A 239,005-nucleotide genomic window follows, 5' to 3' on the forward strand; every position below is an offset into this window, starting at 1 on the left:
GGAGATGATCCCTTTGTTTGTTTGCAGTTTTTGGCTGGGACTGGGGTTGAACCTGCCACCTCTGGTTTATGGGGCCAGCATCCTACTCCTTTGAGCCACAGGCACCGCCCCCTTTGTTTGCATTAATAGTGTGAACTTGACCAAAGCAGGCACCAGCACAATCTAGTGAAGAGTTCAGGGTAGCTTACCCAGTGGTGTGGGATGAGGTCTTTACTGGGCTGCTGGCCAATGATGGGCAAGGGTCAACTATATGTTGTATCTATCTTCTTAACAAGAAAACTTGTATGCAGGCAGGCTAAGCTCTACAGTGGCTGGCTATATAACTTTTACACAACCTCCAGGATATAAAATGTTCAGGTACCCAGCAGGTGATGTGAGTCATTTTTCCGCTCCTCCCATGAGGTGCTGCAGTTGCCTCCTATTTGTAGGAACTGATGACCTGTCCAGCTTCACTGTCCCCTGTCCCTCTGGACTATGTAAGGATTCTGGTCAGGACTTGCTGATTCTAGTAGTTCTCTCCTCTTAACAGTCATCGTCTCCTATGAATAATCCTTTGTTCTGATCTGTGGGAGCATCAAGTGATTTCATTTGCTCTCCTTCAAAGTGCTGAGCAGAGTTGCAAGTATTCTTTCCAAGCTTGTCTTATTTTGCTCAAGGTATTTTTTTACATCCAACATTTTGTTACTATGTATTCAAATTAATCACTCTTTCTTTTTATGGCTTTTGGATATTGAGTCATCCTTGAAAGGCCCTTCCCATAAAACCTGAATCTATTTATAGAGAAGGATAAAGGTTTGCAAGAGCCACAGGGCAAGGGTGGGGGATGGAAACCAAGTACACCTGCACGAAAGGCTCAAACCAGGAAGGCACAAGTCCTGCCTGGATCCCCACGTTCAGGAATTGGCAGAGTGGATAGGCTGGAAGTCGAGGGCACAAGCGGGAGAAAGATGCTGGTCACAGCTACCAGAAGTGACTGACCCAAGGGCCTATGGCAGGCAGGGGGTGAATCATGGCAGAGCAACAGAGAAGTGAGAGGCTCTGGAGGCCCTATTGAGGCAGACAGCACATGGGGTAGGAGTCATTCCAGAAAGAGAGCAATACCAGGCAGTGGCAGAGGACAGCATGAGAAAGGGTGGCAATAGTGAGGGGACAGTGAGAAACCACAAAGGATGGAGATGTGGGTGGCCCTGGTCTATATCTGCTGGGGTGAAGCCATGTGCTGAAGCTCAGTGGAAGGCCAAAGCCAGGGGCCAAGCCTGCCCAGACAAAACGATTACAAAATGCCTAGACTAGTCCTTGATTCGGCATGTCTGGATCCTGACTGCACATTACAATCACCAGGGTCTGGACTGTCCTTGATGATTCCAATGTGAGGTAAGGTTATGAATCACTGTCCCAACTTGCGTCCCTGTTAACTTATGTATTATGGAGCGGGGAACATGAATTAAACAAAACCAAGAGACCCTGTTTGTTCATCTCAGGTCTAACCACATGGATTTCCTAACCTCCTGGTGCTTTAGCCATCACAGTGTGGCACCAGGCCAGTACTAACAGCCCCAGACGTGCTGACGTGATTTTCTAGTCCCAGCTCTGATCCTGCTTAGCTGAGATCATGTGCAGCCTCTGGGTGGATCCAGGGATGAGCTTGGGCTCCAAAGAGTCATTCTGGCAGCGTGTCAGCTCATTTTGATGAGTCCAATGTCAGGTAGCAAAATATCTGCCAGGTCAAAGGCTTGAGGAGACAAGGTCACTGGGAATAACTGTCACTTACTGTGGCCTTCCTGCAGCATACAAGTTCGCAAAGCCTGGTAAGAGCGCATGAGGTGCTAGAATGAGCCCTGTAGTTCTGGATCAGAGTAGAAGGTATCAGTGTGAAGTCATGTTTATTTTAAGACATACACATGCAGAGACAGATACAGAAATCCACAGATACATGTGTAGAGGTGGGTCAATATATGTAGATGTATTCCCTCTGAGAGGGACTAGAAGCAATGACACCCAGTGGCTATGAGCACACCTTGCACCCAGATCTTGCTTTCTAAATACAATTCTCCAATAATAGGCACCAGGCTCCTTGGTGAAATCACTGATTATGGGGCTGAGACAGGAAAATACAAGATAAGCATGGAGCTATTTATAGTGCCAGAAAGTAAAGAAGCACTAAGAACAAAAACAAAAAAAATCCACATTGATGGGGGCATCTCAAAGGACATAGAGAGTGTGAACTGTGGCTCAAGCAGCTGAGGCACCTGCCACATACACCTAAGCTGGTGGGTTCGAATCCAGCCTGGGCCCGCCAAACAACAATGACAGCTGCAACCAAAAAATAGCCAGGCATTGGGCAGGCACCTGTGGTCCCAGCTACTTGGGAGGCCAAAGCAGGAGAATCGCTTGAGCCCAGGAGTTGGAAGTTGCTGTGAGCTGTGATGCCACAGCACTCTACCCAGGGCAACAGCTTGAGGCTCTGTCTCAAAAAAAAAAAAAAAAAAGAGTGTGAACTACATGAGCTCCCAGTGACCAAAGCTGAAATAATGTGAGCAACAAAATAGTGTGGTATCAGATTATAACCCAAAGTGTACAATAAATGAGTCCCCACGGAGCTAAATACATGATTGACTAGATAAACAAATGGGGGAGAGAATGGACAAATGACCTGCGGAGAAGAATTCCAAATAGTGTATGGAATAACTGCTTCCTTAAGTGGAGGCTGTGTGCAGTGCTTTTAAAGAGTACATCACAGGGCGGCGTCTGCGGCTCAGTGAGTAGGGTGCCAGCCCCATATACCGAGGATGATGGGTTCAAACCTGGCCCCGGCCAAACCGCAACAAAAAATAGCTGGGTGTTGTGGCGGGTGCCTGTAGTCCCAGCTGCTCGGGAGGCTGAGGCAGGAGAATCGCCTAAACCCAGGAGTTGGAGGTTGCTGTGAGCTGTGAGCCACGGCACTCTACCAAGGGCGATAAAGTGAGACTCTGTCTCTACAAAAAAAAAAAACAAAAAAAAACAGAGTACATCACAGAAGAGAGATAACAAGTTAACTTGACAGTGGGAGAAACCTGAAAATTACTACCTCAGCCAGGTGATCCAGGTCAGCATCCAGGGAGAAGCCCTGTGACAGTGTGTCCATTGCTGTGAGGCGGTGAGAAGGGCACTTTACTTCTGTGGGCTTCCTCCCAGAAACCTACAACCCCAATCTAATCATTAGCAAAGCATTAGACAAACTCCAGTATAGAGGCATTTTACAAAATACAGTACTCCTCAAAACTTGAGTCATCCAAAACCAGGAAAGGCTGGGTGTGGTAGCTCACATCTGCAATCCCAGCACTTTGTAGGGTACCCGCCACCACCCCTGACTAATTCCCTTCCTTTCCCTTCCTCTTCCCTTCCCTCCCCTTCCCTTCTCTTTTTTTTTTTCCCTTCCCTTTCTTTTTGAGACACAGTCTCACTTTGTTGCCCAGTATAGTGTCATGGCATCATAACTCACAGTAGCCTCAAACTCTTGGGCTCAAATCATCCTCTTGTCCAAGCCTCCTGAGTAGCTGGGTCTATAGGTGCCCACCACAATGCCCGGCTATTTTTAGAGACAGGGTCTCATTCAGAGTGGTCTCAAGCTTCTGAGCTCAGGCAGTCCATCTGCCTTGACCTCCCAGAGTGCTACGATTACAGGCATGAGCCACCACTCCCAGCCTTGCCTAGTTTTTTCCTATTTTTAGTAGAGGCTGTGTCTCGCTCTTGCTCCGGCTGGTATGGAACTCCTGAGCTCAAGCAATCCTCCTGCCTCAGCCTCACAGAGTGCTAGGATTACAGGCATGGCCACCATGCCTGGTCACAGCAGTGGTTTTAATGTATATCCACAAATATGTGATACTCCTCACTCTAGAAGATGGAGATTAATTCACTCTTCCTTGATTGTGGGCTGGACTTAGTTACTTCTAATGAATGAATATGGAAAGGGAAAAATAGTCACTTTATAGTGGAGGAACCTGGCAGACACCACCTTAGCCTAATGGTCAAGGTTAACAACATCAGTGAGGCACGTTGACATTATGTGCCTCAGTGGGGTATGCTGAGAAGGGCATATCGCCTCTGAGGTCTTCTTCCCCAAAACCCATAACCTCAGTCTACTCATGAGAAAACTTCAGTCCCAAACTGAGAGGCATTCTACAAGCTACCAAAATACCTGACCAGTACTGTTCAAGTGTCAACATCAGGAAAGACAAGGAAAGACTTACAGACTGTCACAGATGACTAGAGTGACCTGATGACTAACTGTAATATAGGATCCTGGATAGGATTCTGGAACAGAAGAAGCCATCAGTAGAAAACCCAGAGAAATCTGAATAAAGAGCGGCGCCTGTGGCTCAAGGAGTAGGGCGCCGGTCCCATATGCCAGAGGTGGCGGGTTCAAACCCAGCCCCAGCCAAAAACCAAAAAAAAAAAAAAAAAAGAAATCTGAATAAACCTGAAATTCAGTTAACTAATGCTAATTTCTTGGTATTAGCAAGTGGTATACTAATGCTAATTTCTTGATTTTGATTAATGTACCATATTTAGTACATGGTACATTAGGGGATGTAGGGTGAAGGATATATGGAAACTCTATGTAATATCTTAGCAACTCTTACATAAATCTAAAATTATTTTAGAGCGAGGTGTGGTGTACACCTGTAGTCCCAGCTACTAGGAAGGCTGAGGCAGGAGGGTCACTTGAACCCTGGAGTCGAAGGCCAGCTTGGGCAACATAGAAGGACCCCTCCCTACCACCTTACTACCCCAGTCTCAATTAAAAAGAAAGAAAGTAAATATATAAGTAAAAAAAAATCATTTTAAAAGAAAAAGTTCAAAAACCTGTATGGTGGGATGTTTGATTTAAGTAACTGAATCTTGCTGTAAGGCAGAGCCTGGGTTCCTGCTGTCCAGATGGGCGGCGGCTCCATCAGTATTGGCATCTGCCTGGCAGGCGCTTGACTCAAGGGGACTTGGCCTGTTTCTCTTCCCATGAGGCGCCATTAACCCCATGCCCCTAAGTCAGCACAGAGCACCCAAGTGCTTTAATTCCATCCATCCGGCCTGGTGGTAAATGAGTGTGAGCTGCCCTCAGAACAAGAGAAACATCTCCATGAGCTCAGGTCAGAAAAGTCCCTGTGGATGACGGTAATGGAATCCCACCCCGCCCTGACCTGGGGCAGTCTGCACACCAAGCAGGGGAAATGGGGGTCCCAGAGTGTCAGGTGACAGGAGGAGGTGTGGCTCTCCAGGGACCCACAGGGAGGGGTCATTGTGGGCAGCCCCACGTTCCACACTGCCCATCAAAGGAGCCCCTGCTGACCTAGGGGGACCTGCTGGTCTACACAAGGCAGGCTGCTAGAGTCCACAATCAGGGAGGACCTGCCACCAGCTGTGGGTCTCTGATGAGCCAGTGGTTGGACTGTTCCCCCATCCCAGGGTAAGGACACACTAAGTTGGTCACAAGTCAAGAAAATCATGGAAAACAGTCAGGAAAAAGAACCATACCAAGACTAGGCTGGATCTCTAGGACAACTATGAAGATATAAGTCCAAAATGAGCCGAGGCCTGCAAAACCACTGAGATGACTCTGCTTAAAGTCTCTAACTGAAGATCTGAGCATGAGGCAGTTGGTGTGAGATTAACAGAGACAAAACAAATCGCCTTCTGGGGTGGAAAACAGGTCTTAAGCAGGGAGTGGGTGGGCTGATCCGTGTGAGTGCAGGCGAGAGCCAGGAAGATCATTTGTCCCAGTACTAACCCAGGTGGAGAACGGTGCCCTGCAACTGTTCTCCAGAAGGGAAGAGAGGCCTTCAGCTAACTCTCCATGGGGCTACTAAATGCCCCATCCCCACTGCCAAGGCCTTGAAACTCTCTAGCCTGGAGGGGGACATAGTGCCAGGGGAATGGCTTCAAATATCTACATGACTGATAATGTAAAAGGACCTCCTGTGTGAACCAGCACGTATGGGGAGGAGTTACTTGGAGGCCACCTTAGGTTTAAGAAAAGCTTCCAGATCATTTGAGCTATCTGAAAATGGAGTGGCTGGGCAGGTGCAGTGGCTCACGCCTGTAATCCCAGCACTCTGGGAGGCCAAGGTGCAGATCACTTGAGCTCAGGAGTTCTAGACCAGCCTGAGCAAGAGTGAAACCCTGTCTCTAAAAAATAGCCAGTTGTTGTGGCAGGTGCCTGTCGTCCTAGCTATGTGGGAGGCTGACGCGAGAGAATCACTTAAGCCCAAGACTGAGGTTGCTGTGAGCTGTTACCCCATGGCACTGTATCGAGGGCAACAAAGACTCTGTCTCAAAAAAAAAAAAAAAAAAAAAGGAGTGGCTGGCTCAGACACTTCAGGTGAACAAGCAGAGGCCAGAAGGCCACCTGTTGGGGGATTTGCAGAGATGCCAGTGGCAGACCCAGGAATAGATCAGACGGCCTTTAAGGCCCCATTCAGTCATGAGATCTGAGGGTCTTGGAACTGAACCCAGGGGGAGCTAACCTCCCCTACCTTCACAGCTACCTTGGCCATGGCAATGCTGTGGCGTCAGATAGGCTGTCGTCCACAGATGAGTTAGGCCCTGGCACCAGCGACAAGCGGCAGCCTGCCAGTTTGGCCAGGAAGGTGCTGACGGTCCAGGCTCTGAGCCCAGGGCCTCTTGGGAAACCCAGGCACATATTTATACAAGGATGCCTCTGTGGCAAGCTTCCCAGACTACAGCTGCCAGGAAGGGGCAGAAGGGGTAATCTGATACCCCGCAAGCTAGACAGGAAATCCCTCAAGACACAAGTCAACATGAAGCAACATCATATCTCAGCGGCTCCTGCACCTGTCACATCCCTTCCCTCTCTCCCAGGTCCCAGGAGCTCAGGGCCCCTGCTAAGTGCCTGCTGACGCCACTGTCCTTCTACTGGGTGCCTGATGCCTTCCCTCGCCCCAGGAATGCCCTGCTCCATTCAAGTTTCCTCCTCACTGGACCGCCCTGGCACCAGCATCAATGCCTCCTCTCCCCCAAAAAATTTTTTCCCCTTTGTAAATGAAGGGCTTTTTTTCTTATTTCAAAATTAGGCAAACTAAAAGTTAGACAGGAAGGAAGCTGAGGCAAGAGGATCGCTTGAGCCTAGGAATTTGAGGCTGCATCAAGCTATGATCATACCACTACACTCCAGCCCTGGCAACAGAGTAAGACCCTATCTAAAAAAAATCTAAAATAAATAAAAGTTAGACAGGCTGGGCGTGGTGGCTCACGCCTGTAATCCTAGCACTCTTGGAGTCCAAGGAAGGTGGATTACCTGAACTCACAGGTTTGAGACCAGTCTGAGCCACAGTAAGATCTCGTCCCTAAAAATAGCCAGGCACTGTGGTGGGCACCTGTGGTCCCAGCTACTTGGGAGACTGAAGCAAGAGAATTGCTTGAGCTCAAGAGTTTGAGGTTGCTGTGAGCTATGATGCTACAGTACTTTACTGAGGGCAACAAAGTGAGACTCTGTCTCAAAAAAAAAAAAGTTTAGACAAACTGTGATACATCCATCAGTGGAATGTTATTCAGCAACAAAGAAATGAACTCACAAGCCATAAAAAGACATTCAGGAACCTTAAGTGCACAATGCTAATGAAAAAAGCCAGTCCAAAAAGGCTCTATACTGTGTACTGCAGCTATGTGACATTCTGGAAAAGGCAAAACCATGGAGACCGTGAGAAGATAAGTGGTTGCCAAGGTGGCGGTGAGGAGGGTGACGTGAATAGACAGAGCTTGAGACTTTTAGGGCAGTGACACTTATTCTGTATGATATTGCAATGATGGATGTGTGTCATTGTACATTTATCAAAATTCATAGAATGTACAACACAAGCAGTGACAACGTGTAAACCAGGGATGTTAGTTAATAATAGCATATCAATACTGGCTTATCATTTGTATCACACACACCAATGCAAGATGCTAAAAATAGGGGAAATCAGAGTGGGAGGTGGGGACATATTTTCTGTCAACCTAAAACAGCTCCTTTATAGAAAGGAAGCAGATAGGAAGGAAAGGCTCTAGAAAAGTCCATCATATTACTCTTCATCATTCTTTTTTCTTTCTTTTTTCTTTTTTGAGACAGAGCCTCAAGCTGTCACCCTGGGTAGTGTGCTATGGCATCACAGCTCACAGCAACCTCCAACTCCTGGGCTCAATCGATTCTCCTGCCTCTGCCTCCCAAGTAGCTGGGACTACAGGCGCCCACCACAACGCCCAGCTATTTTTTGGTTGCAGCCGTCATTGTTGTTTGGTGGCCAGGCTGGATTCGAACCCGCCAGCTCAGGTGTATGTGGCTGGCTCTTTAGCCGCTTGAGCCACAAGCGCCAAGGCCTCTTGGTCATTCTTAGGGCAAAGGTGTGACCTTGTACCATATACAGATTTAACAAATGGGCCCAAGAAAGGGGTCATGGTGAGTCAGATTTATAGGCAGTTAATCAGAAGCATGGGTAAAACAACTGGGGTCTTGCAATTGGCCTGGGAAGTGAGGAACAGTCTCATGGGACTAGGACTGTACTCCAGGGGAATAGAGCACAGTTGAGTTGAATTGGGGACACTCTGCTGCTGAACTGATGGACTGGTTGTTGATGGGGAAAATCCCCACACACTTCTCTGTGACCAGAGGTACAGAAGTATTTATGTTGTAAGAGTGTAGTGGGAGGAAACTGAGTTTGTTCTTTCCTCTCCCACGTCAGAATATTTATAATGTATAATTATTTGGTTTTGTAGGGTGTTTGGTTTTGTGCAGAGAGTGTTTGGCTCTTAGGGTTTTCTAAGTATCTTCTTGGAAAGATAACCATATCGTCTTTAAATGCTGATAATTGTTTCTTCTCCTTAACAATATTTATACTACTATATTTTTCCTGTGTCACCCTGTTGGCCAAAATCTCCAGAAAAAAGAAATGGCATATGACTGCTGTGATCCTGGGATTTCTTCTTTGTTCTGATTTAACATGAGTTGCTTCTAGGACTTGCCTAGAGATGAATCTTCTTCATATCCATTCAAGGAATCATTCAAAAATTACCAAAATTGTCTATCAGGAATGGATGTTGACTTTCATCAAATGACCTTTTCCTGTATTAAATGAGTGTGGCACATTTCGTGGATGGGTTATCTAATTTTGGACCATCTTTGCATTCCTACAATAAGCCTACTTGCATTCCTAGAACGTATCTACTTGGTTAGGAAGTTTTATTATTTAAATACAATGTAGAATTTTATTTAATAACATCTGAAAACTTTTAGCATCCATGGTAAGACTTACTGCCAAGGTTTTTCATTCCCTCCTCTTCTGTATTTCATTCATCTTCCTCTTCACTGGTTTCTCCCTTCCCAGCTACAAAGACCACCTTCTCTCAGCTGCAGCCTTCCTCTCACACCCTACACCGCTTGCCATACTTGGGCCAGCACGCACCACTTGTTGGCCACTGCTCTCTCCTGGACCCCACTGTCAGCCTTGCCCCTTTCTTTTTCTTTCTTTTTTTTTTTTTTGGAGACAGAGTCTCACTTTGTCACCCTCAGTAGGGTGCCATGGCGTCACAGCTCACAGCTCACAGCAACCTCCAGCTCTTGGGCTTAGGCGATTCTCTTGCCTCAGCATCCCGATTAGCTGGGACTACAGGCACCTGCCACAATGCCCATCTATTTTTTGGTTGTAGTTGGCCCAGGCCGGGTTCGAACCCACGAGCTCTGGTGTATGTGGCTGGCACCCTAGCTGCTGAGCTACAGGTGCTGAGCCAGCTTTGCCCCTGTCTGTGTCCTCCCTGGCATGGGGAACACACAGTAACAAAGTATCATCATTCCCTTGTCTGGATGGGCCTCTCCAGCCACTGTCCCCTCCCTGACTTGCCAATCTCCTGATCTCCTGCCAGGGCCATGGGTCAATCCTGCCCTCTCTGCTCCTCTCTGCTCTCTTTCTCCTGCCAACTGGGCCTCAGGTTGGACCCTCTGAGGTCTGCAGTCTCTTGCTCCTCACCCTGCCTGCCCAGTAGCCTGTGAAATTCAGCATCCAAGGCCTGAAACAGAGGTCGTCCTCTCCCTTTCATTCTCTTCTAGCCTCCACTTCCCACAGCTTGGGAGACAGGGAAACACCCACCCACACCCCCCCAAGACTCTGCTCAGAAACCTGGTGCCCTGGTTCACCCTCTGAGCCGTGGTGTCCTGCTCTGCCTGCTGCCCACAGCTGCCCTTCCACCTCAGGCCCAGAGTGCCAATACTTGGCTGTGCCTTTAACACATAATCTCATTCTACCCTTCCACTCCTACCAACCATGATGGCCAGCTAGCTGGGGTCCCACTTTACAGATAGGAGAGCCCCTCTCCAGCCCTGCTGCCAACTGCAGAGACCAGGACACGGCCCCCCAACCCTCCCCCACTCCTACCCCCCACCCCTGCCCCGGCCAGGCGTCTTCTCATCTCCTTTCTTTCCTTCTCCAGCCGGATATGGAGTCAGACGCCAGAACACTAAGCCATCCTGGTGGGTTGTTAAGGAATTAGGGACCAAGTGGTCAGGACTGTTTGCTCTAGGCCTCAAAAGTCCCCTGGCTTTTCGGCCGTGACCCCTCAATACCTAGAAGAACACCTTCAAAAGGAAAGTTTGACACGTAGGAGCGAGCTGTGTAGGACAGTGGCACGAGCGCAAGCTTGGGGACCAGGTCGGCGTGGCCGCCCAGCCGGCGAGTGACCTCAAGTAGTCACTCGTGTGCTTCTGGCTCCGAGCTCCGTTAGCATCAAGCGAACTAACGTCCAGATGAGCCCGGCGCAGCGCCAGCACAGACGGGGCATCACCGCGGCCGCACTAACTCCTGAGCGTTGCTGCGTGGGGTGCGCTGGGGTGGGCGTGGGTTTTGGGGGATGGGGGTGAGGTGGGGGGAGAATGAGCTCCCGGCGGAACGAGCTGCAGTGGGCGCCGCAGCGCCATCTGGTGGGCGCTCTCTGCTTTGCTACCTGTCAGGCCACTCCAAGCGAATGAGCCCAAAGAGAATTTGAGGTCCAGAGTCCCCATGGACTTACCAGTGGTGCCAGACTCAGGAGCGGTGCCTTAAGGCTGCGGGGGAGGGAGCATCACCCAGGGAGTCATCTCTGCCCATTTGCCCACTAGACACCCGTCTTCACTGTCACCTACAGGTCTGAAACAGGGCCCTAGACCTCTCTCGCCTCAGCTGCGACTACTTTGCAATGGAGGATAATTAATTGACTAACTACAAACAATTTATTTAACTTTTAAATGATCCTTCTAGGAACAAACCCTACGAACAGACCTTAAAATACATATTAAAATTTAATATAGGGCAATGTTTCAAATCACTGAAAAAGTATTGTTTGATAAAGGTGCAGGAATGATAATTAACTATTAAATAATCTCAATTACTTTTCTTTTCCTTCATTAAAGATTAATTATTGCCATCCATTCTTTCTTTGTCAAAAAGCCACTAGGCAGGTCCAAATGAAGTCATTGGCCCCGAAGTTGGGGGATTGCAGCCAGGTGTCCTAAGTGAGAAGGTGGCAACTTGGTGGAGCTGGGAGGGTGGCTGGATACTGGGAAAATGAGCAGTAAGTAAAGCTGTGTTTAGGAGGGAGGAGCCAGGTTTCTCACCTTTGGGAAAGGAAGTACAAATACAGGAAGGAGGAGGGCCAGAATGAACCCTGTGGTGTTGGGTTGGAATTGGAGGTATGGATCTGAAACCATGATTCTCATTATATCTAGATAAATACAGGTGGAAATATGAGTATGTGTGTGTGTGTACGTGAGTGTACAGATGTGTATTTCCTAGCTGTGTTCACTGGGAACGTAACAAACCTATAACGATGACCACGCCTACCATCCAGGTCCTGGTCACCATTATATTGTGAAATATGTATTTGGTTTGGTTCAAGAACAGAAACATGAGGGAAAAAAATAGAGAGAGAGAGAAAAATATATATTTAGTCTTCATTCCTCTTTCCAGACATATAGCTCTGAAAAATCCTTGGACTCTTTTGGAGTGATAAGAATATCTCTTGTGGCAGTGCCCATAGTGCAGTGGTTACAGAACTGGCCACATACACTGAGGCCGACAGGTTCGAACTTGGCACGGGCCAGTTAAAACAACAATGACAACTGCAACAACAACAACAAAAATAGCTGGGCATGGCTCGGTGCCTGTGGCTCAAGTGGCTAAGGCACCAGCCACATATACCTGAGCTGACGGCTTTGAATCCAGCCTGGGCTGCCAAACAACAATGATGGCTGCAGCCAAAAAATAGCCAGGTGTTGTGGCGGGCACCTGTAGTCCCAGCTACTTGGGAGGCTCAGGCAAGAGAATTGCTTAAGCCCAAGAGTTTGAGGTTGCTGTGAGCTGTGACACCATGGCACTCTACCCAGGGTGACAGCTTGAGATTCTGTCTCAAAAAAAAAACAAAAACAAAAACAAAAATACCCTCTTATATGCTAATGAGATGACTGGTGGCTGGAGGACCCTAGATAGCCTCAGAGTGGGGGCTGATTGCCAGGGAAACTAACCACTTATTTAGAAGGTTGGAACTTCCAGCCTCACACTTCCCCAACTTCTGGGGTGAAAGAGGGAGCAGACCAAAGGTTGAGTTGATAAACCAGTGGCAAATAATTTAATTAACTATGACTAATGGCACACCCATAAAAACCCTAAAGGACTGAGTTCTGGGGCTCCCAGAGAGCTGAATACATGGAGGTTCCTGGAAGGGTGGCATGCCTGGAGAAGGCATGGACACTCCGAGCCCCTCCCCATACCTTGCCCTATGCCTCTGTTCTGGTGCTCATCTACATCCTTTGCAATATCCTTTGTAATAAATAGATAAAGAGAAATCAAGTGTTTCCATGACTTCTATGAGCTACTCTAGCAAATTAATCAAACCCAAGGAAAGGGGTGTGACAACCCTGATTTACAGCCAGTAGGTTGGCAAGACAGGCCACAGCCTGGGCTCACAGCAGGCATCTGAAGTGGCGACAGTCTTTTTTTTTTTTTGCAGTTTTTGGCCGGGGCTGGGCTTGAACCCACCACCTCCAGCATATGGGGCCAGTGCCCTACTCCTTTGAGCCACAGGCACCTCCCTGGCGACAGTCTTGAGGACTGAGCTCTCACCCTGTGGGATCTGATGCTGTCTCCAGGTAGCTAGTATCAGAATGGGATTGCATCAAAGGACACTCAGCTGGTGACCTACTGCAGACTTGATTGGTTGTTGGTGGAGAGAGATCCCCACCCATTTTAGTGAGCAGAGATCACAGAGGTGTTCCGTGTTATGAGAGTATAATAGGAGAAACTGAGTTTTCCCTCTACCCCATGACCACCTGTTTGGTTACCATTGCCAAACACTGCTCTCCACCAGGGCTCCTTGGAGAGATGACTGTTCCTAGGATTTAGCAGAGCAAGTACAAGATAAACCCAGGACATCTTTAGTGCCAGATAATTAGGAAGTGTGCAAAGAATGCAGGGACAGTCTTTTTAAGACAGAAAAGCCACTTCAAGGCACTTTCAGTAGGCAAATGTAGGGCAATTTGAGCATCAAAACAACTAAAGATAGTAACAGATAATAACTAAATGTGAGAATCTGGGAGTCCACTGCATAAATGGATGAGTGAGTCATGTGAACGTGGAAAGCTCTCCCTCACCGTGGGTGCCATGAGCTAGAGGAGTGGTGCCATTAGGATACTACTGTTTGGCAGCCACCATAGTATCAAGTCCCGTAAGAGCTAAAAGGTGTGTGAAAACATCTCTCCATGAAACATTTATTAATTCAAATAGGTAAAAAAATCAACTGATGTTTGTGGTGGATTAGAGATGTTCATCGGTCATTTTTATAAACTTTTCTGTATGTTTAAATTTTTAATAAAAATTGAGGGAGAGGCTGGATGCAGTGTCTCATGCCTGGAATCCTAGCACTCTGGGAGGCCAAGGCAGGTGGATTGCCTGAGCTCACAGGTTCGAGACCAGTCTGAGCCAGAGCAAGACCTCATCTCTAAAAATAGCCAGGCGTTGTGGCGGTGCCTGTAGTCCGAGCTACTTTCGAGGAGGGGACAGGAGGATCTCTCTCTCTCTCTTTTTTTTTTTTTTTTGAAACGGAGTCTCACTATGCCACCCTTGGTAGAAAGAGTGAGGTGGGGTCACAGCAACCTCAAACTCCTGGGCTTAAGCGATTCTCTTGCCTCAGCCTCCCAAGTAGCTGGGACTACAGGCTCCCGCCACAATGCCTAATATTTTTGTTGTTGTTGTTGCAGTTTGGCTGGGGCTGGGTTCAAACCCGCCACCCTCCATATATGGGGCCGATGCCCTACTCACTGAGCCACAGGTGCCGCCCAACGCTATTTTTTTGTTGCAGTTGTCATTACTGTTTAGCTGGCCCAGGCTGGGTGCAAACCTGCCAGCCTCGGTGTATGTGGCTGGCGGCGTAACCACTGTGCACAGGGCCCTGAGCCAGGAGGATCTCTTGAACCCAGGAGTTTGAGGCTACAGTGAGCCATGATGGAACCACTGCTCTCCAGCCTGAGCAACAGAGCATGGCAGGTGGTGGTGGGGATTGCTTGACAAAGGAGAAAGAAGGAAGAGGTGACTCGTAGCCTGGAGAAAAATCAGTATTATAAACTGACCAGCAATGACAATGATGCCAGAGTTTTTCAGATTGCCTTTTTAAAATGGCCTCCAACTAACAGTCTTTGATGAAATTTCAAGATGAGATTCTACTCTCTATGCCTCTTGGTAAACTGTTTCCACTTAGGTGGTCGGCCTACCCAGTCAGTGGCCCGGACCTTGTAGTGACCTAGCACCTGGCTGGCTGGAGGCCTGACACACGAGGCCTCCAGCTTGGCATTGTTTAATTAGGAGCAATCTGCCTCCTACAGAAGTCCTCCCCTAGGACCCCCCAGGCTAGGTGAGGCCCCCTGTAATGTGTTTTCACTGTCCTGTTCCTTCATCCTGGCCATTTATCATCGCTTGTGTGACTTTGTGTGAATATTTTATCTGTTTTTCCTGAGCCCAAGAACTGGGGAAGCACCTGTGGCTCAAAGGAGTAGGGCACTGGCCCCATATGCTGGAAGTAGCGGGTTCAAACCCAGCCCTGGCCAAAAAAAAAAAAAAAAAGAGAAGAAAAATAACTGGGGCTGGGTATGTCCTTGAATCCCACCAGGAAGCACAGTGCTTGCACAGAGTGTCATCGATAAACATTTGCTGAATGAACGAATCTGAACGCACGCAAGAAAACGCGCAAGAGTTGCAATGACTTTATTCAGGTTTGGGAACCAAATTTCAGGAGAGTCCCTGACAAACCGTTGGTGTCCAGAAGAGGGCGCTCCAGGAGAAACGCACGGGTCCTGAAGAACTGGCGCTCTCGGTTCAGCCCCGCGCAGTGTGCTACGGGCGTATTTATTTATTGCAGTTTTTGGCCAGGACCGGGTTTGAACCCGCCACCTCCGGCATATGGGGCCGGCGCCCTACTCCTTGCGTCACAGGCGCCGCCCATGTCCAGGCGTATTTAAATGCTCCGGCCCGCCCTGGCCCACGCCCTGCTTATGACTGATTCTCATCTTCATCAGCTTTTCTCCGTAGTGCCATTCACTTGTTTCTTGATGTGTCACGTAGAGAGTCGCCTTAAAGGTGCGGCTTTCTCCAGATATACGTAATAAAACGGGAAGATTGCAGTGGATGCAGCCCGTCTCAACTTTGAAAGTCTGTGATTTTTTTTTTTTTTTTTTTTGAGACAGAGTCTCACACTCTTGACCCCCGGTAGAGTGCAGTGACATCATAGCTCACAGCAACCCCAAACTCTCGGGCTTAAGCGATTCTCTTGCCTCAGCGTCCTGAGTAGCTGGGGCTACAGGCGCCCAGCACAACACCCGGCTGTTATTAGAGACGGGGGCGGGGAGATCTCACTCTGACTCAGGCTGGTCTTGAACCTGTGAGATCAGGCCACCCACCCGTCTCGGCCTCCCGGAGTGCTAGGATTACAGGGGTGAGCCACCGCGCCCGCCCCAAAGTCTGCGCTATTCGATATTAACCTGGCGGATTTTGTCCGGGTCCAGCACGGGCACGCCGCAACTCCTTACTGTCACCACTAGGCGGCGCTCCGGCCTCAGATTCCCGGCCCGGCAGGCAGTTTTGCAGCCCTCACTGCCCGTTTACCATCAGTTATCTATCTCTCCCTCCCTCCCTCCATCATCTATCTATCCATCCATCCATCATCTATCATCTATCTGTCCATCCATCTATTATCATCTATCTATCCATCCATCCATTTTTTTTTCTGCGGTTTTTGGCTGGGGCCGGGTTTGAACCTGCTACCTCTGGTATATGGGGCTGGCACCCTACTCCTTTGAGCCACAGGCGCCGCTCCCATTCATCTATCTTTAATGAAAGAATGACATTGTACTCTTCACTTTTATGCCTCTCTTTACTCAAGCTCCTCTGGGTACAGAGGATGTAGAAACCGGAAGCTTGGGAGACACTGCTGCCTCTTGGAATCCCAGGGATGTGCTGAAGTCCACAATTGGGGTCCCCTGGAACTTGATTGAAGGGGGAGGAGTCTCTCTCCCTATTCATCTTTACTCTCTCCCCTGAGCCGAGACAGGACTGGTGGGGCTGTGAGCGGGCTTCACGTGAGCAGGCACCAGCCCCCATTTTTAAAGCTGGGGTGCAAGCTCGGGGCCCATAGCTCAGTGGTTAGGGCGCTGGCCACATACACTAGGGGTTAGCAGGTTCAAACCCAGTCGGGATCTGCTAAACAACAATGACAACAACAACAAAAAAATAGTGGGGCGTTGTGGCAGGGGCCTGTAGTCCCAGCTACTTGGGAGGCTGAGGCAAGAGAATTGCTTAAGCCCAAGAGTTTGAGGTTACTGTGAACTATGATGTCATGGCACTGTACAGAGGGTGACATAGTAAGACTCCATCTCAAAAAAAAAAAAAAAAAGAAAGAAAGAAAAAAGCTGGAGTGCAGGGAATCTGCCTCAGGGGAATGGATACCTTAACCCGGGACACGCCAGAACATCTTATTTCTAAAAGTGATAGGCCCAGACTCTACCACCTAGAGATTCCTATTCTTCTTAGGTGGGGTTACTTCCCAGGTTACCGGGAAGATTAAATAGGACAAAACTCAGGGTATTTGTTATACTCCCATTGCCATATGCAGCGTGAGTAAGCATTCCTCAAATAGGAGTTTTTGTTAGTTTCATCCTTAGCAGTTAGTAAATCAGGTGCCTGGACACAGGACATGTCTAGTCAACACTGCTGACCAATCAGCAGTTTCTGGGAGCAGATAGGAAGAGAGAGCCCAGTGGGCCAGATCTCAACTTTGATAGGGGCAGGGCAGGCAGAAACTTTTATTCTTGATGTTGTTTATTATGAAAATACAGATTTGGGCTCAGCTGATGGTTCAGGCCCATAATCCCAGCACTTTAGGAGACTGAGGCAGGAGGATTGCTTGAGGCCAGAAATTTAATGACACCCTGGGCAACATAAGGAGATCCCATCTCTGCTTGCAAAAAATGTTTAAATTTGCCAAGTATAATGGTGCATGTCTGTAGGACCAGCTACTCCCGAGGCTGAGGCAATAGGATTGCTTCACTTTAGCCCAGGAGTTTGAGGCTGCAGTGAGCTGTGATTCCCTTTGCCACTGTACTCCAGCCCAGGCAACAGAACAAGAAGGGTCTCTAAAAGATCGGTAGGTAGGTAGATAGATAGATAGATAGATAAAAAATATAGGTTTGCACATTTTTTCTTTTTTAAATTTAAAGTGACTAACATTGCAATTCATTGCAATTCGAATGCTGTATTTGGCTCGGCACCTGTAGCTCAAGCAGCTAAGGCACCAGCCACATACACCAGAGCTGGTGGGTTCGAATCCAGCCCAGGCCCACCAAACAACAAGGACAACTACAACCAAAAAAAAGGCTGGACGTGTGGTGGGCACTTATAATCCCAGCTACTTGGGAGGCTGAGGCAAGAGAATCACTTAAGCCCAGGAGTTTTAGGTTGCTGTAAGCTATGATGCATTCTACCCAGGGTGACAGCTTGAGGCTGTCTTAAATAAATAAATAAATATAAAATCCTGTGTTGGTATGTGAGCAAGAACTAGTTCCAGGACTCCCCCTACCAAAACCTCCAGACGCTCAAGACCCTTAACTAAAATGGTGTCATATTTGGGCAGCACCTGTGGCTCAAAGGAGTATAGTGCCGGCCCCTTATGCCGCAGGTGTTGGGTTCAAACCCAGCCCTGGCCAGAAACTGCAAAAAAATATATATAATAATAATAAAATGGTGTCATATTTGATATAACCTATGTATGCTTTAAATTATTTTATTATATTGTTATTTTTTCCTGAAATTTTTTTCTTTTTTTTGGAGACAGAGTCTCACTTTTTTACCCTGAGTAGAGTGCAACCTCAAACTCTTTGGGCTTAAGCAATTCTCTTGTCTCAGCCTCCCAAGTAGCTGGGACTATAGGCACCTGCCACAACGCCTGGCTATTTTTTTTTTTTTTTTAAGAGATGAGGTCTCGGCGGCGCCTGTGGCTCAGTCGGTAAGGCGCCGGCCCCATATACCGAGGGTGGTGGGTTCAAACCCGGCCCGGCCAAACTGCAACCAAAAAATAGCCGGGCGTTGTGGCGGGCGCCTGTAGTCCCAGCTGCTCGGGAGGCTGAGGCAAGAGAATCGCTTAGGCCCAGGAGTTGGAGGTTGCTGTGAGCTGTGTGAGGCCATGGCACTCTACCGAGGGCCATAAAGTGAGACTCTGTCTCTACAAAAAAAAAAAAAAAGAGATGAGGTCTCTCTCTGGCTCATGCTGGTCTTGAACTCATGAGCTCAGGCAATCCACCTGCCTTGCCCTCCCATAGTGCTAGGATTACAGTTGTAAGCCACCGCGCCTGGCCTTTCATGAATATTTTTGACCTATGATTGATTGCATCCACAGATGGGGAATCCACAGTTACCAAGGGCTGACTGTACATGGGAAAAAGAGAAAAATACTTGATGAATATAGCAAAAGAGAGGAAAAGAAAAACTGAGGAGGGCGGCGCCTGTGGCTCAGTTGGTAAGGCACCGGCCCCATATACCAAGGGTGGCGAGTTCAAACCTGGCCCCTGCTGAACTGCAACCAAAAAATAGCTGGGCGTTGTGGCGGGCGCCTGTAGTCCCAGCTACTCGGGAGGCTGAGACAAGAGAATCGCCTAAGCCCAGAAGTTGGAGGTTGCTGTGAGCTGTGTGATGCCATGGCACTCTACCGAGGGTCATAAAGTGAGACTCTGTCTCTACAAAAAAAAAAAAAGAAAGAAAGAAAAACTGAGGAACTGAAAGAAAATACTGAGAAACTTTAGGATAGCTTCAGAAAAAAAGCATAAAGTACAAAGAAAAAGTACTTTCAAACATACCATTATCCTAATATATTTGAATGAATTAATCTCTTCTATTACAAGACGAAGTTTTTTGTTGTTGTTGTTTTCTTTTTTTTAGACCAAGCCTTGCTCTGTTGCCTTGGCTAGAGTGAAGTGACATCAACCTAGCTCATAGCAACCTCAAACTCCTGGGCTCAAGCAATCCTCTTTCCTCAGCCTCCGGAGTAGCTAGGACTAGAGGTGCATTCCACCACACCTGGCAAATTTTTCTGTTTTTTATAGAGATGGGGTCTCACTCTTGCTCAGGCTGGTTTCAAACTCTAGACCTCAAGCACTCCTCCTGCCTCGGGCTCCCAAATTGCTAGGATTACAGGCATGCCCAGCCCAGATTTTTCTTTTCTTTTCTTTTTTTTTTGAGACGGAGTCTCACTCTGTCACCCTTGGTAGAGTGCCATGGCATCGCAACTCACAACAACCTCAAACTCTTCCGCTTAAGCGATTCTCTTGCCTCAGCCTCCCAAGTAGCTGGGACTATAGGCACCCACCACAATGCCTGGCTATTTTTTTGTTGCAGTTGTCATTGCTGTTTAGCTGGCCCTGGCCGGGTTGGAACCTACCAGCCTCCATGTATGTGGCCGGTGCTCTACTCACTGAGCTACGGGGGCTGCCCTAGATTTTTTTCTTAAATCATGAGATTCATGAGCTCTTGAAATGGAAATGAAATGTCCATTTATGTAAATATAATCTAATCAGGAAAGGCAAGGTTAAGTGAAATGTAAAATTTTATTTTGATTGTTTAGTAATTCCTTCCCTCCTTCATCATTCTTTGTAGTGCTTAAGTGTGCCAGACAGTGCCTCAGGACCAGGAATCCAGAGATGAATTGACTAAGGTCCCTCAAGTGACACCCTAGTAAGAGGGACATCCATCTTGGCCAGAGTTAAAGCTGAGGACAGTGAGGAGGAAATCTTGGTTCTTCTCATTCGGGCCACACTCAGACCCTGTCACTCCCCACAGGCCTCCCACTCCATCACCTTCAGACCAGCATCTCCCCTGATGCTACCTTGATGCAGGACTCACCTGCCCCCCACTCCCACCCCATGACTGAAGCCCTCTGTCCCTGTAGTTGTGGGCCTGGGCTCCTGGTCATTTCTAGCAGGGGCGAAATGTGACATGCAGCAAATCCTCATCATTTTTGCTTTTCCCTGTGGCTTAAAAAGAGAGAGAAAAAAAGACTCCGTGTGGGCCTGAAGCATCTGCAGGTGCCCAGGGGTGAGGCTCCTGCAGGCCACCTTCTCAAAGAAGAGAATAAACACGGGAGAAGCACTGAGATTGCCTTCGATGATCACCAGGGTCGTTGTGGTCACACACGTCGTCTGCTCAGCTTCCTGTGCAATGACAAGGGACAGGGTCCCCTCACACATGCATAAGCACAGGGTGGGGGAGAGCACAGGGCAGAGTGCTCATCCCCCCACACCAGGAGGGGCTGCATGGTCCCTGGCATTAGTTCTCCAAACCCTGACTTCTGGGAAGTGAGGACACTTCAGACAGGGCCACTTGTGTCTGGCACCGTGTGTTTACCTCAGAGCTCGAGGCTGACCTGCTACACTCCTTACGTAGGCTGGGTGTGGGTGTGTCTCTCTGGGGACAGAGGGGAAGCTGCTAACTCAAGGGGATGGCCTGGAGAGGTGGGACCTGGGGGAAGACAGGCCTTGACAGACACCTGGGTGCTCACGCAGCGGTGGTCCCCCAAGGCATCCTCACACTGGTGCTACATGGGAACAGAGGGAAGCCAGCTCCAGCAGGCCAGCTGGTCTGTCTGGAGCTGGCTGGTTCTGAGGCCTGGGGCCTGCACAGGTGGGTGTCCCTTTTCTAGGGGCCCCCTGGGAAACTCAGGGCCAGGCCTGCGGCACCTTCTAGCAGCACAGCACTTGGCGATTTGGAATGAGACTCTGCTAGGTGTCTCTACCCAGAGTGACGGCTGCTCAGTGGATTTTATTTTATCTTACTTTTTAATTTTATTTTGTTATGTTTTATTTATTTTAAGAGATGGGATCGCATTGTAGCAGCTGGCACTACACTGCACCACCACACCCACCTACTGCTCATTCATTTTTATTCCTCCTTCTCCTTTGTGTCAGGATCTCAACCTGGGGGTTATGAACCCTCAAGGCAGCTGCAGACAGAATTCACCAGGTTTGTAAGCTTGGATGGGAAAAACAATCACCCCTTTATCTTCACTAACCTCCCACTGAAGTCTAGCCTTTCCTTCACTTGGGGACATAGGCAACCTCAGAGGATTTCATATCACATCACGTTGTTGCAGGTATCGTGAAATACCATTCGCATTATTGTTTTGAAAATACAGACGTTATCAGACCTGCTATGTATGACTGAGAAACACCATGTATCACATCTTGTCAATATTTGTGGGTCATTGTATTTCAATATAATTGTTTCCTTTATACTCCTAAGTGTTTTGTGCATTTAAAAACATTCAAAAAAGAGTCAATAGGCATCAGCAGAGGCCAGGAGGGTTCAGGGCAGCAAGTTCGTGGAGGCCCCCTGTGTTGCCATCTTTGTTTTCGTGTCCCTGATGATCCATCTGCAGTTCACAGGGCCTGGCTTACAAGCCCCAGCCAGAACCAGGGGTGGAGGCTCCAGACCCCCTGTCTGCAGGTCCAGGAACCAAAATGACACTTGCCTCATAGGCCCCATTCTTGCTTGCTGGGTATCTGGGGGCTTCTTAATACAACAAGATTGCTGGTGGTGGGCAGGAGTGGGGGTCCATCCTGAGAAGAAGGTGTCCCCGGTGAGTCTTTCTAAAGCCCCAAAGCCAGTTGAAGACTCCAGCTCTGCATGCTGGTCCACAGTGGATCTTGGGAGGAGGCTGTCCACCCACTGAGTCACACATTTCGCCTTTGTGATATCACAAGTGATTCTCAACCTTCCTAATGCCGTGACCCTTTAATACAGTTCCTCATGTGGTGGTGACCTATGGTTGGGAGTCACCACCACGTGAGGAACTGTATTAAAGGGTATTAGGGAAGTTGAGAACTACTGTGATAAGACCTCCTGCAGTCATTAGGGAAAGAGGAAATCATTGGCCGGGCCCAGCCCAGGGGTGCACCACGTGGCAGTCAGAAGCCTCCAAGGTGATGGGCAGGCCAGCGGCGTCACCACTCCTCATGACCCATGCATTTGTGTGTGTCTCTCTGGCACTGTAGTTCTATTCTGCCCTCTCAAAACTCAGAGATTCCAAGAACTAAATTCGATAGCCCTGAGGCGAGAACTGTTCCAGCCTTGTGCTGCCAACAGGAAGCCTTTGCCCACATCCAGGAGAGAGGGCAAGACGGAGGCCCTGTACCCCAGAGTTCTGCCAACCAACCCAGTGCCTGGAGGAGCCATCTGCCCTGCAGCTGTGTTTCTCCAACTTGCTGCAGGTTCTCACAGGCCAGTACCCAGCATTGGAAAGAGCGGGTGGCCGGCAGGGATCAGGCATCAGCATGAAGGCAGCCTTGGCTTTATCTGTCTGGCCCGAAGTATGGAAACCTCAACGCAAGACCTGAACTGTGACATCTAAATTTGTATCATATCAGCTTCACTTCATCCTCATTTCTTTTTTGCAGTTTTTGGCCGGGGCCGGGTTTGAACCTGCCACCTCCAGTATATGGGGCCAGCGCCCTGCTCTTTTGAGCCACAGGTGCCGCCCATTTATCCTCATTTCTGAGTGATGCTTACTCCTCTGGGCTTAGAGCACCACCTGCCTTGAATTCCTCTTTCATTTGTCCATTTTATTGACATAAAAGCAAGTACAAGCTTAAGAAACACCAAGAAGAAAATCCAAAGGCAAGCCACAAGCTGGGAGAAGGTATTCACAATATCTGTATCTGGCAAAGGACTTGTGTCCAGATTAAATAAAGAAAATAATAAGATAAACAACCCAACAGAAATGGGCAAAAAATTTGAACAAACATTTCACCAAAGAAGATATATGGATGGTCAACGGAGACCAAAAAAATGTTAAAATAACTCCAGTGTTCCACTGTGAAAGATGAACGCAAAAACACACTGTTGTGTATCCATTCGGTAGATGACTACTCAGGAATAAAAAGGAACTAAGACATATATGTACAACACATGTGTATATATGTGTGTGCCTGTAAACTGTAATATATGTATGTTATATATATGATTTTTTGGGGTTTTGGGACAGTGTCTCAGTTTGTCACCCTCAGTAGAGTGCTGTGGCGTCACAACTCACAGCAACCTCAAACTCTTGGGCTTAAGTGATTCTCTTGCCTCAGCCTCCCAAGTAGCCAGGACTATAGGTGCCCAACACAATGCCTGGCTATTTTTTGAGAGATGAGGTCTCACTCTGGCTCAGGCTGGTCTTGAACTCCTGAGCTCAGGCAATCCACCTGCCTTGGCCTCCCAGAATGCTAGGATTACAGGCGTGAGCCACTGCGCCCTGCTAAGCTATGTATTTGTAGTATATGTTTCTTTTTTTTTGTTTTTTGTAGAGACAGAGTATCACTTTACTGCCCTTGGTAGAGGGCCGTGGCGTCACACGGCTCACAGCAACCTCCAGCTCCTGGGCTTACGTGATTCTCTTGCCTCAGCCTCCGGAATAGCTGGGACTACAGGCGCCCGCCACAAGGCCCGGCTATGTTATACCACTCACACTTGTAGTCCTAGCACCGTGGGAGGCCAAGGCGGGTGGATTGCCTGAGCTCAGAGGTTCAAGACCAGCATGAGCTGGAGTGAGCCAGAGTGAGACCCGTCTCTACCAAAACAAAAGCTGAGTGTTGTGGCATGCACAACACATTTTATTGTGGCACATCATTCCAGCTGTTTGTTGTAGCAGCAATAACTCAAAATCTCGTGGTGTGCCGCGTTCGCAGCAGCAGTGTTCACTGCGAAGGGGCGTGGGAAGCAGCAGAGGCCAGGGAAACGAAACACGGCCTGGACACCCCGTGCGGTGTCGTTCAGCCTTCGGAAGGAAGGAGACTCCACACGCTACAACGCAGATGAATCATCAGCACATCACGTCCGTCCTGCATAATTCCACTTCTGTGAGGAATAGTCACAGAATAGTCAGGTTCATAGAGACAGAAAATAGAATGGTGGTTGCCAGGGGCTGGGGTGAGGATTAGAGCTGTGAGCCACCACGCCTGATTTATAGTTGACTCTTAAACAACGAAGGAGTTAGGAGTGCTCACCCTCTGCCACGCAGTCAAAAATCCCTCCAAATAACTACTAATAGCCTACTGTTCACCGGAAGCCTTACTGATGATATAAACAGTCGATTAACACATTTTGTTTGATACATGCATTGTATGCTGTGTTCTTACAATAAAAGTAACTTAAAGGAAAATAATTCACTAAGAAAATCATAAGAGGCCAGGTGCAGTAGCTCATACCTGTAATCCAGACACTCTGGGAGGCCAAGACAGGAGGATAACTTGAGGCCAGGAGTTCACCAGGAGTTCAAGACCAGTTTGAGCAAGAGTGAAACCTCGGGCAGTGCCTGTGGCTCAAGGAGTAGGGCACCGGTCCCATATGCCGGAGGTGGCGGGTTCAAACCCAGCCCCAGCAAAAAAAAAAAAAAGAGTGAAACCTCGTCTCTATAAAAAATGGAAAAATTGGGCGGCTCTTGTGGCTCAGTCGGTAGGGCGCCGGCCCCATATACCGAGGGTGGCGGGTTCAGGCCCAGCCCTGGCCAAACTGCAACCAAAAAATAGCCGGGCGTTGTGGCGGGCGCCTGTAGTCCCAGCTACTCGGGAGGCTGAGGCAAGAGAATCGCTTAAGCCCAGGAGTTGGAGGTTGCTGTGAGCTGTGTGAGGCCACGGCACTCTACCGAGGGCCATAAAGTGAGACTCTGTCTCTACCAAAAAAAAAAAATGGAAAAATTAGCCAGGTGTTGTGGTGGGCCCCTATAGTCTAAGCTACTCGGGAGGCTGAGAAAGGAGGATCACTTGAGTTAGGTAGGAGTTCGAGGTTGCTGGGAACTAGGATGATGCCATGGCACTGTAGCCTGGGCAACAAGAGTGAGACTCTGTCTCCAAAAAAAAAAAAGGAAAGAAAGAAAAGAAAAAATCACAGGGAAAAGAAAAAATCTTTATTATTCATTAAGTGGAAGTGGATCATTACTAAGGTCTCTATGCTCATGGCCTTCACGTGGGAGGATGAAGAGGGGTTGTTCTTCTGTCTCATGAGTGGCAGCATGTGTTGTTCAAGGTCAACTGTATTTAGAAACATATACTACAGGGCAGCGCCTGTGGCTCAGTGAGTAGGGTGCCGGCCCCATATGCCGAGGGTGGTGGGTTCAAACCCAGCCCTGGCCAAACTGCAACGTAAAATAGCCGGGCATTGTGGCGGGCGCCTGTAGTCCCAGCTGCTCGGGAGGCTGAGGCAAGAGAATCGCGTAAGCCCAAGAGTTAGAGGTTGCTGTGAGCTGTGTGATGCCACGGCACTCTACCCGCAGGCGGTACAGTGAGACTCTGTCTCTACAAAAAAAAAAAAAAATGTGGTATAACAAATGACTACACTACTTAAAAAAATGTTACTCAGCAAAGTGTCTCTTCAAAGATCGGGCAATATGCAGACTCTTAGGGAATGCAGTCCCAGGGGCGTAGAAAAGAAAACCTGTGTCCTGACTGCACCATCCGCAGGAAACGCACACACACGGGCAGGTGTGGGAAGGCTGTGGGAAGCTCTGGGGTGAGCGTGCAGACTGAAGGAGAGGAAAATTACCTTACTCTGGTGAACACGTACGATGTCAACCTTGACCCAACAAGAAAAAAACATGTAAATCTATATGCTACAGTTGACTTTTTTTTTTTCTGAGACAGTCTCAACTCCGTCATCCAGGCTAGAGTGCTGTGGTGTCACAGCTCACTGCAACCTCAGACTCCTGGGCTCAAGCAATCCTCCTGCATCAGCCTCCTGAGCACTGGTACTACAGGTGCTCACCACAACACCTGGCTAGTTTTCTATTTTTAGTAGAGATGGGGTCTTGCTCTTGCTCAGGCTGGTCTTGAACTCAAGAGATCCACTGCACTGGCCTCGATTTCTTTTTTATTAAACAGGCCATTTTAAGGAATTTTTTTTTTATTTTGATTTCAATTTCAACTGGCTCTCACTTATCTTAGTTTGAAGTTTTTTTTTTTTTTTCTTTTCTTCCTTTAGCAATTCTCTTGCCCTTTGCCTCCCAAGTAGCTGGGACTACAGGCACCCGCCACAACACTCAGCTTTTTTTTTTGTAGAGATGGGTCTCACTCTGGCTCACTCCGGCTCATGCTGGTCTTGAACCTCTGAGCTCAGGCAATCCACCTGCCTTGGCCTCCCACGGTGCTAGGACTACAAGTGTGAGCCACCATACCCAGCCAGGAATTTTTTTATTAAAAAAATTTTTTTAGACAGTTTCACTATGTTGCTCACGCTGGTTTTGAACATCCAAGTTCAAGAGATCCTCCTGAATGGAAGAAAATGTATCCAATGTACTCAGTCCTACTATGAAACTAATTTATAGCTTTCATATGAAAGTTATAACCCAGTTATAGCCTAAGAATATGGGGAAAGGGAGGGGAGGGGAGGGGGGAGGATGAGTGGAGGAAGGATAATTGGTGGGATTACACCTACAGTGCATCTTACAAGGGTACATGTGAAACTTACTAAATGTAGAATATAAATGTTTTTTTGTTTTTTTTAAATGAACTGATTTTATTTTATTATTTTTCATCATCTAATTATTTTTTTTTTTTTGTAGAGACAGAGTTTCACTTTATTGCCCTTGGTAGAGTGCCGTGGCGTCACACAGCTCACAGCAACCTCCAACTCCTGGGCCTAGGCGATTCTCCTGCCTCAGCCTCCCGAGTAGCTGGGACTACAGGTGCCTGCCACAACGCCCAGCTATGTTTTTTTTGTTGCAGTTTGGCCGGGGCCGGGCTTGAACCCGCCACCCTCGGTATATGGGGCCGGCGCCCTGCTCACTGAGCCACAGGTGCCGCCCAGAATATAAATGTTTTAACACAATAACTAAGAAAAAGCCAGAAAGGCTATGTTAACCAGTGTGATGAAAATATTTCAAATTGTACATAAAACCAGTGCATGGTACCCCATGATTGCATTAATGTACACAGCTATGATTTAATAAAAAAAAAATTTAAGGGTGGTGCCTGTGGCTCAAAGGAGTAGGGCGCCAGCCCCATATACCAGAGATGGTGGGTTCAAACCCAGCCCCGGCAAAAAAAAAAAAAAAAAAAAAAAAAAACTCAAAAAAAATTTAAAAAAGAGATCCTCCTGTCTCAGTCTCCTGAGTGGCTGGGATTGCAGGAGCAGGCCATTGCACTTGGATTTTAAGGACTTTAAAGAGTTTAATTTTATAAAATGAGAAGTTTGAGACCTGTTGCACAACAATGTTAATATACTTCAAGCTACACTTAAAAATGGTTAAGATGGTAATTTTTTATGTGCAATTTATCACAATTAACAACAACAACAACAACAAAACATAGTGGCATAAAATAGCCACCACCCTTTTATGACATTCATGGGCTCTGTGGGCCAGGAGTTTGGGCACAGGCAAAGTGGCTGTTCTCTGCACCAGGATTTCTGGGGCTTCAGCTGGGATGACCCTAATGACTGGAGGGCTGGAGCCAGATGATCTGCTTCCAAGGTAATGTCTTTGCTCACATGTGGTCCCTGGGCTGGGCTGGTCCAAAGACAGGCTCCTCAAGGGCCTTCAATTGGAGCCCTTCACATGGTACCTCTAGCACAGCAGCCTACACTCCCTGCACAGTGGTTCAGGGTTCCAAAAACAAGTGTCCCAGCCGGCAAGGTCGGAGCCGTGCAGCCTGTCATGACTTCCTCGTAGAAGTGACATAGCATCACCTGGCCACAATCTTCTAGTCTACCAGTTGCAAGTGCCATCCAGGTTCAAAGGCAAAGACACAGACCGCACCTTTCAGTGAGAGGAAGACCAAATCATTTGTTGCCAAGCGTTAAAACCATCACAAACTTAAATCCAGAAAGCACACAAATTATGAGAGTACTGCTTGGTATTAACGAGCAAAACAAACCACTCATTCCATTTGCCACCCAGATGGAAAAAAAAAACAGTATCAGAAATTCAGAAACCCTCTTTACGCCTTCTCTGTCTCCTTTCACCCTCACCCCTGACTTCTAACTCTAACTGGTGCTTTCTGCTTGATCTGAACTTTATGTAAACACTTGCCATTAGGGTGGGAATTTATTAGGTGCCCACGGTGAGGGAAGAGAAAGAATTCTCACACAAAGATTGGGATAGAAATAAGTAAAAAGTTGAGGCTGGGCTTTGTGGCTCACGCCTGTAATCCTAGCACTCTGGGAAGCTTAGGCAGAGCTCAGGAGTTCCAGACAAGCAAGAGCAAGAGTGAGATCCCATCTCTACTAAAAATAGAAAAATTAGATCATGGCAGCTCAATTTACAGTTGTCAAGATGTAGAAACAACCTAAATGCCCATCAACTCAGGAATGGATTAACAAATTGTGGTATGTGCACACCATAGAATATTATTCAGCCCTAAAAGAAGATGGTGACTTCACATCTTTTGTAATATCCTGGATGGAGTTGAAGAACATTCTTCTTAGTAAAGTACCACAAGAAAGGAAAAACAATTATCCAGTGTACTCAACACTAATGTGAAGCCAGTAGAGTTCTCAACCTGTGGGCTGCGACCCCTTTGGACTATATTAAAGGTTTGCAGCATTTGGAAGGTTGAGAACCACTGCAGTGGATGATCTAATGCATGCCCACAAAGGAGAAAAACTCATTTCAATTCAAGTTGGGGGAAGGGGTAATGAGACGGTGGGAGGGGAGGGTGCCCTCACTGAATGAGCACAGTGTGGGGGTGTTTGGCATACCTTCTGAGTGTGGGACATAACCACTAGAAGGATTCTACCAGGCGGTGCCTGTGGCTCAAAGAAGTAGGGCGCGGGCCCCATATGCTGGAGGTGGCAGGTTCAAACCCAGCCCTGGCCAAAAACTGCAAAAAAAAAGAAGGATTCTACCTAACAAAATAAAATATTTTGACCTGATTATTTGTACCCTCATATTAACCTGAAATAAATTTACTTAAAAAAAAGAGGTAAAAAGTTAATTTTGCTTCATTCTATTTTTCTTTTCTTTTTTTTTTTTTTTTTTTTTTGTAGAGACAGAGTCTCACTGTACCGCCCTCGGGTAGAGTGCCGTGGCGTTACAGAGTTCACAGCAACCTCCAACTCCTGGGCTTATGCGATTCTCTTGCCTCAGCCTCCCGAGCAGCTGGGACTACAGGCGCCCGCCACAACGCCCGGCTATTTTTTTTTTGTTGTTGCAATTTGGCCGGGGCTGGGTTTGAACCCGCCACCCTGGGTATATGGGGCCAGCGCCTTACTCACTGAGCCACAGGCGCCGCCTGCTTCATTCTATTTTTCATAGTGAAGAAGAGAGAGATTGAAGGGAGACAGGAGACAGTGAGAGAGTGGTAAGGATGGAATGGCACAGCAGAAGAGACTCAGGGTATTTATGGGAAATTATGAAGGGTAAATAGAGGGCCGATGTTGCAGGCTGACAACAGAAGTGGTGGTGAAGCTGCAAGTCCGTCTTTCTGTTTCCCTCCTCTTCTCTGAGTCTGTCTTATCAGGGTCCTTGACATGTGGTCTAGAGACAGCGGGCGCCCGGTCGCTTTGTTGTTGTTCACTTAGGGCTCTTCATGGCTGTGAAACACATCCTTGGAGATAACATGTTAAGTTTAAAGACTACTGGTTGAAAAAAAGAAAAAAACCAAAAAACTCCTTGAGCCCCAAATGTTTAATCAAACAAAACGAAGGGGAAGTTATGCTGTGAATTTTCTCTGCTAAGGGGCAATTACGTGTTATGAGTTTATTCTTCTTACTTTGTGTTTGATGGTTTATTTTTCTCTATTACACAGGAGATAGTCTTTTTTTTAATTAACATTAAATCATAGCTGTGTACATTAATGCGATCATGGGGCACCATACATTGGTTTTATAAACAGTTTGACACATTTTCATCACACTGGTTAATATAGCCTTCCTGGCATTTTCTTAGTTATTGTGTTAAGACAATTATATTCTACATTTACCACGTTTCACGTGTACCCTTGTAAGATGCACCGCAGGTGTAATCCCACCTATCACCCTCCCTCCGCCCATCCTCCCCCCTCCCTCCCCTCCCTAGGAGATAGTCTTTTATGTCTGGCTTCCTACTCTTGAGCTTATATTATGAGATTCATCCATGCTTTTGTGTTTTCATGTTCACTACTGTACAGAATTGCATTGTCTGAATGGGCTGGGATTTATTTACCCATTTTACCATTAATGGACATTTGGACTGTTTCCAGTTTGGGGCTGTTCTGAATACAGCTTCCATTATTATCAATATACATTCCTTTCAGTACACACATTTCTGTTTACTGTATTCATAGGAATAGGTCTATTCTTCTTTAAATGTTTTTGTTCAACATTATTTTTGTGAGTCATTCAAGTTGGTGAATATACTTACAGTTCATCCATTTTGGTTGTTTCCAGTTTTTCCCTCTTTAAACATGTCTCCTTGAGTTCAAACCTGTTTTTGAATTTGTGTGAATTTCTCTAAGCGTATACTTGGGAGTGTCGGGATGTGTGAATCTTTGGAGAGTAGCGCCAGCTGACGTGCCCATTGGCTTCCCAGCCAAAGGTTAGTTTTCTCAGATCTTTTTTTTTCTTCTCATTTTGGTTGCCCACTCTGGAGTGTGGGGGTGTCATCATAGCTCACTGCAGCCTCGAACTCCTGGTCTCAAGCAATTCTCCTGCCTCAGCCTCCTGAGTCTCTGGGACCTTAGGAACAAGCCACCTCGCTGGGCTCATGTCAGATCTTTTAATATTTCCTAATCAAACGAGGAGGAAATATTCTTTCATGATGGTTTTAATTTGGATTTTATTTCTCTGATTACCAGAGAGGCAGAGCATCTTCCTGCAATTATTGATCATTCAGGTGGCCAGGCCACTTCTGTGAATTGCTTGTTTACAACAATGTATGAAATTTAACAAATTTCAGTATCAGCAATGGAATGTTACGTGTGTGCCAGCTACTTAAGTCTTAACTCAGATTGTGCCAAGAATATGCAGCCCAAGGATGTGGAAATGTTGGAGCCCCTATACATTACTGGTAGGAATATAAGTGATGGTTGATTTTATGTGTCAACTTGGTAAAAGGCGAAAGATTTCATGATCTGAAGAGAAATAAGAGTATTTATGTGTCTGCTTGCATGGCCAGACGGGACCTTGTTTCTGAGGAGACAGCATTTGAATCAGTGGACTCGGTAAAGTAGACCACCCTCCCCAATGTGGTGGCATCATCCACTCCCCTGAAGGCCTGAATAGAATAAGAGGCTCAGGGGCGGCTTAGTGAGCAGGGCGCCGGCCCCATATGCCGAGGGTGGCGGGTTCAAACCCAGCCCCAGCCAAACTGCAACAAAAAAATAGCCGGGCGTTGTGGCGGGCGCCTGTAGTCCCAGCTGCTAGGGAGGCTGAGGCAGGAGAATCGCCTAAGCCCAAGAGTTGGAGGTTGCTGTGAGCTGTGTGACGCCACGGCATTCTACCCGAGGGCAGTACAGTGAGACTCTGTCTCTACAAAAAAAAAAAAGAATAAGAGGCTCAGAAAGGAGGAATTCCTCTGGTTTTCTCCTGCCTCAGTGATGGAGCTGATACACTCATCTCATCTCCTCCTGGAGTGGCACCATCAGCTGCCCTGGTATCAGGCCTTTGGACTTGGGGCTGAACTACACCCACCACCTGCCTTCCCAGGTCTCCAGGTTGCAGACGGCAGGTTGTGGGACTTCTCGGCCTCCATAATCAAGTGATCCAGCTCTCATAATTGATAGTTTCCTCTTGGTTCTATTTCTTAGGAGAACTTGGACTAACACAACGTAAATGGTGTAGCTGCTGTGGAAGAAAGCGTGACAGCTCCTCAAAAAGGTATAAAAATAGCAACAACAAAGGTCAAACATAAAATTATCATATTACCCACCAATTCAATTTAATTTGGCCCCTAGGTTTATATCTAGGAGAAATAAAATCAAATGTCCACAGAAAAATGTAATCGTGAATGTTCATAGAAGCACTATTCATAGTAGCTAAAAGGTAAAAATATGCAAATGTCCATCAGGGAATGAATAGCCAAAGAAATTATGGTATATCCATACAATGAGATACTATTCTGCCATAGAAAAGAATGGAGTCCTGATACATGCTACAACTTGGACAAACCTCAGAAATATTGTGAAAAATGAATGAAGCCAGATGCAAAATATCACATATTGTATCATTCTTATATGAAATATCCAGAATGGTCAAATTTATTTAATTTATTTATTTATTGTGGTTGCAGTTGTTATTGTTTAGCTGGCCCTGGCCAGGTTTGAACCCACCAGCCTGGGTGTATGTGGCCAGTGCCCTACCCAATGAGCTACGGGCACCACCTGGAATGGGCAAATTTATAAAGACAAAAAGTAGATTGGTTGTTGCCAGCGGATGAGAGGAGGAAGGAATGAAGAGTGATTTGTTGTTTTAAGACAGGGCTGGGCTGTCATGCTGTGATGATAGCTCACTGTAACCTCGAACACCTAGGATCAAGGGATCCTCCAGCTTCAGCCTTTCGAGAAGCTAAGACTATAAGCACACATCACACCACCCAGCTGATTAAAAAAATATATTTTAGGGCAGCGCCTGTGGCTCAGCGGGTAGGGCGCCGGTCCCATATGCCGGAGGTGGCGGGTTCAAACCCAGCCCCGGCCAAAAAAAAAAAAAAAAAAATCGGGCGGCCCCTGTGGCTCAAGGAGTAGGGTGCCGGTCCCATATGCCGGAGGTGGTGGGTTCAAACCTAGCCCCGGCCAAAAAAAAAAAAATAAAATAAAAAAATAAAAAAATATATTTTAGGGACAGGGTCTCACTATGTTGTCTAGGTTGGTCTCAAACTCCTGACCTTAAGGGATTCTCCCACCTCAGAGTGCTGGAAATACAGGCATGAACCACCCGTGACTGAACCAGAATGACTTCTTAAGGATGTACTAGGTATTTTTCTGGAATGATGAAAGAATTTTGAAACTTGAAAGAGATGGTAGTTACACAACACTGTGAATACACTAAATGCCACTGAATGATACACTTCAAAATGGTTGATCATATGTTATGTGAATTTTGCCTTAATTCAAAAAGAAAAAAGAATGCAGAGTATCTGCAGGGGTATCAGCCAACATTCTGTCAAAAGGATTGCACTCCATATATGGCTAATATAAGTCTTTCTGGGATATAACATAGGCTTGATTTTGCTAATTAATATGGTGAATATAATGGCCCATTGACCAAACTGATCGATGTTTAAAATGGGATCTCACTGGGTAAATCAAAAGTATTGTTTTCAAGATATGAGGATCACCTAAAATCATTTAAAATGACTCCCCACATTTTGCTGGGCATGGGAACCCAGCAACCCTAAGGCTTGTTTGCTAATGGACCTGTTTCTAGCCTTTGAATTAAGAGGATTTCTGGTTTCATCATGGTCATAAATAAGGCAAAGAATCACATTTGGCCTGAGGCTGGCTTTCCTAACAATATGATAACTAGATGGTAAAACTTCTTTGGCTGCTGTGCTTGACCTATGGAACAGAATCTGAGTGGTACAGGGGTCAAATGGTTTTTTGTAACAATGTTCATATTTGTTGCCCAATTTTCCTTCAGTTTATTTATTTTTATTATTGCTTTATAGGAGCATCTCTCCCACCCCCCTAAAGATTCTAGCCACTTCGATGTATTTGTTGAAGATCCCTTCTCTGAGCCTGCAGCTCAATCTTCAATGCATTTTCTTGGAATGGACTGCCCTATCGGAAGCTGTACAGGGGTGAGTGTTTGTTTTTACCAGAGACTCTGAAAGGACTAAACCATCTTCCCCTCACCTGTCCGCACCTCCCCATCTCAAAACCCTCGGGGTTGGGTGGCACCTGTGGCTCAGTGGGTAGGGCGCCAGCCCCCTGTACAGGGGGTGGCGGGTTCAAAACTGGCCCGGGCCAAACTGCAACAACAACAAAAAAAATCAAAACCCACGGGGTCTTTGTTTAAGACCCTTTATAGGCCGCAATTTCTAAGTACCAGCAAATAGGAAGAAATGCCTCCAGGAATGGAAGCAGCTCCGGGCTTCTGTTCTTTTCTTTCTGGAATTTCCTTCATTCTGATTTTATGAGTTGTAGGTCAGTCCTTTCCACTGGGCCCAGAGACCTATATTGACCATCTGAGTTGAAATATTGATCTTTTTTTGTTCAGATGCCACAAAAATGGAGTAGACTCAATTATGCAGGGATTTTCAGAGGGCAGATTATAATATTCAAAAATGGCCACAATTCTTCCATCAAGCGGTGGAAGGTCTATATTCCCTCTCCTTGAACTATGCCCCTTCTCCTTTGTGACTCCTTGATCCATACGGTATAGCTAGATGCCTTACAAGGCTACGTTATAAAAGGCCGTCCAGCTGCTACCTGGCTTCCCCTCTTGGGACGCCCACTCTGGGAACCCAGTGACCATGTTAAGATGAAGCCCAGGACACATGGAAAGGCCACATATCCATATTCCAGCCAAGAGCCCCAGTGAAGGGCCAACCTTGGGGCAAGAGATTAGAATTAGAGAAGAGATTTCCCCATAAAGCACTGACCAAGTTACAGATTTGTGAGCAAAATATATATTGTTGTTTGAAGCCAGTAAGTTTGGGATGGTTTGGTACACAGTAATAGAACAGAACAAGAAATCTTGGCATTGGGCGGTGCCTGTGGCTCAGTGAGTACAGCGCCGGCCCCATATGCCGAGGGTGGTGGGTTCAAACCCAGCCCGGCCAAACTGCAACAAAAAAATAGCCGGGTGTTGTGGTGGGCGCCTGTAGTCCCAGCTGCTTGGGAGGCTGAGGCAAGAGAATTGCGTAAGCCCAAGATTTAGAGGTTGCTGTGAGCCATGTGACGTCATGGCACTCTACCCAAGGGCGGTACAGTGAGACTCTGTCTCTACAAAAAAAAAAAAACAAAACAGAAATCTTGGCATTAAGACAATGATCAGATTTTCCCTGCACAAGGCAAAACCTCCTTTAGCCACCCAAGAATGTTAGTGACATAAACAGCTCTCACGATGACAGAAACAGCACTTTCACCCATTCTACAGCAGGAACATCAGCCCTCCCTTACTTCTTCAGTGTAAACAATAACATTTGTTTTCTGATATTAACAGTTTTTGTAATCATCGTAGGAAATTCAGAAATAAAAATTTAAAAATCAGAATGAAAATGACTGGACTCCTAGCATTTATACTCGTAGCAATTTAGCTCCTTTAGTCTTTTCTACCATATACAGGGAAATTTGTTTTACAAAACACGGGTCTTATTGGAACAGTAAGAATGATATGGGCCCATCACTCACCAATCATATTTGAATTTTTTGTCAGGTGCCTAGGTGGACCCTGGAAAAGGGGAGAAAGAGAGAAGGAGTTTTCAGCCTTGGCCTTGACTCCATGAGCTACGTTAGAAGGGGTGGCCAGGTGTTGCCTGGTGAACATTTGGGGCCACTGCTATTTTCCTGGCAGGGGCAAGGCAGGGACTGGGCACAGCTTAGGGGACATGTTCTATCTAGGAGGTGCCTGGTAGATACAGCTCCTAACCTCTGCCCCCATCAGGTGATGTGACTGCTCACATCGCACACACACAGTACTTTCCCATCTGGAAACACTTTTATGCAAAAGTGGAATTGCATTCAAAATCCATTCCCAATAATTCAAGATTTTTTTTTTTTTTGGAGACAGTATCTCACTCTGCCACCCTGGGAAGACCAAAGTGGCATCTCTGCAAACTCAAACCCTCAAACTCCTTGGGCTCGGTCCTCCTGCCTCAGACCCCGAAGAATGTTCAATATGACATTCATAAGTGAAAAAGAAGGAAGAGCTGTTAGATTCTTTAAATTTAATGTGAACTTTTATACATTTCAGCATATAAAACACAGTTTAAGGCCAGGCGCAGTGGTTCACACCTGTAATCCTAGCACTGTGGGAGGCCGAGGTGGATGGATTGCTTGAACTCACGAGTTCAAGACCAACCTCAGCAAAATCCAGACCCCATCTCTACTAAGAATAGAAAAAATTGAGGCAAGAAGATCACTTAAGCCCAAGAGTTGGAAGTTGATGAGCTATGACACCATGGCACCTACCCAGGGTGACAGCTTGAGACTCTGTCTCAAAAATACATACATACATACATAAACAGTTTAGGCTCCGTGCCCATTGCTCAGTGATTAGGGCGCTGGCCACATAGACCTCTGCTGGCAGGTTTGAACCCGGCCCAGGCCTGCGAAACAATGACAACTACAACAAAAAAATAGCTGGGCATTGTGGGGAGTGCCTATAGTCCCAGTTACTTGGGAGGCTGAGGCAAGAGAATCTCTTAAGCCCAGGAGTTTGAGGTTGCTGTGAGCTATGACGCCACAGCATTCTACTGAGAGCAACACAGTGAGGCTCTGTCTTAAATAAATAAATAGTTAAACAAATCATTTTTTATTTTTTATTTTATTATTTTATTTATTTATTTATTTGCAGTTTTTTGGCCCGGGCTGGGTTTGGACCCACCACCTCCTGCATATGGGGCCGGCGCCCTACTTCTTTGAGCCACAGGCACCGCCCCATTTAAAAATTTTACTACCTACTCATGCAAAGTTTCTTGTTGATGGAGACTAAGAATTTAAAACTTTTTTTGGAGAGGGGGTTAAATATGTCACATAAAATGCTCAAAACAGACGTGCAACAAAGTGAACCTCCTAGTCACTACCACCACGTTGGGAAGTGTCATGAAAAAATTTGTATTTGCAGAACCAAGTCAACTTGTTCAGCTATGATGTTTAGATTTTTATGCTGGGCAAACAGTGGCACCTGCCAGTAGTCTCAGCAAAAGGGGTGGGATAGGCGATATCCTTAAGCCTGGAGTTCCAGGCCAACCTGAGCAACACATGGAGAACCTGTCTCTTCAAAATATTTTAATATTTTTATTTTAAAGAAACCCCATATTGGGCAGCGCCTGTGGCTCAGTGAGTACGGCGCCGTCCCCATATGCCGAGGGTGGCGGGTTCAAACCCAGCCCCGGCCAAACTGCAACAAAAAAATAGCCGGGCGTTGTGGCGGGCACCTGTAGTCCCAGCTGCTCTGGAGGCTGAGGCAAGAGAATCTCGTGAGCCCAGGAGTTGGAGGTTGCTGTGAGCCGTGTGACGCCACAGCACGCTACCGAGGGCGGTACAGTGAGACTCGGTCTCTACAAAAAAAAAAAAAACAAAAAAAACAAAGAAACCCCATATTTTCCCTAATAGCTCTTTTTTAAAAAATAACACTTTAATCACAAGGTCCATACAGATTCCCTGAATCCCAATTGCCCCCACCCAGGTCCTACGCGCCCGTCCACGCATGACAAAGGCTGGCCCTTGGTCTCAGGGGCCACTGCCTGGGGGGCACAGGAGTCGCCGGGGCGGGAGCAGACTCGTGTTTACAAGATTCTTCTCAAGGCCTGGCTGATGTAACAGCCATCCACAGCACCCCTCCTTAGGGACAATGACTACTGTACTTGTTTTTACTCTCTTGTTTTAAATGCTTATTTATTTATTTGCAAGGGTGTTTTTTTTTTCCTTGTATGTTTCACGGAAAAAAAGTTAGAACAAGTTGCGCTTAATTTACGGGAGAAGCAGGTCTTTTCTCACTAACTCGCTCTCGCTTTTTTGTTTGCTTACTTGTCTTTAGTATTTTTAGCATGTTTTGGAGACATGTCTTTTCAATGAGTGTTTGAAAAACAGCTCTGCGCACCCCGCGGGCACCACCCACTCCCGGGCCGCGGCGCGCGAGGGGGTCACCGGGGCGCTGGACTTCCCCACCTCGCGCGTCCCGCGCCGCGAGCGCCTCCAGTCGGGGCACCGCTCCGGGACCAGAAAGGAACCGCCCGCACCGTCGTGAAGCAAAACTTTGGTCCGCTCCCTTTTCTTGGGAGCGGCCGCGGGCGGCAAGGTCAGAGTTGATCCAGAGGCCCATGCCCTGGCCCGGGGGGCGGTCAGCCTCCCGTCCCCAGCCTCGGGGAGGAGCAGCGGGTCGCGATCCCGGGGACGCGCAGACACCATCCCGCCAGCTGGGCTGTCCCCGAGTCCCAGCACCTCCTTAAAGCCGCGGCTCCGCCCCGCCCGCCGGCGGTTCCGCCCAACCGCCTGGTCCCCGCCGCCTCGGCGGAGTGTCCCAGAGCCACGAGCCTGCTAGGAGCACGCCGCCCGCTCCGTCCCTGAGCCGGGTCCCGAGTCCCCGCGTCCTCCGATCCGCGGTCATGGCCAGCGAAGAGCTGGCACGCAAACTGCGGCGCCGGCTGCAGCTCGAGGAGGCCGAGGAGGGCGGTCCGCAGCCGGCTTCCCCCGCCGCCCCAGCCCCGGAGCCCGGGCTGGAGCCCGCGCCACCCGCCCGGGCGTCCACGGCCAGCGCCGATGCCGAGCTGAGCGCCCAGCTGAGCCGGAGGCTGGACATCAACGAGGGTGCGGCGCGGCCCCGCCGCTGCAAGGTCTTCCACCCCTACTCCGAGTTCCCGGAGTTCAGCCGCCGCCTTATCAAGGATCTGGAGAGCATGTTCAAACTGTGAGTGCCCGCGCCATGCACCCGCTGACGGGGGCCGGGGGGGAACCGAGGTGACGGCCGTGGGAGGCCGAGTGCCCTCTGGCCGCGAGTCTCCGGCCCTGCTCGGCTGGGACCAGGTGGGATGGAGGGGCACGGGCTCCGGGGCCGTCCTAGCCTTTGGTCCCACATAGCCAGATCCTGAGCCCCCGCGTGGGCCCCGGTGCTGTGGGGGACCGGGGCGGGCTGGGGACCCCAGGGCAGGGGCCGCGCTCTCTCGGACGCAGCCCAGACGTGCCCCCGGCCAGGCCCTGGAAGCTTGGTCCGAGATTGCTCCGAGTGCAATTTCTAGGAAAGGGCACTTCTCCGCGCCTCACCTGTCCGCTTCAACTTTATCCCCCAAGGGAGAAATTAGCCCCTGATTGCCTTTCTCTTTTAAAACCAAAGGGGAAAGTTCATCCTCGGCTGCCGCGCGGGTCTGGGGTGAGAACCGAGGCTGGGAACTGAAAGTTGGTTGAAGTCCCTGCGAGGAAAGCAGGACGTCCCAGAGCGAGCGCAGCTGGGGAGCCTCCCGGGGCGCCGTCTCGCCTGTTCCCAGCTTCCTGCCTCTTGGGTGGGACGCTCCAGTGTACAGGACGTGGGCGCTGACACCGGCGCAATGGGGGTTAGTTCCAGTCCGGCTCTGTAACCCTAAAGCGCGGGGAGCCGCCCACCCAGGGCGACAGACAGCGAAAGAGGCAGGCAGATCCCTGGTGGCCTGGGACCTCCCTGGGTCTCAGTTTTCTCTTCTGGAGCGTCTCTGCCTTTTAAGGCCGTAGAGTATTTTGCACCCCATAAGCTCCTAACCGATCTATTAATATTATTTCCAGAATTGAGCTGAGACCGGAAAAATGCCTGGGGGATCTGAGGCCTACAGCCAGGTCATGCTTGGGGCGTTTTTTAAAAAGCGCTTGGAATGTGTTTGTGTTCCGCGTGGAGGTTCTATTTAAAGGCGCCCAGGCTGCTGCCTGCCAGGCCCTGGCCCCTGCTCAGAGGTCTGCCTAGGGGCACCTGGGAACCTCTGGCCCATCTGCTTCCCCGCACTGGTGTCTGACGTTTGCTGGGTCTAGTCTGGTCAACTCAGGAAGGCCCAGAGGACCAGCCAAAGAATGAGACTGGGGCTAAGATGGTAAAGCAATAGGGGAGGTGATGATTTGTCAGACCCCTTTTATTTATCTAGGGTTATGCTATTCAGGGGAGACTGCTGTGGCCCAGCTGCTCCTGTGGCAGCCCTTCCTCCCAGTCACCCTGGATCCAGGCAGGGCATCTTGGGGACTGACCTTGAGCATCAGGTTGCTTTGTGCTCACTCAGGCTTCTTTGGTGTTTCCTGCAGAACAGTCTTTGGAATGGTAAGTTTGTTAGTCTGCTGCCCAAGAGTACAGGCGTCCAGACAGTCAGAAGGTCTTGGGGGACCCAAGGTGGCATCTTTGAGGAACCAAGTCGTGGACCAAGATCAAGCTAAGGGGAAGGCAGTGTGTGGTCCCAACAGACCTGACATTTCACTGCACATGATATTTCTTTTTTTTTTTTTTTTTTTGTGGTTTTTGGCCAGGGCTGGGTTTGAACCCGCCACCTCCGGCATATGGGACTGGCACCCTACTCCTTGAGCCACAGGTGCTGCCCAATATTTCTTTCTAGTTTGGGTTTTCTGTAACTTGCAACCAAATTTGGCATAAACAGGGAATTATTTGGCTTATGAAACCAAAAAGGCATTACTAGATTCAGGTATGGCTAGATCTAAGAGCTCAGATGATGATTGACATCAACACTTTTTTTTTTTTGAGACAGTCTCAGATAATGTCATCAACACTTTTTTTGAGACAGAGTCTCAAGCTGTCACCCTAGGTAGAATGCTGTGGTGTCACAACTCACAGCAACCTCAAACACTTGGGCTTAAGTGATTCTCTTGCCTCAGCCTCCCAAGTAGCTGGGATTACAGGCGCCCGCCACAACACCCGGCTGGCTATTTTTTGGTTGTAGTTGTCATTGCTGTTTGATGGCCGGGGCTGGATTTGAACCTTCCAGCTCTGATGTATGTGGCTGGCACCTTAGACGCTTGAGCTATAGGTGCCGAGCCTTTTTTTTTTTTGAGACAGAGTCTCAAGCTATTGCCCTGGGTAGAGTACTGTGGCATCACAGCTCACAGCAACCTCAAACTCTTGGGCTTAAGAGATTCTCTTGCCTCAACCTCCCAAGTAGCTGGGACTACAGGTGCCTGCCACAACGCCCAGCTACATAAACGCTTTTTCTTTCTTTTTTTTTTTTTTAGAGACAGAGTCTCACTTTGTCACCCTTGGTAGAGTGCTGTGGCGTCACAGGTCACAGCAACCTCCAGCTCTTGGGCTTAGGCAATTATCTTGCCCCAGCCTCCTGAGTAGCTGTGGCTCGCCACAACACCCAGCTATTTTTTTGTTGTTGCAGTTTGTCCGGGCTGGGTTTGAACCCACCATCCTCAGAATATGGGGCCAGAGCCCTACTCACTGAGCCCATCAACACTTTTTCTTTTTTTGCAGTTTTTTTGGCTGGAGCCAGGTTAGAACCCGCCATCCCTGGTATATGGGGCAGGAGCCCTACTCCTTGAGCCACAGGCACCGCCCTCAACACTTTTTCATAACCCAGCTTCCTCCCTGTGCTGTTCCCATTCTTGGATGGCTCATCCCTGGTGGTGGCAGCATGGCTGTAGTAGCTTAAATAAATCACATACGAATGTTAAAAATCCTGAAGTGTGCATAAACTGGCCCTTTGTTTTCCACTGGATTACTTGCCCAGTCTTACTCATGGCAGCAGCAGTCTTATGAGGCTGTGAGGAGCTTGAACTTGGAACCAGGCTTCTCATGTTAAACCCCACCCATACCACTTGCTACTTGGAAGGTTACTTTGGGCAGCTTCCTTTAAAGTTTTGTGCCGTCGCTTTCTCTCCTGTCAAATGGGACTAGAACAGGCCCTGCTTTGTGGGATTATTGTGAGGATTAGAAAAATTAATGTATGTGAGGCATTTGGCTCAAGGTTTAGCCTGTGGTGAAGGCCCAGTGGGTTTGAGTCAGTAATTTTTAGATTATCACAGAGCTGTGATTTTGATGGATGTGCGAATTTTGTGTTTCTTTGTTTAATAATTTTCTTTGCCAAGTCTGAGTTATCCTCACAGGCTGGCTGCTTGGTGAGTTATGGGTCCACTTAGAACTGTGTGATTTGCCCTGCTGGGTTCTGTGGAAGGGACTAGTTAGCTCCACTGCTGGGTGAGGGTATTAGTTTCCCAAACAAAATACCACAAACTGGCTAGCTTAACACCACAGAAGCATATTCTCTCATGGTTCTGGGAGCTGGAAGTCTGAAATTAAGGTGCCAGCATGCCCATGCCCACTCTGAAGGCTCTAGGGGAGAATCCTTCCTTGCCTCCCTCCTACCTTCTGGTGGTTGCTGGCAGTCCTTGGCATTTCTTGGCTAAAGAGGTGTCACTACAACATCTGCCTTCATCACCACCTGGTGTTCTGTGTGTGTTTCTGTGTCTTCACATGACCTTCTGATAAGGACACTAGTCATCGGATTTAGGGCCCACCCTAATCCCATATGACTTCATTTTAATTTAACTTGCTACAAATCTTCAAAGACTATTTCTAAATAAGATCACATTCTTAGGCTCGGCGCCCGTAGCACAGTGGTTACTGTGCCAGCTACATACACTGAGGGTGGTGGGTTCGAACCCGACCCAGGCCACCTAAGCAACAACGACAACTGCAACAACAAAAAGCCCAGCTAGGGCGCTGCCTGTGGCTCAAAGGAGTAGGGCGCCGGTCCCATATGCCAGAGGTGGTGGGTTCAAACCCAGCCCCGGCCAGAAACTGCAAAAGAAAAAAACAAAACAGCCAGGCGTTGTGGCGGGTGCCTGTGGTCCCAGCTACTTGGGAGGCAGAGGCAAGAGAATCTCTTGGGCCCAAAAGTTTGAGGTTGCTGTGACCTGTGGCACCACGGGACTCTACAGAGGGCGATACAGTGGGACTCTGTCTCAAAAAAGAAAAAAGATCACATTCTTAGGTTCCAGGTGGACATGAACTTTTTGGTTCACTCTTCAGCTCAGACCAGGGAGTGAGAAGAGCCACCCAGTTCTTGCAACACCATCTCTAGAGACGGAAAGCCTCTTCCAAGGAGGCTTTCAGATTTAGGAAGGTCAGAATCTCAGTGTCCAAAGCCAACATGAGTCCCACCCCCATCAGAAGATGATCAGTCTTCTCAAAGCCCAAGTCTAATTCGAATGGATTTTCCAACTAACTACAAAAGCAAACCAGCCAAACCCCCTCCCCACTTCATGCCAGGAGCACACTTACTTTCAGCAAGAATTTCACTTTTAAGCCGAGTTTCTAGATTCACATCCTGACGTCGCCTTAATTCATTTTGCCCCTTGTAGTGTGTAACCTGATTAGACCAGTACAAAGTACACCTGTTCTTTTTGTTCAGGGCTAGATAGATTCATACAGATACCGTGAATGCTTTGATCTTTCAAATTTGATTTTCCTATGTAAAAGTATTTAGCTTAGATTTCTTACACTTCCAAGGCCTAAACTGGATCTTTCCCAGCCTTTGAGCTCGTTGGGTTGTTGGAGTGGGTGTCATTTGTCTTTGTGTCCTTAGTACCTAGCACAAATGAGCCCGACTCCTAAATAGTATGTTGTAGAAGAAAGAGAATTTGCTAATGAGTGTGGGAAGCCAGAGGCATCGTCAGCCTGGCCAGAGAAAGTTCCCTCTCCGTTTCCAAGCATGTTACTGGATAGCCTGCGCCAAGAGAATAGTGGCCTGATTTTAAAAGAAGAGTGAGAAGGCCCAGAAGAAACTGACTCTGCAGTGTGTGTCCGTGGCTGTAATGTGAGCTGGTGGAGCAGTCAAGGTTAGACAGGAAATTTTAATTACCCCGGACTTATCCAGAGCCCTCTTTCAAAGGGAGTCTATGAGGGCAGCCACTTAAAGGCAGGACCCAAATGCAACATCTTAAAAATGCAGCTGTGGTGTTTTTGCAGCAAACTAAAAGCTTGTGTTTCAATTCCCCAAAGAGAGGGTGGGAAGAGGAGTGATTGGCCATGGGAAAGTTGTCTTTTTATTAAGAATCCAAAATGGTGATGTCATGGACGCCCTGCCAACACCCAAATGGCTAAGACACCATTGAAACCCAAAAAGGCAAGGTTGCGGTGGAGTTCATTTCTCACCACGCCCCTGCACCCTCACCCAGTTTATTTTTTTCCTCTGTAGTCTTATTTCTGAGAGAAGGAGAAAGAGATACAGGTTGGGAATATGCCAAAGAGGTGAGAGGCCTCTTATGGAGGTTTACTTGGGAGGTGGAGATGAGGGGGCCCTCATGTTGGGTATCCTAATCTTGCCAATGAGTTGACTTTGAAAATGAGAACCAGCCTGAACAACATAGCAAGGCCTCATCTCTACAAAAAATTTAGAAATTAGCAGAGCATGATGGTGCCTGTAGTCCCAGCCTCTCTGGAGGCTGAGGCAAGAGGATTGCTCCAACCCAGGAGTTTGAGGCTGCAGTGAGCTATGTTGACAACACTGTATTCCAGCCAGGGTGACAAAGTGATACCCTGTCTATAAAAAAAAAATTAAAAACTAAAATAATTTTTTTTAAAAAGGGAGAAGGTGGATGGAAATAAAATAAATAGACAAAGTTAAGCGCTTTCCCCACAACTAGAGAAAGGTGAGCTTTCTCTTTTTGCAGTTTTTGGCCAGGGCTGGGTTTGAACCCGCCACCTCCGGCACATGGGGCCAGCGCCCTACTCCTTTGAGCCACAGGTGCTGACCAAAGGTGAACTTTTTGTTCAGCCAGACTATAGTTTCAGTCAATGGCGATTCGTGTTGGATTTGAAATTTCCTCACCTGCACTCGAGTTCGCACATTGACTATATTGAATTAATAGGTGGGGCAAGAGGACCCAGGGCTTGTCTGAACTCAGTTTTGTCTTTGTGGGGAGTTTCCTCTCCCTCCTCATGCCTCAGTCCCCACCTGCTTCCCTCCTGATGTCTCCTCCACCATGCTTATTACAGAGCCATCACATCTTATGAACACTTGAGTGAGGAGACTTTGAAATTGAGTGATGAAAACAGTTATTAAAGTCTTACATTATGAAAAAGAAAAGCCCTTTCCCTCCTCTCCCTTGCAAGGTTAGTTAAAAAGTGTCAGATTTCAAAGCTGTAAAGTCCAGGGGACTTTTTACTCTCAGCCCTGTGATACCTTTTGGTCCAACTTGTAAATAGGAATACTTCTTCCATTGAATTGGGAGGGTTTGGGTTTACATGGGGCTACTTTGTGCATGGTTTCATGGTATAGCTGACTACTGCGGCTCAGAGATAGGCTGAATGACCTAGCGTCCAGTCTTAGAAGCGATTGGCTGTTGGGCCTGTCCTTGATTCCATCTGGGGAGCCCAGCACACCCTTGAGGTGTGGTGATGCGGAGCTTGCCCATGCTTGCTTTTGGCTTCTGGCTTCATGAACCTCTGCATATCAAAGGCACCCTTGCATGCTTATATGTGTATACGTGTGTGTTCACACACACATGCACCTGCTGTGCTTGGTGGCCTCCACGTTTTATTGTTTTTAGAGACAATGTCTTGCTTTGTCACGCAGGGTAGGGTGCAGTGGCATCATCATAGCTCACTGCAACCCCAAACTCTTGGGCTTAATTAATCCTCCCACATCAGCACCACCACACCTGGCTAATTTTTGTATTTTATGTAGAGGTGGGGTCTTTCTATGTTGCTCAGGCTGCTCTCCAACTCCTGGGCTCCAGTGATCCTCTTGCTTCAGCCTCCCAAAATGCTGGGATTACAGGCATGAGCCATTGCACTTAGTCCTCCACATTTTATAGGTCTCCTTGGACAAGCCTCTGTCACCTCCTCCTGCTTTTGCATCCCTTGAGTGTTGGTAACCAAGGGGCACCATTGGTCCTAAGTCCTAGATGTTCTTGGGAAGGCCTGCATATGGGACATCTGAGTTTGTGGACCAAGTCTCACCTCCAGAGAGATGGAACCTGACCTGTGGTCAATGACTTGCCAAGACATGGGCCTAAGGCCTCTGAGTGCCTCATGGTTCCAAGGCTGCACAGACCTTCTGTGGCTCCTTCTCCAGTGCTCCCAGCTCTGGGCTTCCATGGCCAGCACTGTCCACACGTCTGCTGAAGTCTGCTCCCATGGTACCATGTGATGATGGTGACAATCCATCTCCTTCTCACTTACCGACTATGAGTTATTCACTCACTCATTCAGCTAAGCATTTGCCTGGTACTGGATTATACAGATTGATCCAGAAGGGTCTCTGCCCCTTAGAAGCTCAACAGATTTCTGACAGTGATCGGGGTTTAACACGCTGCTTGAGCCAGGAAGGCTATGTTAACCAGTGTGATGAAAATATATCAAATGGTTGGGCGGCGCCTATGGCTCAGTCGGTAGGGCGCCGGCCCCATATACCGAGGGTGGTGGGTTCAAACCCGGCCCTGGCCAAACTGCAACCAAAAAATAGCCGGGCGTTGTGGCGGGCGCCTGTAGTCCCAGCTGCTCGGGAGGCTGAGGCAAGAGAATCGCCTAAGCCCAGGAGTTGGAGGTTGCTGTGAGCTGTGTGAGGCCACGGCACTCTACCGAGGGCCATAAAGTGAGACTCTGTCTCTCAAAAAAAAAAAATTAAAAAAAAAAAAAGAAAATATATCAAATGGTCTATAAAACCAGTGTATGGTGCCCCATGATTGCATTAATGTACACAGCTATGATTTAATAATAAACAAACAAACAAACAAAAAACCATGCTGCGTGTCAGCTGAGGGATACAGTCCTAGAGGAGCCACCTGCCACCCGCATGAGACATGGTCCATGTTGCTCAGCAGATCCTGTGAAGCTGCCGGGAGGGGATCCTGGTCATCTGGACACAGGCCGGGAGGAGCAGCTAGCCAGGACTGGGAAGGGACTTGGGCCCTGATGGAAGCAGCATCAAAGACCTGGGGGCTAGCCTCCTAGAGAGAGGTTGGGGCTGAGAACCTGACCTTGGCCTCTGATGGCAGAGATGGCCAATAAGGACTCAAGGAAATGAATCTACAGCTGTGGGGAGCCAGAGCTTTCTCATAGCTGTAATAGAGAAATGGAAAGAAAATATGAACTTCTCCCTTTGGAGGTACACTCGGAGGGAGGTTTGCAGTTAGGAATAGTTGGAAGCTATGGGGGCTGGGAGATGGGCTGTATGACCTTCACAGGTTCCTTCTAGGCCATGGGCCAGCAAACTTGTTCTATAAAGGGTGTCAGTCTATTTGGCTTCGTGGGCACCACTATTCCGCATTCGTCTCTGCCGTTGTGATAGGAAAGCAGCCACAGACAGTGTGTGAGTGGATCTACATGGTGGTGCCAGTGAAACTCTGTGAGCATAACTTGGCAGCAGTTAGCCAGCCCCTGTTCTAGGCAGTAACACTGGAACTTTCTGAATCCTGAGCCCTGTGAATCTGGGCATGGGCTCAGTTATCAGCCTTTCCCACATCTGTGGCCGGGAGTCACCTTGCCTTGATGTCCCTCATTCCTTTAGGGGCTGCCTGGGGTTCTGTGGCTAAGTGCCCTTTTCCCGGCTTGGAGGCTTTTGTACAAGTCATAGGCGAGGGTGTAGGAAGGTGTTCAGGCCCATTTTATTTTCTTTCAGTCTTAGCCTAGCACCCAGCCACCCCACCGTGTTGCTGAAGGAAGATAAATTCTTTGGTTTTGGAGCTAAGACCTAGGTCGCCAGTGGCAGTGGGGGCAGCAGCCTCTTTTCAGCTGGTTCCTGGTTCTAGGCCAGGTGGAGCCTTGCAGCAGGGTGAATGGGGAGCAGGGGCCTCCCTCCAGCTGCACCTGGAGTGGGATCCAGGTGGTGTGGCTGCCTGCTCTCTCCCCATCCAAGGTGGCCCAGCCACACCCTCTGCCTTCTGCCAACTTACTTTGGGTTTGCAGGAAGTAGGAGGTTGATCAGGACTTAAAAACTGCCACAAGGTGCCCAGGGCTGGCCACTGTGCCCCTCCCTGGTGCTGAAATAACAGACACCTCCTCACCTCCCCAGGGATGCCGCTGACCCAGCCCCAGGGCTAGAGGGCTCTACCCCACCCCACACTGCTCACTGAACACTCTTTGTGCCTTGAGATAGCTCTTGTCAAAAACATCTGGCTGTTGACAGGCTCTTTGCCATGGGGACCTGGTGAACTCTGTGTGGCCTTGGAAAGGTACTGGCCTTGCTCCTCCCAGCTTGGCCTTGGTGATGACAGGGTCTCTGCCCTCTCTCTAAATGTCTCATGTCCCCATACCTATACCAGCCAACTTTATTGAGCACTGCCTCCACCACAACACCGACAGCCACTGCCAACAGGGCATCTCCCACGTGCAGCTGTTCCTAGCTGCACACATGGGGACTTATCCACTCCTCACGACACTTTCGGGGGTGCCATCATCAGCCCCATTTTACTGAGGCACAGAGAAGCCAGGTAACTTGTCCAATGTGACACATCTCGTAAGTGGTAGAGGTGGGATTTGAACCTAGGTGGCTGGTACTCTTGCCCCTGTGTCGTGAGCCTCTCTCATTAATGTTATTCCCAGCTTCCAGCTTCTCAGGCTCCAAAGCTCAACCATGCTTGGCACTAACCTCCACACAGCTGGGTAGGGCCATGGCTGTCAGTCTCTGCAGACTGCCTGACCTCTGGGCTCTGCTGCTGGACCACCTGCCCCAAGGCAGCCGCTTCCCCCATCCATCCACATGTTGTAGCCAGAAAGACCTTCCTAGAGGCCAGATCTCATTATCTTGCTTCCCTCTTAAGAAGCCCTTGTGGGGGTCGGTGCCCATAGCTCAGCGGCTAGGGCGCTGGGCACATACACCAGGGCTGGCGGGTTCAAACCCAGCCTGGGCCTGCTAAACCACAATGACAACAACAACAAAAATAGCCAGGTGTTGTGGTGGGTGCCTGTAATCTCAGCTGCTCGGGAGGCTGAGGCAAGAGAATCGCTTAAGCCCAAGAGTTCGAGGTTGCTGTGAGCGGTGATGCCACAGCACTCTACCGAGGGTGACATAATGAGACCCTGTCTCAAAAAAAAAAAAAAAAAGAAGCCTTTGTGGGTCAAAAAGAGGGCAGCATACAACATTCAGTAGCTCCCTGTTGCCCAAAGACCCACAGCTCCCCCCACTGGCTGTTACATTCCCCTCTCTCACTGGCTCCCCAGCCTGCTGCCCACTGTCACTGGGCTGCCGGCCCCCACTCCTTTCTCTCACCCTCCGGTTTCCAACTGATCATACTTGGGTCTGTCGTTAGTGATTCTTATGAGGCTCCCTGTCCTTGTCAACTTTGCCCTGGGAAAGCAGAGATGGGATATTTATGATTGCATGTGGCTAATCTCTTCCTGCAGTCCTCACACCCACCCCAGGGCCAGCCAGGGCCATGACAGAACAGCCATCTTGACCCCTGTAGGGGTTTCTGAGTTGAGCCAGCTGCAGCTGCACTGAGGCCCTAATTGCTGCTGGGCCGTGGGTGGGCGGGGGGTGTCCGTGGGAAGTACTGTGAGCCTTCAGTGGGGTCCCACTGGAGCCGAGCCCCTGATCCACATGGGTACATGCCTGTAAGTGAGACGTGGAAAGAGGTAAGTGACCACCGTCTCAGGTTGTCCGTGAGATCGCATGACCACTTGGTGTGCAGTCAGGGCCTTAAGTAGGGCACTCGGGTTCCAGTCTGTGGTTCTTTCCACTGAGGGCTGCTGGGTGTAAGGCGGTGTGTGCCTGGAGGAGGGACACAGGCATGGTCCCACTGGCGGGGAAGAGGGGAGGGTGAAGAATTGAAACTCTGAGCTTCTAAACAATGCCAGCCCCGATGCCTTTCCTCCCCATCCAGAGCTATTGCTGAGTCCCCCATGGTCCACTCGAGTTGTGTGTGTGCCCTTGGCCTCCAAGCCCTGCGCAGCCCTTGCTTGGCCTTGATGGAGTCTGAGTATGGAAACCCTGTGTTGTTTGGGGTACATCTGTGCCCAGGGTCCACAGGGCTCTGGGAATATCAGGGGCACCTCTAGGCTGGCTCCAGGTGTCTCCAAGATTGTCCTATCAGAATTTTTCTGGGAAGTGTTTGCAGCTCAGGGGAGGCATTCGTTACTGCACCTGCCCAGCAAAGAATCCACAAGATGCTCGTTAGACACCTGGGGTTGGGACAGGCCTTTCAGCACTCCCACTGCAGGGATTGCTCAGGGGAGGCTCCAACGGGGCACCTCATCCCTTCCTTCTTCCCCCTTTCTGGAACTGGAAATTTCCAGATCTATTCATTCCATTCCTTGTTCCCAAACCAAGTCCCCAGCCAGCCGGAGTTCACACAAACTCAGCAAGGGTGCTCCTTTTCAAAGGGAGAGACCCAGGATGACAATCTTCCTCTTAAAGAGATATTATTAGCCAAAACAAAGACAGTGAACTCTTGCTTTGTTATGGCCTCTCTGCTCGGAGCAGGTTTGTCTTTAATCTTGGTAACAGCTGGACAGAGGAGGAATGGGAAGCCCAGAGAGTTCAAGTAACTCGCCAGGGACACCCAGCACAGCATGTGATGGAGCCTGGGCTTTGAGCCAGGGAAGTCTGACCCCAGAAGCCACTCTCGGCCTTCTTCAGGCAGAGCCCTCTGCGCCTGCCCCAGTTCCCCGTTGTCCCTTGTTATGTCTGTGCTGCTGGGCCAGGTCATTCTTGGTCACAGCATTCTTGGCATTTGAGTGAGAACTTTTCACTACTGACCTGTTCCCTCATTGTCATCAGCATATTCCTTTGGGGTGGTCCTGGAGGCTGGTTCGCATTGTTCCCGCACTGGGTTGCTGGCGTCAGTGGGAGAATTTGCATGTAGCTGAAACTTCCGTAGGCTGGGGAAGCTGGTGCAACCAGTCACCATCCCTGCATCACCCGCTGCCCTCTCTCCTTCTGAATCCATGTGACAGTCCTCAGCAGGGGCAGGGTAATGCCACTGCACACATTTGGGACAAATCAGATTTCCGGCTGTTTGTCTTGAGCCTAGGTAGCGGCTGTCTGGCTGAGCCTCACCTGTGCTGTCTGTCAAGGTGCCCGGTGCACAGTACGAGACAGGTAGTGGTGGAGGTTGTGCTCCAGCTTGTCCTGCCTTCCGCTTTCTAGAGGAACTTCCAGACACAGTGCAGGGAAACCCAGGGCGCTAGGGCCAGACTGGGGGGGGGGGGTCCCAGCCTCCACTTAGCTCCTGCAGCTGGAAAAAATGTTGGCCTCTTACAGAAAAGGAAAGGAATTTGCCAGAAGTGAGCCCTGCAGCACTGGCTCTGCGCAGAGGACAGGAAGCTGGGGTTCAGCCTACACCCAGTACTGCCGTCATCTCCCCCTGCCTCTGTCGCTGGCCCTGCATCCTCGGTGGCCAGGACTGTTGTGCCCTTGCCAGCTGGGTCCTCTACTTTAGTCTGTTCTCCCCTCTGAGAAACCCATCCTGCTTGCTGAGCTGCGAGTCTTTCTGAGACAGTCAGCTCATGTTGCTTCCCTGCTTCAAACTCTTTTGGGAGTTGCCCCTGTTGGAAGACACAACTATCCCGGAGTGCTTTGTGTGAACTGTCCCCACTCCTCCCTTCTGGGACATTCTGGCAGCCCTGGAACTGCCTGGGACCGTGGCGCATTCCCATGGCTCTGTACTTTCGCACCTGTCAACTAGTCCTCCTCAGCTCCAGCTACCTCCTTGCACTCTTTCTTTGCAATCTGCTTCCCACTGGGACTGTCTTTGTGCTTTATGCTCTGGAGAGGACCTAGGTGGAGCCAGCCAGGTTGTGAAAGAGCAGTGAGTAAACCGAGTATTTGTAGGCAAGGAGAGCCGGGAGCTCACTCTGCAGGACTGTGGGCAGTCTGATTAGAAATCAGAAAACTTTGGGCTAATGCTTTTGTTCCTGACTTCACAGTCTCCTGGGCCCCCTTTCAGGGTCTGCTTACTCTTACTTTGCATGCAATTATAAAGTTAGGGAATCTTGTTTTCTAGCCTGCAGCAAGTGGGCAGGAAGGAGGAGCAGGTGATTACACTGCCAAGGGGGACCCACCTATAGACACTTGGAAAACTGGGCAGGCAAGGGGCACCTGGAGGAGGGACAGACAGCAGTCCTGTGACACCAGGGAGGCTCATCTGGATAGGTACAGTCAGGAAGGGCCCTCATCCCCTCCCAACCCCAGAGAGCCCCTGAAAAGACCCCCAGTTGGAGGGCATAATCAAAGAGCCAGGGCTGCAGGTTCTGACTCCGTGGGTCTGGGTAGGGCCTGAAATCTGCATGTCTCACCACCCCGGGTACAGTGTGTGCCATAGCATCCTCTACCTCTTGGGCTCAGGCGATCCTCCTGCCCTAGCTTCCTGAGTACCTGGGACTACAGGCATCTGCTACAACACCTGGCTAAATTTCTATTTTTAGCAGATACAGGGTCTCCCTCTTGCTCAGGCTGGTCTCAAACTCTTAAGCTAGGATTATAGGCACGAGCCCCATTGTGCAGCTGAGACCTGCATTTCTGACGTTCCTGAGTGACAGTGATACTGTGGTCCAGGAACCCCATTTTGAATGGTTAGCACCTAGCTGTTTGAAACGGCAGTGGGGGACTTCCATACCAGGCCTTTGTGGAAAGAGAAAGTAGGGTGCTCCTGTGCCCTGGTGGTCTCTGGGGCACAGGCAACTCCCTCCTAACACTAAGGCATTTTCTGGGGCACTGCCACACTCCTGAGAACCCCTGCCTGAGGGGGATCCCTGGGGAGTTTCTGATGGCTGAGCCTCTGGCAGACAAAGGCTGGCTAGCTTGGCTTTTCTTTCAGTTAAGGGCAGGATTATTCTGGTGAGGTGAAAACCTAGAAAACCCAGGGGCTCTGCACAGTGGAAGCCAAAAGAATAAGTGATTCATGGGCTGAGGAGGGGTCCGGATCCAGGCAGACTTGGAAACCAGCCCTGTCCCTTGCTGCTGTCCCCTTGCCAGCTGGCCTTTCGTGGGTGAGGGAGTGGTTACCTGGGCCCCTTGGGCCAGGCTTTCCCAAGTGATGGGCACAAACTGCGAGGCCCAATGGTCAGGGATCTCAGCCCGTCTCGCCTTACCCCACCATTCAGTGGTGGCCTTGACCGACTGTTAAATGTTAAACAAGTTGAGAAGCCTTTCCTGTGGGCCCTGGGGAGGCAGGCCTTATCCTCTGATAGGGCTGGGCTGTGAGAGTCACCCAGTAAGGTGTCACGGAGATGCAGCACAGGGACCAATGGTGGGTTTGGGTTTTCTCCGGGTGTTTAAGATGAGGAGGCTGTTTGGAGGCCCATTTGGGTGTGGGCAGCCCTTCCTTCTGAGTAGAAGCCCTGGAAGCTGTTTCCCCTTCATAACTGTAGTCAGGTACTACTTTTTAAAAATAATCCTCTCCCCTGATTGCTTACTAGTGCCAATGTGGAGTGCTATTTCTGGTGGCCCTTTATGACTCTCCAAGGCACAGGATCTCGGCATACTTGAATTAGAGATAGCCCAAGCCTCCAGAGTGAGTGGCAGCGCTGGGTTTAAACCCAGGTCTGTGACTGCAGGGCCGTCCCGAGAGCCAGTGGGGCTGGAGAATACAAAGATGAAAAAGACCTAGAAAACCATAAATATGGGAGAAGGTCACAAGTCCAGGAAGCTCCAGGAAACAAACATGGTTCAGGGTCTTGGAATAACATCCTCAGTTGCCTTTAATAAGAAAAATCTGCGTTAAATAAATTACAGGAATTCTTTTAAAATTATCTTTGTTTTATAAACTATTTTGTTATAAGTGTTATAAAGATTTTTGAACTGTATTTAATTTATATTTGTACTTTCAAGTATTACAGGGGATTGACTCAGTTATATTTTTAAAAAATAATCTACAATGGGTGGCGGCGCCTGTGGCTCAGTGAATAGGGCGCCGGCCCCATATACCGAGGGTGGTGGGTTCAGGCCCAGCCCCGGCCGAACTGCAACAAAAAAATGGCTGGGCGTTGTGGCGGGCGCCTGTGGTCCCAGCTGCTCGGGAGGCTGAGGCGGGAGAATCACATAAGCCCAGGAGCTGGAGGTTGCTGTGGGTCGTGTGACGCCACGGCACTCTACCGAGAGCAGTAAAGTGAGACTCTGTCTCTACAAAAAAAAAAAAATAATAATCTACAATGGGAATTAATATTATTGACTTATTAAACATATCTGCTGGATAGGCTATAAGCAATTAATATTGGTTAAGAATTTATTCATTAAGCGTATTTGTTAAATTTGACTTTTGATTGTAATTATTTGCCACTAATAAACCTTACTGAGAATTTCTAAAAAAAAATTTAAATTGTAGGGGGAAAAGGAGCTAAGATGATGGTAGAGAAGGAGCTGGAAGCTGAGCATTTGAAAGATGTGGAGAGGAAAAGGAAAGATGGTGAGGATTTGCAGTAAGAAGGGGGTGCAGGCTTAGGCCAGGTTTGTGGGGAGTTGCAAGCCCCATGACTTACCCCAGCAGCTGTGGTTCTGTAGGGCCTCCCTCCCGGGTGCCCCAGCACTGGGAATGGTATCTGTGCCCTGGGGGAAGGGAGTGCGGAGCAAGCTGTTCTGGGTGGGTTTCCTTTCTACAGGCCTGGATTTAAATTGAAGGAATGTGATGGCATTTTCATGGGGGGAGGAAAAGCAGACGACACTTCCAGAATGAAGAAAAACTAATCCGCCAGCATTCACCTTTCCCTTTTCCTGCAGGTGCAAAAGTGTGGTTTGAGATGATCTGTTTACAGGTGGCCTTATCTAAAGGGGTTTTGCCTGCAGTTGCTTGAAGACTGGACCTTCCAGCAGATTAAGAAGGAATGTCCCTGCTCCCCCAGTGTGATTTGCCCCCTGGGCCCTGCTTTGGAGACTTGGCTTCTCACCTCTGGATTCCTTCAGCCACTGAGCTGCTGGATGTGAGGCACTAACTGATGTCCTTCTGGAAGGCCTTTATCTCCATTTTTTTTTTTTTGTTTTTTGCCAGGGCTGTGTTTGAACCCGCAACCTCTTGTATATGAGGCCAGTGCCCAACTCCTTTGAGCCAAAGGCTCTGTCCCCTTATCTCATTTTTTTATCTTTTAAATATCTAACTTCCCAGTTACTGTCTTTGTTAACTTTGGCATCCTGAGGACTGAATAGTACATCAAATCTCCCCACAAACCTAACCTCCTGGCCCCAGGGTCCTCTACTTCAGGGCCTCACGACCTTGGGCAGATTGACATTGCCTGCTCTCAGTTTCTTCCTTAGCCAAACAGGACCACATCCCTCAGAGGGCTGTTGAAATATTAAATCAGGTGAAATTTGTTTGAAGGGCCTTGCTGATGAGACTGTTTCTCCAGGTTTGTGCTCCCCTCCGCCCCCATAGGGCATAGTCTGGCTCTTGTCACCTGGGCTAGAGTACACTTGTCTCAGCTTCGCTCACAGCAACCTCAAACTCATAGATTCAAATGTTCCTCAACCTTCCAAGTAGCTGGGACTATACACCCACCATAACACTTGGCTAGTTTTCTATTTTTAGTAGTTTGGGGGGCCTCACTCTTCCTCATGCTGATCTCGAACTTCTGAGGCTTGGACTTAGCTTCTCAGAGTGTAGAGTTACAGGTGGGAGCCATCCCGCCAGCCTCTAGATTTTTGTGAGATGGCAGCATCAACATTCCTCTGGGCCCACCATGAATTTCTTTGTATGTGTTGGTAATCCGCAGGACCACGCTTTGAGGCCGAAATCAGAATTCACAAATATTCAGGACTTGGAAATTTGACTCTTATCTTTCCTGCCTGAGTCTTCTGACATCAATTGCGAAAAGTGTAACTCTCACAGTTAAAATAGTGACTTGTTCACCAGGACATTGAGCACACACTGTGCCTCCACTACCCTTTTCAAGCTCGGGGTACGTAGTACAAACTCAGTATATGATCTTTCCTGCCTCCTGGCTCTCATAGAAACCTTAGCATCTGTTGAAAATCCCAGGCTGGTTCTGATCCATAGGAAATGGCTTTGTCCCTTACTTCAGTTGTCACCATCTATTAAGCAGGGCTACTAATTAGCACTTCTCAGCACTGCTGAATTAAACGAGGTAATTTAGCAAGTGTCTGGCACTTTGTAAGCTCTCCATCAACAATAAAGGCAGGCGGCGGCTATTATTAATTCTTCACAGGACTGTTGTAAGATCAGAAGGATTAGTATTAATACTTGAGACGGCATGTTGTGCATGGTGAAGTAGACGAGTTTAGCTACTAAATGTTTTGAACCCTATTGTGTACAGCGTACTATGTAGTCATCAGGTGTTCTGAGAGGAGCAGATAAAATAGTAATATGATGAAAAGAGACACTGAGTTTTTTTTCCTGACTGTCTTGCAAATCCAGGCCCGGAAGGAAGTGACTGTAGACAAACCCACAGAGAGGGTCACTTTGAAGAGAGAAAGATGTGCTTCTAAGAATACAAATCCCAGCTCCAGGGGATGGAGGGGGAGGAGGATGCCAGTGATGTGGTCACTTTAGAGTCCTGCCAGGACTTGAATAAATGGCACTTGGCTGATGCTTCCAGCAGGAACAAAAGAGAGCAGCCTTTACAAGCATCTGGGATCTAAGGGGGTGGCTGGATTCCTTGGAGATGTCTCCTTCGTGTTGTCTGCAGTTGTCTCAATTGTCTACACAGTCACATCCGCTGCTCCCTTTATTCCCACACACACACACTCATGCACTTGTGCACACATGCAAGCACACACAAACCCCGTGGCTTCCAGCAGAGCACCAACAGCCCTTTTTCCTTTCTGGGCTTTACCTACTAACCTACTAGGATGGTGAGGTTCTGCTTCCAAGCATATACTCTCCAAGAGATTGAACCATATTTCCTCGCTCATTTAAATAATGGGAAATTTCTTCGATTTGTCGCCCACACCTTGCTGAAGACCTTTCTGAATACTTGGCCTATATTTGACCTTTTTTTTTTTTTTTGCAGTTTTTGGCCAGGGCTGGATTTGAACCCACCACCTCCGGCATATGTGGCCGGTGCCCTACTCCTTTGAGCCACAAGCACCTCCCTATTTGACCTTTTTGTTATGCCTGAAGAATGTTTGTGGCTTAAGGGCCTAAAAGGAAGGGTTTCCAAGTCTTCTTAATGCTTCTCAATCTGAACCCCAGAGGAGGAGTAAGCAGATGACTTCCCCTACTACTAGCCTGGTGTTAGAACCCCTAACTGGGCCCCGTCAGGCAGAACCTCACAGGTGCCAGCCCCTGTGTCTGTGGGAGGCTGTGCCAGCTCCAGCCCAGTTGAGCTGGGAAACCCTGACCCTGCTCCTTCCTCTCCCAGCAGGCTGAGGACAAATCACTGCCTTGTTCCTTGACCTTTGCTTATTCTCCCTCCTCCCAGCGGGTTCCTCTCCGGTTCCTGGGGCACCCCTCTTTCCTAACACCGAAGCGCTTCAATTACTCTCCAGTTCCCTTCACTTCCTTCCTTTCTGCTGACATTCTTTTGTTCATGCCCAAGTGATTGGCGCCTTACATGCACACCTTTGGCAGGCCCAGCGGCTCACTCCTGTGATTCCAGCACTTTGGAAGGCCAAGGCCAGAGGATTGCTTGAGGTCAGGAGTTCGAGACCAACCTAGACAATTGCAAGACCCCTGCCTCTGAAAAACTAAAAAAAAGCCAGGTGCGGGTCATATTCCTATAGTCCTAGCTATAGGTACAGGAGTTAGAGCTTACAGTGATCTATGATTGGGCTGTTACACTCCAGCCTGGGGGACGGAGCAAGACCCTATCTCTTTAAAAAAAAAAAAAAGTACCACCTTCATTGCTTCAGTGAACTTCTATGAACTTTGTTGGAACATATGTGTGCTGGGCAGTAAGCAGAAGACATCATCCCCAAATCTCAGCATTGAAGGGGCCTTTGACTAGGATTCCATGTAACAGAGCCTGTTCCACCCAGCCTGTTTGGATGAGCTCTCTTTACGTTTCAGGTCTGCTTCTAGTCAGTTGTTTTGCCAAAAAGCACCTCCTTGCTTTTAGATAAAGCCCGTCTCTTGCATTTCCATGCACACGGCCCAGTTCTGGCCCTCTTACCCTTATGTAGGGTCTGAAATCCCACTAACCAGGCCCATGACCTCCCTGAGGGGTCTCTACAAAAAATAAAAATAACCAGATCCACACCAGTGCACCCGTAGTCCAGCTACTTGGGAAGCTGAGCCAGGAAAATCGCTTGAGCCTAGGAGCTTGAGGTTGCTGTGAGCAATGATCAGGCCACTGCATTCCAGCCTGGGTGACAGAGCAAGACCTTATCTCAAAAACAAAAACAAACACACACACACATACATACACACAAAACAGCACAATAATCAAAGTAAATGAGCCTGTGGCCCAGCAATTTCAGTCTCGGGTATATGCCCAAGAAAAGGAACACAACATATAGCCACACAGACACTTGTAGAAAACAGCACTATTTATACTAGCCAGAAAGTAGAAAGAACTCACACGTCCATCACCTGTTGAGTTCATAAACAAAATATGGGATATTGATACAGCAGAATATTATTTGTTAAAATGAAGTGCTGATTGATACATGCTATAAAGAGTGAACCTCGAAAATATGCTACGTGAAAAGAACGCAGACAGAAAAGACCATCTACTGTACGATTCTATTTACATGAAATGTCTAGAAGAGGCAAATCCACAGAGACGGAGAAAGGCTAGGAGTTGCTGAGGGCCGGCGTTGAGAGAGATGCGAATGGCGAAGGACAAGTGTCCCAGGTCTGGAAATGAGCAAGGTGCTTCTGAGTTTCCAGGAATTGGGCCCAGTATTGAATCGCAGGTGGACAAGCCCAGGATCTAGTATGGTCAAAGCATGGTCTGTGAGCACTTTAAAAAGGGAAGCAATGATTTCCAGGGAGTCACTTGGGGATGGACCTCATTTACTTGTGTTTTTACTTTTAAAAAAGCTTTATTAAAATATAATTTAGACATCACACAATTCACTGTACAATCCTGTGGTTTTTAATATATTCACAAAGTTGTGCAAACATCGTCACTACCTAATTCTAGGACATTTCATTACCTTGAAAAGAAATCTGTACCCACTAATAGTCATTCCCCAGTTCCCTCTCCCCCAGCCCTTAGCAACTTCTAGTCTTTCTGTCTCCATGGATTTGCTTCTTCTGGACATATCATATAAATGGAATCAAACAATAGGCCTTTTCTGTCTGGCTTTGTTCTCTTGGCATCATTTCCGGGCTCCTCAAAGCTCAGCACATCAGCCAGCTGGGGATCTCTTCTGCGTCCTCTAGGGCCTTGCAGTAAAGGGGGTTGCACAGCACAGGGCCGCTGGACTAACCAGTACCCAGCTGATGAAGATGGTGAGAGTTGAGTTCCACAAAAGGATGGAGTTGTCTCTGTTGGACAGCTGAAGAGGAGGCAGGCATCTCTCCAAGCTCCTGGATATGGGATGGGAAGGCCACAGTGGAGGGCAGGGAAGGGGCAGCTGGGTGGGAGGAATGGTGTGGAACGGGCTGGAATGGAGCATGTCTGGGAATTCCTGGGCCTCCTCCCCAGTCAGCTCTTGTGGGCCTTAAATACCTCCAGCCCACAGCATTAGAGATCTAGTTGCCCACAGGCTACATTTCTTGGTGGGCGGTGGGTAATGGTGGTTGTTCTCAGTAATTGTGGGGTTTTGTTGGGGAGGAGACAGATGGATAGTGAGGAAATTTGGTTTCTCTATTTTTTTATTTTTTGAGACAGAGCCTCAAGCTGTTACCCTAGGTAGAGTGCTGTGGCATCACAGCTCACAGATACCTCCCAACTCTTGGGCTCAAGCAATTCTCCTGCCTCCGCCTCCTAAGTAGCTGGGACCAAAGGCGCCCTCCACAAGGCCCGGCTATTTTTGGTTGCAGCTGTCATTGTTATTTGGTGGGCCTGGGCTGGATTCGAACCCGCCAGCTCAGGTGTATGTGGCTGGTGCTTTAGTCGCTTGAGCCGATTGATTGACTGAGATAGAGTCTCACTCTGTTGCCCAGGCTAGAGTACAGTGGTGTCATCATAGCTCACAGCTGTGCCACCATTATCACCATACAGTTCCAGAACTTTTGCCTCATTGCAAAACGCTAGTTCCTCGTCCGCTCCCCCAGCCCGGGCAGCCAGTCTTCCACTTTCTGTCTCAGCAAATCTGACCTCTCCAGGAACGTCGTTTAAGGGAATCACACAGAACTCGTCCTTTCTTTTTTTTTTTTTTTGTAGAGACAGAGTCTCACTGTACCGCCCTCCGGTAGAGAGCCGTGGCGTCACACGGCTCACAGCAACCTCCAACTCTTGGGCTTACGCGATTCTCTTGCCTCAGCCTAGAACTCGTCCTTTCATCCCGCCTCACTTAGCAGCATGTCCTCCAGCTTCACCCATATTATAGCAGGTGTTGGAATTCCCTTCCTCTATCACCAAATAACATTCCACTATATGGATGTCTGTGGGCACTTTGCACCTTTTGGCTTTTGTGAACAGATTTGCTTTTTTTGTGTGTGTGTGCAGTTTTTGGCTGGGGCTGGGTTTGAACCCACCACTTCTGGCATATGGGGCCAGCGCCTTACTCCTTTGAGCCACAGGCGCTGCCCCAACAGATTTGCTTTTTATTTATTTATTTTTTTGAGACAGCCTCAAGCTATGGCCCTGGATAGGGTGCGGTGGCATCACAGCTCACAGCAACCTCTAACTCCTGGGTTTAAGCGATTCTCTTGCCTCAGCCTCCCGAGTAGCTGGGACTACAGGTGCCCGCCACAACGCCCAGCTATCTTTTTGTTGCAGTTCAGCCGGGGGCGGGTTTGAACCTGCCACCCTCGGTATATGGGGTCGGCGCCCTACCCACTGAGCCACAGGTGCCGCCCCAGATTTGCTTTTTAAAGCAAGGTGTTCTTACCTGTGCAACGAAGGCTATCTGGGTAGCAGGAATCAGGAATGACTTGAATGGAGGGAGCCTGGGGATCCTGAGGAAACTCTGTAGTGGGGGAGTGGCCATGAGAAAGCAGAGCATAGAGGGCTGAAGATGGCTAACTCTGGGAGGAGGGCACAAGGCTGGACCCTTCACCTGGTGAGGCTGGATTTGTCTCCAGGCAGGGACTGGGAGTGTGGGGACAGCGAGCACGGGGGCAGTCACCCACACAGATGTGACTGTTCAGACCTGGAAACGAGAGAGGGAACCAGAGGGTGAAGAACAAAGCTGAACTCAGGGCCAGGCCTGGGTCACCGCCGTGAATGAGCACAGATGGAAAGGAACTCCCGGGAAGAGCACAATGAGGGCAGGTTGTTGGAAATGGGTTTGGGAGAGATGCAGGGGCAGTGACCGAGGAAGACGAGGCTCCCAGAATTGTCAGTCCTTCTGGGTGGGAGGGGCGTGCTCCCAGGAGGTGCTCAGTTGAAGTTTGTGGACCAACACTGGGGGAAATAAAGGTAAAAAAGGCGTATTTTTCACACACTAAAAACTTATGGCCTAGTTGAGGTAAAAGACAGGTAAACCATCATGAAGTTCAGGGTCCACTTTGAGTCCTACAAAGCCCAAAGGTGTTTAGAGGAGGAATGGTCCTTTCTGACCAGGGGTTTGTAGAGTAACAAATGTCCTTATGTCTTGGCCATGCCTTCCTGTGACCTACAGGTATGACGCTGGGCGAGACGGCTTCATTGACCTCATGGAGCTGAAGCTGATGATGGAGAAACTGGGGGCCCCCCAGACCCACTTGGGCCTGAAGAGCATGATCAAGGAGGTGGATGAGGACTTTGATGGCAAGCTCAGCTTCCGGGAGGTACTTGTGTATTGCCAGCCCTGGGGGTGTCCCTGGGAGGACCCTCAAATTTACTGTCCCTTGGAGTACAAATGGGTTTTTCCTGTCTAAAGCATTGTTTGGGTAATTACCTACATTACAATTCTGCCTTTAAAAATATTTTTAAAGGGGTTAGTGGATCATGATGCCGGTGATCCTAGCACTTTAGGTGGGAGGATTGCTTGAGGCCAAGAGTGTAAGACCAGCCTGGGCAACAGTGTAACACACAGTCTCTACAAAAGACTTTTTATTTATTTATTTATTTATTTTTTGCAATGTTAATTCTAATTAGTTTGATGTGTTAGTCAATCAAGGGTCTGTCTATGACTTCATATACGGGTTTAAAGAATCCTTTTTTTTTTTTTTTTTTTTGAGACAGAGCCTCAAGCTATCACCCTGGATAGAGTACTGTGGCATCACAGCTCACAACAACCTCCAGCTCCTGGGCTTAAGTGATTCTTTTGCCTCGGCCTCCCAAATAGCTGGGGCTACAGGTGCCTGCCACAATGCCTGGCTATTTTTTGGTTGTAGTTGTCATAGTTGTTTGGCAGGCCCGGGCTGGATTCGAACCCACCAGCTCTGGTGTATGTGGCTGGCACCTTAGCCACTTGAGCTACAGGCGCCGAGCCATACAAAAGACTTTTTATAATTAGCTGTGTGTGGTGGTGTGTGCCTGGAGTTCCAGCTCCCCTGGAGGCTGAGGCAGGAGAATCACTTAAACTCAGGAGTTTGAGGCTGTAGTGAACAATGTTTGTACTATGGCATTCCAGCCTGGGCAACAGAAGGAGACTCTGTCTCTAAAAAACAAAGAAACAAATATACATATGTATGTATTTAAGGAGATAGTGGACCACAGTGCTGGCCTGAGGAAAATGAGCAAGAAACTAAAAATCAGTGTGGAATAGTATACCAGTATAGCCTCGTTTGGGTAAAACAGTAAGAAATCTGGAAGGATATTCACCAAAATATTCATAGTGGATATTTAAGGATGCGGAGTTTTTGGAGATTTATAATGTTGCACTTTTTATATATTAAACCTCTTATTTAAATTTTTTAATTTTCAATTATGGATACATAATAATTGCACATATTTCTGATATTTCAATATAAGCGTACAATGTGTAATGATCAAATTGGGGTAATTAGGATATATGCAATCACAAATATTTATCATTTCTTTGTGTTAAGAACATATCTTTTTTTCTTTCTTTTTTTGAGACAGAGTCTTACTTATCACTCTCAGTAGATTGCTATGGTGTCATAGCTCACAGCAACTTCAAACTCTTGGGCACAGTAGCCTCCTGGGTAGCTGGGACTACAGGCACCTGCCATGCTGCCTGGTTATTTTTAGAGATGGGATTTTATCTTGTTCAGGCTGGTCTTGAACTCGTGAGCTCAAGCAATCCACCCTCCTCAGCCTCCCAGAGTGCTAGGATTACAGGCTTGAGCCACCGCACCTGTCCAAGTGTTAAGAACATTTCAATTCTACCCTTTTAGTTATTTTGAAACATATAATAATAAACCTTTTTTATTTTTATAGTAGGCATTTAAAAATAGTAAAAATGTGGTCTTACTCTGTGCCCACGGGGACCCCTCCCGCCCAAAATGGTCCAAGAATGGGCTTCTTTGTCTTTGAAATTGCCAGCAAAGATTTTCATGTGCAAATGTCTTTCCAGGAAAAGTGTGCAAAGCTTCCACAGCCTGAGCCCCAAATGGCCCAGAACCTTATTGATAATGCCATTTCTATTTTGAGTAAAATGTCTCAAGACCATCAGGTTTCTTTTTTCTTTTCTTTTTTTTTTTTTTTTTTTGGTGTGTGCCTTGAGACAGTCTCAAGCTGTCGCCCTGGTTAGAGTGCTGTGGCGTCACAGCTCACAGCAACCTCAAACTCTTGGGCTAAAGCAATTCTCTTGCCTCAGCCTCCCAAGTAGCTGGGATTATAAGCGCTTGCCACAGTGCCCAGCTATTTTCTGGTTGTAGTTGTCATCGTTGTTTGGTGGGCCTTGGCTGGGTTCAAACCCACCAGCTCTGGTGCACGTGGCTGGTGCCCTAGCCTCTGAGCCACAGGCGCCGAGCTTTTTTTTTTTTTTTTTTGAGACAGAGTCTCATTATGTCGCCCTCAGTAGAGTGCTATGGCATCACAGCTCACAGCAACCTCAAACTCTTGGGCTAAAGCAATTCTCTTGCCTCAGCCTCCCAAGTAGCTGGGATTATAAGCGCTTGCCACAGTGCCCAGCTATTTTCTGGTTGTAGTTGTCATCGTTGTTTGGTGGGCCTTGGCTGGGTTCAAACCCACCAGCTCTGGTGCACGTGGCTGGTGCCCTAGCCTCTGAGCCACAGGCGCCGAGCTTTTTTTTTTTTTTTTTTGAGACAGAGTCTCATTATGTCGCCCTCAGTAGAGTGCTATGGCATCACAGCTCACAGCAACCTCAAACTCTTGGGCTTAAGTGATTCTCTTGCCTCAGCCTCCCAAGTAGCTGGGACTACAGGTGCCCATCACAACACGCCGCTATTTTGATGTTGTAGTTATCATTGTTATTTTTAGCATACCTGGGCTGGGTTGGAACCTGCCAGCCCTGGTGTACGTGCCCAGTGCCCTAACCACTGGGCTAGGAGCACCAAGCCACAAGGGGGGAAATTTCATGTCATGCTTGGTTTTTGTGAGTTGTATTGGAAGACTTCTAGATGTGTGAGGGTGGCACCTGGTACTATAGTAACTTTGGTGATGACCTCTGGTTTAAAGGCTCAGAGCATTAGCTGAACTCCTTCAGTCTCATTCTCAGTGCTGTCTCAGGTGGGTCCTTTGGGAGCTGAGAGTAGAGGACTGTCCCTGCTTCCTGGTGTTTAACCATGGTCATTGCAGAAAACGTGGAGCGCTGGTGTCCTGGTTTCTGATAGTGAGAACTTTGGTCAAGTACTGGTCTTCTGTCCACGACAGATGCTCTTCCTGGGCTCTGCAGCTGAACTGGTAGCCACAAGCCCTATCCCCAGCTATGACAAACTAGGCTTGCCTCTCTCTGCCCACAAATGAGCACCAAAATTTCCCATGTCTTTCCTGAATCTGCAAATGTGGAAACAAGAGACCATAGTGTTGGGCGTAGCCCTCAGGATTCCTCATGCTGGAGCCACGGACCTGAAGTCAGGCCCAGCACAGGGCATTGGCTCTTTCCATCCCAGTCCTCAGGGCTGTAGACAGTAGAAGCTTTTGCCTTGGTGAAGCTTTGGAAGAAATGTTGGGGAAAGAGCTTCTGCGGCACAGTTGTTACCTGTGGGAACAGGAATTGAGAGGCTGTTTTGTGGGCTGTGTGCTCACCAACTGAACTAAGATACACCCTCTCTGCCCCGTGTACTCCCAGGCCACCCAAAGGTGCTCCTCTCTGAATCCACAGTGCTTGGGTGGCTCTTGGTTAGCTGCTGGTGTGGCCATTTCTCATACAGGGTGGACGTTAGATGCTTGGAGATCTCCCAAGGGTTCCTGCGTTGGCCTCTCAGCCCCCTTACAGGAGCTTCAAGGACATTCGTGCTCAATCCTCCATCTGCCCCAAGCCATAGTGGCCCCCCAGGCATGCAGGACCTGGAAGTGTGAGGATGTGTCGTTCGTGCCTCACAGCCCAGCCCCCCCCCCCACCCGTGTTGTTAACCTCTTTCTGCTGCTTTCTGTCTGTGCCAAAGCCTCTGGAGGGCCCATGTGTGTTGGCATCATGAGGACAGTGTGGGCTGACAGCCAGACCCCACTCTGCCACACCGGGCTGTGTCACCCGAGCAGGTTCTTTTACTTCTGAGCCTCAGTTTCTATGTCTTTAAGGTTGGGGAGTGAATAGCAGTCCCTTAGGACTGTTGTGAGAACTAAGCTCTCTCTCATGCCTTTTGCAAGCCAGGAAGGGGGCCTTCACCAGAAACTGACTTTGCTGGAACCTTGGTCAGGGTGTCCAGCCTCCAGAGCTGTGAGAAAGAAAATTCCGGTTGTTTATGACAGACAGTCTGTGGCATTTGTTAGAGCAGCCCAAGCATGCCGATTTGGGGGGCCCCTGGCAGCCCTGGCTGTGCTGGGTCCCCTGCCTGCCTGATCCTGACTGAATGGCCCATAGGTGGACCCCCGAACTAGGCCAATTGACTCTCTCTCTGTCCTGGGATTTTGAAATTGGGGCTGAAGTGCTCCGAATTGGTTCTGTAGCTGCTTGATCCTGGACACGGACTCCATGTGAGATGGCTGTTTTCAGCCATGTGGACCAGTCTCGGGAGATGAGGGGGGTGTCCCTTCCGGCCCTGAGAGCTTTGCCTCAGAGCCTGTTCCAGTCTTTCTCCAGGCCACTGAGCCTCACCCTTGCGTTTTTGAGACGTCCATTTCATATGACGAATACCTCCTTTATTGCTTAAGCCAACAAGTTTATTTTTGTCACTTGCAATCTAAGAGTTCTAACTAATATGGGGAAGTGTTTGCATCACCACCCAGAGCCCTGGAGTTAAAAATTCCCTGAATGTATCAGAAGCATCGATAGCTGTGTGGGAAAGAGCTCTTTAGCTTTGTTGATCCCCCTCTGTCCCTTTGTCCCTACCTCTCCTCCCTCCCCCACTCAGGCATCATAGTCATAGCTAGGACATTTTCCAGTTCTTCTACAAAATACCCGTCTTTGTGGACTATAAATAGGAAGACAAACAAGGCCGGGCAATAGGAGGGATCGTCACTCAGGGGCGCTTGGTGGTGGCAATAAAATCAAATAAGGATGCCTGGCATGCTTCATGCAAGGCTGAACATTTTCAGGTTGAGCTGGATTTTTTTGTTCTTCTGTAAGTGGCTGGGGTTGGGGGGACTCTAAGGTATGACAAGGCCCCCGTCAGTCATCCACTGAGCTGGTAGTGTAAGCGTGGGTGGCCTGGATCTGCCCCAGATCTGAGGGTTCAGAGGAAACAGCTCTGGGGAAGGGACCCCTGAAGAGTGAACTAATGTGTCCAGTTCTGTTAACAGAAGCACTGTCACCTCTGTGCTGATGTGAGTACAGTGAGTCTTGGGGATACAGAGATTCCTCGGGGGTCACTTGAGTTTTTGCGGGCTTGGGTGGTGGCCCCTCCTTTCTGAGTTGCTTCCTTGGGCCCTGGAGAAAGTCTGGCACGGGAGGCCCCCTGTTCTGAGTTTGCTTTGTGGAGCAATGAGGTGAGGACCCTGTGCAAGGCTGGGCAGGGTGCTGAGCACAGGGATTTCACTCCTTCCCAACATGTGGCTCAGGTCTGCAGCACTGAAGTCTTTGTTGCTTTGGGGAGCGAGATGAGGGGAGCTTGGTCACTACTGCCCCCCCATATCCCTTGGCCTTCATTCTAGTCTTAGGGGGCAGGGCTCCTTTAAGGGGCTTTGTTTCTTTCCAGCCAATGTTTTGGCTTCCAACAATCTGCAGCAAACGGAGTCTTTGCTGGCCTCTAGTGAGAGAGTTTGAAGCTGCAGGAGGATGGATGTGGCTGACCACATCTCCCTCAGCAAAGCCACAAGTCCTTGGGCGTCCTGCTTCATCCTTTGATTTGAAGCGAGCGCTATGAAGAGGGTTTTAGCAGGCATTTGCGGTTGTGGTGGGGAGTGAGACCCTCACTCCGTGGGACATGCTTGCTTCGGGGATCAAGACCTAGGTGGCAACAGATACACCAGAGTTTGGAAAGCCAGTCAAAGCTGTTTAACCCATCACTCTACTCTAGGCAATGTTCTTTTCCCGTTGTGGAAGGCATTTTTAGGGAAGAAGGTCATGAGAGAAGACCTGTGAACCAAACCTGAACTTTCCCTGTAGGCGCATGTATCATAGGTGGCAGCGATGACCTGGGGAAGCCCTCTTTGGATGGTGGCTTGGAATACAGCAGTTTATATTCTTTCCCAACAGAAAAATAAATCGTGGAGGTTGGATAGCAGTTGTTTGACAAGTAAATTCATAAAAGTTATTTAAAGAAGAGAACTAGAAAGCCACAAAATTGCCTTTGGGGAGAAGGGCAAGAAGATGGGGACCTGCCACTTAAGTTTGGCTCTTTTTGTGTGTGTGTGTGTTTTTTGGCCGGGGCTGGGTTTGAACCCACCACCTCCGGCATATGGGACCGGCGCCCTACTCCTTAAGCCACAGGCACCGCCCTGGCTCATTTATTTGACATTCTGTGGTGCCCTTAGTACAAGTTGCTTTCAAAGACTAATTCATTCAGGTCATAGTCGAATCTGGAGGAAGAGGATGGATAATTCAATAAATGTTGTGAGGATTACTAATTAACCATTTGGAAGAAAATAAGATTAATGATTAACCTCGCATGATAGATAAGAATAGATTTCAGAGATTAAATATTTACATGTTTAAAAAAAAAACAAGAAGTTGGGCGGCGCCTGTGGCTCAGTCGGTAAGGTGCCGGCCCCATATACCGAGGGTGGCGGGTTCAAACCCAGCCCCGGCCAAACTGCAACCAAAAAATAGCCGGGCGTTGTGGCGGGCGCCTGTAGTCCCAGCTACTCGGGAGGCTGAGGCAAGAGAATCGCTTAAGCCCAGGAGTTGGAGGTTGCTGTGAGCCGTGTGAGGCCATGGCACTCTACCGAGGGCCATAAAGTGAGACTCTGTCTCTACAAAAAAAAAACAAGAAGTTATAAAAGTAGTAAATGACAACAGAGGCGATGATTATTTATGTCATCTTGGTGACAAGAAAGGTTTTTCTATATATAACATTGGTGAGAGAAAATCAAAAGATTGATAGAGTTTATGTAAAACTTTTGAGGCTGGGTATGGTGGCTCACACCTATAATCCCAGTACTTCGGGAGCCTGGAATGGATGGGAGGATTGCTTGAGATCAGGCTGGGCGACATAGTGAGAATCTATCCCTCTAAAAATAGAAAAATAGAGTTAGGCTTGGTGGTGTGTACTTGTAGTCCCAGATACTCAAGAGGCTGAGGCAGGAGGAGTTCAAGGTTGCAGTGAGCTATGATGCCACCACTGCACTATAGCCTTGGTGACGGAGATACCATCTCTAGGAAAAAAAAATTTATGTAAAATTTTTGAAAGTCAAAAATTACAATTAATACAGTTAAAAAGCAAGGGACAAAGCTAAAGTATTTGAAACATACCAGGTTCTACGAAGAACTCTTAGCAAATGGTAAGAAAGGTAACAATCTAATACAACAATGGGACAAAAGAAAAATATAAGTGGTTAAAAGGGCACCGGCCCCATATGCCGAGGGTGGCGGGTTCGGACCCAGCCCCAGCCAAACTGCAACAGAAAAATAGCCGGGTGTTGTGGCGGGCGCCTTTAGTCCCAGCTGCTTGGGAGGCTAAGGCAAGAGAATCACGTAAGCCCAAGAGTTAGAGGTTGCTGTGAGCCGTGTGACGCCACGGCACTCTACCCAAGGGCGGTACAGTGAGACTCTGTCTCTACAAAAAAAAAAAAAAAAAAAGCATTGAAAATAATACATTGTTTGGGCAGTGCCTGTGGCTCAAAGGAGTAGGGTGCCAGCCCCATATGCCAGAGGTGGTGGGTTCAAACCCAGCCCTGGCCAAAAAGTGCAAAAAAAAAAAAGAAGAAGAAAAAAGAAAATATTACATTATTTAGGTTTGGTTTTTTGTTTGTTTGTTTTTTTGAGACAGAGTCTCACTATGTTGCCCTCAGTAGAGGGACATGGCATTACAGCTCACAGCAATCTCAAACTCTTGGGTTTAAGCAATTCTCTTGTCTCAGCCTCCCAAGTTGCTGTAACTATAGGCACCCGCAATAATGCCCAGCTACTTTTTCGTTGCAGTTGTTATTGTTAATTTAGCTGACCCGGGCTGGGTTTGAACCCCCACTGCATATGGCTGGTGCTGTAACCACTATGCTATGGGTGCTGAGCCTTTTATTTATTTATTTATTTTTTTGAGACAGGGTGTCACTCTATTGCCTCAGGCTAGACTACCATGGTGTCATAGCAACCTCAAACTCCTGGGCTTAAGCCATCCTCCTGCCTCAGCCTCCTGAGTAGCTGGGACTATAGACACTTACCACCATGCCTGGTTAATTTTTCTATTTTTAGTAGATATGAGGTCTTACTCTTGCTTAGGCCACTAGAAATCCTGAGCTAAAGTAGTCCACCCACCTCAGCCCCCCAGAGTGTTAGGATTATAGGTATGAATCACAGTTCCTAGTCTATTTAGTTTTTATTTTTATTATTTAAAAAAATAGTATATACAGGTTTATTTGATTTTTCTTTCATGCCTCTAAACTAGGATGTTGCCAATTTTGTACTTAAACTATTGTGTGAAATTTTTTTTTTTTTTTGAGACAGTCTCACTATGTCGCCCTTGGTAGAGCACTGTGGCGTCATAGCTCACAGCAACCTCAAACTCATAGGGCTTAAGTGATTCTCTTGCCTCAGCCTCCCAAGTAGCTGGGACTACAGGTGCCCACCATAACGTCTGGCTTTTTTTTTGTGGCAGTTGTCATTGTTGTTTGGCAGGCCCAGGCTGCATTTGAACCCACTAGCTCTGGTATATGTAGCTGGAGCCCTAGCCGCTGAGCCTGTGTGAATGTTTCTGAAGGATAAATTCTCAGCAGTAGAATTACTATATTTTGCCATGTTTTTTTTTTTTTTTTTTTTTTTTTTTGTGGAGACAGAGTCTCACTGTACCACCCTCGGGTAGAGTGCTGTGGCGTCACACGGCTCACAGCAACCTCTAACTCTTGGGCTTACGCGATTCTCTTGCCTCAGCCTCCCGAGCAGCTGGGACTACAGGCGCCCGCCACAATGCCTGACTATTTTTGTTGCAGTTTGGCCGGGGCTGGGCTTGAACCCGCCACCCTCGGCATATGGGGCCGGCGCCCTACTCACTGAGACACAGGTGCCGCCCTTTTGCCATGTTTAATGTCCACTTTTGCCCAAAGTTTTGAGTACAAAATAAGATTAAACATGTAGTATAGGTGGTGCCTGAGGCTCAAAGGAGTGGGGTGCCGGCCCCATATGCTGGAGGTGGCAGGTTCAAATCCAGCCCCAGCAAAAAAACAAAAAAATAAAAAAATAAAACATGGGTAGTATGGTTTGGGAGGGCGGGCTCAGTAAGCTGTGTGGGGTGAAGGCTGAAGCATGGCAACGTAGAGGGGACCAGCAGCCCCGCACAGGCCACCTGGCTACCCATAGGCCCAGCGACCTCAGAAGCTCCTGCCCCAGTGGCCATCTATGTGGCCATCTCAGGTGTGAGGCCCCAACGTGGCAGGGAGGAAAGGGCTTCCAGAACAGAGGAAAGGGGCATCCTTCACAGAGCAGGCAGCTGCAGGAGGGCGGTGTGGTCTGCATGTTTATGGGGAGCATTAGCCCTCCCCAGATGTGTCTCTCCTGCCCCAAAGCCAGCCACTTTCTCAAGGGACATTTTCCTGAAAGTTTGGGCAAAAAACGTGGGTGCACATTGTAATACCTAGGAACATGTATAGTTTTACATAGCAAAACACAGTAATGGTTAGATGGGCAAAAAACATTTCTTTTTGGGTAAATATTTCCAAAATGCCCCTCAAAAAAGTTTAAATCAATTTATTCCCCATCAAATAAACATGAGGGTGCCAATTTCCCTACATCCTTCTGGAAAATAGCATGTTTTCATTTTGGACAATCAAATAAAGGGAAAACTAATTCATTGCACATATACTCTTTTTAAATGCTTGGGAAAGTGACTCTCGCTTGGCCCGGAGATTACCGTGAGTCTCTCAGTGATGTGGACATTGGCTCTCTGATCTTTTTCCCCTATAGTTCCTACTCATTTTCCATAAGGCTGCAGCTGGGGAACTACAGGAGGACAGTGGCCTGATGGCGCTGGCAAAGCTCTCTGAGATTGACGTTGCCCTGGAGGGCGTCAGAGGTGCCAAGGACTTCTTTGAAGCCAAGGTAGGTGACTCGTCCCTTTTGTGCAGAACAACCACTCCCTCCCCCTGCCCGACAGGAATGCCCTGTCCAGGGCCTCCCTCATTAACTCGCTCAGGACAGGTGGGACTGCTCATGCATAATTCTGTCTGTCATGTATAGTTGGAGAGATAGGAGAGTGTGTTTTCGTGTCATCTGAAAATTAAGCACAAAACAGAAAAACAACCAAATGGCAAAAGCATTTGATTCTGGTTTCAGGTTCAGACAAGTTTGTTGCTACAGGGCTCCAAGATGGACTCTTGGTCCTCACTTTGCTACGAAATTCCTTTCTACCCTAACCCGTAGCTGGGTTGCTTTGAGCTACATCCACCTTTGCACCTGTGTTATAAGCAAGTGGTTAATGAGACCAGAGGAGTGGGACATGGTGGTTTGCCCCAAATAGATACTTGCTGCCTTGACAATGGCTGGGAGTTGGGAAGGAATCTCCAGTGCATGGTCCCAGAGCCCTTCTGGGTGCTTCCATTCACATGCACATTCATGCTGTCATTGTTGGACACCCAGAGCAGACCTGCAGAAACAGAGGCCAGATCTCCTGCTGACCAGAGTTGTGGGGTCAGTGGGAATGGGCATGAGCACTGGAGCTGAGCCCCTGAGGCCAGGTCCTCCCCCCCCATGACCTACCCTGTTGCCACTCTGTGCCTCAGGTTCTTCATCTGCACAATGGGGGTGACAGTAGAATTTCCTTGAGTGTTAAATGACTACAAAAGTGTTTAGCAGGTGTCTGGTGAGCCCTCCGTGTGTGCTGCGAGCTGGGGAACTCTATACCTGCTCTGGCGAAGTTTTACCTTATTTTGGAGCTTGCCCAAAGTGTCCCTGGTGACATATCCTGGTCTGCTTGGGCTTCTGAGCAGGACCCTATTCTCATGTCTCCATGATGCTGTTTGGACACAGATTCCGTCATCCTTCTGCCAGTCCGCAAGCCTGAGTTCCTAATGTTGTCATCGGACAGTGTCAGGGACAGGCTGTCCACTCACTGCATCTTGACACCAAGCATCCTGTGCCCAGTCCTGAAAGTGGCTCGTTCCTTCCTCCTAACATAACATTGATTCTACTCAACTCCAGCAAAGCTCTCACATTAAGCTCTGGGACACAACTCTTTTCCAAGGGTGAAGTGGACAAAGCTGTTGCATAAGATAGTCCAGGGCATAAGATAGTCCAGTGAGGAAAGATAGTCCAGTGAGGAAAGCAGACTCTGCCTCGATAGTTGGAGGTAGAGGAGGGTTTTTCTGCTGGCACAGATCCTCTCCCTTCGTTGACTGGACCAACATTCGCAGATCTCCTGGGATGCTTTGGGAAAGGTCCCAGGGGTGGAGAACCCAAGGTTAGCAGGACACAGTTTTCAGTCCCCTGCAGCAGTGCCATGTGGTAAGTCCTGTAGTTGAGGTGCCTTTCAGTCTCTGGGAACATCTTAGCAGGACATTCATAACCTGTTACGCTCCGGCTCTGACCCGCTCCAGCCTCACCGATCCCCACGCCTTTTCACACCTGGACCTCAGGACCTGCCGCTCCTTCTGCCTAAACCCCACCCAAATGCCTCTGCCTAAAAAACTCTTCTTCACCCACACCCTCATGAAAGAGTGGCCTCCCCTGGGCTGACATACAACGGGAGAGTCGGCACCTTCTGCTCCCTCTGTTACACGTGGGCGTGGTGTTAGATGTGTCTGTAACAGGTGCTCTTAGACACTTTTGGTAAGAGCATAAATGGATCCAACTTTTTGTAGAGCAGTTTGGGACTAGCTATTAACATTTTATATTCTTCAAGTCCAGAATTATGTCTCTAGGATTTTTTTTGTTCTGACACAGAGTCTCACTTCGTTGCCCCTGGTGGCATCATAGCTCACCACAACCTCAAACTCTTAGGCTCAAGTGATTCTCTTGCCTTAGGCCCCCCCATCTGCCCCCCCCAATAGCTAAGACTACATCTGCCCACCACAAAGCCCAGCTATTTTTAGAGACCAGGGTCTTGCTCTGGCTCAGGCTAGTCTCGAACCCATGAGCTCAGACAGTCTACCCATCTCGGCCTCCCAGAGTGCTGGGATTACAGGCGTGATGTCTCTAGGAGTTTATCTGAGGGATAGCATGCAGATGCATGGGTGTAGAGGTATGAATGCACGTGGACGTACAGACAAGGGTTTCATATAACACTGTTGGTAACGGGGAAAAACTGGAAACGACCAAAACTTGATTTTCAGGGAGGTGAGTCCACATCGTACAGCTGCACATTTGCTCACTCCACCACTCTCAAAGGCTGATATGCAGCTGTGCATTCTGTGCGGCCAGATGTCCAAAATAAATTAAGTAAAACAAAATGTTTGACACCTAATTTTGTTGAATATTAAATGCAACATGGAGACTCACATACCATATATCGGTGGTGGTGATAGTTATGTCTGAGGGACTTACTTCATGTTTCTGTGATGTTTTATAATGAGTGTGCATTATCTTCCTGACCAGAGGAAAGATTAGTGAATAATAATACAAATTTCGCTCATCTTGTAATGCTTATATGTCTGCCCCCTCACCCAGACTCAAAGGCAGAGTAGGTGTATTATCTTTGTAATTACAGCACCGGGCATGTAATGGCCCTCAGTAAATGCTGGCATGAATGGCAAACAGTGCATCATCGCTGGAATTTGGGAGACAGCCAGAAAGGAGCTGACATTTGTGACAGATGTTCTGAGATGAATGGGGACTCACCTTGTCATCAAGGGAGGGAAGGCCTTTCTGTTGTGGGAACAGTGAGAATAAGGGCCCCAGGCACAGAGGGTGTGGAGTGCTTGGAGCTGGAGGAGCCTCCCTATGCGGTGAGGACCCAGGATGGGTGAGGGAGCGGGACTGGTGCCATGGCTGGGAGTGGAAGAAAAGGTGGAGACCAGGGAATTAGGCCAGCACTTCCTGCCCTTTGACTCTGAGGAAGGATGGCCCCTGGACACACTGGATACAATCAGACAGGAGCGCTGGCCTCCCCAAGGCTGAGAAGAGCTGGACGAGAAGGTCAGGCCTTCCCAGCCCGCTGACCAGCTGCCTGCAGAGCAGCTTTCCAGGTCCCACCAAGACGCCACCCAGATTTCTCCAAGGTGGGACACAGGGGCCATGTGGTTCTGCAGCTGGTTCTAAGGTGCAGCCGCAGGCCCTGGAGACCCTCTGGAGGTGCCATGACAGAATGGGCTTTGTGAGCATGAACACAGATGTCTAGAGAACAATTTTCAGACCAACAAGGGTGGTGATGATGGCTAGAGAGCAAATAAGGGTGAATCGAAAATGCTCTAGAACTCTCTGTGTTCATGACCATTTGATTGAAGGTGGAGAGTAAAATGCTACAAGGAGCTGTGAGGAGAGGAGTTGATGGTATTTTTAATCAAGACCAGACACCAGCAGGAATGGTGCTCACACCTTCCATAATTTTGGGAGGCCAAGGCAGGAGGATGGCTTGAGGTCAGGAATTGGAGATGAGCCTATGCAACATAGTGAGACCCTCATTCCTACTAAAATTAAAAGTATATCTTAGCTGGGCATGGTAGCACTCAACTGCAGTCCCAGCTACTCGAGAGGCTAAGGCAAGAGGATCACTTGAACCCAGGAGTTTGAGGTTGCTGTGAACTAGGCTGAGGCCACTGTACTCTAGCCGGGGGCTATAAGTGAAACTGTCTCAGAGAAACCAAAAACAAACAAGCAAAACCCTAGACCCCTTTTCCTTCTTCCCAGAAAGGGAATAGTTTGAAGAGGGAATGTTATAAATTGGGTTTTGGTGCCCAGTTTGAGATGACTTCGGGTGTGGGAAGGCATGCCTTTTCATTGGAAGGGCATAATGTTGGTTGCAAATAGCTTCCTGTTGGACAGATGTTGGCCACCTCTGGCTTCATGGGAGGAAACATCTTCTTTCCTAGGGATCCCGTGTGCTTAGCTGTATTTATCCTCCTAGAGAAGATAAAGATACTGGATATCGAGGGTCGTGGAGTAACTGCCACCCATACCCATTCCTCAACCATCCAGTGGCAAGAGCTGGAATATCGTTACCCTGATTGGTTTCTCCTGGAGCCAGGGGTGGGGTCAGTCTCCCCCAGGCCCTTGCACCATGAGCCAGGAGAGTTTCTCACAGGAAGACGGAAGGGAGGAGAGAGAGGCTTCCTAGGGACCCCACAGCACAGCTCACAGGAGCTACAAGATTAGAGGGGATTGACGCTTGGGATGATATAATGGCAACTACACGATGTGGAAGGCTGGCATTTAGGCCTTCAGAGAAGAATGAATCAGAGGTCCAAGGGAACCCTAGGGAGAATGCTATCTTGGAGGACAGGAACAGATTTAAGCAGAGATTAAGTCAGACAAGGCCAGAACAGAGGTCTTGGGTCCAGCAAGTGAGTCAGTAGAGATTTTTTTTGTTTTTGTTTTTTGAGACAGAGCCTCAAGTTGCCATACGGGGTAGAGTGCTATGGCATCACAGCTCACAGCAACTTCCAACTCTTGGGCTTAAGCGATTCTCTTGCCTCAGCCTCCCAAGTAGCTGGGACTACAGGCGCCCGCCACAATGCCTGGCTATTTTTGGTTGTAGTTGTCATTGTTGTTTGGATTCAAACCCTCTAGCTCTGGTGTATGTGGCTGGCACCTTAGCTGCTTGAGCTACAAGCCCCGAGCCTCAGCAGAGATTTCTGAGGACCAGAGTACCCCTGGAGACCAGATTGCAGTAGAATGAGAAGTAAATGGGATGGGGAGGAAGTGCTTGAGGGCTGACTCGACAGGTGGGTGTGGTAGCTTTGGATCAAGGAAGAACTTTCTGGTTTTTTATTTATTTTTATTTTTTGCAGAGACAGAGTCTCACTTTGTCACCCTCAACCTCCAACTCCTGGGCTTAGGCGATTCTCTTGCCTCAGCCTCCTGAGTAGCTGGGACCACAGGTGCCCGCCACAATGCCCGGCTATTTTTTTTGCAGTTTGGCCCGGGTCGAATTTGAACCCGCCACCCTGGGTATATGGTGAGACCCTATATTCAAACTCGTGAACTCAGTGCCCTACTCACTGAGCCACAGGCGCCACCCTCTGGTTTATTTTTTATCCTGAGTAAGACATTGGCCTGCTGTTAGGCCACAGAAAAGTGGTCCAGGGAGAAGAAAATGAAGATCAAGAAAGGGCAGGATGATTGATGGAAGGAGGACCTGGAGGTCGGCCGTAGACTCCAGAGAAGAGGTGGATTTTTGTAGTGGAGAAAAGAATCCCAGGAGAAGAGATTGCAAACGAGGGTCCCTCTCCCTCTGACCTGGCTAGGCTGGCAGGGAGGTGGGATGATTAGCAGGCACATGAGTGCCAGACCCTCTGCTGGCTGCTGCAGTTTCATGTTCTCCCTGATGTTTTCATGAACACTCTGCAGGCAGGTGCTGCCATCCCATTTTATAGATGAGGAAATTGAGGCTTTAACAGTGATTTGTTGGTAAATGTTTAAAATTTTTAATAATGGCTCTATTTATTTATTGATTTTTGAGACAGAGTCTCATTTGTCACCCTGGGTAGAGTGCCATGGTGTCACAACTCACAGCAACCTCAAACTCCTGGGCTCAAGTGATTCTCTTGCCTCAGCCTCTTGACTAGCTGGGACTACAGGCACCTGCCACAACCTGGCTCCTTTTAGAGAAGGGGTCTCACTCTTGCTCAAGCTTGTCTCAAACTCGTGAACTCAAGCAAACCACCTGCCCCAGCTTCCCAGAGTGCTAGGATTACAGGCGTGAGGTACCATGCCCGGCAATAATGGCTTGTTTAATAACCAGCTCGTAACAGACGCAGTGGCTCATGCCTGTAATTCCAGCATTTTGAGAGAACAAGGCCATGGTGAGAGGATACCCTGAGACCAATCTGAGCAAGAACGAGACCCCCATCTCTACAAAAAGTAGAAAAATTAGCCAGGCCTGGTGGGTGCCTGTAGTCCCAGCTACTTGGGAGGCTGAGGCAGGAGGATGGCTTGAGCCCAGGAATTTGAGGTTTCTGTGAGCTATGATGACACCACTGCACACTAGTACAGGTCACAATGAGACCATGTCTCAAAAACAAACAGCTCACAAAGTGTCTGAAAATTGAACATTGGCTTTCAAGCAGGTACAAGCCAGCTCCAGTGTACCTCCAGCTTAGAGATGTTCCATGAACTGTCGGTGGCTTACTCCCTGCCCATCTGCAGCACCGGGAAAGGGGAAAAGGATGAAATGGGTGGGAGAGGAGCCTAAAGAGGAAGGCTTGCATTCCTTTTCTTCCAAATAAGAGAGGGTGAGGTTGACTGCTGAGAGTGCCACTGTGGGGAAAAAGATGAGGGTGGGTCTTTGTAGGGTGGGGAGGACAGGTGTGGCCATGTGCTCAGCAGAAGTGTAGGTCTGGCAAGCTGAAGGTGCTGGGACAGGTGTCATTGCGAGAATTGGCCAGGGCCATGCTGAGGGGGAAGGTAACCCAGGGCAGGGTCAACACACCAGGGGAGAGGTGTGTGAGTCCCCAGGGAAGAGAAGCAGCAGGAGTCATTGGAGACAAGTTGGAGAGGGGAGATGGAAGGAATAGGGTTGTCTCATCCTCTGGGTTGTCGTTAGTGCACCCCAAGGCAAGGCTAGGACTGGGGGATGCAGGGAGCCAGGGTTGAGAACTGCAACACCAGAGGATGAGAAAAACTGAGGACAGGGCAGAGATCGAGTGCCTGAGGAATAGCTGGGAAATTTGGGAAACCTAAGTCCTTACCAGGAGTTTTGATTTGTCAAAAGCAAAAGCATTAGTATTGGCTCAGCGCCTGTAGCTCATTGAGTGGAGCGCCAGCCACATATACCAAGGCTGGCGGGTTCGAGCCTAGCCCGGGCCTACTAAGCAACAGTGACGACTGCAACAAAATAAAAATAGCCGGACATTGTGGACACTGTAGTCCCAGCTACTTGAGAGACTGAGGCAAGAGAATGACTTAAGCCCAAGAGTTTGCTGTAAGCTGTGATGCCATAGCACTCTACTGAGGGCAACAAAGTGAGACACTTTCAAAAAAAAAAAAAGCATTATTATTCTTGAGTTATTCTGTCTTCAGAAACAGATGCCTTGGAAATGCAGGGGGAATTTAAAAAACTGATATTATGGGGTGACACCTGTGGCTCAGTGAGTAGGGTGACGGCCCCATATACCTAGGGTGGTTCGGCCCCTGCCAAACTGCAACAAAAAATAGCCGGGTGTTGTGGCGGGCGCCTGTAGTCCTACCTACTAGGGAGGCTGAGGTGAGAGAATCGCCTAAGCCCAAGAGCTGGAGGTTGCTGTAAGCTGTGATGGCACGGCACTCTACCGAGGGTGATAAAGAGACTCTGTCTCTACAAAAAAAAAAAAAAAAAAGAGAGAGAGAGAGAGATCCTCTTGCCTCAGCCTTCCAAGTAGCTGGGACTACAGGTGCCCACCACAAGGCCCAGCTAATTATTTTATTTTATTTTTTGTTTAGCAGGCCCCGGTACACAGAATTGGTGTTGTAACCATGGAATTGTAGGCACCCTAAAAATTCTTTTTGACATAAGAAAAAATCCTTCATAAACATGATAAAAGGGTATTTACTTCCTCATAAATATCAAGGCATTCTATAAAGCAATAGTATTAAGTAATGCTGTATGGGTAGAGGAATAATTTAATAGCCAATTTAATGCAATTTAAGTCTTTATTAAAATAATCTACACACTCAGTGTGTTATCCAGAAATTTTAGCATGTCGATAAGACACTCAAGTCAATCAATGGAATAAGACAGAAAATAATTGCAACAAGGCCAGGTGCAGTGGTGATGCCTGTAATCCTAGCATGCTGGGAGGGCAAGGCAAAAGGATCATTCAAGCTTAGGAATTTGAGATCAGGGTGAGCAAGAGTGAGACCTCATCTCTATAAAAAATTAAAAAAATTAACCAGGTATAGTGGAGCATGTCTCCAGCTACTCGGGAGGCTGAGGCAGGAGAATCACTTGAACGCGGGAGTTTGAGGTTGCAGTGAGCCGTGATGAAGCACTGCACACTGGCCCAGACAACAGAATGAGACCCTGTCTTAAAAATAAATAAACAGGCTCGGCGCCCGTGGTTCAAGCAGCTAAGGCAACAGTCACATCCACCTGAGCTGGCGGGTTGGAATCCACACCGGGCCCACCAAACAACAATGACAGCTGCAACCAAAAAATAGCCGAACGTTGTGGTGGGTGCCTGTAGTTCCAGCTACTTGGGAGGCAGAGGCTGGATAATCTCTTGAGCCTAGGAATTGGAGGTTGCCATGAGCTATGATGCTACAGCACTCTACCCAGGGCGACAGCTTGAGGCTCTGTCTCCAAAAATAAATAAATAAATAAGCTTATTTTTGTAATTTAGCGAGCCAAATGAGAAAACAAAACCATAAAAGTATTAGAAGAAAATACAGGAAAGTGGGTTTAGAAACTTAGAGGTGTTGAAGACCTTCTCAAACGTGACATAAAATGCAAAAGCCAGAAAGGAAATGATTGATAAAACTTGATAATGTCAAAACTTAAATATTTTGTGGCCCAAGATACATTATTTCATTTTATTAGTATTTTTAACATTCCTAACCAGAGGCAGATCAAAATAATTTAAAGTTAAAAAGATAACCAAAAAGAAAAATAAATAAATAAAAAGTAACCAAAAGACTGAGAGAAAGTAACTTAAAAACATTTAACAAGAGGGCGGTACCTATAGCTCAAAGGAGTAGGGCTCCGGCCTCATATGCTGGAGATGGTGGGTTCAAACCCAGCCCTGGCCAAAAACTGCAAAACAAACAAACAAACAAAAAAAAAAACATTTAACAAAAGACTAATACCTAAATTACATGAAAAACGGAAAATTTAAAAAAACCCAAACTGGGTGGTGCTTGTGGCTCAATGAGTAGGGCGCCAGCTCCATATACCGAGGGTGGCGGGTTCAAACCCGGCCCCAGCCAAAATGCAACAACAACAACAAAAAATAGCCGGGTGTTGTGGCAGGCACCTATAATCTCAGCTACTCGGGAGGCTGAGGCAAAAGAATTGCTTGAGCTCAAGAGTTTGAGGTTGCTGTGAGCTATGATGCCACAGTACTCTACTGAGGGTAACAAAGTGAGACTCTGTTTCAAAAAAAAAATAAATAAATAAATAACCCAAACATCTGAATAGAAAATAATGGGAAAGAACACAAATGGGCAATTCACCAGAGAGGAAATAAAAGAAAATGCCAATTTTTTTTTTTTTTTTAACCTATCAGTTTGGCAAAAAGGAAAAGCATTAATCATAAGCATGTCAAAATTGCATAGTATGTCTAACCCATGATGGTGGGGGTATAAATCGGAACAGCTATTTTGGAAAGTAATTTAGTAGTCTTCATTACAATAATCTACACCCCCAATTTGTTCGGAAATTTTACCAAATTGATAGGACATACACAAAAAGAATAATTTCTAGAATAGAGGAATTTTAAATGAGTTTCTCTGATGTTATTGAAGACAAATGGTTAGATTGAAAAAACTCAAACAGGGCGGCGCCTGTGGCTCAGTTGGTAAGGCACCGGCCCCATATACCGAGGGTGGCGGGTTCAAACCTGGCCCTGGCCAAACTGCAACCAAAAAATAGCCGGGCGTTGTGGCGGGCGCCTGTAGTCCCAGCTACTCGGGAGGCTGAGGCAAGAGAATCGCTTATGCCCAGGAGTTGGAGGTTTCTGTGAGCTGTGTGAGGCCACGGCACTCTACCAAGGGCCATAAAGTGAGACTCTGTCTCTACAAAAAAAAAAAAGAAAAAACTCAAACAGCACCAAATCCCATTTAATACCAACAAAGCGTGTAATATTTAGAGGTAAATACAGGTGATTGATAAGTGGGCAGTATAAAGGCACCCCTGAATGAAAACCGAGGCATTTGGGGAAAACTGTGCCTTGCAAAGGTATACATTTGCCATGGGCAGATTGATGCAGTCTCAGTCAAAATCCCAGCAGGGGCTTCATTTTGGTTTGTCATTTCCCCTAGAACTACACAATGTTAGTGTGAAATTAAAGGGATATAAAATAGGGATGTTAAGCAGTAGTCTGAGAAGTCAGAAGCACGTGTGTAGAATAGTACAGCCGCCGTGATGGTGTGTGCTACCAGAAGGAGAACTGAAGATCAAAGGGATGAGTGTTGGCTGGGGCTTCCCCTCCATAGGCCCATGTGCCTTTGTCACAAGGTCTGTGGCTGGGCTGCTGGCCCAGGTGCCATCATTTCCCAGTTTCTCCTCCCCTCCCTTACTCTGTTGGTCTATTTTTGCTGTTTCTCTGCAGGCCCAAGCCCTGTCATGTGCCAGTAAGTTTGAAGCAGAGTTAAAAGCTGAGCAAGACGAGCGGAAGCGGGAGGAAGAGGAGAGGATGCTCCGCCAGGCGGCCTTCAAGGAGCTCAAGGCCACCTTCAGTGCATAGTCCACCGCCCTTTCCCTCCGTCTACAGCTGTGCCTTGAAGATGCCCTGGTACTCATGGCTGGGCATCTTCTCCTCCCCACTGTACCCTCCCTGAGCCAGCAGCCACACTCACTTCCCAGTGCCACCCCTCATTCCTCCTGGTGTCCCATGGTCTGGGTGGGCCAGGTGCCCACCTGCCTCCCTTTCCTGCCTCTGCTCCTTTGCGCTTCTCTGTAGCCAGCACTTGCTGCTTCTCGTCCCTTTACCATTCCACACCAAAAGTAGTCTGTGTTAATTTGTGCAGATCTGTCTGTTGTGGTCCTTGGAAGAAGTGTTACCTGCTTTCCTGGGGAATTCTCTGCAGCCTTCCTCTGTTTCCTCTCCAGATTCCCTATTCTCACCCTTGGTCTCGGGTTCTGCCAGCTGCTTTTGTATCTTCTGCCCATAGGTGATGGGCCCACTGCCTGTCCCCTCCCTCCCAACAGGCTGAACAGCATTCAGCTGAGGTGAGGAAGCATCGAGGCAAGACAGGAGTTCCACCCCTTCCTGGCTCCTGGCTCCTAGAGTCCCCCAGGCTTGTCCGCTCCATCCATGTCTTTCCATTTCAGCCCTTTTCCCCACTCTTAAGTGTTTTCTACTTACCCATAAGAATGAAAGCATAATTAGAATGCTAATGAGCAGGATTCCTGTGACTGACGATACAGATTATATTAGAATGGATCCCAACATTCCTAGGTGACAAATCTAGGGCCTTTCAAACTCTCAACAGTCATGGCCGTCCTCATTAGCCAATTTCCAACATCTGTTCCAAGGCGTAGAGGTGAAACTGTCCCCTCCCTGGTACAGATTTTTATATACCTTGTGAGTTCTTGGGATTGCTCACAAATCCCAGGATTTGTTGTATTTTTAAAAAATATTTCCTATTGTCATATTTATTACTTCTCTTTTGTAACTGCTGTCTTTACAACAAAGAAAACACCTGCCTTTCTACCTTATACCTGTTTCTTTTTAAATAAACTATGCAGTGAACTTGGCCATCCCATCAGTGTGCCTCTTTCCTTTCTTTCTTTTTTTCTTTCTTTCTTTCTTTCTTGACAGGGTCTTGAAAAGGCTGGAGTGCAGTGGCATCGTCATAACTCACTGCAGCCTTGACCTCCTGGGCTCAAGTGATCCTCTTGCTTCAGATTCCTGAGTAACTGGAACTACTGTTGTGGACCATAGCATCTGGCACCTCTAGTCTTCTTTGAATTAGGGAAGAGATGAGAGTTTCTTGTGGGGGGCACATGTCCAGCCCAGGTCTTCCACTGGACTCTGAGTCCCTGAATCCCATTAGCAATGGAAACAAAACAATGGTTTCCCCTCTGTAGCACTCAGAGTGCTGAGACTGTTAGCTGTTTTCCCTTCCTGTTGGTGAGGATTCTTTCAGGTGGCCAGGCATGGTGACTCACACCTATAATCCTAGCACTCTGGGAGACCAAGGCCGGTGGATCATCTGAGCTCACGAGTTGCAGACCAGCCTGAGCCAAAGTAAGACTCTGTCTCAAAAAAAAAAACAAAAAAAAAACAAAAAAAAAACCAAACAAACAAAAATGAAGAAGCAAAAGGACTAGTGGTTGTCAGTGGGGAGGGAGAGCAGGATGAATGAATGAAGTGCAAGAGATTTTTAGGGCAGTGAATCTTGTTCTCTGTGATACTATAATGGTGGATCAATTCATCATATGTTGGTCAAAACCTACAGAATGTGCAACACAAAGACTAGGACCTAATGCAGGACATGGACTTTAATTAATGACGTGTCAAGGCTGGGCGCCTGTGGCTCAAGCAGCTAAAGCGCCAGCCACACACACCTGAGCTGGCGCGTTTGAATCCAGCCTGGGCCGCCAAACAACAATGATGGCTGCAACCAAAAAATAGCCGGGCGTTGTGGCGGGCGCCTGTAGTCCCAGCTACTTGGGAGGCTGAGGCAGGAGACTCACTTGAGCCCAGGAGTTGGAGGTTGCTGTGAGCTATGATGCTACAGCACTCTACCCAGGGTGACAGCTTGAGGCTCTGTCCCAAAAAAAAAAAAAAAAAAATGATGTGTCAATTGTAACAAGATAATAATAGGGGAAACCAGGTGTGGCTGGTGGTAGAGCAGGAAGTCTACTATTACTTTAAGAAGAGAGAAAGAGGGCGGCGCCTGTGGCTCAGTCGGTAAGGCCCCGGCCCCATATACCGAGGGTGGCGGGTTCAAACCCAGCCCCGGCCAAACTGCAAATCAAAAAATAGCCGGGCGTTGTGGCGGGCGCCTGTAGTCCCAGCTACTCGGGAGGCTGAGGCAAGAGAATCGCTTAAGCCCAGGAGTTGGAGGTTGCTGTGAGCTGTGTGAGGCCACGGCACTCTACCGAGGGCCATAAAGTGAGACTCTGTCTCTACAAAAAAAAAAAGAAGAGAGAAAGAATGGAGACAACAGTGTGATTACTTGAAGCATCCATGTGCCTCTCTGGACAAGTAGGCCCTGTGAGAGCCAAAACTCTGGATCACAAGTGATGGAAGATGCAACACGAAAGGCCCGTGTAACTACAAAGCCCAGGGTAGGATGTCTTGGCTCCCTCTTGGTCACCAAGTCCTGCAGAGGCTGCTCCCTCCTGTCTCATGTGTGAGTTTCACCCCCTGTCTCCTGATCACAGCCACAGCTCACACCTTCACTGGGTCTTTCCAATGGTCCCCTAACTGGTTTTTCTGCCTTCATTTTGCCTGATTGTCCACCTTGCAACTGGATTAATCATTATAAAATGCAATCTGTTTCTAGCATCTGCCCCTTGAGTTTTTATTTTTTATTTATTTTTTTGAGACAGCGTTTCATTATATTCCCCTTGGTAGAGTGCTATGGCATCACAGCTCACAGCAACCTCGAACTCGGGCTTAAGCAATTCTCTTGCCTCAGCCTCCCAAGTTGCTGGGACTACAGGCGTCCGCCACAACGCCCAGCTATTTTTTTTTGTTGTAGTTGTCATTGTTTGGCAAGTCTGGGCTGAGTTTGAATCTGCCAGCCCTGGTGTATGTAGCCTGCACCCTAGCCACTGAGCTACAGGCGCCGAGCCTGCCCTTTGAGTTTTGATCCCCATTTTCAAGACCAGGGCCCTGATCGCAGGTCCTGGCCCTCTGACTGACCCCCTTCCGTCCCAACTTCCAAACTGTCTAGTCCAGGAAAACATGATGCCTAACAGTTCTTGGAAAGGGTCATATCTCCCAGATTTTGCACCTCCCAGTGGCCGACTACTCTCGTTGATGACTCGGGTCAGAGATTACCTTTAGCTATCAGGCTGGGTGGGGCGGCCCTTCTCAGGGTTCCCATTCCCTTCTGAGTTTTTCTACAGTGTGAACCTTATGGCATTCCACAGTAGTTTTCTTCTTCTTCTTTTTTTTTTTTTGTAGAGGCAGAGTCTCACTTTACTGCCCTTGGTAGAGTGCCGTGGCGTCACAAGGCTCACAGCAACCTCCAGCTCTTGGGCTTATGTGATTCTCTTGCCTCAGCCTCCCGAGCAGCTGGGACTACAGGCGCCCGCCACAACGCCCAGCTATTTTTTGGTTGCAGTTTGGCCAGGGCTGGGTTTGAACCCGCCACCCTCCGTATATGGGGCCGGCGCCCTACTCGCTGAGCCACAGGCGCTGCCCATCGTCTTCTTCTTCTATGCCTCCTTGTTTGGACTATGAACTCTTTGAAGGGCAGCGACCCTGCCTGCCCACTGCTGTAGGTCTCATGTGCTCCTGGCACGTAACAGGCAGCTCTTGCATGTTGCTTTCACAAGGACGCGCCACGTTTGTTGGAGCAGACACAGACAGGCTTTAGGCAGGATCACAATCACTGATGTTTGGGACCTTGCAAGCACCTTAACATGGGAGCCTGGCCTAAGTGGCCAGCTCTGAAGGTGAGGACAGTAGCAATTGTGGGAGAACGTTTCTCACTGGAGAGAGTGTGGAGTCCCTTCCCCAGAGGCCATCCTTTGACCAGTGGGGAAAACAAAGGAAACAACCAGTCTTACCTCTGCTCCGGAGGCTATGTGATATGGTGAGATTCCAACTCCAACTCTAGGCAAGTAGCTTAACTTCAGTGAGCCTCAGTTTCCCCACTTGCATAATGTGGATGATAACATCTGCCTGGCATCTGCAGGTTACAGAATCAGCTCATCCAGTGCCAGCTGCAGGGGACCATTTCCTTGGTAATCCCAGCACTGTGGGAGGCTGAGGCAGGTAGATCACATGAGCGCAGGAGTTCAAGACCAGCCTGAGCAAAGCAAGACCTTGTCTCTACAAAAAACAACAACAAAAACTAGCTGGGCACTGTGGCAGGTGCATGTAATCCCAGCTCCTCGGGAGGCATCTGCCAGCCAGATGTTAGCATTCCCATTTTGTAAGTGGGAAAACTAAGGCTTGATTGGTCCCCTCTGCCCCCTTCTCCTTCTACTGCTTCAACTCTGTCTCCTCCTGAGCCCCGGGTTTCTGTATTTAGATCCAAGGGATTCCAGGCCGGGGTAGCCCAGAAGTGCTCAGTCCTGGTTGCTGTCTTGGTCCCAAGTGCAGATGTCATTTACTCAGCTTCTTGGTTCTTTTGCAGCCCCGTCCCAGCAAGGCCAAGGAAACCATTTTTTTTTTTTTTTTTTTGAGACAGAGTCTCAGTGGCCCTAGGTAGAGTACCATGCATCACAGCTCACAGAAAACTCAAACTCCTAGGCTCAAGCAATCCTCTTGCCTCAGCTTCCTGAAGAGCTGGGATTACAGGCACCTGCCACAATACCCAGCTAGTTTTTTTTATTTGTTTGTTTGTTTTTAGTAGAGACAGGGTTTTGCTTTGCTTAGGCTGGTCTTGAACTCCTGAGCTCAGGTGATCCACCTGCCTCAGCCTCTCCGAGTGCTGGGATTACCAAGGAAACTTCTGCCTATCAGCCTGCTCACCCTCCATGATCCCCTGCAGCTGGCACTGGCTGAGCTGTTTGGTCCTGATCATGTGACCTGTCATCTGTGGCCTTGTTGCTCTCTAGATTTCTCCTTGCTAACCCCACCTGGCCATCAGGCCAGATGCTGGCACATCCCTCCCAAACAACAATGACGGCTGCAACCAAAAAATAGCTGGGCGTTGTGGCAGGTGCCTGTAGTCTCAGCTACTTGGGAGGTGGAGGCAGGAGACTCGCTTGGGCCCAGGGGATGGAGGTTGCTGTGAGCTGTGATGTCATAGCACTCTACCCAGGGTGACAGCTTGAGGCTCTGTCTCAAAAAAAAAGAATGGCAGGTGTGCACTCTACCCAGGGCGACAGCTTGAGGCTCTGTTTCAAAAAAAAAAAAAGGAGAGAGAGTAAAGGGTAAGCCACATGTCCTTTAAGACCTAGCTTTAGAGGCTCAGCAGCTAGGGTGCCAGCCACATACCCTGCAGCTTGTGGGTTCGAACCTAGCCCAGGCCTGCCAAACAACAATGACAACTACAACTAAAAAATAGCCAGGTGTTGTGGTGAGAATCTGTAGTCCCAGCTACTTGGGAGGCTGAGGCAAGAAAATTGCTTAAACCCAAGAGTTTGAGGTTGCTGTAAGCTGTGATGCCATAGAACTCTACAGAGGGTGACATAGTGAGAATCTGTCTCAAAAAAAAAAAAAAAAAAGACCTAGTTTTAGAAATCACGATCTGTCAGTTTCTTAATATCCTACTGTTTACTCAGGTGAGCCCTCTGGGCAATAATATTGGGAAACTTTTCAGAGGCTATTACAAAATCAGTCAGACTTGTTAACTGAAAGTAACAGAAGCTAAGACAGACTGATTAAAACAGAAAATAATTTAATGAAAAGACACTGAGGAACTCCTAGGATCACTAGCAGGCCTGGGGGTCCAGGCTCAGAAAACCTGCAGGAGGCCAGGTGGCTGGGACAGCAGCCAAAAGTAGCCATGAGAAGCAGCGGCAATGAGGCTGCTGTCCTGGCCAGCCAGGTTGCTGTGGTGTCCTGCTGCTTCAGGTCAGTCACTCCAGATCAGAGTCTGACACTGAGCCCCATCACATGCCCACATATGGGGGGCGGGAAGGAGGGTATCTGCAGTTTCTGTCTTCTGTAAAGAGAGGTCAGTTTTGGGCGGCGCCTGTGGCTCAAGGAGTAGGGCGCCGGTCCCATATGCCGGAGGTGGTGGGTTTAAACCCATCCCTGGCCAAAAAAGAAAAAAAAAAAGAGAGGTCAGTTTTGCCTGCCACCAAAATTCTCATTTTCCCCAAACATAAGAAAATATTTCAGATGCTGAGCAGCTATGAAAGAATGGCAGGTGTGTAGGCCGGGTGTGGTGGCTCACACTTGCAATCCTAGCACTTTGGGAGGCCAAGGTGGGTGGATTGCCTGAGCTCACAGGTTTGAGACCAGCCTGAGCAGGATCAAGACCTTGCCTCTAAAAATAGCCCCATGTTATGGTGGGTGCCTGTTTTCCCAGCTACTTGGGAGGCTAAGGCAAGAGAATTGCTTGAACCCAAGAGTTTGAGGTAGCTGTGAGCTATGAGGCCAATAGCACTCTACTGAGGGTGACAAAATAAGACTCTGTCTCAAAATAAATAAATAAATAAAAGGCTCAGCACCTGTGGCTCAAGCTGCTAAGGCACCAGCCACATACACCTGAGCTGGCAGGTTCGAATCCAGCCCGGGCCTGCCAAACAACAAGGACGGCTGCAACCAAAAAATAGCCAGACGTTGTGGTGGGCGCCTGTAGTCCCAGCTACTTGGAAGGTGGAGGCAGGAGAATCGCTTGAGCCCAGGAGATGGAGGTTGCTGTGAGCTGTGATGTCATAGCACTCTACCCAGGGCGACAGCTTGAGGCTCTGTCTCAAAAGAAAAAAAGAATGGCAGGTGTGCATTGCAGAAATACTCATGAGCTTTAACCCAGTGATTTATCCTATAGGTAAATATAAAAATGAATATATGGATATATAAAATGAAAAGGATATATTTAAGGGAATACTCATTACAGTGTGTCTGTAATAGCAAAAATATTGGAAACAATCAGGATGTCTGTCAGCAGGGACTCGGGTAAGTACACAGTGTTTGCTAATATCCACATAAATGAGAACTGCTAGGCAGCCGTGAGACAAACGCAGAGGCCTCCTCCAAGACATCGTGATTTTTGGAAAAAGGCCAGGAACAGAGCAGCGTGCATAGTAATGCTCAGGAGTTTTATTTTGTTTGTTTTTAGATGGGAGACATAAAGCCGCCACTCTGTCAAAGTCGCCTGTAAGGTACATGTCAGTGGCCAGGTGGATTTGGGGGCAACCACTAGCTCCCCGTACTTCGTGGTCGGGAAAATGAGCACATTACAGTCATTGGTTCAGGTAGGCAACATTTTGGGGAAAACCACACAAGAGACTGAGGGGAGGAGAACTTGAGCGTCCTAGGTAGGCCTGGGGGTGGAAGTGAGGCTTAAAATTGCTCTTTTATATGTTTTTGAACTCTAACAAATGTTAAATCATGGGTGCCTGTAGTCCTAGCTACTTGGGAGGCTGAGGCAAGAGAATTGCTTAAGCCCAAGAGTTTGAGGTTGCTGTGAGCTGTGATGCCACAGCACTCTACCAAGGGTGACATAGTGAGACTCTGTCTCAAAAAAAAAAAATGTTAAACCATCAACATGTATTGCTTTACCCCTCCAATGATTACTATGGTACCATGACCACTACTGATACTGAAAAGGAGAGGGGAAGCTGACCATGAAGAAAACAAGAGCAGTTTTATTTATTTATTTATTTTTTTTTTGAGACAGAGTCTCACTATGTCACCCTCAGTAGAGTGCTGTGGCATCACAGCTCACAGCAACCTCAAACTCTTGAGCTTAAGAGATTCTCTTGCCTCAGCCTCCCAAGTAGCTGTGACTACAGGCGCCTACCACACACAACACCTGGCTATTTTTTGTTGTAGTTCTCATTGTTGTTTGGCAGGCCCTGGCTGGGCTCGAACCTGCCAGCTTGGGTGTTTGTGGCTGGCTCCCTAGCCGCTGAGCTACGGGCCCAAGAGCAGTTGAATATGCATGTGGGAGCCCTCTGGGACAGCAGAAATATGAAATTCTAATGATGTAAAAGACTCAGGAGGAAATTAATAACATTTTGGGGATGTAGCATGATGGATTAGTAAAAGGCTACATTTATTATGTTTTGTTTTTATGCTTTAATTGTATATCCAGAGGTTGGAAATGAGAAAATAAATTAAAAATATGGCTGGGCACAGTGGCTCACACCTGTAATCCTAGCACTCTTAGAGGCCAAGGTGGGAGGACTCCTTGAACTCAGGAGTTCGAAACCAGCCTGAGAAAGAACGAGAGCCCCATCTCTACTAAAAACAGAAAAACCAGGGCGACGCCTGTGGCTCCAGGAGTAGGGCGCCAGCTCCATATGCCGAGAGTGGTGGGTTCAAACCCAACCCTGGCCAAAAAAACCCCAAAAAAACAAAAAACAAACAAACAAACAAACAGAAAAACTAGCCAGGTATTGTGGGGAGAACTGTAGTACCAGCTACCCAGGAGGCTGAGGCAAGAGGATCACTTGAGTCCAAGAGTTTGAGGTTGCTGTGAGGTATGTGCACCATGGCACTGTACCCAGAGTGAGACTCAGTTTCAAAAAATAAAAAATATGGCTCGGCACTCATAACACAGTGGTTATGCTGACAGCCACATACACGGAGGCTGGCGGGTTCGAAACCGGCCTGAGCCAGCTAAAACAACAATAATAACTGCAACAAAAATAGCTGGGTGTTGTGCTGGGCACCTGTAGTCCCAGCTACTTGGGTGAGGCTAGAGAATCGCTTAAGCCCAAGAGTTTGAGGCTGCTGTGAGCTGTGACGCCATGGCACACTACTCAGGGCAACGTAGTGGGACTCTGTCTCAAAAAAAAAAAAAAAAGAAGGAAAAGCAAAGCAAAGTAAATATTTTTATAATAAAAAAATGTTTTTCAATTGATGGATTTGTTTCCAGAGTTGTCATTTGCACAACCTTCCTTGTTGTTTACTCAGCCTTCTGGTCTGGTGTCTTCAGCCAGGCTCTCACCTGTGTGTCCTCTTAGGCTTCCGGTCATGTCTCCAAACCTCTGGGTTAAGGTCTCCATCTGAGTGGCCACTACCATCTGCACTAACCTTCCAGCCTCCCTTTCCTTCCACTTGCACGCTTCTGCACCCTCTCTTCCTCATCACCCTCTCTTTCCTAAGCCCCGGTTCTCCCACTCTGGGGATATCCCCAGAGCCCAAATCTATGGCTACTTTGTCAGTGCCCTCCTCCTTGACCCCTCCGCTGCCAGTGGGTCTTGTCCTCCATTTGCTTTCTAGCCTGATTCCATCTATAACTTCTTTTTGTCCACCAGCAATACTTTTTTTTTTTTTTTCGTAGAGACAGAGTGTCACTTTATGGCCCTCGGGTAGAGTGCCATGGCATCACACAGCTCACAGCAACCTCCAACTTAAGCGATTCTCTTGATTCAGCCTCCCGAGTAGCTGGGACTACAGGCGCCCGCCACAACGCCCAGCTATTTTTTGGTTGCAGTTTGGCTGGGGCCGGGTTTGAACCCTCCACCCTCAGTATATGGGGCCGGCGCCTTACCGACTGACCCACAGGCGCCGCCCCACCAGCAATACTTTTTTATTCCAAGAGCCTGACCGGGCCCCATACTTCTTATTTTTTCTATTTTTTGAGACAGAGTCTCACTACGTCCCCCTCAGTAGAGTGCTGTGCATCACAGCTCACAGCAACCTCAAACTCTTGGGCTTAAGTGATTCTCTTGCTTCAGCCTCCCAAGTAGCTGGGACTACAGATGCCCGGCACAACACCCAGCTATTTTTTGGTTGTAGTTGTCATTGTTGTTTGGCAGCCCCGGGCTGGATTCAAACCCGTGAGCTCCGGTGTGTGTGGCTGGCATCCAGCCGCTGAGCAGCAGGCACCGAGCCCCCTCCATACTTTACTTCTTTGCAGTTGCTGATTCCCCAGGATGTCTCTTCTCTGTGAATGATTCTCAGATACATAGCTCTAATCTCCTTCATTAAATTGCCTCTTCAACCTTTTGAATGACGGTATTAGTTTGGAAGTGCAGCTAATACTGCACTGGAGACGGAGGTAGTAGGATCCCTTGAGTTCAGGAGTTCGAGGCCAGCCTGGACGATATGGCAAGACCCTCATCTCAAAAACAAAAACAATTTTGTAGCAACATGAATAGAACTGGAAGCCATTAAAACAACTCAGAAAGCCAAATATCATATGTTTGCACTTGTAAGTGAGATAATGTGTATATATGGAAGTAAAGTATGGAACAATGGACAATGGAACTTGGAGAGGTCGGCAGGGGAAGAGTGGGAGGTTACTTTGTGGGTCCCTGGTACCCACACGGGACCAGCAATGGATGTACTGCGACTCTGACTTCCTCACAATTCAATATATCAGTGTAGCAGAATGGCACCATACCCAGTAAGTATATACAAATAAAAAACTCAAAAACATGGCTCGGCACCTGTGGCTCAAGTGGCTAAGGCGCCAGCCACATATGCCTGAGCTGGCAGGTTTGAATCCAGCCTGGGCCTGCCAACCAACAGTGATGGCTGCAACCAAAAAATAGCAGGGCGTTATTAAAATATAATTTAGACGGCTTGGCGCCATATACACCTGAGCTGGCGGGTTCGAATCCAGCCTGAGCCCGACAAACAACAATGATGGCTGCAACCAAAAAAATAGCCGAGTGTTGTGGCGGGTGCCTGTAGTCCCAGCTACTTGGGAGGCAGAGGCAGGAGAATCACTTGAGCCCAGGAGATGGAGGTTGCTGTGAGCTGTGATGCTATAGCACTCTACCAAGGGCGACAGGGCTCTGTTTCCAAAAAAAAAAAAAAAACGCTTTGGGGCGGCGCCTGTGGCTCAGTGAGTAGGGCGCCGGCCCCATATGCCGAGGGTGGCGGGTTCAAACCTCAGCCCCGGCCAAACTGCAACCAAAAAATAGCTGGGCGTTGTGGCGGGCGCCTGTAGTCCCAGCTACTCCGGAGGCTGAGGCAAGAGAATCGCTTAAGCCCAGGAGTTAGAGGTTGCTGTGAGCCGTGTGACGCCACGGCACTCTACCCGAGGGCGGTACAGTGAGACTCTGTCTCTACAAAAAAAAAACAAACAAAAAACGCTTTGTTCTGATTGTATTAGTTTGGTTAGGTTGCCATAACAAAGTACCAGACCAGGTAGCTTAAACAGAAATGTATTGTGTCAAAGTTCTGGAAGTTAGAAGTCCAAGATCAAGGTGTTGGTGGTACTGGTTCTTTCGGAGGCTGTGAGGCAGACTCTGTTCCATGGCTCTCACTTGGCTGCTGGTGGTGCTGGCAATCTTTGCCATTCTCTGGCTTGTAGATTCTTCATCCTGAGCTCTGCCTTCACCTTTACATGGTGTTCTTCCCGTGTGTGCGTGTGTCCACATTTCCCCTTTTCAAAAGGATACAAATCGTATTAGATTTTTCGATTAGGGCCCATACTAATGACTTCATTTTATCTTGATTTCCTCTTTGAAGAGCTATGGCCAAACAAGGTAATATTCTAAACTATCTGGGGTTAGGATGCCAACATGTCTTTGTTTGTTTGTTTGTTTGTTTTTTGAGACAGAGCCTCAAGCTGTCGCCCTAGGTAGAGTGCTGTGGCATCACAGCTCACAACAACCTCCAACTCCTGGGCTCAAGAGAGTCTCCTACCTCTGCCTCCCAAGTAGCTGGGATTACAGGTGCCTGCCACAATGCCCAGCTAATTTTTTGGTTGCAGCTGTCATTGTTGTTTGACAGGCCCGGGCTGGATTTGAACCCACCAGCTCAGGTATATGTGGCTGACGCCTTAGCCGCTTGAGCCACAGGTGCTGAGCCCCAACGTGTCTTTTTAGAGGATACAATTCCATCTATAACGCTGATGTTACAAGTCACTATTGCTATGAACAAATTACTCCCAAGCTTAGTGGCTTAAAACCACCATTTTATTATACTGATGGATATGGCGGGTGGGGAATTCAGAGGAGGCACAGTGAGGACACTTGTCTCTGCTTCGGGATGTCTTGGGGGTTTTGACACTTGGAGATGATTAGATGGCTTAGGGCTGGAATCATCTGGTGGCATTTTTCTTTCTTTTTTTTTTTTTTGTAGAGACAGAGTCTCACTGTACCGCCCTCGGGTAGAGTGCCGTGGCGTCACACGGCTCACAGCAACCTCTAACTCTTGGGCTTACGTGATTCTCTTGCCTCAGCCTCCCGAGCAGCTGGGACTACAGGCACCCACCACAACGCCCGGCTATGGCATTTTTCTTTCAGACGTCTAGTTGGTGACACTGTCAGCTAGGACTTTAGTTGGGGCTGTTGACAAAGCAATGATTTGGGCTTCTGTTTGTGTTCTTTCTTTCTTTATTTTTGAGACAGAGCCTCAAGCTGTCACCCTGGGTAGAGTGCTGTGGCATCACAGCTCACAGCAATCTCCAACTCCTGGGCTTAAGCAATTCTCTTGCCTCAGCCTCCCAAGTAGCTGGGACTACAGGTGCCCCCCGCAACACCTGGCTATTTTTTGGTTGTTATTGTCATTGTTGTTTGGCATGCTGGGGCTGGATTCGAACCTCCCAGCTCTGGTGTATGTGGCTGGCGCCTTAGCCACTTGAGCTATAGGCACCAAGCCTCTGTTTGTGTTCTAAGCTTCAGCCAGCCTCAGGGTATTTGGACATAGTAAGTGGGAGCTTTTACTTCAAAAGTGGCTCTAACTTCAGCAAGCAAGGTGGGAGATTGTAGCACCTCTTATGATTTAGCATTGGAAGGTGTGTCATTTTACTTCTACTGATTTCTATTGGTTATAGAGCCCAAGGGAAGGGGAATTAGACTCTACCTTTAGAAACGGTGGTGAAGGGGCGACGCCTGTGGCTCAGTCTGTAAGGCGCCGGCCCCATATACCGAGGGTGGCGGGTTCAAACCCGGCCCCGGCTAAACTGTAACCAAAAAATAGCCGGGCGTTGTGGCGGGCGCCTGTAGTCCCAGCTACTCAGGAGGCTGAGGCAAGAGAATCGCTTAAGCCCAGGAGCTGGAGGTTGCTGTGAGCTGTCTGATGCCATGGCACTCTACCGAGGGCGATAAAGTGAGACTCTGTCTCTACAAAAAAGAAAAAAAGAAACGGTGGTGAAGGTTTTAGGAGAGTATGTTAAATAGAAGATTGTTTCAGCCATCTTTAGAAAAATTCAATCTATCACAGATGATGAACCTGTGTTCATTATAGATTAAACTTTTTTGTGATTAAACTCGAACCCTCCCTCATCTCCAAATGGTTATTCTCGACTTCTCTATTTCTACTAGTGCGACAATAAATCTTAAACTTTATTGTGCCCGATGAGAGCATGCATTAGTCTACTACCATACTTTAAAAAAAACAGTATTTAGGGCAGCTCCTGTGGCTCAGTGAGTGGGGCGCTGGCCCCATATACCGAGGGTGGCAGGTTCAAACCCGGCCCGGCCAAATTGCAACAAAAAAATAGTTGGGCATCACGGCAGGCACCTGTGGTCCCAGCTACTTGGGAGGCTGAGGCAAGAGAATTACCTAGGCCCAGGAGCTGGAGGTTGTTGTGAGCTGTGACGTTGCAGCACTCTACCAAGGGCGACAAGGTGAGACTCTGTCTCTGAAAAAAGAAAAAAAAGAAAAAAAAACAACAGTATTTAGTGAAACATGGGAAGACAGAGTGGCTGCAGGGAAAAAAGGAAAGTGCCCTTCCTAAGGAGTACATAGTGGGAATCTATTTTGTTGTGTAGGTATTTATTGAGCATTTACCATGTGCCAGGGCAATGCCAGTGGCTGGCAATGTAAAGTCGAATAATGTAGCATGTACAATGGTTAAAACCTGGAAATATTGTCAATTTCTTTTAATAGTATGCCGTGGTCTATATATACCACAGTTTATTAATCCATTCATGTGTTGATGGGCACTTGGGTTGTTTCCACATCTTGGCAATTGTGAATTGAGCTGAAATAAACATTCTAGTGCAAATGTCCTTAAGTTAAAATGTTTTTTTTTTTTATTAAGTCGTATATACAGATCATGAATACAGTTATGCCTTTGTGGGATTAGATTTAGTTCCTTGTCTCTGGAAGCCTATAGTTTAGAGCTAGAATTATGTCCAAGACACTCTGAAAACAGGTGGTCAGTTTCTGATAAATTTAAAGAAACACCATATACCACCAATTCCATTCCCAGGTTGAGGTTTTCTTTTTTTTTTTTGCAGTTTTGGGCCGGGGCTGGGTTTGAACCCGCCACCTACGGCATATGGGGCTAGTTAGTACCCTACTCCTTTGAGCCACAGGCGCTGCCCAGGTTTGAGGTTTTTCTTTTGTAGAGACAGAGTCTCACTTTATAGCCCACGGTAGAGTGCTGTGGCATCACACAGCTCACAGCAACCTCCAACTCCTGGGCTTCAGCGATTTTCTTGCCTCAGCCTCCCGAGTAGCTGGGACTACAGGTGCCTGCCAGAATGCCCAGCCATTCCTTGGTTGGAGTTCAGCCGGGGCTGGGTTTGAACCCTCCACCCTCGGTATATGGGGCCGGCGCCCTACCGACTGAGCCACAGGCGCCGCCCCAGGTTTGAGGTTTTTTTTTTTTTTTTTTTTTTTTTTAGGTTTGAGGTTTTTAAAATTTATTTATTTATTTCTGGCTCAGCACCTATGGCTCGAACCAGGTGCCAGCCACATACACCTGAGCTGGCGGGTTCGAATCCATCCTGGGCCCGCCAAAGAATGATGGCTGCAACCAAAGAATAGCCAGGTGTTGTGGTGGGCGCCTGTAGTCCCAGCTACTTGGGAGGTGGAGGCAAGAGAATCGCTTGAGCCCGGGAGCTGGAGGTTGCCATGAGCTGTGATTTCACAGCACTCTACCCAGGGTGACAGCTTGAGGCTCTGTCTCAAAAAAAAAGATTATTTTATTTATTTATTTTTGGAGACACGGTCTTGCTACATGGACCAGACTGGTCTTGAAGTCCTGAACTCAAGTAATTCCGCCCTACCTTGGTCTCCCACAGTGCTGGGATTACACTTTGTGCCTAGCCCTGTTCTTAGATATTTACCCAAGTGAAATAAAAACCTACGATCATATAAGTAACTATTTGTGAATACTTACAGAAGACTTATTAATAGTTCTCTATAATAGAAGAAGACTTATTAATAGTTCTCTATAATAGAAGAAGACTTATTAATAGTTCTCTATTTGAATCAATCCAAATGTTCCCCAAGTGGGGAATGGCTAAACAAAAAGTGGTGTACACATACAATGAATTACTACTCAGCAATAAAAAAGAAGAAAGTACTGAAACATGCCATGATATGTATGAAACTCAAGCGTGCTAAGTGGAAGAAGCCGGTCTCAAGAGGCTACACACTACTTGGTTCTATGTCTATGACATTATAACGCACAGTATAAGGACAGAAACAGACCAGTGTTTGAGGGGCTGGGAGTGGGGATGAGGGGTGACTACTAAAGGTTTTTGGCGGACCTTTCCTGGTAATTTTTTTCTTTTCTTTTTTTGAAACAGAGCCTCAAGCTGTTGCCCTGGGTAGCGTGCCGTGGCATCACAGCTCACAGCAACCTCCAACTCCTGGGCTCAAGCGATTCTCCTGCCTCCGCCTCCCAGGTAGCTGGGACTACAGGCACCCGCCACAATGCCCGGCTATTTTTTGTTGCAGCCATCATTGTTGTTTGGCAGGCCCGGGCTGGGTTTGAACTCGCTAGCTCAGGTGTATGTGGCTGGCGCCTTAGCTGCTTGAGCCATAGGTGCTGAGCCTTCTTTTTCTTTTTTTTGAGAAATAGTCTCACTATGATGCCCTCAGAGTGCTGTAACGTCACAGCTCACAGTAACCTCAAACTCTTGGGCTTAAGCCATTCTCTTGACTTAGCCTCCTAAGTAGCTGGGACTACAGGCCCCTGCCACAACGCCTGGCTACTTTTTTGTTGTAGTTGTTGTTTGGCAGGCCCAGGTTTGAATGTGCCAACTTGGGTGTATGTGGCTGTCGCCCGAGCCATTGAGCTACAAGTGCTGAGACAGTTTTAAAGTTTTTTTTTTTTAAGTTTAAAGATTCTTTAGTTGACATTTGGCTAAAAGAATTAGGCTTTGGAGACAGAATGTGGTGGCTCGTGCCTATAATCCTAGCCCTTTGGAAAGCTGAGGCAAGTGGATTCCTTGAGTTCAGGAGTTTGAGACCAGCCTGAGCAAGAGAGAGAGACAGTTCCCTACCCTATCTTTTCTACAAATAGAAAGACTAGTCAGGTGTCAAAATAGAAAAACTAGGGCGGCACTTGTGGCTCAGTGAGTAGGGCACTGGTCCCATATAGTAGAGGTGGCAGGTTCAAATCTAGCCTCGGTCAAAAACTGCAAAAAAAAAAAAAAAAACAAAACAAAAGCCGGGCGTTGTGGCAGGCGCCTATAGTCCCAGCTACTCAGGAGGCTGAGGCAAGAGAATCACCTAAGCCCAGGAGTTGGAGGTTGCTGTGAGCTGTGACATTACGGCACCCTACCGAGGGCGATAAAGTGAGACTCTGTTTCTACAAAAAAAAAAAAGAAAGAAAAACTAGCTGGGCGTTATGGCCAACGCCTGTAGTGCCAGTTACAGGAGGCTGAGGCAGGAAGATTGCTTGGGCCCAGGAGTTTGAAGTGGCTTAGGTTGATGCCATGGCACTTTACCCCAGATAAGAGAGTGAGACTGTCTCAAAAAAAAAAAAAAAATTTGGCTTTGTCTTTTAGACTCTAAAAGAAAGGAAATGCTTGATGCTAGGTAGTCTGTTAATCAGAGACAAGCTACCCCTCTTAGGTCCAGCCTCAAGTGGTTTGTTATGTATATTGAGGACCTGCAGGTGTGTCCTGGATAGCCTTAGGCCTGTTAATGAGCTGTAACGGGTGTCTCCGAGAAGGGAGGATGGGTATGATGAGGTTCGTCTGAGCTTCTTTCTTATGGCTAGCAACTTAGTTTTAGGGTATCCCTTTGGCCAAGAGGATCAGTCAGTTGCTGGTGGGGGGACCTTAAGATTGTATTTTAGTTCACAGTAATAGGACGATTCTATATCTTGATTTTAGTGGTAGTTAGACACAATTGGATGCATTTGTCAGAGGTTGCAGAATTGTATGCCGCAAATTCTAAATTTTACTGTGTATAAATTACACCTTAATTAAAAAAATGTATATAGGATAGGTATAGACAATGTACAGGTGGTATAGCATCAGAGAGCTGGCGTGACAAGCTGGTTAGGGACATGGACTCTGTAATCAGCTAACCTGGGCTTGGAAGTCCTGGCTGATGTTTGGAGAAGGTAGGCACTTCTCTCAGCTGCCTGGTTGGCTTTCTTGGTGCTTCACAGTGCTGTCACCAGGATGACTTGTAAAGCAGTTAATGAGGTGGGTGTCACGTAACAGGTATTACTTTTTTCCCTTAAATTAACTGTTCAATAGCTCGGCACCTGCTCAAGCAGCTAAGGTCCCAGCCACATACACCTGAGCTGGCGGGTTTGAATCCAGCCTGGGCCCGCCAAACAACAATAACGGCTGCAACCAAAAAATAGCGGGCATTGTGGCCAGTGCCTGTAGTCCCAGCTACTTGGGAGGTGGAGGCAAGAGAATTGCTTGAGCCCAGGAGTTGGAGGTTGCTGTGAGCTGTGATGCCATGGCACGCTACCCAGGGCGACAGCTTGAGGCTCTGTCTCAAAAAAAAAAAAAAAAAAATTAACTGTTCAAGGGATAAATTCTTTGGTGTGATGGGAGGGATTGAAGCAATCTTCTCAGAGGCAGTAACTTGTGGATTGGACTTTTAAAGATGAGCAGGAGTTATGCAAGTTGGAGAGAAGTAGGGAAACTGTTGGGAATGGCACTGTAACAAGAGGAAACAGCATGTGTAAAGGCCAAAACAGAATGTCAGGTTTGAGAACCTTCAGACATGGACTTATCTGGAGCATTGAGTTTGGCGGAAGAGCAAGAAGAGGGGGACTTTGTGTATGATAAAGGGTAGAGTTCCGCAAAGTGCAACTGTAAAGGGCCCCTTTGAGATCTTGCATTTCAAAGATGGCCGTAGGTGCTACTGCTGCGGGGCCACTTTAAGTAGCAAGCATATAAAGGAAGGTCAAAGGAAGAAAGTGTTTCAGAAAGAAGGACAAGGAAAGTATTAACTCAAGATGAGGACTGAAGAATTCCAATTATCACTTTGTAGGTTGAGTTGTCTGTCCATGGAGGAAGCAACAGGGGGATAGGTAAGGACAGAAACCACTCTGGAGTGGTTGATGATAGCGTGCACAGTGTGGGAATAGAGAAAGTGCCTATAAACAACTCTTGTGAAATGTGGCGTTGAAAGAGAACACAGGGAACACAGCCCAAGAAAGATTAGTGGGAGGGGGGATTAAGATGGGAGACACTTGAGTATTTTTTTTAAGCTGATGGGAAGGATACTGCAAGGGAGCAGCTGGGGGTATAGGAAAGAAAGGGATGACCAGAGAAGGGTAGAGCTGCCACATTTAGCAAATAAAAATACGAAACATTTTTAAAAACAACGAAACATTTTTTCGTGTATGCCTCAAATATTGCTGTGCTTCTTGTATTGCAGACGTATCTGGTAACCCTGAAATGGTAGGGCTTTAGGTAAAAGGTTTATGGCCCGGATGTAGTAGGAAGCAGTCGGAGCTCTAAAGTCCTTCCCAGCTGTCACATTCCAATCTCCAGTTCTACTAGAACTGTTAACAAGTAAAGTAATTTTCTTGCTTTGGATTTCAGCTTTTGTCGCTTGCCTACTTGCTCTAGGATGGCAAATGGGTAGGAAAATGCTAGACTAAAAGCCGTGGAAAAGTTCTAGTTCGAAACATGGGCAAAGATTTTTGAACTGCAGGCGGGATGTGGATTGGGCGCACAGTACAGTGAGTCACCGGGTGCTGGCCCACGTCCAGCTTTGGACACCAACTCTACTCAACTCAAGGGCAGGCTCGGAGTCCCGGTTGAGACCCCCTAGGCGCCTGCGCCGGGCCGCTGCCCCGCCTCCCTCCAGCCTTTCATCCGGGTCTCGGGCACGGGCGTGTCCGGGCAGGGGGGCGGGCGGCCGCGGAAAGGAAGGGTGTCGGGGGAGACTGGAGAGTGGGGAGGGGAGAGAGTCAGGGGCGGGGCCGATGTGGGGGGCGTGGCGGGGCGCGGGGTCACGTGACGTGCGTGGCGACGTGTCGGCCATCTTGTGTTGTTGAGGCTGAGGACTGACTTGGGTTCTGAGAGATTCCCGGTCCCGGACTGCAGGTAACCAGCTACTCTGTCTCGCTCCCCTGCCTGGCTCCGCTCCGCGTCGGGGCTCCACTGCTGTGTCCCGGCCGCCTGGCCGTCCGGCCCGCGCTTGCGTCCTCGCTTCTTTGGCCTGGCTCGGCCGCATGGACACCCACAGGCCACCTCGGCAGCGGCCACGGCCGGCTTGGGCCGTCAGGCGAGGGGACAGGTCAGGTGCAGGGCTGGGGAGGACCCTCTTCCCGGATGAGAGGCACTGCAGGCTCTGGCACTTCTCGGTCGCGAGGAGCCGGGCAGCTCCTCCGCTGGGGCCCCTGTGGCATTGCCGGGGGATCCGAGGATGGTGGTGCGGTGGGCAGTGTCAGGCCGGCTTGCTCAGGGCTGGAGGGCTTGCCTTCGCTACCTGTTTCTCCTGGGCCTGCCACCCGCTCAGCCTCCAGGTGCCTCAGGTAACAGCTGCCGCAGCCAGACAGCTGCTCCTGCCGGCCCTCCGGTCCACACCTGGCCTTTGAGAGGTGCGCTCTTGGCCTTTCCCAAGGAGCACCGGGAAGGGGGAGACTCCTTTGGTGGCGAGATGACTGGGTCTGGTCCAGGCCTGAGGCAAGGGGGAGCCACCATGATCAGACCCTGGGACTGAAGCTGGGAAAGCAGAGCCCGTGGTAGCTTTGGGTACCCAAAAGTTCACATCAGATTGAAATAGGCATTAGCCTTCAGTGTCAGCAGTTTCCACGAAGCACTTTAAATACTTCAGTTTTGTGGCTGAAATATAAATCAAGTGAGCAGGGAAGGAGAGTATTAAAAAAGGTTGTATGACCGTGTATGGGAAGCAGTAACATTGTTTTGCAGTTATATAGTACTGTCCCGCCTCTCCCCCTTGCCAATTTTCCTGAAAGTTAAAGCACTTAACCACACTTAGTCTCTCTATAAGAAAGGTAAGTATTCCAGTTCAGTTTGCAGATTATTAAGTGGCTAAAAGCTGTGAACAACTTCTTACTCAGTGCTGTGTACCTTGGATTATAGGCAGTTTTGACTGTCAGTGATGTGTTCAGGGAAGATATTCTTTCCTTGTCTAGTATTTTGTTTTTAGAGTCTAACGACATACTAGATTAGAAAAAAAAATTGTTTTGGGTCATTCTTTATGTATGTGAATTTTCATTCTTCTAATATTTGCAGCTGTGCCCTTACGGAGTTTGTGTAGCTTGCAAAAGCTTTCTCATATTCATTGATGCTGTTGTGTTTTACTAGTTAGTGTAGCAGCTTTTGGAGTGGTCATACTGGAACGTACACTTTTGCATCAGATGGTGACATCAGAAGAGGACACTAGGAAAAAATTCAAAAGTGGCCATGTATCTGGAGAAACATCACATGAGTTTTTTTTTGACTTTTAACACTGGGAAATACACTGGTGATGGTAGTGATTCACTAGAAAGAGAAAGTCTTCACATGTTTTTGATACTTAACAAAGCATTTTATAATTTTTACGTAGGGGAGAGAGAAGGGACGATGTGCTTCCATTTGTTTATTTATTCATTTGTTCATTATTTGACAAATACTGTACTGAGCACTTACTACACTGTCGAGTGCTGTGAGCAAAGCAGACCAAAAATTCCTGTCTGTGTGGAACTCATTTCTAGACAGATGAATAGGTAAAATACATAATATAGTGCTAAGTGTGGAAAAAGAAAGATAGGATAATAGAGAATTGGGAGGGGTTAATTTTAAGTTGCCCTGAGAAGGCCTCATGGAAAAACTAACTTGGGGGGAAAGACCATTATTATTATTATTTTTTTTTTTTTTCTGAGATAGAGTCTTAACTATGTCGCCCTGTGGAGAGTGCTGGGGTGTCACAGCTCCCAGCAACCTCAAACTCTTGGGCTTAAGCGATTCTCTTGCCTCAGCCTCCCAAGTAGCTGGGACTACAGACAGGCACCCGCCACAACACCTGGCTAGTTTTTGGTTGTAGTTGTTATTTAGCAGGCCCAGGCTGGGCTTGAACCTGCCAGCCTTGGTGTATATGGCTGGTGCCCTACTCACTGAGCTACGGGCACCGAGCCTGGGGGAAAGACCTTGACAGAGATAAAGGTGCTATTCTTTTAACTAAATGGGAGAAGAGTAGTCTGGTCTAGAAGGCAGTTAGAGCAAAGACCCTGAGACAGGCTGGGCATGGTGGCTCATGCCTGTAATCCTAGCACTCTTTGAGGCTGAGCGGGATGGATTGCTTGAGCTCAGGAGTTTGAGACCAGCCTGGGCCTGCTAAATAACAAGCAAGAGTGAGACCCCCATCTCTACTAAGAACAGAAAAGACTAGCTGGGCACCTGTAGTCCCAGCTACTTAAGAAAATGAGGCTAACTAACTTGGGGGGAAAGACTATTATTATTATTATTATTATTTTTTTTTTTTTTTTGAGGCAGAGTCTTAACTATGTTGCCCTCTGGAGAGTGCTGTGGTGTCACAGCTCACAGCAACCTCAAACTCTGGCTTAAGCCATTCTCTTGCCTCAGAAAGATTGCCTGAGGCCAAGAGTTTGAGGTTGCTGTGAGCTATGATGATTCCACAGCACTCTAGCCTGGGTGCCAGAGTGAGACTATCTCAAAAACAAAACAAAACAAAAAAACCTGAGACAAAAACGGGGAAATTGCAGTGGGTAAGCTAGGAAAAGCACAGAGGCTATCCTAGGCAGAGAGGCAAGGGTGAGACAGAGGCTGGTAGGGAATGATGAGATGAACTGTTCGCTGTCCCGGAATCTTTTCCTTATCTCTTGTGACTTTTTTTTTTTTTTTTTTTAATGTAGAGACAGAGTCTCACTTTATGGCCCTCGGTAGAGTGCCGTGGCCTCACACAGCTCACAGCAACCTCCAACTCCTGGGCTTAAGCGGTTCTCTTGCCTCAACCTCCCGAGTAGCTGGGACTACAGGCGCCCGCCACAACGCCTGGCTATTTTTTGGTTGCAGTTTGGCCGGGGCCGGGTTTGAACCCGCCACCCTCGGTATATGGGGCCGGCGTCCTACCGACTGAGCCACAGGCGCCGCCCTCTTGTGACTCTTAAAAAGGGAAATGAGGGGGCGGTGCCCAAGGGTGGTGGGTTCCAACCAGGCCTCAGGCAAACTAACAAAAAATTAGCCAGGCCTTCTGGCTGGTGCCTGTAGTCCCAGCTACTTGGGAGGCTGAGGCAAGAGAATTGCTTAAGCCCAGGAGTTGGAGGTTGCTGTGAGCTGTGATATCACAGCGCTCTACCAAGGATGGTAAAGTGAGACTCTGTCTCTTAAAAAAAAAAAAAAAAAAAAGGGAAATCAGATTCTGGAGATTTGAGCCAGCATCTGCAACCCCCTTTTCCTACATGACAACCTCCCCACCATTTGGAAAAATTTAAGGTGCCCATTTATTTCAAGACATTGTAATAGATTATCTTTCTCAAAAGTAAATGTTTTTATTTTATTTTAATTTAATTTAAATTTTTCTGAGACAGAGTCTCACTATGTCACCCATTGGCATCACAGCTCACAGCAACCTCAAACTCTTGGGCTTAAGTGAGTCTCTTCTCCCAGTCTCCCGAATAACTGGAACTATGGGGCTTGCCACAATGCCTGGCTATTTTTTTTGTTGTAGTTGTTGTTTATCAGGCCCAGGCTGGTTTCGAACCCGCCAGCCCTGGTGTATGTGGCCAGCGCTCTAAGCGCTGAGCTATAGATGCCGAGCCAACGTTTTTATTCTATTTATTTATTTATTTACTTTTATTTTTTGCAGTTTTTGGCCGGGGCTGGGTTTGAACTCACCACCTCCAGCATATAGGGCTGGCACTTTACTCCCTTGAGCCAGAGTTGCTGCCCTATTTATTTATTTTTTGAGACAGAGCCTCACTTTGTCACCCTGGGTAGAGTGCCCTGATGTCATAGTTCAAAGCGACCTTAAACTTTTGGGCTCAAGGGATCCTCTTGTCTCAGCCTCCCAAGTAGTTGGGACTATAGGCGCGGGCCACAATAGCCTGGCTATTTTTTTTAGAGATAGGGTCTCCCTCTTGTTCAGGCTGATCTTGTTCACTGGTCTTAGCCTCCCAGAGTGTTAGGATTACAGGTGTGAGCCACCTCTCCTGGCCAGAAAGTGTTTTTTCTTTTCTTTTCTTTTTCTTTTTTTTTTTTTTTTTTTGAGACAGAGCCTTAGGCTGTCACCCTGGGTAGAGTACTGTAGCATCACAGCTCACAGCAACCTCCAACTCCTGGGCTCAAGCGATTCTCCTGCCTCCGCCTCCCAAGTAGCTGGGACTACAGACGCCTGCCACAACACCTGGCTATTTTTTGGTTGCAGCCTTCATTGTTGTTTTGGTGGGCCCAGGCTGGATTCGAACCTGACAGCTCAGGTGTATATGGCTGGCACCTTAGCTGCTTGAGCCACAGGCACCAAGCCCAGAAAGTGTTTTTAAATGAACTTGATAAAACTGCTTGAAAGCATTTTTCAAAAGGAATTGTTTTCTTTTTCTTTTTTTTTTTTTGTAGAGACAGAGTCTCACTTTATGGCCCTCGGTAGAGTGCCGTGGCATCACACAGCTTACAGCACCCTCCAACTCCTGGGCTTAAGCGATTCTCTTGCCTCAACCTCCCGAGTAGCTGGGACTACAGGCGCCCGCCATAACACCCAGCTATTTTTTGGTTGTAGTTTAGCCGGGACCAGGTTTGAACCCGCCACCCTCGGTATATGGGGCCGGCGCCTTACCGACTGAGCCACAGCCGCCGTCCAGGAATTGTTTTCTAAGAAGGGGACTCTTATAAATTTCAGATTATTTGAAAATGTAGGGAAATGAGAAATTTCTTTTGATGTTTAGGCACATATGATTAAGGAATGTAACCTTATTTCTTAATAAAGGGAAAATATTCCTTATTCCAGTAAAAAAGGTGGAATCAGTGTAACTCAGGTTATCTTAATCTGGTTTGTAAAGAATTTTACTTAATTCTGCACTGTCCAATATATTAATAGTTTTAAATGCCTTAGAGACTTTTCACTACTTTGTGCATATATCCTTTTTTTTGAGATAGTTTCACTATGTTGCCCTCGGTAGAGTGCTGTAGCGTCACAGCTCACAGCAACCTCAAAATCTTGGGCTTAAGCGATACTCTTGTCTCAGTCTCCCAAGTAGCTGGGACTACAGGCACCCACCACAATGCCCAGCTATTTTTCCATTGCAGTTATTGTTTAGTTGGCCTGGGTCAGATTCGAACCTGCCAGCCTTAGTGCATGTGGCTGGCGCCATAACCACAGTAATAGGGGTGCTGAGCCTGTGCATATATCCTTTATAGCATTTTACATGCATAGAACTTTCTGTGCTCGGGAGGCTGAGGCAGGAGAATCGCGGAAGCCCAAGAGCTAGAGGTTGCTGTGAGTCGTGTGACATCATGGCACTCTACCGAAGGTGGTAAAGTGAGACTCTGTCTCTACAAAAAAAATAAATAAATAAAAAGAACTTTCTGTGCTGAGATTTTTATTCTTTTTTTTTTTTTTTTTTGTGGTTTTTGGCCGAGGCTGGGTTTGAACCCACCATCTCCAGCATATGGGACTGGCGCCCTATCCCTTTGAGCCACAGGCGCCACCCGAGATTTTTATTCTTCTACTTTTACATTTCAGACTGTTTCTCTAAATTAAATTAATCTAGTACTTTATAGACTTTTTTCATTTGTGGGAAAATAAGAATTTCTGAGTCCTTTCCAGTTTACTTCTATATTCTTTTTTGTTTGTTTGTTTTTTGAGACAGAGCCTCAAGCTGTTGCCCTGGGTAGAGTGCTGTGGCATCATAGCTCACAGCAACTTCCTACTCCTGGGCTTAAGTATTTTGTGGCATCATAGCTCACAGCAACTTCCTACTCCTGGGCTTAAGTGATTCTCTTGCCTCAGCCTCCCAAGTAGCTGGGACTACAGGTGTCCACCATACTGCCTGGCCATTTTTTGGTTGTAGTTGTCATTGTTTGGCAGGCCCGGGCTGGATTTGAACCCGCTAGCTGTGGTGTATGTGGCTGGTGCCTTAGCCGCTTAAGCTACAGGTGCCCAGCCTACTTCTATATTCTTATTACTGAGCTTTCATGTCTTTTTTCTTTCTTTTTTTTTTTTTGAGACAGAGCCTCAAGCTGTCGCCCTCGGCAGAGTGCTATGGCATCACAGCTCACAGCAATCTCCAACTCCTGAGCTTAAGCGATTCTCTTGCCTCAGCCTCCCTAGTAGCTGGGACTATAGGTGCCTGCCACAATGCCCGGCTATTTTTTGGTTGCAGCCATCATTGTTGTTTGGCGGGCCCAGGCTGGATTCAAACTCACCAGCTCAGGTGTACGTGGCTGGTGCCTTAGCCGCTTGAGCCACAGGCGCCGAGCCTCACGTCTTCTTTCATTTTAGTTCACTTGAGGAATTTAATTTTTTTTTTTTTGAGACATTCTCACTTTCTTGTCCCTGGTAGAGAGCTGTGGTGTTGTAGCTCACAGCAACCTCAAACTCTTGGACTGAAGTGGTCCCCTTTCCTCAGCCTCCTGATTAGCTGGAACTATAGGTAGGTGACCAACACAATGCCTGGCTAGTCTTTAGAGATGGGGTCTCGCTCTTGCTGCTCTTGATCTTGTGAGCTCAAGCCATCCACCTGCTTCAGCTTCCCAGAGTGCTGGGATTACAGGTGTAAGCCACCTTGTTCACCCTGGAATTTAATATTTTTTAAAATACCTTTTTTTTGCTGTTGTTGTTTGTTTCTGAGACCATCTTACTCTGTTGCCCAGGTTAGAGTTCTGTGGTGTCAACCCAGCTCACAGCAAACCTTAAACTTCTGTGTCCAAGAGATCCTCCTGCCTCTGCCTCCTGAGTAGCTGGGACTACATGCACCTGCCATAATGCCTGGCTGATTTTTCTATTTTTAGTAGAGAAGGGGTCTCACTCTGAGCTCAAGCAGTCTTCTGCTGTGGCCTCTCAAGAGTGCTAGGATTACAGGCATAAGACTCCATACCCGGCTGGTTTTGAAATGCTTTTACTGGTGAGCTGCATATATGAAAAGTAGTTTGTAATAAGCTTGCCTCAAAATCATGAGAAGATGGGAATTACAAGGTCAGGGTGTGAATGGAGCTCCTTCGTTAACAGGGAATGTAGTGATGAGGTTTTGTTTTAATTAATTGCCTTTCTCCCTCTTGTTCATTTGTTGAACTCTTGAAATGATATCTCCAAGTATTGTTGATGTTGTATCAGTTCATTTGTTCTTATGACTTTGCATTTTAACATTCCATATGTCTATTTTCTTTTTGTTTGACCTTCACACTGGAACATGACACTATTTGGTTACTCTCTGGAGAACCTTTGGGTGAAAAGATTATTACTGTCCCTTTTACCCTTGCTTTCAACAGGATCTTTGATTTGTGCCAGTTTTTAACACTTTGTAGTTCTCTGATAGATGCTGCTGATTAAATTTTCTGTACTTTGTTTTATTCTATTTCTTATAGATTATAGTGGGACCAGTCTCAATAGGTTGAATCTACAGCGTATGTTGGTGTTAATCCAGGTATTTTAGAGGCAAGTTAAATGTACATTTTCCTTCAACAGTTCAAATTGCCTTATTATTTAGTCATTGTAGTAAAAGTCTAAACCCTACATTATTTTTCCTTCCTTGACCTTCACTAAGGTTTTTATGGTGATAAAATCCTAGGGTCTCGATTCATTTTTTTTTTTTTTTTGGAGACAGAGCCTCAAGCTGTCACCCTGGGTAGAGTGCTGTGGCATCACAACTCACAGCAACCTCCAGCTCCTGGGCTTAAGCGATTCTCTTGCTTCAGCCTCCCAAGTAGCTGAGACTACAGGCACCTGCCACAAGGCCTGGCTGTTTTGGTTGCAGCCGTCATTGTTGTTTGGCAGGCCTGGGCTGGATTCGAACCTGCCAGCTCTGGTGTATGTGGCTGGTGCCTTAGCCCCTTGAGCTACAGGCTCCGAGCCCTTAATTTGTACTTCTAATAGGAGATACCCTGAAAAAATGTATAGTATAATTAAACGTATACTATAAAAAATATATAGTATAAAAATTGTATAAAAAAAGGTATAGTAAAATTGAATGACCTTTGGGTGTTATATTATGACTGCTCTTTTAGCAAAGTTAAAGGTGGAAATGGTTTTTGTTGAGTTCTTGCTGTGAATAAAATTTTCAATTTAAATTTTTAATTATTCTTTGAATCATTAGTAGCAGCATTCAAAGCATCATTTGATTTTTAACCAGGAAACTACTTGAAGCAATTGTACTTCAGTGCATTCCTTGTCTTTTGAAATACCACCATCTTGTGGATTTTTAAGATACTGTCTCATCAGGGTATTAAAAGTTGATTGTGATTTTTCAACTGAAAGCACACCAGGAGCTTTGCTCTTTGGACATTTTGGCAGTGGTCATATTTCTGGGGGGGCTCAGTGATTATCTACATAAGATGCATATTGCTGTGATAATGGGTTTTTCTGTCAGATAGGTCTTAAAAGCTAATACTAAATCCCCTATGATGTGGTTTTGACTGAGAATCCTAAATGGCCACTTCCCTGAAACCTTGTAGTGTTTATAAGTCAGCTTTTTCTTTTTTTTTTTTGTTGTAGAGACAGAGTTTCACTCTATTGCCCTCGGTAGAGTGCCGTGGCGTCACACAGCTCACAGCAACCTCCAACTCCTGGGCTTAGGCGATTCTCCTGCCTCAGCTTCCTGAGTAGCTGGGACTACAGGCACCTGCCACAACTCCCGGCTATTTTTTTTGTTGCAGTTTGGCCGGGGCCGGTGCCCTGCTCACTGAGCCACAGGCGCCACCCTATATGTCAGCTTTTTCAGAATCACTTAGGACCTTTGGTAAAAATATATATTTCTGGGCGGCGCCTGTGGCTCAAAGGAGTAGGGCATCAGCCTCATATGCCGCAGGTGGTGGGTTCAAACCCAGCCCCAGCCAAAAACTGCAAAAAAAAAGGCTGGCGGGTTCGAGTGCAGCCCAGGCCTGCCAAAAATATATATATATTTCTTAGTCTCTCTGGAGAGCTACTGAGACTCTCTAGATTGAGTAGTAGGGAACCAGTTTATAAACACACTAGGTGATTCTAATATTTTAAGCAGTTTTTGATGCTAATTCCTATAAAATATATTCATGATGGAATATTACACTTTTGAGGTTTCCTAAGAGATTGTTGGGTGATTTACATTAATATTTTTATTATTTACAGTGTTAAAAGGACCTTAACGAAGTCTGCTCAAACCTCTTGTTGTAGCAGAACTTTTGAACAGGTAAGTGGGAAAGAGATGTAGAGAGCCTGAGGGCTTGTGCACATAGGTGATTTTTACTTTTAGGTGCCGGTTATTTTTACCCTATTATTTCTCCTGAGTTTGTGCATTGTGAGTAGAAACTTATTTTCTGGTGCCTCTCAGATCCTTTATGACCCATAAGAATAATGGACCCTTTCTGTATTGATCCTGGTGTGAATTTGTGTCTTAAACTTTGATATTTTTATTGTTGTTCTTGCTAAGAAACTTTGCTTGGGGGTTGGCGGTGGCAAGGGTGCTGAGATAAAGAATAGAGAACAGTTGATTTCATGAGGGATGTGAACCAGAAACTGGGAAGCATTGAAGAGCCATGATATTCTAGATAGTGCTTTTCTCCCAGATGGCCAGATAGTATCCTTACTTGTCTCTTTTTGTTCTGTTTTATTTGTGTTGTATTTCTGCAGTATGGCCTTTTTCGCTTTAACAAACAGAGACACTTCGAAGAAAGTGACCAATTCATTCTTGGAGCCACATGTGAACTCAAGCTGTAGTGCCTCTAGCCAAATGATTACTAACATAATGTGACATTTCAAATTCTGGAAAGGAAAATTTGATTGGTTGACTACAGTTTAGTTTTATTTTTTATTTATTTTTTTTTAGAGACAGAGTCTTACTTTGTTGCCCTCAGTAGAGTGCTGTGGCATCACAGCTCACAGCAACCTCCAGCTCTTGGGCTTAGGCGATTGTCTTGCCTCAGCCTCCCAAGTAGCTGGGACTACAGGCGCCTCTGCCACAACACCCGACTTTTTTGTTGCAGTTTGGCTGGGGCTGAGTTCGAACCTGCCACCCTCGGTATATGGGGCTGGTGCCCTACTCACTAAGCCACAGGTGCCGCCCTACAGTTGAGTTTTGTATTGGTCTTGTTAGTTATGGTCACAGGGTTGGGCTCTAGAACTGTAGATGTAGACAGCTGAGAGGTCTAACTTTTAAAGGTGGTAGCTGGTGTCAGCAAAGGTAAGTGGTATTCTTGGCAGACTCCTATTAGAACCTTCTAGATATTTTTTTTCCTAGAATTCTAGAAAATTTCCAGGACTAGGCATGGTGGTTTATGCCTATAATCCCAGCACTTTGGGAGGCCAAGATGGGACTACTGTTTGAAGCCAGGAGCTTGAGACTAGCATGGGAAACATAGCAAGATCCTGTCTCTAAAAAGAAAAAAAAAACAAAAAAAGGAAAATTTCCTGTGTTCAGCTCTGCAGTTTCAATTTATATGTTCTGAAGAGTTAACATACCAAGTATATATGCATGTCTTTTGCTGAAGGAGGCCAACAGTCTAACCAAGCATCCTTTTGATAATTTCTATGAAAGTTTTTAAACAAAAGTGCTTGGGGCGGCGCCTGTGGCTCAGTGAGCAGGGCGCCGGCCCCATATACTGAGGGTGGCAGGTTCAAGCCCAGCCCTGGCCAAACTGCAACAACAACAACAAAAAAAAAATAGCCGGGCGTTGTGGCGGGCGCCTGTAGTCCCAGCTACTCGGGAGGCTGAGGCAGGAGAATCACCTAAGCCCAGGAGTTGGAGGTTGCTGTGAGCTGTGTGACGCCACAGCATTCTACCGAGGACGATAAAGTGAGACTCTGTCTCTACAAAAAAAAAAAAAAAGTGGTTGGCTGGGCTCAGTGGCTCACGCCTGTAATCCTAGCACGCTGGGAGGCCCAGGTGAGAGGATCCCTTGAATTCAAGAGTTTGAGATCAGCCTGAGCAAGAGTGAGACCTGGTCTTTACTAAAAATAGAAAAATCAGCTAGGCATGGTGATGGGTGCCTGTAGGCCCAGCTACTCAGGAGGTTGCTGTGAGATAGGCTGATGCCACAGCATCTAGCTTAAACAACATAGTATGACTCTGTCTTCAAACAACAACAATTTTTTTTTTTTTTTTTTTTTTGAGACAGTCTCAGTCTGTCGCTCTGGGTAGAGTGCTGTGGCTGTGGTTTCATGGAAACCTCAGATTTTCTTGCCTCAGTAGCTGGGATTATAGGTGCCTATCACATCACTTGGCTAATTTTTCTATTTTTACTAGAGATGGAGTCTTGCTCTTGCTCAGGCTGGTCCTAAACTCCTGAGCTCAAGCAGTCTACCTGCCTCAGCCTCTCAGAGTGCTAGGATTACACTCATTAGCCACTACACCTCCCCCCAAAAAAAAAGTTCTTGATTTTTGGGAGTTCAGAAGAGTGTCTGGGATAAAGAGTTAGTAATGATGGCTCCGCACCCGTAGCACAGTGGTTACAGTGCCAGCGACATACACTGGGTTTGAACCCGGCCCAGGCCAGCTAAACAACAATGACAACTGCAACAAAAAATAGCCTGGTATTGTGGTGGGTACCTGTAGTCCCAGCTACTTAGGAGGTTGTGGCAAGAGAATCACTTAAACCCAAGAGTTTGAGGTTGCTGTGAGCTGATGCCACGGCACTGTGCTGAGGGCAACAAAATGAGACTCTATCTCAAAAAATAAATAAATAAAAAAAAAGATTTAGCAATGAGCATAGCAAATGTGAAGCTTAATTTGTGGAAAAATTCATTGGTTATTTATTTTCCATTGATTTTTATAAGTTTTTCTGCATACTTTTTTTTTTGTTTGTTTGTTTTTGGCCAGGGCTTGAACCCGCCACCTCCGGCATATGGGACCGGCGCCCTACCCCTTGAGCCACAGGCGCCGCCCTTTTCTGCATACTTTTTATAGTATTAAGTTACATTTGAGTGATAGGAAATTGTATAGAATTTGAAGTCTAATTTCTTAGACTATATATTTACAATATTAGAGCAATAATGAGGACTTTCACTATTGGGAGAGGAGCAGTGAGACAGTATAAACTTTTGAAATAGGCTGGGTTCACACCTGTAATCCCAGTGCCTCGAGAGGCTGAGTCAGGAAGATTGTCTGAGGATCTTTATAAAAAATTGAAAAATTAGCTGGGCATGCTGGTGAGCCCTTGTGGTCCCAGCTACTCAGGAAGATGAGGTGGGAAGATTGCTTAAGTTTGCCACTCCACTCCAGTGCCAGCCTTGGTGACAGAGTGAGACCCTGTCTCTTAAAAACAAGTAAAAACTGAAAAAGCCACCCAAACTCAAAACTTTCGAAACACTGTATGTGGAGCCAGGCGTTATGGCTCATACCTGTAATCCTAGCACTTTGGGAGGCTGAGACAGGTGAATTGCTTGAGCTCAGGAGTTCAAGTTCTGAGAAAGAGGGAGATCCCATTTCTACTAAAAATAGAAAAACTAACAAGGCGTCATGGTGGGAGCCTGTAGTCCCGCTACTTAGGAGGCTGAGGCAGAAGGATTGCTTGAGCCTAAGAGTTTGAGGTTGGCGTGAGCTCTGTGACTCTATGGCACTTTAACCTGGGTGACAGAGACTGTCTCAAAAAAAAAAAAGTGAAAGTTTTTAAATTCTAGAAGCTTTAGATAGTACTGTAGAGAACCTTGTTTAATGAAACATTTTGAAGTCCTATTTATATTTGTTTGTTCATATGTAATTGGTAACATCTAATTGTTTAAATAATTTCTTTTTTTTTGTAGAGGCAGAGTCTTACTTTATTGCCCTCGGTAGAGTGCTGTTGCATCACACAGCTCACAGCAACCTTCATCTCCTGGGCCTAGGTGATTCTTTTGCCTCAGCTGAGTAGCTGGCACCTGCCACAATGCCCGGCTATTTCTTCGTTGCATTTTGGCCGGGGCCGGGTTTGAACCTGCCACCCTTGGTATATGGGGCTGGTGCCCTACCCCCACTGAGCCACAGGCGCCACCCTGAATAATTTCTTTCTTTTTTTTTTTTTTGTAGAGACAGAGTCTCACTTTATGGCCCTGGGTAGAGTGCCGTGGCCTCACACAGCTCACAGCAATCTCCAACTCCTGGGCTTAAGCGATTCTCTTGCCTCAGCCTTGAATAATTTCTTACTGCTTAAATTTTGTTAGATTCTAGGTTTTTTATTTTATTTTATTTTTCATTTATTTATTATTATTTTTTTTATTGTTGGGGATTCATTGAGGGATAGGTCTAGGTTTTTATGGAAAGCTCAGGCATTGCTAATAAAAGTGACAAAAGTGATGTATCTAAGGACAGGCCACTGATTTTACTTCTTATGCTACTCTTTTTTCGGTGAAGATGTATTTTCAGTAAAGATTTGTTTTTAGAAGATTTCAGTTGAATTCATTTTTAATGTAGAAGAATTCTTTTTCATATTGTATGTTTTGTTGAATCTGGATGTTGAGCTAAGATATACTAAGCTTCGTGAGGTTTAAAAAAATTTCCACTAATATGTGTAAAACTTTCACAGGCTCTGGGGATCCCTGTCTGGAAAATGTTGGCTTGTGGTGAGATTATCAAGTGACATGGCAATGTTTATGGCATTGTAATTTTTCCTAGAATAGTTCACTTTTGCTAATTTTATTCTTATCCTTACACCAAATGGGTGGAAAAAGAGAAATGTTTCTATATTATTCTGTAGCAAGAGGGAATGATATTGATAGCTATATATACATACATGTGTATTTTAAAGATTTTTTTTTTTTTGAGACAGAGCCTTAAGCTGTCACCCTGGGTAGAGTGCTATGGCATCACAGCTCACAGCAACCTCCAGCTTCTGGGCTCAAGCGATTCTCCTGCCTCTGCCTCCCAAGTAGCTGGGATTACAGGCACCTGCCACAACACCTGACTATTGTTTGGTTGCATGCGTCATTATTGTTTGTCGGGCCTGGGCTGGATTCGAACCTGCCAGCTCAGGTGTATGTGGCTGGCACCTTAGCCACTTGAGCCACAGGCGCTGAGCCATACGTGTGTATTTTTTTTAGACAGAGTCTTGGCTCTGTCACCTGGGCTAGAGGGCCGTGGCCTCAGCCTAGTTCACAGCAACCTCAAACTCGTGTGCTCAAGCAATCCTGACTTAACTTCTGGAGTAGCTCAGAGCCAACACATTGAGCTCATTTTTCTATTTTTTTTTTTTTTTTTTTTTTGGCCGGGGCTGGGCTTGAACCCGCCACCTCCGGCATATGGGACCGGCGCCCTACCCGTTGAGCCACAGGCGCCGCCCTCATTTTTCTATTTTTAGTAGAGGTGGAGGTCTCACACTTGCTTGTTCTTGTCTTGAACTCCTGAGTTCAAGCAATCCTCCTGCCTTGGCTTCCCATTAATGCTCGTGTTACAGTTGTGAGCCATTGTGCTTGGTCAATATATTTTATTCTTTTTTTTTTTTTGAGACAGAGTCTCAAGCTGTCACTCTGGGTAGAGTGCCATGGAGTCACAGCTTACAGCAACCTCAAACTCTTGGGCTTAAGCGATTCTCTTGCCTCAGCCTCCCAAGTAGCTGGGACTACAGGTGTCCGCTACTATGCCCAGATATTTTTAAGTTGTAGTTGTCATTGTTGTTTGGCAGGCCTGGGCTGGATTCAAACCCGCCAGCTCCAGTGTATGTGGCTGGTGCCCTAGCCACTTGAGCTACAGGCGCTCAGCCAATACATTTTATCCTTTTTATTTTTATTTTCTAATAATTACATTTTATTCTTAATGGTGATATTGTGGCCAGTCTATTCTTTGGGAACAAAGCTCCTTTTATTCAACTTGTCCTGGGGTTGGAGGAAATCTTGGGAGCTTTAGTCTCTTCAACATTGGTCCTTTGGTTGTAGACGCTGAAAAGGAATTGGCAGAAGTACTGTCTTGGTCTTTTGTCCTTGGTGATTGTGTCTCAAGTCTTGAAGAGATAGCTATATCTGGGGGCTCTCATGAGCCTTCCTTGGGAATTGAAGTAGTGCTGTCTAGATCATGGAACTGCTATGCAGTCATCCTGCAAGATCAGTGGATCAGAGAGCTTTACTTTATGCTCTGAAATCTGACACTGTTTTTTAGCTTTTTCCACGACTTTCACCATTTTTAATGAACTTTACAGTGGTGTGTTATAAGAACACATACATTTCTCTAATTGAGGGTTGACTGTATTGCTTAATTGGGGAACGTAAAGTGATGGGAGTTTGGGGACACTGAAACAGAGTGGGAGATGGAGAAAAGGAAGGAAAGGTGACTTTCTACAAAATGAATTTTTCTGAAAATTTAAATGGAAAATAAAGGAAACCAATTAATACTGGAAATGTTATCAGTATGTAGTGAAAAACTTGTGGGCTTTTGAGCAGAGAGGTGTGGATTTAATTTTTGTTACTTATTACCTGTAACTTTAGACAAATTAATCTCTTGGAGCCTTATTTTCTTACCTGTAAAGAATATTCCATGATTCTTATTGGAATGAAAATCTATAATAATACAGTCCCTGGCATGCAGTAAATAGGCCCTGAATGAATGGTAGCTTTTATTATTGTTATTACTATGCACATAGGTAAATTTTGATTATAGAATTTCATCTTTGTAAGTTTTTTTTTTTGGAGAGACAGTCTCACTTTGTCACCCGTAGCAGAGTGCTATGGCTTCACAGCTCACAGCAACCTCATATTCCTGTGCTTAAGTAATTCTCTTGCCTCAGCCTCCCTAGTAGCTGGGACTACAGGGGTCCACCACAATGGCTGGCTATTTTTGTTTTTGTTTGTTTGTTTTTGTTTAGCAGGCCTGGGCTGGGTTCAAACCCACTAGCTTTGGAGCATGTTGAGACTCAGGCGCCACCCGATACACAGTTTTAAAACCCTAAACATTTTTGAGTAGGTGTCACATTTTATTTTATTTTTTTGAGACACAGTCTCACGTTGTTGCCCTCAGTAGAGTGCTGTGGCGTCATAGCTTACAGCAACCTCAAACTCCTGGGCTCAAGCGATTCTTTTGCCTCAGCCTCTCAAGTAGCTGGGACTATAGGCGCCTGCCCCAGCGCCGGGCTATTTTTAGAGGTGGGGTCTCGCTCTTGCTCAGGCTTGTTTTAAACCTGTGAGCTCAGGCAAACCATCTGCTTCAGCCTCGCACAGTGCTAGGCTTACAAGCATGAGCCACCCAGCCCAGCCAAGTGTCACATTTTAGATTGTGGTATTCGTGTTGTCATTGGTGTCCTTTGATATGCTTTTTAACATTTTATGTGTTTCTTGTCATTTTTTTCCTCTGAGGCAGATGTTATCAACTTTTTCATTGTAGAACCTCTTTATCTACCTTTCTTAAAAGCTATCGAGGACTCCAAAGAGCTTTTGTTTTTGTCTATATTTATCATATTGAGATTTAAAAAATGTTAATTCAGGCAGTGCCTGTGGCTCAAAGGAGTAGGGTGCTGGCCCCATATGCCAGAGGTGGCAGGTTCAAACCCAGCCCCAGCCAAAAACTGCAAAAAAAATTAAAAAATGTTAATTCATTTAAAAATAAACTCACTGCATGTTAACACAAATATATGTATATAATATATACACATATATATATATATTTTTTTTTCTTCTTTTTTTGAGACATAGTCTCACTCCATTGCCCTGGGTAGAGTGCTATGGCATCATCATAGCTCAAACTCTTGGGCTGAAGCAGTGTTTCAGCCTCAGCCTCCCGAGTACCTGGGACTATGGGTGTGTACCATCATGCCTGGCTAATTTTTCTATTTTTTGTAGAGATGGGGTTTTGCTCAAGACCAGGTTGGTCTTGAACTTCTGGCTTTAAGTGATCCTCCCTCCTCAGCCTCCCAGTGTGCTGGGATTATAAGTATAAGCCACTGTCTTCAGTCTCTACCAAATTTTTTTTTTTTTGCTGTTTTTGGCTGGGGCTGGGTTTGAACCCACCACCTCCAGCATATGGGGCCTGGGCCCTACTCCTTTGAGGCACAGGTGCCGCCCTCAAATTTTGTTTTTAATTGTCTTTTTTTCCTGGCTAAACCTGTTATGATTTAATTTAAACTTTATACAAGCAATTGAGGTGTAAAACATTCATAGTAAATGTTCACAAATCTGAAATTTTGAGATTGATAAAATTTCTCATATGTACATACTTCTGTAATCACCCTTTAATTAAGTAATTATTTTTTGAGAGAGCCTTACTCTGGCTCTCTGAGTAGAGTGCCATGGCATCATAGCTTATAGCAACCTCAAGCTCTTGGGCTTAAGTGATCCTCTTGCCTCAATTTTTCTATTTTTAGTGGAAACATAGTCTCCCTCTTGCCTTGGCTAGTCTCAAACTCCAGCCACCTTGGCCTCCCAGAGTGGTAGGATTACAGGTGTGAGCCACCATACCTGGCCAATTATCACCCTTTAGATCGCAGTAGTGAACATTTTCAGGACTCCAGTTCTCTCTACTTCCTTGTTACTATTCCTTACTTCCAATGGTTAGCATTTTCCTGATATTTGTCATCACTGATTATTTTATCTTTTTTTTTTTTTTTTTGAGACAAGAGTCTTACTATGTTGCCCTCAGTAGAGTGTGGTGGCATCACAGCTCACAGCAACCTCAAACTCTTGGGCTTTAGTGATTCTCTTGCCTCAGCCTTCCAAGTAGCTGGGACTGCAGGCACCTGCCACAACTCCTGGCTGTTTTTTTTTTTTTTGCAGTTGTCATTGTTTAGCAGGCCTGGGCTGGGTTTGAACCCGCCTGCCTCGGTGTATGTGGCTGGTGCCCTAACTGCTTAGCTATGGGCGCCAAGCCTGTCTTATGTTTTAGAATTATCAGTTGCTTAAGAGGTGAGGAGGACTCTAAGTTTATCTCAGTTTGAGTCTGGTGTGCATCTCAGCTTGAGTCTGGCCAACGAGCAGGGAATTTCTCCTGAAGCCCTCTTAGTTGGCATAGGGCCATAAATAACTTTGAAAAGGAGGACAGATAAATGAATAGCTGATTATGGTGGTTACACACTTTGACTTTGCCATTTATAAGTTTTACACTAATTTCGAGTGTACAGAGGCAGCAGTCAGAATGATGTGAGATATTTTACAATATACACTTGTCCCTAAGGATCCATGGGGGATGAGTTCCAGGACCTCCCTCAGACACTGAAGTCCTTGGCTCCTTAAGTCCCCAATAGAAAACAGCATAGTATTTGCATATAACCTATGTACATCCTCCTTGTACTTTAAATTAGCTCTAGATTACTTTTTTTTTTTTTGTAGTGCCGTGCCATCACACTGCAACCTCCAACTCCTGAGCTTAGGCGACTCCCTTGCCTCAGCCTTCTGAATAGCTGGGACTACAGGCACCCACCACACCACCTGGCTTTTTTTTTTTTTTTGGTTGCAGTTTGGCCAGGGCTGGGTTTGAACCCGCCACCCTTGGTATATGGGGCCGGCCACGGCCACAGCCCTAGATTATTTTTTTTTTTTTTTTTTTTTTTTTTGTAGAGACAGAGTCTCACTGCACCACCCTCGGGTAGAGTGCCGTGGCGTTACATGGCTCACAGCAACCTCTAACTCCTGGGCTTACGCGATTCTCCTGCCTCAGCCTCCCGAGCAGCTGGGACTACAGGCGCCCGCCACAACGCCCGGCTATTTTTTTGTTGCAGTTTGGCCGGGGCTGGGTTTGAACTCGCCACCCTCGGCATATGGGGCCGGCGCCCTACTCACTGAGCCACAGGCGCCGCCCAGCCCTAGATTATTTTTAATAATTAATATAATGTCAGTGTTATATAAATAGTTGCTATTCTGTATTATTTAGGGGAATAATGACAAGAAGAAAAAGTCCATACATGTTTGATACAGATTCACTGTTTTTTCTTTGTGTATTTTTGATCTGCATTCAGATGAATCTATGGAATCTTCTTGTAGAAGAAGGCTAACTGTATTTTTAATTTTTACAGTATCTTTTCTGTTTTTCTTTTTTTCTTTTTTGAGACAGAGTCTCACTATGTTGCCTTTGATAGAGTGGCATCACAGCTCACAGCAACCTCTAACTCTTAGGCTTAAAGCAATTCTTTTGTCTCAGCCTCCCAATTAGCTGGACTACAGGCACCCACCACAGCATCTGGCTTTTTTTTGTTGTTGTCATTGTTGTTTTAGCAGGCCTCGAATGGGTTTGAACTCACCAGCCCTGCTGCATATGGCCAGCGCTCTAACCACTGAGATAACAGGCACCAAGCCTAGAGTATCTTTTAGATCTTGCTCTCTTGCCTAGGTTAGAGTGCAGTGGCATCACCATTGGTTATTGCAACCTCAAACTCCTGGGCTCCAATCATTCTCTTCAGCCTCTGAAGTAGTTGGAACTATAGGCACATGCCAACATACCCAGATAATTTTTGTATTTTTTGTAGAGGTGTGGTCTTGCTGTGTTGCTCAGGCTGGTCTCAAACTTTGGGCCTCAAGCAATCCTCCTGCCTCAGCTTTCCAAAGTGCTAGGACGAAAGGCAGGAACCCCCACGCCCAGCCTATTTTCTGTTTTCTAAGCACTCATCTTAAGATTGCTTTTGTAATTTCACTCAGGAAATTTATTAGTTCATTATTTTAACTTGACAATCCAAGATAATTTTTTAAAGAATCACTTGGGTATAAAGTGTTAGCAGAAGATGGGGAGACTTGTGGCAGAAACTGTGAGATAGGTAAGTAGGATCCTAATTTTAAGTTGGTAGGGAAGCCATGTTAAGAGTACTAGAAACTAAACTGTAAATATATTTTACCTTTCATTCACTCCTCATTGTTCCAGAGCTAAAAAGGAGAACATTCTTCTTTTTTTTTTTTTTTTTTTGAGAATGAGTCTTACCGCTCACAGCAACTTCCAGCTCTTGGGTTTAGGTGATTCTCTTGCCTCAGTCTCCCGAGTAGCTGGGACCACAGGTGCCTGCCACAACGCCTGGCTATTTTTTGTTGCAGTTGTCATTTTTGTTAACTGGCCTGGCCCTGGCTGGGTTTCAACCCGCCACTCTTGATGCCGTAACCACTGTGTCACGGGTGCTGAACCAAAAGTAGAATGTGTTTTTTTTTTTGCAGTTTCTGGCCTGGGCTGGGTTTGAACCCACCACCTCCGGCATATGGGACTGGCGCCCTACCCCTTTCAGCCACAGGTGCCGCCACAAAAGTAGAATATTTTTAATTTGGTCTTCAATGCCCTACGTGGTCTGCTCTCACCTGTCTCTTCAACTTCACTTCATGCTATGCCTCCTTTCCCCACATAGCATAAAAATATGGGGAGTTGGAATATTAGGGTTGATTTATTCATTTTGCTTTGCCTGCTGTTGTATTGTTACAAATAGGAACTGAACACTTGTGAACATAGTTGAGAGGAGCATAGGTAAAATGCACAGCAGCTATGCTTTCTGTCCTGGAATTCCGCGCATTTAATCTTGACTAATTGTGTGGAGATACTTTTCTCTTTAACAGGTTTCTTCACACATAAAAATACGGAAAAGAATGGCAGCGGAAACCCAGACACTGAACTTTGGGCCTGAATGGTAAGTTTTTAAAATCTCATCCTTTTCCATATTGGATGACAAAGAGAGTAAGGTATTTGACAGGTCCTGGGTGATTTATAAAGGTGCATTATTTGTGATTTTTCTTTTTTTTTTTTTTGTAGAGACAGAGTCTCACTTTATGGCCCTCGGTAGAGTGCCGTGGCCTCACACAGCTCACAGCAACCTCCAACTCCTGGGCTTAAGCGATTCTCTTGCCTCAGCCTCCAGAGTAGGTGCCCGCCACAACGCCCGGCTGTTTTTTGGTTGCAGTTTGGCCAGGGCCAGGTTTGAACCCACCACCCTCGGTATATGGGGCCGGCGCCTTACCGACTGAGCCACAGGCGCCGCCCTATTTGTGATTTTTCTTTATGTGTCTAGCTGAAAGCAATGTTCTAGCCCAAGAGTAAATTATATTTAGCAAATGACTGTTCTCTATTTTATAAAAAAAATTTTTTTTTTTAGAGACAGAGTCTCACTTTATTGCCCTTGGTAGAGTGCCGTGGCATTATGGCTCACAGCAACCTCCAGCTCTTGGGCTTAGGCAATTCTTTTTTTTTTGTGGTTTTTGGCCGGGGCTGGGTTTGAACCCGCCATCTCTGGCATATGGGACCGGCGCCCTACTCCTTGAGCCACAGGCGCCGCCCATGGCTTAGGCGATTCTTTTACCTCAGTCCGGGACTACAGGCGCCCATCACAACGCCCGGCTATTTTTTTTGTTGTTGTTGTTGCAGTTTGGCCAGGGCCAGGTTTGAACCTGCCACCCTCGGTATATGGGGCTGGCACCCTACTCACTGGGCCACAGGCGCTGCCCTATTTCATAAAATATTTTTCTGATTGTATAAGGATATTGGAATTAAAACTCTGCACAGGTGCTACCCTGTGGTAGGAAATTTACTTTTTGTTTGAACCCTTGTCTAGGTGCATATATAATTTTATATAAGTGCACCGTTTTTATGTATATATTTTCTAGACATAAATATATAGACTATGTTTTGTGATTATTCATTTAAAAAATAACTTAGTTAAATATTTGAATTTTATTTTGTTGATGGCTTTAGGCCAGGTGGTCCAGAATAATTATACTGGCCATTAGTAGTGGCCCCATGGAGAATTGAGTTAGCATTGGCCGTAATAACAATTGACCCTTCTTAAGTCTCTTACACATGTGTTTTGGACCCTGAATATGGAATTCTTACGGAATTTTGAGATTTGTTACATTGTAGTGTGATTTTCACTGCCATTAATTTTTTTCACCTATGGGTGGTGCCTGTTGCTCAGTGGGTAGGGCACTGGCCACATATAGCAAGGATGGTGGGTTTGAACCCGGCCTTGACCAAACTGCAAAACAAAAAAAATAGCTGGGGCTCGGCACTTATAGCTTAAGCAGCTAGGGCACCAGCCACATACACTAGAGCTGGCAGGTTCAAATCCAGCCCAGGCCTGCCAAACACTAATGATGACAACTACAACCAAAAAAAAAAAAAAAAAAAAAAATAGCTGGGCATTATGTTGGGTGCCTGTAGTCTCAGTTACTTTAGAGGCTGAGGCAAGAGAATTGCTTAAGCCCAAGAGTTGAAGGTTGCTGCGAGCTGTGACACCATAGCACTCAGACCCAGGGCATCAGCTTGTCTCCAAAAAATAAAAAAAAAACCAGTTGGGCTTTCTGGCAGGGGCCTATATTCCCAGCTGCTACTCAGGAGGCTGAGGCAAGAGAATTGCCTAAGTTCAGGAGTTGGAGGTTGCTGTGAGCTGTGATGCAACAGCACTCTATTGAGGGTGATAAAATGATACTCTGTCTCTAAAAAAGAACATTCCCCCCCCCCCCCCCCCCCCGAAGTTGGTGATTGAAGTTTGATTGAGGATCTTCTCTTCAGTGGCATTAATAACAATAATTACTTTTATCCATTCAAACCTTGAAATGATCCTCTTTGGTAAAGTCAGGTAATATCTAAGTAGATAAGTTGCATTCTTTTTTTTTTTTTTTTTTGAGCTAGAGTCTCACTATGTTGCCTTCGGTAGAGTGCGATGGCATCACAGCTCACAGCAACCTCAAACTCTTGGGCTTAAGCGATTCTCTTGCCTCAGCCTCCCAAAAGTAGCTGGGACTACATGCGCTTACCACAACACCTAGCTATTTTTTTTTTTTTTCAGTTTGGCCGGGGCAGGTTTGAACCCACCACCCTTGGTATACGGGGCCGGCGCCCTACCCACTGAGTAACTGGCACCGCCTGATAAGTTGGATTCTTGTCTTAGACTTTTGATTATTTATGAAGCAGACTTCCTGTAGTTTAACTTCCTATTCAAAGATTCTTACTAACCCTTATGTTTATAAAAAAGAAACATCCATGTTTTTTTGCATGTAATTACTAAGTTTTCTATTTTTTTTGTCTCTGAGGTGCTTTAAAACTATCTTGATCATATTTGGTGTTTTGTTTATTTTCAAATACGGCATTCTATTCAAAGTCTTGGTGATATAACAAATGTTTCCAGCTGTTTGCTGTTATAAAGAGAACTTTTTTTTTTTTTTTTTTGAGACAGAGTCTCAAGCTGTCGCCCTGGGTAGAGTGGTGTGGTGTCATAGCTCACAGCAACCTCATACTCTTGGGCTTACTTGATTCTCTTGCCTCAGCCTCCCAAGTAGCTGGGGCTGTATACAGGCGCCAACCACAAAACCGGGCTATTTTTTTTGTTGTTGTTGTAGTTGTCATTGTTGTTTTAGCTGGCCTGGGCTGGGTTCAATCCTCCCAGCCTTGTTGTATGTGGCCAGGACCCTGCCCACTGAGCTGTGGGTGCTGCCCATAAAGAGAACATATTATTGGCTCGGCGCCTGTGCCTCAAGCAGCTAAGGCGCCAGCCACATACACCTGAGCTGGCAGGTTCGAATCCAGCCCAGGCCCGCCAAACAAAGATGGCTGCAACCAAAAAATAGCCAGGTGTTGTGGCAGGCGCCTGTAGTCCCAGCTACTTTGTTGGGAGCAGGAGAATTGCTTGAGCCCAGGAATTGGAGGTTGCTGTGAGCTGTGATGCCATGGCTCTCTACCCAGGGTGACAGCTTGAGGCTCTGTCTCAAATAATAAAAAAAAAAAAAGAAATTATTACCGAACTTACACAGATAAGTATATTACTATGACAATAACAATACTCAGTTTAATTCTAGGGGGATTAGATAGGGAGAAATATTATTCTTTGCTTAGAAACCTAAGTTTTCTGAACCTTTACTAGCATTTGGAGACTGAGGAGATATCAGTATGCAGTGCCTATATTCTGAGTTTATTTGGAGAATGTTGACTTACTTAATGCTCCATTTGTTTTAATTATTCTGTATTTTAAAGATGACTTTAGCCAATTATAGCTCATGCCTGTAATCCCAGCCCTGTGGATGAGGCAGGAGGATTGTTTAAGGCCAGGAGCTCACAGCCTGAGCAACATAGCTAGACCCTGCCTTTACAAAACTAGAAAAATAAAAAATTAGCCAGGAGTGCTGGCGTGAGCTTGTAGTTCCAGCTACTCAAAGCCTGAGGCTGGAGGATTGCTCGAGGTTAGGAGTTAGAGGTTGTAATGAGCTGATGATGCCACTGCACTATAGACTGGCTGCAGAGTGAGATCCTGTGTCTAGGAAAAAATGTTTTTTGGCCGAGCATAGTGGCTCACACCTGTAATCCCAGCACTCTTGGAGGCTAGGGTGGGTGGATTGCTTGAGCTCAGGAGTTCAAGACCAGCCTGAGCAAGAGCGAGACACCAGAAAAACTAGGTGGGTGTTGTGGGTGCCTGTAGTCCCAGTTACTGGGGAAGCTGTGCTGAGAGGATTGCTTGAGGCCAAGAGTTTGAGGTTGCTGTAAGCTATGATGACACCATGGCACTCAACCCTAGGGTGACAAAGTGAGAGTCTGTCCCCCCAAAAAAAGAATGTTTTGGGTGGCGCCTGTGCCTCAAAGGAGTAGGATGCTGGCCCCATATGCAGGAAGTGGCGGGTTCAAACCCAGCCCTGGCCAGAAACTGCAAAAAAAAAATTATTTTTTAATTATCATATTAATATATTTTTAGAAAAATTGCATTGGAAAGTATAAGTAAGCTAGAAGAAGATATAAATGGGCGGCGCATGTGGCTCAGTGAGTAGGACGCCGGCCCCATATGCCGAGGGTGGCGGGTTCAAACCCAGCCCCGGCCAAACTGCAACAAAAAATAGCCGGGCGTTGTGGCGGGCGCCTGTAGTCCCAGCTGCTTGGGAGACTGAGGCAAGAGAATCGTGTAAGCCCCAGAGTTAGAGGTTGCTGTGAGCTGTGTGACGCCACAGCACTCTACCCGAGGGCGGTATAGTGAGACTCTGTCCCTACAAAAAAAAAAAATATATATATATATATACGTGTGTGTGTGTATATATTTCAAATCCCACCACACCAGGGAAATTTTAAACCCTTAAAAAAAAATTTCAGGCTTGGCGCCTGTGGCTCAAGTGGCTAAAGCACCAGCCACATACACCTGAGCTGGCGGGTTCGAGTTCAGTCTGGGCTCGCCAAACAACAATGACGGTTGCAACCAAAAAATAGCCAGGTGTTTGGCGGGTGCCTGTAGTCCCGGCTACTTGGGAGGCAGGAGGCAAGAGTATCACTTGAGCCCAGGAGTTGGAGGTTGCTGTGAGCTGTGATGCCATGTTTTTGGCCGGGGCTGAGTTTGAACCCGCCACTTCCTGCATATGGGGCCGGTACCTCACTCCTTTGAGCCACAGGGGCCGCCCCAATGTTTGTGTTTGATAGTTAAGGTCCCTGTTGTAGTTGTGTTTCGCCCGTAGGAGGGGTGCACAATGTAAGGGTATAGAAATATTTTTAGTGAACATTGTTGTAGTTAAATCATTATTCATCTCTTACTAACTTTTACCAGTAGATTTAAATTTATATAGCTCACTTTGTAACCCATTTTGTGTATAGCCCTTCTGCAGTTATCTGGAGTTTGTAACTGCTGCTCTTTTTAGAGTCTTACCCTGTTGCCCCAGGTAACAAATGCCATGGCATCAACCTAGCTCACAGCAACCTCAAATTCCTGGGCTCAAGCAATACTTCTGCCTCACCTCCTGAGAAGCTATATCCACAGGTATATACTACCATGCTTGGCTAATTTATTTATTTATTTATTTTGTGGAGAATTGATCTTGCGGTGTTGCACAGATTGGTCTCAAACTCCTGGCTTCAGGCAGTCCTCCCAGCCCTGCTTCCCTAAGTGCTGGGGTTACAGGTGTGAATCATCTCACCTAGTCCATTTATTTTATCTTGAGACCATATGTGCCCATTTGCTCAGGCCAAAAGTCTTGGAGCTATCCTTGGTATTTTCTTTTACTTTTGTATCCCTACATCCAGTCTATCACAGTATGTTAATTCTGTCTTCAATGTATCTCTGTAATGTGTTCATTTCTCTGAATCTTCATTGCTGTCACCTTAGGGAAAGCTGTCACTATCCATCTCTGACATAAATTCTTGTAGCAGTGGCCTACTGATTTTTACTGACTTCAGTTTTTACTTTTATTCCAATTGTTTTTCTCCCAGCAGCCAGAGTAATCTTAAAATGTAAAATCTCAAATTCTTGGGCAGGCCAGATTCCAACCCGTCAGCTCTGGTGTATGTGGCTGGTGCCTTAGCTGCTTGAGCTACAGGCGCCGAGTGGCTGGCTTTTTTTTTTTTTTTTGGTTGCAGTTTGGCTGGGGCAGGGTTCAAACCTACCACCCTTGGTGTGTGGGGCTGGTGCCCTCCTCACTGAGCCACAGGTGCCACCCATGTAGGGGGCTTCTGGTTGTTACTGACCAGTTACTACCCATGGTAAAACTGGGCTTCTTTTGTTAAACAGATTTTTTTGAGACAAAGTTTCAAGCTATCGCCCTGAGTAGAGTGCTTTGGTGTCATAGCTCACAGCAACCTCCAACTTCTGAGCTCAGGCTATCCTCTTGTCTCAGTTTTTCTATTTTAGTAGAAAAGGCATTTTCCTTTTTGCTTTGGCTGGTCTGGAACCTGTGAGCTCAAGCTATCCACCTGCCTTGGCCTCCCAGAGTGCTAGGATTATAAGCGTGAGCCACTGCACTCGGCCTGTTAAACAGATCTTGATAAAGGTCAGAAAGATGAAGATGATGAGGATGGAAAATTTTCTCTTGGTTTTGGCAGTGTTAAGATTATTATTATTGGGCGGCGCCTGTGGCTCAAGGAGTAGGGCGCCGGTCCCATATGCCGGAGGTGGCAGGTTCAAACCCAGCCCCGGCCAAAAACCACAAAAAAAATAAAAGAAAAAAAGATTATTATTATTTTTTTTAGAGACAGAGTTTCACTTCATTGCCCTCCATAGAGTGTGTGGTGTCACAGCTCACAGCAACCTCCAGCTCTTGGGCTTAGGCGATTCTCTTGCCTCAGCCTTCCAGTAGCTGGGACTGCAGGCGCCGGCCACAATGCCTGGCTATTTTTTTTTTGTTGTTGTTGTTGCAGTTTGGCCGGGGCTGGGTTTGAACCCGCCACCCTTGGTATATGGGGCCGGCGCCCTACTCACTGAGCCACAGGCGCCGCCCAGCAGTGTTAAGATTATTGATGAACATTGCTAGAGCTAGTAGAGTAGAGGGAGAAGCCAGGTGCACTGGTTTTGGAAGTGAGGGAATAGAGATGTTTCTGGAATGAAGAGGAAAGATGAACAGTGCATAACTAGAAGGGGGATACTGCATTAAAGGACTTTTAAACAAGTTACTAGTAGATGTATTTAGAGACTGAGAGGAAGGTTCATAGAGAGGGATTGAATTTCTAGAAGAGAGGGTTATGTGGAGGAGATAATACTGGTGGATTTTTAAAGTGGGATGTTACCCAAATATGTTTTTTTTTTTTTTCTTTTTTTTTTGGCCGGGGCTGGGTTTGAACCCGCCACCTCCGGCATATGGGACCAGCGCCCTACTCCTTGAGCCACAGGCGCCGCCCGTTACCCAAATATGTTTTAGCTTTTCCAAATATCTGTAGGTGAAGAGGGACTTGGAATTGGACTTGTTGATTATTGAGACAGAGAACAACCGTTACCCTTATTCAGGCAACCATTTTCCTTTAGTCTGAGTTCCTTCAACTTGCCTTAGTCTCTTTACAGCAGCTAGAGGAATCTCTGATTGTTATTCTTTTTTTTTTTGTAGAGACAGAGTCTCACTGTACCGCCCTCCGGTAGAGTGCCGTGGCGTCACACGGCTCACAGCAACTTCTAACTCTTGGGCTTACGTGATTCTCTTGCCTCAGCCTCCCGAGCAGCTGGGACTACAGGCGCGCGCCACAACGCCTGGCTATTTTTCTGTTGCTGTTTGGCCAGGGCTGGGTCTGAACCCGCCACCCTCGGCGTATGGGGCCGGTGCCCTACTCACTGAGCCACAGGCGCCGCCCTCTGATTGTTATTCTTAATAGATCTGGTGCCTGTAAGAAGTGTCAGTCCTGGATGTTGGAAAGCCCTTGGGGTCTATTGGAAGGGACAGGGTGGTGAGTTTGAAATCTTGTTGTGAGGAACAGTTGAAGAAATTAGGAATGTGAGTCCATCAGAATTGGTTTCTGGTGAGACGGGGTGACTGTTAGCCAATACTGGAATGATTTTCACTTGAATGTTTAGATGTACCCTCCAGTGGTAGGAACTATTGGCAAGCATATTGGCTCAGTATAAGGAATAGATCTTATTTTATTTTATTTATTTTATTTTATTTTTTGAGACAGAGCCTCAAGCTGTTGCCCTGGGTGGAGTGCCTTGGCATCACAGCTCACAGCAACCTCCAACTCCTGGGTTCAAGCGATTCTCTTGCCTCCCGCCTCCCAAGTAGCTGGGACTACAGGCGCCTGCCACAACGCCTGGCTATTTTTTTTTTTTTTTGGTTCCAGCCGTCGTCGTTTGTCGGGCCTGGGCTGGATTTGAACCTACCAGCTCAGGTGTATGTGGCTGGCGCCCTAACCACTTGAGTCACAGGCGCCGAGCCTAGATCTTATTTTATATATTTTTATTTTATTTTATTTGTAGACAGAGTCTTACTCTGTTGCCTGGGCTAGAGTGCCATGGTTGTTAGCCTTAGCTCACTGCAACCTCAAATTCCTGGGCTCAAGTGATCCTCCTACCTCAGCCTCCCACGTAGCTGGGACTACAGGCACCCACCACCACGTCTGGCTAGTAGAAATTGGATCTCACTCTTGCTTAAACTATTGAGCTCAGGGGAATCTTCCTGCTTTGTCCTCCCAGAGTGCTAGGATTATAGGTGTGAGCCTCCCTGCTAAGGAAGATAATTTAAAATAATGTTTTCTTTTCTTTTTTTTTGAGACATTGTTTTGTTCTGTTGCCCTGGTTAGAGTGCAGTGCATCATCTTTGCTCATTGCAACCTCAACCTTCTGGGCTCCCATGATCTTTCTGCCTCAGCCTCCTTAGAATCTGGGATTGCAGATGTGCACCCCCACACCAAGCTAATTTTTTCTAATTTTAGTAGACATGGATTCTTGACTCTTGCTCAGGCTGTTTTTGAATTCTTGACCTCAAGCAATCCATCTGTCTTGGCCTCCCAGAGTGCTCGGATTACAGATGAGAGCCACTGCACCTGGCACTTAATTTTTAATGAAAAAATATGAATATTTTAAGGTAAGATGTGGTAGCTCATGCCTATAATCTCAGCACTTTGGGAAATTGAGGTGGGAGAATTGCATGAGCCCAAGAGTTTGCGATCAGCCTGGGCAACATACTAAGACCCCTGTCTCCACAAAAAAATAATACTTGGGCTTGGTGAGTTGTGTCTGTTTTCCCAGTTACTTGGGAACCTGAGGCAAGAGGATTGCATTAGCCCAGGAGTTGTAGGCTGCAGTGAGCTATGATCTTGTCACTGTATTCCAGCTTAGAGGCTAGAATGAGACCTTCCTCTTAAAAACACATACTGGGGCGGTGCCTATGGCTCAAAAGGAGTAGGGCGTTAGCCCTATATGCTGGAGGTGGTGGGTTCAAACCCAGCCCCGGCCAAAAAACAACTGCAAAAAAAAAAAAAGTACTTCCTTCAGGATAGTGCCTGTGGCTCAAAGGGCTATGCCGGAGGTGGTGGGTTCAAACCCAGCCCCGGCCAAAAACTGCAAAAAACAAACAAAAAAACCCCCACAAATATTCATATGAATATTTTTATTTTTTTAACATTATATATATGTATGTGTGTGTGTGTGTGTGTGTGTATATATATATATATTTTTTTTTTTTGAGACAGAATCTCACTGTGTTGCCCTTGGTAGAGTGCTGTGTTGTCACAGCTCACAGCAACCTCAAACTCTTGTGCTTAAGCGATTCTCTTGCCTCAGCCTCCCAAGTAGCTGGGATTACATGTGCCCACCACAACGCCTGGCTATTTTTTGTTGCAGTTGTCCTTGTTTAGGTGGCCCAGGCCGGGTTCCAACCTGCCACCCTCAGTGTATGTGGCTGGCACTATAACCATTGTGCTATGGGTGCCAAAACTGCCCTTTTTTATACTTGCTTTCTCTTTGTAGATGTAACCTTAGCTTGAATGTTGTATTTGTCAATTCCACGTTTTTGTTTCTAGCTTCTGGCGCATTTTGTATGCGTCTTGAAACTGTAAACTTATTTGCAAGTCTGTACATTTTATATAAAAGTTACCTTTTATTTATTTATTTTTTTGAGACAGAGTTTCGCTTTGTTGCCGTCGGTATAGTGCCCTGGAGTCATAGCTCTCAGCAACTTCAAACTCTTGGGCTTAAGTGATTCTCTTGCCACAGCCTTCTGAGTAGCTGGGACTATAGGTGCCCGCCATAACACCTGGCTATTTTTAGAGACAGGGTCTTGCTCAGGCTGGTCTCTGAAGTCAGTCAGTCCACCCACCTCGGCCTCCCAGAGTGCTAGGTGCTAGGATTTGCAGGCGTGCGCCTGGTCCTTAGTTATCTTTATTTTAAGCCGGGTTTATTTTTATTTTTTATTTTTTTGGAGACGGTCTTACTTTGTCACCCTCAGTAGAGTGCGTGGTGTCACAGCTTACGGCAACCTCCAGCTCTCGGGCTTAGACGATTCTCTTGTCAGCCTCCTGAGTAGCTGGGACTACAGGCATCTGCCACAACGCCGGCTATTTTTTTGTTGTTGTTGCAATTTGGCTGGGGCTGGGTTGGAACCTGCCACTCTCAGTATATGGGGTCGGTGCCCTACTCACTGAGCCACAGGCACTGCCCAAGCCAGGTTTTTCTTTTTGTATGCCATATTTTATTAAATATTTTTGCTATTGCCAAATAGATATTAAATAATTAGCTATTACTATACCATTCTTTGAAGTGGTTGTTCCCATGTATAATCTTATAAGCACTGTTTGAAAGTTGCTGTTGTTGGGCAGTGCCTGTGGCTCAAAGGAGTAGGGCACCAGCCCCATAAGCCAGAGGTGGCAGGTTCAAACCCAGCCCTGGCTAAAAACTGCAAAAAAAAAAAAAAAAAAAAAGTTGCCGTTGTTTTACATGTTTACCAATAGCTGGTATTATGAGACTAATTTTCATGATTCTAATGTGTATAAGATGGTATCTTTCTTTTGTTTTAATCATATGTGACTTTTATAATTAGGAGGAATGTGTGCCCCTTTATATCCCCCAAGCTTCTGAGGGTCATATCATGACACCTTTTAAGTAAGGAATTTCCAAATGGTTATTATTCAATGAACTGTTTAGTTAGTGTTCTATGACAAAAGGTTGTATTAAAGCTAAAGTCTTTGATACTTTGAGATAATAGGATTTCTTCCTGCTTTTCTGAAGAACTGAAGTGAAAAACGTCTACAGTATATCATAGATAATAAAAAGTTGATAGTGTCAGACTATTTGGCACTTTATATTCTCTGTCTTTCCCTATTCTAGGCTCCGAGCTTTGTCCAGCGGTGGGAGTATTACATCTCCACCTCTTTCTCCAGCATTGCCGAAATATAAGTTAGCAGATTATCGTTATGGCAGAGAAGAAATGTTAGCACTTTTCCTTAAAGACAGCAAGGTAAGACAGTAGGAAAAGAGTTCAGAATTAAGACAGACTCTCGGGTATGTACAATAATGTATTGATGCATGAAAAATAGTACTTCTACTAATATATTTACCGTGCCTGTTCTCCCTACCTTATCATTTTCCCGCTTTGAAACCTTCAGTAGTTAACAGGATGTTTTCTAAATGTAGTATAGCGTTTTTCAGAGAAGATCTAAAACTTTTCATTACAGGAGTAGACAGCTTCATGGAAACAGGAGAACCTAGTCCGTACTTAATGTCTTCTCAAGCTAATTTCCTCTTTACCACCATTTACATTTATTTCTGTCCAGTTTGATGGCTAGGAAATGAAGAATTTCTCTCTTCTGTTCATTGCATCTCTTTTCCTACTTTTCAGTTAGAAGTAAGGAGTAACAGGAGGAGTACCTTTTCCTGTTCTTTCCCCTTTTCTTTCTTTCTTTTTTCTTTTTTAAAGCTATTTGGTTTTTTTTCTTTTGTTTTGAGACAGAGCCTCACTTTTTTTTTTTTTGAGACAGGGTCTCACTATGTCACCCTTGGTAGAGTGGCATCACAGCTCACAGCAACCTCAAACTCTTGGGCTTAAGTGATTCTCTTTGCCTCAGCCTCCCGAGTAGCTGGGACTACAGGCTCCTGCCACAACACAGGGCTATTTTTTTTTCGGTTGGAGTTGTTATTGTTGTTTAGCAGGCCCAGGCCAGGTTCGAACACACCAGCCTGGTGTAAGTGGCCAGCGCCCTACTCATTGAGCTATGGGTGCCGAGCCCAGAGTCTCACTCTTTACCCAGGGTAGAGTGCTATGGTGTCAAAGCTCATGGCAACCTCAATTTCATGGGCTCAAGAGATAAATGATCCCCTTGTCTCAGCTTCTTGAGTAGCTGGGGCTATAAGTTCGCACCACTGTGCCTGGTTAGTTTTTCTATTTTTAGTAGAGATGGTGGTCTCAGTCTTGTTCAGGCTGATTTTAAACTCCTGAACTCAGGCAATCCACTCTCTTGGCCCCCCGGAGTGGTAGAGTTATAGGTGTAAGCCACGGCGACTGGCCTGTTCTTTCCCTTTTCAGTTAAAAAAAAAATTTTTTTTAATGGGGCGCCGCCTGTGGCTCAGTGAGTAGGGCGCCGGCCCCATATGCCGAGGGTGGCGGGTTCAAGCCCAGCCCCGGCCAAACTGCAACCAAAAAATAGCCGGGCGTTGTGGCGGGCGCCTGTAGTCCCAGCTACTCGGGAGGCTGAGGCAAGAGAATCGCTTAAGCCCAGGAGTTGGAGGTTGCTGTGAGCCGTGTGATGCCACGGCACTCTACCCGAGGGTGGTACAGTGAGACTCTGTCTCTACAAAAAAAAAAAAAAAAAAATTTTTTTTAATGGAGAGAGAATTGTAAAGTGTAACACCATGTCTGTGTTTCTTATAAATGACCAAAGCAGAAAAAGTATAATGTAAACTTCTATTATCTGACTAGTGAGAAATAATATTTTGTAGTTTTTCAGTATATTTAATTTTCTTTTTTTTCTGTTTTATTTATTTTTTTATTAATATTAAATCATAGCTGTGTACATTAATGCGATCATGGGGCACCATACATTGGTTTATAATATATTTAATTTTCAATTGAGAGTATCAAATGTTAGTGCTGGTTGCTAAGGACAAATATAGTTGTTTATAAAGTTCTCCTTCTGCTTTGAGTTAAATATGGAGATTTTTACTCCTGCCCTGTATGCTCTGGAATACCTGAGTTAATGCCAAATCCAAAAGTAGTGGTCTTATGAGAGGACAGGGAGGGTGACTGGTGTTTTTAATATTTGACTCTCTCAAAATAGGTGAGTACTGCTGTAGTTAATTATAGCTGAATAAGCTTTCATCTTTATTTATAACAATCAGCAATAAATAGCTGAAGAGTGTTTTTTCTTGCTTTTTATCGTCTTGTAATTAGAAAAATAGCATTAATATCATAGTCATGTGTTTGGTCTATAGATACCGTCAGACCTTCTGGATAAAGAATTTCTGCCCATCCTCCAGGAGGAGCCCCTGCCACCATTGGCTCTTGTGCCCTTTACTGAAGAAGAACAGGTTTGTGCCTAGCTCTGAATCCTAGCAAACCCTTGTTGCTTTCCAGTTAAGTATGGAAATAGGAAGCTGTTCCTTAGGCCTAAGGATTATCTTGCATCCTAATAGGTCTTCTCCTTTCTCATTATTTCTTGGAATGCAAATGACTTTTTGTGGACTAGGTTTTGTTTTTGTATCTTAAGCAGCTGAGTATTACGTAGAGCTAAGGAAAATGTTTCTTAAGGACAGTGGGAACCTTTCCATAAAACTTGCTTGAGTAGAGAGGAATAGTTATTTTTTGGGGTGGTAAGGGGGAAGATCAGCTTTGCAGAAAAACATAGTTTTTCAGACCTAATTGCCAACTTGAACTCTGACCATTTTATTTCATCACTAAAGGAGAGTGTAGATCTTTAGCTTAAAATTTACTTAAAATTCTTCTGTCACCAATTTTTTTGTGTGCGATGTTGTGAGAAAGTAAGGGGCTGGAAAGTAGCAAGCTTTGTGTTGTCCCTATTTATAGTATATTGTATTCTGTGCAAAGTAAGATTTCTCATTTCAAGGAATTTATATGATTGTTGTAAAATGGAGAATCAAGAGTTTTGTTGAAATGCTAGAATGTCATTATAGGTAATGACATGTAATTATATATGATTATTTTTTTTTCTGAGGTAGTCTTGCCCTATTGCCCAGGCTTGAGTGCCATAGCCTCAGCTGCACTCAAAGCAACCTTGAACTCTAGGGTTCAAGTAAGTGATCCTACTACTTAAGTCTCCCGAGTAACTGGGACTACAGCACAGGCCACCATGCTTGACTAATTTTTCTATTTTTAGTAGACATTGGGTCTCCCTTTCCTCAGGCTGGTCTCGAACTCCTGACCTCAAGAGATCTTCCTGCCTTGGCCTCCCAGAATGCTAGGATTACAGGTGTGAGCTAGCATGCCTGTCCTGGAATGTCACTTTAAGTGGAGAATCAGTGTAACTTTTTTTTTTTTTAAACAGCTTTATTGATTAGCCAAGCATAGTGGCGCATGCCTATAGTTCTAGCTACTCAGGAAGCTAAGGTGGGAGGATTGCTTGAGCCTGGCATTGGAGGTTTGCACCACTGCATTCTAGCCTGGGTGACAGAATGAGAACCTGTTTTCTTTTTTTTTGAGACTTTGTTGCCCTTAGTAGAGTGCTCTGGCGTCATAGCTCACAGAGACCTCAAACTCTTGCACTCAAGTGATTCTCTTGTCTCAGCCTCCCAAGTAGCTGGGACCACAGGTGCCCACCACAATGCCGAGCTATTTTTAGAGATGGGATCTCACACTGGCTCAGGCTGGTCTTGAACCTATGAGCTCAGGCAATTCACTCGCCTTGGCTTCCCAGAGTGCTAGAATTACAGACGTGAATTACTGTGCCCAGCCTGAGACCCTATTGCTTAACAAAAAATAGCTTTATTGAGGCATAATTTACCCATGAAATCAACACTTTCAAAGTGTACAATTCAGTGGTTTGTAATATATTAACTGAGTTCTTTAGCCATCTCCCATGTTTGATTCCAGAACATATTCGCTTAGGTGATTCTCTTGCCTCAGCCTCCTGAATAGCTGGGACTACAGGCACCTGCCACAACGCCTAGCTATTTTTTTTGTTGCAGTTTGGCCGAGGCCGGGTTTGAACCCGCCACCCTCAGTAAATGGGGCTGACACCCTACTCACTGAACCCCAGGCGCTGCCCCAGATATATCAGATCTTAAAATTATGATTATGTCTGTGTGTCTTTTTTGTTTTGAGTAATCAGTTTTCTGATACAGTGGGGTGTATCACTGCCCTTTTAAGAGATTCTGTGAATTGGTTTATTCTTTGTTTTTATATTTTTCTTGCACATTTATAAATTAACATATCCTGTGTAATAAAAGGACAGTAAGAAAATGGTCGACAATGGAGGTGGTCAATATAAGGAACAAGGCCTGCTAATATGTATACGTGGTACATGTCTTGTCTGAAAATTAGGTCAACTAAAAAAGAAAAAAAAGGAAAGAAAATTAGGTCAACTTAAGGAGGTAGTGAATGTAGAGAGGTGGTCAGGTAAGGTTCTACTGTAGTTTCATTTTATAGCAGTGGTTCTCAACTTTCCTAATGCTTCGGCCCTTTAATACAGTTCTATGGGTTGTGACCTTCAGGTTGAGAACTCTGCTGTTTTATAGGTTTATACTTTTTTTTTTTTTGAGACAGTCTCAAGCCGTTGCCCTGGGTGGAGTGCCTTGGCATCACAGCTCACAGCAATCTCCAACTCCTGGGCTTAAGCGAATCTCTTGCCTCAGCCTCCCAAGTAGCTGGGACTACAGGCGCCCGCCACAACGCCCAGCTGTTTTTTGATTGTAGTTGTCATTGTTGTTTGGTAGGCCCAGGTTGGATTTGAACCCGCCAGCTCTGGTGTATGTGGTTGGTGCCTTAGCTGCTTGAGCTGTAGGTGCTGAGCCAAGGTTTATACATTTTATATTGACGATATCATACCTTAGCTTTTCTTTCTTTTTTCTTTTAGAGACAGTCTTGTTTTATCGCCCTCGGTAGAGTGCTGTGATGTCAAAGCTCACAGCAACCTCCAACTCCTGAGCATAGGCGATTCTCTTGCCTCTGCCTCCCGAGTAGCTAGGACTACAGGCGCCTGGCATGAAGCCTGGCTAGTATTTTTTTCTATTTTTAGTAGAGACAGGGTCTTGCTTTTGCTCAGGCTGGTCTCAAACTCCTGAGCTCAAGCAATCTGCCTGCTGTAACCCTGCACCTTAGTTTTTATTCGGCAGCTTATTTTTTTCTTCCAGTGTTGATTTTTAGGTTTATCCATGGTGATACATTTGGGTCTAGTTTGTTTATCTGCTCTGTATGAGAAAATTCACAATTTCCCTAGTCTCTTCTGGGTGGATATTTAGGTTGTTTTCAAGTTTTGTTATTATAAATTATCCTGTAGTGGGCATTCTTACGGTGTGTGTTGTAAAAGAGTAATCACTGAGTTTTGGTATTTTGCAATTTTTAAAAGCGCTGGGTATTGCCAATTTACTTTCTACTGTCGTTTAGACCAGTTTGTGTTCCCACCAACAGTGTATGAGATCTCATTTCTATAACTCCAGTTTTTGAATTTTAAATCTTTTTCAAACTGATGGTTGTGATAGTTGTTTTTAATTTGCATTTCCCTAGTGAGAGTGAGAATCTTTTCATATGCTTGCACATCATTATCGTTTTTGATTTGCCTATGTCTTTTGCCTGTTTGTTCTGTTAGGGTTTTTTTTCAGACAGAGTCTCACTATGTTGCATGGCGTCAAAGCTCACAGTAACCTCAAACTCGTGGGTTTAAGCAATTCTCTTGCTTCATCCTCCCAAGTAGCTGGGACTACAGGTGCCCGCCACAATGCCTGGCTATTTTTTGTTGCAGTTGACATTGTTGTTTAGGTGGCCCTGGCTGGGTTTGAACTCATCAGCCTCAGTGTATGTGGCCGGTGCTGTAATCACTGTGCTACTGGCGTTGAGCCAGTGGAAATGTTTATTTAAAGATTGGCATGCTAGTGGCGCCTGTGCTCAGTGAGTAGGGCGCTGGCCCCATATGCCGAGGGTGATGGGTTCAGACCCTGTCCCGGCCAAAATGCAACAAAAAAATAGCTGGGCTTTGTGGCGGGCGCCTGTAGTCCCAGCTACTTGGGAGGCTGAGGCAAGAGAATTGCCTAAACTCAGGAGTTGGAGGTTGCTGTGAGCTGTGATGCCACAGCACTCTACCAAGGGTGACAAAGTGAGACTCTGTCTCTACAAAAAAAAAAAAAAAAAAAAAAAAGATTGGCATGCTAAGATCACAGGTGCTTAAATACAAGAATTGGGGAGACCTTGTAGCCACAGAAGATCATTTTTGAAAACATTTAAAATGCCTCATATAGGATTACCTGCACTTAAGGGTAGTCTTTGTCATTTATAAAATATGTTTGAGTAGGATAGTGCTTAAAAGATTCTATCTTCCTAAAGTTTTATATACTTTTTCTTTCAGAGGTAAAAGTATTTACTTCCCTTGTATAACTTAAAGCATGCTTCTTATTTTGCTGCATTAGCTATTTTATCTTTAAGGTGTATTCATACACTCATTCTCCCTGTATATATTTATTATATGTATGTGTATATATGTGTAAATTATAAACAGGAAAAACAAAATTTCATAGAATAAAATCAGTGCTCGAAATTTTAGTTGTTCTTTTTGTTTGGCATTTCACTTGGCTATATATCTCAGGTTTTTTTTTTTTTTTTTTTTTTTTTTTTTTTTAGACAGGGTCTTACTCTGTCTCTCCTGGCTAGAGTGCCATGGTTTCAGCCTAACTCACTCAAACTCCTGGGCTCAGGCAGTTCTCCTTCCTGAGAACTGTGCCTCCTTCCTGAGGCACAAGCCACTATCCTCAGGCTGTTCTCAAGCTCCTGAGGTCAAGGGATCCTCCCCACCTTGGCCTACCAGGGTGCTTGGATTATATAGGTGTGAGCCATCAGACCTGACTTATTTATCTCAGTTTGTGGAGCACGATTCTATGTATTGCACATATCATTTAAGTAGCTGTTATTAAATGTTTGTATTTTATTTGATACCAAAGAAAATGGCTTGATTTATGCATTCTTGCAGAATACGTAAAAAATTTGAGAAAAACCAGCTAAAACAAAAAGTAAGTCTGTGACTCACCCAGATTCTGCTACCTATTACTTTTCCTCAGGAACAACCATTGTTCCCCTCCTTCACCTCTCCTCCCCCTCCCTTACCATGTCACCCAGGCTAGAGTACAGTGGTGTGATAGCTCACAGAAACCTCAAATTTCTGGCCTCCATCCACCCTCCTGCTTCAGCCTCCCGAGTAGCCAGAACTGTAGGCACATGCCAGTGTGCTGGCCTAATTATTTTATTTTTAGTAGAGATGAGGTCTTGCTCTTGTTCAGGCTGGTCTTGAACTCCTAAACTCCAGCTATCCTCCAGTCTTGGCTTCCCAGAGTGCTAGAATTATATGCCTGAGCCGTCTGGGCTGTTTCCATTTTCTTGTGTTCCTTCCAGAGTTATTCAGTGTGTCTACAACTATATGTATATTCCTTTAAATACCTTTCACACATATACTTAAGTGGTAGCATGCTATCTATGTACACAGTTCTACACTTTACCGTTTTTATCTAAATGTCTAGGAGATAAATGGCACATTACTTAGTTAGCTTTTATTTATTTTGAGACAGAGTGTTACTGTGTCACCCTCGGTAGAGTGCTGTGGTCTCACAGCAACCTCTAACTTGGACTTAAGCGATTCTCTGCCTCAGTCTCCCAAGTAGCTGGGACTACAGGTGTCCGCCACAATGCCCAGCTATTTTTTTGTTGCAGTTGTCATTGTTGTTTAGCTGGCCCAGGCCGAGTTTGAACCCGCCAGCCTCTGTGTATGTGGCTGGTGCTGTAACCACTGAGCTACGGGCGCTGAGCCTTATTTAGATTTTAATATGCATCAGGCACTGTTCTAAGCAGCTGACCTTTAATGTGTTGAGTGCTTATAACATCCTATAAGGTAGATCATATTATCCCTGTCTACATTGTATAGATGAGGAAACTGAGGCCAGAGAAATTGTAAAGGAGCTAGAAGTTAGTCCCTGGTAATCTGGCCTGTCTGTGCCCCTGACTATAACTGTTCTCTATGTCCCTGTATGTAAGGTTGATCATAGGAAATTGCAGTTTTTGTGAATCAAAAATAGTTGAATATTAACAGTTTCATATGGTTTGACCTACAAAATAGAATTTCCTTATTTTTTTTTTTTTTTTTTTTGTAAGCTATATGGAATTTCATGTGTACATGACCAGGTTTTTAAACTTATTAATAGCTTCCATAGTTTGATACTTAGTTTCATTTTTTTGCCTTTATAAACATTATTGCAGTTAAAGATTTTTTTATTTATGTTTCGTGTGTAAGAAGTAGAATTGTCCTGTCAAAGGGTATAATTAAATATATTTTTAGAAATTACCTTCCAGAGGCTTGGCACCCGTAGCAGTGGTTATGGCACTGATCCTATGCATTGGGGGTGGCGGGTTTGAACCTGGCCCAGGCCAATTAAACAACAAGGACAACTGCAACAAAAAAACAGCAGGGCATTATGGCGGGCACCTGTAGTCCCAGCTACTTGGGAGGCTGAGGCAAGACTATCACTTAAGCCCAAGAGTTTGAGGTTGCTATGTGAGCTGTGATGCCACTGCACTCGACCAAGGGCAACAAAAAGAAATTGTCTCAAAAAGAAATTACCTTCCAGAGAGATCATACCGGTTTGTACTTTCAGTAGCAGAGTGTGAGAGTGTGTGAAAATATATTAGTTTTTCCACACTTATAGATGGGTGTATTTGAGTTTTATGGATGTGATAGTTTGGTACTGAAATGTTAAACTGTGGAATCCTGGCATGCATTCTGCAGTTAACTCTGACTTCTGTTTTCTCAAATTATAGAGAAATACCTATAATCCCAGCACTTTGGGAGTCTAAGGTGGGAGGATCTCGAGGCCAGGAGTTTGAGAGCACTTCGCACAGCATAGAGAGACCTCATCTCTATGAAAAAAATAAAAATATTAGCTGGGCATGGCATGTGCCTATAGTCCTTCTAGCTGTTTGGGAGGCTAAGGCAGTAGGATCGATTGAATCTAGGAATTTGAGGCTATAGTGAGCTATGATCATGTCACTGCATTCTGTCCTGGGCAACAGAGTGAGACTCTGTCTTCAAAGAAAAAAAAAATATTAATCTAAATTTTGGAACCTCATAGTGTTGCTTAATTACAGTAATGTCAGAGAAATTGAGTACTCTACTGGCTACTTAGTGCTATAAGCTAAGTTAATGTTTATGTCTGAACCCTTTTTCTTTTATATTAAGTTAATAAGTTTTATTAAAATATAGCTTGAAATAGAAATAGAGTTTTTGGTTTGTACTTTTCTCTAATTTTTAGTAATCAGTTACATTTTATGTCTTCAGTTTTGAAGTTCCTTTGTTATATACCTCTAAATTACAAAATGGCCCTATTTACACTGAAATTACACCTGACCAATTTGTGTTAAACAAAATTTTGAAAAAGATAAGGGATGAGGAGAAAATGACCTATATATTAAAATAAATTTAATAAATAAAATGAAAGTTTTTAACCATTTAATCACTGACTTCAAAAAAGGGAGCTATAGACATGATACTTCATTTGATTTTGAATCAAATCAGAGTCAGTGGAAACAACTTTGCACTAAAATATTAGTTAGATTACAGGTTATTTTGCACCCTAACTCTTTAAGCCTCACTTCTTGCTCTTACACTTCTTGTTTTTCTGCTAGGAGGTCCCTTGGCTATAGCCATGCCCCCAAGGCTGTATTTTCATACCTTTGCACCTTGGTATGAATTTATAAATGTCTGTTAGGTTTAAATTATACAGAAGGCATTCAAATGTAAAAACATATGCTTAACATTTTCTTAGTTCAAAACCCTTTTGGAAAGTTCTTCTAATGCCCAGAATTTTTATAGTGTATAGTTTGTTTAAAAAAGTTTTTTTTTTTGTAGAGATAGAGTCTCACTTTATGGCCCTCGGTAGAGTGCCGTGGCCTCACACAGCTCACAGCAACCTCCAACTCCTGGGCTTAAGCGATTCTCTTGCCTCAGCCTCCTGAGTAGCTGGGACTACAGGTGCCCGCCACAATGACCGGCTATTTTTTTGGTTGCAGTTTGGCAGGGGCCGGGTTTGAACCCACCACCCTCGGTATATGGGGCCGGCGCCTTACCGACTGAGCCACAGGCGCCGCCCGTTTAAAAAAGTTTTTATAATTACTTCTTGCTTTACCTTCTCCTAAGCCCCATATATTCCATTCCTTCAGAAGTGTCAACTAGGCATATTTTTGGCTCCCTGGCCTCTCTTCTTCCCAAATGATACATACCCACTACTGTCTCATTGTCCTTGACCCTATTCCAGATTGGCTGTGGGTGCAAGTTCAGGGTAGTGACTGAGTGATTAGGATTTTATTTTTACAAATACACCTTCCCCCTTCTCATTATTGTATATTTAGGTTGTTGGTCTTAGGTAGATTCTTGTTTGGCCTTCCCCATTCATTTCTGATTCTTGTTATTCTGTTAAATACTGCTTGGAGTTGCTAATTTGCATTTGTGACCAGAATAAGGCAAAAAAGATCATTTTCCTCTTTATCACACTACTCTTTACATTGGAGCGTTTTGTAACTTCTTTTTTTTTTTTTTAACTTATTTATTATTAAATCATAGCTGTGTACATTAATGCAATCATGGGGCATCATACACTGGTTTTATATACCATTTGACATATTTTCATCACACTGGTTAACATAGTCTTCCTGGCATTTTCTTAGTTATTGTGTTAAGACATTTATATTCTACATTTAGTAAGTTTCACATGTACCCTTGTAAGATGCACCTTAGGTGTGATCCCACCAATCACCCTCCCTCCGCCCATCCTCCCCCCTCCCCTCTCCTCCTTTTCCCTTTTCCCCATATTCTTAGGTTATAACTTTCTGTAACTTCTTTTCATTTCCACTTTTTACTAGTTAGAGGCTTAAAGGACCCTTTCAAATCAGATCTCTCTTTTTTTTTAGAGGCTCACTTTATCACCCTCCGTAGAGTGCTGTGGCATCACAGCTCACAGCAACCTCCAGCTCTTGGGCTCAGGCGATTCTCTTGCCTCAGCCTCCTGAGTAGCTGGGACTACAGGTGCCCACCACAAGGGCCTGGTTATTTTTTGTTGAGATTTGGCTGGGGCTGGGTTCGAACCTGCCACCCTCGGTATATGGGGTCGGCGCCCTACTCATTAAGCTACAGGCGCTGCCCCAGATCTCTTTTTATAATGTTTTCTATATTTATTCTTTTGTGTGTTTACCCTATCTGCTTTTGGATACAAAGAGCATTTAGTTTATTTGCTCGTTTAATATTTTCTTAACAAACTTAGCATAGCATAAGGCATTGGTTGTTAATTTTGTTGACCTGAAATGTTAATTAGAAATTGTGAGCTAAAATCAAGTTTTGGATCATCTCCTATGTTGTGTTATGGTTATGATTACCTATTGCTAGTGGTGATTAGATGCCATTTTACAGATACAGTGGGAGTGGGGAGAAGCAACGTGTAGTTTTATCTGTTTTATCCATTTTTTCTTTCTTTCTCTTTTTTTCTTTTTCTTTTTCTTTTTTTGGCAGAGAAATTTTTCCATGTCTGTAAATAGTGCGGCTGTCCTGCGATTGACAGGACGAGGAGGAGGAGGAACAGTGGTGGGGGCTCCTAGAGGTCGAAGTTCGTCAAGAGGGCGAGGTGAGCTTTCACATGAATAAAGTAATAACGGAGGAGGAGGGCAGGGAAAGCACTTTTAAAATATTGTAATGCCTGATTAAAAAAAACCTGTTCTTTGACTTCATCTGTATATTAAATGCCCTGAACATCTGTTTCCTGAACATTGCTTAAGGTAGCTCCTCCACAATTCTTGATTTGGAGCAGAGGAGTTTAATTGTAGTGTAGAGATGTGAGCATGTGGGAGTCTAGACAGTCCCAGTTTACTTCTGCAGATACTTATTGTCATTGTTCCTTGTCCCCAGGAAGCCTTATTCTTGGGAGGCAAAACTTCCCTAAGTGTCTTGAGTGCTGGAGCAGCACTGAAGTCCTGGCAGGATTCTGGGACACACACAGGTTTCTGTATGGGAGCCATGTGCCAAGAATGTCTCCAACTAGAAAGGGGCTTTAGCAAAAACTGTCTTATACTGGAGCCTTTCAGGGGTAGAACAAAAAAGCAATTAAACAGCATTCCTTTGTTTAACCTATAGTTTTAAAGATTTCTGTCTTTTCTTTTTTTTTTTGATTTTGGCCGGGGCTAGGTTTGAACCTGCCACCTCTGGCATATGGGACCGGCGCCCTACTCCTTGAACCACAGGTGCCGCCCCAGATTTCTGTCTTTTCTTAGAAGAACAGTTTATTTTGATACTACTTATTTCTTTGATGTCTACTCCATGCTACCCCCCCCCTCCAATATAAGGGCATTCTTTTTTTTTTGAGACAGAGCTTCAAGCTGTCGCCCTGGGTAGAGTGCTGGGCATCACACTTCACAACAACCTCCAACTCTTAAGCTTAAGCAATGCTCTTGCCTCAGCCTCCCAAGTAGCTGGGACTACAGGCGCTTTCTACCACGCCTGACTTTTTTTTTTTTTTTTTTTTTATGAGTTGTAGTTGTCATTGTTGTTTGGCAAGTCTGGGCTGGATTTGAACCCACCCTAGCCGCTTGAGCTATAGGCGCTGAGCCTATAAGGGCATTCTTAATGTTTGCAATGTAAATATTTACTTGCACACTCTTAAACCAGTTAAATCATATTCTAAACATACCTTGTAATTTTCTGTCTGAGATGCTTTAGAAATGGAAGAGTTGGGTGTTTGCAGTGACCATTGTCTCCACATATCATATCACCAAGATGGGCTTGAGTGTCTAAATTCTTTTTAAGGAATTATTAAGAAATTATTCTTAATGAATAATTTGCATAATACTTACAGAGATGTATTCAATTGTTCATTTTTGGTAAGAGGTTTCTTTTTTTTTTTTGGTAAGAAATTTCTTTAGGTAGTCCATTTAGAATGTGGGAATGCTGGTGTGAATAATGAAGAGTCTAACTGAAACTCTTCACTTATTATGCTAGGTACCTAATAGTGTTTTTTTTTTTCCTTCTAAATTTACTTGTCCATCTCTAGAACAGTGGTTTTTAACTTGAGGCATTCTTAGATTTGCCTATAAAGCTTATAAAACTATCTGTGCAACACAAACTTGGGTGGTATCTAGGAAGCGTGTGTGTGCTTCCGAAGCTCCATAGATAATTCAGATTTGCACTCCCAGTTATGTTCCATTAGTCCAGAATTTGTCTCAGATCCATCTTCTTGGTGGTGTGATGGGGCTGACCACTCATGACTTTGGCCTGCTACTGGGCATTTCCTGTGTTTTTCTCCTGTTGGTTGCCAGCAAGGAGAGGTTGTATTCAGGCAGTTTTGCCTCCAGTGCTTTTCAGGGAAAGTCAGAGTTTTTTTGAGACAGTTTCATTATGTCGCCCTCAGTAGAGTGCTGTGGCATCACAGCTCACAGCAACCTCAAACTCTTGGGCTTAAATGATTCTCTTGCCTCAGCCTCCCAAGTAGCTGGGACTATAGGCGCCTGCCACAATGCCCTGCTATTTTTTTGTTGTTGTTTCAGTTGTCATTGTTGTTTAGCAGGCCCATACGTGGCCAGCACCCTAACCACTGAGTTACAGGTGCCAAGCCAAAATCAAGAGGTCTTTGTAATCAAGAAGTATGAGCCCCCATTTGTGTGCTACAAATACAAACTGATCTCTGGGCCCTTTAAAACAAAATTACCCATTGAGCCAGGCACAGTGGCTCACACGTGTAATCCCAGCACTTTGGGAGGCCGGGGTGGGACGATCACTTTAGCCCAGGAGTTGGGGAGAAGTCCAGGAAACATAATGAAGCCCTGTTCTACAAAAAATAAAAAAAAAGTGGCAGGACATAGTGGCATCTGCCTATAGTCTTAGCTACTCAGGAGGCTAAGGCAGGGACATGGTTTGAACCCAGGAGTTTGAGACTATAATGAGTTATGATTGCAGCACTGTACTCTAGCCTAGGTGACAAAGTGATATCCTGCCTCAAAAAAAAAAAAAAAAAAAAATTATGGCCAATTGAGCAAATTGGTTCATGCTCCTAGTACCTTGGAAGGCTGTGCTGGGAGGATTGCTTGAGGCCAGGAGTTCGAGATCAGCCTGAACAAAAGCAAGCCCTGTCTGCCCCAAATAATTAGTTAATAAAAAAATTATTGAGAAACATGTGAATGATTTATGATTTGTGATTTCTAATTTCTTTTGAAGTGAAGGGTTATTACATAGGATAAAAAACTTACATTCAGAATGTCAATGGGCGTGTATATAAGATAGGTGCTTTGACATATAAAGAGTGACTTGATTAACATGTTAATGTGAAAGAATGGCATGAAACTAGTTGAATGCATGTGTTGACTGAAAAATACTTCCATTGTCACAACTACCTGTGATTCTTGTAAATGGTCTCCATAGTTCATTTTGTAAAACAAGGTTGTGGTTGTTAACACGCTTTTGTATTTTTCACTCATTACTTAATTTCAGCTTGATGGCTAAATAATGATTACTGTGGCTTTTCTTGGCATGGGCAGAGCTAACATTAAATAATTATCCTAGCCTTTTGTAGTTTGAAGAAACCTTGATAAGAAAATCTGCTGACATCCAGACTACTAATACCCTGAACTAGTAAAATTTAAAGAAATGTATAAATGGATGGCAGAAACAGCATCAAGTAGTCTTCTTCCTATTTTATTTAGTTGGGATGTTAAATGCACACAACTGTCACCTGCTGCTGCCTTTATCATTAAAAAGAAGTATACTCTTAATTCCCAAAAAGGATAGAGTACAATCTCAGACATTAGGATAGTCCTTTAAATAAAGTTACCTTTATGAAAGGTACATTATTTTATATTTACTTGCTTAGTCTTTTATGAGAACCACAATTACAGATTTTTAAATTTTACATGTTGGAAAGCTTTAAAACTCGATTCTTTTAATGTGTTCCATTATAAAGCTTTAGTCTCAAAAGTAGGACTAGGGCCAGTGCTAGTAATGGTAGAAAAATTTTTTTTTTTTTGTAGAGACAGAGTCTCACTTTATGGCCCTCGGTAGAGTGCCGTGGCCTCACACAGCTCACAGCAACCTCCAACTCCTGGGCTTAAGCGATTCTCTTGCCTCAGCCTCCCGAGTAGCTGGGACTACAGGCACCCGCCACAACGCCCGGCTATTTTTTTGTTGCAGTTTGGCCGGGGCCGGGTTTGAACCCGCCACCCTCGGTATATGGGGCCGGCGCCTTACCAACTGAGCCACAGGCGCCACCCCAATGGTAGAAAAATTTTTTTGACCTTTTGCTCCAACAACCCCTTTGATATCTATGGCAAATGTATTTTGCTTTGTAAACCTGTGTCTTGCTCTTGCTTTATAAACCTATATTTCTTTTCCTCAATAAACTTTGTTTCACTCCTGCAAAACACACACACACACATACACATATATATACATATACACACATACGTAGGGTGGCACACAAACTTTATGGCCTCTCTGTATGTACACATTTTTTTTTTAAATGTATTTTGCTTATTTTTATTGGTAACCTGAAAGCTGTTTTTTATATTCATTTGTTTCTGGAATAAAACATTTTTTTTAAGGTGATACAAACATAGTGGCTTTCCTGAGAAAATTGTTCTTTATTTATTTATTTTTTTTGTAGAGACAGAGTCTCACTGTACCGCCCTCGGGTAGAGTGCCGTTGCGTCACACGGCTCACAGCAACCTCTAACTCTTGGGCTTGTGCGATTCTCTTGCCTCAGCCTCCCAAGCAGCTGGGACTACAGGCGCCCGCCACAATGCCCGGCTATTTTTTTGTTGCAGTTTGGCCGGGGCTGGGCCTGAACCCGCCACCCTCGGCATATGGGGCCGGCGCCCTACTCACTGAGCCACAGGCGCCGCCCGAGAAAATTGTTCTTTAAAAGGAGAGGGCAGGGGCTGGGCTGGGCTTGGTGTCTCACGCCTGTAATCCTAGCACTCTGGGAGGCTGAGGCAGTTGGATTGCTTGAGCTCAGGAGTTCAAGACCAGCCTGAGGAAAATTGAGATCCTGTCTCTAAAAAATAGCTGGGCATTATGCCGGGTGCCTATAGTCCCAGCTACTTGGGAAGCTGAGGCAAGAGAATTGCTTGAGGTTACTGTGAGCTCTGACACCATGGCAGTCTACCCAGGGTGACAAAAGTGAGACTGTCTCAAAAACAACAAAAAAGAAGACATGGATATTGGGACTAGTCAAGAGGGTATCCATTGTTCCTAAGATTACCCGTAAGACAAATCAGGGCATTATTTTGGTATTTCGTAATATGATTGTGTAAAATTACAACCGCATTCTGAGTCATTTCTTGATAAATTCTAACTACAAAGTAGAAATACCACATGAAATCTACCATAATTATTTACCTCATTTATGTTTAGATTTGGAATGTGTTGATGCTTTTATTCAGTATCCATCATTTTCCTGTGGGTGATTTTGCATCATAGGAGAAATGAGTTATGGATAATGGCTAAGATTTCATCTAGTTATAAATACATCCTCAGTCCCCACTCCCCCTAGTTTTCTCACATGTTGGATACAAATGGTGCTTATTTGTTGGGAAAACTGAACAGAAATTATAAAGCTGAAAGTGCATACTTCTCCAGGCCCAGCAATTGGATGTACATCCTTCTTGACCCTAACCACAGCTGCATCATTTATATAAATGGAATAATTTTTTTTTTGTAGAGACAGAGTCTCACTTTATGGCCCTCGGTAGAGTGCCATGGCATCACACAGCTCACAGCAACCTCCAACTCCTGGGCTTAAGCGATTCTCTTGCCTCAGCCTCCCAAGTAGCTGGGACTACAGGCACCCGCCACAACGCCCGGCTATTTTTTGGTTGCAGTTTGGCCAGTGCCGGGTTTGAACCCGCCACCCTCGGTATATGGGGCTGGCGCCTTCCTGACTGAGCCACAGGTGCCGCCCCTAAATGGAATAATTTTTATATTTATTATTCTGTGGTCTATGTTCGTTGTTCAACAGAATAATGTAGATTTCTGTTAATGTCAACACTTTATTTTTTGTGGTTTTATAGTGTTCTACTATGTATGTATTTTTTTAGAGACAGAGTCTCACTTTATCGCCCTCGGTAGTGCTGTAACATCATAACTCACAGCAACCTCCAACTCTTGGGCTTAGGTGATTCTCTTGCCTCAGCCTTGCGAGTAGCTGGGACTACAGGCGCCTGCCACAACGCTGGCTTTTTTTTGTTGTTGCTGTTTTAGCAGGCCATGGCCAGGGCGCTACCCACTGAGCCACAGGCGCTTCCCCTACTATATATTTTTTATCAGAAATTTGTCAGTGATCCTTCATTGATTAGATTGTTTCTATTTTTTAAAATTACTATTAATACCTGTATAGTTTGTATATTTGTACAAGTATTTCTGTTAAGATAAACTGTTACTCGTATTGCTGAATCAAATATTAATAGATCTAACCAAATTGCCTTGAATAAAGGCACGTTTAGATTGCCACCAGAGTCTCTAAATTCCTACATCCATATACTCTTAGCAACTCTATGGTTTGAATTTAGTCTTGATACTTTTTTTACTTCAAGATTTAAGAGTAGGGGGCGGGACACAATTATAAGAGGAACTTTAACAAATGCAATCAGTATAACCTAATTCTTTGTACCCTCAGTGAATCCCAAACAATAAAAAAAAAAAATGCAAAATGTGCAATCCCATATGATTCAGGCTCATGAAAAAGTTTGCAAACTTTTCTAGGCACTGGACTAGACAAATACAACAAAATGTCCAACAGCACCAATGGTCTGGTTTGGAACCATTTTACATGTGTAGAAATTGTTTATAATGTATTCCTAAAATTTTTATTTTTCTTTCAAATGTAACCAAAATATTTTTGAATTAAGTAAAGACAAACATTGTTCTCATGAATCTTTAAATAACAGTAATGGAATTGTTATAAAATAAAGCTTATCTGAGAAGACAAAATTTAAAAAAAGAGTTGAGAGAAAAGGATGCCTTTGATTTGGATTTCTGTGGAATATCCTGTGAGGAGTTCATGACATTGATAGTTTTAGAGTAGACTGTATTAAGTTATTCTTTCTTTGGGATTAGATAAAGTATTTTAACTTGTGTGCGTGGCTTTTTAACTTTAGCTCCTTTTTTTGCAAACTCTCCAAATCAAGATTTCTTCATTTTTTATCAAAAATAGTCCAACAAATGGTTAATTTACATTGATGCTTTATTGGATTAATTAGAATTTCACTATTGAACTTTTATGATAGAGCTTAATGGTGAGACTTTTCTTGTTCAGGACTGGGATTGGTGCTGTTAACATTAGTTTTTGAACTTGTTTTGTTCAACCTTCTGTGGTTTAGTTGCTTCAGTGCCATTGTTGGTCTCACAGACCTTGTTAAAATTTAAATGCAGATATTCTGCTTTGTGCAGAGATTGAACTTTAGAGATTATTCTATGTTGTTGAATGTGTGCCAGATGTTGACATCAGTCATTTTTTCTGTTTTCTTATTTTCAGGCAGAGGCAGAGGTGAATGTGGTTTCTACCAAAGAAGTTTTGATGAAGTAGAGGGTGTATTTGGTCGAGGAGGTGGCAGGGAAATGCATAGATCGCAGAGCTGGGAAGAAAGGTAACTAAAGGATCCGGATCTTGGCACAAAGATTTTTCAATGTTAAATATAAGAAGCATTTAATTTTTGCTTTCTATAGAGAGAAGTCTGTATAGTTACAAGGTTTCATTTTTTTAAAAAATGCGTTTAATTTTTGAAGGTCAAGGTGTACAGAATATTTAAATGATTTTTATTTAATGAAAGAAGCAGATTAGATAAATAAGTTAATTTATTAGTGCCAGTGTAGATAGTTAATTTGATTTGCTATTTTGGTGAGCATTCAGTAGGATGCATTGCTGTTGTCGTCTTTGTAGGTCTTAGTAAAAGCATATTATTTCTATATTGTTTATAACTTTATTCCAAGTATGTAAAGATTAGTGAGGGCCATTGCAGAAAAATATATATGTGTATAAAGATGATCACTGTGATGATATTTCTTTCTTTTTTTTTTTTTTTTGGTTTTTGGCTGGGGCCGGGTTTGAACCCGCCACCTCTGGCATATGGGACCGGCGCCCTACTTCTTGAGCCACAGGCGCCGCCCCTGTGATGATATTTCTAATAAGAAATAATTGGGGCGGCGCCCTGTAGCTCAGTGAGTATAGGGCGCTGGCCACATACACCCAGGCTGGTGGGTTTGAACCCGACCCAGGCCAGCTAAACAAAGAGAAATGCAACAACAACAAAAAAGTAGTTGGGTGTTGGGATGGGTGCTTGTAGTCCCAGCTACTTGGGAGGCTGAGGCAAGAGAATCACTTAAGCCCAAGAGTTTTGGTTGCTGTGAACTGTGAGGCCACGGCATTCTACCCAGGGCAACATAGTGAGACTCTTGTCTCAAAAAAAAAAAAAAGTAAATAAACCAAACAGATGGATACTGCCTTTATGCAATTGTGTATCTACATAATAACATAATAGAATACTATATAATACTATATAACTATTAAAGTTAAAGGTGGCTTTGAAAATATTTAATAATGTGAGAAAACAGTTTATAAAACTGTGTCTAATTACAATTTTTGGGTCATCAGAAACTAAGTTTTGGTAGGTGCAGTGGTATATGGTTTTATTTCTATGTCTGTGTTTTTGTGTATTTTTACAATATTAGTTGATAACCATGTATTTATTTGTTTTATAATTTGAAACAAATGCTGTTAAAGAAAAATGAGAAAGTGAATGTCATGGATGGGAAATTTATATATTACGCTCATGCTTTGTTTGAAACATTGTCTTTTCTAGGGGTGACAGACGTTTTGAAAAACCAGGACGAAAAGATATAGGTAAGGTAATGATTTATTAATGTAATAATGTATTGATATAAATATTTCCTGGATCTTCATGGTATTAGTTTTTAACAAAGCTCACACATAAAGATAAATGTATTAAAAGTTGACTTGGTTACCTGCACTTCTCCAGTAGATGGGGTTGTAGCATTGCTTGTGTTTAGAATTCCATGGTTATTTGAGGACTCCACTGCATGAAACCAGAGATGATGAATACAGCAATCATTAGGATTTGCTTGAGTTAACTTTTTAGGTCTTTGTGTTCTCTGTAAGGCGTGTATTCTTTATTAAGGCCAATTCGTGAATTCAAACTTCAAGTTAGGAAATAACCTACTAACTCCTTTTCCAATGTAGATAGCATCTCATAGGTGAGGAAAAAATAGGGAAAAATGGTAGAATCTTTGCTTTTATATCAGAGCAAAGTCCAAAACTACAATTGTTTTTGTTCAGTCATCTATTCATCTGGCCTTTTTGCAGCATAGTCTTTTTTTGTTTTGTTTTGCAATAAGAGCAATCAAATTACGTAGTTAAGGTATCCCCAGAAGAGGAATATGATAAGGAAACAGATTTCAGTGTTTATACTGGAATTAATCGTAGTTTATATTAAAGAATTTATGATAAGATGAGCTTTTGGATTAAGGTACTACTTTACAAATTGCCAGTAGGTTATTAGTATTGGAGAGAAAAAACTGCCAGTTCATAGTGACAGTGGAGTTAGGAGCATTACCATACAAGTTCCAAATTTCTACATGTACCAGAAAACTTCTCCGGATCAAGATTGTGTCTAACAGTGGCAAACCTTTCTTATAAATTTATGTTAAATTTGTAAATACCATTCACAGACTGATTTGCAGATTATGCCGGAGGTGGCAGGTTCAAACCCAGCCCCGGCCCAAAACTGCAAAAACAAAACAAAAACAAAAACCAGTTTAACAACCAGCTTTGCTTCACTCTTTCCATATAAAACTCACTTAAACATGTCAGTGATTAAAATTCATCAGTCTTTAACATGGCATTGGTATTATTAGTTGTATTATGTTAATGAAAAATCATTCAATATGTGTAGCTTGAAATTCAGAATAGACTGGCTATTTATTTATTTTTTGAGATAGAGTCTTACTCTTTCACCATGGGTAGAGTGCCATGACATCATAGCTCACAGCAACTTCAAACTTTAGGGTTTGAGCAAAATCCTCTTGCCTCAGCCTCCCAAGTATCTGAGACTACAGGCACCTGCCACAACATCTGGCTGGTTTTTCTGTTTTTAGTAGAGACATGTCTTGCTGTTGTTCAGGCTAATCTTGAACTCCTGAGCTCAAGCAGTCCACCTGCTTGGGCCTCCCAGAGTGCTAGGATTATAGGCGTGAGGCACCATGCTGGCCTGCCTAGGTTAGCTTTGCACCTGTTGTAGATCAGTGGATGAGTATTCATCTTAGGGACTTTGTCAGAACCTCTACTCCCCTGATTGTCTGATTCCATACTTTGCCAGTCAATACAGAGAGGTGAAGAGGGGCCATTGAAGTGGCATAGGATTTGGAATCAGAAGATCATGGTTATTCTAAGCTCTCAGATATTTATTAGTCTCAAAGTGATGAGATGAAGTGATAATGCCTTACAGAATTTTAGGATTACAGTAGTACCCCCTTATCGAGGGGGATTTGTTTAAGACTCACAGTGGATGCTTGGAACTGTCAGTGGTACTGTACCCTTTATATATGCATACTATGTTTATTTCTATACTTGCATACCTGTAATAAAGAGAATGTGACTGGTCTTTCCCTCTTTTAAAACACTTATTTTTGGACTGTGGTTGACTATGGAATCATGGAAAGTAAAACTGGATAAGGGAGGACCACTGAGAATTAGAGTACATGAACTTATGTTCTTTCACCAAATATTGAGTTCCTACTTAATATGCTAGGCCTTGTGCTGGGTGATAAACATTCCTTTTCTTTGGAGGATATTGTGCACTGATCAGATTTTCAAATCATTCAGTGTTGAGAGGGGTAGCTATAGAGGGGAACAATTAGTTAGGACTTGGGATCAGCATGAAGGTGGAGCAAGTGACCATAACTAATCAAATGGAAGTTTTACAGTAGAAAATGCAAACTCTTACATAAGTGAGTTACAGATTTTAAAATGTTGAGTAGTTGCATGTAACAGCAGCCTATTGGGGAAAGGCACAGACCTCTCAAATGATGCCGTGCTTGTTACTTGGTAGTAAGCTGATGTCCACACACCTGTGGGCAGTATTTATTGGAACTAAAGTATCCTTAGTGAGTCAGGTGATAGAAAGGCCCATTGTCTTCTATGTTGTCACAGGATAGTCTACGTGTTGTGTTCAGTTCTGGGCCCACACCTTGAAAGTGTCCATATATTGGAGTAGGGGGCTGGAGTGCCTGGGAAATTTGAAGCTCATGATGGGGATTTCATGAAGGTAATGAAACTGTTTAGACAAAAGACAAGACTGGGCAGGACAGAGATGGAGAGGAGGGTCACTGTGCACTAATGTTATCTTGAATATCATGTGAAAGAGGAATTAGACTTGATTTTTATGAGTGTCTAAAGGGCAGAAGGGAGCTGAACAATGGCAGGTTCAAGGATTATTTGGCATAATCTTAAAAAGATTTAATAATTAGAGTTGTCTGAAAATGCCTTGGAAAAGCGTGAGTTTCCTAACTGAGAATAACTTGGTATTAACTATTGACACATCTTCACACTTTGTTGGTTTGGAATAGATGAGTGATAGAGAGTTTTTTTATTTGTGGTTCTCATATTTTAACTTGTATTAATCCAATGGGGGTAATTTTCCTAGCCACTCTTTATGAAGAATAAAGGTGCTTTTTTGGGGCGGGGGGAGGGGTACCATGTATATGTGGGTCATAACCCACGTATCTTTGAAAGGACAAGGTCCATAAGACCAAATTGATGTGGAGGATCTCAGAACATTTAGGAGACTAACTACTAGTATACTAAAATATCCTGGCATTTTCCACACACTTACATATCTAGTATATCGTGATGACTTACTAAATGCTTTTTGTAAAAATGCTTACTTCAGATTAACTGTGCTAAGAATTCTGAGCTTTCTTTTTCTGCAAATAATCCACTTTTGTTGATAATCATGCAGGTTAAAAACTTATTCGTAATTGGGTGGCACCTGTGGCTCAAAGGAGTAGGGTGCTGGCCCCATATGCTGGAGGTGGTGGATTCAAACCCAGCCCCGGCCAAAAAAACTGCAAAAAAAGAAAAAAAATTATTCATAATTATTTCCTACACTTTCTAAGAGTAATACTACACTTGTTGGGACATACTGATATATTGATCAATTGTGAGATATCTTATGACTTCAAATTAGATATTTTAAGTACTGAAGGATCCAGAATGATTGTTCTTTTTCAGAGATACCCAAATAGATGCTTATCATTTATTTGCTTCTTATATGAAGAGAAATGAGTGGAATGTGGACAGTCTGAGTAAGAGTCATGCGTAATCCTTTTGAACACCCATCAGAGAATGTGGAGGTGAAAAAAGCCCTGTGATATTAGAAATTATAATTCCTGGGGGCGGCACCTGTGGCTCAGTCGGTAAGGCGCCGGCTCCATATGCCGAGGGTGGCGGGTTCAAACCCATCCCCGGCCAAACTGCAACCAAAAAATAGCCGGGCGTTGTGGCGGGCGCCTGTAGTCCCAGCTACTCGGGAGGCTGAGGCAAGAGAATCGCTTAAGCCCAGGAGTTGGAGGTTGCTGTGAGCTGTGTGAGGCCACGGCACTCTACCGAGGGCCATAAAGTGAGACTCTGTCTCTACAAAAAAAAAAAAAAGAAATTATAATTCCTATTCAGATAGGAATTGAATGCTGCATCAGGGAAGATCAGTTCTGGTGATGATCTTGTAGTATGATTCTTTGAGAATGAAATTAAAGGATCATTAGTAAATAAATGATCCAGATGATACCAGTAGACTCAGCCCAGGTGTGATATTAATTAGTGCATTTTGGTGTGAAATACTTGGAAATAGACACAGCAAGTTTTGGTTATAGACTATTTCTGGCAGTTGGTAATACGGGCTTGTACATACTTAAAAACTAGGCCCTTGGGTGACATCTGTGCCTCAAAGGTGTAGGGCACCGGCCCCATATGCCAGAGGTTCAAATCCAGCCCTGGCCAAAAACTGCAAAAAAAAAAAAAAATAATAATAAATAAATAAAAACTAGGCCCTTAGATTTTTGGTACTAGCTTGTCTCCAGTTTGTTAGAACTGTCATGCTGTCTTTATTGATTTCCAAAGTTACTTTTATTATTTTTTGAGACAGAGTCTCACTATGTTGCTTTCAGTAGAGTGCGGTGGCTTCACAGCTCACAGCAACCTCCAACTCTTGGGCTTAAGTGATTCTCTTGCCTCAGCCTCCTAAGTAGCTGGGCTTACAGGTGCCCGCCACGGTGCTCGGCTATTTTATTTTTGTAGTTGTCATTGTTGTTTAGCTGGCCCGCTCTGGGTTCAAACCCGCCAGCCTCAATGTATGTGGCTGGTGCTGTAACCACTGTGCTACACGTGCCTAGCCCCAAAGGTTCTTTTAAAGTTATTCCACAATGATCTTCCCAATCCTGTATTCTAAGCTCCATGATCAAGCTCCCAGGTGTTCTAGGTTAGCAGTGCACATCTAGGAAGGCAGAGCTGCCATTTACTGCCTCCCAGTTATTTCCTCCCTCTTTCTTTTTGTGTACTCCGTTTTCCTGAGAGGATAATGGTCTCTCTGCAGAGAACTTAATTCTTACCTAGGTACTGTGATTCTTTGAAATTAGTGATTAAATCATGATGATTTCTATCCCATAGACAAAAGTTTTTGATCACATTTCTTTGTTGTCAATTTAGAAAATATTTATCAAATACCATTAAGTTTACCAACATTTTTGTTTTTTGGATGTGTATAGGGAAAGTCATATTTGGTTTCCCAGTGTCAAGTTTATGTATAAACAGTAAATGTGATGCGAGATTGCTCTGACTTGAGTGGAGCCTTAGATCCCAGGTCTTAACTCATTTCACTTGTGTCACCTTCAGCAGCTTCACTTAGCTGTTGAAGGTGTGTGGTCTCTGTAAGTAATGTAGTGCGGAAAAAACATACCGTGTAAGTCTTCAATACTACTTTATTTTCACAAGTTAGATGAATCTTATTAATTTATTATAGAAATAAGAATTCCCACTGTCTTTATGGGTTACAGTAGTCTGGGTTGGAGAAAAAAGCCATCTGTTGGTCTGGATACTACTTAAGAATGAATGCCTAAGATTTTGAAACAGCAGAAATTAACAATAATTTTCTGAATTCTTGATATTCTTCTGCTATTATCAGTCTTAGATGACTCCAAAGTTGTTCTTTATTTTCTTTTCCTTTTGGTCAAATAATAGAAAAGTGTTACTTGCTGCTCTACCCTGCTTTTAACAACTGCTTGCCTTTACTCAGTATTTATTTCAAGAGATGATGCCTTCCTAGATCATCACCATTGGGGAGGGTTAATCCTTCACTTTTCTCATAAATACCTGAATATGGGAAATTTCAAAAAAGAACAGCCACAAATCTGTTTGATACCTGATAGGGTAACATTTTTCATTTTCTTTTTTAATTGAAATGAAAATCATGCAAAAGATTGTCTTAATCTGGATGTAATAGAAAGGGTTCGTTTTAGCATATGTAATAGAAGATGAAGCAGAAAAAAACAATTTTTATCGAGTATTAGATTTGGAAAGAAATAATAGGGTTCATCTAGTCCAGCCTCCTACTGGTGAATAAACATTTTTTGTGTTTATAGAAAAAACTATTTGAAGTTGGAAACAGGCATTTGGGTTTGAAAATACTTTGTTGCCTAATTATTTTTGCTTTATCTATTGAAGATTTTTTTTTTTTTGCGGGTTGTGTTATGTTTTTATTTATGAATTATTAGAGCCATGGTAGTTTTTTATGCCTTTGAATGGATTATAGGAAGGGGATATTTTTAGGTTGTTCTAGAAGCATTTCAGATGAACAGGTGATTAAAATTTTAAAATCACTATTTGATTATTATGCAAAGTAGTTTTGAAGTAGATATAATTTTGTATCTCCTTGCCAAAAATACCACCCTGTAGGTTTCTTTTTAGCTGGAGCTCATCTTAACTTTCTTCTCATCACCTTCTGCCACTGATATATGAACCATATGAGTTTGGATGTCTTGTTCAGATGCTTTTAGGATTATGTATAAGTGTATACTTTGGTTTTTTCTTGTGGATTTTTGTTCTTAGCTATTAAAAATAAAGGAGGTAATACTTACCCTAGTTTTGTAGTATAAAGAACCAAAAGAATAATCTTTGCTGTCTTGAAAAAAAGTTATTTTTTCAAGGATGTTCACTAAATATTTTTAAATCATTATTCTACCCAGGGAGCTGGGTTTGAAACTAGACTCTTGCTTCAATTTGCAGATGAAAATGAGAGCTGTATGCTTGATTATAGTTCAGCTGTGTTAAATATCACTGTCCATTTTACCTTCAGAATTGGTACCATACCACATCTTTATAAGTTCACCAGCAGCTTTTCTGTATAAGTGTCTGTCAAATTGAGTTACTCTGATTTTTGCAGGTATAACACAGATACAAACTTGGTAAGGTAGAATGTTATGTTTCCAGAATATGTATTGTTAGCTCAGCTGTTTTTTTGTGGGCATAGGCATGATTACCATGATGTAATCTGAGAGCTGTCATCAGCATTGAAAAAAAGAAAAAAACATGAGATACAATGAAGGAAAAGTAGCTGCATAACTGACTGGGTATATTTAATACATTAAAAAATAGGAGGGCATAGATAAGTCTTATTCTGTCAGTCCTGTTTCAGAGATCTGAAAATTGTCAATACTTTGTCCATTGATGCGAATATCCAGGTCAGTCCTGTTTGGGTTCTTAGAGACCAGAGGAGTTGGAAGTTCAGGGATAGTCTTGTCAAAATTTTCCATCTTGATTTGATATTCACCTTTGGAACCTCGGCTCAACAGAGATGCAAAACAGTGATGTAACATAATCTCGGAGGGTAGATAGGATGTCCTCCTTTGGCATATTTCTCCAGTGCCCTCTTGCATTGCTGAAAGGAATACAACTAATTCAAAGTGGGAAGGGTTTTCATGCTGGAGCAGAGTAGCCAGAGGACTTGATGGTGTAATGGAATGGTAGTAGGTTAGTGGAAAAATAAAGAATGGACATTCCTCAGAACTGATGCCATCAAGGTGGAAGTCCACACTGGTCTGGTGGAGTTTGCCATTTTCTCTTTCCTGGTAGAGTACAGCTGAGATGCGGACACTGGTTAGAGGGCTAGGTCGGGTGTTGGCCACTTGGAAGATAAGATTAGGTTTGCCATCTATGTGCGCTACTACTGCTAAGTCAGTAAAACGAATTGAGAAAGCTCGATTTTTTGGCCGGGCGATCTTCGCCACAAAGGCACCTAAATTAGAAACCATTGAATTTTTTTTAGAATGAAGTCTTTAAGTGTCAATACCTTTTTTGAATGAGAAAGGTATGTCAAATAATTATATACATTTCTTGGTGCCATACCTTCCCATGAGTCAGGAATTGAATTCATTGTTAATTTAAGTAGTCTCATTTACCTGAAGAGTTTTTCAAAGTATACATAAGTTTGTGTTTAAAAACCATGATTTCAAAATTGATAAAGCAAAATTGATTTTGTTACATAGTAATGTAAAACTTTATCCTTTAGTTTCTTACAAAGTCAAAGAATTTGCCATTTCCTATATTCCTGCCCCCACTTAAAATATAGAAAATAAATGCAGTTTGTTTATAACCAGATTACTTTGTCATCATTACTTTGTAGAGAGTAGATTCAAAGTAGAATGATTTGTGCTGGGGAGGGGACTAGTAGAATGAGTGATGCATTGAGGAATTTTTTTTTAACTTTGAAACTTATGCAGACCTTTTTTGAGGGAAGACTGGCTTTAAGGTCATTTGATTGCACCCATTCAAGTACGTTCTTTTTTCACCCCAAGCTATAGATGAGACAGTCTCACTCTGTTGCCCTAAATAGAGTCTCATGGCATCATAGCTCACAGCAACCTCAAACTCTTAGGCTCAAGTGATTCCCTTGCCTCAGCCTCCCAAGTAGCTGGGACTATAAGCACCTGCCACAATGTTTGGATATTTTTTTTGTGCAGTTTTCATTGTTGTTTAGCTGTCCCAGGCCAGGCTTGAACCCACCAGCCTCGGTGCATGTGGCTGGCACCACAACCACTGTGCTATGGGCGCCGAGCCTAGATAAGGATTTCTTAACCAGTTTTGTGTGCCTCATATCCTTTCAGCAGCCTGGTGAGGCCTATGAATGGAGTATTTATCAGAATTATGTTTTAAGTGTTTAAAAATAAAATACATTTAAAAGGAACCAAATATATTAAAATATTACTGAATATTAAAAATATTAAAAAATTACAGTACTATGTATACTTTATTAATGTATTAAATATCAATCTAGTGGTGAGTTTAATGCTGTCATTTTGAAATATTGTAGTTTGATATGAAAATACCTGTGATTTCCGTTTGTATCAAAATTACTGATACTGCTGATACTAATGATTTTTGTTGTCTATATTGATAATAGAAGGAAATTTCAAGTTTCATTACGGGGTTAGTGAAAAAGATAGAAGTTTTTTCTAAGTTTATCTAAGTTTAAGTCTATCTAAGTTTACAGATTCCACTCTAAACTTTATAAAAGGAGAGATGTAGTGTATAGAGCTGGTTGGTAGCACACTGGGATTTCATTACAGATTACCCTTCTTATGTCCCAGTGCTTACTTTATCAGGTTTTTACTGGATAGTAAATTAAAGCTATGTTTCCTTTCTCTTTTTTTCTTCCTTTTCTTTCTTTTTTTTTTTTTTTCAGTTAAGATAAGAGTCTAACTCTGTTGTCCTAGCTAGCTAGAGTCATAGCTCACTCCAGCCTCAAAATGCTAGGCTTAAGTGATGCTCATGCCTCAGCCTCCCCAGTACCTGCTATTTTTAGTAGAGACAGGTTTCATTCTTGCTCAGGCTGGTCTCAAACTCCCTGAGCTCAAGGCATCCTCTCACCTTGGTCTTGCAGAGTGCTAGGATTACAGGAGTTAGTTGTTTTCTTTTTTAATTTTATATGTGAGGCAAAAAGGACACTGACCCTACTTTATTAGAAGAAAGACTCTTATGTGTTACCAGATTTATAAGCAGATTTTACTCAATATTTATTTATTTATTTAGAGACAGAGTCTCACTTTGTCACCTTTGGTAGAGTGCTGTGGCATCATAGCTCACAGCAACCTCAAATTCTTGGGCTCAATTGATTCTCTTGCCTCAGCCTCCTGAGTAGCTGCCACAACGCCCAGCTATTTTTATTTATTTTATTTATTTATTTATTTTTTTGTAGAGACAGAGTCTCACTGTACCGCCCTCGGGTAGAGTGCCGTGGCGTCACACGGCTCACAGCAACCTCTAACTCTTGGGCTTACACAATTCTCTTGCCTCAGCCTCCCAAGCAGCTGGGACTACAGGCGCCCGCCACAATGCCCGGCTATTTTTTTATTGCAGTTTGGCCAGGGCTGGGTTTGAACCCGCCACCCTCGGCATATGGGGCCGGCGCCCTACTCACTGAGCCACAGGCGCGCCGCCCACGCCCAGCTATTTTTAGAGACGAGATCTCATGCTGGTCTCAAACCTGTGAGCTCAGGCCATCCACCCACCTGAGCCTCCCAGGGTGCTGGGATTACAGGCATGAGCCACTGCACCTGGCCTAAATTTTCACAGTCTTTAAGAACATTTTCCCAGTGCATTTTACTAAGGATGTACATATATAACTTGTTCTCTAAAATATAATGCTGACTGTGGTGCTTTGGGCTTACTGATGTTGAGTAAATGTTGAAAGAATGAACTCTGGGGAACATTCTACCTAGCCCAGTTAAGAAGGAAGGGTTTTTCATCAAAATACGTGTTGAACATATTTATTTACTTATTTAACAAAATGATTAGCTTCCGTGAAAAATTCCTTTTAAATCTTTGCTAATTTTTTTGTAGGCTATTTCTGCAATTTAGTGTCATTATTCATAAGTGGGTAAAATTTAAATATTAGGTTCTTTATACATTTTTCCTACTGTCTGACCCTAGACTGTTTCTGTCTTTGGCTTTATTAGCTACTGGTACAAATACATATTTTTTCTTTGTTATAAAACAATTATTTCAAAATATTATGGGGTTACAAATGTTTCTGGTTATATGTGTCACTTAATGCTTGTGTCAGGATTGTAAGTGTGCCCGTCACCCAGAAAGTGTTCATTGTACCCGTTAGACAAATTATTCTATAACAGAATTACTTCCAATACCCTTTCCAAAACACAGTTTTTTAAGAACAAAGACAATTTACCTGTGATAAAAGCCTCTAGCATGAGGCCTAGGAGCATTTGTATGGCAAGTAAGGCGATTGCACTTGGACAGTCACCACTGGGGAACATGGTACCATAACCAATTGTGAGTTGTGTCTCCAGGGAGAAGGAGAATGCAGCTGTGAAACTGGTGATGTACTTGACACAGATAGTGTGATTTTCAGGTGGGGCATCATGATCTAGTTCCAGATCACCATTCATCTCTGCTAGAACATACCAGAGTACTGCAAAGACCAGCCAGTGGACAACAAAAGAAGCAGAAAAGACCAACATCATCCAGCGCCAGCGCATGTCCATTAGGATTCCCCAAGCATCTCGAAGATAAGCAAGACCTCTTTGAGCGCCATCCATTTGAAGTGTGCTATGGCCATCCTTCGTGACCATTCTTCTGTATCTTTGACTTAGGAGAGGAGCTATAACTTTGCAATTACTGCTGTCCATCTCAGGCTGTATTTTCTGAAATTGAGAGTAAATTAATAAGCTCTTTACTCTTTCACAGTTAATATTCATGAATTCTGAGACCTCATGCGCTTTCTCCTTTTTTGGAAATTCTTCTCTGACTACACTCAGGTAGACTTTCCCAGCTCTCTTTCCTCTCTTAAGAGGGCATTTATTGACTAAGTTATTTATTTACTAATCAACTGTTAGTTACCTTAGGATATCTTCTTCTATAGTTTTGTCTAATAACTGTTAAAATATTCTTTGTGACATTTTAACCCTTTACAAGTATATTTTAGAATTCCTATAGGTAGGGGTTGTGAGTTGTGCCTGTTGGACACCCCTGTATACTTCCACAAGTACAGGCAGCAAATATTTATTGATGCGACTAAATACATGTTATGTGTAAACAATAGCTTTTCGTAATTAGGAAGAACTTTACATAAATGTTTTTCTGTGTGAATAAACATAAATCATTTGAAGTTTGTGCTACATGAGAGGCAAGTTTTTCGCTAACACCACAAGGGTCTCTGGCCCAATGAGTGGGATTTGATAGTAATCCTTGCTACAAGTATAAAAAAATAAAAAAAATAAAATAAAAAAAAATCATTTGAAGTTTATTATTAAACTGTAAATCTTTTGAAGTCAGACAAGACATTTGTGGTAAGCTTTTGAAATCCACAGTTCTAATGTATGCTTTATAATTAACGTATTCAGAGTTTTTTGAGTGGGCTTTATTTGTTTTTGTTACTTTGTGACCATATTCATAGATTCTTTGTGCCCTGGCTCTTTGAATATTCAGATTTTGGAGTTGAGAAAAGTAGAGAAAGAATTGTTTTCTTGGCAAAATAGGAAATTCCAGGTTGGCATTTCTAGATAAGATCAGCTTTGAAAGTAAGTTAATGAGAAGAAAAAGCTTCAAGAGTTTAATAAAGTATAATAATTGTCAAGGGATCAAATGGAAATTTTTATTTATTTTGAATTTTTAAAATTTTTTTGAGACAGAGTCTCACTCTGTTACCCAGGTTAGAGTGCCATGGTGTCATCATAGCTCTCAGCAACCTCAAGCAGTCTTTGCCTCAGCCTTTCAAGTTGCTAGGATTATAGACACCCCCACAACACCTGGCTAATTTTTCTATTTTTTAGTAGAAACGGGGTCTCATTGTTGTTAGGGTGGTTTCAAACTCCTGAGCTCAAGCAATTTGCCTACCTTAGCCTCCCAGAGTGCTAGGATTACAGGTGTGAGCCACCATCCTTGGCCCAAACATTAGTTTTTAAAAGATAATTAATAAAATTTGATTTCTGCAGTAAGTGATTTTTATTAGTGATTATGCTTTTCCCTATGTGGTGAGTAGAAATCTGATGTGTGCTTTCCTGTGATTATCCTTGTATATGACAAAGGTGCCTATGGTGTCTTAGGACTTTAATGGCTTCCAGAAACAGAATAGGAAATGTGGCCTTTCTTCCCTGAGTGCTCAGTGCTTTGCCACAGTTCAGCACTATGAGCTTACTTGAGTATACATGCTGCCAAACCAAGCACCCAACAGTGTGAATTTGTATTTGGTTTTTCTGCTTGCTTCCTTCAGAAGTAGACGCCCTGGAGAGTACTGCGCCCCTCCTTCCTGCCTTTTGTGTGCTGCTTAAGAAGGGCACTGGAGACACGTGGAGCTTGGTGGTTGCTTAGGTTTGCTAATTCCTATGTCTAGGGACTTTGGGGCTTGGGGACAGCCTTTCTGTGTTGGTGGAATTGGACATTGGCCAGCTAGATATATACGACTTTCTCCATTTGTTTTGAGGCTAATTTAACATTTATTGGTGATATTAGAGATATTCTTTTGTATTTTCTTCAGGTTTGAGCTACTGATGGAATGCTGGGATGATTGCTTATTTAGATTTGATGGCCATTTCAATTTCATAGTATAGACCAGGGGTCCTCAAACTTTTTAAACAGGGGGCCAATTCACTGTCCCTCAGACCGTTGGAGGGCCGGACTATAGTTTAAAAAAAAAAACAACTATGAACAAATTGCTATGCACACTGCACATATCTTATTTTGAAGTAAACAAACAAAATGGGAACAAATACAATCACACTGCTGCATGTGGCCCGTTGAGGACCCCTGGTATAGACTAAAAAATCTTAGTGCACTAATGTTTTGTAATTATCCTATCAAGTTGTCATAATCATGTTATTTAGTGTTTTTTTTTTTTTTCTTGGCATAGCTATTTAATATTTTGTTAGATTCTTCAAATGTTTTAGGAGACCTGCTTATGCCCTTTTGGAAATAACAGTAAAATCTTCATGGACAATGTGCTAGGTGTTTTCATACTGTATTATTTCTAATTCTTTGGTATCTCACCAAAATAGACATTATTGTCCATTTCAGATGCGGTTGCATGGTGCTCAGACATAAAGAAATCTGTATAAGGCAAATGGGGGCTTTGGTTATTTGAATTAGGTGCCATTTGTGGGTTGGTGCCGGTAGCTCAGCGGCTAGGGTGCCAGCCACCTACACCAGAGCTGGCGGGTTCAAACCCAGCCTGGGCCTGCCAAACAACAATGACAACTACAACCAAAAAAATAGCCAGGCGTTGTGGCGGGCACCTGTAGTCCCAGCTACTTGGGAGGCTGAGGCAAGAGAATTGCTTAAGCCCAAGAGTTTGAGGTTGCTGTGAGCTGTGGCACTAGGGTACTCTACTGAGGGTGATATAGTGAGACTCTGTCTCCAAAAAAAAAAAAAAAAACAAAAAAACTTTAAAACCAGTTTTGTTTTGTTTTTCACTAAAAGAAGCTGTTCAGAATTTAGTGAAGTAAAAATTCTAAGATGATGGGTATTACATTCTCAAGATAGGCTTTTACAGCCAGATTTTTTTTTTTTTTGTAGAGACAGAGTCTCACTGTACCGCCCTCGGGTAGAGTGCCGTGGCGTTACACGGCTCACATCAACCTCTAACTCTTGGGCTTACGCGATTCTCTTGCCTCAGCCTCCCAAGCAGCTTGGACTACAGGCGCCCGCCACAACGCTCAGCTATTTTTTTGTTGCAGTTTGGCCGGGGCTGGATTTGAACCCGCCACCCTCGCTGAGCCACAGGCGCCACCCACAGCCAGATTTTTATCACCTTTAATGCATGCTCTTCTTTCCCTTGGAACTTAACCCTAACCTACTAGCCCTAAACTGTCTCAAATTTCTGTCCTAAATAAACCATTGTTAACTTTATTTGATTTTTATGACAGTAGTGATTACTGATATTAACAATGCATATTATTTAGTATGCCAGGAATAATGTATAAAAACTTTACATGTATTAACTTGTATGAAGTCAACAGACAATGCCTGGCACAGGGCTAAGCTCTTGGTAAGTATTAGTTGCTTCATTGTAATGTTTCTTAACTTTCACAGTAGTAAGTACCATTATGATTCACATTTTACAGGTAATGAAACTGAGGCACAGTGAAGTAGTAAGTGATGGGTCTGAATCCCATGCTGTGTAAGTCCAGAGTCAGTGCTAAACCGACTCAAAAACAGACCTTTGGCCTGGTTGGCCTTTGTGAATAACATTGTTTCATTTGACTAGTTTTGTTGAAGAGCCATCTCAGACTATTTGTTCTGGGTGGCGGGTTCAAACCCAGCCCCGGCCAAACCGCAACAAAAAAATAGCCGGGCGTTGTGGCGGGCGCCTGTAGTCCCAGCTACTCGGGAGGCTGAGGCAAGAGAATCGCGTAAGGCCCAAGAGTTAGAGGTTGCTGTGAGCCGTGTGACGCCACAGCACTCTACCCGAGGGCGGTACAGTGAGACTCTGTCTCTACAAAAAAAAAAAAAAAAAAAGAATGCTTATTAGGTTCAGACAGATGATTTGTAGGTCAGACATAGACTTTCACTTAAAGAAGACTTTTAAGATTTGAAGGTTAGGGGTGGCGCCTGTGGCTCAAGGAGTAGGGCGCCGGTCCCATATGCTGGAGGTGGCAGGTTCAAACCTGTCCCCGGCCAAAAAAAAAAAGATTTGAAGGTTAGTATAATCAGAATTAATACATAGTCTAGTAGTATATGTATTTTTGGAAGTGAAATAATGGACCATGACACAGTCTGTCTCAAAACTTTCATAGTGACCTATATATTCTGCATACCATTAAAATTAAACAGCGCAAAGAGAAGATTTCTTACATAGCATTGACAAATTTATCTTTTGCCAAATGAGAATTTTAAAAATACAATATTGTTGAGCATAATTTTTAAAAAGATTCTGACACTTGAGGAAGAATATAATAATGTAAGGATTATTATAAAAAGGTACTTTCAAAAAGGCTTGTCTTAGGCGGCGCCTGGGGTTGAAAGGAGTAGGGCGCCAGCCCCATATGCTGGAGGTGGTGGGTTCAAACCCAGCCCTGGCCAAAAACCACCAAAAAAAAAAAAAAAAAAAGCGTGTCATCAATTTTGTTGTTCTTCATTGTTGCTTCCTAAGTGGGTGAAAATGCCCTTCACTGTCTGGATACGGAAGCTTGTCTAGCTTGTGGAATCACTGTCTTGGTAAGCACTGCAGAGTGCTTAATGTTTCATAAAGTTTGAGGAAAAGAAAGCTCCCTGATTCTTGATTTTCAACATACTTCATTTAAGAAAGTTCTAAAAATGTATTTATTACTTAGTGAGATAGTCTTTCTATATAGACCATGGCTATTGTTAATTATTCTTAATTGGACTTTTTCAGGACTTCACTTGTTACCTACAACTTTTATAGCACTTTTACTCTTGGCTTTTTACAGCTTCATTTTTTTCTTTTGCAGCTAAATATATGGAAAAACCTGTGAACAGGAAAGTCAGAAGGCTAATATCAAAACAGTAAAGCAGTTTTTTTTAAAAACCAGAGTTTATTTTATTATTATTATTATTATTATTATTTTGCAGTTTTTGGCTGGGGGCTGGGTTTGAACCCGCCACCTCTGGCTTCTGGGGCCTGTGCCCTACCCCTTTGAGCCACAAGTGCCGCCCGAAGCAGTTTTTTTTTTTTTTTTTTTTTAAACCTAAGACTTTGCTGACAGAGGAAGGCCCTAGAAAAAATGGATCTGGTTTGGTCTGTGTTGGCGAGTGGAGTAGTTTAGGGAAGTAAGATTTTGATCCCTCTGAACGCCCCCTGTTCTTTGGGCTTATTCAGGTAGTCAGTGTGGTTTAACATGGAGCACAGGGTGGGGGGATATGGCCATCAGGCTCTGGCTCTGTTGATTATGTAGCTGTGTCATTCTGGGCAAATCATCCGATTCCATTGACAAAGGAGAAAAAGAGGAAATTAAATAATATTCCTTAGAGCTCAACAAATTTATAAATTTATTTCCAATTCCCACAACTGATGCAGATTTCCTGTATAATTTGTCTTCTTTTTTTCCTATGGTTTTATGTCTGTATGGTTTTTATAGATTATATTAGTGTTGCTTGATATGTGTAGGATTTTCTTTATTATTATCTTTCTATGTAATTGTCATGTCTCCACAGGCACATGAGTGCTTTTTGTCTTGGTTTGTATTTATATGATTCTCGTCAGCTGATCCCAATAGAAAGTAGAATGGAAGACTGGGAGGGTTTGCTTGTATCTGTGTGTGGGCTGTAAAATATTTGGTGGAAAAATACTACTTATAAAAATGATAGTAAGGCAGCTTCATTGGTTGTCAAAATAATGGATTCATTCTAATCGTTAGGTTGAGGCACTTAATACAATTATGTCTTTTCTGTTGCCCTGATATAAAGTAGTAGCATAGTTCAGTCTAAACAGTTAAGATAGAGACTAACTACAAATGTTAAATTAATGCAGTATTACTATGGATTGCCTATGTATGGTGTAAACACTTCAAGATTGTGTTGAAGGTCTTATAATCATCTCTGCTGCCCTCCATAATTAGGGCAAACAGTATGAGTTCTAACCCTATTATATAACCTCAGAGATTCTTTTGTATTTTAGTTCCATATTTGTAGAAACACCTACTAATTTCATTAATAATTCCATGCTTAAAAAATTTAAGATTAGGATACTCCACTTTTATCATGGATTAAAAAAATAAAACCAAAATGATTTACTCTTTGGCATTTGTTTTTATATGCTCGTTTTAGGGTTTTAAAATCTCTTCCAGAAGAAAAAGATACAATTTTTAAAAGCCATTCAATTTTTTCTAGGGCCTTCTTCCCTCTATATATTATAATGAAGAATTAATATGCATTTAGTAAATTAAGAAACTTTCCAGTAATGCTTTCAATAGGGCTGTTATTCTATTTTTTAAATTTAAGGAAAAAGAATAAAGAAGCTTAATGTGTGACCCTGTAGATACTGTCTTAGTTTAAAAAATCTGTTGGAAGTAATTTAGCTCTGTCCCTGTTTGCCATTCAGTTTCTTTCCCTGTTCCCCTTAAAGAAAGAAATAAGAATGAATATTATTTCATGTACTCACCAGTTCTTTTGCTGGGTCAGCCTATGTGCCAAGGTAGGTCTTAAAGGAAGTTTGCAGAGTCTTTTTGATCAGATAATTTTAATCTACAAGTCTAGTTTATAGGTTCTCTTCTTGGACTGGCTTTAAGGCTTACATTCCTCTGTTTATAATGTTGTGGGGGCTGGTTTCAGCTGAAGTTGATGTGATTGGTCACTTAGTCTGCAGGGGGGCCAATTAGCTCTGATCATGTGGAAAAGAATGCTGGTTTGTTAGGAGGTCTTTCTTTACCCAACACAAACCTTAACAACTCTGGAGAAAGCCTCCAGAACTGACTTGGAGAAGGGGTGCATTTTTTCCCTCTAATCAGGACCGGTCTTTAGTAAGTTTGCATAATCTTACTTAAGAGTTTATTTGAAAGTTCAAAGGGATAAAATTCCCTGCAAGATTTCCTTTCAGCCGTTTTTCCTTATATAGCATGTTGAAGTGTGAGGTATTTCCTTTACTAATCTTTTTTTCCACCATTTCTCTGGGGAAGATTTATTTGGATAAGGACTTTTAGGCATAAATTAATGAATTGTTTTCCTAGTATTCTTTTCATATCTCATCAGAGTGGCTACCATTAATTCCAGAACTAATAATATAAACATAGGTAATTTAGTTACCTGAAATCTTTTTTTGCAAGGAAATAGACTTAAAAAAAAAAAGACTGCATGAATAATAGGAGTAAAAGTAATTGCTCATTACCTTGCATTTATTTTTAGAAAGCACTCCTGTATGAAAAAACTGAAGGGTTTTCTTAAGGTTTGCTTTAGTGATCTTTAGGGGATGTTTCCCTGATAAATATAATGAAATACATTCAAACATAGTGTTCAGGGTACTGAAAATTTAACACAACACTGAAATAGAAAATGTCTGTGATCCAGGTTGTAATAACCTCAAAATGAGCTATGGTGTAGATTTGTGTAATGGTTTCAGTGAACAGTATTTTTCTTCTCCTCTGTTACTTGCTGATTTTAAAACTTTGACCAAATGTCACATGTAAGAGGATCTGAGAAACAAGGACTGTGATTGTTCAAAGTAAAACCATGGAAGGCCTGCTGGGAGAATTATTAATGTAGACCAATATAATGCTACTTAGAAAGTGAAATCCGCCTTTGTAGAATCCTCTCCCTTACCCTGAATTAAAAAAAAATATATTAATTCCTTCTTTGTTTTATTAATGGCAAACATTTCAATACAAGTTCAGACATAGCATTGGAAACTTTGACCTTCAGAACTAGGGAAGGTAAAAGAGTGTAAAGTATAAAGAAGGGACTTGTAGTGTGTTATTCACTACCTGCACGTACTGGTGGGAATTATACTGCTAGGCATCAATTCCCAGGTAGCTATTGGGGTTGGGGGACCAAAAACAATAAAAAAGCTACAGCCAGTGTAGTATAACATTGCCTTCTAGGAAGCATATCTGCCATGTGTCTTGAGTAGACATAATAGGTGAGATAGTAAAGGCTTTTACTAAATTTAGAACTTCTTCCCATAATATAAGTAATTTCAGAATATATTGAGGCAAAAATCATTTGGCAGAATGATTCTCAAAGAACTATCTTAAATGAAGTTTTCTGATTTTTGGATTTCTACAATTTGAAAGTTGCCTATGTTTTATAAACAGTGATTCCGAATTGCTAACTGTGAGTATTGTAGACCGGCTCTGGAGTGCCTACTCAGGAGCTTAGCATTTTCATTATAGTAGCGTGAACTTTTAAATTCATTTCTGGTTGAGGTTAACTGAAGTAGGGGAGAGAAAAGACTTTCTCTTTGCTGAAAGGTTCAGTGATTGAGTCTATAAAATAAACTGATAGATTAACAGGAGAAAAACTATTATAATATGTGCATACGCATAGGAGACTTACAAAATACAAGGCCAGATGATTAATGTCCTTAGAATTAGAATTGGGGCTTCTAGAGGGAGGTGTCGACAAGCTCTGGATGAGAGGAGGAAATATATGAGAGCAAAGGTTGTCTCATTATGTAATTGAAGTCTCTCAGGTAATAAAAGTTAACTCCAAGAGGAACTGTCTGGGAATATAGGTGCCAGCCTGTGACAAAAAGATCATTTGAGTGAGGTCTCAACTGTAGTCTTTTCTCTTGTGAGAAGGTTAGTCGTCTTGGTTGGATCTCAGATAAGGCTCCTTCCTGTATTTGCTGTTCCTAAGCGGCTTTCAGTTTGAAGTAATAGTTAACATACCAAAAGCAGCATATATTGGGGGTGGTATCTTCTGGACTTCTTCACTGGGATGACATTGGTGATGGCACAGACGATATGCCCACTTCATCCTAGAACACACTGACTCTCATCTAAGCAGAATTTGTGATTCAGATTTTTCGATTTTTTTCTTCATAGCAAAGTAATTGGAGATGGCTCTTAAACATCCCTTCTGTGAATGAACATAAATGATAGATAACCTGTTCATTGATTGACTTAGCTTTTATTCAAAATGATGTTTAAGGAAGGTGCAAAGACTAGGTAAATTATTCTTTTTTTTTTTTTTTTTTTTTTTTTGTGTGTGTGGTTTTTGGCCGGGGCTGGGTTTGAACCCGCCACCTCCGGCATATAGGACCGGCGCCCTACTCCTTGAGCCACAGGCGCCGCCTGTAAATTATTCTTTATTAAATCTAATTCTTCCTTAAAAGTATTTGATTTTCTTTCTGACTGAAGTAATTAGCACTTACTCCATAAATGTACCACATGTGCTTAAAAAAAATAAAACCTTTAGTTGAAGTTCAGTTTCCTGCATAGGCAATTTCACAGCTTTTAAACTTCAGCTCCTAGTTACATGCTCTCTAGCTGGTATACTTACATTTCTTTAGAAGATGCCTGGTCTCTTTCTAGTTGGTATGTTCAGGCCTACCTACTGATTGTCTTGTGATTACTTTAGGTAGCCTCCTCCTGACCACGTGGTAGGATTATGGATATATTTAAAGGGTATGAGGAGCTTTTTCAAAGAGACTCTGATAGGGTGGCACCTGTGGCTCAAGTAGTAGGGTACCGGCCCTATATACTGGAGGTGGCGGGTTTAAACCCGGCACTGGCCAAAAAACTACAAAAAAAAAAAAAAAGAGACTCTGATATGCTGCATCCAGGCATGACTGTTTTTGCAGGACTCATCTTAACCAGCTGAACAGTTGTTATCCTTGAGGGGTTAGGCTGGGAGAAAAGTTAAGGTTCTCTATCCTAGCCACCCTCAGTCTTGTTTATAAGTAATTGTAGAAGGAGAAATACCAACACTTGAGGAAGATTCTCTTTCACTGTTTTCTTTGGTATTAGAAAATATTCTTAATGTTGATCAGAAAATATGTATTTGAAAAGAGGAATACAAAATCACTTTTTACAAAAATTTGCACATAAACAAGCTTCAAAGTCTATCCCATAATTCCACTTTTGCTTTTGGAGATTGGGCACTTGTAAGCTCCAAGTATCACAGCTGTAGATTTTGTTGGCTGAGTGCCTCTTTGCTCCATCTGAAGTTTTCCATAAACACCATTTTTGGCTGTGAGTCAAACATGCACACAGGTGCCCTTTTACTCCTCTTTCTCCTTAGGAAGTCCACTCAGTTAGACCAAGCAAAAACCAACACGGCATTTTAATTTAATTTAATTTTTAGAGGCATCCTATTTAGACTTACTATATTATGGCAGGAACAATCAAATATTTACTGCTAATGGGGACATTATATATGTAGTACATAAACCTTTGGTACATCTTACATTACTATTGATGCTAAGAATATAAAATGTAGGGCGACGCCTGTGGCTCAGTCGGTAAGGCGCCGGCCCCATATACCGAGGATGGCGGGTTCAAACCTGGCCCCGGCTGAACTGAAAACCAAAAAATAGCTGGGCGTTGTGGCAGGCGCCTGTAGTCCCAGCTACTCGGGAGGCTGAGGCAAGAGAATCGCTTAAGCCCAGGAGTTGGAGGTTGCTGTGAGCTGTGTGATGCCATGGCACTCTACTGGGGGCGATAGAGTGAGACTCTGTCTCCACAAAAAAAAGAAATGCGTCTAGTAATATATGTATATGTTTAAAGTTGCTTTATTCTCTTCCTGAACGTTAACATGGACACATTTGCAGGGAAGCCTCATTTGAGCTGTAAAGTTTGTTTTCAGAATCTTTGCACGTGTTTACTTACATGTTTACTTATTTCCTTTACAGGGAGACCAAATTTTGATGAAGGTGGACCAGCGTCAGTAGGGAGAAAGCATGAGTTTATACGGTCAGAAAGTGAAAATTGGCGTATCTTTAGAGAGGAACAAAATGGAGAGGAGGAAGATGGAGGCTGGCGACTAGCTGGATCAAGAAGAGATGGAGAGCGGTGGCGGCCTCACAGTCCTGGTAAGGAGTCTGTTGAGAGAAGGCGCAAATGTACTTTTTTTCAAACTTATCTAAGGCCTAGTTTCATGGAAATAGGAATAAAGTGGAAAGGGTAAACTGGTTAAAGAGAGGAGTCATATTTATCCTTTTTTTTTTTTTGTCAGTCTCACTTTGTCGTCCTTAGTAGTGTCGTGGTGTCACAGTTCGCAGCAACCTCCCAACTATTGGGCTTAGGTGGTTCTCTTGCCTCAGCCTCCCAAGTAGCTGGGACTGCAGGCACCCGCCACAATGCCCGGCTACTTTTTGTTGCAGTTTGGCAGGGACCGGGTTTGAACCCGCCACCCTCAGAATATGGGGCCGACGCCCTACCCACTGAGCCACAGGCATCCCCCAAGAGAGGAGTAATATGATTTATGCCATCACGCTCAGTCTAGTACTATAAAAGATTTTCAACATAAAAATTTCCCAACACAGATAGGGAAGGGAGGGGAGGGGGCAGATGGGTGGTGGGAGGGTAATTGGTGGGACCACACCTACGGTGCATCTTATAAGGGTACATGTGAAATTTACTAAATGTAGAATATAAATGTCTTAACACAATAACTAAGAAAATACCATGAGGGCTATGTTACCCAGTTTAATGAAAATATTTCAAATTGTATATAAAACCAGCACATTGTACCCCACGATTTCATTAATGTACATAGCTATGATTTAATTTAAAAAAAAGTTGGAAAAAAACATTTCCCAACACATATGTTCAGTTTATTGAAATCACTTTTTTTGAGGGGGGGGCAGATTAATGTAGTGGGAAGCACCTGCCCTCAACTTCAAAAATGAGTGAATGGGCGGCACCTGTGGCTCAGTGAGCAGGGTGCTGGCCCCATATGCCGAGGGTAGCGGGTTCAAACCCAGCCCGCCCCGGCCAAACTGCAACAAAAAAATAGCTGGGCGTTGCGGCGGGTGCCTATAGTCCCAGATGCTCGGGAGGCTGAGGCAAGAGAATCGCGTAAGCCCAAGAGTTAGAGGTTGCTGTGAGCCGTGTGATGCCACGGCACTCTACCCAAGGGTGGTACAGTGAGACTCTGTCTCTACAAAAAAAAAAAAAAAAAAAAAATCAAAAATGAGTGAATGTTCCATTCTTTGAATCTTTTTTTAGGATTCCTTAAAACTTATAAAACACTTGAAATAATGTGCTCCATCCCTGAAAATGGGTATTTTTCCCACAAAAGAAAGGATTTCTTCTTTAATTTTTTTTTTTTCCTCTTGAAAATGTGATTTATTCTGATTTGAGGAATCAACTTTAAACCTAGGTCAAAAACATAATCACAAGTTAATTTTTTTGTCTCTCCAACATTAAAAAAAGGAGAGAGAATAGAAGTGAATAATGGTTTTTAAAGTTCTTCTGTTTGTCTCTTAAGAATGCTTCAAAGTGTTCTTGTACATTAGATATGCTGGTAATTGAAGACACTGGTGCTTTGTGTTAAAGTTCACCCTCACCATGGTGCTGATTCTATCCCTCATGACAATCAGATGCAACTATAGTTTGAAACACGGGGTCACACAGGATTGAAGCAAATAGTGTGGACGTGTTCAGCAAACTTCATGGCCGTAACAATATTTTATCCACCATGTGCCAAGGAAGCTTACCTTTAATAAAGGAAATTATAGTTAATGTTGTCTGCTTTTACTTTTTAAAGTCAAGTGATTAGCAAAATCACTAGCCTAGACCTGAGTAGATAAAAAACAAGTATTCAAAGTATTTTATGAAGGTGTAGGTAGGTAGAAACATGGTGCCATTAATCTTTGGGTAGAGTTATGGTGCTTTTATATTAGTGCTCTTCCTGACTGCCTCTTGGGTGAGTTTTCTGTCATTAGTGGGCATTGTTTACATCACAGGATTGAGGCAATTCTCATCAGTCTGTGTCTTGGGCAACCAAATGGTATAATTCTCTTCAAGGCATCACGGCATTTTGTGCTGAGCTTGCCTGTAAGCAGAAGGGTTTGTGGGCTATGTTTGCAACAACCGTTCAGTGAAGAATGGACAGGATCTGGGCTGAACAAAATGAGAACTTCCAGTTGGTCAAAAACAAACAAGGTGAATGTTTGGGAAGACAAACAGTGTTTTCTGAGCCCAAATGTCTGATGCTGATTTTATCAAAGGGCACTAAACAAAATACCACCCATTCAACAACTTAGAATTTGGTTAGATATTGCATTTTTCTCATCTTTTCTAAATCATTCTTTCCCCCTAATATTTGACTTTCATGTCATCTTTGTCATCAACTTGTAAATCTTCCAAAATATGCATGTATAACGTATATTTTTTTAGTCATACCTATTAAAATTCACATTTTTAAAAGATGATTTGGAGGACATAAAGATAATATGGGTCTGGAAAAAAAAAGTAAATGGAGTTTTTTGTTTTTTTTTTAAAGAAGGCCATCTCTGCCCCTTCCTTTTGTTGTAATAGATTTAGGGGGTACAGGATGAATTCTGTTACATGTATATATTGGGTACTGGAGAACCATGTACTTTTTAAACCTAGCACATTCAAAGTTTACTCTGACTATACCAGTTGTTATAAGTTAACTTAAAATTTCTTAGATTACAGTTAATGTTTTATTAGGATTTGAGTAAAATTTTAAAAATAATTATTTTGACTAATTTTATCTTTATGAAAGTAGTATCCAACTTTTACACAGATACAAGGTCTATAAAAGTAGTGGACAGCCTTAGTAATCTATAGATCTACCTTACCTGCTACATTTAGTTTCATAAGTAAAATTTTGTTGAGGTGTATATAGTGGTGCAGCTGTAATCCCAGCTACTTTGGAGACTGAGATTGGAGGATCATTGGAACCTAGGAGTTCTAGACTATCCTGAGCAACATAATAAGACCCCATCTCAAAATACGAAAGTGCCCCTTTTGAGACAGTATCACTTGGTCTCACTTGGTAGAATGCTGTGGCATCATAGCTCACAACAACCTCAAACTCTTCTTGGGCACAAATGGTCGATCATCTTGCTTCAGCTTCCCAGGTAGCTGGGACTACAGGTGCCCTCCACAATACCAGGCTAGTTTTAGAGACAGGGTCTTGTTCTTGCTTAAGCTGGAAGGACTCTTTTTCTTTCTTTCTTTGCTTTCTTAATCAGACCCAGGTGAGGTTCGAATTCACTGCCCTGTGTTTGCAGGGCCAGGGTCTAACCATTGAGCTATGGTGCCCAGCTAGAAAAATAATTTTTTATTAGTAGTCAGTAAGGCGGCAGCAGCAAACTGGATTGTAGTTTTGTTAAAGTAGGGCTTCCTGCTGGGTATGTGTAGAGATGAGGACCTTAAGGACAGGGAAGCATCCATTCTGAGAGCTGAACTTAGGAAACTAGTAAGAGAGAAACGTGCCTAGAAGGGTAGATTCCTATCACAGTGTATGTTTAGAATGTTCAGAAATGATAGTAGGGGTGGACTTTGGAATTCAGTGTTTGATCATGAAGACTCCTTTTGAGTAATGGCTCTAGGCTTCCATTTAAGTGATCTGAGTATAAAATTTCTTAGTTTTCATATGAAGCAGTAAATAGTATGCTGTTGATATAAGTAGGGGTGGCAGTCTGGCATTCTTAACCTTTTTGTGAATGGTTTATGAGATGTTAACTACATTTGGCATCTTAACATTTTTGCCTTTTATTTTTAATTTGATATTTAGGTTTCCACTTTGAGCAAGTTGGGGCCCAAGAGTAAGAACATTTAGCTTTGTAAATCTTCCTCAGAGAAAGCAATCAAGGATAGGCAATTCTAATAGATTAAAATCTGCCTTTGTTTTTAAGGCTTTTTAAAACTCAGATTTGGCTGATTTGTAAGAGTTACCGTTTATTTTTTAGAAAAATACCTTAAGTAGGATCTTTTATTCTTAGGCAGTCTTTTTCTGTTGGAGACCAGATGCAATGAATAGTATGCTAGGGTGGATTTAGGAAGGTTCTTAGGGGTATTATATGGAAATAAAACGTCCCTAGGGAGAGTTAAGAGATGAGAAAATAATACGACAGTAAGCATGTTATAGCAGAGGTCATAGAGGATGGGAAATTGGATTCAAGTTCTTCTGTGCAGGTTGTTTCTGCTGTTGGAGTTTTATTTCTTAAACTATAAAATTAAGATAGTGGGCCAGCCAACTGTTAGCACTGTAATTCTGTGATTTTTTTTTTGTTGGGAATTAAAAATTGAAACTTGGCTCTAGTAAGTAGGCCTGATGACTTTACTATTATAAATTGACATAGGCTGATCTTATTCAAAAATAATATTTTCACGAGAAGATAGGAAAAACATTAAGACTTACCAAAGGGAAGGCATAAACTTCTGTACAGACAGGTACCCAGTTCTATATGCTGGGCTAGGAATAGGCCAAATGAGTGGCTAATCACCATTTTAGTTGGATACCCAAAGTTTATTAAAAGTTCATACTTTGTTTATAAGAGACAGAGTCTCACTTTATCGCCCTTGGTATAGAGTGTTGTGGCATCACAGCTCACAGCAACCTACAGCTCTTGAGCTTAGGCGATTCTCTTGCCTCAGCCTCCCAAGTAGCTGGGAGGCTATCACCACGCCTGGCTAAAAAGTTCATACTTTGAATAGGGTCCTTTAAATGTGTTTTATTTAAAATTTGTCTTTTTAAAAAAAATTTCCAAAAACAATCTTTCTTATTAATACTAAGCAGCAGTAACAGGAAAACCTAATGCTCTGTCAGACACAACCAGAACTAGGGAGACCAGGAAGAGAGCAGCAGATCCCAATGAGAAACCCCAAAGATTAAATTTCTTTTAAAGCCTAAAAGTATATTGCATAATTCAGTACTTAAATTAAGTACTGTTGTCTCTTAGTGATGATATTTGTACTCTGAGCTCTGAACTTCATTTAATTTGCCTAAATTTCTCTTTGGTAAGTTGATCCATTTGAATTTGCTGTCAGTTATAGTTTTCTCCTATATTTCCTATCCCTGCTTTTCTTTTTTTTACACACCATCATAAAACCTTTCTAAGCCTGTCCACCTCCTCATCCCAGATGGCCCTCGTTCTGCAGGCTGGCGGGAGCACATGGAGCGACGTCGGAGGTTTGAGTTTGATTTTCGAGATCGAGATGATGAGCGGGGTTACCGAAGGGTGCGCTCTGGCAGCGGGAGCATAGATGATGACAGGGATAGCTTGCCTGAATGGTGCTTAGAGGATGCTGAAGAAGAAATGGGCACATTTGACTCATCTGGAGCATTCCTCTCTCTAAAAGTAAGAAATTTGCTTTAAAGCATCATGTCAGACACTGACCTCATACCAAAGCCAGATATGTTGTTGACCTTTTATTTTATGTTTGTACTACAGAAAGTACAGAAAGAACCAATTCCAGAAGAACAGGAGATGGACTTCCGACCTGTGGAGGAAGGAGAGGAGTGCTCTGACTCTGAGGGTAGCCATAATGAAGAGGCCAAAGAACCAGATAAGACAAATAAGAAAGAAGGAGAGAAAACAGATAGAGTAGGAGTTGGTAAGGCCTCTTTTTGCCTTTTACTTTATTTCCCTGTTAAACCAAAACTTTCCTAAGTTCATTTAAAATTTCTTCATATTCCAGAAGCTAATGAGGAAACATCCCAAACCTCATCCTCATCTGCTAGACCAGGTTCTCCTTCAGACCATCAATCTCAGGAAGCACCAAAGTTTGAGAGGAAAGACGAACCTAAAACTGAACAGACAGAGAAAGCTGAAGAGGAGACTCGGACAGAAAATAGTCTGTCAGCCAAAGTGCCCAGCAGAGGAGATGGTATGTATTTGTCAGAATGGACAAGCTAAAATGGGATTCTTGTAAGGCTAGTGACCCCTGATATCAATAGTCTTCTGTTCATGGCTCCTAGAACTGCTTCTGATGGGTGAATTATTAAGAGTAGATGGTTTTACTCATCAAATAATACTTTTCACATTTCACCTCCAAATTCACCAAAATAGAGTTAGAATCTTGCAAGGTTCAGGGTGGGGCTCAGGAATCTTATTTCCTAGAGTGTTGGGACATAGCCACCCCATCATCACTAGAGCAACTGAGGTCAGATCTTCTGCATTAGTTTGATTCCCATATCAGGCAGTTAGAGACCTTCCTGTGCCAAATGACACACCAAAATGCCATTGTTTCAAAAGAGGCCAAAAGAGAACATGGATGAATCTGTGGCTGTCACTTTTTCTGGAGAATAAGCTTAAAACATAATCTCCAATGTTACTGTATTGGTTTAAATTGCTCATATACCTTATAAGGTAACATTAATGTTTATTTCCATGTTTTTCCTTATATATATTTTAAAAAGGACGTTGTAATGCCTGACATTGAAGGATTGTCTGATTCATTCACCATTAAAATTCACAGCTTTTTAACTTGGCATATAAGAACCTGTCTTATATTACATCTGCCTCTATGCAGTTTCAGCACTAGCCTCATCTCTTCAAACTCTACTCACCAGACTCAAAGCCTTTTAGATCCTGAAATGTGTCCTGTTTTATTGTGTTCTTGCCTTAGCATATGATTTGCTTTACACCTGAAATTATCTTTTACTTAAAGCCCTAAAGCTAAGATAGGTGTCTTCTCTTGTTAAACAATCAGCACTGTTCCTAACATAGCACTACGATGTTAAAAAGATTTGTGTATTATCTTTTTTTTCCCCAACAGACAAACATTTTGAGGGCATGAACCAATAATTTCTTTTCAGTATCTTTATTATTTTGAGACAGTCTTAAGTTGTTGCCCTGGGTAGAGTGCTGTGGCGTTACAGCTCACAGAAACCTCAAACTCTTGGGTTTAAGGGATTCTCTTGCCTCAGTCTCCAAGTAGCTGGTTACAGGCTCCCTCCACAACGCCTGGCTATTTTTTTTTTTTTTTTTGGTTGTAGTTGTCATTGTTGTTTGGCAGGCCCGGTGTATGTGGCTGGCGTCTTAGCTGCCTGAGCTACAGGCTGTGAGCCTCTTTTCAGTATTTTTTGTTTAAAAGCCTAATGAATGAATAAATGAATGGATGAATTCAGGAAGTATTTGAATCTCTATATTTTAGTTGTGACAGGACTTGTACATCTTATGACATATTTGTTTTTGTTTTTGTTTAGAGACAACGTCTTTATCACCCTTGGTAGAGTGCCATGGCGTCACAGCTCACAGCAACCTCTAACTCTTGGGCTTAAGCCTCCTGAGTAGCTGGGACTACAGGCACCTGCCACAATGCCCAGTTATTTTTTTGTAGCAGTTTGGCCAGGGCCAGATTCTAACCTGCCACCCTTGGTATATGGGGCCGGCGCTGAGCTATAGGCGCCACCCGACATATTTGATTTGTACTAGTTTTCTAGTTATTATGTACCTTGGAATTACTTGTGGTACATTCTTTTGAATGTACATGCCTGAGGCCTTATTCTGGATGATGTTAGGATTACTTTTATTTTTGAGACAGAGCCTCAAGTTGTCGCCCTGGGTAGAGTGCTGTGGCATCACTGCTCATAGCAACCTCCAACTCCTGGGCTCAAGTGATTCTCTTGCCTCAACCTCCCAAGTAGCTGGGACTACAGGTGCCCGCCACAACACCCGGCCATTTTTGGTTGTAGCTGTCACTGTTGTTTGGCAGGCCCAAGCTGGATTTGAACCTGCCAGCTCTGGTGTTTGTGGCTGGTGCCTTAGCCGCTTGAGTTACCGGCGCCAAGCCAGGATTACCTTTAGACATGTGTATTTTGAGAAAGCATCATAGGATGTGCATTAAAGGTCAACCCTCAGATTTATAGTATTTGGAGGAGATCAAAAGTAATGACATGAATTCACTATTGGCAAGCTCTTGGAATGCTTCAGGAAGCAGGTGGTCTTTGAGCACATCTTCGAATATTAAATAGAATTTGGAAGTAGATGTACCTGTATGAATTAGGAGAGGGCTTTCCACGGTTACAAAGCAATCACAGTATTGGTTCTCAGTCTTTTGGCTAAGATCAGGTGTAGGAAGTGGGACTGATCCAGACATGGGCAAGAAATCAGAAACCTGATGAAGTATGAGGTATGAAAAGGAGGGTGATAGGAAGCTCAGTTTGAACATGAATGTAGGATGTCTTAGTGTGGTGACAGATGGGCTGCACTGTGACCTGTTAGACTCCTGAGCAGTCACTATTGAGTAGACAGGCAGTGTACCTGTAAAAGGAGGTGTAGTGGTAGGTGAGATTTCAAAGTAGAAATTGTTAGGACAAGAGAAGGGAAGGAAGAGTCAAAAGTGACATTATGGAGCCAATGATAGGAAAAGAAAGTGGAAGTTGAAGAACATTTGAAAAGGGAGGGAATAAATTCAGTTTTGAACATTGGTTTTGTGGTGTTGATAGGAAACTTAAGTAGAGATAGCCAGAGAGCAGTTACTAATGTGAGACTGTAGCTAACTGGGAATAGTTTTAGGGCCAGAGAGAGAATGCAAATATAAAAGATTACATATATTTGTTAGGGGTGAGAAGAAAAGTGGACTGAGAACAGAACCTTGAGTAATTCCTTTTTTTGGCCAGGGCTGGGTTTGAACCCACCACCTCCGGCCTGTGGGGCCGGCGCCCTACTCCGTTGAGCCACAGGTGCCGCCCAAGTAATTCCTCTTTTTAAAGTGTAGGTAGAGAAGGGGAGCTGGAGAAAAATCTTCAGTGGCAAAAGTGGAGCCAGGAGAGTAGAGTGCAGGGAAACTAAGGCAGGAGAATATTTCAGTTTAGGATTGGATTGATGTCAGGTGCTGCTAAGAGATTAGATAACAAGGCCTAGGAGAAGTTAATTGAATTTGGCAACTTTGTGTCACTGTGTGTCATTTTTGAGAGAGGAACTTCGCCAGGGTGGTGGGAGTAGAAGTCCCATTAATGGAATGCCATTGTAGCAGGTGTGGGTATGTTGATTGTAGTATGTATAGACTGTCCTTTAATCCTTTAAAAAAGTTTGGCACAGAAAGAGTGAGAGGAACAGGAATTTGGAGAAACTTTCTATAATTGAACAAACAAGATTTCAGAGGGGAATCTGCAGTTGTATCTAATTACTTCCATTCCCTTTCTTTCTTAAGAGCTTCATACTGAGAGGTTAGAAGTAGGAACCAAGACAGAACCTCTTTTGCAATTTTTCTCATTTATTTGAATATCCTGCATTGTACAGGTAGACTCCCAACTGCTTTTCATTATTCTAAAAAGTGTAATAAATTGAATTATATTACGTACAACTTGAAATAGGTATTTATTTAAGACACTTGCAGATATTTTAAATAAAGGTTTTGATGAGGTATGGCATATGTTTGAGAAGATCCAAATCTTTGGTAACCATATTTTACAATTTGGAGACATGCTGTAAAGAGTGGTTCTCAACTTTCCTAATGCCGCGCCCCTTTAATACAATTCCTATGGGTCGTGACCCACAGGTTAAGAACTGCTGCTGTAAAGGATTAGACTTTGGTTCTAAGAGGTTGACCTGTAACTATTGGGCAAATGTTCCAGTGACACAAGTAGGTGCTGTAGAAGGACCTTTTAGGTACCTTTTGACCCTTCTGTTTTGTTACTCTATGAAGGTAATTTGGTCATTCTTGGGAGAAATACTATACTTCTCCTTAGATGTAGCTTCAGTGTTCACGACACAGCTCGCATTACTGTTGGGCCCATTATTAGTAGGCTGTCTGACTTGGTAATGTTGAGTTAGCCTTTGTAAGAAGAGTCACTCTTTTTTTTTTTTTTTTGTAGAAGAGTCTATATTTCAGAGAACTTTCATCTGAATTTTTTCCCCCTAGAAATGGTTCCTGATGTCCAACAGTCCCTGTCACAGATTCCTTCAGAGACAGCCTCTCCTCTCCTCATACTTCCACCTCCTGTTCCCAGTCCTAGTCCTACCCTCCGGCCAGTTGAAACGCAAGTCATAGGTGCTCCTGGTATGGGTAGTGTTCCCACAGAGCCTGATGAGGAGGAGGGTCTGAAACATTTGGAGCAGGTAAAATTCTATAATTCTTTTTGTGTCCTTGCAAACTGCCATAAAAATTAGCAGGTGTTACACAAATGTTCAAATCTAGGAGTTATATGCTGTAGATTTTAAGTACTGGAAAAATTGGATATTGAGTCTTTTTTTGTCTGGGTAATTGTCTTTCAAATTGTTTCATGCTTATAAGTTTCTGCTATGTAGTAGTCATTATGTCAGGTTATTTTTTTGCTCTTGGGTTGCCCCTAGCTGTTTACTTTTCTTTTTTCTTTTTGAACATTAATGGAATGTCAGAAATGGTGAATACAAGCAGCTGTGGATGGTCCCTATGTCTTCTGTAGTTTTTGCCTCAAGTGTAACAGGGAAAATAGTTAAACTTGGAGTATTAACATTTTACTCATGTCTCTAGATTTCCTTAAGGCTGTATATACATGTGCTATGTTATATATAAAATGATAGCTTGCTTTTTTACAAAAGAACTTTCTTTTGGAGTGGGATAGCTAGTGGCAAGAAATGCTGGAGACAGGAAGAAGGAGAGTAGTGTTTAGTAAAACTTGTAAAAGATTTTATTTTTAATTATATTAAATGAGCCTTTTGTTCTGTTAACATCCCTCTTTTACAGGGTTAGTTGGTACATAACTAGAATTGACCAACAACTTCTTTAGTTTTAAAAATACTTAACTGAGTCAGGTGGTACACATCTGTAGTCCCGGCTACTCAGGAGGCTAAAGGCAGGAGGATTAAGTCCTGCCTGGGCAGCATGGTGAGACCCTGTTTTTTTTTTAAATAAAAGTACTCCTGCTAGTGTGTTGGTTAGAATCCTGGACTTTGATCCATACTCATTCACATTTGTTTGCTTACTAATTTTTCTTTCTTTTTTTTTTTTTTGTAGAGATAGAGTCTCACTTTATGGCCCTTGGTAGAGTGCCGTGGCCTCACACAGCTCACAGCAACCTCCAGTTCCTGGGCTTAAGTGATTCTCTTGCCTCAGCCTCCCGAGTAGCTGGGACTACAGGCGCCCGCCACAACGCCCAGCTATGCTTACTAATTTTTCATACCCTGAGCAAGACTTGACATCTTCTGAGTCTTAGTTTCCCTTTATGTAAAATGCAGATAGTACCTATTTTATGGCATTGTTGGGAGATTTAAAATTACCTGCTATGTCCCTTGCTTAGTGTCTTTTATAGGTCAAGTAGTTTAAAAGGGTGTCATTATTATTACATATACAAATATTAATTTAGGATCATTTGTTTCCTTAATCCATTTTTTGTTTTTATGTTATTAGCAAGCTGAGAAGATGGTGGCTTATCTCCAAGACAGTGCACTAGATGATGAGAGATTGGCATCTAAACTGCAAGAGCACAGAGTTAAAGGAGTGTCAATTCCATTGATGCATGAAGCAATGCAGAAGTGGTATTATAAAGATCCTCAGGGAGAAATTCAGGGTAGGTTGTTCCTTCCTACTTATAAGTACTGAAATGTCTGCTATCACCTATAGAACCTCTAAGAGGAGAAATTGTTTAAAGTTAAATTGAATACTAGCAGAGAAAGAAGTCAACAGGTTTTCTTCATATTTATGAAGAAATGTGTATGTGTGCACGCTCACACACTGATTAAGCATCCTTAATCTAAAAATCCAGACACCAAAATACTCCCATGAGCATACTTTGAGCGACATGTTAACATTCAAAATATTTTTTGGAGCATTTTGTTTTTGTTTTTGTTTTGGAACCCTAGGTAGAGTGCCATGGTGTCACAGCTCACAACAACCTCAACCTCCTAGGCCCAAGTGATTCTCTTGCCTCAGCTTCCCAAGTAGCTGGGCCCACACGCCCACCACTATGCCTTGGCTAGTTTTTCTATTTTTAGTAGAGACCAGGTCTCACTCTTGTGCAGGCTGTTAGATTTTGGAGCATTTTTAATTTTTGATTTTTGATTAGGGATAGTCAACCTGCATGTGAAAGTAATTTGAATACATAGCGGCATGTGATAATATGATAGAAATGTAAACAAAATACACAAGACTTTCTCAGCTGGCTTCCCAGCTATGTAACTAGACAGGTAAATTTCTTATCTTCTCTGTGCTTTAGTTTTACTCTCTCTGACCATGAAGAAGGTAATGACATCAGTGTTGGTGGGCCTTAAGTGTTTTTCTAAAGTGAAATTGATATAAATGGTAAGAGAACTACTAAAAATGTCTGAGGAAAGGTAGTGCTGCTACACTACAAACCAACACCTTAAAAGATTTGTATGGTGCCTACGTTAGAATGGAGAGAGAATGCTGTAAAGGATATTTATTGATTCTTTATTTCAAGTTTTAGAATTTTTGCTTATAATCTGAAGTTGGATGTTGACTGTATTAGGATCATTTTCATGATACCATTTTACTGAGTATACTGGTAAGCTCTCTCCTATTCCCCTTGCCCTGTCTTATTCTCCTTCACAGAACTGATCGCTACCTAGCATTGTGTCTATTTGTTCGTTGTTTGCAGTCCATTTAGAATATAAGACATGAGAACAGGGCTTTGTTTGTATGTATAAATAAATTAAAATACTTTGATATAATTATAGCTTCATATGCATTTGTGAGAAACAATGCAGAGATTCCACGTACCCTTTACCAAGTTTCCTCCAATGGTAGCCTCCTGCAAAACTATAGTACAGTAACAGCCAGGATGTTGACATTGGTCCAGTCAAGATTCAGAACATTTCCATCTCAACAGAGATCCTTTATGTTGTCCTTTTATAGCCACATGGCATTTCCCTTCCACCTACAAGCCCTTGTGAATCCTTGCCAACAGCTAATCTGTTCTCCATCTCTGTATTTAGTCATATCAAGAATGTTATGTAAATGGAATCATAGCTTTGGGTGTTGGCTCTGTACACTCAACATAATTCTCTGGAGATTCTTCCAGGTTGTTGCATCCATCAGTAGTTTGTTACATTTTTTTTTATTTTATTGTTGGGGATTCATTGAGGGTACAATAAGCCAGGTTACACTGATTGCATTTGTAGTTTGTTACTTTTTATTACTGAGTGGTATCACATGATGTAACTGTTTCAAAGTTTGTTTAACTCTTTGGAGGACTTGTGGTTTGTTTCAGTTTGGGGCATTATGAACAAAGCTACGTAAACATTCACGGACAATTTTATTGTGTGAACATAAGTCTTTGTTCCTCTGGGCTAAATGCCCAGTAGTACTATTGCTGAGTTGTATGGTGGTTATATTTAGTTCGTAATGGAATTTGTTAAACTGTTTTTCCAGAGTGGCTGTGCCATTTATATGTTCACCAGTAATGTATGAGCGATCCATTCTCTCCACATCCCTACCAGCATTTGATGTTACTGCTATTTTTAAATTTTAACATTCTGGCAAGTGTGCAGTGATAACCTCATTACAGTTTTTAATTTGTATTTCCCTAGTGGCTAATAATGTTGACCAAATTTTCATGTGCTTATTGGCCATCTGTTTGTCCTCTTCGGTGAGATATCTCTTCATATCTTTTGTTCATGTTCCAATTGGATTCTTTGCTTTTTTTTTTAAACTTTTTTCCTCATTTTTAAAGTTGTTTTAAGTGTATAGTTCTATGGTATAGTTCTGTTGCATAGCTATCACCATCATAACATCTCCATATTCATTTTCCCACATTGAAACTATATGCATTAAATAATGACTTCTCATTCTCTCCTCCTCCTACTTACTCCTCCAATCAACATTATGCTGTCTATGATTTGGACTCCTTTAAGCACCTCGTAAGTGGAGTCATACAGTATCTGTCTTTTTGTGACTGGCTTATTTTGCTTAATGTAATGTCTTCAAAGTTCATCTATGTTTTAGCATATGTCAGAATTTCCTTTTTAAGGCTGAATAGTATTCCACTGTGTGAATATACCACATTTTATTTATCCATTAATGGACATTGGGTTTGTTTCCATGGTTTAGCTGTTATGAATGCTGCTATGAATACGCATTTACAAATATCTTCTTTGAAACTCTATTTTCAGTTCTTTTTTTTTTTTTTAAGAGACAGAGTCTCACTATGCCACCCTTGGAGTCACAGCTCACAGCAACCTCAAACTCCTGGGCTTAAGCGATTCTCTTGCCTCAGCCTCCCAAGTAGCTGGGACTACAGGTGCCCACCATAAGGCCTGGCTATTTTTTGGTTGTAGTTGTCATTGTTGTTGGCAGGCTGGATTCGAACCCGGTAGCTCCAGTGTATGTGGCTGGTGCTGTAACCACTGTGTTAAGGGCACCGATCCTCTATTTTTAATTCTTTGGGGTATATATTCATAAGTGGAATTGCTTGATCATGTTGTAATTCTACTTTTAAGGTTTTAAGGAACTGCCATTCTTTTTTCCACAGTGGCTGTATTATTTTCTATTCCCACAAGTTTCAATTTCTCTACATCCTTACCAGCACTTATTTCTCCAAAGAAGATACAAAAAAGACCAATAAGCACAGGAAAAGATGGTGAACATCACTTAATCATTAGGGAAATGCACATGAAAACTACAATGAGCTACCACCTCACACCCATTTGGATGGCTACTATAAAAAAAGTCTATTCAAGTTCTTTACCATTTTTATGCATTTTTTTCTGTGTGAATTTTGAGAATTCTCTCTATATCTTGGATATTAACTTCTTATAAGATGTGATTTACAAATATTTTCTCTTGATTCTGTGGGTTGCCTTTTTACTCTGTGGACACTGCCTTTTAATGCACTTAAAAACATTTTTTCCAAGGAGTCTAATTTGTTCTTTTTTTCTTTTGTTGCATATTCCTTTAGTGATCATATCTAATCAAGTGTGAAGATTTTTGCTCCTATATTTTCTTCTGACAATTTTATAATGTATAGTCTTAGATTTTTGATCCATTTTGAGTTAATTTTTTGTATATGGTGTGAGGTAAGGGTCCAAATTTTTTTTTGTGTGTATGTATGTGTGTGAGGCAGAGTCTCACATTGTTGCCCTCCGTAGAGTGCTACAACGTCACAGCTCACAGCAACCTCAAACTCTTGGCCTTACACGATTCTCTTGCCTCAGCTTCCCAAGTAGCTGGGACTATAGGCGCCTGCCACAACGCCTGGCTATTTTTTTGTTGCAGTTGTCATTGTTTTTTAGCTGGCCCAGGCCGGGTTTGAACCTGCCAGCCTGGGTGTATGTGGCTGGTGCTACAATCACTGTGCTATGGGCACTGAGGCTCTCAACTTCTTTTTCATGTGATTTTTCTAGCACTATTTATTGAAAAGACCACCCTTTTCCCTTTGAATGGTCTTGGCATGTTTGTCCAATTGCCTGGTCATATACTTAGGTTCATTTCTGGGCCCTGTGTTTTATTCCATTGGTCTGGGTGTCTTTATGTTGGTACAATACTGCTTTGATTATTATAGTTTTGTAATAAGTTTTGAAATCATAAGTGTTAGTCCTCCAGCTTTGTTCTTTTTTAAAAGAATTTTTTAGAAATTAATTGTTAAGACTGACAAATTATATATTTAGTGTATAAAACATGTTTTGAAATAACATACATTGTGGAACAGCTAGATTAAGTTGATTAACATGCATTACCCTCCTACTTTTGTGGCAAGAACACTTGAAATCTGTTCTCAGCAGTTTTTCAAGACTGTAATATATTGTTCTTAATGATTGGCAGTGGTGTAAGATAGATCTTTTTATTCTTCTTTTTTTTTTTAAGAGATGGAGTCTCACTTTATTGCTTTTGGTAGAGTGCCGTGGTGTTACACAGCTCACAGCAACCTCCAACTCCTGGGCTTAGGCGATTCTCTTGCCTCAGCCTAACGGGTAGCCGGGACTCCAGGCGTCCTGCCACAACGCCGGGCTATTTTTTTGTTGCAGTTTGGCAAGGGCTAGGTTTGAACCCGCCACCCTCGGTATATGGGACTGGCGCCCTACTCACTGAGCCGCAGGCGCCGCCCTTTATTCTTCTTTTTAAAGAAAGAAACGTTGAAAGAAACATTGCTTTAGCTATTTAAGGTTTCTTTTCTTTTCTTTCTTTTTTTTTTTTTTTTGAGATAGAGCCTAAAGCTGTCACCCTGGGTAGAATGCTGTGGCATCACAGCTCACAGCAACCTTCAACTCCTGGGCTTAAGTGATTCTCCTGCCTCTGCCTCCCAAGTAGCTGGGACTACAGGCGCCCACCACAACACCCAGCTATTTTTTTTGGTTGCAGCTGTCGTCGTTGTTTGGTGGGCCTGGGCTGGATTCGAACCCGCCAGCTCAGGTGTATGTGGCTGGCACCTTAGCAGCTTGAGCCACAGGTGCCAAGCCTATTTAAGGTTTCTTGAGATTCCATATGCATTTTAGAACTACCCTGTTTACCCGAAAATAAGATATCCTCCAAAAATAAGACCTACTTACAGGAAAGATAAGACATCCCCTGAAAATAAGACCTAGCGCATCTTTGGGAGCACACCTTAAAGTAAGACACTGTCTTATTTTTTGGGAAACAGTAGTTTTCTGTTTTTACAAAAAGTATCATTGGGATTTTAATAGGAATTGTATTGAATCTGTAGATTGCTGCAAGTGGGACTGACATCTTAACAATATTAAGTCTTCTAATCCATGAACATGGGTGCCTTTCTGTTTAATTAGGTCTTTAACTTTTTTTTTTTTGAGACAGTCTCACTATGTTGCCCTGGGTGGAGTGCTGTGACGTCCCAGCTCACAGCAACCTCAAACTCTTGGGCTTATGGGATTCTCTTGCCTCAGCCTCCCAAGCAGCTGGGACTACAGGCGCCCACCACAATGCCTGGCTATTTTTTTTGTTGTTGTTGCAGTTGTCATTGTTGTTTTTTAGCTGGCCCCAGGCTAGGTTCGAACCTGCCAGCCTGGGTGTATGTGGTCAGTGCCCTGCCCACTGAGCTATGGGCACCACCTCTTTAATTTCTTTCAGCAATGTTTTGTCATTTGCATTGTATAAGACAGTGTTGTGTCATCATGGTGGATTTACGCTTTACTGTTATCTGTCTCTTATACTTTTTTTTGCTCTGAAATTGCTTTATCAAATACCAATATAGCTTATTTTTCATTAATGTTTGCATGATAGTCTTTTTTTATCCTTTTATTTTCAATCTGTCTACTTTGTTATATTTGGAATGACTTTTTTGTAATCGATAATTGGGCCATGTTTCTGTTTGATGGCTTCTTCATCTCCAAATCTGGAATATATGAGGCAAGAAGAAACTCAGGAAATTCACCGTCATGTTATTTCTCAAGCCCTAGGGTTCCTAATCAGTACAGCTTCTCTTTGCCTTTCAGAGTGTTCTTTTATTTGCTTTATATATAATGTTCAGGTTGTGTTTGTGTGTGTGTGTGTTTTTAATCTTTCTTGCTCTGTTGACCTGGCTGGAGTGCAGATGTCATCATAGCTTACTGCAACCTCAAACTCCTGGGCTCAAACAATTCTTCTGCTTCAGCCTCCCGAGTAGCTGGGAATATAGGCAGTAGCCTGGAACAGAGATGTGCACCACCACACCCAGCTATCTTTTTCCTTCCTTCCTCTCTCCCCTCCCTTACCTTCCTTTCTTGTCTCCCTCTTGCTCAAGCTGGTCTCAGACTGGACTCAGACTCCTGGCCTCAAGCAGTACTCCTGCATCAGCCTCCCAGAGTTGTTCAGGATTTTTATTGTACTTAGTAGGAGGAGTAGGGAAAAGTACATCTACTCTTATCTTTCTGATGTGAAAGTTTCAGGACTTTGTCCTCAAGCAGTATTCCTGCATCTGCCTCCCAGCATTTTTATTGTACTTAGTAAGGGAAAAGTATATCTACTCTTATCTTTCTGAAGTGAAAGTTCAAGGACTTTGTTGATTGCCTTATTCTTATAGTGTCAGTGTTTAGTAAGTATTTGTTGAATGAATTAATGGTTTATTGATCAGAGTACATTTCATTAATTTTACATATAAGATATTTGATTATTTGTTATTGTAAAACATTTAGAGAATGTTAATTTTTAAGGTGATATAGTCTTAACTGGGCAGATAAATTACAATTTTTCTTTATTTAATTGATTTTTGTTTATATTTCTCCCTGCCTTCACTAGTCAGTGGCAGAACATGAAAATTGTGGATTGTGTTCAGCTTATTTGTTTTTTATGCCCAAATGATGTAAGGACTAGCAAATACTTAATTCTTTCCAATTGTATCATATTTTTCTGACAAATGAATTGTTATGGAGATTGAGTGAGATAGATACAATTATGTTCTCTCTTTTTTTTTTTTTTTTTTTGAGACAGAGTCTCACTTTGTCACCCTTGGTAGAGTGCTGTGGCTCACAGTGACCTCCAACTCTTGGGCTTAAGCTATTCTCTTGCCTCAGCCTCCCGAGTAGCTGGGACTGTAGGTGCCTGCCACAACGCCTGGCTATTTTTTTGTTGCAGTTTGGCCGGGGCCAGGTTTGAACCCACCCTCAGTATATGGGGCCCAGCACCCTACCCACTGAGCCACAGGCGCTGCCCCAATTATGTTCTTTATAATAAGAACATAATTAAGAAATTGGTCAACTTTGGAAGTGAGTTAAAAAGGTAATATATATTGACACATTAACTAGTTGAGCATCAGATGCAGGAAATATCTTTTTTCCTCTTTCAGCCTGAAAAGATTCTTACTGCCCTTTTGTTTAATTGGTGCCATTTAGGTCCCTTCAATAATCAAGAGATGGCAGAATGGTTTCAGGCGGGCTATTTTACTATGTCGTTATTGGTGAAGAGGGCATGTGATGAAAGCTTCCAGCCTCTTGGTGATATAATGAAAATGTGGGGAAGGGTTCCTTTCTCTCCGGGTCCAGCTCCCCCTCCTCATTTGGTAAGTACCTGTACCTCACCCAGAATGTATATTAGTTATAGTAGCACTTGCTTTCTTTTGAAAATACAACCCAAATATCACATCTAATAAGGAAGTAATAGTTCTTTAAAAGTAATTGAAATGGTAATGGGAAGTCTGAGTGGAAGACTGAATACCTACCTATAATGACAATGCAAAACTCATATGTTGCCCATCCTCTTCACACACACACCAGAGATACACAGAATCCTTTAGTATTTGCAGAATGAATACCAACGTCTTATTCTGGCCTACCTAGCAGATCCTGCAGTGTTTGGCTCCTTGCCTTTTGAGTTCATTTCAGAGCTTTTACCTTTATGTGCTATGCTTCACCTACAGTTGACCTCTTTGAGTTTCTTGTTACCATTGGTTAGAATGCACGTTCTCCTCCCTTCGACTTCATTTGCATCTTGCTTTTTGACTCACAGTTTCAAGTTTCATGCTGAGTATAAACCTTGATACAAAACACTTTTGTTTTCTAATATTTAATGAGAAAGGCTTGGCACCCATGGCATAGTGGTTATGGCGCTAGCCACATGCACCGAGGTTGGTGGGTTCGAATCTGGCTCGGGCCAGCTCAGCAATAGTGACAACTGCAACTACAGCAACAAATAGCTGGGTGTTGTGGCGGGTGCTTGTAGTTACTAGCTACTTGGGAGGCTGTGGCAAGAGAATCACTTAAGCCTAAGAGTTTGAGGTTGCTGTGAGCTGTGACACCATGGCACTCTACCAAGGGTGACATAGTGAGACTCTGTCTCAAAAAAAAAAGAAAATCCATGAGAAAAATGTTCCAGAATTTCAGATGATCCCCTCCCCAAGAATTGTATATCAAATTGTTTTATTTCAAACTATAATTGGTATATAATAAAGGTATAAATTATTCACTCATGATTTGCCTTAGTTTGTGTCTCTTATGATGCTACTTCTGTTATCTTCTAATTGAAATTTCATAATTTTAACCTTCCACAATTTAAATTCTAGTCATATTATTTCACATACAAGCTAAAAGATTAGGTGTTTACTACAGATTATTTTTTTTTTCTAACTCATGACATATTAATAGCAATAGAAACAATTGGGAGTTTAGAGTTATAGTTTGCAAAGTTCTGTTCAGGTTCTCAACATTTTTAAGATAGATACTGGCTTAGTGTAGTATCTACTTCCTGTGTATCATTAAAATTTCTACCATAACACTTTCTGTAACTTAACAGATAACTTCTTTCTATATTGTCAGTTTCTGTAATTTCTACATGATCTTCAAATTTATAAATCACTTTTAAGATAACAGAATTATATAATTTTTCAGTTACAATAATAACTCTGGTATATAGTTCAACATTCAGCTTTTTGGCCGCTAAAATAGGCACCCTTTCTTACCTCAGGGGAATCTTTTATAATGTTGACACTACTTATTCCACTAGATGGCATTGTTTAGTTTTTAAAGATAACTAGTTAAGCGTTTGGATGAAAGTACAGAGTGAGAGGTAAAGGTCTTGGATTTATTTGCTTTCAGATAATTATACTAAGTTGCTTATAGGTTTTTTGCCATTTATGTAATGGTATTTTTATCCCCTTCCACTTCACTCCCAGGGAGAGTTGGACCAGGAACGACTGACCAGGCAGCAGGAACTCACAGCCTTATACCAGATGCAGCACCTTCAGTACCAGCAGTTCTTAATACAGTAAGGGTAGTAATGCTTTAGGGTGAATTGCAGCCAGAGGGGCTTCAGATACAATCTGCTTTCAAGTGTCTCCTTTTACAGAAGAGAGAGCTGAAGCCTATGTGACACTTTACTTGCCCAGCTAGTGGCATGTTACCACTACACATTCTAATTTTAGTCTTATCTTTTTAAATACCAGAACTTTGCAGAAAGTGATGCATAATGATAATTTTGCAAGCTCTTTAGTTTCTAAAGAAAGAACCAACAAACATTTTAAAAACTACCCTGTTTCCCCAAAAATAAGACATCCTCCAAAAATAAGACCTAGCACATCTTTGGGAGCACACCTTAAAATAAGACACTGTCTTATTTTTGGGGAAACAGGGTAAGTGCCTCCTGAGTAACTCAGCTCTGAATGCCACAGATGGGAAAGGAAAACATAGGTGAGAGGGTAAGAAAGAAGATAAAAGTTTATACTGTTAGGAGTGGTATAGAGTGATGACAGAATCATTGGATTGTGTGTCTCTTTTATAAAGTAGTGAGATTTGCTGTCCTCTGGAGCTGAGGTTGGCAAATCTGGCCTTTGGGCCAAATCGGTTTTTATAAGCAGTGTTACCATAATAGATCTATCCATTTGTTTTTATGTTGCATATGGCTGCTTTTGCCTTAAAATGGCAGGATTGGGTAGTTGCAGCATAGCCCACATGGCCTGCAAAGCCAAAAATGTATATCCTCTGACCCTTTTCAGAAAGTTTGTCCATCCCTGATCTAATGAAAACTTATCTCAGTTTTTCTAAGTTAAAGTATATAAATTTGAGAATTGTTATAAAGATAATGTATTTTTTGCAGAGAGTGTTTCATATGGAAATAGCTGTTAGTTAGAGTTCTAGTTTTCATTTGTTTTCTGATAAAAGGTTATCATCTTGGGAAATTTTCCAGTTTTTGATATTTTATGATTATATATTTTTTTGCCATCTTTCATAAATATGTTATCCATGAGCTCATTTATTTTAGAATGAATTATAGAATTTTTCTGTGTATCCGTTATGAAGAATTATAAAATACATTGCATAGTTATTTCTGATGGGTTTGGGGGGGGTTATTGTGGTGGTAGGTTGAACTTTGTCTTTCAGCATCTCAGTCAAGTAAACTCAATGTGAATAGACGTGTCACGCTTTTTTTTTTTTTTTAACTTTTCAAAGACAACAATATGCACAAGTTTTGGCCCAACAGCAGAAAGCCGCTTTGTCTTCCCAGCAGCAGCAACAGTTGGCACTTCTTCTCCAACAGTTCCAGGCTCTGAAAATGAGGTTGGTGGTCATTTCTGTGTGTATGTGAGAGAGAGAGGAATAACATGTGAATTCTGGCATAGAATATCCACAATGACACTGCCTTTCTGTGTGTTGTATGTAATAAAAACAATATAGTTTGTTTGTTTTTCTTTTTGAGGCAGAGTCTAACATTATTGCCCCAGTATGGCATCACAGCTCACAGCAACCTCAGACTCCTGGGTTCAAGCAATTGATTCACTTGCCTCAGTCTCCCAAGTAGCTGGGACTACAGACGCCCACCACAATACCTGGCTATTTTATTTTAGAGACGGGGGTCTCGCTCTTGTTCAGGCTGGTCTTGAACACCTGAGCTCAAGCAATTGACCCGCCTCAGCCTCCTAGAGTGCTAGGATTACAGGTGTGAGCCACAGTGCCCAGCCCTCCAGTTTACAAAGAAATAATTTAGCTGGAGATAAGCCCCTATTTGGTTTTTTTACCCGCAAAGGCTAAATTTTGATTAATAACCAAAAAACAATGAGAACAACTTGAGAAGCGGTGTAGTCTTATGGAACCTGCAACCAAAATATTGTAGTCTAAGATTTTAATTTTACTTTTATTTATGATATCTCAATAAAGATATTGACAACACCACACAGGGTTATAATTTTCTGGAATTCAAAAGCCATTAGTTTCTGCTATTTTTCATTATCATTCAAGGTAATATTTTCTCTCCTGAAAAGGTATCAAGCACTATTTTGGAAAACCTTACTGTCAGCCAGCTGCAGTGACTCTGCCTATAATCTTAGCACTTTATTTGGCTAGGAGTTCAAGATCAGTCTGGGCAACATGGTGACACCCTGTCTCTGTAAAATACACAAGAAAAATTAGCCAGACATGGTGGCGTGTACCTGTATCTAGTCCTGTCTACTCAGGAGGCTGAGGCAGCAGGATCACTCGAGCCACGGAGTTTGAGGCTGCAGTGAGCTATGATAGGACTGTTGCATCTCCAGCCTGGGCAATAGGGCGAGAGCCTCTTTCTCTTAAAAAACAAAACAACAAAAAACAAAAACTCTTACTGTGCAATCCTTGACCCATTCTGTGAGGTAGGGATTTCCATTGGGCAACTAGGACTCTGAGGCTAAAAGACTTGATTAACATAACACATAGTAAATTTCAGACAGAAGTAAAATATACACTTGTTATCTTTTACTCTATAGGCTTTATATGTTACGGACATTTGCTCTATTGCCCAGGGAAGGAGTATGGGCATAGCTTAATGCAGCCTCAAATTCCCTTAGCTTAAGCAGTCTTCCTGCCTCATCCTCCCCAGCAGCTGTGACTACAGGCATTCACATCACATTGACTAATTTTTGTTTTTTAAGTTTTTTTTTTTTTTTTGTAGAGAAGGTATCTTGCTATATTTATAGCCCAGGCTGGTTTTGAATACCTGGCCTCAAATTATCCTCCTGTTTTGCCCTCCTCCAATACTGGAAGATCTGAGCCAGTAATTAGCCAACTTTTTCTCTGCTTTCTTTTCTTTTCTTTCCTCCTTTAAGACAGACGTAGAGTATAGGAATACTGGTGTAGTCTTATAGAACCTGCAACCAAAATATTGTAGTGTGAGATTTTAATTTTACTTTTCAATAAAGATATTAATGCCACCTCCTAGGGTGTGATACAGTGGTGTCCTAATGACTCACTGCAGCCTCCAACTTCTGGGCTCAAGCAGTCCTTCTGCCTCAGCCTCTCAAGTAGCCGGGACTATAGGCGAACACCACTACACTTGGTTGATTTCTAAATATTTTGCAGAGACAGCATCTCACTATCACCCAGGCTGGTCTCAAACTCCTGGGCTCAAATGACCTTCCTGCCTCAGCCTTCCAAAGTGTAAGGATTACAGATGTGAACCACTCTGCTTGGTCCCAATTGGCTTTTTTTGTGATAGCATGCTGCCTCTGTGACTTTTTTTGAGGTGATCTGGGTTTTATAAGATAATAGATAATATTCATCATTTAGAAATCAGTAGCTGCTAATACCAGAGAGCATTCCAGAAATACGATCATTGTGTTTTTGTCTTTCTTCCTCTTCTAACTGCTGTGGTAGTGTTAGGTTTCAGTAAAACAGTGAAGGAGTTTTCTGGGTAAATAACCTGGAAAACCTACAAACAATCTAGAAATACCTCTTTATCTTATTTTTGCAAATGACAGGAACAAATTAATTTTTTTGTCTCCCTTTTGCAGAATCTCTGATCAGAACATCATTCCCTCAGTAACCAGGTCTGTGTCAGTGCCAGATAATGGCTCTATCTGGGAGCTTCAGACAGCAGCCTCACAGCCTACAGGTAAAAATATAGATTGTCCTTTCAAAAACACTGCAAAGACTTAAGAGTCTTGTAAAAGTTTTATACTTCAATTTTTTAAAAAATGTATTAGGTTTTTGATCCATTTTATATTGAATATTAAAGAAAGTTCCATTCTTAAAAATAAATCCCAGCAAAAGTTTAAAGGTATTGTTGAAAATACAATGTTAAGGATTTTTTAGAAATTATTTAGTACATAGATTTCTTCAATTTGAGCTAGCATCTTTTTCATGTTCCTCTAATCCATTGGCTCTCAACCAGTGGGTCATGACCCAGAGAAACTGTGTTAAAGGGTCGTGGCATTAGGAACGTTGAGAACCACTACTCTAATCAATGTAGAAAGGTCTTTTAAATTGTTTTTATCTTTCAATTGGGTGGGGGGATGCACAAGTAAAAATATAGGTATGGTGATCTGTCCTTTTGAATTAAGGATTGGTGTATACATTAATGCTGTAGGTATCCAGAAGTTTTGGAAAGAGAAAAGTCTGCTATAAAGCAAGCACTTTCTTTCATTCTGACGTTTTTGTATCAAATTAGAAGTTTTGAAGTTTGAATTTCTTTAAGTCTGGATATTGGCGGAGCACTTCTATTTCTTAAGGTCTGATATTTGCATCAGTAGATAGTTTGAACCATGGATAGCTCTTCTGAGACAATATAGTTGGTAGTGAAAACTCCTGTGAACCATAGGCACTGGTAGAGTTTTCTGTGAGCTGTTGAGCCTTTTAGGCCATGGTTTTCTTGTTAACATTGACCCTGGGCCTTATGGCAAGAGAAGGACTGATTGTCTTTCCTCATTAGCTTTCTATGCTATGTATACCTTATTTTACTTGGTAGCCATTTACAGTTAGGATGTTAAAATACAGGTTGAATATCCCTAATCAAAAAGACTAAAATCTGAAATGCTCCAAAATTCAAAACCTTTTGAGTGCTGGCAGGATTTCATAGTAGAAAATTTCATGCATAAATATTTAACACAAACATTTTTTTCATGCACAAAGTTATTAAAAGTGTCATGTAAAATTAATTTCAGGTTATGTGTATAAAGTGTATTTGAAGCATAAATGGATTTTTGTTTGTTTGTTTTAACTCAGGTCCCATCCCTAAGGTATCTCATTGTATATGTGTAAGCAAATATCCCAAAATTGGAAAATAAGCAAGCATTTTGGATAATGGATACTCAACCTGTATTTCCCAATTTAGGGGAAACTTTAAGTACTGTACTAAATAGTTTCTCTCTAGGTTTGTGTGCATTTTAAGGTCCTTCACAAATAGCCCATTGGTTTTATACAGGTATTTGGTAAAGGAGAATGTAAAAATAGAAAATCCTGAAAAATGATGTTGAGAAACATTGGCAACGGGAAGAAGTTTTTTTTTGTAGTTTTTGGCTGGGGCCAAAACCCGCCACCTCCAGTATATGGGGCCAATGCCCTACTCCTTTGAGCCACAGGCACTGCCCTGGACTCGAAGATTGTATTTGTTTGTTTACTTCTACATATGATTTTGTGTGGCCTTTCAGATCATCAGGATCAAGTGTTACTTGTGAGACCTGCCCAGCCTTTCCAGGGCCTCCTGAAGTGTGCGCTTTTTCTTCGTTTTATTTTTATTTTATTAATTTATCTATTTTACTTTTTTAGAATCAAGAGATAAATGCAAGCTCTCTCCCTCTTTATTGAGATGAAATTTGCACAATACAAAATTAACTATTTTAAAGTGAGCAATTCAGTGGCATTTAATACGTTCACAATGTTGGGCAGTCACCTAGTTATCTAAGAGTATTGCCACATGCTTGCCATGTCCCCATGAGAGTGTTACCAACTACTTCTGTTCATTCTTAAAGATGGGCATATGAACAGATGCCTTACATAGGGCTTTGTGAAGATGAAGTTAATTCCCCAATAAATTCATCATACTTGCCTTCTTTCCATATGCACTGAAGGCTACTGATAGAAACTAGAGGCCATGGGCAATTCACTCTACTAGAAGCAAAACATGTATATGATGGCTTTCATTCAGGCACAGAGAAGCAGCTTTTTTCATTATGCCAGTGGCTAAGTTCTGACTCTCCTCCTTTTTTCCCTCGTTGTCTTGCAGTTTGGGAAGGTGGTAGTGTGTGGGATCTTCCTTTGGACACTACAGCACCAAGCCCTGCCCTGGAACAGCTTCAGCAGCTAGAGAAGGCCAAAGCTGCAAAGGTCTGAAATTCATTCTTCCACGATGGCACATGCCTCTGGCTATGAAACATAAGCATTTCTGCTCATTCATTTATCGGTGCTTGGTTGATACAAGTACACTCATACTCTATATTCATTGTGCCCTCTTCTCCTGAAAAAGACCTCAAAACAGAATTAAAATTAATGGGTGATTGGTTAGTTGACATATTAATTATCAACGGTTATATGTATATTTTAGTTACGTTATTCATAGTATGAATATTTGTTATAGATATGAAGACTGTGAGAAAATATCCACTATGTTGTTTATTAGATCACTGATCTGTAGTTTGAGTTCACATATTGAAACTTTATAGTGGTATTTATTTTCTTAGTATCTCCAGATACACAGCTGAAAAGTTCAACATTAACGTTTGGTTCTGTTTTCCGTTCATATTTTTATAAAGGAGCTAAGAACCTTGGGCTTTAGTACTTGGCCAGAAAAGGATGTCTACATTAACACCTAGTATCATTCATTATAATGATTTCTGGGTTCTCGTGCCTCCAAGAGAGTCATCTTACTATTTTATGGTTAATGCATCCTTATTTTTCGAGGTGGTGACAGTCCTTAGAGTGCTAATGATATGGAAAGTTTCATGGCTAGAGTCTGTCCTCATATATGAATGAGGGACCATAGTTAATTATGTGAGTATCTTTTAGTTCCCCAGCGCTTTCTGCTGGGAACACAGTTAAGACAGAGTCCTTCAGGGGGCTCATAGTCATGTATGTGTGGGCAGGGAGACATAGACAAGAAGCATTTAGAATGACAGAGTGATGATTTCTGACTTACTATTGAGAAAGAAAAAAAAAAAGAATTACAGGGTGGTCAAGAAGAGTGTATGATTCAGGTACCCAGTTGGAGAGGTAAGGATCAGGAATTGGGTGGCATTTTTGCTGGACATAATATCTGAGCTAAATTTTGCTTGAAAGATAGGAAGATTGAAGGGTTGAACCTATTTGAAGGGTTTTGTGATGATGAAGCACAAGGAGGTAAAAGTTAAGTTGCATTTGAAGGACATAGTTCTAGTAAAGGCTTAGAAGTGAACAAGAGCATGTTGGATTCAAGAAGCAGCTGAGTAATTCAGTCTAGCTTAGAGCTGTGGTACATACGAGAAATAAAAGATGAGAGGGGAGACTAAGGAAAGGGCGTGCTGGTCATGAGGATTCTTGCACGTAATTGTTAAAGGGTTAGATTTTTAGAGTAAAGAGTGCTACTGAATGTTAGCAGAGGGTTGTTTTTTTTTTTTTTGATGAGGGTTAGATGTTGAGGTGAGGAACTTGGGCAAAACTGAATGATGGGAAACTGGATAAGAGACTTGGGAATATAGGTGAGAAAAGTGAAGGCCTGAATTTCATCTGTGGCAATGGAACTGGAGACTAGGTGCTGGATTTGACTAGTGTTTGGGGACTAGAAATGATGACATTTGTTATATGATTAGTCTTTAAATTTTAATATGTTTGTATAATTTTTCACAGTGATAATTTTACTTCCTTGCTGTTGAATCCTGATAGCTACACTATTAGATGTTCAGTGAGAAAATTTTTTATAGGGATGAGCAAAGGAATACTATCCACTATTCAAAAGAATTCTGATGTTACTTGCCTTCTATTGACCCTTTCTGTCCCACATGTAGGAGATGTATTATAATGGTGGTGTGGTGAGGGAAAGCAGGGAAAAGTGGGAAGAACATGCCATTCGGCTGAGAAGAGCGTATAACTCTTCTCATTTCGGTGACATCTTAAAATTTGAGTTCTTCCAGAGTTTTATCACTCAGTTGCAGTACAAGTGATTGAGTGAATGGTAGTGTCTGTACATTTCAGCATTCTAACAATACTGGTCAGTGCTTTTGGAGTGTTCCTGTTCTCGGTTTCAAGTTTCTAAGAATATTCTTGTGTAATCACAGCTAGAGCAGGAGAGAAGAGAAGCAGAAATGAGGGCAAAGAGGGAAGAGGAGGAGCGAAAGAGGCAAGAAGAACTCCGAAGACAACAGGAAGAAATTCTTCGGAGACAGCAGGAGGAAGAAAGGAAAAGACGGGAGGAAGAAGAGCTTGCCCGAAGGAAACAGGTATATCTCTGGGAAACCTGACCGTCAGATTAATGCTTAATGTGGGCCTCACATTATCCTGTTCAGTCCATTATTTTACAGGTACTCCCAAGATCCATAGGGAGTTAATGTCAGGCTTAATGTTAGAACCTTATAAGAATTTTCTCTTTAGTACAATGGTGAATAAAAAAAAAAAGTTAAGTGCCATTGGGTAGGAGCATGGGGGGGAGAACCACATGAACCTTATACGAGTCACTCACCTTTAGAAAGAATCTCTATTTTTTACCAACACCCACTAGAGAGAGATTCTTCAGCCATAGTAAGCCATTGGAATTGATTTCCTTTTCTTTTATAAACCAGTTAGATTTCAGAAGTTTTACCCTTGCTGCTAAAACAACTAGGAAAATAACTTTTGGTGTGCCAGCACTGAAGATCAAATCATTAAACTACAAGGGTGGCTGGGCAAGGTAGCTCACGCCTATAATCCCAGCACTCTGGGAGGCTGAGGTGGGAAGTTTCCTTGAGCTCGGGAGTTTGACACCAGCCTGAGCAAGAGCAAGACTCCTGTCTCTACTAAAACTAGAGGAAAAAAATTAGCTGGTGTTGTGGATGCCTTTAGTTCCAGGTACTCAGGCTGAACCCAGGAGTTTGAGGTTGCTGTCAGCTAAGCTAACTCCACAGCACTCTAGCCTGGGCAAGAGTGAGACTCTGCCTCAAAAAACAAAATAAACATACCCACAAGGGCTTTAAAAAAATGACAGTAACATATATAACATAAAATTTATCATTTTAAGTGTTTGTTCAGTGGCATTAAATGCATTTGCATTGCTATGCAAACCTCACCAACATTCATCTACAGAACAACTTCATCTTTGCAAACCGAAATTCTATAGCCATTAACCAGTGAGTCCTGTTCTCTCTGTCCCTGAATAACTACTATTCTTTCTGTGTCTGTGATTTTGACTACTGTAAGTGGAATCATACAATATTTGTCCTTTTGTGGTTGACTTATTTTATTTAAGGGTCATGTATGTGGTAGAATGTGTCAGACTTTCATTCCTTTTAAAGGCTAAATAACATCCCAGTGTAGTATATACTACATTTTGTTAATCCATTAATCCATTAATAGACATTTGGATGACTTCTACATTTTGGCTATTGTGAATAGTGTGGGTGTGAACATGGGTGTACAGGTAGCTGTTTTAGTCCTTGCTTTCAACTCTTTCAGTTATCTACCTAGAAGTAGAATTGCTGGGTCATAATGATAATTCTATTTTAATTTTTTGAGGAATTGCCATACTGTTATCCACACCTGATGTACCATTTTACATTCCCATGGGCAACACACAAAGGTTTCAGTTTCTCCACATCCTCCCCGATAACACTTGTTATTTTCTGGGTTTTTGTTGTTTATTTCTGATAATGGCCTTTCCAATGGGTATGAAGTGGTATCTCACTGTGGGTTGTTCCAGTGTTTCAATATTACATAAGAGTGTTTAAATGAAAATCCTCACAGGCTTTGCTTAAGTATTTGTAACCATTGAGGTTTAACATTTTTCCTGGTTTTTTTTTTTGCTATTTGTAATTCTGTTTTGAGAGTTCACTGTTTATTTGGCTAATTTTTCTATTGGGGTTTTCGTAGACTCCATTTGAGAGAATCCACTCTCTAATAACCCCAAGATCTAGACTTTACCATACATTTTCTACTTGTTGGCTCCAAGAGGTGCTCTGTGAAAAACACAATAGTCCATGCTGAGCTGAGATTAGAACCACTATTTCTTAGAGTCACACTGTACATCAGCATGTAAATGCTCCAACGAGTATTATAGTAAAGATACCTGTTTAGGGCGGCGCCTGTGGCTCAGTCGGTAAGGCGCCGGCCCCATATACCGAGGGTGGCGGGTTCAGGCCCGGCCCCAGCCAAACTGCAACCAAAAAATAGCCGGGCGTTGTGGTGGGCGCCTGTAGTCCCAGCTACTCGGGAGGCTGAGGCAAGAAAATCGCTTAAGCCCAGGAGTTGGAGGTTGCTGTGAGCTGTGTGAGGCCACGGCACTCTACCGAGGGCCATAAAATGAAACTCTGTCTCTAAAAAAAAAAAAAAAAAGATACCTGTTTAATTCTCTGTTGCTCAGTGTTCCCTAAATGATTTTGATAATGGGACCCCTTTCTTTGTACTGCTTAATTTCATTGGGACTTTTGTTCTTCAGAACATGTCCTGGGACACACGAACAACTTTACTCTCAATACTTCTTACTGGGAGAAATTATCTCACCATGAGGTGAAGGAGCTAGGTTGATTTGACCTTTCTAGGTTCCCAGTTGATTAAAAAATAGGGACTATATTAACCAGTGTGATGAAAATGTGTCAGACTGTTTATAAAACCAATGTATGGTGGCCCATGATCGCATTCATGTACACAGCTATGATTTAAAATTAATAAAAAAATAAAAAATAAAAGAAATAGGGACTAGCAGTACCAACGGAGAAACCAAAGCCAGAGTTCTAAAGTAGCTCTTTCTAGGTTAATCCATAAATGATATAGCTAATATAGAAAACAGAATGGTCTTCACAGTGCATTACAATTTACTAAGATTTTAAATACAATTTTCTTTTTATTATTAATGTACTCACTTCCTTAACTTTTTACTCCAGATCCTAATCGTATAATTTTTGTATTTACTGTTAACAGAGTCTTAAGACAATCTAACCTGTCCCTATTCAGGTTACAACATAATATATTGATCGATCGACCCAGAGATGAGCTTATACATCCTTCCTTTTATTTCTTTAGGAAGAGGCTTTGCGACGCCAGAGGGAGCAAGAAATTGCATTAAGGCGACAGCGTGAAGAGGAAGAAAGACAGCAGCAAGAAGAAGCTCTTAGAAGACTGGAGGAGAGGAGAAGAGAAGAAGAAGAAAGGCGGAAGCAGGAAGAACTGTTACGCAAACAGGTGACTAGATGGTCTATTCCTCTAAAGACTCCTTTGAAACTAGTGATTGGTGATTATTGCTATTAATATTAGAAAATATTAGGACATTAAGATAGCCCATCTACAACCTTTTCAGGTTGCTGAACATTACCAAAAGTAATTTGGTAATTAACTGACTTTTATTACTTGTAAGTTTCTCCAAATGGAAACCTGTTTTCTAGGAGGAAAAATAAAATTTGTCTTATTTTTCTGCTTTTGACTGAGCTATACCATGAAAAATGTTGGAAAATGTGAGTTCCAAACCTCCCACACATAACAGTACAATAAATTCCCATAAATTTCCCAGCTTCAAGAATCACTAATGGGTTGGATGTGGTGGCTCACACCTGTATCCTAGCACTTTGGGAGGCCATGGCAGGATCACTTGAGGTTAAGAGTTAAAAGACCAGCCCAGGCAGCATAGACTCCCTGTTTCTACCCCCCAAATTAGCTGAGCATATTGGCAAGTGCATTTAGTCCCATCTGCTTGGGAGACTGAGCCAAGAGAATTGCTTGAACTGGGAAATTAGAGGTAGTGGTGAACTATTATGATGCCACTGCACTCTAGTCTGGGTGACAGAGCAAGAGTCTGTCTTACTAAAAAAACAACCCTCCACCCCCCCAAACCCACAACAGCAGCAAAACTAATGTAGTACTTTGTAATTAATGTATGGTGTGCAATGAGGATCTGGTTTCATTCTTCTGTGTATGGATATCCTGTTTCCCAGAACCACGTATTGAAGATACTATCCCTTCCCATAGTGTGGTCTTGGCATCTCTGTCAAAAATCAGTTGACCATAAACGTGTGAGTTTATTTCTGGGATTTCTATTCTCTTTTCCCTTTCTTGACATTATTTATTTCTATGAATTTTATACTTTTAGCTCTTAATTTTAGATACAGGTTTTTTTCCATTTTAATACATGTCCTTTGTTAGAGAATTATTTTACATGTATTTTGCCCCAGGCTACGGCTTGTAGATTTATTTTCATGGTGGCATCTTTTGATGAGGAGAGACTTTCATTTTGATGAAATCCTGTGAAGTTTTTCCTTTTATTAAAAGTGTTTTTTTGGGCAGTGCCTGTGGCTCAAAGGAGTAGGGCGCTAGCCCCATATGCCAGAGGTGGCGGGTTCAAACCCAGCCCTGGCCAAAAAACTGCAAAAAAAAAAAGTGTTTTTTAATTTCCCCTCTATAAGAAATCTTTGCCCATCTATAGATCATAAAAATATCTCTTATATATTTTTGAAAGCCTTATGCTTTTAGTTTGTTCACAAGTAAGTTTGAGTTATGTTTTGTGTATATTATGAGGAGTGGGTTGCTTGAGCACCAGGTTTTGCAATCTTTGCTTTCTCCATTGAATTTCTTGGGTGTTTTGTCAAAATCTGTTGTATATAATTCTTTTTCTGGACTTTTCTCTTTTGTTCAATTGATTAGTTTGCCTATCCTTACCCAAGTATGCACTGACTTTGTTACTGTAGTATTGTAGTGTGTCTTGAAGTCAGTAGGTATGTCTTCAGCTGTTCTTTTGTTAGACTGATCAGCTATCTTAGATCTTTTGCCTTTCTATTAAAATTTAGAATTGGCTGGGTGTTGTGACTGATGTCTGTAAAATCCAGCAGCTTCAGGAGGCTAAGGTGGGAGGATTACTTGAGCCTAGGAATTGAGGCTGCAGTGAGCTATGATTATATCACTGTATTCTAGTCCAGGTGACAAAGTGACACTCTGTCTCTTAAAACTAAAATAAAATAAAATTTTTTTTTAAGAATTATCTTGTTTTTATATAAATAAAAACCTACTGTAATTATAACTTGGATTGTGTTGAATCTGTACATTGGGGAAAATTTACATGTAAGATGTACTGAGTCTGCCAAAGAACATGGTATATCTTTCTCTTTATTTATATTTTCTTCACCTTTTGTTAGTACAATTCTGTTATTATTGTAAAAGTCATACATATCTTTTATTAAACTTATTGAGTATTTTACTTTTTATGCTTACAATAAATTAATAAAATTTATTCTTCAGTTGTTCCTATATAGAAATGCAATGGGTTTTCTTTTTCTTTTTTTTTTTTTTTATTGGGGTTTTCTTTTTCTTTTCTTTTCTTTTTTTTTTTTTTGAGATGGAGTCTCACTTTGCCCTTAGTAGAGTACTGTGACATCATAGCTCATAGCAACCTCAAACTCTGTGGGCTTCAGCAATCCTCTAGCCTTCACCTCCTGAGTAGCTGAGACTATAGGTACTCGCCACGATGCCCAGCTGTTTTTAGAGACAGGGTCTCCCTCTTGCTCAGGCTGGTCTCGAACTCCTGAGCTTAAGCACTATACTTGTCTTGGCCTCCCGGCGTGTTAGGATTGCACACGTGAGCCACCTCGCCCAGCCTTGGGTTTTCATATATAGATCTTAAATCCTGAGAACTTGTGAAATTCACTTATTATTTCTAATGGTATTTTTGTTGATTTCTTAGGATTTTCTATGGATTCTCATTGATGAATAGGATCAATTTAAATTGTTCCTTTCCAGTCTTGGATAGAATTGGTTGAAGTGGACGATGAACAACTTATTTCCCAGTTTTAGGGAGAAAATTGTTCAGTATTTCACCATTAAATATGTTGAAAGTTTTTTGTAAGTACCTATTGCCTGAGTGAGGAAGTTTCTATTTCTAGTTTGCTGAACGTTTTTCCATGAATAGAGAGAATTTGTAAAATGCTTTGTATTTACTGTTGATGATTTAAGTTTTCTTATTTAATCTGTTTATATGGTGAATTGTATTAGCTGTGTTTTTTGAATGTTAACTTTGTATTCCTGAATTAACATTCTACATGATGCTATGTTAAACTAATTAGTTACTATTTTGTTAAGAATATTTGCATCTGTCTTCTTGAGGGATATTTGCCAATTGTTTTCTTCTAATGTATTTGTTACTTTGGTTTTATGTTTAAGTTAGTCTCTTGAGACAAATTTCAAAGTGATATTTCTTTCACTATTTTCTGAAAGCATTTATATAAGATTTATATTATTAAATATTTCTTCAGTAAATACAGGCATACCTTGTTTTATTGTGCTTTGCTTTATTGCACTTCACAGGTGTTTCATTGTTTACAAATTAAAGGTTTGTGGCGACCTTGTCTATTGGCCAATAGCTTGTGTTCACTTTGTGTCTCTTTCAGATTTTGCTAATACTCACAATATTTTAATCTTTGTTTATTATATCTCCTATGGAAATCCATGATCAGTAATCTTCAATGTCACTATGATGTAATTGTTCTGGGCGCACCATGAACTGTGCCTACATAAGACAGTGAGCTTAATCCATACGTGTTGTATGTACTCTTACTGCCCTACGGACCCTTCTGGCTCCCTCTTCTTAGGTCTCCCTATTACCTAAGACACAAAAAATAGTGAAATTAGGCCAGTTAATAAACCTACAGTCACCTTCAAGTGCAAGGAAGAATCGACATTTCTCACTTTAAATAACAAACTAGAAATGATTTGTTTGTTTTCTATCTTTTTTTTTTTTTTTTTTTTGAGGTAGAGTCTCACTTTATCGCCCTCAGTTGAGTGCCATGGCATTACAGCTCACAGCAACCTCCAGCTCTTGAGCTTAAGCAATCGAGTAGCTGGGTGGGACCACAGATGTCCGCCATAATGCCCGGCTATTTTTGTTGCAGTTTGGCCGGGGCAGGGTTTGAATCCACCATCGTTGGTATATGGGGCCAGCCAAACTAGAAATGATGAAGCTTAGTAAGGAAGACATGTCAAAAGCTGAGATAGGCCAGAAACTAGGCCTCATGTACCAAATATTTAGCCAAGTTGCAAATGCAAAGGAAATTCAAAGTGCTACTCTAATAAATACATGAATTGTAAGAAAGTGAAATAGTGGCTTGGCACTTGTAGCTCAGCAGCTAGGGCACCAGCCACATATATCGGAGCTGTCGGGTTCAAATCCAGCCTGAGCCTACCAAACAACAATGACAACTACAACCAAAAAATAGCCGGGGGTTGTGGCCGGCGCTTATATAGTCCCAGCTACTTGGGAGGCTGAGGTAAGAGAATCGCTTAAGCCCAAGAGTTTGAGGTTGCTGTGAGCTGTGGCGCCATGGCACTCTACACAGGGTGACAGTTTGAGACTATCTCAACAAAAAAAATAGTGAAATAGGCTGGATGCCAGTGGCTCACATCTGTAATCCTAGCACTTTGGGAGGCTGAGGCGGGAGGATTACTTGAGGTTAGGTGTTTGAGAGCAGCCTGAGCAATATAGCAAGACCCTGTCTCTATAAAGTATAGAAAAATTTGCTGTGTGTGGTGGTGCATACCTGTAGTCCCAGCTATTTGGAAGGCTGAGACAAGGGGATCATTTGAGTTTAGGAATTTGAGGTTGTAGTAAGGTATGACAATGCCACCGCACCATAACCTGAGCAATAGAACAAGCCTCAGACTTAGTGGTCTCAGTGGAAGATCAAACCTCCACATTCCCTTAAGCTAAAGCCTAATCTAGAGTAAGGTCCTAATTCTTCTCAATTTTATGAAGGCTGAGAGAGGTGAGGAAGTTGCAGAAGAAAGAGGTTGTTATATGAGGTCTGAGGAAAGAAGCTATCTCTATAATATAAAAATTCAAGATGGTGTAGCAAGTGCTGTTAATGGAAGCTGTAGTATGTTATCCAGAAGCTCTAGCTAAGATGATTGATGAAGGTGGCTACACTAAAGAATATTTACAGTGTAGATGAAATAGCCTAATATTGGAACAAGATGCCATCTAGGACTTCTGTAGGTGGAGAGCTGTCAATGCCTGGCTTCAAAGGATAGACTTGACACTCTTGTTAGGGGCTAACTCAGCTGTTATCTTTCATTTCAAGCCAATGTTTATGTACCATTCTTAGAATTATAGAGCCCTTAAGAATTTACTAAATCTATTCTGTGCTCTTTTGGAATAACAAAGCCCAGATGTCAGTACATCTGTTTACAGTGTGGTTTACTGAATATTTTAAGCCTGCTATTGAGACCTACTGCTCAGAAAAAAAGATTCCTTTCAAAATTATTACTTCTGATTGACAGTGCACCTGATCACACAAGGTCTGATGGAGATGTACAAGAAAATTAATGTTTTTATGCCTACCAACACAGCATCCATTCTGCAGCCAATGGATCAAGGAGTAAATCAAGGAGTAATTTCTACTTTTTTTTTTTGAGACAGGGTCTCTTGCTCTGTTGCCCCGACTAGAGTGCAGTAGCGTCATCATAGCTCACTGCAACCTCAAACTCCTGGGCTCAAGCAACCCTCCCATCTCAGCCTCCGAAAATGCTGGGATTACAGGTGTGAGCCATTGTGCCTGGCAGTAAAGTATTTTTTAAATAAGGTATATACATTGCTTTTTTTTTTTTTAAAGACATAATGCTATTGTATAGGTAATAGACCACAGGTGTTATAAACATAACTTTATATTGTCCTAGAAAACCAAGAAATTTGTGTGACTTGCATTATTGCAGTGGTCTGGGACTGTATCTCCAAGTTGTACTTGTATTTGACAGAGTTCATCATTGAAACCATTTGGTCCTAGAACTTTCTTTGTGGAAAGGCTTTTTATTAAGTTCAATTTTTGTGTGTTATATGGCTACTCAGGTTTTTTGTTTTGTCTGTTGTGTCATCAGTGTTTGTAATCTGTTGCTTGTCTTTTTTAGAAGCAGCCACACCTTTCCTCTAACCTCATAGTTATAGTCAAAACGTAAAATTTTAAATCTGTGATATGGTAGCAGGCTCTGTCTACAAGGAAGAAGCCTGAAAGGAGTGACTGTTAGATAGGTAGAAACAGGAGGTGCTACGAGTCGACTAGGAACTAATAAAGAGATGAGGACAAGGGGTAGTTGGGCATAATCAAAAGGCAGAGGTGCAGTTGACTTCATAAGGGCTAGGGAAGTTCTCTTAGAGGAGCCGACATCTGACCTATGTTTGGAAAATGAAGGGGGAAATGTGTCATCTGGTAAGATAGGGTTGAGGCTCAGCAGCAAAGGTGAGGGGGAAACTAGAATTCTGGAGGGCACAATGAAACAGTTTTGTGGGAAGAAAGCAGAAGGTAAATGAGCTCAAATGAGGGAAATAGTAGTAGGTGGTGAAGGCTTGGTCAGAGAGAGGTGTTCCCAAGGACCTGTGGGCCTATGGCCACAATGAGCAAACACCAGGGATGCAATTAAGTAATCTTGTAAAGTTGCTTTGGTTCCAGAGCTGGCTAATGCTTTTGTGGTAATCAGTATTCTTGGTAGCTCTTAGCACTCAGGACCCTGAAAAGCTTGTTTGTATTTTCCAGGATACTTTCTTGCAGTTAGTGGTGAGCTACTTGGAGATCAGGACTTTTGCTACAGATGTTTAAAGTGGCAGTCATATAATTAATTAAAATTGTGTTCTAGGGTGCAGTGGCATGTGCCTGTAGCCCCAGGTACCAGGAAGGCAGTATAGTAAGACCCTATCTCTTTAAAAAAAATATGTCCTGGAAGCGTGCCTTTGTGGGCTATTGTAATTATATTTTAAAAGAAAACTTAGTTCTACATTTTGTCATCATAAATAGTTCCTGCTTTCTCTTTTATTTTTGACATTCAGCAGACAACTTCGAATGTGATTCAGATTCTTTTCCTCCAAGTATTTTTTATTTTATTTTATTTTATTTTTTTGAGACAGAGCTTTGAGCTGTCACCCTGGGTAGAGTGCCATGGCATCACAGCTCATAGCAACCTCCAACTCTTGGGCACAAGCAATTCTCTTGTCTCAGCCTCCCAAGCAGCGGGGACTGCAGGCGCTTGCCACAATGCCAAGCTATTTTTTGGTTGTAGTTGTCATTGTTGTTTGGCAGCCCCAGACTGGATCCGAACCCGCCAGCTCCAGTGTATGTGGCTGGCGCTCTAGCTGCTGAGCTATAGGCGCTGAGCCCGCCCAAGTAATATTAACACAATTTTCCTCTCTTTAATTTTTCCTTCTGGAAAGGAAGAGGAGGCTGCAAAATGGGCCCGGGAAGAAGAAGAAGCCCAGCGTCGATTAGAGGAAAACCGGCTGCGAATGGAAGAGGAGGCAGCTAGACTTCGGCATGAGGAAGAGGAACGGAAGAGGAAGGAGCTGGAGCTTCAGCGCCAGAAGGAGTTAATGCGCCAGAGGCAGCAGCAGCAAGAGGCTCTCCGGAGGTTGCAGCAGCAGCAGCAGCAACAGCAGCTGGCGCAGATGAAGGTAAAGCCCAGACATCAGCCATAAAAGCCCAGGCACCGCTCACTGGCTTTTTTGGTTAGGTAGATGCTGGCAATATCAGTAGTAGTTGAGCTGTATATTTTTTTTATTAAATATTACTGGTTAGATTTTTTCATTATCAATAAAATACATGATGCACATATTTTGTGTTAGACATTTAAACAAGAGAGATGTAAACACAAGAGGATAGAGTGTGAGCTACAAGGCAGGCTAAGCATGTAAATCTATTTGGTTCATAAATTTAATGTGACTCAGTGAACTGCCGAGACAAAGGTAAATGAGACAAGGCAGTTGACCACAGAGAGCTCACAGAGAAACATTTAGATGTATAAATGGAACTAGAATAGTGGGCTTAAAACGCAGATGGCTATAGGGGCTTGTTGAAAATTACAGTAAGAGGTGATGTATGTGAAGAATTGTTTTGAGAGGATTCAAAGCATTATTTGAAAAAAGAAGAAAATGAAAACTGGGAACCTAATAATGGGTATGCTGGTGGCAGTCAGAATGAATAGGAAGGGCCAGCAGGAGAGAACTGGCCCAACAGCAATCAGCAATACTGAGTAACTGTCCACAGGTAAGGAGTGTAGGCATTCTCGCTTTGTTACCTGGCCTAGAGTGCCATGGCCTCAGCCTAGCTCATGGCACCCTCAAGCATTCCTCCTGCTTCAGCCTCTCAAGTAGCTGGGACTGCAGGCGTGAGCCATAATACCTGGCTAATTGTGTTTTTTTTGTTTTTTTTTTTCTTAGTAGAAAAGTCCTCGCTGTTGCTCAGACTGGTCTGGAACTCTTGAGCTCAAGCAGTCCACAGCCTTGGCCTCTCAGAGTGCTAGGATTACAGGCATGAACCACCATACCTGGCCTTTCACCTTTATTTTTGAAAGATAGCTTTAGTGGACGATGAATTTATAGTTGTCAGTTGTTTGCTTTTTTTCCTTTGAGGATTTTATTTTGTTTTTTTAAGAGATGGAATCTGTTCTGTTACCCAGCTGGGTACAATTATAGTTCACTGCAGCCTTGAACTCCTGGGCTTGAGTGAGCCTCCTGCCTTAGCCTTCCAAGTACTGGGTCTGCAGGCATGTGCCACTATGCTAAGCCACATTTTTCTTACTTGTTTAGAGGTGAGGTTTTGCTATGGTGCCCAAGCTGGACTCAAACTCCTGGCCACCTTGTCCTTTTAAAGTGCTGAAAGGTGCTGAGATTACAGGCACTAGCCATAGGTTGTGGGCCTTTTGAGGACTTTGGCCTCCATTTTTTCTAATGGAGTCTATTGGGAGTCAGCTGTTAATTTTTGTGGGTTTCCCTTGTAAGTATTTCCCTGGTAAGCCATTTTGAAGATTTTTCTCCTTGATTTTTTTGTCTTTTAGCATTTCTACTACAATATGTTTGTGGATCTCTTTGTATTTAATCAGAGTTCAGGGAGCTTCCCATATGTGTAGGTCAGTGTTTTTCTATAAATTTGGGAAGTTTCATACATCATGTCTTCTGCTGGTTTCTCTGTTTCTTTTTTGGGCACTGGAGGTAAGTGTGTTGATGAACTTAAGGGCATCTCTATTTCTGTAAGGCTCTCTTCAGTTTTCTTTTTTCCCCTCTCTGTTCTTTGTGTAATCTCTATTGATGTATACATTTCCCATTTCTTTCTTTTGCCATTCTTTCAGTATGCCATTTCAGTTATATTGTTGTGCACCTCTAGTGAGTTTTTATTTCTATTGTACTTTTTAACTCCAGAATTTCCTTTTGTTGCTTTTTAAAATAATTTTTATCTCTTTGTTGATATTATTTGTTTGGTGACATTGTCATCGTACCTTCCTTAATTATTTTAATTATGGCTTCTTTAGTTCTCTGAATATAAAACTTTGAAATCTGGCTTGGCACCTATGGCTCAAGCGGCTAAGGCACCAGTCACGTATACCTGAGCTGGCAGGTTCGAATCCAGCCTGGGGCCCGCCAAACAACAATCATGGCTGCAACCAAAAAATAGCTAGGTGTTGTGGTGGGCGCCTGGAGTCCGAGCTACTTGGGAGGCTGAGGCAGGAGAATCGCTTGAGCCCAGGAGTTTGAGGTTGCTGTGAGCTGTGATGCCATGGCACTCTACCCAGGGGGACAGCTTGAGGCTCTGTCTCAAAAAAAAAAAAAAATACTTTGAAATCTCAGTTAATTCTAATGTTTCCCACAGGCAATTTCTTTCCTGTTTCCCCTCCTCCCCCCAGTATATGGGTCATACTCTTCCTGTTTCTTGGCATGTCTCATAATTTTTTATTGGAAATTGGGCTTTTTTGATAATGTAGTAGTTGTGGGTCCTGGTCCTCCCCACCCCCCCCCAGCTCACTGTTATTATTTGTTTATTTGTTTTTGTAATTAGATAGGTTGTTTTAGTGAAGTTAAACCATCTTATCCTCCTCCCACAGTATGAACCCTTAGCTCTTGGTCCTCTGGGGATGTAGCATTAAGTGTGCCCCTAGTCACTCTGGGGTGACAGTGTTTTGACAGAGACCTCTTTGTCTTTTCCCGTCTTCATCTGTTAAGCTCTGCCTATTATTAGCTGATTGCTCTGTTCTTATATGGGCCCTGGGCTATACATCCACAGACTGATCCAATCAAATTCGGGCTTTTTTGAAGAGGTAATTCCTGGGGCCTGTGTATTTGTCCTGACTCTATGAGGATTCCTTCCAACTATCCCTTTCACTAGTTCTTTCAGAAGAAGAGCCTACAGTTTAGGCTATATCTCCTGTGAACCTTTCATTTTCCTCCCAGTTGCCTTTTACCCTATCCTCTGCTTTTTTTGGGGGGGGAGGGGGGAGACAGAGTCTCACTTGGTCACCCTGGTGTCATAGTTTACAGCAACCACAAACTCTTGGGCTCAAAGGATCTTCTTACCTCAGCCTCCCAAGTACCTGGGACTACAGGCACCTGCCACCATGCATGGCTAGTTTTTCTGTTTTTAGTAGACGGCGTCTTACTCTTGCTCAGAGTGGCCTTGGCCTCTCAGAGTGCTAGTAGGATTACAGGCGTGAGCCACCGTGCCCAGCCTCCACTGCTTTTGAAAACATTCTTAGGCTTGATCTCCTTATTCTCCCATGTCTGGAGCCAATGAAATCAGTTCCTTTGGGAAGAGATCTGGAGGAGGTAGCCGGGACCAAAATGAGAAACTCTTTTAATGTACTTTTTCCAGGAAGAAATTCTGCCTATTGGTGGCTGTGGGGAGGGGGTGTTCTGGGTCTTGCTTGCCCCAGTCTACAGTGCAGTTTCTGTCTCACTGAGCTCGTAGTAGGGGGGGAGAGAGTGGTATCACTACCTCTTCCTATTCTTACTGAATTTTAGCAGATTTTCGTGAGTTTCTTCATTTGCTGTGTGCTCTTAGGAGGATTTTAAGAGGCTTTAAATGGCACTTTAAAATAGTTTTTCTGGGAGGCAGGTCTACTGATTATTTATGTTGTTATGCTGACAGAGGAATGTAATTGTTTTTTTAAACCAAAAATAGTGTTGAAAAGAAAAGTAGCAGTATCAAGGGAGAAAAAGAAGAGTACTTTTTTTAAATCATTGAAGAGTGTTAGGCATTCAGTGGTCACAGAATGTGCCATGTTTGCTGATTTGGGAAAAGGTTGTTCTAGTCATTATGATTGACACACTAGATCTGAGAGGACAGTATAGGATAAAATGTCACGAGGCAGTGTTGCAGGAGCCACAGGATATTATTTCCTGTGTACAAAAAAGACAAGGAAATTGATAGCTATCTGTAGCATCTGTCTGTTATGTGAAGAAGACTTAGGTGTGGTTGGCAAGGACATCGGAGACCCATGAAATAGTATTTATTTTGTGTGTGTATGTTCTCATAGAGTGTGTGTGTGTAATATGGGTATGTGCCTGTATATGCATATACATATAGAGAGAGACAGGAAGTGGGGGGAGAATGAATATAAGGTTGGCTCAGCAATGGGAAGAATCTCAGAGGTGCCTGAGGGAAATTTCTGGAGACAGTGCATCTCTTCCTTTGTTCACTGAGGTTCTGCTGAAGAGGGCTGAGGACTCTTTCCTGGTTACAGTGAGATAACACGTCCACTGGGATTTTACACAGTATCAGTGGTTATTGGCTGCATCAGGGTTGAAGAAATATGCCCCCCCTGTGGATCTTCTGATTGATTAGGTGTGGTGGGCCATCTACATTTTTGTAGGTCCCCTCAGGTGATGTTACCAGGTTTGAGATCTGTTACCTTCTTGGGAAAGGGTTGGTTTTTGTTTAATTTTACCTACCTAGCTCTCCCTCTGTTTACCCCACACCTTTCTCTGTTATCGTCTCTCTGTACCCCTCCCCCACCCAGCACAGCTACAGTTTGAGAGAAATGCCCTTTTTTGTCCTATTGGACAGAAAGTGTTAAGGATCGATTATGCTTAGTAATTTCAAGGGCATTCATTTGGAGAGCTATTTGGCAATATCAGTGACAATTTAAACTGTTTTGTACTTTTTATCTATCCTGTCAGTTTTACTTATAGAGATTTTGATATTAGATCCATTCTTTTAGGGTACTGTTTGTTTTGATCTATGCTCATGTGTTTTCATTGAACATATTTTAAGTCTAGTTAAGTTAGATTTTTTTTGTTGTGTGTGTGTGAGTCATTAGATGCCTCAAAATTGAAATATATCCTGATGAATAGGAGCAAGAGATTCTCTGAGATCTAATAACCAGGCTCTGGAATCTTTTTTTTTTTTTTTTTGTGGTTTTTGGCCAGGGCTGGGTTTGAACCCGCCACCTCCGGCATATGGGACCGGCGCCCCACTCCTTGAGCCACAGGTGCCACCCCAGGCTCTGGAATCTTTAAAGTGTGTAGGACACAGATATTTATACTCTATTTTAGGGGGTATGAAAATGGAAATTAAAACGGCTTAATGTTCATGACTGGAAGCTATAGCCTGGTAACTTGCAGTGAATCTTTTTCATAAAAGACTGAGTGAGAGCTATGCTGGCATCTCCCAGTAGGTCCTCTCTCAGCTTTCCCTTCAGAAATGTCCTTCACTCTTTCGCTGGACAGTAGCATATTATCCTTTGTTACCTTCTTGAGGATTAAGAATCCTCAAGCCAATTTAGTGATTCTTTTTACGCCTTTCTCTTTATGGCTGTATATGTCAGTGCTAGATGTGAAAAATGGATGATCACATATAAGTGTATGGGTATATTTTGAGTTTCTTTAAAATAAACTTAGGGATGGAGCAGTGATAAAAACCTAAGCAAAAGAAGTAAACCAACTAAGAGACCAGCATGTAAAAGGAATGAAGATTTGAATTGAATGTTACAAGTGGAGTTGAGAGAAACCTGGCTATACGTAATGCATTATTGCCTCTTCGTTTCCTGTCCATACTTCCTCATGAACTCTTCTACTCCCTTTTTTTGTTAGCTTCCCTCTTCTTCAACATGGGGCCAGCAGTCCAATGCAACAGCATGTCAGTCTCAGGCCACACTATCGCTGGCTGAAATTCAAAAACTGGAAGAAGAACGGGAACGGCAGCTTCGAGAAGAGGTAAATTTTTAAAATAAAAGTGGTCCAGTTGAACAGTGTTCTAGAATATTTACTGTGCATTAGTGGTTACTGAAAATAGTTACTGTTAGAATTGATGTGTGTCTGAATCGGATGTTCATTATTAAACTCTTTAGCTCATAATTTGGTCACCTTAGCAAAGATGAATGATCTAATAGAAATAACATTAAGATTAGATAACATAAATATTAGTTTCCTTAAACATTTTGCTGGCCAAGCTTTGAAGAATAGCTAATAAAGTTCATGAGTTCAAAATTGTGGGTGAGTTTTACTCAAATATCCTTTTGTAAACATTATATTTAGAATACAGGATATATGTTTCTCTAAACATATTGGGTTCCCTGAGTAGCCTACAAAAGCTTAAAATATGATAGAAATAAAGTACCTCTTCATGTAAGTCTATATCCTGTAGTTCACCGTAGGGTAAGAAGGGTAAAAAAGTGAAAAAGGCTGGGTGCAGTGGCTCATGTCTATAATCCTAGCACTCTGGGAGGCCGAGGCGGGCAGATTCCTTGAGCTCGGGAGTTTGAGACTAGTCTGAGCAAGAGCGAGAACCCATCTCTACTAAATACAGAAAAATTAGCTGAGTGTTGTGGTGGGTACCTGTAGTTTCAGCTGCTTGGGAGGCTAAGGCAAGAAGATTGATCCCCTCCCCCTCAACCCCCTTTTGAGACAGAGTCTCACTTTGTCACTCTGGGTAGAGTGCCATGGCATCATAGCTCACAGCAACCTCAAACTCTTGGGCTTGGGTAATCCATTTGCCTCAGCCTTTCAAGTCGCTAGGACTATAAGCATGTGCCACCATACCCAATTAGTTTTTCTATTTTTAGTAGAGATGGGTCTCACTGTTGCTCAGTCCACCCATCAGCCTCCTACAATGTTAGAATTACAGGTGTGAGCCATCATGCCCAGCCAGGAGGATCCCTTGTACCCAGGAATCTAAGGTTGCTGTGAGTTAGGCTGACACCATGGCACTCTAGCCTGGACAACAAAGTGAGAGACTCTGTTTTAAAAAAAAACCAAAGTGAAAAGGGGGATGAGAAGAACATGCCTTAAATTAAGTGCCTTATTTATTTATTTTTGAGACAGAGTCTCACTTTGTCACCTCAGTAGAGTGCTGTGGCATCCCAGCTCACAGCAACCTCAAACTCTTGGAGAAAGAATTGCTTAAGCCTCCCAAGTAACTGGGACTATAGCGCCCACCACAACGCCTGGCTGTTTTTTGGTTGTAAGCTGTCATTGCTGTTTGGCAGGCCTGGGGTGGTCTTGAACCTGCCACCTTCAGTGTATGTGGCTGGCGCCCTAGCCACTGAGCTATAGGCGCCGAGCCAAAGTGCCTCATTTAGTCATTTATTTAACACATACTTACTGAGTGCCTACTCAGCTATTGTCTGGGGTTATAGGGGAATCCAAAACAGACAAAATTCTCTGCATTCATGAAGGTTGCCCTCTAGTTGAGGAGAGATAGCATATTAGAGGGTGATGAGTGCCAGAGAGAAAAATACATGGGAACCAAGGGTTGGTGAGAATGTTGGTGATGGTTTGAGTGATTGTCTAGTTTTAGGTAGTATGGTCTGGGCAGTCCTCTCTGAAAAGGTGACGTAATATGTATAGTAAAGCCTTAAAGAACATGCTATATGTGGATATGATTTGAGGGAGAGCTGTCAGTTTGTTTGATAATGTAAGTTGTCATTTTTGTATCTGGGTTGTGTGGTTCACTGAAATGAGAAGTCTGTGGACACACAGAGAGAAATGTTCGGAATTATCTATACAGATTTGTCATGTAGTGTGCTTGTTGTCATCCAGTAGGTTAAAATGTTTCTTTGCCTTGAAAATTAACTTATTTCTTGCCTTCATTTTGCAAAAAGATTTCTTCTGAATGAAAAATAATTGGCTGAATGCGGAAACTCACTCTGTTATCCTAGCAATCTGATTGCTCGAGCTCAGGAGTTCAAGACCACCCTGAGCAAGAGTGAGACCCCTGTCCCTACTAAAAGTAGAAAAATTAGCTACGTATAGTGGCAGGTACTTATAGTCCTGGCTACTTGGGAGGATGAGGCAAGAGAATCGCTTGAGCCTCAGAGTTTGAGGTTGCTGGGTAGTCTGTCACCATGGCAAACAGGGTCCCAGAGTAAGACTCTGCCTCAGGGAAAAAAAATGGTGGTAATCATCTTTTTGTTTACCAGAAGTTAATATTTCATTTGATTTATTTTCTTTGAACCTTTTGAGTCTTCTTGTACCCTTCAAAGGCATAACATGCCACATTTTTTTATCCCAGGATGCATGCCTTTCTTGGACCCTGAAACCTGTTCCAGTCTGGATACTCTTGGCTTGCTTCATAGCTATCCTGTTTTTCTTGAATTCTTGTCATTTGCATGTTTTTTCTTTTTATCTTTTTGATGGGGAATTTCCTCAATTTTATTTTTCAGTCCTATTGAGCTTTTAAAAATACTATTTTTGGCTTTTGGAAAGTGATTCGCAATTGTTCCGTTTGTGGTCTGAATTTGCTAATGATTCCATTAACTCCTGAGAATAAGCTAATGATTACAATAACTCCTGGGAATTTGCTTAATGATTCCATTAACTCCTGAGAATTTGCTAATGATTCCATTAACTCCTGAGGAAAGAATTGTACAGGGTGTCCATAAAGTTCTTACGCAATTTGAAATAGTTTGACTTTAATCATGGACCTATGGCTTCACTAGAAGAGAATAGAAAACTGTGTTCTTTGGTTGAACTAAAATCTGCCGCTGCTGTCCAAAGAAGTTTTAGAACTCATTACAAGAAGGAAGGACAAATTTAAAGAAACAGGCTCTGTCAATGATACGCCATGGTCTGGTAGGCCACGTATTAGTGAAGGAACTGTAGCATCTGTAGAAGAAACCATTCAGGCAAATCCAAGAAAGTCATTAAGACAGGAATCCCTAGAACTGAGGCTTCCAAATTCTGCTGTACAAGAAGATTCTGCGGGCAAGACTTCACATGAAAGCATATAAAATTCAAGTGCATCAAATGTTAGAAAGAGGATTATCATACACAGCTTTCTGTCACCAGTTCTTTGTTTCTTTTTGTTTTTTTTTTTTTTTTTTTAATGGATATTTATTTATTTATTGTGGGTTTTGGCCGGGGCTGGGTTTGAGCCCGCCACCTCCGGCATATGGGACTGGTGCCCTTCCCCTTTGAGCCACAGGTGCCGCCCTCTGTCATCAGTTCAATGAAAAACTTAGCAATGATGCATTTTTGAGTAATTTGATGATCTCCAATGAAGCAACATTCCTCATTAGTGGCAGAGTCAACAGGCATAATTGTCATATTTGGGGAACTGAAAATCCACATGAGTCTGTTGAACATGAAAGAGATTCTCCCAAAGTTAATGTGTAGTGTGTTTCGGGCAAAAATCAGTCATAGGACCCTTCTATTTTGAAGGGGGTGTTAATGGTGATAGCTATTTAGAAATGCTGCAAAATTATTTATTCCTTAGCTTGAAGAATTAGGACTGATACAGAATATAATGTTCCAACAAGATGATACTTCTTGTTGCATTGCTTTGCATGTTAGACAGTTTATTTTATTTTATTTTTTTTTTGTAGAGACAGTCTCACTTTATGGCCCTCGGTAGAGTGCCATGGCCTCACATAGCTCACAGCAACCTCCAACTCCTGGGCTTAAGCAATTCTCTTGCCTCAGCCTCCCAAGTACCTGGGACTACAGGCGCCCGCCACAACCCCCGGCTATTTTTTGGTTGCAGTTTGGCCAGGGCTGGGTTTGAACCCGCCACTCTCGGTATGTGGGGCCGGCGCCTTACTGACTGAGCCACAGGCGCCGCCCACAGTTCCTACATTAGAAATTCCCTAAGAGATGGATTGGAAAAGGTGGACCATTTTCCTGGCCTCCACATTTGCCAAATCTCCATTGAGTTTATGGGGACATGTGAAAGCTCATGTTCAACCAAGTCATCTTTAGAAAATTTGCAAGCTAGGATAACAGATGTGATTGCTGATAATACTGAAAATCAGCTTGAAAATGTTTCTGAGAACTACAGAATCGTATCACCCTTTGTATTGGTAATGTTGAAAATTAACAAGAGCAATAAATGTTTTTTATGGTTAAAAAAAAAAAAAATACTATTTTTGGAGATGGGGTCACCCAGGCTGGAGTACAGTGCAGTCATAGCTCACTGCAGCCTCAAATACCTGGGCCTCAAGTGATTCTCCTACTTCAGTCTCATAAAGTGCAAGGATTACAAGCATGAACAGTTATACCCAGTTACATTTTGTTTTTAAATTTTAATTACTTTTTATTGAAAACTGCACTGAATGCTAAATGTCCACCTTTACAATAAACAAATACAGTAATGGTAACTCACACTAAAACAAAACATACTTCTGATAGCCGTTATTTTTCTGTTTGGGACAGTTTTTTTTTGTTTGTTTGGTTTTTTTTTTTTTTTTTTTTTTTTTTTTGGCAGTTTTTAGCCGGGGCTGGGTTTGAACCTGCCACCTCCGACATACGGGGCTGGCGCCCTACCCCTTTGAGCCACAGGCATCACCCCAGTTTGGGACAATTTTAAAGTTTTTCTTTTGTCACAAAAACAGGAATGTACCTATACAAAGGCTCAAAATAGGCCATCTTTTTAAACAAAAAGGCAATGATTCACAAAAGACTATGAATAGAACATGTAACTAGTTGATACACATCTAATAGGATTTGTTAAAATATATCAAGTAAAGAGAAGACTTTATCAATGTCTAGAAAAGTGGGTTTGTTCACAATCTGACAAGTTACCATAAAAAAGTGTTTCCTGAGACATAAGGAAATGCAACATTATTCTTGAACATTTTAGTTCAAGACTTTCCACTCAATAAAGTAGCTGAGGATCTGAAACTGAGAAAATATATTTGAGTGCAAACAGCTTGTGAAACTTAATACCTTTTTTTTTTTTCATCATCAGCGGGTATTACTGACTGTATAACTAACTTGCCCGCTTACTGTGCAGTTCAGGTGTGAAAGAGACACTTCTTTCTACAGAAGCCTGTACTCTCTTCAGTCCTATGCCTGCAGATGTCTTAATATAGGCAGACAGTTTCTCCCTCTTCTGTAGTTTTAATCTTCCTGTTAGCAAAAAGAGGTAACCTGCCCCAGTAGACCAAAGTGACTAGAGTCACAGGATGGGGATTTCCTCTTAATTCTTATTTTGATGTTTGGAACTCCTGATTCAACATTCTAGAGCAGGGTGCTTGGGACCGCACAGATGAAAAACTTAAGACACAATAACAGAAGTTGGTTGTTAATAAATCACATCCTAGTCTTTGAGCGCTTCCTTAAGCAGACATCTTTAGTTTTATAGCTCTTGTGGTTTTAATACTGCAACATCAATGATGTATTATGTCCAAATCAGTTAAAAAGACCATCAAATTCCTTTTTTCTTGGTTCATCTAGTTTTCACTGTCTCTTGGTCCCAAGTTTATTTGAATGATTACCTTCCGGCCTCGGCATCCTCTGCTACTGCTTATTGGGGTGCTCTTTATTGTCCCCGTGTTTTGTGGGCTGTTTGGGAGAGAGCCCTTGGGAAGGGTGTGCCACTGTAGGGAGGCTGTGAGTCACAGGGATGCCTCTAGTGATCCTTTCCATGGCTATAGGCAGTCCTCCTGGAACCATGCCCAAGATGCCTGGTGGGTATCTGTATGTGGTACCATTGAGCTCAGGATGAATTGCTTGTTGGTCTATTACTGACCAAGGAGCTGACGTGGCAAAGAATTCCTTGTTCACACAGTTTTATAAACTTTCTGGGATGTGACCTGTGATTGCCCGGCCTATCTCCTTGGCAGCAGCTTCTCTCATCTTGAGGCCTGCTCACTGTACCAGGCCGTGTGGGGAGTACAGATGAGGTTTGGTGCATCCTTCGGTGGACCCTTAGCAAAGCTAAAGGGCTCCAGTTCATAAACGTCGAGGGCCGCCCCTTGTATCCTGCCCTCCTTGAGGGCCTGGGCTAAGGCTTTCTCATCCACCAGGCTGCCACGGGGACACATTCACAAGGAATGCTCCTTGCCTCATCTGCTTTATAGTAAAGTCATTGATGAGGTGGTGGTTATGTTCATTGAGATTGCAGTGCAAGGAGACACAGTCGCTCTGATTCAGCAGGGTGTAGACCCTCTGCATGCCTAGGGACTGCTCTATCCCATCCTGCAAGTAGGGGTCATAAAATATGCTGAATCTAAAGGCCTTGGCTTGAACAACAACTGCCTGTCCCATGCGACCAAAGCCCATGAGGCCCAGCATCTCCCTGAGGATGCGTGCTGCTCCTGAGGCACCTCTCAGATCTGTTCTACGCTCTTTATCCGCATGTCCTCCCCCAGCGCCTTGTACAGCCACATGTTTCTCTGGTGCAGGTTGAGAATGTGGCAGATGGTAGAATTGGCCATCTCTTCCACTGTTGCGGATGGGATATTGCATACGGTGATCCTGAGCTCGCCGGCAGCCTTGATGTCCATGTTGTCATAGCCACTGCCTATTCGCATGATCACTCTCAGGGCCTTGAACTTCTCCAGGTCCTCCCTGGTGAGGGTGATGGTGTGGTACATCATGGTGTCCATGGCCTCGTTTAACACCTTTTTGTGGCTCTCTTGAGTAGACTGGGCGTCATGGAAGGCCATGGTGGCCAGGTCCTTCGGGATCGGCATCTCCACTGTGCAGTCACAGCTGTCCAGCAGCACCACCAGGGGGCGGGGGTGCAAGGGGCCGTTCATGATCTGGGGGCAGATACAAGCAGGTCATGCACCACCTGAGCAAGCTGCAGCACCACTATCTCTTTGCACATTCTGTCCAAGTGGTGTCTCTTGACTTTGTGCTTATCCACAAGGGCCATTCTTTATGAAACTTTGCAACTCTCAGATTCAAATGGCAAAGCAGTCCCCTAAGAACCTAGGGGACCTCGCAGGAGTCTGCATGCATTATGCCACTATGAACCCAATATAAGTCTGTCTACAAGCTCTATAGTTCACATGGTGGGCTGTCTTTTTAAGGAATACAGCTTCATTGGTTCAAAACCATTTAAGGTGACAAAACCCTTGTCCCAGGTGACCAGCGTCCTCAGCAAAAGGCGTCCACCCTGGAGCTATTGGTGGCGGCTGTGTGTGGGTGGGTGGGGGATGGGGAGGCTGAAGAGGTTTCTCCCAGCATGGCATGGCTCCTGGTTCGGTCCCTAGCTCCTCAAGTGGAGGCACTGGCTCCTCCGGGCCACTTCTGAGCCACCTTAAAATGACACATGCCCCCAGTTACTTCTTTATTTGAAGCAAAAGAATGAAACCTGTCAAGTTAATTTTATGTAGCTACTATGTATTTGTATTCCATTTAGTGTGGACAGTTGGACATTTATAACTACTATCTAAAAACAGAAATCCTGAGTTAGCTTCTGTTCTTATGCACAGCAAAGGCGCCAGCAGAGGGAGTTGATGAAAGCTCTCCAGCAGCAGCAACAGCAGCAACAGCAGAAACTCTCAGGTTGGGGCAATGTCAGCAAGCCTGCAGGTACCACGAAATCTCTTCTGGAGATCCAGCAGGAGGAGGCCAGGCAGATGCAAAAGCAGCAGCAGCAGCAACAGCAGCACCAGCAACCAAACAGAGCCCGAAATAATACGGTGTGTTCATTTTCCTAAGCCATTAGTGTGTGAACTGGTGTTTTGTGATTTCTTCTGACTATGGTAGACTATCTTTTTAATTATAAATCATAATCATTTTTCTCTTTTTCTTTAACAGCATTCCAACCTGCACACCAGCATTGGGAATTCTGTTTGGGGCTCTATAAATACTGGTCCTCCTAACCAGTGGGCATCTGACCTAGTCAGTAGTATTTGGAGTAATGCTGACACTAAAAACTCTAACATGGGATTCTGGGATGATGCAGTGAAAGAGGTGGGACCTAGGAATTCAACAAATAAAAACAAAAATGCCAGTCTCAGGTAGGGCTCAACATGATCACACCTTGGTTGTACCTTGGTTGGTTGGTAGGCGGGGGTAGGGGAAATTGGATGTTGAGTGGGCAGGCAAAGGTAATTATTTAATTTTTGCTAATTGTTTTCATGTGTTCAGCACGTGTAGTCATTATTGCAGCTATTGCTTCCTCATAAAAACACATTTGTGTTATTTCTAGGGGTTCCTTCTGAGCACTTAATCCATTGCCTATCACAGGGAAACTTCTTAAAAATATTAGTATATGTTGTTATTAATGAATAATTCTATAAGGTATTTTCTAGACATCTTAGCATTTTTTCTAAATTTATATTTTTAAGTTATTTACACTATATTGAATGTTAGAAATGTCTCTGTAATGACCTTAAACCAATTTATTTTTATGTTACATTTCATTTTCATCTTTCTTTCTTCAGTACACCCCAATGTTGTTGAATGAGCATAGGTTTTGGTTTTAAATATGTATCAAATCCCAGTGCTACCACTTATTAGAACTGTGACCTTGGGAAGAGGGAACCTCTTTGAGCCTCAGTTCCCTCATCAGTAAAAAGAAGATGATAATAACAACTTCACGAGTGTACTTGTGAAGATTGAGTAAACATGAAGTAGTAAAGTGCCTGGCACATGGTAACTACTTAATAAATGGTAGTTTTGTCAGATTGTTTCTTCTTGATTGATGTATGTTATGAAAAGGACAATAAATACCTGTTAAATTATTGAGCATTTTTGCCAGGCACTATGTTTTGGGCCTTTCATGCAATAGCTTTATTACTTATGATAACTCAAAAAAGTTTTAATATTATTTTGCAGATGAAGAAACTGAGGCTTAGTAAAATTAAACAGCTAAGGACAGAAAAATTCCATCATTTTTTTCTAAATAGAAGCTCTATATTCACAAACTGGGGTACATTAACTGATACTAGATTTTAAGGGAATATCCAATCAACATATTTATTTCTTTCTTTCTTTTTTTGGAACCAATTATTGAACTACACAGCCACCCAGTGTTACAAAGATATTATCTATTTATGATGTTGCAGTATAATCATAGAGTAACAATTTCTGGGACTATAATACCTCCCTATTGTTTTGCTTTAGTAAATCCGTAGGTGTGTCTAACCGGCAGAATAAGAAAGTAGAAGAAGAAGAAAAGTTGCTGAAGCTCTTTCAGGGAGTAAATAAAGCCCAAGATGGATTTACCCAGTGGTGTGAACAGATGCTTCATGCCCTTAATACGGCAAATAACCTGGATGGTAAGAACTGGGAAGGGAAACCCAGCATGAGAAATGACAGAGCAGCACCCACAAAAAGGTTGGCAAATTAGAACAATGGGCCAAACCTCTGGAGATGAAATCTAAGGCAGTCAAGTTCTGCACCTGCCGTAAGAACCTGACTCTAATAGTATTATTTGTGAAGAGTCCTGTAATACTAAGCTCAAATAGGTTATTGGTGGTTGCCAAAAAAAGTAAATGCCATCTTAGGTTGCCTTAATGATACAGAGGACAGAGTAGGTCATAGTTCCATACTGCTCATTTTATGGGCGACATTGCCAGCTGTATCAAATACAAAGAAGGTGACTGTTATACCTGGTGTTAAAGGTCAACCTAGAGGCAAGAGATGACTGAGGAATGTGATGCCATTCCCCTCCTACTTTTGGGGTGGGGTGGGAATTATGAGAGAGCAATTAGACATTTTGTGTGGGATAAAACTAGGACCAATGTGTGGAAGTGAAATGGTTTCCGCACAATTTGAAGAAAAACTTGATCATAATTAGGTGTTTAGAAAGGGAACTGCTCTAGGTAGAAGTAAGTCTCCCCTACTATCCCTTAGTGTCTGAACAGACTGGTTAACACATTGCAGAAGGGACGCTCATAACTGATAAACTAAATTGAACTAATCTACCTCTGAGATCTTGTAAAAAGCCAAGAATCTGTTAAAAACAGAGCATTAAAGGAATTAAAAGAGTTCCCTTGCAGCATTGTAACAATATCTAATGGTCTAAAGTCTGTAGAGCAAACAATTATAATTAATGGTAATAGCTACCATCCATTAAGCACCTACCATGTGCTAGGCACTCTTCTTAGGGTTAACACATTATCCTAGCTATTCCATTTTTATAGTTATTTTTAAAGAGACCGTTACAAGGTGGGTAATATGCCCATATTATAAATTAGGAAACAGAGGCTCAGAATGGTTAAATAACTCATCAAGGTCACATAGCCAGCAAATTTCAGTGGCAGCTTTTAAATCTTTGTCTAACTCTGACACTCGTGCTTTTTCTCCTATGCCACATGGCTTGCATTTTCATTGATTTCTCTCTAAACATTTAATATCTCAGTGGATTAAAGTTCTAAGAGGATATAGCTGTATCTTTAGTATCTGTTATGGTGCCTGGCATACATCATAGCAGTTAATAAATGTTGAGTGACTTTAAGGAAGGAAAGAATGAATCCCCAAAATACTTCCATTTTACAGGCAAGTAAACATAACATTTAGTTTGAGCCAACATACCATTTAGTGAAATTAAATGTGTTTGATAATTCTTTGTTGACACTATACTATTTCAGATAATTTTGAGCATTATGGTAGTGTTTTTTTCATTATAGCAGGGCAGATTAAAGAATATATAATGCAGGTCATTACATACTTTTCAACTTTGTATCAGACATCTCTTAGGTGTGAGGATGTATCAAAAACTGAAATTGATTTTTTTATCTGTATGTTTTTCATTATTGTTAATTCTTTATGTCTTCTCCCCTTCTATTTTATAGTTCCCACATTTGTTTCTTTCCTAAAAGAAGTAGAATCTCCATATGAGGTCCACGATTATATTAGGGCCTATTTAGGAGATACTTCTGAGGCCAAGGAGTTTGCCAAGCAGTTCCTTGAGCGCCGTGCCAAACAGAAAGCTAACCAACAGCGTCAGCAGCAGCAGCAGCAGCAGCAGGTAGGAAGTAGCGTACTGTGTGCATTAGCTCTGTGAGTGTTAATACCTTTAAATGTTGAGAAACCAGCAAAATGAAAATTAAAACAAAAATACCATTTTTGTATTTCCAGTAACCAAAGCTTTTTAAAATGTGTAAACTTCATATTTTCAAGTTATGTGGCCAGAGACCTTTGTGAATGTCCTAAATGGCAAATACAGCCATTCTCTATTTGGTGTGCCAGTCCCATATTTCTTGATAAATTTAGGTCTGAGATTGCTAATTCTAACATATCAGAAACCTGTAAATTTGGTTTTGAAAAGTTAAAACATAAAAAAACATAAAAAAAAAAAAAAGAAAAGTTAAAACATATAAATGTCTCAAATCCTCCAGTGCTGAGGATCTGCTGTACTCAGTACTGACAATACTGCAGCATTCCAGACATTTTACATATTGTTTATGGGAATGTAAATGGAGCAGTAATGATTCTTATTAGTCACAGTAGTTATATTTTGTAACGTTCCCCACAAACACTGAAGTAGCGAATACTGAACTATTGCTCCTAGAGGATATACATGGTTAGAGACCCGTGTGCCTTTGGTCATAACATTTTTGTCAGCTAATTAATGTATTATCTTCTTTTGTATGTATTTCTATCTAAAGGACATTTTATTTAATATATATTGATTCATTAACATTGAACTTACGGCCCTCAGCATTATAACTCACACCTGAATAAAGCTTATCTCATACATACATTTCCTCCTTAAGGTACACCACAGCTTTCTTGTGCTTAGCAACACTGGACAGCTCTGTAGCACTATGAGGGCCACTTGAAACAACAAATCACCAAAAACACAAAAATTGGGAAAGCATGGCACTAATTAGTAACTGCAAAAAGGACACGTGTTTGCGGTATTGAGATATGTAACAAGGCAGCGTTTCTTTGTTCTACTCAACTGGGAATGTGTTCCTTGAACATGTTAAATTTTTGGCTTGCACATGTATATGTCCAGGATGACCATAAAAACACTGAGTATTGATTATAGGGTTATGACTAAATGTTAACAAGTAGGTGAATTTACAAATAAGGAATCTGAGAGAATCATTTGTGTAGGTTTTCTGAAGCTCATGTAAGAGGCTTAAAAATATTCAGGGCCAACCAGCATGGCTCACACCTATAATCCCAGCACTTAAGGGAGGTTGGGGCAGGAGGATTGCTTGAGGGCCAGGAGTTTGAGACCAGCCTGGGCAATATAGCAAGACCCCATCTCTTAAAAATATATATATATGTATATATACTCGGGCGTGGTGGTACTCATCTGTAGTCTAAGTTGCTCCGAAGGCTAAGGCAAGAAGATCGCTTGAGCCAGGAGTTCAAGTCTGCAGTGAGTTGTGATCACACCACTACACTCTAGCCTGGGCAACAGAGCAAGAACTTGTCTCAGAAAAGAAAAAAATAATTCATAACCTTTTAATCACATGATTCTTTTCTTTTTTTTAGGCAGAGACAGATTTCTCACTTTGTCACCCCCAGTAGACATCATAGCTCACAGCAACCTCACACTCTTGCCTCAGCCTCTTGAATAGCTGGGACTACAGGTGCCTGCCATAATCCTCAGCTGTTTCTAGAGATAGGGTCATTGCTTAGGCTGGTCTTGAACTCCTGAGCTCAAGCAATCCACCTGCCTTGGCCTCCCACAGTGCCAGGATTTAATTCCATAATTCATATACTAGAGATAATATTTTTATAGGTCACTTCTTGGGATGTGGATGTATAGGACATTTGAAATTTAACTGGGTATTGTTAAATTCAAAAATACACTGTTGGAAAAGAAGGGGAAAAAAATCCAACTGGGTAGGTGGGCTGACAGGGAAATATTGAAAGTGGAAAGATGTAACCCTGGAACAACTTTAAGAGAATATTTTAAGGACGCAGAGGAGAAGCCGTTCATTGTATGGCAATACCAAAAGCTCTTTGAATTTGTGAAATGGCTTTGTAGACTGAAATAGGAAGCTCAGCAGGTGCACACGCACACACACAAGAGGCTTGTCCTTCCATAGTGCTTTCTCCACTCCTCCCCCACTGCCACCACCCGTGCCTTCAACTGGCTCATTGAAAGATATCCCAATTTAAATGATGTGCTTTAACAAGAGCAGCAAGTAAGTGTGAAGGGCTGGTAGATTATATCATAGTCTGACCATTTGGTGGAAAATATACAGACGATATTTTGGGGTCAGATCCCTTCTGGGATTGCTGATAGGAATAATGTACATGACCTTAACTTTGTTTGGTAATACGTTACTAGCTGATCTGCAGCTTGTCCTCTCTGTCCTGGGGCCCAGAAAACAAAGAAACCTTCTTCTTTGGGTATGTGAGAGGGTGAGAGGTGTACATTGCCAGGATACAGAGGCTATGTACAGATGGTACAGACTCCTTTTATGGGAGAGAAGTTCCGACAGCTGTGATGGCACAGCAGGGTAGAAACCTGGAGTTAGCAGGAAAGGATTTGTGGAGGCACCAAGCTTGAAGGGAGTGTTTGAATCTAAATAAAGCAAAATGGTGGCTCAGTGATCTGCTCTTGGTTTTATTATGACCAGTACCATGGACAGGCAAATCTGTTCTTTTTTTTAGGGTAAGCCAAGTCTGCATCTTGTGTGTAATTTGTTATTGCTATCTTGTTTCACAGGACTCTGTGTGGGGGATGAATCACAGTACACTCCATTCAGTATTTCAGACCAATCAAAGCAACAACCAACAATCCAATTTTGAGGCTGTGCAAAGTGGCAAGAAGAAGAAAAAACAGAAGATGGTCCGAGCAGATCCCAGTTTGTTAGGTGAGCACTGGCCTGAAGTCTTACCCAAATGTTAGATCAATGCAGATGATAGCAGTTACCCTATGTGAATCTCCATGGTGGATTATTTTCCAAAAAGGTAATTATCTTTTTTTTAGCTGGGTCAAAATAAGTAGCCAGTATTTACTGGGCATCTCAGAAGTGCAGGAGCTGTGCTATTAGAGGTAAGAAAAGTAATAAGTTGTATGGTGCTTTAAACTTTTAAACATTGGTTCATATTTAATACGAATTTCTCTGTGTGGCCTTTAGTAAATTAGTTGGAAAATAATGCTAATGGGAAATGGTAAAAGTAGTTTTAAAAACTTAAATGCTGATTTGTGTTAGAAGCAGACCATAAATCTGATCAGGCATTCAAAGAGAACCAATATGTGTTGATAATCATTCTGTATATCATATAATTCTCAGAATTACTATGAAGTGATGCCTCAGTTTTACCAGTGAATTCAGAGGATTTACCAGAGGATTCAGAACTTTTCCCAATGTTACATAGCTATCAGCAATGGAGTTGGGATTTTAGAACAGGTCTATGTTCTTTCTGCTCTTAAAACAAGGTGCTGGCCCAGTCAGGAGGACTGACTGGTTAGGAGGTTGTGGTATGGACCAGTTGAAACATACCTAGTGGCTTAAAGTAGGGTTTTCATGGTGGAGTGTAGGGGAGTCAAGAGATTTTAGAATTTAGGGGATAGAATGTACTGGGCAAGCAGAGTGGAAAGGATGGGCTTGGGGAGCAGGGTGGATGGTGTTGCCATTTGCTGTGAAATGATCACTGAAAAATGGAGGAGGCTGAGAGGGGGCAAGATGGTGTTTGTCGGGTGAGTTTAGTTTGAAATACCTGTAAGACATCACGAAGACCCTGAGGGCTGGCTCTGCAGGAGGCAGATGGTGACCGACCCTCCTGTGCCCTTGGTAGGCTCCTTAGTGCCCTGGGGAACAAGATGATAGTATTAAAAACCTAACCCTGAGGACTGCCTTTTGGAACTGATGCCTGAAAGCTGGGTTTGGAAACTTAGGGATTGGGTGTGAAATTCTTTTTTCTTCTACTTGTCTCAAAAGTGAATGTTAAAGGTGGAAGGAACAGTCTAAATTTGTATCCGATTTGGCAGAACTAGGTAAATAGATGAAAAACCATTCCTTAAATTCTAACTAGGTTCTAATTAAGAACCCACAGTTAGGGCGGTGCCTATGGCTCAAAGGAGTAGGGCGCCGGCCTCATATGCTGGAGGTGGCGGGTTCAAACCCAGCCCCGGCCAAAAACTGCAAAAAAAAAAAAAAAAAGAACCCACAGTTACAAGCCTTACTGTTTAGCTTTGGACCTTTCAGGGCAAAGGTTCCTTTGAAAATGAGGTCAGATGATTCTTCAGATCTCATCTCCTATTACAGATATAAGAAAGGAAGAGACTTAAAAAAAACTTCCCTACAAGGGAGTGAGAAGTCACCCTAGGTGTAGTAGAATTTAGGAAATTCATATGCCTTGAAGGGGAACAACGAAACAAATGTAAGCGAAGTAAATTGCTTAACAGAGTATTGAGGAAACTCTCACTGGTGTGAGTTTTTACATAAAATATTTTATGAAAATTACTGCTCAACTAAACTTCTCTTTGGAAATTCCTTTAATAATTGCTAATTTTTTGTCCCATAATTACTCATTTTTATTATTTTTAAATGTATATATTTCCTGTAAAATTGCTAAGTATCCATCAGTCACAGGTTTTCCTACCATAAAATGGGAAAACAGGTTCTAATTTGTTCTCTAAAAATGTTCCTTGATGGGTGGCACCTATGGCTCAGTGAGTAGGGCACCGGCCCCATGTACCAAGGGTGGCGGCTTCGAACCTGGCCCCAGCCAAATTCTAACAACAAAAAAAATAGCCGGGCATTGTGGCAGGCGCCTGTAGTCCCAGCTACTTGGGAGGCTGAGGCAAGAGAATCTCCTAAGCCCAAGAGCTGGTGGTTGCTGTGAGCTGTGATGGTACAGCACTCTACCGAGGGTGACATAGTGAGACTCTCTTTCCAAAAAAAAAAAAAAATGTTCCTTGAAAAAGCAATTACTGACAAAAAGAACCTTTGCTCTGAAACAAACCAACAGAGGGCGCCCCAGCCTCATTTTAATTGTGAATGTAGTTAAGTTTTTAGAGCTTCCACGTGGTCATTGTGGACTGGCAACCTGCACTTGAATAAGGTAAATATACACGCACAGTACAGTTTTTCCTCAGCCAGGCTTTCTCTAAAAGAATAATCTAACAAACTAACTCATGTGAGAGTTTGTTCTGAATCAAATAGAATGTGGTCTTTAAAGCCAGGTAGAGTAGGTTGAATCCCCATTTGTGTTGCCTTGGGTTTTATGGTATCCCACAACTGTCCCTTTTGTCAAGTGGGATGATGAATACATACCAGTTTTTTTTAATGACAGTTAAATGAGACTGTCTATTAAAAGCCTACTCTGATAATCAATGTTACAGCATTGAATAGGCTACAGACTTATTCCTTTTCTGTCTTTGCATGATTAAAATTAGTTTTTTAAATTACATTTCCACTTCTGTTGCATGTAGCTCATTATTATTTTTCATCTCCTTTTATCTGTTTTGAGATACATGTGAAGTGAAAGAAAAACCTGTCTCAGAATAGAGTAATAGTTCATTTCATAGACTGGTCTCTAGGTTCTTACACTTATGCAAGTAAACCATTACTTTAAAAGTGTGAACACTAAGCCTTTCACTATTTTAAAAGGAAAAAGGTCTTGTGGGCTCTGGAAGCATAGCTGTGATGAGGTGTAGAACTTAGGAAGGGATTTAGAATCCTGGCCTCTGCCTGTGTTAGCTTGTACCACAGCTTCTTTGCTTAATAAATAGGCATGTTTATCTTTTTCAAATTATGTTTTTGAGTCAATTATGCTATTTTTATTATGGAAGGCTTTTTTTTATTATTGGTACATTTAAGATGTGTAAATTGTTTGATACCTGAACATTAAAGAGCAAAAAAGAGGGTACAGAAAACCCAACTAATATTAACAGAACTGCTTTTAGAATGAAGTACGTTGCCTGTTTACTTTCTGGTATTCAAATAGTAGCTAAAATAGTTGGGGATTTCATTCAGAGTAGATGAACTGGAAAGCTTTTTATGAGTTAGTCTAAAGAGGACTTGTTCATCATAATTTTTATCAACCTTTGTGATTATAGAGTTTTGGGAAAAATTACCTTGTGACTATTGGCATTAGGTTTTCAAATGTCAGTAGTGTTTGTGAGCCCTGCTTGTTGACTTCAGTGGGTGTGCTAGTACTGCTTTTTTTTTTTTAAGAGACAATCTCACTTTATCACCCTCTATAGAGTGCTCACAGAGTACTCTGTAGAGAGCATAACAGTTCACAGCAACCTCCAACTCCTGGGCTTAGGCGATTTTCTTGCCTCAGCCTCCTGAGTAGCTGGGACTATGGGTGCCCACCACAACGCCCGGCTATTTTTTGTTGTTGTAGTTTGGGGCCAGCCACCCACTGAGCCACAGATGCTGCCTAGTACTCCTTTTTCTAAATCTTATTCCATTTTGATTAATCAAATATTGTTAACTGAAATCCTTTACCTCAAGGTATAGGTAAATAGATTGAACTGAATAAAGTACTTCAGTCTTTTGCTTTGTCTACTGTGGGGTGGAGAGAACATATGAAGTTCTCCTCATCTTAAAGAGGAGAATAGCAAAAACTTCTGGCTAGAACTTCCACAAAGTTGTTGACCAGTGGGAAAAAATACTCCTATTAAAGTGAGTCTGGTGGAAGGAGTATTAATCCCACTTAGATTTCAAGTCCTTTGGTCAGGTGGTACTTAGTGTGTATTATCTCCTCTTCTCCCTGCCCGCTCCCCCATTTCTTTTAAGGTAGACTTCCAGAATGAACTCCCCCCACCCCAGTGCCAACCTGGCCTGTGTTGAACACATGCTCACACCCCTGCTCTCTTCTCAGATTCTCTAAGGTAGTGATCTGTAGTTCTGTTAAAGGGGGTGATGCTATCTTGTCCCCACCCCACCCCCTCAATGAAATTATACCAGGACCCTGAAAATAAAGAATTTCTCTTTGGAAGAATAGAAAGTTACTATTTTCACTTTTATCTTCTGTTTCTCTTTAGCATCCCTGTGGTATACTTAAAACAAGAGATTTATATTCTAGCCTATAATTAGAATTAGAGCCACTTGGTTGTCTGGGTGTGGGCACTCATACAGTTTTTCTCTTACAGGATTTTCAGTGAATGCATCATCGGAGCGACTCAATATGGGTGAAATTGAGACTTTGGATGACTACTGAACACCTGCCAGTGGACTGGCCTTCCCTCTCCTGTCTGCTGACTATGGAGTCTCCAACTTTGGACATGACACTTATTCACCATTTACTCTTTATCACTCTGCAACAAATCACAGAACCGATCATCTCAGGCTTTTTCTTCTAGCCCATTGTGTCCAAGATTCTTTAAACTGTTTTTGTTGGTGAACATCTCAGACTGTAGATAAGTGGACTGGACCCTGTGGCTTGGGGGTGGCAGTTGGGATTACTCCCCAACACGGCTGATTTTGGGCAGCACATGTTCACTGTGCCATGATTTCATCTGTTGTCTCCCAGAAAGTGTGTTGGGATCTGCCAATAGCAGCTTGCTTTTCTCTTGTCAACTTTTTTCCTTCTGTTTTGTTTTTTCTTCTTCTTTTTTCCCCCTCCACAGGGCAAGAGGTCTAATTGGTGCAATCATGAAGAGAATTCGTGGTTAACAGCAACAAAACACCCAGTGGACTGTGACTCGATTGTCCAACAGACAGAGTTCTTCCAGTCTGCAGGTTGCATTGCCACTGCTAATTTGGAGATTGCATCAAAGAGGTCCTGAGTAGGGTGGAGTTTAGATTGGATTGGTTTGATGTTGCACATCCCTTGCCTGTTCTTTCTGAACATCCTTTCACAGAAAGGTTTCATGTTTTTCTTCATTGGATAGTGACTTCCAAGCAAGCTGACTTCTCCCCTGGCATACTCCAACCTGATTGGACAAAGGAAACCCCATGGCCTGGGAGAGGGACTTATTCTTTATTTTTCTTTCTTACAAAAACTGATTTTTCCCATAAATATTTTTACTTCAGAGGACTAGGACCAGTTCATTTTGGGCCCTTCTGCTGAAAATTTGTCTCGTTTAAGAGGCACCTAGGATATTTAGCATATGTATGAATTTGTATAATTTCATTTTGGATAGGGATAAACTTTTGCTTCCGATAAAAGCCCAGAATTTCATCTGGTTCCTCAGAGCATTATGTGTGTGTCTTGCTGCGGCCTGGAAAAGGTTTTGTTTAAAGAGTTTGGGATGGCAAGCTGCTTGCCCTTTCTGGAAGGAAAGCATACAAAACCTGACCATCGTTAGGACCTTCATCCGTGGAAACCACTATACAGGACGATGCAGCGGGCTGGAGGGGATGGGCGAGAATGGGAATGAGAAGCCTGATCTGGCTTCTGGTCAGGGGCTTCTCATACCCTTTCACTTCAAGTGAAAATGTACTCAAGTCCTATTTATAAACAAATACTCAATTCCTGTCCCTACCAACCCCCTACAGAACGTTACCTGGAATTGCTCCTCACACTTGGTTTGGAGCCCTTGGGCCAGCTATGCCTGTGTGAGAGGTACTGGGGTTTGGGCAGCTCCTGGGTAAAGCACCTTTGCTTTCTGTCATCATCGCCTGAAGAAGGCTGGAGTTGCTCTGAGAACAGTTTGGTTTTGGAGGATTATATTTGGTTTCTGTTTTTATTATTTTGGATCACCATCCTTCCTATCCCTTCTTGCCTCCCTCCCTCCTAAACATGTATAATAACTATACAGAAACTGCTACAAATTTGTATATAGTTTTTGGATCAAATGGCATGAGGAGATGGGGAACCATTAAAAATTGGGACTCCTACTCTCCTTTGCTTTGTAAATTCAAAAGTGGGGGGTGGGGAAAAGGGATAGTTAAAATGTTTACAAAACTTTAAGCTCCCTTGGAACTTTTGCCAGTGTGGAGGAAAATAAAGAACTTAAATAAAACCTGGTTGTATTCTATCTTAGCACACCTCTTGTACTCGCCTTTGTCAAGGCTGAGTTTTGCACTAAACTATTCCTCTTGGCATTATGGAAAAGCTCCAACCACTCCATGGCTTCTCTGCCAGACTCTGGAATACTACCTGGTACTGTATTTGAGGATGTAGAGGTCAAGGCAAACTGGTAAGTTTAACCAAATGTCCTTCCTCCCTTGACTGTCCCTTTCTGCTGACTTGTGGATTGGCTTCTGCCCTCTTGTCACAGACACACGCCCTCTGAATGTGTCCCTCCAGAGCCTGCCCACACCACCTAACCAAGACTCTACTGTGTATGTGTTCAGGACAAATACAAATAAAATTTAAAAAAAATTGTGAGTGGAGCGGCAGATTAGGGAGAAACAAAGTCATTTTATTCATGGAACATTCCATTTGCTTAACCAGGAGACTTGCTTCTGAGGAATTCCCTACTTAATAGAAAGAAACCACTCTTTGGGAATGTTTGTGTGTCTCTCAATTCTACTCTCTCTGGTGTGTTTATTTGCTCATTCTTTTGCTTATAGCTACCGTTTTCTTAACCTCTTCTATTAACTTACTTTCAAATTCTCTTTACTGAGTCTTTGAAGTTTTTTTTTTTGGGGGGGGTATATTGTTTTCAGCTTTTTAATTCAGAAATTTAAAAAATATACTAAGACAAGACAATTTGATTATGGAGACTTCTCCAGAGATAGTGTTCTAGTTGCTATTGTAGCATAAAAACTTACCTCCAGATTGACAACCTTGTCATTTCCTTGGTAATTTTGTTGTTTGGGGATTTGGGAAGGGCTCAGCTGGGTGGTTATTTTCTTGGAGTCTCCTGTGGTTGTGGTCAGACGTTTTCTGTGGCTTCATTCTCATGAAGACTTAATTAGGTGGGCTGTCCAAGATGACTACTTGCGTGAAAGCAGTGCTGGCTATTGGCTGGATTGGTGGCTGGTGGATCTATATATGTCCTCTCCAGAATTACAGCTTCAGAGTAGTTGGAGTTCTCGTGCAGTGCTTGGCTCCCTCAGAGAAAAG

General features: G+C 43.7%; 3 protein-coding genes and 2 pseudogenes across 8 annotated transcripts; 3 read left to right on the forward strand and 2 right to left on the reverse strand.

Annotated features, from left to right (window-relative positions):
• The first annotated feature begins 38,359 nt into the window (after window positions 1-38,359).
• On the forward strand, window positions 38,360-83,145 carry EFHD1 (EF-hand domain family member D1). The gene is made up of 4 exons (XM_053596730.1): window positions 38,360-39,050; window positions 61,675-61,822; window positions 71,560-71,694; window positions 81,990-83,145. Exons 1-4 carry the CDS (start codon window positions 38,749-38,751, stop codon window positions 82,122-82,124), a joined length of 720 nt encoding a protein of 239 aa, XP_053452705.1. The 5' UTR covers window positions 38,360-38,748; the 3' UTR covers window positions 82,125-83,145.
• Window positions 83,146-101,268: 18,123 nt separating this feature from the next.
• GIGYF2 (GRB10 interacting GYF protein 2) lies at window positions 101,269-237,956 on the forward strand. 5 transcript variants are annotated; one of them, XM_053598312.1, is made up of 30 exons: window positions 101,269-101,353; window positions 108,791-108,860; window positions 110,526-110,586; window positions 121,809-121,879; window positions 132,728-132,857; window positions 134,828-134,923; window positions 144,103-144,214; window positions 151,104-151,215; window positions 152,428-152,468; window positions 173,947-174,126; window positions 179,156-179,373; window positions 179,467-179,629; window positions 179,714-179,902; window positions 183,884-184,080; window positions 185,351-185,510; window positions 192,718-192,884; window positions 194,493-194,584; window positions 195,766-195,873; window positions 198,075-198,175; window positions 200,285-200,385; window positions 202,308-202,469; window positions 205,240-205,398; window positions 212,390-212,626; window positions 218,033-218,155; window positions 225,601-225,810; window positions 225,929-226,131; window positions 227,240-227,394; window positions 228,913-229,100; window positions 231,756-231,903; window positions 236,142-237,956. In XM_053598312.1, the coding sequence occupies exons 4-30, from the start codon at window positions 121,839-121,841 to the stop codon at window positions 236,207-236,209; spliced, it is 3,861 nt and encodes a 1,286-aa protein (XP_053454287.1). In that variant the 5' UTR covers window positions 101,269-101,353; window positions 108,791-108,860; window positions 110,526-110,586; window positions 121,809-121,838; the 3' UTR covers window positions 236,210-237,956. The 5 variants fall into 5 exon arrangements, with proteins under 5 accessions (XP_053454287.1, XP_053454291.1, XP_053454290.1 ...); XM_053598316.1 differs by having other exon boundaries at window positions 101,291-101,353; window positions 228,913-229,088; XM_053598315.1 differs by having other exon boundaries at window positions 101,291-101,353; window positions 179,717-179,902.
• KCNJ13 (potassium inwardly rectifying channel subfamily J member 13) lies at window positions 157,598-169,889 on the reverse strand. Of its 2 annotated transcripts, XM_053598324.1 has the most exons (3): window positions 169,762-169,889; window positions 162,877-163,351; window positions 157,598-159,927 (listed from the first exon to the last, which is right to left on the reverse strand). In XM_053598324.1, exons 2-3 carry the CDS (start codon window positions 163,334-163,336, stop codon window positions 159,305-159,307), a joined length of 1,083 nt encoding a protein of 360 aa, XP_053454299.1. In that variant the 5' UTR covers window positions 163,337-163,351; window positions 169,762-169,889; the 3' UTR covers window positions 157,598-159,304. The 2 variants fall into 2 exon arrangements, with proteins under 2 accessions (XP_053454299.1, XP_053454300.1); XM_053598325.1 differs by lacking the exon at window positions 169,762-169,889 and having other exon boundaries at window positions 159,737-159,927; window positions 163,113-163,346.
• Window positions 163,791-163,906, forward strand: LOC128591033 (uncharacterized; annotated as a pseudogene).
• Window positions 223,676-225,214, reverse strand: LOC128590850 (C-terminal-binding protein 2-like; annotated as a pseudogene).
• Window positions 237,957-239,005: the final 1,049 nt, after the last annotated feature.

The sequence above is a fragment of the Nycticebus coucang genome, chromosome 7 (genome assembly GCF_027406575.1).
Source record: "Nycticebus coucang isolate mNycCou1 chromosome 7, mNycCou1.pri, whole genome shotgun sequence".
NCBI lineage: Eukaryota > Metazoa > Chordata > Mammalia > Primates > Lorisidae > Nycticebus > Nycticebus coucang.

What these genes read in the sequence shown, in the direction of transcription:
- EFHD1 (XM_053596730.1), top strand. Translation starts at nt 38,749, where the DNA reads ATGGCCAGCGAAGAGCTGGCACGCAAACTGCGGCGCCGGCTGCAGCTC. An exon ending in GCAAGCTCAGCTTCCGGGAG is followed by an intron (nt 61,823 to 71,559) that starts GTACTTGTGTAT and finishes TTTCCCCTATAG; the next exon opens with TTCCTACTCATTTTCCATAA. An exon ending in AGGACTTCTTTGAAGCCAAG is followed by an intron (nt 71,695 to 81,989) that starts GTAGGTGACTCG and finishes GTTTCTCTGCAG; the next exon opens with GCCCAAGCCCTGTCATGTGC.
- GIGYF2 (XM_053598312.1), top strand. Translation starts at nt 121,839, where the DNA reads ATGGCAGCGGAAACCCAGACACTGAACTTTGGGCCTGAATG. An exon ending in TTCCAGGCTCTGAAAATGAG is followed by an intron (nt 195,874 to 198,074) that starts GTTGGTGGTCAT and finishes TCCCTTTTGCAG; the next exon opens with AATCTCTGATCAGAACATCA. An exon ending in AACGGCAGCTTCGAGAAGAG is followed by an intron (nt 218,156 to 225,600) that starts GTAAATTTTTAA and finishes TCTTATGCACAG; the next exon opens with CAAAGGCGCCAGCAGAGGGA.
- KCNJ13 (XM_053598324.1), bottom strand. Translation starts at nt 163,336, where the DNA reads ATGGACAGCAGTAATTGCAAAGTTATAGCTCCTCTCCTAAGTCAAAGA. An exon ending in GCTAGAGGCTTTTATCACAG is followed by an intron (nt 159,928 to 162,876) that starts GTAAATTGTCTT and finishes TTTCTAATTTAG; the next exon opens with GTGCCTTTGTGGCGAAGATC.